The sequence below is a fragment of the Rhinichthys klamathensis genome, unplaced genomic scaffold (assembly GCF_029890125.1).
Source record: "Rhinichthys klamathensis goyatoka isolate OS25496 unplaced genomic scaffold, OSU_Roscu_1.1 h1tg000035l_1, whole genome shotgun sequence".
Classification (NCBI taxonomy): Eukaryota; Metazoa; Chordata; class Actinopteri; order Cypriniformes; family Leuciscidae; genus Rhinichthys; species Rhinichthys klamathensis.
In genome coordinates this window covers 4,740,696-5,014,709 of record NW_026606583.1, presented here as the reverse complement: position 1 = coordinate 5,014,709, position 274,014 = coordinate 4,740,696, and the positions used below count along the sequence as shown (strand labels likewise).

Genomic DNA, 274,014 nt, shown 5'->3' with positions numbered 1-274,014 from the left:
CCAAGGAGTTTTTGCATACGGGTGGTTGGGGCAATCTGTCCAAAATGTTACAAAATATTGTCAATGCAACAACAAAGAGTTTTGGCGTTTAATAACAAGTATTATACATCCATTGAAATGTCATTATTTTGTGAAAATGACTAGCCGAACATCTGAACACTTACTGGGGAATCTGTCACAGGTTTACAAAAAGCGCTTCCAAACATATTGATACGGTGCAGTTTAGTTTTACGTGTCCAGTGTTGATGATTTAAATTAATTTAGTTATGTAAACCAAAGAATATGTGGAAGACTGAATCAATGCAGGGTTTATAATCTTACAATTCTGAAATGGCGACAGTACAAAGGCCTTTATGCAGGAGTTCATTATTCAAAACTGTTATTTCAGTAAAAGCTAAAGTAAAGCTTTATTTACAAAAATAAAAAATGAAATGGTGTTCTCAGGCTAAACTGCAGGATAGAGACTCCAGGAGCTCTGGAAGTATGATTATCTTTATTTTTGGCACTTTATTGTTTTAGAACTTAAACCTATAAAACTGCAAAAAATGACTGTCAAATTGGTTTGGTGTATATCCAGTGTAAGGCTTACATGGCCGTATGCTCTTTGAGGGCTCTGAATATCCTTGACTTGTCATTCCGTATTTGCATTTTGAACTGAAAGTGAATGTAAATCAGCTGTTGGTGAGTGTATGTGTCTGCTCTTCTCTGCCTGCAGTCAACACTGCTTATTTATTACTCGAGAGAGCAATCCTTTAACCAGCTTGACAGACCAGACCGGCCAATCACAGAACTGCATGACAAGACCACAGCGTAGATTCACTTTCATGTTTTCATTGTAATGTAATAATTTTTACAAGAAGAAAATAATATTGCCTACCAAGCAGAGACGATGACTGCTTCAATCACATAATGAAAGAATTTACAAAAAGACAATTATTACAAGTAAAACTTTCACATCTATTTTTGGAAGCTTTTACTTTTTAGGGTTACCTTTCACACTGCAATGTTCATATATTATTTATAATCACTGAGTTATACAAGTTAACTGCATAATGTTCATATTTTGTGGAACTGCTTATGTTGATCACTAAAAAAAACCTAAATGTACAATTTACAGTAAAAATACAGTGACGACAATTCAGGGATTACAGGATGGTTTCTGGATTGTATATTTTACTGTTTGTAAATGTATTTCTTTAAGTAATATAATGTTAATATACCAAACTACTTAAAGCTGCATAAACTAAAGTTATTAGTATATTTCAGTTCTAAAAGAACCATTTTTACTGTATTTCACAGTAGTTACAAATATGAAAATTGTTTAACTTGGGAATAACTTATTGTATTTAAAAAATATTGATTTTTTTTAAAAGTATTAAAATACATATTACTATGCATTTACATATTGTAAGAAATTAAACAAGTACAGTTAAATATGGGGAGAACATATAGTATTGTATTTTTGCAGTTTCAGTTCAACTCGAGGAGTTTTTACTGGTTTCCACTGTAAATTAGTCATTTAAAAAAAGTACAAAAAAATGTATTTTTCAGTTACAAAAGAACAATTTTAACAGTATTTCACATTACAGTTAAGTATATTGTTAAATATATTTAACAAGGCAGTATATTTAAATGTATTGTAAAATATACTTTTGATACCAAAAGTGATTTCTTTTGTAACACCACTTAAGACCTGCATAATTATTTGAATGCATTAATTATCCCTTAATGCACCTTATAATGTATTGTATGGTCTCATAAATAATTGTAACCACAGTTTTGATACATAAAACGTGTCTAACCTATTCATTGAAATTATACAACCAATTTTAGATGTAACAAGGAATCTGCAAATAAAGGCTAATGCTTTTTAACTTTGGTTGCGTTTATTTATGAAAATGCATTGCTTATAATTTTATAATGCATCATAGAACACCTTTATACATGAAGTGCTATCACATTTTTTCTTTTACAGTGTTTTTCTTTTGGGGGTCAAATAAGCTCACGTTGTAATGTTCATGATTCTTTGTTTTACTGAGTAATACATGAACTGCAAAGCCGACTTATTTTGTAGAAATGCTTGTTAATTGCAGCGTGTAGCAAAGGCACTCTAATATAACCTATGATTAGAAAACTAAAGCCTATAATCTGCCACAATGTGTCACTCATCCACTAGTGTTTTTCATCCACTAGCGTTTTTCATCACAGGGGTTTCCAGTGCGCACAGTTCGTGTAGTTTACTCATTTCACGCCGTCTTCCGTCCAGTGTGTGTGAGCCTGCAGACCTGAGAGGATCCCGAGACAACACGCGCTCTGATAGATCGACAACACCGTCACGCGCTGGTTTCTTTTCACGCGCAGTTCGACGATTAAATGCCACGCTGGAATATCGAATCGTCTTTAGAATCGCGCTCGCGAGTGTTTATGCAAATGCGTACGTGCGAGTCCAATCGTACATTGGCTTGAATCGCGCGCTCTAAGGTAGGTGTTATTTATACTAAATGTGTTAGTTATGTGTCCAAATTAACGTTTGAATGCTTTTTCATTTTCTGAAGGGCACACAAAAAACAAAGGGTTTCCCCAACCTGGATAGGCACCTGTGTTATCGGATGGATGAGGACAAAGAATGTTGTCCTATGAGGACTTTCTAATGTTTAACACTGTCCGTCGTTATTTATTCGTCATTATAGCGTATGGACCATGGACTAAATTATATTAACATTCTTGTTTTTCTACATACTCTCTCTCTCTCTCTCTCTCTCTCTCTCTCTCTCTCTCTCTCTCTCTCTCTCTCTCTCTCTCTCTCTCTCTCTCTCTCTCTCTCTCTCTCTCCATATGTCTCATATTTTCCCCACGGCTTTGTTTATTTGCCCTCATGTTCTCCGCGCGTATTCTTTAGAGCATCCTGTGATTATTTTCACTAACACCAGTAGGCTATTTTCTGTGAGAAATTTATTTATCCTTTGCTTAATAGTCATATTCAGTCTTATTATTGCTGTTATCATTAAATAAATATGTTAAGGATGTTCAAATCTTTCGACAGAATGTGGATTAATCCTGCTGTAAAAATGTTATAATCGTAATTGGGGTCAGTTTCATGACCCACATTTCTAGGTTAAAGGGTTAAAATGAGATAAACAACAAGCATGCATGTTAATGAACGAACCACATTGAGAGGATGATGAAAACGGTATTTTAACAAAGCAGACAAGGCTCTTTTGTGGGAAAAATAGGACTCAGATGCTGGGTCCTGCAGGATGTGATTTGAAGTCAGATGGTGTGTGTGTGTGTGTGTCTGTTGATGACACCATGTGCCGGAGTGTGAGTTTGCATCTCATCATGCTATTCCATGCACTCACAGCCGATGTTAATGAGATAACATAAATCTTGTTTCTCACCAATTTTCTCCGGTTTTAGCCACACCATCTGAACATCAACACAACACTGGCCAGCTTTGCAACCTCAGTCGTCTCTATGGAAACAGAGTACCATCAGGCGTCGTTGGGCTCTCTGGTTTGTACCCAAGACGGGGAGGCCATGAGCTGCCAGACCCCGGGCCCTGTTACATATCAGCCGGGGACCACCGGAGCGGGATCGGACTCCTTCCCATGCCTGCGCCCCCTCACATTCCCCCAGCAGTCCATTGAGGAGGCACGTTGCTCTGGTGAGGTCATCGTTATGGTCAAGGATAAAACAGAGAGTGGTAATTCATCATTTCATCAATAATATGTCATTTTGGAAGGGTTTTGTGAAGGAGGGGGGATAAGAATAATTGCTAAGAAAGCATCTGCCTTGCCTCCAGGAAGAACACATCAGGGACTTTCAGGTCCTGCTATGCCAATCACACTACAGTAATTTGCATACAGCAATCATAATGACTTTAAAAATGGCGTAATTAAACAGGCAACCAACAGAGATGAGTTGAGGGTTTTCAGTGCTCAAAAACAGCTGGTACAAAAAGACAGACTAAAAAGGGGGGGGGGGGGGGGGGGGGGGGGGATTTATATAATGTTTTCTAATCATATATATACTTTCTAAGAAGCCATTATAAAAACATGTGGCATGTGTTCAGTTTATTCCAAGGGCTTAAATTGAATGTCTGTGACAAATATAACAGACTGTTATAAATATTTATTAATTTTGTTATATGCTTGTTGGTTTTAAATGAGACAAGGGTGTAGAGTTACATTCAAGCTTAGCTATTTTAAGGCATGACAACATTTTCTTTAAGGAAAAAAACATTTATGTCCTTTTGGTGATCAAAAAAGAAACTTTTAAGGGATAAAATGATTGACTACAGGGGGACTTTTAAATTTCAGTTTTAGTAAATAGTAACTTTGTAGGTAACTCGTAGTAACTTTGCTAAGGCAACATTTCAACATTTCTCATTGTTTTTCAAGTTTACATTTTCAACTATATTTTATTTCTGTTTCTTTTTTAATCAACAAAAAATATTTGAAATACTCTTAGTTAACAATAACAACACTGAACCAGATCAATGTCAAATACAAAAGTAGCTGTCAATTCAAGATACACACGTCCCTGTTTCAGGTCTAGGAGTTGTTGAGGTGTGTTTTCTTCACATTCAGTGTTTTTAGAGCTGACTAGTTGTTTCGTTTTTAAATCGAAAACCACTTAATTAGCAACACATTCACAAAGACTCAATTCTAAGAGATATCTGACAGCTACAGGTCACTACAGAGGCACTAATACCATAAATAGATAGACCTAGAATAGAATATTATAAATGTTACATAACCAATCAAAAAGAACAATTACACTACAGGCGGACATTTTAAACCTGGGGCTTTTTGTTTTTTGAATCATATTTGCTCTAAAGCCTGGTTAATTTCTGATCCTGGTTATACAAAATAAATATATGATGCATCATTTCAAGATTTAATGAGCAAATAGCTTTTAAAAATGTAAAAATAAAAGTGAAAATGATTCATTCAGAGCACACTTCCCAGCATGCAGCACTGGTTTAGAGGAACAGTTTGCTGCACTGCAAATCCGATCATTGTAAATAATGCATTGTAAATCTGGTTGTTTGTTGACTAAACACAGAGTGACCGAGGCCGAGAGCTGGCCGTGGACGAGCACAGCGACTCTTCTCCACTGTTATGTTGTTTACTGTGGCCTGGTGATGCTCTGAGTTCGTTTAAGGTTAAGAGCGACATGGCAAATTATTTATTTCCCTTCTTTTTACAGTCGCTGAGTGTGTCGTAAATACTCTTAATTAAATTAAAGTTGTGCATCCTAATCAAAACTGCCAACGGGGCTTCCTGGCAGGAGGCATGACAGAGATTAGTGAATTAATTGCATTGGTGGCCATTTAATTAAAGTTGGTTTCAAGAGCACGGCATCCTGGGCAATAACACACATCATCACATTTGGAGGGAAACATGGTGAGACAAACAATAATGATGACAGACAGTTACAAAAAAAGAAAATGATGGTCTCTCTTAGTAATTATTTGAATATTGAATGTGCACAACATTATATAAAATGATTGTCCTATTATACACTACCGATTAAAAGTTTGGAACTATTAAGATTTTTATAATCAATTATAATTAGTGCTTTATAACTATTAATAATGCTTTTTATTATTAACAGTTAGTTCATATTTTTTATGGAATCCAAGATAGATTTGGTTTCATAATTCTTAGATGAATAGAAAGTTCAAAAGAACATCATTTATTTGAAGTAGAAATCTTATAAATGCATTCACTGTCACTTTTGTTCAATTTAATGCATCCTTACTGAATTAAAGTGTTTTACCAATACTTAAACTGTTGAATAAGTAGTATATCATGGTTTCCACAAAATATGAAGCAGCACAACTGTTTTCACCATTGATAATAATAATAAATGTTTCTTGCGCAGCAAATCATCATATTAGAGTGATTTCTGAAAGATCATGTGACACTGAAGACTGGAGTAATGATGCTGAAAATTCAGCTTTGATCAGAGGAATAAATGACATTTTATATTATATTCAAATAGAAACGAGTTATTTTGAATTGTAATAATATTTCACAATATGACTGTTTTACTGCCATTTTAATCAAACAAAAGCAGCCTTGGTGAGCATAAGGGTCTTATTTCAAAAACATAAAGAAATCGTAATTATTCCAAACTACCTTACCGGTAGTGTATGCATTCTCTAAGATGGATAGATAACATTGATAATGTTACCTTTAAAACTACCTTTGTCTCATCATAGGATCAAGTAACAAAGTTACCAGTTTTATTATTTTTGTTCGCTCACATCCTCTCTTTCTTTTGGCAGGTGATGGGATTTGTTCCCCGAACAATGCTTTTGCATCCAAACCAATTCTCTCCTCTCCTCCTCGCCGGCATCATTCTGTTCCTAATTCACACCATCCACATGTGGGCCGCACTCGGATGGGCAGCCGCTCCAGCTCCATCGCCTACACGGCGTTCTCCCCGCGGCCCTCTATCTCACGCCACTCCAGCATCGCCACCAACCCCCCGATGGACCGCTCCAAACCCAAAGACTACCTCATCCTCGCTGTCATCGCCTGCTTCTGCCCGGTCTGGCCAATCAACATTGTGGGATTTGTTTACTCCATCATGGTATGTAGAACGTGTAGGGCCTTTTGGGTCATTCTGCAGGATGCCATTTGTGTCCCTCGTATACTTCATTTTAACAACGAATAGCTAACTTTTCATTTTTTTTTTTCTTTTCATATTTTAAACATTTTTAAATCAAAATGTGTTAATATTAACATTTCACCAAACATATAGAGAGAAAAAAAATCCAGGTTAAAGTTTTATTTTATTTGTTGTGTTTTCTTTTTTTGGCCAAGTCTCCTTGTTTATTAGTAAATATACACATTTTAATAATAATAAAAAATACAGTGTATATAGAGCTGCGAGCATTTTGTCTTTATACTGTATTAGTTTTCAGTTTATTGTTTTATTACAAAGTAGTTGTGTATCAGCCTTGTTACCATCAAATATTCCATTTTAAAGTTTGAACTATTCCATAAATAAATATGTAATGGCATCAAGTCATTATATTTAATGTTTTGTTACATTTGTCAGTATGGAGAAATCTTAAAGTCAACCCTGTTACCATGATTTTGTATAGTAAACAGCTGACACTTGGAGTATTATTGAAGTATTAGTATTGGATATTTACTGAAATATAATTTTGTAAAACTTGAGCACAAGACTTATAATGTCAATCCAGTTACCATCAACCCTGTTACTTTTCTGGAGGAATAGTTATATTCTAATATATATTCAATTTTAATAATGACATTGACCTTTAAACACATTATGTCCAATAGAAATCTAATCTTACAAAAATTACTTAATCAAATAGGTAAATTTGCTTCATTACATGATCACTTTTCTCTATGTAATAATATCAAATGGAGATGCAAAATGATCATTTTTCCCTCAGTATACCAGACTGAATTTTTAATTGTGTGTTACAATAAGTGAGATGAGTCAGACTTTAATGGAACGGTGTCATGTTCTAGTCCCGGAACAGTCTGGAGCAGGGGAACGTAGACGGAGCGAGACGCTTGGGTCGCGTGGCGAAGCTGCTCTCTGTGGTCTCACTGGTGGGAGGAGCGCTCATCATCATAGCATGCGCCGTCAATCTGTCAAGTAAGCGATCTCTAACCTCTTCGCCCATGCCTCATGGGTCTTTCTCCACACTCACTCAACATGAAATATGCTCTTCAATGCTGGATATTAATGCATTCTATCTCAGAATCCCAACTCTATTCATAGGCCATCTAAGTAGGTCAAGAACCAGAGAATCCTTTGTATCTAGAGATTTTCTTCTCTCTGTTCCTTTGAAGTGTTTAAATACTTCTACTTTTTTCCCAATGGGCATTTAGCTTTTTTGCTCTAATGTTGGGAAAATTTGTACAAAGCTATAGATGATTAGAAGACCTTTACCGTTAACACAGATTATTTGTAATCACTTGAATAATGAATGATATTAGGCAGATGTAAAGATGTCACAGTTGCAAACACTGTTAACGTCAATGAAGCGGCACTCGACACAACCCATTTACTTGCAATATGTGACGCATTTCAGAGTGAACAGGATTTTCAGTTAAAAAATAGGACAGGACTGGATTTAATCCAATGAGAATTGATTGGATTATATAAAGTGAGTGTTACATATTACATAAGATAAGTGACGTCAACGAAAAGTATATATGTATTTATTTATTTAAAAATCTATTACAAAGGATTTGTTTAATATCAACCCTGTTACCATGATTTTGATTAGTAAACAACTATAATTGGAATAGTATTGAAATATTATTGTTATTGGATATTTACTAAAGTATTGATTTTACTTTTTAGTAAACACACACACACACACACACACATATACAGTATATATATATATATATGTACATATACATACACTGTGTATATACTGTATATACTGATGTTAGATGCTGATTTAGTTTGGACACCCTTGACTGAATTAATGTTTCCAAATTATGACACGAATTTCTTTGCAAAACTGCATTAACACTATAAAGTTTGGGGCCAGAAAGATTGTAAGGATTACAAAGAAGACAGCAAGTATCCAGCTTTGATCACAGGAATAAATTACATTTTAAAATATATTCAAATAGAAAACACTTATTTTAAAATCGCAATAATATTTCAACATTTTTTCCTGCATTTTTTGACTTTCAAAAATATTAAAAGATCTTCCCGACCACAAACTTTTGAACAGTAGCATACTGTTAGTGTAGTGTGCTTTTATGTGTTGTTTTTTATATTAACATTAATAACATGATTTATCTGTGATTTTCAGTCAATATAAAATCCTGAGAGCGTTGAGCGTGCCATGGAATTCAGCTTCGCATCGGACCACTGACCCGGACGCCACGGCCCTTTTGTTTTGCCCCACCGGCCGCTGCTGTGACGGCAATCACATCTCAGAGAGCAATCGATCATCAGATGTCTTTGTTTTCTGAAAGAACCCTTGAATTAATCTGCACAAACATGCCATCCTTCAAACAGATGGAGCAGGACGCTTTCACTGAGGTCTCACACGGAACTGAGATTAGTTCCTTGGCACTTACTCAGAGGTGTATGGTGCTCTTCATGGGTAACAGCTCTCACACCTAAACATGAAACAATATGGCTCACATTCTGTAAAGACTACTCACACGCTGTTGTACAGGAGAATTGCTGGTAAAGCAAAAGTATTTTCCTTCTCCAGAAGCAGAAAATAAGCCAAATCAATATACAGACGTGGGTTTGTCTGATTATTCCCTTCCAGTATCCAATGAGAATGTCTGAAGATTTCACTGTGGACGTCCTCGCTCGTGAGAAAGCTCACGTATAACTGGAGTCACTATATAATCATTATATCAGAGACACACTTGATTCACTATGTTGGCAACATTTGTTCTGTTTTCAAAACCTCAGAGAACCGTTGATGAGAAGATCACCTGTGAGTAAAGAGGAGAGATATCTTAGTAACAATGTCATTTTATACTGTAAATCAGGACTTTTAAAAAAGTAAGGAAAAATGTTTGATTTATTTTCTGACATACATTCGGAGTTTTAAATCATGAAACACTTTATTTCATTATTGTTTAATATTTTCACTTTATCAAAATGACAATCCAATTTTTTCTTTGTCTGTTGTTTGTCATTTGACATAGAAACTTTTGACTGTTCTTGGCCATGACTTGTGTTTAGTCATGCATAGACAAAATGTAGCTAATAATGTTTTGGAAAATCCCAAATTAGAATTTGCAACATCCTCACCCCTTTTGATAAAGCAATATGCAAGCACTCGCAGGCAAGAACGATTTTCATCACATGGTAAAAGTGTTTCTTTATGAAAACACACTGTATCTGCTGCAAACCTTTGTATTGAACTGTGTTGTTGGGTGATTTACAAACACTGTGTAATTTGAAATATCTGTAGCTAAATGTAGCCGAATCACAACCGAATCTTGCAATATAAGCGTTGTGTTAATGAACTTTCCTGTAGATCCAAATGGGACATTTGGCTGGTAATACAAGCTTGTGGGGTTCTGGAAGCGTAAACTACTGTAGGTTTTGAGTTGTATATAAAAAGTAATGTAAGATGATGAGATTTTGACAAGTGGGACGTTGGATTTGTAACAATGGTGGGCAATATCATCATTTTCTGGTTGTGAATGGATGTAGCTTGTGAATTTTACTTCTGTTTAGATTCAATGGTATTGCATATGCTATACTATAAAATGTGTGATGTGTGAATAATTATATTTAAGGTAGGTCCTGTAGGTTAAATCCATGTCTTTCTATCTTTTTTTATATTTATTTTTAATACAGCTTTTCTTTTTCCTAATAACCTTTTGGCACATGGGATTACAGTCTTGTTTGAGTCTGCCCTATAAAAGGATAAAGAGCTGAAATGTATGAAATATTTAGCTTAAACGTTGTGCACTTATTTTTGCATGCTCCCTTTCTTTCTCAAATATTTTGATAGTCTTGTAAGCAGCACTATATCCCTCTATGTATCCTCCTTTGGGAAACAGAATAAAGGACTGAAAGATGTGAAACAGATGTGAATTCTTGCCGTTGTCTGACTACTGGATTGTTTTGGGGTTTTTTTTGTCCTCAATAGTAAGAGGGACTAAGTGAGTTTGAATCTTCCGTTGCCAGGGAAACCGTCTGCCTCTCTTCAGGTGTGTGAGACATGAGAATTAGACTGGACATATTGAAGACAGCATGGAGAAAACAGTGTGAAAATGGAGTTATATATAGGTTTTTCGATTCATTTGTGTGCCGTACTGCCGTTACTTGGTCATAGAGATGGGAGAGGGCTCTTTTATTTACACATTTTTCACATATTTTGCTAAGAAATGCTATGTTTGAAATACGAACAAACAACAGACAGACAGAGATAGATAGATAGATAGATAGATAGATAGATAGATAGATAGATAGATAGATAGATAGATAGATAGATAGATAGATAGATAGATAGATAGATAGATAGATAGATAGATAGATAGATAGATAGAGATAGAATAAAAAAACGTAGAATAAAAGAACAAACAAGGTCAGAATAAGAGAGTGAGTGAGAAATAAAAGATGGCTGCCATTATCCAGTGAAGCGAACACTGAAGGGGTGGAATGAGAAAGTCTCGAGGGAGGAAGAGTACTAGGCAGCCAGGAGGGAATAGATATTTAATGAGGAACCACATTCTAGCCTTTAAATCTGCTGTAAACATCTAACGCCGCTTGAATGATGTTTACACTGAACTGGAGGATCATCACCGAGCGAAGGAATGAGATCAGTGTGTGAACGACAGCTTCATTTCATCCTGAGATCCCGAGATCACAGCTGCACTCCTGCTGAACGCTCTGTGGACTCCCGTCATTCAGTATTTATTACAGTGGAAATCCTGGCAGACTCGTGGGGGGAGAAAAGCTTTCTTCAAGCCTTTTCCCTCCTCTCTGGCAGAATCCTGGGTTAGCTGGATTTCGAGGATGGATTTCGCATTAAGCACTGAATTCACAAATGAATACTGCTGCAAGAGTGTGGAGGATTTCTGATAATGAAAATCAAAAAAGTCTTTCAACACCCAAATCCCAGATATACCCAGAGCCCAGATATATGAGGCCCATGTTGTACTTCTGGAGGGCGAGGTGTGTGTGTGTGTGTGTGTGTGTGTGTGTGTGTGTGTGTGTTTGAGTGAGTGATAAACAGCTGCATCAGCCTGCTGTGTCATTAGTACAGATTATTGCAGTTGAGTGCAGATGCAGCACTAAAACCCAAACATCATCCCCCGCACAGCAACACTGACCTTGCCAGAACCAACCAACAGGAAAGAAACTAACTTTAAAACATGTCCTCGTTTGCCAGCATCACCAGATTTACTGACACATCTGTTTTTGAAACTAACTGGCATAGCCTATCTATCAGAGATGAGTATCAAAAGCAACGATTTTAAATAGAAGCGTATCAAAATAGACCCACCTAAATTACTTTTTGTTTAATTATTTATTTACACATTTTCAGCAAGTCATAGCATTTTCACAGAGTAAGATCACCGTTATATTGTCATTTGAATGACCCATGTGCATTCAAATTAGTGAGAATAAATAACTTATAAGCAAACCATTCAAAAGTTTGGGGTCATTGAATTTATTTTAATTCATACTTATATTAAATAATACCTTTATTCAGCAAGATCAAACGTGACTATAAAAAAATATCACAGTTTTTATAAAAAATAGCAGCAAAAATTCAGCTTTGCCATCACAGTTAGAAATTACATTTAAAATATTTTAAATGAGAAAAGTTATTTTATGTGTAATTACTGTATATTGATAAAAATAATTGCCGCCTTGGTGAGCATTAGAGACTTCGTTCAAAAACTGACTCCAAACTTTAATAACGGTAGTGTAAACGAAATGGAAATGTATTATTGTTATTTTTGTTGTTGTTGTTGTTTACATTTTGTGCCTTATTTAGTTGCATATAAATATTTTAGACAACGGATTACATTACAGATGGTTTTTATTGTAATACTGCATTTTACAGACATTAAACAGGTATCAATAACGTTAGCCTATCTGTGGACTGAAGATAAAACTGCAAGATATTTGTTCACAACATACGTTACAGAATCAGCGCCATCTGTCTTCACCCGACGACTGCGTTCCGGATATGACGCAGGACGCGCACTATTTGAACTTGTTTTCAATATCACGGAAGTGAAACAGAACCGTTTCCTCACAGATTGATGTTGCTCTACTGCTACACCTAAGCATTCATTCTTGTGCGTAAGTAAATACTTTATTTGTTTTATTCAGAATATTTTGTATAACCCTCAGTCTTAAATCAAGCAGAACTTTCGCTATTCGCTATTTACTGTGCTTTTACTTTGGAGGTTCACGGGTCCTATTCATTTCGATTTTGTTATGGTTCGTTTTACACATGAAAAAGCTGAGACATCACTCCAGACATGGCAGCGAAGGGGGCAAAGGAGACTCTCGTGAATAAACTGGGCTTTAAAAGCAACAGCTCGAAGTCAGTGGACATGGAGATCGAGAAACTGAAGAGAGAGAATCAGCAGCTGAAGAAAAGTCTGGAGGACATGATGAAGAGAGCTGGAAGACATCAACACACACATCCAGACTCGGACAAAGCCAAACTCCTGGAGGTGAACTCATGCCTGCTTTCTACCTGAAATCTGACGGAGCTTTGTTTAAAATGTCAACAAATAAAAATCAAGATGTCTGTGTCATTCTGTAAATGTTTATAAATATATATAGAGATGTGTTTATGTAGATAGATGTAATATTCTCTACATTTCCTCGTTATGAAGTGAACGATTATCATCCTGAACATATGATCTCTTTTGTGCCTCAGAGGATTCTGTCCCTGGAGACTCAGAGGGAGAGGAACTCTCAGCAGCTGCTGGTGAAGGATCAGGAGGTGTGTGTCCTCAGACAGCAGCTCCGCTCCGCTCACGGGGACGTGGTGTCTTCACTGCAGAACCAGCTCGAGGAGAAGCAACAGGAGGCCGAACAGAGAGAGAAACAGTTTCAGGCTCTCTCAAAGGAGACCGAAGACCTGAAAAACAAGTATTGTGTGGTTTCCGAGAGGTGTGACACACTTGAGAAACAAAAGGTAGGGGAGTTGACTTAAGACCCTCCATATGGCATTAGGGCTTTTTTCTTTAACTTTATTTTACAAGTGTACTGTTAAGAATTTTGAGCTTGAAAAATGCAGTTTCTACTTCTGTCATGAACCACTGTCATGGTTAAATAAGATATTAAATAAATGTAAAAATAAAATGAAAGATTAAATGTGTGTGTGTGTATATATACACACAGTCAGGAATTGGCAGGGTCCCTATATGTATTTACTGTAAATTATATACTATATTTTAGATTATTTAACCATAGTCTATAACCATAGAAAATGCATTTCAAAAGCTCAAAATTCTTAACGGTACACTTTCCGTTCTCTCTTATTAATTTAAGGGATAGTTGACCCAGAAATAAATATTCTGTCATTAATTACTCACCCTCATGTCATTCCAAACCCTCCAGTCTTGATCGCTTTATATGATGAACAGATTCAATTTAGGCTTTTATTCACATATAAACATTGATCAGGAAACATAAACAGAAGCTCAACCGAACTTGCTTGATGCGCGAGAACAAACCTCATTGGTTCTTGCTGAAGCTCAAACGTGCTGCGTAACACGAGAATGAACCTCATTGGTTCTTGCTGAAGCTCAAACGTGCTGCGTAACACGAGAATGATGAACCTCATTGGTTCTCGCACGTCAAGCGAACATGCTTGAGCTTCTGTTTACCTCAACTGATGTGTGAGTTGATGAATGTCTATATGTGAATAAAATACTAAATTCAGTCTGTCCATCATATAAAGTGATCGAGTCTCTTCGGAAATTTGAACAATGATGAGAAACAAAAGTCTTATGGGTTTAGAACGGCATGAGGTCGTTATTAATGTAATTAATGACAGAATTAGCATTTTTGGGTGAGCTATCTCTTCAAAGACCTACAGAAATGACTTTGTTTTTATGTGCATATTTACTTTTGGGCTTATTAAAATAAGCACTATTTTTATTTGTGTGTGTGTGGTGGGGGGGTTAGTATGTCATTTCCTGTCATTTAGCATCAAGGTATTTCCAGGCACTTGAGTGCATGATGAGGTTCTTACACTAGATGTCAGCATTTCATCTCAAACAACTATTTTCTTACTCCGAGAAGCCGCCTAACTAACTGATGGAGTGATGTTAATAGACCACAAGTAACTATTTTAATAATGATGAAATAATAAAAAAATGTAATATTTGAATCTAAATTGTTTTATTATACCAATAATATCATTGGTCAACTCAATCACAGTCTTCTGTCAAGAAGAGTTCAGACTTCTTGGATTCAGTTCAGAGTTCAGGAAAATCATGTGCTACCAACACTAGACTAGGGTTAATGTTCGGGTTAGGGGTTTGTGTTTGTGTAGGAAATCAGCACAGTGATTCTCAAGACCAATGAAATCTTTAGGATTTGCTCATAACTGGTTAGGGAGGGGTAATATATTTGCATAAAATTCAATAATTTCATCAAGAATCTTTAATTCCTTAATCGTAGACACAATCTTATGAATCTCTCAGAGCTTTGTGAAAGCACACAAATTCCTGTCGTCCATTTGAATAAATAAACACTGGAATTTTTAAATGTAAATATTCTCAAATAAACTCTTATTGAAATTAAATTAAAGTCAGTGGGCCTTAGCTCTGCCATTGTAACCTTTTTATTATTAAATTATGCTAACAATTCATCCTTGTAAGAGATTGTCAGCCTGTTGGTTGAAGTTCTGATCAGTTTGATTGTCTCAGCGGGGCATCGGTCAAAAATGTGCTCGGTTTGCACTGTACAAGATTGGTGTTTTTGCTTATAGGGGTGTAAATCTGACATTTCATCACCATACGATCGGACATTGATTCTCTTAGCCAGCGTTACTTACGATATTTGCTGATGCCTACAAAAACATACTGTGATACGGTTACATTTTGATTAGATTCAGAGCCCTGCGATCGATATATGGATATTACAGTATTATGTGCCTATTTTTCACAATCAGTTACATTTTTATTAGCTCACAAATGCAACCAAAATATAACAGGAACATTTAACAGAAAATTGCACATTCTGTATCGCAACTGGAACATCCACAACAAATAAATATGAAAAGTAATAAAATGTTGCACATAAACTCATCAAAAAGCTCAGTGCCAATTTAACCTCTTTTTATACTTTGACATCTTTTTACACATTGCATCAATGCATCATATTCTTTGTTAATCATTTAATGTATGCATTGGTCCAAATCGATGTGTCATTGGTTAAAGATTGGGCTAGTAACCCATAAATTGGTGGTTCAAGAAGAGGCTAAGTAATTTATGTAAGATGTGAAAGGTTTCATCTTTCTTATAATTTATAAGATGCATTTTTCTTCTTTGCGATTTCAATTGTAATCATCCTAACACATTTATCTGGTGTTGATTTTGTGTTTTTTCCTGACAGGTTTCATCTGGTGAGCTTGCGACAGTGCAGGAGCAGTTGCGAGATGTGAGTTCACCACCCAAGAGTTCAGATGAGGCGTTCCTGCTGCTTTCTGCCAGATCTGTTCATCACCTCTCTCTGTTTCTGAGTACAGGCTCTGGAGAAGAACCATAACTGGCTTGTTTACGACCAGCAGCGGGAGGCTTATGTTCAGGGCGTCTTAGCCAAGACCAAGGAGTTTGAGACGCAGTTAAATGAAGCAAATAAAGCACTCCAACAACAGCACAAAGAAGCCAGTTCAGATGGTCAAAATTCTTTAGACACTCAAAAGTGGACAGAATAAAATTGTGGGTCTATATAATCCAGTATCATCATTCGTTCTCTCTTCTTGCCCCACAGGCCAGTCTGCGCAGGAGGCTCAGCGCGAGCTGGAGGCCGAACGGGCCCGTGTGAGCCGCTTCCAGACAGAAGTTAAGGATCTGAGAGGGAGGTATGAGGAGAAGAGCAGGGAAGCGGCTCAGGCCCGGGAGCAGCTCCTGGAGGAGAGGAGAAGAGACCGAGAGACTCTGCAGGAGGAGAGGAGGTGTTCATCAGAGCGAACTGCTCGACTGCACGCTGAGCTGGAGGACGAGAGGAAGAGGGTGGCCGAACTACTCATGCAGGTACACATGCAGAATTCGCTGTTATCAAATATGAACCTCATTTTGGGTGTTAGATCAATATGGACTTTTTATTTGGAGAGCAGGGGGGCCAAAGGTCCTTCTCATGCCAATATACATTATGCAGTTTTAGTTGGCAAGTACATATATTGCAATTTTGTCAATCATGTACATATATTTTATTTGAATAATAACAGAATGCAATGGACTCGTTTAGCCTCAGTGGCCAGTCTGGCCGCCACAATTTCAATATTAAATCTTGAAGAACAGGACAAAGCAATATGGAGCTTATTGGGGGTCATTGATGTTATCATTTAATATAGTAATATGTTATGTTTACTATACCTGCAATCATGAATTTTGTGCTGATGATAAATTGTCATACCGACAATCACAATTAATGATTTACTGTAATTCTCTGTAGTTTTGTTTGTCGCAGGCTGATTTAACCCACAAAAACCTTTATTTCTTTGTGTGCTTTGCAAAAGTGTTTTTTATTGTTTGGCAAAAATGTGATTCAAATAGAAAAAACTGCACAATTATCTAAAATAATTGTGATTAGATCAAAAATCCACGATCAGTTGATTAATCAATAATCGCGACAGGCCTGATGTTTTCTATACTTTGTAGCAAGTTAGCTTAAAAGAAATATTAATAATCAATCATAACTTGTTATAATTGATTATGAATATTTTGGATCAGTTAATAGAATCAACTTAATGTTGTAAAATTGATATTACAATCAATTAACCTGTTTGTGCCGTGAACACTCAGTGTTAATGGTTTATTAATTCTCAGAAATGTACATTTCTGGGGTATGGGAAATGTCTTTCTTACTGTACAGTAATATTCCGAGCCTGTAGTCAAAATCTACATGATTAGGGACTCCAGTGAGTACGGTATATGAGCTTGAGACACGGACAACTTTACGTGTGACATGAACAAGACTTTAATAAAGGGATACTCCACCCAAAAATGAAAAGTCTGTCATCATTTACTCACCCTCAAGTTGTTGCAAACCTGTATGAGTTTCTTTCTTCTGCTGAACACAAAGGAAGATATTTTGAAGAACGATTGGAACCAAACAGTTGTGGGGCACCATTGACTTCCATAGTAGAAAAAAAAAATACTATGGAAGTCAATGTTGCCAAATTTCCAATCGTTCTTCAAAATATCTCCCTTTGTGTTCAGCAGAAGAAAGAAACTCATACAGGTTTGCAACAACTTGAGGGTGAGTAAATGATGACAGAATTTTGGGTGGAGTATCCCTTTAACTAGACTAAACATTTAAACTACTCTAACATACACATACATACATGCATACAGTTTCCCAAGGGAAAGAGAGCTGGAGCAGAATACAGGAAAGCAAGAAGTTCTAGCATTGTTTGAAGTTCAGCAGATCAACAGCCTGAGCAAACCATCAGTTTAGTTCTAACACGCCCTTCTTAAAAAGTGGTAAGGACACTTAATGTATCAAATAATGAGACTAAATTTGATACTTGCATGTCTCGCCCATTTGAATTAAACTGTCCTGATGAAATTTGTTGAGGCTCCAGTTGATCTTTGCTGATGTGGTCTTGATGAGAGAGAGCCAGTGTGAGTCAGAGGATCTTTGGTGAATGGAAGGACAAGGCCGCATCCGGGCACAAGCTTGGGGGTCCTTGGAAAACTTCAGTTCAGCATCATCTTCACATCAGGATTTCAGAAAAGAACTAAAAGGGCGTGATCTTGTGATCAGTGATTTTTAAAGCGTGAAGATCTCACACCCTCTGGAGGGTTGTGAGCCAATAAGTTGTTCCCTTTGGAGGGAATTTCTTTACGACCTTTTATTCAAGCAGGCCTCTGAACATGTCATTTGATTGGGTGTTTAACAAAAGAATCTTCTTGATTCTTATAATACTAATGCGTCACAAAGTTAGCAAAATGTAATGTGAATTGAACAGAAAACTGTGAGATCTACCAGATTATCATCCATGAGTAATTGTCTGGTTCCCTTTCGTCGGTCTGCATTTGGACTATCGTCTTTCGCAGTGAAAGCTACTAATCAGTGGAATGCCTTAGCAGAGGATATAAAAGGGTGTAAAGCTCTTGGTCTTTATAAATTGAAGTTAAAATCTTTTTTTTAAATCGAACCAACACTGTAAACATTGAGATTGAGCACAGAAAAATGTTGATCAAACTGCTTGTAACGTTATTTTACGTAACGTCACATTTACCTCTGAAAAGCCATTCAGCTCATCGCTCGCTCGCTGGCTAGAAAAATGAACACTTCAATGAATCGATATTGAATTGATTTAAATTGCAAGTTTTTGAATCGAATTGGGAAAGTTGTGTCGATGCCCAGCTCCGTTTCCCAAATACTGTCCATTTTGGCTTCAAGTGCTTTTGGGAAACGCATCCTTGGTTATATTGGTATATATCTACTCATTTTATTTGACAGACATATTACCTGTATTTGCTAGACAAAATGAGCTATTCTTTTTTCTGTTTTGAAAGGTGAACCGATTGCAGAAATCCCTGATGAATCAGCAGGAGGAGCAGAAAAGAATCGCTATATTGGAACAACAGGTATTCAGATCATCCTTCAACACTAGCTTTCATTCCTGGGTCAATGACATGAAAATCTTTTTTTTTTTAATTTTTTTAATCTTGCTCATGTTTTTGACTTGTGATATGTATTTTGAGTGTATATGCCCCCTACTGCTGATTTGTGCTGCTCGGACTGATCTACTTTAAACAGCGTTTCTCACAAATCGCTTACTACGCCTTTAATGGTTACACCACATGACATATTTTTAAACCAAATGAAGCCAACATTAATTTCTAAGACATGCACTTTGCACATGGATTTTAAACTACGGAAGATTAATGAAGTTTTTTTTTTTTGGTGTTATCACCCTTATTTGTCATTGACCATCCTACAGATCCATTTGTCAGCCAAAGAATCTGAAAATGAAAAAGTAGACCGTCAAACTTTACAGCACCAACTGCACAAAGTTTTGAAAGAGCTACGGAAGGCCAGAGACCAGATTACACGCCTGGAGTCTTCCGTAAGTTCTGAGATACTCCTTGATGCGTCCCGACATGATCATTGACATTTTTATCATGTAATAATATGCTTGTATTGACCTTGTGCCTCAGAAACAGCAGAGAGAGTCTCGTTTCTCTGAGCCCAGCTCATGTAACAGGATGGATTTTGAAAGACTGACTATTCAAGATCGAACCACGTCTCCATCTAAAGTCCATAACATGCTAGACGAGAGTATGCTGGAGTGTCCGAACTGTGGCGCTTCTTACCCCACCAGCCAGCACAGAGAGCTGCTCGCACACCTCGACTACTGCTTCAGATAAAAGTCACCATTCTAAAGTAATGTTTCAGTATTTTAGATTTACTTGTTTCATCATATATATATTTTTTTAAAGAACAAAGTAGTCACATTTTTAAATTCTTGATTGTGAAAAGTTTGAAGGGACTTTTCTTTTATTCTTAAAAGTATGTTTACATGGGGCATATTTAAAAATATTTTAATTTATGAGTTTAAATGTATATTATTTTCTTAGTTTGCTTTTGGTGACCAGGTTGCTCTTTTATATGCTGTTCATATAATCAGTGTTGTACCCAAAAAAAAAACATTTTTCACATAGTCCTTCACTGAATTGTCAACTCTACTTGAATAAAAGAAAAAAGACAGAAAACCCCCCTGTGTTTGTCTTGTATCCTCGTTTTCCCTTGTATCCTCATGGCACCTCTGAAGTGTTACTTGTCTAGAAACGACTCCAATCCATCAGTCCTGACTTTGCAAACCAAATCTGTCTTGAATTAGACTGCATTAAACTATTTAAAGGTGGGATTAGGTGAAGGCACAGTAGCCACAGGAGAACGAGTTTATTAACTCTTCGATTCCGGGAAGTGTCATACATTTTTTCATTGCCAGTTAAGCAATATATTTGAGTAAGGATAACTGGCAACAACAATAAATACATTTAGAGAGGAAAAAAAGCATATACTCAGGACATTGTTAATGTCTAAACTAAACTAAATTCAATCAATAGATCCCTGGTCATCTATGAAGGCATAGGACATACAATATATATATATATATATATATATGCTATATACACAGGGCTTGACATTCACTTTTTTGCTCACCAGTCAACTGGCTAGTGGTTTTCCAAAGTTACTTTTATGGGAACCCAATACACAATATTGGGTCCACGAGAATGAGATGAGACGATATTTTAACACTTTTTTTTTAATAGTCTTTTATTCGTCTGAGTGTGTTTTGAAATGGTATAACTGATATAGGGCTGTGTCACTAACTATTATTTTGGTAATCAGTCGATTATTTTGACAATTGAGTAATCGGAGAATATTTGTGGTAATAAAACCAGACTTGTGAATAATAGCCTTTAAAGTCCCCATGAAATCAAAATTGACCATACTTACTTTGTTTGCCTAAATTGATCGTTTTGTGGTGAACAATTCATCCATGCAAGTCAATCCACACAAAAAAATTTTTTGGCTTCGTAATCTTTAACCAAAATCTGAAATTTCCCCTCCCCTCTGCGTTGGAGGACCTTGCCTTATGACGTAGGTTTCACGGTTTGGGCGTCTTCTTAACATCTGTAATCATGCCCCTCCAACTGACAGTAGACAGGCTGAATGAAAACACCTACTTTTCTAGATCCAATCAGGTGCTAGTTGGGAAAAAGGCCACGCCCACCATTTTGCCTCATTTAGTATTCCGTTTCTCTCGGAAATACGTCACAACACTGGAGAAAAGTCGTTTGCAACTTCCGGTTCACGGGGACTTTAAAATGACTTAAAATACACATAAAATAACGAGGCAATAATTTGCTCAATAAAGATTGTTAAACTTTACAGCACAATCAAATACTTGTTTAATATTGGTCGATCAACATTTAAATGAAATGTCCACTTAATCTTTAATATTTGGCCACAGGAAATGCTTTGGAAATGCTACAGGCACTGTCATTTCTTGGACAATAAATGATGGACATCAAAACATGCAAACTCCGAGCAGGGTTATACATTTTTATTTTGAAACTGCGATGAACAACAATTTGCATATTTATAAACATATCCATGTATTCTCCTGTGTTGACATCGGCTTACAAATGATTTGCCTAACAAATCTGGTGAAATGACGCGCGTTGCGTTCAGTCAACTGGCCAAAGTGGACAGTTGGAGAGACTGTTACACGACACGTCACTGCTGAAATCTAGTGTTAATGTCAAGCCCTGTATGTGTGTATATTTAACACTCTGTTTTGTATGTCCACTGACTCCTCGCAGAACCTTTGACTGACGTGTGTTATCAGCCCAGCGATGTGTCGGCGGCTAGCCCCCGCTGATGTCATCAACTGGGGGGAGGAGTTTATTTTATTTTATAGTCTTATATGTTGATATAACTCAGATAAAACTTGACAGATTACATGTTCTTATTATGTATTTCCTCATACTGACCTATAATGTGTGTGTGACACCCGCTGCTCTGTATCATGGTGCAAGTTGCACAACATTTTGTCAACAAAAGCATTGATTTACCACAGTGCTGTTTGTATTGTTGGTTCATGAGTTCAAGAGAACCTTTGACTTTGACTCGCTAAACTATGGTGATGCATCAATCACTAAATTAAAAATGAATTCATACTTGTTTTTTTTTTTTACATTTATTTAAAAAAAAAAAAAAAGTTACACCATGCACTTATAGTGCATTAAAAATCATTATTACACATTTTCACTTTTGCTTTGTGCAAAGTTATTATCCATTCTCTTTTATTAAGTAATATGCTTAATAATTTACATATCAGCTTGAAATATATAACAGATTACATCCTCAGAAGCTCTTTTGAGCAGTGGTCATTTAGGCAGCCTCACAGAAACCTGTACGATTAAAAAAAAGCAAAAACACATCAGCCCATTTCGATCTTTTGCATATACTGAACAATGTCTGATCATGAGTGCATATTCGTGACGAGGCTCAACCATCTTACCAGAGTGTGTAACGCGTCTGTATTTGCCCAGGAAGCAGATCTCCTGTTTCTTCTCCGTCACAATCTTCTGGTCTTCAGGCCTGAGGCCGTCAGGGTGTCGGGAGAATATGAAGGAATAACCATCCAGGCAGGTTCCGTCCTCATCCAGCTCTCTGCAGGAGTAGTGGATGGCGTAGTTATCGTAGTCGGTGTCAATGATCCAGTGGTCGTCATCTGTGAAACGGTCACAAACGGGTCATGAGCAGATGACCTAACATGAGATTAGCACATGATAAATCTACACTTACGTCCAGTCTGGAGATATGCAGCGGCTCCCCAGTATTTCATCTTGAACCTGGCGGGGTCTTCGGTATCTTCAAATGTGCCAAACATGTTGGCGCACATCTCCCAGTTGCTGAAGAGCAAAGACGGCATGCGAGAATTGAATGGTTTTTATTGCGTAAGTGCACGACATCAGCATAAAATCCCACTTAGACTCACTTGAGAATGATGACTCTGCCAATAGCGGTGGCTGTCATGGTTCCATCGTCCTCCACTTTGAAACTGGCAACAATATTATCGAGAAGGAAAAGACCAACAGGGTCTTTCTTGGCCACGGCATACCATGTTCCTTGATACTGCAAGGTCAGTGGAAATGTATGAGGAACAAAAGCTCAAAAACAAGATGTGGATTGAAGGGAAATACTGGTTGACTTACCCTCGTCCTGTCAAAGTCCTGTTTGACGGTGATGTTGCTGACCAGACAGTCCTGCGCCCAGCATGTGGCCAGGACACAGAGAGCTATGCAGAACCTGAGCATGGTGCTTCTGTGCTCGAGCTGTGGGAAATGAGTAGAACAGTTAGGAAAACACCAACAAATGCATCGCTCGGCCGTCCGTCAAACACATCCTAAAGTGCGTACCTTGATCCCAGTATCTGAAATGCCTATCGCTCAGCTGCGGCTGCATTTATATAGGGCCAAGATTCTGGGACCCTAGATTCAAAACCCCACCCAACGACCCAAAATTAGGTCTCCAGCATCCCTGTCATTGGACAAAAGCCATTACATAACAGCAGTGTTTCAGGTCTCTGTGTAGAGCGCGGTAGCGTTGACCTCTGCTCCCCGAATGTGTTTTTCTTCAGGTTGCAGCTGGATTGTGCAAGAGCTTGAGCTGAAGCTAAAATAAACGGAATTCTTCAGCACATGCCGGCTTGTGTGCATTTCTGATTCGCGTTCCCTGAAGCCTGTTCAATAGGGAACATTTCAGAACCATTTCATTCAGGTTTGTAATTGTAACCAAACGACTTATATTTGCCAGCTTACACACTCTAAAAAATGCTGGGTTATTTCAACCCAAATTTGGGTCAAATATTGACAAACCCAGTAATTAGTAGTTAACATTTTAAATTACATTTTTAACCCAACGTTTGGATTTGTCCACATTTGACCCAAATTTGGGTTAAAACAACCCAGCATTTTTTAGAGTGTATATATATTTAAAGAAATCTTTATTTTTTTTTATTCAAAGAATCAGAACCCAGGCTCGAACATGAGGCCAGGTTCTGATTCTTTGAAAAAAAAAAAAAAAAAAAAAAAAAAGATTTCTTTTTTGGCCTTTAAAAGTAACCAAACGACTTTAAGGAAGGGGAGGGGATATGTCCGGAAGGGGATATTTGTACTTAATGACCCTACAAGTTCAATTAAACCAACATAATTTGAGGAACATACCGGTACAATAAAGGTGTAACTAATAAAGTGGCTAACAGAGTTCCTGTTCATGGATGGGTTTTGATTCTTTTGAAAATGGCAAAATAAATAAAAATTAAAGATTTTTTACTTTTCCTTGTTAATAACAGAGAACTAAGTGATTGTGCTGTAGAGTATTTCATGACTCTTTTTAGTGTCATTGACATAAGTTACGTAGCTGGTTTTGCAAAACTAGTTTTGCAATGACCTAAATTCCTGGCAAAACCTTGAAAAAAAAGGTAACTTATGTAACTTGTTACAACACCTCTTTTTTTTTTGGGATGTAAATACCGGTAAGGCAGCAAAACATTTGTAAAGGTGACCTACAATGCCATTTTGAGGTAAAACAATTAAAGGAATAGTTCACTTAAAAATGAAAAATCTGTCATAATTTACTTCACCCTCAATTTACTTCAAACCTGTATGAATTTCTTTCTTCTGCTGAACACAAAAGAAGATATTTTGAAGAATGTCGGTATAACCACAGTTGATGGGCCCCATTGACTTCCATAGTATTTTTTTCCCTACTATGGAGGTCAATGGGGTTCATCAACTGTTTGATGTGTTTGAAAAAAACGTACCGACCACAAACTTCTGAATGTTATATTCTCCCTGGAGACCGGGTGAGGGTTGTAACACTTTTTGCTTCAGCACTTATAACTCGCTGAATTTTTTAGCTTGAGTTCTCAAACTTGTATACTAAGTACCCATTTGTTTACTACAAATGGAACCAATTCAGCCCTCTACAAGAATATCACAGACCTCGTGAGTTGATGTCAAATACATGGTGTTCCTTTGTTACAACCTACCCCACTACCGGTGAAGGTTATAACACATGCTGGGGTAAGTTGTAACAAAAGACAAAAGAAGTAAAAATGGATGCCATTCCATATGATATTGTTCAAAAACAGATTTATTGAAATATAAGAACAATGTCTCTCTCTCTCAATAACAGACTATGTCTGTTTGACTCGTGTGTGTCTGTGTTTAAATTTGTCTACTAGAACAAAGTTACTTCACAGTACACTTAATAATAACACTAGGCTACTACAATGTACCTAATTAAATAACATCTTTGTAAAAAAACATCTGTGTGTGTAAATTAATCTACTAAACAAACGTACTTAACGGTATACTTAATAAACACTACTACAATGTACCAGATTAAAGAACATCTTTGTACATCTTTAAGTCTAACAAAAAATAACGTCAATGTGCGTGTGAGTGTGTGTCTATGTGTGTATATTCTTAATCAGAGTCACAGTTCTGAGAGATGAGTGATGCTGGTAACTGTACAGGCTTGATGGGCGCATTTCACCCAAACCTTCTTTGGCTTTGAGTTGTTAAATTGCTCCATGCAAACCACTTTATATAAAACACTGGCAGAGACACCTCTGTCAGTCTTTCTTTTTTCCATGCCCTAGTTATTCTTTAAAAACATTCAAATCAAGAAAATTCTTAGTTATATTCTTAGTAAGGGGATGGTTGTAACACTTTTTAAATAAGTCTTACAACCCACCCCACCCCACCCCTGTCAGCTAATGTTTAGCTAGCTGTATTAGCATAGTGGTGTGAAATTAGCAGGGGGGAAATACATCACATATTGCCTAAGAAACGACTATTTAATCTAATATAAGTCATACAGTTTTATCTGCAATTGTACAGATACTAAACAAAATATATAGTCTTGGTCAAAATTTTTACTTTTTGACCTCAAAATCAGTTTTTTTTTGTTTTATATATATATTCTGCATGTGCCTGTTTCCAGCCTTGACAATCACCATGATGGATCGGGGAGGTTACAACACTTCCCATGTTACAACCATAGGTTACAACCTCCCCCGGTCTCCCCTATGGTAAAAATCTACAAATTATTACTTCATATCATTACACTGCATGCTCACTGGAATACTGGATTCTGATTGGTCAATTTGTGTGACTTTCATCTTTCTTATGACATTGTTGTGCAAACAATAAAATTGTTGTAATTTATTCAACATTCATTTACTTTAGTAAGTGCCCATGTTAAAAAGAGACTGGCTGACTGTTCATTATCTGTTATACTATAACAGAAAACTAATAGCCTAACAGAGATATTGTGATGTCATCGTATTAAAATGATTTTTATGGCCAGTTTGCAAACAAACGCCCTTTAATCTCCCAACGCTTTATTTGCAACGTTACTAATACAAGTTAAGTAAAGCAGATCTGATATCAAGCTAACTAAGCCTAATCTCAGCTCATTAGATCTTGATTGTGTAGGCTGACGATGACCAGCAGACGACCCTTTTTAGAAGTTTGTTTGGGAATGAGGGGGTAAACATCTGACAACTCTGTTTCGGCTCAAAGGTGATGATGATGGATTAAAGTTGTCTTGAATATATCAGGGTCAAAAATTGAAGACTTTACTGTTAGGCTGAGGCCTGATATCTCCGTGCACCACTGCTCTGCTCCAAGCCAAGATCACTCAATAAATACATGAACGCACTTGTTTGTTTTCGTTTGCATGCATCAGATTTGGTTACGAACAGAGGCGGGGTTTACCTGAGTCTGGAATGATTCTGTCAGCATTAAAGACTTTTAAATAATTTACCTCAAAACTCACTTTCATGTTTGAATGCCTTCTGTTTGTGATCTGATGTGGATTCTGATCACCGTAAGTTAGAAATACTATTTGTACGCGATGCAAAAGATATGCACGCTAACCATTACCATAGTCTATATGAACGCTTGAAGAAATCAGACAAATCATAATGGTTATCACAATCATGTTTTTATTTGATCTGTCAGTAGCCTACGCTTTATACTGGACTATCATAAAATAAAGCAACTTTTTTTTCCGAGAGCTTCCTCTGTTTCTCTGACTGAAAATATAACTAGCCTACTGGGAGAGAGCTCCTCGGGTCGTATTTTTGATGGCATATTTGTAGAAATTATCATTCTTTCTAAATGTGATGTAAATATGTGCTGTAGCCTAACTACCAAATAAACAGAAACAGTCTCGAATAAGTAAGTGTGTCTTTCTTTTGTGAAATAGACGGTAAACCACTTACTGGCTACTGTGACTAATGTGCAATTTTGACACAAATTGATTAATTATGATCAATCACTTTTTATTGTAAACCTGTGGTAAAACATCGATGCTTGTTTGCTTGGGTTTCAAATATTCAAGTAAACCACAAAAATACCAGCAAACGGTCGCTTTTATCATGTTTGTTTTGCGATCACGCTGTTTCCAGTGATTTCTTTCTGATTAGTTTTCTGTTAAAACTTCCATTTGTCGGTGCATGATGGGTTTGTGTGGCGTTGTTCCAGAGAGGAGAGTTACGGGCAGGTTTGAGTGAAGCGCTGCAGAGCTTCTGGCCCGACAGTAGGCTACTGGAAACGCAGCAGATTTTGGGCCCTGATGCTTTTACCCCGGCAGGCCCGTTTAAAGCCCTGGCTCGCACTGACCCGAAGGTGGAAACACAGGTAATGTGAACTTAAACGTGCCAAGCCGAAGCTCTCTCCCTACAAGAGAGTATATCCTGATAATCACTTTTACTTAATCCTGGATATACAAAGCCAGGTACATATGATGCTTTTTCCTTTTACATACCGTATGGCTGCTACCTGATCCTTTCCTTGATAGAAAAGAAAAAGGAGACAGATCCCTTTATTTGTTTGGCAGACTGACAGACAGACCGCATCGGTGTAAATAGATCAGGTGTGCAGCATCACTCCTGGGTGCAGAAAGGGCAAAAGAGCTAATAATAGCCCGATTCAGAGAATCTCTCTTCTTACTGGGAGAGCTTGAGGTTTAAGAAGGGCAATGCTTCAAAGAATTTGCGTTTGGGTGGTTGGCATATCATTTGTTAACTTTTTTGTATTTAAAATCATGGTTTTAAGCATTTAAGTGTAAACACTTTTGACCAGCAGTGAATACAAGCTTAATAACAAGTATACAAGTATATTTACAAGTATAAAAGCTTAATTTTCAGCAGCTAGGAATCAGTATTAAGTCCGGTGTCAAATTATCCTTCAGAAATCATTCTAATATTCTAATATGCTGATTCAGTGCTCAAGAAAAATCTTGATTAATCGATATGCCAGCTCTATAGGCTACGTAACTAAATATGCCAGTTAAAATGAAAATGTTGAAACATTTTTCCACAAATGTATTATTTTAGCACGGATATGAATATCTAAGCATGTCCAAGGACTGCAACTTCTCTCCTTGTGCACATACTGTGCCCATTGAACACACAAGCGCTGGTGATGGTGGTGGTGCATTAGATCAGAAACACCGTCGGTCTAATCGACAGACGGATGATGTGACAAATATTATGTCATGTGCCAACACTTTCACCACGGGAGAAAACTGGGGCGTTCGGCTATGACTGGATTGTCTAACATAAAATGATCAGGGTGGGGATTTGCAGGTTAAGGAAGCTTAGGGGTTTAATGTCATGACGTCACTTTAATTAGCGGCCGCTTTGATCCCTTCAGCCTGTAAGCCACTATTCTCTGGAGGAGACCAGCACTGGAGGATGCACCTGTCTGAAGCAGGCCACTGACAAGCTTCACTTTCCAGCCTGACATCCCATAAGTAATGAATCTGTGAGCACAGAAGCGCACTTCAAAATGGCAGACAAGGATAGTGTGGAAAAGTACTTGGAGAATAACCCACAGTTCGCCAAAGAGTATTTTGAGAAGAACATCCGATGCGAGGCGCTCGCCGCCGCTTTTGCCGAGAACCTTGACATCAAAGATCCGACCTCGTTCAAGGATGTCAGCCAAATCCAGGAGGCCAACATCATCTTCGACATGGTCAAAGACATGCATTCGCAGCCCATTATGGAAAAGGCCATGCACAAGGTCCTGCAGAGGATATGTATGCTGGTGAACGCCGACCGCTGCAGCTATTTCATAAACCGAGCGAGAAATGGCATCCCTGAGCTCGCTACGTGTCTTTTCGACGTCACCCCTACCTCGAAATACGAGGCCAACCTGGTCAACCCTCAGTCTGAAATTGTCTTCCCTATTGACATTGGCATAGTTGGCCAAATAGCAACCACGAAAAAACCAGCTAATATTCCCGATGTCAAACAGGTGAGTAAAAGAAGTAAAGCTGTCTTTCATTGCTCCCCTAGTTATTCTTTTCTTTAAAACGTAATTACACTCTGCAAATAACAAACATATGTGTTAAACACAAACACAATAAATCCAAGCAGCATACATAAAAAAAATAAAATAATTATAAATACTTTTTAAAAAATTAAATAAAAACAATAAATGAATAGATAACAAAATATACAAAAAATGTTAGCACAAAAACATTATCTATAGTATAGTTCATGGAATGTTTTTTTTTCCTGAAATGTTTGTGTTTTAAATGTTACTACCTTTTTCAGAACGTTCAGAGAACATTCAAAAGTAACGTTCCCATAATGCAAAATGATAAAATGGAATATGGAAGTTTTCATAACTTAGAACATTATAGCAAACGTTCTACATTTTGGTTGCTGGGTTAATATTGCTGGTACTTTAAGGCATTCGTCATTTTTAAATGCCACAAATCTTGTAGCAACTTTTGTGAGTAAAAACTTCGACAAATTTAACCTCTTTGTTTTGCATGAAGACCTCGTAATTTTTTATGACCAAGCAGCCACTGTAATTTCCTGTAAACCCTTTAGTGTTGTTTTTAAATAGCATTTAGCAATATGTAAATTGTGTTCAAAATTGAAGAAAAAATATTTTAAAAGGCCATAAAGCAGTGTTTTATATTCCTAATAGATTACGATTTATGCAGATAATACACCGTAAACATATTATGTGGTAACATCTAAAAAAAAGTGTTTTTATTGTAGTCAAAAATATTATTATAATATTAATATGACTTAATCACCTAGACTACATTAGGTTACAGCAGTGAAAGTCATTATTAGTTCTGGGAGAAAGAGCTCCTCAAGCCAGAACTGATACAAAAATGAAAATAATTAAAGATACTACTAGCATTGTGTTTAATCATGGCACACACATGGTGGTGCAACCTCAACTTAAGTGTTCGAGACAGGGTTAAATGTATTAACCTTCGACTTACATAACACAGAAGTGTAAATTTAGGCAGAATTAGGACCGTTCACACCAAGGACGATAACTATAAAGATAACGATAAAGATATCGTTCTAAAAATCGTCCTCAATATTAAAGGATAGCAGAGTTCACACCACAGCTATAACGATAACTGCACAGAGAAACGATATCGCTGGAATCACTATCAGAACGATTTTATCCAGCTAATGGACGATAAAAACATTGACAGCCAATCAGAATCCTTCCTGCTTTAAAGAGATCGAGCATTTAAAGGTGAACTAAGTAACTTTTTTACCTTAACCGAACAGCTTTGGAGTCATTGTAATGTTTATATTACTGATTTCGTGTTGAATGGTGGTCGTCTCGCACCCCCCTGGTGCCTGTGAGCCGCAAAACCACCCTTGCAACTTTGGGTCGCCGGCCTCAGTGTTAGGAAGTACCGTGTGATATCAGGTCTCGCGAGGTAACGAATTGCTTTACGGCAAAAAAACAGATCTGATAAAATGAGCATCAAACAGAAATAACCCGGCACCGTATACATGTGGTGTTCGAGGCGCACATACCGATAGTTAAACAGGGCGCGCGCAGCTCTTATAGCGGGGCCATACCTTATTTCCACTCGTTACAGCGTCCATCCTACTGAACAGGTACCGGTGTACAGGGGGAGGGGATCCGGCCGTGAGTGCGAGCCATCTCTGCGTTGAGTGCTATTCACGACAGTACAAGTACTCCACAGCGACTCTAGGGGTCGCTGTTTGACAAAAACGGAATTCCTACTTAGTGCTGCTTTAAAGTGGCAGACAACCACGCGCTAAGAATAAACAGAACGATATCGTCCGCTGGTGTAATTCTTGGGGTGAACGGGCCTTTAAGAACTCAGTGACAAGAGAAAAAAAATCCAAATGCCTTATTAAAAGAGATTATTAAGTTGTTATTGTAGTTATTCAAAACGTCTGTTCAGCAGTTTAAAAATAGGCATATGTAATAATATTAATTATTCAAAATACCTTTACTTTATTTGGTCATATTTTAAAATGTCACCAAATGATTAACTGAAACAGCTTTCGCATAATGATATTCAATTCTGTCGAAATAAATATGTAAATAATTTTTAAACATGTCAGATGTAGGTAGGCTAAGTTACTGTCTAAAATGGCGGAGGGGTTAATGTATATTTCGTAGTAAGTAGTTTTTAACCAATCTAGATTTTAACCAATTTTTCGAATACAACCCTTTCCTGTCTTTGTTCCTTAGAATCCCAAATTCAGTGACTTTGTGGACAAGCAGACAGGATACACCACTAAAAACATGCTGACTGCGCCTCTCATGAGCGGGAAAGACGTACTTGGTGTGGTTATGGCAATAAATAAAGTTGGAGGAAATGAATTCTCCAAAGCAGACGAAGACGTGAGTATGCTAGCTTGAAATATAACATCAATGTGAAAATCTTTTTTTAAAACATTCACAGTATACAGATGTAAAGCAGAAATCAGTGTGATACTGACCTCAAAATTTGTGCTGAATCGGCATGACCAGATCGTTATGTATGGGTGCGTCACATTTACCATTGCTCGGCAAAATTTCGATTATGGGAGGCACTTCCGGTTTGAAGTTCCACTCAAAAAGAATGAAACAAATCATTGTATTTCATAAAGTTGCTCTACAAACAATCAGTCAGTTTGACTAAGAGAGCTGTAAAATGTGTTCTATTTTCAAATGTCAGGAGAATAAAATAGGCTACTTGGTATTTGTGACATGGTATAAATGGATAGAGCTCTTTTCAGCCACTGCATTCTTTCCCTCCTTATTATTTTCTTTTTTCCTTTGTATCCTCCTGTAACACAGTATGAAAAAAAAAAAGACTGAACATTTGTGGTCTTCTCTCTTAACTTATGATAGATCCCATGAATCACTAGCCTGACTTCGTCATACTCATATTCTAGTCAGAATTCTAGAACTTCCCGATCAAAAAATTTTGTGGGCGGGGTTCGGGCTGGCATCCAGGCTAATGAATCACTGGAATGCACTCAGAATCTCTTGTTTTTCTCACCAAATCCTCAAGTGTCTTTCCAGGGTTGTTTTCAAACCGATGCTTTAAAACATAATTATCTCATCTTTTCCCTTCTAATCCCTATTAGCAGGGTTTACTGAAATGTTTCTAAAGCAATATTTATTGTCCCTCAAAATGACAGAAATCACTTTGAAATATTATCACTCAATGTTCCAGTTAATGAACATTATTGTTAAAGGCAACGTATGTTGCATACAGACTCATCTGGAAAACATCTGCTGTGTACAAACATCTGATAAACATCTTTAAAAGTCAGTTTTACATACATTCTAAATCATAAACATCATAAAGACGTTTTCTAAATGTCTATTTAACATCTGACAGGAAATGTCTTGAAACGTTTTAGCAAAAATGACATCTTGCAGATGAAAAACGCACATCAAATAGACGTCTCCGAGATGTTTGTGTGCTATCAGGGGATGCTGTAGTAATTTGTTAATGCTTTTACACTTCGTCATGGGCCGTAGGAAAAATGTGGATAGGAATCTACACGATCGGGAGTTCACCACGCAGATTTCGCTCGTTTTCAAGTAACCAACAGAAAGCTTTTGAAGCGATTTGAATAATGTGTGAGCATTGCTTCATACATCTCTATGCTAACTGACAACGGGCACCTAATTGACCTTTATGTTCGCTGAAAATACGCCAATGTGACCGTACCTAAGAAGTCACCATGAAATAGAAGTTGCCATAGTCTTATCTTCCATATTGTGATGAGTGAAACGACTTGTCGAACAAGAAAAATTTGGATTGTGTCCATCGGGAATTGATTTGATGATTGTGGTTTGCTATTGGTCGGCCTCATGTGAGTGACAGGTTGTCCCGCCCTCATGCCAGTAGTCATCAGAGAAGAGACGTCGCTGCAAGAGGAAGGGGAAGTTATTTGGATTAAAGATTATGAGGGCGGGGCACATTCATTTAGATACAGTAATGATGAGGACAGATAAATTATTTATAACAAACACTGCAATATTCCATAAAATGGAATTTCATGTTGACTAAGTAAATGTGTTACAAATGTTTTTCAGCTCTTCTCCAAGTACATCATTTTCGCCACAGTCATCGCCCTACAGCACTACACTGCATACATGTATAATGTGGAATCTAGAAGAAGCCAGGTAATGCTGTGGACTACAGCACCTAATGATGTTTGACTGTGTTTTGAATCTTGATTCTGACTGTAAAGTGCCACCACAGGTTCTTCTATGGTCTGCCAGCAAAGTGTTTGAAGAGTTGACAGACATCGAGCGACAGTTTCACAAGGCCCTGTACACCGTCAGGACCTACCTCCTGTGTGAGAGGTACTCTGTCGGCCTCCTGGACATGACCAAAGAAAAGGTTTGTGACATCTGGTGAACATCCTCCATTTGGTCATTGATCAGTGGTTCATAAAACGCTCGACTTTGCTTTGATTGTTTAGGAATTCTACGATGAGTGGCCGGTTAAATTGGGAGACGTAGAGCCATACAAAGGCCCAAAGACGCCTGACGGCAGGGTAACACGTTTCTTTCTCTTCGGTAAACAAGTCAGTGTTACTGGCTAGTAGTATTATTATAACTTATTGTTTCTTCTAACAGGAAGTCATCTTCTACAAGATCATTGATTATCTGCTAGAAGGCAAAGAAGAGATCAAAGTCATACCGTAAGCATAATTATTTAATACATTAAAAGAACATAATATTTACTCATATTTTGAAAAATCACAGGCCACACATACACTACATGGGCAAAACTATTTGGACACCATTTTCTAACGAGCTTGGCTAATTATGTAATATCTGTGAGATCAAATCTTGTACAGAATTGTGCACAAGTCCTGAACCAGACCAGATACCTTTGGGATGAACTGTAGAGATTGACCAATAATTATTCCAATATAAAAAGCATTTTTCAGAGAGTTTAAAAACATGGGTGACACTTATGAGCAGTGTTGGTGTAATGCATTACTAAGTAATTAATTACTATAATTTAATTACTTTTCCCTTGAAAAAGTAAAGTACGGTATTACTCTTCATTTTTACTTCTTAAGTAATTACAGTAAATACTGTATTGGCTATAGAGCAATTCTATATAAAACAATAGTGGATTTAACATCGTCTGATGTTCAAATATATTTGTAATGTAATCTTCTCCCTTTAAATGCTTTGCTCAGTTCAAGAATCATTTGAATGAAATTTTATATAATTTATTTGAAATAATATAAAGAGCAGTTCCATGTTTATGCTTGTATTGTTCAACTAGAAAGTAATTTATAATAAGTAGTGCAATACTTTTTAGAGAGAGTAATTAGGAAAGTAATCAAATTACACTGTTGAAGGTGTAATTAGTGGATAGTAATTAATTACATTTTAGAGTAAGAATGCTTATGAGATGCACGTAATATTTGCTGCAGAGTGCAGACACACTCACTTTAAAATAATAAAATAGTGCTGTTAGCAGGTATTTCATAACTTATTTTTGACAGCGACAAAAACATGAATAGGCTAATTGGAAAGAGACTCTAATGTAATGCATTTACCGTTTTCTTTGTTGCTTCTAACAATGTCGGGAGAGTCGGGACACATGGGCATTTCTTCTCTCTTTCATTTTATCGAGTTATTATTAAACCCAGTGAAGCTTACAACCAAAGTCCCTTTAAGGCAAGTCATTTCACTCGGCGGCCATCTTTATAATGCCTCTTGGGCAGCTATTTCAGTCATGCAAGTACAGTTCCTATCTTTCTGAATGGAGAAACATCAACTTCTCCAAAGCTGTACTCCAAGCTTATGATTAAATTTCATATTTAAATCCGTTTGAACTTCTAACGGATGCTGTAGTGACATGTTGGCTTTACCAATTAACGATTTGGACTTTTATTTAGAAGGTGGCGCTTATTCCGTCATATTGTGCATTGCACTTTCTCCCATTCATAGTGATAAAAGTGCACAGTCTTTTTATATCTGAAGACTTTGTTTCAACACAGTTTAGAGACAAAGATTACCAACCAAAACGCTCAAATCTCTAGAGTGAATGGCCAACTAATACTTATTCCTGGGTTTACATTCAATACCTAAATTGTACTTTTAAACAAGTGATTACATTTATGCAAAGTTGATAGACTCGCTTTATTTATGTTCTTCATTTGAAAACATTAGACTGTTGTTAATATTGTTGTTGCTGCTGTTGTTATTTAAAAATTGCTTTTTTTAATTGTTGTGATTTGATGAAATTAAGCAAAAACAGAAGTAGAACAATAAATATCGGTTCTGCATATCAGTTATCGGACATACAAATAATTGGCATTGCTTATTAAAAACAATATCAGTTGATATCTAATGAACTTAAACACCAAGTGTAGTCCAGACAAGTGTGGTCTACTCAAAACTGTTCAGAAGGACCAACTCACTATTAAAGCTTATAGTTTTGAAGTGAAATACTCAACAGGTGTTTGTTTGTCTACATTCTTTTGCCCATATAACATACTAGCTTGCCAGTCTCACTTATTGAATGTTACTGCTTCCAGGGGCCCTCCTGTTGACCACTGGGCACTTGTTAGCGGCCTCCCCACCTATGTGGCTGAAAACGGCTTTGTAAGTCCAAAGCATTTTCTTTAACAAAATCAATAACTATGCAGCTGTGAAAGTACATTATCCTAAAACCATGTTTGATAATGTTAGTGTGGTTGGAAATGGATAGAGCTCAGGGCTAGATTGATTTTTCACCATTGTGGCCTTGAGCAACCACGTTAAATAACCGCTTAACCCAAGTTAAATACTTAATGGGTTAAACTTACCACCTTCTTGCCTATGTTGATGGGGGAAATCTTGTGTTATTTCTCTTTCTGCAGATTTGCAACATGATGAATGTTGCTGCTGACGATTACTTCACATTCCAGGTACTGTAAGCCATCCCAGGATAAATCCCTCTCAGAGCTCATATTATTCCTAATCCACACCTAAAATAGACACAAACCTGTTACCTTCGAAATAGATTTAAACTGAGCTCGAAAACACTTTATTTTGATTAGTTTAAGTATTTTTCCAATGATCACACTTTTAACAAACCTGTTTTAATTTGACTTTTTTTGTTTGCAACTTTTCAGAAAGAAGCTGTGGACGAATCGGGTTTCATCATCAAAAACGTCTTGTCCCTTCCCATTGTCAACAAGAAAGAAGAAATTGTGGGTATTGCCACTTTCTTCAACCGAAAAGATGGCAAGCCATTCGACGAGCAGGATGAACAAATTACTGAAGTGAGTCGTAAGATGCTCACCATCCATTTGGCTCCTTGAATCTTGTGCAGCAACACTAAAGTCTGTTTTTGGACTTTGTTTCAGGCCCTGACACAGTTCTTAGGATGGTCTGTACTGAATTGTGACACATATGACAAACTGAACCGGATGGAGTGGAAAAAAGAAATTGCACAGGAAATGGTCTTGTACCAGACCAAAGCCACTCCAGTTGAAGTCCAACAGATTCTGGTGAGGCATCATACTGTAAGAAACTGCAATCTGTTTTATTGTGTTGACTAAAGACTTTTTTTGTCTTGTTTTTGTCTTCTAGAACACGAAGGAGAAGTTTGACCAAGAACCTGAGGACTGCGATCAGAAAGAAATGTACAAACTCTTGGTATGATTTCCCCCCCTCTGAACCAATATACTCCTAGTGAACATATTATTGATCTGATATGTTCAATGATATGTTTGATTTTTAATGTATCTACCTGTATTTGAACACACAGAGAACCACCATTCCAGAGGCCAAAGATGTCGATCTCCTATTATTTAGTTTTAGTGACTTTCCTCTCTCTGAGGTTGACCTTATCAAGTGTGGCATTCGTTGTTTCTTTGAACTTGGAGTGGTGGAGAAGTTCAAAGTGCCAGCAGAGGTGAGACTGGACTTTACAAGCATTTCCACACAAAATTTCAGCGGACACTGCAACGGTCGTGATATGGCGTCATGCTCTGCGGCATCTTTTTTAAAAACATAAATATAGCAAATAATAAATCCAAAATGAAAACATATACAATCTACTCCACTTTCCCGCAATGCAGCAGATTTAAAGTTTGTGTTCTTTCATTTCAGAAAAGAGGTCACGCCGTGACTTATCGTTATTTTTTTTGGTCTACCAAACTTGAACTTTGCGAAATGCGACACTTCTTCACATGAGCTTGCGTTTCCGGTCTCCAGCATTCATATGCGTATGAATGGAATGAAAAGTATCGTGTGAAAGCTGATTTTCCAAGTAGCTCTCATCTTATTACTTAAGCCTATGTTTATTTGGCAAGTGATTAGCAATACACAGAAAGCTCTGCAGATTTCCACACCAATCAAATGTCCACCTTTCACAAAGTTTTACATATTCCCCAGCCATTGCAAAAATCTGGACCTGGCCTGAACTTAATACAAATTCGAATGCAACAGTTTGGCAACACGTGTATGATATTGTGAAATCAATAGCATGGCATGTTCCTTCACTTTTGGGATGAAACTTTTTTGGACTTAAATGCCGTCTTACACCAGGTCCTAACCAGATGGATGTACACCGTACGAAAGGGCTACAGAGATATCACCTACCATAACTGGAGGCACGGGTTTAATGTGGGCCAGACCATGTTCTGTCTCCTGCAAGTGAGTTTTTTAGTCCACACATCATGTTATTTACCGTTAAAGAGGTCAAAATATTAAATATTTTTTGCTTGGCTAACAGACCGGAAAGCTGAGAAGATACTACACAGACCTTGATGCCTTTGCGATGGTAGCGGCTGCATTCTGTCACGATATTGACCACAGGGGTACCAACAATCTCTACCAGACAAAGTAACTTAATATATATATATAATTTTTACTAATACTATTTTCCAATAAAGCAAGGAAGACATGTTGCTCACAATCCATTTCCAATGTAGGAGCGGATCACCTCTGGCCAAGCTTCATGGCTCCTCCATCTTGGAAAGGCACCATCTTGAATACAGCAAGACGCTGATGGCAGAAGAGGTTTGTTAGGCTACAAAGCACAAGTGTTCCAGAGATTAATGCAATGACCAGGGCCAACGTTATTTTTTTGCTCTTTTACAGAATGTTAATATTTTCCAAAGTCTGCAGAAACGCCAGTTTGAGACAGTCCAGCACTTGCATGATGTCTGCATCATTGCGACTGACTTGGCCTTGTATTTCAAGTAAGCGCTCAAGAGCATATCTTCACCTCAAGTAGAGCCACTCTTGAACATATCATACTGATGATGGTCCTGTTTTCTTCCCCAACACAGAAAAAGGACAATGTTCCAGAAGATTGTTGATGCCACCGAACCAATGTCTGATGAGAAGGAAGCGATCGCCTATGTGGCCAACAACCCCATTAGGAAGGAAATCATTATGTAAGCACCGCTTCTCATTGAAACCCTGCTACTTGAGAAAATATTGAATTGAGCGTTTGAAGACGTGTTGTTTGATTCCAAACAGGGCAATGATGATGACCGGTTGTGACTTGTCTGCCATTACCAAGCCATGGGAGGTCCAGAGCAAAGTATGTGCAACTTTGGTTATTCATGGTCAGGATTATCCAGTCCATGGGTTATTGTGAACCAATGGCGCTTTTTTTTTTTTCTGAAGGTGGCTCTCATGGTGGCAGCTGAATTCTGGGAGCAGGGAGATCTGGAAAGATCTGTGCTAGATCAACAACCCATTGTGAGATTGTGAAGATCAATTTCACCTAGTTTTGCTTTTGGTTTTCAATTGGTTGCATTATAAGAAAACTAGTGCCCGAATGAGAATACATTTCTTTTGAATCTCTTCTCAGCCCATGATGGACAGGAACAAGTCAGATGAACTTCCGAAGATGCAGTGTGGTTTCATTGACTTTGTGTGCTCGTTTGTGTACAAGGTAAATCCATCAAACTGTCAAGCTGGAATCAATTTGGTTTTTGCACAGACATCCGTGTAAGCAGAAAATGGGACAACTGTCCATAATGGCCTTTCCTGGAATGTCAGCACAACTTTGCTAAAATGTTCTGACAGGGAATGATGTATCGGCAATTACTGGTGGGCTTGTGAATGCTTGCAATAACAGGCCTCTTTTCTCATACAGGAATTTTCAAGGTTCCACAAAGAGATCACTCCCATGTTTGATGGCCTGAACAACAACAGGGTCCACTGGAAGGAACTGGCGGATATTTGGCAAGCAAAAGTGGACGCTTTGGAGAACGAACGAAAGCGACTAGAAGAGGAGCAGGCTAAAAAAGGTGCGTTGTCCTTTTTTGGCACTTTTATAGACAGGAATAGTAGATAAATGAAAGGAAATGATAAGGGAACTGGATCAGAAAATGGCAAGAATTGATTGCTAGGGTTTTCATCTGCATAAAATTCAACAATTCGTCTAACCAGACTAAGGTTGAAAGCATGTGTATATGGGATATCTTGTGCTAATCATAGCCATGGGGGACCAAACGTACATGACATAACTTGTTACATCAACTACTTCGATTTTTCTCTTGTTTAAACCCTGTTTTTTGGCTTTTCTTCACTGGAGCAGCTGGTGGTGATGATGGAGGAGGTGGAGAGGGAGGAAAGTCCAAAACCTGCACCATATTTTAAACATCATCCGCCAGAAATTCAGAGCCACAGAGAAGTCTGGGCCAGCTGGCAATCATGTCGAGGGAGGTGAAATGTGCTCCTAGGATCACTACATTTTCACCAGTTTCCTCCATTTTCTGTCTCATTTCCCTGGACGTACCTTCTCCAAGTGAACACGTAGGCATTCGCCAGAAATGGAAATACTGTACCTGTCAGGTTCTCTTTCTGATGGGGTGCCAGCCCTAGAGCACCAGCTAATTTTCACCAAATAGACAATTTCATGCTTTTTCCTAACCGTTGATTTCACCTTGACTGTACCTTCTAACGTCTCACTACACTGGAGGAAGTAATGCATATGCAACTACTACTATTTGCCACACAATGGTGGCCGAAACACAACTCTATACATATGTTGAATGTGCAGTAGTTCACAGAGCTTACTTGGAGTATGCGGCTTTTGAGTCCATAAAAGTTCTGTCATTATGAATTAGAGCAATAAATGTTAATAACTTCTTGACAGTAACTAATTGATCAAAATAGCATAATTCTCGAATGAATCCAGAATCATGTGGTGTTTAGCTTCTCTGTAAAATGATCATAGAAGCTTCCAATTTGACTTTTCTTCTTTTGATGAATTCACTCCCATTTAAAGGTGAAGTGTGTAATTTCTGTGCCACCAAATGAGTTGCAAAAATACTGACTGTTTTCAAGCAAGTTTCCTGAACGCTGTAATTGGTCAAACAAACAGATAGCCCCACCCCCAAACAAACGCCATTGGTGTTGCCAGGCTCTTTATTGTTTTGATAGCACCTTTTTTGGGGGGGGTAAAATGAACTTACAAATGACTTGCTTATAGCTCTCTCTGCCTACTAAACAGGAGAGAATGGATTTTAACATCCCATAAAACTACACACTTCACCTTTAAACTACCAAAAAGCATTTTAATACATATCAGTTGCTTTGTTTAGAGTTGAAGGACCAACTCAGTTGAATAAGAGCTTTTAGAAGCTGTGGCCGATGGCTTATTAGCAAGGGATTTGTAAAATGCACTCAGATCTCATGCTACAAGTCTTTCACACTGACAATGAGTTGTTCAATAGGGCGACGGCACTGCTAATGCTAAACATCTTGTGCAGCGTTAACCACTTGTTGCATTTGCGTTTGCTTGTCGCAGTTGTGTTTGGATGGATATGATACAGGACGTTTGGATTCTTAAAAGATACACTTTTCTACTTTTTTGTTCTTTAAGGAAGATGAAGCTGAGAAGGTGAAATGGTCTAATTCAGTGTCAATGGATTATGTATTCAGGAACATTCCAGCTGTGAAGAAACATTTATGACCAGAGCTTTGATGTTTGTTCTTTATTCGTTTAATGATACCTAAGCACTGCACATAGTTTTCAACCATAATGTATTATCGAAAGTATAACATTGAGTGTATTACATAGAATATCAATTGATAACATAGAGAGGTATTTGTTTATACCAAACGTTTAAATTACTTTTAAGGGGTATTCTATGGAGACACGAGCAAGAGGTACAAAATGTCAGGGAATTTTTAAAGAAAGTCATATGGTGTGACAAGGCAAGAGGGAACGGTCAGTTCTTGAACATGTGTAAACCTATAAGGAGATTTGAAGAGAGTTTGATGGGGGAGGAGCTCCTGAGATTCACTCAGATTTAATCTTTAAATACCATGCTTATTTAAAGCAGACTGCTGAAGCCTCTAGATATCTCCTCTGGCAGAAGGCACTAACCCAGTTCGTAAGGTCAAAGTCTCCTTTTTTCTGATCTTTTGAGAATCAGCAGTAGCATTTGAACTAGTAAACAAACTGTTTATTTCAGGTAGCTGCACACTGATATCGCCTGATGTCTAAACAGCTCATTCTGCTTTAGGAAATATACTCGGCCCCGATTTGACCAACCAAACAAGTGTATATAGCCTATATCAAATGACCACTGAAGAGATTTAGTAAATGTACTAACACATACAATTCTTATGCAACATCCGCTTGTTAGAAAAATCTGTTAAAGGGAAAGTTCGCCCAAAAATTTAGAGGGTTTGACATTTAAATGCAGTTAGTAGTTCCGGTGTAGTTAAACTGTCATGGGCCCTGTTATTGGATTAAATGCCTTAAAGGGATAGTTCACCTAAAAATGAACATTTTGTCATCATTTACTCACCCTCATGTTGTTCCAAACCTGTATGAGTTTCTTTTCACTGTTGAACACAAAAGAAGATATTTAAAAAATGTTGGTAACCACATGCCATTGACTTCCATAGCATGAAACAACCCAATAGAAGTCGATGGCTATCGACAACTGTTTGGTTACCAACATTCTTTAACATATCATCTTTTGTGTCCAACAGAAGAAAGAAATTCATACAGGTATGTAACAACAGAAGAAAGAAATTCATACAGGTGTGTAACAACATGAGGGATGATAAAATGTTCATTTTTAGGTGAACTATCCCTTTAAGGCCTTTAATCCAATAACAGGGGCCATGACAGTTTTACACCGGAACTACTAACTGCATTTAAATGTCAAACCCTCTAAATCCAGATCAGACAGTAGAGGCCAAAAGTGAGTAAATCTCATCTCAGGTTTATGGTTTGTACACTTTGTTAGGCTTGTGTATAATAATATGTACTGCGTCTTTTGGAGTGAGCATGGAACTGATATCCGATCCTCTTATTTACTGAATACTACCACATAAGATGCTGTAAATGATGTCATGTGAACAAATAAAAACATTATTCAGAGCTTTCTAGAGTAGTCTTTGACCACATCTGCTGTTAGTTTAAGGTCAGGTGACCGCACAGTCCTGTCAGGTTGCTTAGAGGGCATGTCAGGAAGCTCTCATGACTTTTCTATCATGCAGTGGATTACCTAATAAAGCTGGATCATCCCAAGGTAAAGAGGCTCAGGTAATTGGCTGACAGCCGAGACGAACGACTTTTCTCTTTCAGAGGATCTTATAATAAATATAGCGCAAAACGCTTCATGTTCAACTTTGAGAATTACACCTCATTTGTCATTTTACGTTTTGAGGAAATCCAGAAATGCAACAGAAGCCCAATCGCAAGGGCATCTGTCTATATGTAAGCATAATAGACGTGGATCTCATTGAACAAAAGGTTTTCTGCCCCCACCTGCCTGATTCTTCACATTGATTGGCTGGCAGCCACCGTCAGGTAAGCGGAGGCCCGGGACAGTTCGACAGTCTACCGTGACCATGTGAGCTTGTGCTGAGAGTTTGACGTGAGAGGTATAAAATAGAAAGCCTGTCTATTTCAGAAAGTCAGCGGTTGGTGCTAATGCGTTGGTGATTCCCAGGCAAAAGTGACAGAGAAAACAGCACATCAGTCAGTCATTGTGTCAACATTTAATGGGTCAGATAATACAAACACTTGATAATGTCTGATTGTAAACTCAGTCGCTAGTTAAGTTGCAATGGGTTCCTACAATGTTTTTATTGACATTGCTGCAAAAGTAAAATTATTTACTATACTTAAAGAGGAAACCCTAATATCTCTTAATAATAAATATGTGAGAGGTAAACATCATGGGCCTCAGGTAAACGTATTTTTATGTAAATGGTTGCATTATAATATATATATATTAGAGTTGCACAATTAATTGTTAAAAGATCGTGATCTAGATTCAAACACCCATTCCTAAATTACAGCGATTCACCCGTCTATTAATAACGATTGTATCAATTACATCGTTACGCCACTAGGTGTGCAAGTGACTGTTAAAAATGTTTTTGCCATTAAACCATTCATTCGAGATTCGTTCAAAAACGCTGATTCATACAGTAATGAAACAAGTGAAGTGTTTATGAGTCATTGAATCAGTAAAACAAAAAAACAAAAATGATTTCAAATTTAATTTAATGTTTAAATTTATCCAGAATCGTGCAGCTCTAATATGTATTTATGTATATATATATGTATATATATATATATATATATATATATATATATATATATATAGTTTACATTGCAATTAATTCTAGTAATGTTTTTTAAATAAGGCCTGATGTGTTTTACAAACACATGTACCGGTATAAAATTCTTCATATGCAATTTCAACTTAAATGAGGACCAGTGAAAATTATGTAAACAAAAATGGTTTAATTATAACAATCACTGAATTGTAATCAAACCATGTACTTCTAAAAAAAAAAAAGCAAAATCAATCTGTATAAAAAGAAAACTGTAGGAATGGGATTCTTTTGGATCCTCCTTTCGTAGTCTCAGAGAAACATGTCTTCAAAATACTCATCAAACTCTTCCTCCCTGAAAGAGAATCGGACACACCAGGTTTGTCAGTGCACCGTTTTAGAGAGACTTACAGACACACTCCCCACATTCGTGCTTGTATAGACTCCCCATCGTAGTAAAATACATCATAATGTCGATACGCACCGTGATTTCTCCTCCACAGTGGGAGCTGGACCTCTCCAGTGCTCTGATTCTGAAGGACCCTCTTCTTCTTCATCCTCCTCACTTTCTGCATCTGGAAAATACACCACATTAAACTCATATCAGGATTTTTGCCTGATAAAATTACTGTAGTAAAGGAAATTACTGTACGTCATGAAATATAATAAAAGCCGACCAATCAGGTTGTGAACATATCCCTATGCCTTTAGGTTCGATGTTTAAATGCTAAGCAGACCAGGATTAAATGTTTTTTTTTTTTTTGGTCTAGATCAAACGAAGCACACTACAAATGTGAACACACCGTTAGAGGTCTGAACATATTTATTAGGGTGTACTGAGTACATTCTCTGCCTGAGGGCACTACATGAGGGCCAATCATCATTGTTAGGGGAATGAGGGCAAAAAGGGGCAAGCATACCTTTATCTGACTCCTGAGACTCCTCTGAACTTGAAGACGAGTATTCTGTAAAGAAGTGTTTTTTTATGTTTTGGTTTTAAACAACTTTTGCAAATATAAAACCTAGTATTTAAACCCTTGTGTTCATTTGGGAGCGACAAAAATTAGATGGCAAATAGTCCTAATCTGCTTTAGGAAAGGAACACTTTTGTGTCAAAATACTTTAAATCATAATCCATGACATGTATGTTCTCTTTTAAAGACTACAAAACACCGCCACAAAAATACGTTAAAGTTAAGCATAGGTATGCAGTGGAATCCTGCTCAAACAAGCTTGGGATCTTGGAAATGTTTGGAGGCTTGATCTGCCATGAAAAAGTGCTTGCCTTTGCGCCTCTTTTTGTGTTTGCGCTTGTCCTTGCGCTTGTTCTTTCTGGAGTGGGACGATTTGGATTTCTTTGAGAGTGACTTGTCCACGTTCTCTTTCGATCGCCGTATCTTCTTCCCTGTTACTTCTTTTCTCCTGGAATAGAGTTTAAGCGTTTCCAGCCAGTCCAATGATATCTGAACATTCAATTGTGTTTGTAATGGTGGAATGTACTTACTTGTGATGATAGTTAAGTTTGAATGAACACTCTGGACACAGACCTTTAAAAGAATGTGACGATATCAAAATTGAACAGTGAATGCAACATTAACAGTGTCTTAATGTCGGTTGGGGAAAAAATAAAGCTGAGTAAACTATTTACAGTGGGGTTTCATTATTTTCACATTTTCTCCGTTTTTTAAATTGTTAACTGTCACATCACCGTTTTGAGCATCGATCTAAACTTAAATGGTTGTAATTCATAAATGCTTTGGAATAAAGACCTAAAGTTGTGTCTTTTTTAAAAGAGGACACTCGGCAGATTATTGCAGAAGTGTAAGCAAATTAAACATTTTTATTTTATCCAATTGCAAAACAATTTGGACTTTAAACTCGCTAGAAAATCAAAGGCACGTCTTACCAAATTTGAAGTTGATATCACAAAAATTGAGCCAGTTAAAAGGAATTAAAGTGCTGTTTCGGTGGTAACGCAATGTCCAATTTCAAAACGAGTTTCAAAGGATACATTTTGAGTGTTTAAGCTTTCCAATGATAGCTAATACGAGAATCGACACACTGGCGCCATATATCGATATTCTAATGAATAAAATAAGGCACTCTAAATAGATTTCCCTGCTCAAACAAAATCGACAAAGAGTATGCAATATACAAGAACTGCCTGGTAAAAGCAAAGTGCACGGGTAATACTACAAACATGCAAAGCCACTTGCATCGCCATCACTAATTTACAGACTGAAAAACTTTTAGTGCTGTTTTCTAATACTTTGGACTTGAATAAAGAGAGAAAACATGCACCTTGCATTTTGTTTTCATAGTTAGACACTACAGATATCGTGATGTATCATCATAGGATTGTCTAGCAATATATTGATTATCGCAGAATTGATGTATCTTGATATTATCGGTATCGTGAGCCATGTATTGTGTATCGTATCGCGAGGTACCCTGGGATTTCCACCCCTAATTTACTTAAGATGATTACTAAAAATATGTGATGGGGGGGGGGAAATGGCAATAAAATCCTACTTGTGGGACACTGACAGTTAACAGGCTATATGATAAAATATATTATCAGCATGACAATTTGAGTAAAAGTTGAACTAGAAAAAAATTATCATGTAGTTCATAACAGAGTTCAAGTAAAGAAAAATTGAATTTAGAATTAATATTTTCGTAACATTTCTTATGCTCGTTAGGTCACGTATCTTTCTTTCTTTTTATCAGGATGCTAAAACCTTTTTCCAGGTATAATTTAGATTTAGAAATAAATTTTCATTTTGGTCTCAGACTTTTGGACCCCAATTTAGTATAATATTTCAAAGGCATTTTAATGCACTGTAGACAGTTGAGGTAAAGTAGCATTCAACAATAAGCATGCTATAATAACTAGGCAGTCTCACAAATAGAGACTTGGGCTTCCCTAAATCCAGGCTAATTAGATTGGCTCTACCCCCGTGTCCTGTGAGCGGAGGGGATTACAGCATGCAAGGTTTAGACGGCCACGTGGTTTCGCAGCTCGGGCACTCACGCAGTTTCAGCAGGGCGTTCCTCTTCTCCTCTTGCTCCACATAGGCAAAATTCACCTCCCAGCTCTTCAGACCCTCCTTACTCTCACAGCGCTTGTTGCCGCAAAAGAACTGGCCTGTGTGATTCAGAATATATCCACATGTGAGTTGCGTTGCATCGAACATACATGACAGATAGAATATAAACTGTAGACCATGATCAATCCCAGTAAAGCATACTGTATCATTTTTGATTACAAATTTCTAACACCGTGTCTACACTGGACGCGTGGCAAAATCCATGCATCCGAAATCGCATACTGACTGAGTTGATACTACACTTGAATTTCAACTTACTTCACGACTGTTAAAGAGTATGTTCGGTAGCACTTTATTTTGCAGTCCTGTTCCGCATGTACACGTGATATACATAGTAATAATTACAATAACTGGGTAATCACTAGGAACTAATCCTGAACCTACTCCTTAACCTAACCTTAAACCCTGTAGTTACCTTATATTACCCAGTATTTTCTAAGGGAACTACACTGTAAATTCACATACTGTAAAATAAAGTGCAACCGTACGTTCTAGTATGAATGTAATCCGGACATACTACACTCATTATCATGTAACCTAACAGCGTTGCTTCACTGCCATTCATAAATCCTCTGTTGTGGCCTCATGGGATAGTAAAGTGTCCATCACACGCACACTTCAGAATTTTGTTGGAAGTAGTATGTCATCTGGGGACTTTTTGCCAGCTGTTTTTTGTATGCTGGCATACTGTTTTTCGCCTACTATATAGTAGGGAAGTATTTGATTTCAAAGTATTATGTTATCCGTATCTGAAATAGATTTGTCATGTCATGAATTTGTCATGTCGCGACACATCCAGTGTAGACAGCATCACTGATTATAATGGGTTCTATCTGCTCATGTCTGGTGTAGACAGTGTAAGGCCTCTAAATTATCAACATGATCAAAACTTTGCTGAAAACCTGTTGCACACAATCTACTACATGCCTTCTGTCGTCTGATTTTGCGCTCCGTTACTGACAGACAGACTGAGCTAAAGCCACTCTCCTCCTATGACCTTGGCCTGGCATTTCACCTCAGATATCATCGGGCTGACGTTAGCCCAGGTAGGTTTACAAGGGGATCCTCCAGAAAAGTGCGTCATCGGGGAGGTTTTCTGACAGGCTTCCCACACCTCTGACAGTGTGCTGCCTGGATTGGCTTTGGCCAATCGCCCTGAGCCTGACAACACTTCTGTTTGAAAGTGAATTGCTTTAAAGTTTACAACACTCACATTTCTGAGATTGATATTTTTAGATCTTCCAGGTATGTTATGTACGGAAATCCCTCTCTGTGAATAAGTTTCTTGGAAAATGTTTTTGCAGTAACTTGTTAGGAAAGAAAAACTCTTATCCTGGAAGTGACCTCGAAACAGGAAGCATGTTTTTGCAATTTCCAGACCTTTGATAAAATGTGTCCAATTTACACTGTGAAAAAGCAATACAAATTGGCTCTGTTTAGAATGATTACGTCATGTTGCAAGTTTGAGAAAGGCTTGAGCTTTGACGTAGCTGGCAGATGATCTCGCGGCAGAGAGAGTGACTCAGGTATCATCCTCACGTTGCACATGCAGATTAACCCCTTAATTGATGTCTCAGCCGTATGATGGACCTTACTTTGAGAGGGGGAAAATCTGTACAAAGGAAGAGATATTCCTACAGGTCTAAAATGGCCCACTTATGGAAGCTTGTTTCTGCCACAGAATAAAAAATAAAAAGGTAATTGTGACTTTTTAATCTCACAATAGAAGAAAGTCAGAACTGCAAGTTATAAACATGGAATTGTGAAAAATAATTGCAAGTTTAAAAAAAGAAAAAGGTCAGAATTGTGAGATACAATTACCTTTTTTAATTTCGCAATTCCATTGTGGAAACAAGCTTCCATACTCACCATGCTTTTGGTACTCACCATTTTCCATACTTTCCATGCAATTTTCAATTTTCTGTTTTTCGGACACTTCTCTGCTGATCTACTGGGATTTTCATGCACAACCATTTCTAGGGTTTACAGTTTCTGAAATACTCAGACCAGCTCGTCTGGCCATGCCATGCCAACCATGCCACGTTCAAAGCCACTTAAATCACCTTTCTTTCCCATTCTGATGCTCAGTTTGAACTTCAGCAGATCGTCTTGACCATGTCTACATGACTAAATGCATTGAGTTGCTCACATGTGATTGGCTGATTAGATATTTGCATTAACGAGCAGTTAAGATACCTTCTAGATAGAAACATGTTTTGACAAAAACAGCTTGAGGTCATTTTTATATGTCCAATAATAAGCATTTAAAGAGAAAAAAGGGTTTTTAGGGTTGAAAGTTAAAGGGTTAATGCGATGCCTCATTACCCCGTTTCTCTGATGACGTACATGCCTCTGCAACTAAGCTCGCGTGAGCAGCACTGAAGCTGTTAAAGCCAGTGAAGCTGACAAACAGCGTCTTTGGAGAAATGACAAAACGCATCAGGGTTAGCCCTCATTAGGAGTCTCAGGGAAGCCCTTATTATGCTAAACTGTGAAATAATGCCCAGCAGATGGGAACTCCTCATGACGAACTCCTAAAGAGACCTGTTAAAATGTCCCTCAGCAGGAGAGCAAACAAGTTGGTAGAGATATTAACGAAATGTGCATTGACCTGTATGAGTTTCATATTCTCTAAAGAAAATGCGAGAGGCGTTTACCAATGCAAAACTTGCCACTATGATGCAAGGATGTTGTGGGTGGTTGTTAAGGTGAGATCTTCAAAAAACTCTCCTCATTAAGCTGCATGATTCGACGTATCGTTCATGTGGGTCCCAGATTTCTCAGCAATTTAATATTCAGCAAAAAATATTTTAAAGCTTGACATTAATTCCAATGCCACTCACTCTAAAAAAAAATGTGTTGGGTCAACAACAACAAAAAAGAAAAAATGAACACAAGCGTTTGCATTAGTTATGAAAACTGAATTAAATCCTTTTCACCAAGAAAATATATTGAGTTAGAGGAACTAAATAATTTTAAACAAACAGAATTTTTTAAGTAGCGCCAGCTACTTGATTTGTTGCCCTGGAACCAATTAATCTTATCTAAATCCACAGGTCTCATAGCACATGCTAAATGTAACTTATTTAGCATGCATATTTAACGAATAAGTAAGTAAGTAATTCATTGCTTAAAGTCAATAGTGTTTACCTTCATGTATTGTAGTCTACTCTTCAACACAATGGTATAAAATTTCAACATTACAGAAACTCTTTGTCAAAATGTCAAACATAACGGCATTAAACACTAAAGGGTCGTTCCTTTCACTAAAAAACAAGCAAATTAATACTTAATTTCAACATTTATTCTCCTTATCCAGAGTCCTATGCAGAGCATGCTGGGAACTAGAAATCCACTGCCCAATTTGCCCTAAAGTTATCCTAAAAGTTAAAAGTTAGCCCTAAAATTTGAATGATCCCATAATTTACTCACCCTGCCTCTAGCCATCCTAAGAGTATATGACTTCCTTCTTTCAGCCAAACAGAATCGAAGTTATGTTAAAGGGGTCCTATAATACTTTTCCACCTTTTTTAACTTCAGACTAATGTTTCTGTTTGAGCATAAAAAAGATCTGCAAGGTTACAAAGCTCAAAGTCCAATCCAAAGGGAGATATTTTATTTAACAGAATCCACTTTCCAAGAACTACAGGAAACGACTCGTTTGGTCTACAACGCGTTTTTTCCGGGCTTTGCGAAATCCTAATGTCATCATAACATCATTTAAATAATCCCCGCCCTCTGAACACAGAAAAGTGGACGAGGCCTGGTTGAGCTGCGTTAGAGAAGATAGTGTTGTCGCTGTCAAAGAGAGACTTTTCTTCCAACCTGCCTCCGCTCAGCTGCTAACTATTAGTGTTGATGTAGTGTTTACTGTAGCTTTTGTAAGCTCTTGCTTTTGTAAGACTGTTCAGAATCACCACCCCTTAGGAAAATTAACCATGCTTTTGTGATCAATTACTGTTTGTATTACCCTAGTTTTCAGACAAATATCATGATTAAATGGTGTGTAATGTATCTAAAATGTATAAGAAAATTACAACAACAAAAAACAAACCACTCTGAAATCCGTGCTTGCAAAGTCTGTGCATGAAATCCGTTCAAAATCAAGACCTCGTAAAAGGGCATAATAGGACCCCTTTAAAGAATATCCTGGCTTTTCCAAGCTTTATAATGAGAATGAATACCATTTTTGAAGCCCAAAAAAGCGCATCCATCCATTATAAAAGTAATCCACACGGCTCCAGGGGTTTAAAGGATTTCTGAAGCAAAGCGTTGCATTTTTGTAAGAAATATATCCATAATTATAACTTTATAAACTGTAATCATCAGCTTCCGGTAACGTCCGTCCGCGCGTTCATGAGAGAGTCGAGTTCTGGCGTATGACGTAGGATGTAGGAGTAGCTTAAGATTAGGTAAAAGTAGACGCCTCTCGCGGTTCAAACACATAGGACTGAGCAACAAACTCAAGCTCCTCCGACATTTCTCTTTAAAAATTCTCATTATAGACTTTAATTCATGACTGGTGTTTTGTTTTGCTCTATCCTCTGCGCTTCCACGTTTTTCAATACGTCATGCGTTGGGTCAGAGGTCACTCTTCCACCAGAACTCGACTCGCGTACAGCCGCTACCGGAAGTCAGGTATTATAGTTTATAAAGTTGTAAATATGGATATTTTTCTTCCAAAAATGCTTCACTTCAGAGGCCTTTATTAACCCCCTGGAGTCGTATGGATTACTGTAATGAAGGATGGATGTGCTTTTTTGAGCTTCAAAAAATGGTACCATTCACTCCCATTATAAAGCTGGATATTTTTGAATATATGCTTTGCTAGTCTCTAACATACAAGCGTGACAGCGTGTGACCATATGATCAATCGTTTAAGGACCTCTGCATGGACCTCTATTTGTTTGTGTAATTTTGATGATTGTTACACGTACTTCACCCTTGTTTACCTACTAAGATAACATAACCGTGAACCATGAACCAGAGACAACAAAACCATTGATTTTTGTTATGACACAGGTAAACCCAACACAACCTTACAATTAGGCCACTGTCATAGAAATTTCTATATGCTAAACAATAATAATCTAATATTAAATTACTCTGGAAAGACATGTCAACATTTACCTGAACAAAAAAACAAGCTAATTCATGAGGCATCTTCCAACATTTACTACTTACTCAAATTAAATAAAAATGTAATCAAATGTGCCCCATACCTATTTTAAAGAGGGAAATAAGTGTATTTATGGTCAAGCCTTCACCATCTGATCAGTTTACGTAAAAGTTGAATAATTTATTTATTATGTAAATTAACTGTGCTTTCTTTTTGCAATTCTGCAACATCTATTTATCAGCCCACTAAAGCTGTTTTTTCAGTCCCAGTCCATCCCTGGTTTGGTCAGGATCATGGTCAGGATGAGGATGTTATTTCACACAAGATAAAACTGCATCACCACCTAGTGGCTGAGAACAGTACTGTTTTGATATTGCTCTGAATTTTAGACCCGTTTTGTTCTTTATGCAACCAACCAGAATACTGTACTTCAAGTATGTGAACATATTAATGCTCGGTTTCACAGACAAGGCTTGAGCCTAGTCTGAGACTAAAATGCATGGTTTGAGCTGTTTTAACTGAAAGCAACTTTCACTGACATTAAAATATGTCAGTGCAATTGTTTTGTCTCAAGATGTACACCAGAAATGGTGTTTTCTAAGGCACGTTTATTAAAGCTACTTAAATGTCTTAGTTTAACTAAGGCCTAATCCTGGCTTAATCGAAGCCCTGTCTGTGTAACCAGGCCTAAAAGTTTTATATATAAGTATAGAAGTAGAAAACTGTTTTTGAATTACCTTTTCCAGATACTACTTCATTTTCAATGCGCCACCGAAATCCAAACTAGTAACAGAAAAGATTTGATTCAGTAAATAAAGAAACGAAAGAGCATTTAAGATACTAAAAGACAACATGCCCAGAAAAGTATTTAACATTATAAACATTGAACCCTGTAGTATCATATTTGATCTGTGAATTTCTAATGCCTCAAAATTATCAACATGAACAATCTATAGCAACGATTGATAGTTTATACTTTTTTAGCAAGTTAAAGGCTATAATATAAATAACCTTTATATTGTTAGTAATATTTCAAGATGAACACTTGAACACCAGAATCAAATATCATACAACAGGCTTTCGAGGAACGTTTATTTATTAATCTCTCAATCATCATTGATTGTATTGTATTATATGTTTTGCCTCCACAATTAAAACTACAGAGCTTTGATCATAAAACTAAGCATTTAAATATCTTAAAACATATCATTTGTAAACAACTGATATTTACATGCATTTTATGTAAATATGCAATAGTGTTAAAAAAATGTAATTGATTCACATTACAAGCTATCAGAATTTCATCTTTTTCAATTTTTGGCTATATAATTAATAATAACAACTGCGTCAAATTGCATATTTTAGGGCTTCTGAATAAAATTGAGGTGTTTTTGAATTGAAGTGTGAGCTCCATATTTTCACTATATCATACTATATGAGCCTGGTGAATCAAATATGATACAAAACATAAAACACATTACAGTAATGCAAACTTTTCAGACTTTTATGTCATACATCAGGCTTTACAGGGTTAAAAATGAACAGGCAAACCTTATTTTCTTTGTATCTGCTAAGGTCTGCGATACAGTACTCCTTGAATAGCTTATCGTAGTACTTCTTTGCGAGCTCTTGCTCCCTATAAAAGGGTTCAGAAAATGTGTCTTAGGGAGACTGTGCAGAGGTTAAGAACAACGGTCAAGATTAAAATAAATAAAAAATAGAGATACCATGTCATATCCTCCTCATCCTCCTCTCTCCACAGGAAACGGTGGTTCTCTTTCACCACATCCAGATCTGTCTTATCTCTAGACCTGCGTATGGAAACACACACTTCCAATCAGCATCTATCAAAGCATCTAACCTGAAATAAAACTAAAGCTGAAGCTGCACCACTTAACTGTATTCATCATATATTTCATATTAGAAAAACTGCAAACTTCAAATGTTCAGTAGTTTTCATGAGAGTGACAGTGTTTCTATAAAAGGCAGATTAAGTAAATTGCTCACGTGGATCGTCTGAGTTCCTCCATCGTCCCTCCATAATACAGAATGTAGTCGCTGACAAACTTCTTGTGACGTTCAAACTCACAAAATACTGTTAAGGATTTTTTGCCACTCGGAAGAAAAAATATTTATCCTTTGTTTACTACGGTCAAACTTTCCCAAATATACAGGCTCGTTCACACTAAGAACGATAACTATAGTAATAAAGATATAGTTCTAAATATAGTCCACACCACAACTATAACGATAGCACAGAGAAACTATATAGTTGAAATCACGAGAACTATTTTTTTCCAGCTGATGAACGATAAAAACATTGACAGCCAATCAGAATCCATCCTGCTTTAAAGAGCTCTAAAGTGGCAGATGACAAACCCGCAGCGTGTTTATAATAAACAGAACGATGGTGCGGACGCTAATATAGTGACCTTTATAGTTACTGTTCTTGGTGTAACCGGGCCTTTATACGATGCATTTTAATCAAAACTTTATTACATAGTCTCATTCGGTCTCTCAGTCTAACGAGATGAAATCATAGAATGTAAAATGAGCCACAAAGAAATGCAGAGCTTTTCAAAAGCTGCAAATCTGCCAGTGCCGCACGATTTTGTGAAAAACACCCATTGACCGGATACAGCGTTCATTGATATCAGGTGTTGCCGTCGGTTTCTGGCTTCCTCTCTGTCAGGAAAAAAAACCCAGCAAAATTTATTTCAGCATTCAGCATATACTTTGATATTTTTACTATATACTTTGATATTTTGATGGACAAAAGCAGTACCTGTCCCATTCATGGGCAGCAACATTTTTATGGGCCACCTTGGTGTGTCGACCTTTCTGGAATGGCTTCTGTAACAGCTCATTTTCACCGGCCCTAAAACCAAAAACACACAAGATGATCAGCACTTAAAATGCTAATTAATCACATTCGTTCTAATTATATTCCGTTATTTGCTGTTGCTTACATGTATATAAATTCACCAAGGCAAAGATACAGTAAAAAACAGTAATATTGTGAAATATTATTACATTTTAAAAATAATACATTTATATTGTAATATATTTTGAAATGTAATTTATTCCTGTGATGGCAAAGCTGAATTTTCAGCATCATTACTCCAGTCTTCAGTGTCACGTGATCCTTCAGAAATCATTCTAATGCTGATTAGCCATTAAGAGGAGTTAATTAAATTTTAAAATATATTTGAAAAGAAAAGCGTTATTTTAAGTAGTAATAATATTTCACAATAATACTGGTTTTACTGTATTTTTTATTAAATAATGCAGCATTGGTGAGCAGAAAAGACTTAAAAAAAACATGATTTCCACATGATCTACATGTTCAAAAACATGGTAGTACCATTATTCTATGCTGAAATATATGATACCCAAAACCATTTTTTTGTTAGTGATATTAAACAAAATCTCACCTTTTGTCGTCATATTTGGACTGCCCTCCACCACCATCATCATCACTGAAATCAGAGTCATACCCTCCGCCTCCATGGACCTAAAACATTATCATAGCACAAAAAAGGGACACTGATTACACAAAATGCATGGAATCACCAACAACAGTGTGCAGGTTATAACCTGGTATTAATGCACAACATTTAAACATATTTGTTAATCTGTGAAATGCCAACATGGTGATTTGTGGCAGGTGATATACTAAACAAGTACAGGAGGAAAAGGGAAGATGAGCCAGCTGACCACAGCAAAGATGGAAAGTACTTGTGCTTGATACACTGAGTCAGCTGCCATGATGCCACTTCAGCACAGCAGAGGAAACACAACACCCAGAGTCGACGGCAGCAGGACACAACACGTGAGGGTCAGTTCTGACACTGCCTTTATTATTTGTGTCATAATTCACACTTGTTCTTATCAGAAATCGGTAAAGATTCAGTGACAGAAAATCCAGAACAATTGGTCTTTCATTCGAAAAATGGTAAAAATGAAAGCACTGAAGGAGTTGCAGTGATCAGGACAGGCGCTTTACTGTTCTCAAACGGCTATGTGAAAAATCCATAGAATGCAACAAAGAAACATTCTTATGAGCTTCTCAACAAAGACTGAAAAGGAAAATCGTTACAATAAACAATTTTGAACATGATGAATTATCTAATACTAACAACAACAACAATAATAGTAAAAAATATGCTTATGAGCAACATATCAAAATATGCAGTGACATTTAACACAGTTTTATTAATATAGTATTTATAATATAATATAAGTTATTTAATATAGAAAGTTTTATTTAAATTATAATAACAATTTCAGTCAATCATCGTTGTATTGCATGGCATTATATGTTTTGCCCCCACAGTTTGATCTGTATGTTCTCTTTATAAAACATGTTATTGGGAGACATAGTTTATGCTAATTACTGATAGTTATTTAGCTAATAACTGATATTTATTTTCATTTTGTGTAAGAACTGTGTTATACCTTTATGAAAATCATTTGATTTGATTTCAGTTATATGTTATAAGAATTTCATTTTAATTTTTGGCCATGTAAACAACAACATCCGCAACATATAATATATGCATGCTATACATGTACGTATATATTAAAGGTACAATATCGTTTCTGACTTATTTCATATGTCATGCTTTACAAGGTTTATTGAGCAAACGAATACATATGTTTTTCTTCAAGGTAACAAGCCACATTAAACACTTATTATTAGTGTTAAACAATCTACATTTTAAAGCACGAGCATTTCTGTTCTATAATTAATACAGGGAAAAGATGTGGCATGGATCATCTGTGCGATATGAGTAACCTTTACTTTCACGTCACGCATGACAAGCTGCCACAACACAACAAAGAACGCAAATTAAACCAAATTTTCAGATTCCTGTGCATAACTTGTGACTTATAAACTACCTTAACAAGGTCTAGCGCTGGTTTGTCCGAGCCGCTCATCTGTGTTTACATGCAGCTGAACCTCCGACGGGCGCGAAATGATGACGTATAAGCCACGTGGTAAAAACAAAGGTAGACCCGTCTTCCCGTCTTCACAATGCTTGTGTTGTGCTGCTTTTGATGGGAACTATCAAGGCCAATCCCTTTGTCTCAATTTGTGTGAATATTATATTACAATGGAGTCTGAATAATAGTTATTTATATATTTTAGGAATAAAACTACAGATCTACATGTGAATGTGTAAAAATTGCTTAAAAGTGACAGGATTTGGGTAGGCTATATGATTATAATTTTTCTTTGTTTCAAACAGACAATTGTTTACATCAGAAATTGGTGTAAAATTCAGTGACTGGAAATTAGAGGGGGTAAGGGGGCGAAGTGCCATTTTCTCACATGTAGAACAACTGGTCTTTTATTCAGAAAAATGCTAAAAATGAAAGCACTGGAAGAGTTGCAGTGATCAGGACAGCCATTTTACTGTTCCCAAATGGCTATGTGAATGTAACAAAGAAACATCTATTGATCAATTTTAAGTCATTATACAGATGCACAAAACACTTTTAATAGGTAACTGTATTCTCTCTCTCTCTCTCTCTCTCTCTCTCTCTCTCTCTCTCTCTCTCTCTCTCTCTCTCTCTCTCTCTCTCTCTCTCTTATATATTTATATACAGTATTACTTTTCATAAAATTAATTTAAATATAGCATTCTTCAAGCACCTTATATTTATCCATTGTGCAGAAACCTATTATAATATATGTTACTATTATAATGCACAATCCACAGTGCTTGAATAGTGCTATTATTAAATAACATTTTATTAAATGTAATATGAAATATGCTTAATTAAAGAATAAGCCTATAGCAGCATAGTATTTCTTTCTCTGATCGCTTGAGGGGCGCAGGTGCATCTCTCTAAAGCCTCATGAATATTCTCACTATCACTTATTCATGGATTTGGTTCATGCGCATTCACAGTAATAACACCATTGGATAGCAGCTGGTATCATGATGCAAAAGAGGGATTCTCCCAGGATCTAAACGAGCCCGCGTTGCCAAGGGATTTTTTTTCCACTTTCATTTTGTTACTGTTGATTTTTTTTATTTTTTTTTATTTTTTTTTTTTACCTCTCTCGGTTATTTAGACAAAAAAAATGTTTAATTTCCAAATCGGCATGTAACTAAGAGGAAATCTGAGCCCGCTCGGATATCTTCCCTATAGCAGAACGAATCGCTTGGATGAGCGCCTGCCACACTGAGACATAGACATTCATCACACGGACACAACTGAGGGGAGTCGACCAGTCAGTCCAGCAGACCAGCACTTATCACCAGCGAAAACAGCACGGCACTCAGGAACACACCGGGACAGAATGGGAAATGCAAACAGGAGCATAAGAGGATACAGTTTTCTGCTGTGGGTCGCCACGGTGCTGGTGTTCGTGGAGAGCAGAAGAGGCAAACTGCCGAGATGCCCCTCTGGATGCACGTGCACCAAAGATAACGCCTTGTGTGACAATGTGAGATCTGTGCCACACAGCTTCCCTCCTGATGTCGTCTCACTGTAAGTACAGTTTACATTCATATATTCAAGTGCAGCACTGATTCATTTACGATGCAGATGCAAATCGTTTGCATATAATGAATATGCATATACTATCTGAGCCTTTGTATGTTTTGTTGTATAATCTTTGTCCTGCTCACACAGTTCTTGATTCTTTTCCTAACAGATCATTTGTGAAGTCTGGATTCACTGAGATTGCAGGGGGAAGCTTTCTCCACACTCCATCCCTTCAGCTTCTGTGAGTTTCTTTTAGTGTCAAGTTGTTGTTGTTGTGGATTCTTTATTAGGATGGGGTGATCACCATGTTAAGTGGTCCAATGTTTGTTCTAAGCAATTACAGCCCGCCCCCCATTTTGGGGACATTCTTCAGCGTGTCTAATTTCTCAAAGCCTTTAAATTGCTGTGAATATTATGCAATGCAGCTGCTCTGTGAGGGACATGGCCCTGTCCTCGTGATAAGCAAATAAGAAAATCTCGGTCTTCTAAATATCACACCGTCTTGCTCCTAGTTTATAAAACACACAACCTTTGAAATGAACATCGGAAAAGGCTTGAAGGCAGCAAGTAATGCGTTTCTATGTAAATGTAAACTCGCACAAAAGAAAATGCAAATCTGACTGCTGGATTTGGCACTATTATGCAAAATATGACCAGTCTTTTATCTTTTACACCCTGTGTTAGGTCTGATTGAAAATACCAGTCTTTGGTTGGGTGTCATTTCATATGCTAGACTAAAGTGGAGTTTCAGCAATATAATTAAAAACAGAAAGGTATGCATGCATGGAGAAAAAGAATGCTATTGTTATTTTGTCTTCCTCCGGATGGAACTTATTGTCATGGGCTAAACACCAGCCTAATATGAAAATATTTGTGTTTATAAATATTTTGTTGGTGTAGTTATTGTGTTAAGAAATGCCATTGCTTAAAATATGCAGCGATTCAAACTCTGAAACCATTGAAACTGTTTTGTGTGTTCCATGATTTCCTAGATTGTTTACAGCCAATTCTTTTGACTTCATCGACGAAGATGCTTTCCAAGGCCTGCCACATCTGGAATATCTGTGAGTTTGATTTATTGTGTTCGAAACTCTCATCATTCAATCATTTTAGATTATCACTCCGATTTACTATAAATGCAACACTCTTTTTCAGATTTATTGAAAACAACAAAATTGAGTCGATTTCACCCCATGCCTTTAGAGGTTTGAAATCTCTCATACACCTGTGAGTATATTTAAAGTTTTTATTATATATATATATATAAATATATATGTATTTATATATATATATATATATATATATATATATATATGCATGTATATTAAAAGAAGTCTCTTATGCTCACCAAGGATGCATTTATTTGATCCAAAATACAGTAAAAACAGTAATATTGTGAAATATTATTACAATTTAAAATCACTGTTTTCTATTGGAAATATATTATGATTTCTGATGAATCATGTGACACTGAAGATCAGAGTAACGATGCTGAAAATTCAGCTTTGCATCATAGCAATAAATTACATTTTAAAATATGTTCAAAAAGAAAACAGTTCTTTAAAACTGGAATAGAATTTCACAATATTACAGTTTATACTGTATTTTGTATCAAACAAAAGCAGCCTTGGTGAGGATAAGACACTTCTTTCAAAACATAAAAAAATCGTACAGATCACAAACTTTTGAACGGTGGTGTATATATTACTATATTATTGTTTTATTTAAATATATGGTATTATGCTAGAGTTCGTAATACCGTAATCTTACAATATGTTCTCTTTTGTTGACATTGATTATTGCATCAATTAACATAATAATGTTCATGTTAGTTCGCAGTGCATTAACTAATGTTAACAGATACAACTTTTGATCTTAAAAACATAGTAATTAATGTTCAAATTAAAATGAACTAAGATTAATACGTGCAGTAGTCGTGTTAACAAATGTTTTTGTTTGTTAGGAGTCTTGCCTACAATAATCTTGAGACGTTGCCCAAAGATATTTTCAAAGGAATGGATGCCTTAACAAAAGTGTATGTATTCGACCACTCAAGTCCATCATTCTCGTAATATAATATACCAGAAAAAAAGGTGATTTGAAATGTCATCTGTAAATCCATTGAGCAGGGATCTCAGAGGAAACATGTTCAGTTGTGACTGTAAGTTGAAGTGGCTGGTGGAATGGATGTACAGCACTAATGCAACGGTGGACCAGCTACACTGCAGTGGACCTTCAGCCTATCAAGGCAAGAAGATCAATGACCTTGTGCCTCAGTCCTTCGACTGCATTACAGCAGGTAATTTTGTGCTGGACTGTCCTGGCTTTTGAAATTAGCTGATCCCTCATGTCTGCTGAAATGCTTATGGAGATAAATAAAAAGGCATTCACAATAAAAGGATTACATATTCACCTTAAAAATGTGTTTATTCCCCAGCAATTTTAATTTTCCCGAAAGACAGTGAATGTAAAGTTGGCAATGTGTAAGTACAAGAGTATGTTTAGATCTCGAAAGCTTCAAATAGTGGCCATTGGTGACTGAGGTGTATCTAGAGAGCAGGGTGGCTGATTTTTGCAGTGCAATTTATTGATAACAATGCTAAACTGCTAAATGTCGGTGTTTGGAAGGTTTCTTTGGAAATGTAATAGGTTACGGATTACCCTTTTTAAAATTGTAATAAGTAATATAACTATTTAGTAATGGAGCTGATTGATTTTTGATTACTTTTCTAATTTCCAGCACTGGTACGCATTTTTATCACTCGCCATCAACCAATCAAAAGCATCAGAATCGCATCGCTTTACTAAACGGCCTTTAAATAGCAGGAGGCATCGTGCACATCAAAAACAGGCAAAGCAACAAATTAATATTATTCAACATATCCTAGATTTTTACAGAAAATATTCAGATGTAACCCCCTTTGTAATCGTTAACATTTTCATAAGTAACTGTAATTTAATTACACATTTTTTCTCAGTCATTTATTTTGTAATTAAATTACGTAACTATGTAACTAGTTACTCCCCAACACTGCAAATTGTAAATAATTATTTCAATTATTATACAGTTATAGGCTGATAATCCCAGAATGACCAAATATCATGTGATTAATTGGCCTGGCTAATATATCGTCCATTAGCCTCAGCGCTAACAAGCATGTTATTTGTATATTTGGGCTTTTCACAATACACATTGTTTCAAAACAGTATTAATTACTATATCCTGCAGTATTTATTGCTTTATGTGAGTGCACTGTACAGCATGTATGAGGATAGCACTGGATATATTTATAGTATATTGCAAGTTGGAGTTGTTAATACTTCTTTGGCTATATGGAAAGGCTGGGAAACATGACCTAAAAGCCACGAAACAAAATGAATGAATGACTGCCAAAGTCGTTTTTTATGTGCTTTTCATAATAGACATTGTTTCAAAGCAGCTTTACAGATAAGCATGATGTTAATGTTTATTATACCTAAATGCATAATTGTCCACATTTAGCAGCTTGGAGACAGGATGGTTTACATATGGCAACGATATAAACAATCAAGCAATTGAGATCAGAGTTATTAATACATTTTTCAGTGATGGAGATAAGTAAGAAAGGCTTAAACGCTTTTTCTTTGTCTTAATCTTTGTTTGTTTGTTGCAGAGTTTGCTTTAAAGAAAACCCTTGTATTTGAGTCCATATCTGTGGAGTCCTTTACATTTGGGAATGATCAGTATGTCGTATATGCCCAGCCTTTCTCTGGGAAATGCAGCTTTTTGGAATGGGACCACGTCAACATGGAGTTCAGAGCTTATGACACCATAGAGAGTGAGCATCACACATCACACCTCCTACCCAGAGTGCAATGCTGTTCTGGCCCGACAGCACCAGCACATGCCTCAATCGCAAAGCCACAAAAAGGGGTTACAAATGTCCATTTGAATTTAGAGACTGATTGAATGAATTGAATTTTAAAGGGTTTGTTCACCCAAGAAAGAAAATTCTGTCATTAATTATTCAGAAGACCCACAAGACTTTCGTTCATCTTCGGAACACAAATAGAGATCTTTTTGATGAAATCTGAGAGCTTTCTGTCCCTCCATTGACAGCTACAGATCGTGTCTCTTCAGAAAATTTGGACTAAACCTCTCAATTCATATAGTTTTACGATCTCTTAATGAACTTTTTGAAGTGTGTGTCAAAGTGGTAGTTGCGTAGCTGTCAATATAGGGACAGAAAGCTCTCAGATTTCATAAAAAATATCTCTATTTGTGTTCCGAAGATGAACAAAAGTCTTACGGGTTTGAAACGACACGAGGGTGAGAAATTATTGACAGAATTTTCATTTTTGGGGGAACTTTAATGCATTTTTGTCATTACAGGCACTTCCACGGTCGTGTGCAAGCCAATGGTCATCGAAGACCACCTTTTCATTATAGTCGCTCAACTTTTCGGTGGCTCTCACATTTACAAAAGGGACAGCTCTGCCAATAAATTCATCAAAATCCAGGACATCGACATCCTGAAAATCAGGAAGCCCAACGACATTGAGACTTTCCGCGTGGAAGGCGAGTTCTACTTCGTGATAGCGGACAGCTCGAAGGCTGGCTCCACAACGGTGTACAAGTGGAACGGCAATGGCTTCTACTCGCACCAGTCTCTCCATCCCTGGTATCGGGACACGGACGTCGAGTACCTTGATATCGCCGGCAAACCCCATCTTATTTTGTCTAGCAGCTCACAGCGGCCTGTTATCTACCAGTGGAGCAGAAGCCAGATGCAGTTCGACAGACGGACGGACATTCCAGAGATGGAGGACGTCTATGCCGTCAAACACTTCAAGGTGAAGGGGGAGCTGTTTGTCTGTCTGACGCGCTTCATCGGCGACTCCAAGGTGATGAAGTGGGACGGCGCTATGTTCACAGAGATACAGACAATGCCCTCGCGGGGTTCCATGATCTTCCAGCCCGTCTCCATCGGCAACTGGCAGTACGCCATCCTAGGCAGCGACTACTCTCTAACCCAGGTCTATCAGTGGGACACCAAGAAGAGCCAGTTCGTGCACTTCCAGGAGCTCAACGTCCAGGCGCCGAGGGCATTCTCGCTGGTGTCCATTGACAACAGAGAGTTCCTGCTGGCTTCCAGCTTTAAAGGGAAGACACAGATTTACGAGCACTTGATGATCGACCTGAGCAGTTAGTGTGCCAGTCGAACGCGCAGAGAACCAGATCCTGGCTCAGCCGAGCCTGTTGTGAAAACACATGCATGATCTAGCCTAGCGCTAATAATAATAATTCCAGATGAATGCCTCTCTAGAAACGCCCCCTTTGTGTCTTTCTCTGTTGTCACCATCTGTTCTGCACTTTTCATTTTTCCTGTTTTTGTTGTCCTTTTCAACAAAAGCTATTGTTAACGTATTCTCATGCTTTGCCGTGTAGTCACTAAAGAGGTATAACAAGGAAACAACAAAGGTCAAATCAGTTAGCTGTTGACGTGATAACAATCTGCCAAATAAACTGTTTACATTTTTACAGTGATGTAAAAAGCCATTTTTAACTTTTTTAAACAAAACCGACCAGTTTAACCACATTGGATGTGATGGATTTGAAACTTGTCTTGACTCAACAACTTCTTTTATTAATGAGATTGCAATAAACTTAGATTTAGCTCAACTCTTGAGGAAAAGTAACTGTGGGAAGAAAGGTTAGTTGTCAGTACTTGTTTTTTTTATGTTAGAACTAATAAAACCTTAAAAAAAAACGTGAGTCTGTTTTGTCGTAATGCATGAATTTTGCGTATAGTGGGAAGCATAATATGAGGGTAAATCGCATCCATGAAACCTGCCAAAATTATGTCTATGGCCATATTTTTCATTAAAATCAAAGAAACAAGATATGGTCCTAAAATGTGTTGTTTTCATTAAGATGTATTAGTGAAATATGACCTGAACAGGCTCCCATGTAATAAGCATAAGTGTTCGATAATTTATTCACTGAATTCAAAATAATTTTTTTATGCTTTATTATTTGGTTACACTGTGGTACAACAAAATTAGAACATAATAATTAAGAATAACACCAATAGAGAGAATAAAGAAAACGAACGACCGATACCATACAGACAGTAACTAAAAAAGGAACAAAGGGCATTACACAAATTAATAAAAAATACACAATGAATACAGTAAAAAGTTCTCAGAGCTTTTTTGTTAAGCTAGTGTGAAATTGTAAGTAAATAATGTTTTATCTCTTGTAAGAATACTAATAAAAATAGGTTTACAATTTTAAAATGTACATTTATAATATAAAATCTACATAGAAAGAGAATTGGGTTTATAAAGCATTTGTATCCGCTTCAAAAAAATCCAAAAATAACAGATTGTTTAACAATAACAATCCTTGTAAGATAAAACTAACAAAGACAAACCAACATCTCTCCAGAGCTGAAAAGTATAATTGAACGACTAAAACAAATGAAGAAGTGTTTCACTGTCATTCTGACAAAAGGAACAAGTGTCAAAATCAGATCGGAAAAGTTTTCTTCAGAAAAGATTTGACAGGGTGAATGTTATGGAGTAATTTAAAAGTTATTTATTTTACTCTGTTTGTGAGGAAAAATCTTTGTTGCATAGACCATATATTTTATCAATTTAAATGATCAAATTCAAAATGATTTATTTATTATTTAAATGCTACTCACATTACAAACAATGAACATGACAATAGTCATTTCCAACATATAGTATAACATTTTTTTAACAAATATACACTGTATTGCTGCCTTAAATTTTTAAAACAATCAACTTGGATGTTTATGTCATTTCAACTTAAATTACATTAAACTGACTTATATTGTATAACTTATAAAATAAGTTGAAAATTGCTTAACTTATTTTGATGCGTTAAAGCAATGCAAAAACATGTTGTCATAACTTATTTGTCATAGGATTTTTTACAGTGTAGATATAGAAAAGGAGAGTATAATATATAAAATAATACTTTACTACAAGTAAAGGAAATTAATAAAAAAATAAAATAACAGAAAAGGTGCTATGAATTCATTCAAATTGCGTAAAAACTTCACATACAGACCTAGTGCGTTTTGCTTTTATTATCTTCCAACCCAAGTAGTAACTCAATAGAAATTGTATTCAAAATTAATTCTAACGTTACCCGTAGAATAAACTCTTTGAAACGTCATTGTTGTCCAGCCCCTCTTAAAATGCATTTTGTCTTCCTCTAGCGGCAGAGTAAGGCAAAACCAACTCTCTTTATACAAGGTTAATCATTGAACTTGTTGCTCTTGCTCGGTTGTAAGCATTTCTCCCCGAAGAAGCGTGTGTCCAGGGTCGTGGTTAAGGTATGCCCAGCCGCTCTCTTCTGTCATGGGGGATATTAGACAGCGCAATGGCTCTATAGGTAATAACGACACAGATTTATCTGTTGTCCCTTGTAGAGTGGACGACAGAGTGCTTTATCAGAAAGTTGACGATGGGGTCGATGGGGAGGAAATCGAGATGCAAACTCGAGCAGAAGTGCGGGATACGGATGCTGACGCTGAGGACTGCCGACGGGGCAACGGACGGGCTTTTTACCGGGTTTGTGTGCCGGTTTGCTGTAAGAGAAGCGACACTGACCGCGATGAGGATAAGGATAATGAGGATGATGATTGTGAGGAGGAGGACACGGGGGCAAAAACGGTTGAGAAAGGTAAACTGATCTCAACTCTTAACAGGAGCCTGGATTTGATCTCCGATCGATCTATTTCTGTTCTGTTAATGTCTATTTCTACACCTGTGTGACCTCTGTGTGACTCTAGTGTTAACTTACCGAGAGCAGTTACAAGTCAGTAGCGTAACGTTAGTAACCATCGTTTCCGCATATACCACTCTTATACTACAATAAATCTGCGGTAACTTGGTATCATAAAATAAAAATTAAAAACTGCTACGGTCAGAAAGATAGTAGGCTATCTTTAACTGTTGTAACGAAACAACATATCAATTTACCATATGACTTTAACATAGGGATGCACCGATATGAAATTGTTGGTCATACCGATAACAATTTATATTTGAAAGCCGATAACTTTTTGAGAGCCTTGATTACAAAAACAAAGGTCTCACAATTAAAAGGCATGTTCAAACCACACAATTATAATGTTCTAAAACAGTGCACATCTGAAGGGTCTCAGCTGAAGGAAATAATCCATCATTTATCAGCTTTAATATATTGGCCAGATTTTCTTATCTGTCAGATAACGATAACACTAAAAATGAACATATATCGGCCAATACCGATATGGTATATTGTGCATCCCTACTATAATTTTAATAATATGATAAATGGCAGGTTTGCCATGGTACGTTACGTTACATTATGTTACAGTTACGTTGTAACAAACCTGTGACATACTGTACATACTGTAACCATCGTTTCTTCTTTAAAATACCATCGATACTACAATAAACCTGCTGTAACTTTGTTCAACTTAATCCCATATTGACTTGCCATGATTTTACAGTTTTAATTATAGCTATATTATATTTGATAAATAGCAAATGTTAAGTTTTTAAGGGTTTACTTTGTAAAAGCTGACGAGAAGAGTTATGTTGTATCAAACCTGTTACAGTCACCATAGTGTCCATAGTTTTTTTTTTTAAAATACCATCGATACAGTAATCTGCAGTAACTTTGTATTAGCCACATGCCGTAAAAAAGTTAACTAATAAATAAATAAAAATGTATACATCAGATTTCAGATTGTTTCTTAAACTGTTTGAAGGAAATCTCATCAATTTTTCATGATTTTACAGTAACCTATTAATTGAAGTAATTGTGGAATGAATGGCATGGTTATTACCATGGTAACGCCTTTTTATAGCTGACGAGAACAGTTACATTGTATCAAGTCCCTTACATACAGTTACCATTGTAACCATTGTTTCCGCTTTTAAAATAAACTGCGGTTTCTTGGTTATAGCCACCTTTCATCCAAAAAAAGTGTTATCTGTTGAGTTCTTATACATTAATATGGGATTTAGTTATGTATTTTTAAATTACAGTGATGGCTAATTCCAAGTTACCACAGTGTGTTTATACTGTAGTACAATAAAGTGCAACAGGTTCAGTCGACTTTTTCTGCGGCGCTTGTTCCAGAAGTGTTTTTCCCGTAGGGAATTTATAGAAGACTTCATTAAAGCGTTATAAGCCATGACATAAACCAAACTAACCAGTTACAAGGTGGATGACAACATCACAAACTTTGATTTGAAGCAAAAAAGTATTTTGGACAAAAAGACAAAAGTACAAGACGGTGTATTTAACGGCTTCAATGAGGTAAAGAACTACAATCTCATGAAGCATTGCGAATTACATGATTGAATTAAAAGTGACCTACATTTAAAGTTTGATTTAGTTCAGTTTTTCAAAAACAAATTCCTCTATGGTGGAAATGAATGGGATTTTGAATTCAGACTGTAGCAGTCCATTGTATGTTGTTGGAAACTGTGGTGACCATGGTAACTTTTGGAAGGGACACACTTACTGTATCTATTTGACTGTTTTTCATTCTAGGCAAGTACATATTATCCAATGGTATTATTTTTTTCAAAGTACCTTTAAAATTTTAAGTTGTCATCTTGTCTTAAAGAATAAAGAAAATAAAGGAATATAAAATTCCTCAGGAAGAAGATAACAGAAAATGCCTTATCATCATGACTCATGAGCAGTACTGGATTTGTGTGAAAAACCGTTTGAATCACACCAGGAAACAATGTCCTTTTGTCTATTCTGTTCTCTCTAAACGCTCAGGTGAAGTTGTTTGTTTTAAACCAAACCCGTATTGTTGGGTATGTGTTATGTTCCAGGGCCCATGATCTTTGACTCAGCCCAGGTCCTCATGGGACATTTGATACAATTTGGCGTTTGTCCAATGTTGGCAGCCACACAACCTGATTGAGCATGCAGCTCAGCTCAGCTCACCCACAGGTAGTAAAGTTGCGTTTGGTTGCATAATCATTGCCGTCACATTTGGTATCATTTCAGTGTCAAAGTGAAACAGAATCATCAACAGTGTTTTGAGATTCATGCTGTTTTTGTTCCATCTCACTCCACTCCAAATATCAAAATTCAGATCACACATTAAAAAAAGCCAAATCAAGCTGTGTACTTCTCATGTCTCATTTCCATTGTTTGTGCAGACGGTTTGTCTACAAAGAGTAATAAGTGTGGTAATAAAGTCATTCCATATGGTGCTCCAATGAATAAACATGGTGGAAAAGAGAAAATATAATACAGTTTAACCTTGTACAGGAACAGTTTAACCTAAAAGTACTTGTCAATTCTGCTCAGTAAACTAGAAAAAATAGAGGTTTGGAAGTTTGATAGATAGATAGATAGATAGATAGATAGATAGATAGATAGATAGATAGATAGATAGATAGATAGATAGATTTCAATAGAATTTATTAGATTTTTATTTAGGGTTTTTTTCTCAGCAAATATTTATTTATGCAGTTAAAACAGTTAATTAATCAATTTGCACACTATATCATTAATTTGGTCTGATGTTAAGCTGTTTTGTTATATTCATCCACAGAAAAGAAACCAGCTTGTCCAGGGCTGGGCCTCCTGTATAGCTTGTTAGCATCCGTCTTCTTCTCCGCTGCAGCTCTTCTTGTGAAGAAAATCGAAGGGATGCACGCCATCCAAATCAGTGCGGTTCGGTGCTTCTTCCAGATGCTGTTTGTCTTACCAGCCATGATATATTTTAAGTATGAATCTATGATACATATTACAAGAATGATTCAGATATATTTCAAGTAAAAATCTATAATACAAGCATGAATCTGTAATACAAGTATGAATCTATAATACAAGTATGGATCTGATTTATTATAAGTATGAATCTATAATTCAAGTATGGATCTGATTTATTACAAGAATGAATCTATAATTCAAGTATGGATCTGATAGATTACAAGTAAGAATCTATAAAAACAAGTAAGAATCTATAATACAAGTAAGATTCTGATATATAACAAGAATCTATAAAGCAAGTATGAATCTATGATATATTTCTAGTATGAATCTATAATACAAGTAGAAATCCGATATATTACAAGGATGAATCTATAATACAAGTTTCAATTTATGAAATATTACAAGTATGAATCTTTAATACGGTACAACTATTAATATTTAAAGGTGCAGTGAGGTTGTGAATTGCAACTAACAGAAGTTACGGTGGCTGACAGGAAAAGATAAGCAGAGAGTAACGGGAGAGAGTAATTCATTGAGCGGAATTGTAAACACCTCTGATTGTCTATTGTACTCACGCGCTCATCGGATTTGTCTGTGATTGGCTACAATGGTCAATGCACGGGAGCGTTTGAGAGCACACGGTAGTGTTTGGAAGTGTTTTAAAAAACGGGAGCGAGAGTGTTTGAAAGCACAAGCAGGCGATTATTAGCGGACCGCTCTGCTATATCTGTGTAAGTGCTCCGTGAAGAGCGTCATTGATGTATATTTACAACATGTTTCTGAAGCGCTGATCAATGTAGCCAATCACAGACATTTCCGATGAGCGCATGAGTTTACGATTCCGCTCAACAGCGCTCAAAGCGTCACATTTTTAAAATTTCAGTACCGACTGGTACCGAAGTCGGTACTTATTGACAACCCTAGTTACAAGTATGACTCTCTTGACCCTGTGATTGGATCCAATATTATTTTGATTCAGCAATGTGGGAATAGCCTAGCCTATAACCTTTTCATTTTTCAGAACTGGCTTTTTGGGACCGAGAGGTATGCGAATCTACCTGTTCCTCAGAGGGTTCCTGGGGTCCAACGCCATGATCTTGTTGTATTATGCAGTTCTGCAGATGCCCCTAGCTGATGCCACGGTTATAATGTTCAGTAATCCAGTCTTCACATCCTTGCTGGCTTGGATTTTCCTCAAAGAGAGGTGCACAATATTGGACGTCGTTTTTACTGTGTTTACGCTTACCGGCGTCATACTGATAGCCAGACCGCCATTCCTCTTTGGTGGTGAGCTGTCTGGCATCGAAGGAGACTACACCAATCACATCAAAGGCACGTCGGCCGCCTTCGCCGGGGCGGTCGGAGCAGCTTGCACTATGGTCATTCTGAGAAAAATAGGTAAAAGTGTTCATTACTACCTCTCCGTCTGGTACTATGCAGTCCTGGGACTCGTCGAGTGCATCATTGTTTTGTTCATCTTGGACGAATGGACCATTCCGTCCTGCGGCTGGGACAGGTGGTCGCTCATGGCCATCGGGCTGCTCGGGATAGCCGGACAGACGTTCCTCACCAAAGCCCTGCAGATTGAGAAAGCAGGACCTGTTGCACTGATGAGGACGATGGATGTGGTCCTGGCATTCATCCTCCAGTTCCTGTTCCTCAACCGCAAACCCACATGGTGGAGTCTGGGAGGAGCGCTGTGTGTCATCAGCAGCACTAGTGGGGTGGCCATGAGGAAGTGGTATAACAGCACGAGGCATAAGAGCTGATCTCACATTATAGTGAGATGACAAGAGATTTTATGTTTCCTACAAATAATTGCTGCATTAGACACCAAAGATGCTGATTTGCTGTAATCAGAAGTTAGGACCTTACTGTATGCAGTATGTACAGTTTATTACAGTATTTTCAGTAGTTTTGTAGTTTCTTAATGTAGATATTATTACCCCAACTGAGGGCTGTTAGTCAAGATGCTACAGATATTTTTTAATCGGGATAATATTGTTGAGACAATACTGCTTTATCATATATAGATTATTGTAAACTATATAATAATAGACTGCTGGTCAGAACCTGAGCTTGGTGAGTGTAAAAATCACCAAAAAAGTCAATTTTGTCATCCTTTACTAATAACCCTCATGCCATTGCAAACCTGTATGATTTTTCTCTTCCATGGAACTTTAAAGGGATACTCCACTTTTTTTGGAAATAGGCTCATTTTACAACTCCCCCAGAGTTAAACTGTTGAGTTTTACCGTTTTTGAATCCATTCAGCCGATCTCCGGTTCTGGCGGTACCACTTTTAGCATAGCTTAGCATACATCATTGGAGTGGACAAGACCATTAGCATTTCTAAAAAAAAAAAAATGACCAAAGAGTTATGATATTTTTCCTATTTAAAACTTGACTCTTCTGTAGTTACATCGTGCACTAAGACCGACGGAAAATGTAAAGTTGCGATTTTCTAGGCTGATATGGCTAGGAACTATACTCTCATTCCTGCGTAATAATCAAGAAACTTTACTGCAGTACCATGAGTGCAGCAGGCGTAATGATATGACGCAGCGCCTGAAAATAGGCTACCTTCCGTCAACACAACGGAACTATTTTCAGGCGCTGCGTCATATCATTACGCCTGCTGCACTCATGGTACGGCAGTGAAGTTTCTTGATTATTACGCAGGAATGAGAGTATAGTTCCTAGCCATATCAGCCTAGAAAATCGCAACTTTACATTTTCCGTCGGTCTTAGTGCACGATGTAACTACAGAAGAGTCAAGTTTTAAATAGGAAAAATATCGAAACTCTTTGGTCATTTTTTTTTTAGAAATGCTAATGGTCTTGTCCACTTCAATGATGTATGCTAAGCTATGCTAAAAGTGGTACCGCCAGAACCGGAGATCGGCTGAATGGATTCAAAAACGGTAAAACTCAACAGTTTAACTCTGGGGGAGTTGTAAAATGAGCCTATTTCCAAAAAAAGTGGAGTATCCCTTTAAAAGAGATATTTTGAAAGTTGAAAGTCAAAATTGATCTATTCTGTACAAGTTATGCGTTATTCCATTTGTTTAATGATTTGGACCCAGTATGTTAGGAACACAGTGTTTATACTGCAAGAATAATGATTAATTTAGTTTTTGAATACTAGATGCATATTGTGGACATGATCCATTTAACCATTCTTAACCATTTATAAGATATAAACTCTCAATCTTTAATTACTAGAATAAAAAAAAGGAAAAACACCACAAAATGAGTACATCTGGGATACGTACTCTATTCCAAGCCAAACAATACATTTGTTTGAGGGCAACACTGAAATTTAAGTTATTTGCTGGATTTACCCCATTCGTCATCATCCACATGATGTGAATGACGTCAAACGTCATTGGTTGTGGTGTCCCATTCACTTTTATTGTATGGAAAAGAGCAGCGTGAGCATTCTGCCTAATGTCTCCATTTCTCTTCCATGGACGAAAGTTTGGAAAAACACGAGGATGAGTAAATAATGACATAACTTTATGGGAAATATGCCTTTAAAACCCTTAGCACTTTGTCACTGACAATATACTGTAACTGGCCAGCTCCAGAGCCGCATGCGCTCTCAAGGAGGGCAACTCAGACGTTACAAGGACGGCCTCGAAGCCAATTTGAAACTATGCAACATGGACCCAAATGACCTTGAAGAGATGGTCTCAAGAGATGGCCGTACTGCCATCCACTCCTTTGAGTTCAGCTGGATCACCGTTGCTGTAGACAAACAATGACACCGAAAGCTCAATACCTTACAAATAACAACATCTAGCCAGTTTATGTGCGACACCTGTGGCCGGCCATGTGCTTCGAGGATCGGCCTCGCTGGACGCACCATCAACTGTGACGAGATCCGTCATGTCGACAGCTCAGACCACGACTGTCACTAGCATTACTTTTAAGAGGAAGACACAGGGTCAACAGTTTGTCTGAATATTTATTTTTCTCAAATTTAAGTTTGTTTTTAGAAATGTTTTAATCATATGTGCTTAAAGCTGAATAAGTAATATGTTCTGAACCCTGATGAACCAAAGATTTGAACTCTGTCCTTGTGTACCTTAGATATACACACAGGTCTACTGCACAAATATTAGCCTGATATAGAACGAGTCTCTCTCGTTTATTTATCCGACATGTGTCTTGGCACTAAGATAAGTTATTTTGATTTGTTACAAGAGGCCGTGACTAGGTAATGGCTGTTCTTCTGCAGTTGGCTGAACTGCATCTCATTTGTTTTCCCTTTTACATTTATTTTATTTTCTTTCTTTTTTTTTCTTCATTATTTTAATTTGACATTTTTATTTAAACCTGTTTGTGTAAACTGACCTGAAAGCACTTTACAATGACTTGTTGTGTCAGTTTATGGCACTATTAATGGTTTACTGAAAGACATGCTGCCTTAAATGTATTTTTTTTTTCTATCTGAAGACATATCCGTTTATGTAAGAGCAGATCCCTCCATATTATTTATTGAATAAGGTTTTCGATTTGAATAATGCCTAGATTTAATCTTGCTTATTTATATGACTTTTGAACTTAGCTGTTTAAATAAATGAAATATTCTTCTTAACTTGTTGAGTGGAGTGTCTTTTTTTTCTGGAAGTACTAACCAAGATTTAAACTTTGTAGGCTGTGGTAGTAGTGGTAATCATGTGATTCTCACCCCTGCCGAGTGGTTAAGAAGGATTACTGCTGCATTCTTGTGGATTTTCTGTTCTTTCTCTCATTATTTTAATTCAAACTTCATGCTTTGTGTATACTGTAGGCTAAATTTAGGGATGCTCTGTAAAATGCCATACACAGCATCAATTATTGTAGTTTTCTGCCCATGGTCTGTTTGCCTTCGACCTTCTAACAAAAACAAGCTGTTTTGCTCTTTATCCTCAAACAAAAGGCCCCAAACTGTTTGATAAGTGTAGACATGAACGACCTGTTCCAATGCAGTACATTCATCAACAGATAACAGCAGCTGGTGTTAGTGATAGATCAACATAGATTCAATAAACACACACACACACACACACACACACACTACATGGTACAAGTGTAGGACACCCCCTTCTAAATAACACTCTCCTCAAACAAGCATTTTCAGTAGAATGGGTCGTACTAAACTCCCTGGTTGGATGTCACCAGTACAAATGATTAAGTGAGTTTGGTGTAAAAAATTGTGACGTCATACTCAAAACCCAGAAAGCCATATCATTTGTTTGAGCACACAACCTTTGACATCATCAACAAAAGATATGGGAAGCAGTTTCCATTTTATATATTTACACGGCTTTAAGATAGTCTTGCCTAAAACACGTGTTTAATATTCATTCTGAAACTTTTATAGCATATCTAATGAATCAATTTAAATCTTTTATGAAAACCCATATTAATTAATTTAATTAAGTTGGCTTGTGAGAGCCAACTTACTGAAATCCTATTTAAACTTATTATTAATATTGTTAGAATAGTGCTGGATATGTGATAAATTGCTTTTGTAAATAGCTTTGGATAAATCTGTAGGCTAAATGAATTAAAAAAAATGTTAGGCCTACATGTAAATAGTCGAGAAACTCTTTAGATCGTGATCATCAGAATAATGACAGCATTCTACAAAGCAAAATACATAAATCACAGCCACTTATGTCGGGTATAATAAAGGCTTTGTTAAAATTGGGCTAGCCTACTTTAAAACCACAACAAGCATGTTGCGGCTAGAGTGGTGTGAATTGCAGCAAACAGACACAACAAACCGGTATAGCAAATTGGGATTGTAGCCTATTTTGAATGACAAATTCATTGAAAGAGGATTCAAATGCAATGAAATTCGGAGAATCTGCTGTAACATCTAAAAAGTTATCTGAGCCAAATATGTTAAAATAGTCCCATCAGATTTAATATTAATTAATATATTTTTTTATGTTTATCATTAGTAGGCTAGCCTACGGAGCCCCTAAAGGGACATGGACTGAAGGAAAAAAGAGATGGGAGAAAAAATGTGCCTATTTGTCAAAAAAAAGAAATGTTTTGCGTTTCCAGAGAAACTTTGTGTTCACTTTTAAAATGGTTGTGTTCACCCGGGAAACTTTTGTGTTCGCTCGCAAAAGGTGTGAGTGAACGCAAAGTTTCGTGCGAACGCAAAAACATTAAAATGTGTAATTTTTACTCCCATCTCATATTTTTTTACACTACCGTGTAGGCCTACCCTTAGGGGCTCCGTAGATATAGATTTCCTCTCATCTACTGTATCTCATATTTTTTCCACCACCCCTTAGGGGCTCCATACTTTATGGGCTCATAGCCTACTTTTGTGTGGTTATAGCTTTATATATATCAAGGCCTAATATATCTAAACGTTTATGTTTATATCTAATTGTATAAAGTAGGCTATTTTTTTTTGTTATTGTATTGTTATTGAGTTATTGTATATTGTTTTATGAACATGGTATGACATTTTTTAATGCTAATTATTTAGACAGTAGCCTAAACTATTTGAGAAAATATAGTCTATCAGAATCAGAATGTATCAGAATATTAATTATATTTTGTCTAAATTATAAAAAAATTATTTATATTTTGGGTTTTTTGAATTTTTACTGTGATGTCTGCCACTTAGCAACTGTGAGCCAAAGAAATGATAGGCTATAATGGAAATCATAAGAACGTTTGTGCAAAGGAACATATAACACAGATGTTACAGAGATTAATAAATAAACAGAAAGCGAATAAACAAACACGCTTTTTGCTTAGATGTGATTACATTACCTCAAAGTGCTTAGTCACGTTGAGTGAGCATATTTGTCAGCATCTAGTTATTATTTAAGTGGCCAGTTGACTTTACAACCCAGTAGAGGGCAGCAGTGTAACGGATCAGTGGCGAGTTACATGAACAGAGTCTCTCAGTTAAAGGGATAGTTCACCCAAATATGAAAATGCTGTCATCATTTACTCACCCTCATGTTGTTCCAACCCTGTATGAGTTTCTTTCCTCTGTTGAACACAAAATTAGATATTTGGAAGAATGTCGGTAACCAAACAGTTTTCCATTGACTTCCATAGTATGAATAAAAATACTAAGGAAGTAAATTTTGGGGTGAACTTTCCCTTTAAGACTGTGGCTTAAGAACTAGTTTGACCACCTAGCAATTAGTTAGGGCTAATCAGTTCTACTTTTACAAATTTGACCCATCTACCTTTTTATATAACTGACTTAAAAATGAATGACCAGTCTTGAAGAAGTAAAATTAGATAACTTGTAAGGGTTTAAGCAGTTTATGCAACTGGCGGCCACATGAGATGAGGAGATCAACAACACATTTAATTGTTGAGACTTCAGTTCATGAAAACCTTCACTTGCAGGTGTTTAGATGGAAAAACATGGTAAAAGCTGTGGATGTTCCTACAAAACAAAAAGTCCACATGAGGGACAGATTATGAAGTATACAATCACTTTTGTACAAACCTGTGCCAGACTCATTTGAATCTTTGCAATTACATGACACCTTATTAATCTAGGCTACTCAGAAACATGACATAAAAACACAAAAATATGCCTTCATAGTTCCACAGCCAGCTGTGCGACCACAATGAATGATCAGAAATCTTTGTACGAAATCCAAATACACAACAAAAACATAAAAGACTGTCATACTGAACTGCAACATACAAAGGCTTACTTGTGTGGTTTTGTAAATGAATTGCAATTGGAAAGCAATAGTTCCAGATGCTGTAGGATTACATGTGACAGATTGACTGGGAGTGGAAGAATTGCACATTCTTTCTGGATGGCATAAGAGTTCCCTCCTTGTGGACTGAGAATTGGGAAAATCATTGCTATTCTGCCAAGAACACAAACACATGGTTAAAGTGAAAATGCATTGGCATATGTCTATATGAGCCTCTGCTAATAGCCCATTTTATTCCCTGAGGTTATTTTTTTAAAGAGTAGTAAGTGGTGGGAGGGACTGGATACAAGCCCTCTCTGTCTGGACTTTTTAGGTGTGGATTACCACGCATAAACAAAAGCATAATATACATGAAGAAACAATTAATAAAATAAATAATAATATTAATAATATTTTCTGCATGTAAACAGCCAGCATCACTTTGAGATTGTAAAGCAAATGTACAGTTAATCTAGTTAGGCAAAACAGGAAATCAAACAATGTTATCAATTGAGCCAAAGGAAGTAACCTTCAAATGTAGCCATAACGAGATAATGTCCATCCAGCATTCCTAGTGTAATGATACTTCATTATTGATACTCCATGGTACTTTAAAGAATGGTATGCTAAAATATTGGAAATAATCCAAATGTTTCTATTGTAGAAATGTCAAATAAAGTGGAATTAACATGATATTGTGCCCAAAAAATGTCCATATGGCTTAATATTGAGTAACTTGCAAGTGATATTGAGTATTGCCAGTTAGTTTGTCATTTTTCGCTCCACCAATGAAACTAGTTCCAAATTTCGAAGCAGAATCAACCGTTCCATGTCCATGCATATCAATAGTGGAGATATTAAATAAATCAGTAGGTGTGTTCGACTTGAAGTTTGGCATCAAAGAGAGTTTATATCTCACAATTCTGAGAAAATAAGTCAGAATTGCGAGATATAAACTCTCAATTGCGAGAAAAAAGCTCGAATTGTGAGATATGGAACTGCTGTTAATTTTTAATATTTATATTTTATGTGATATGCCTATAAAACACATGACGGCCATATCTTGTACCACACAGTTATTCCAAGGTATTCCAATAAATACAAAGACTGGTAGGCTACATACAGAAATTGTATTATCGTGGTAGGCTAGTATCAGGTCTCTCTGTAACTTCTGAAAGTGAATATTAAGTATGAAGGCGTGTTAGCGTGAGGCTGTTGACAGTAATAAAGTGTGTCAGTCTCTTGTCTTGAGCGGTACCGTGAGTTAAAGTCCTCAGACATTCCTATGCAGTGACTGTAGATCATCTATTGTGTGCTCGCGAGCGGCTTCAGTGTCTGCTGCTGCTGCTGCTGACTGAATAAGTTTCCCGCCTCCATCAGTTTAAACGCAACATAGTTTTAATGCTGCGGGGCTCTGCAAATTTAACAGTCATATTCTGAAACCATGATGAAGTTTCACTCTGTTTCGCGCGAGAGACGGTTTTCTGGTGTGACTTTCTGCAGCGGTAAGTTGTATCTCCTGTCGTTGGCACGTGTTTATGTTAAGTTTGAAGTGTTAAATCCTAAAATTATGTTATCATCTAGAAAATATGCTGCAGCTGGCCTCAAAACAACGTTTGATGGAGCGTGTGTTAGTTGTTAATGTTTTCTCGGATTATGTCGGAAATGAAAGAAAGAAAGAAAGAAAGACCTTACGAGTTGCCTTACGACTCGCGTGTATTAATTCACCTCAGTTGTTTTATTTCGTATGTATTTATACTTTTGTATAATATTTAAACGGTAGCCTACTCCAAGGTACTTCATGAAAAACGTATGATCCATGGTAATACCATGTTTTGGGCCATGTTTTGGGCAAAAAAGTACCATGACAGGTACTTTTTTGTTAGTGAAATGTGCTTCTCAATGAGCTTAGACAGGTGGACTGAGCGGACTCTAATATAAAAGACATGTGATGATGTTTTTAAATCGTGTGTGACGACGACGTTGATGATGATGATGAGTTTTCAAAATTGCATGCGAAGAGGAAATATCTTAGTAAATGGTAAGTTACGTTTACTCAAAAGCACAGTTGAGACATTTTTCTGTCCCCCATTTCTGCCTCTACAGGCTCCCCCAAGTCTAGTTTGGTGAAATCAGCCTCTAATGGGAATCTTATGTTGTTCTAGTAAAAGTGGAGTGTGACTGAGTTGACCAGCTTTGTAACCCGATCTTGCACGAGTGATCCTGGGGTTTGGGCTTTTGATGCTCGAACTCACACAATCCATTTTCATTAACCAGCCTGGAAAATGTGAATAGATGGAAAACTCTTCTTCTGCTTTAGTTTACTTGCCACATGAGAACTGGATTGAGAGACAAGTTGGAGGCAAGTATACTTGGTTACTGTCCTGTGATCAGATGGGATCTTTTGCTTTGCATCAAACAAGCCTATCATAGACCTTTGATCAGTTATGACACAATAGTTAGATTTTGTACATTTTTGCATGAATTGAATTACCGAATGTCATGTGCACTTTCAGTGTTGTGAAATTAAATCTGGGATGACACACCTGAATTTAATGTAGCTAAACAAGAATGACTGTGCCAGAAGACATGACACACCCAGAAATGGTCAAAGATTGCCAAACTGTACATTTATGACTGCAAACACTGATTTATCGTCAACAACTGTCTAAGTGTTTGGACTTGCCCAAATTGATATAGCGATATCTTTGATTTTGAAAAATTGTCAGTTTAAAGAAGATAATTAAATAAATCTGAGAGATTATTTTAATAAAACTGTATAAAATAGATGAATAAATATATTTAGACCCCCAGAGTATTGGCAGTTAGTTGCCAAGACAAAGTTTTAAGTTTAAGTTGTTCATCAAATATTTATATTTTCTTTTATTTCAATTAATTAAAACTAATTGTAAATGTTTTTGTTTTAGTTAGCCTAAAGTCTGGAATGCACTACACAACTTTTGCTTGAGTTTATGCTAATTACCAAAAGTCAGATCCAGTATGCAGGTGTTGGGCAGTCGGAGTTGACCAGTTTCATAAAAATCGTGTAATGTACGAGGGGAACAGACTCCGATTTCTATAATTAAGCTTCAGACAGCGATTCTATTCAGTTTGTAGGATATCAAACTGATAGTTTTTGCTGAGTTTAGAATGCATCTGGTTTTCATTGATCATAAATCTTCTAGCAAAGAGGCGGATGTTTCTGCATGAGATTGTTGTTAATTTCAGAACGATGTGAAAGTTGGTAGTGTGCGATCCTCAGACGTTTTGTGTACGTTACCCAGTTTTTCTCTGTAACCATTTACAAAGTGGGCAAGTGTGTGATGCCTATAGTGTGCTTAATATCTGTTCATATTTTAAAGTAGTGTCATTTATTCCAGCCCTAACTCTAATAAAACTGGGCAGAGATCAACAGCAGTTGACCTAGTTCCATTTATGATGGGTTGTTAGCCTAGAGATTGTCCTAATCTCGGTTGAACCTGCATGCATGTTGACATTGATGCCATTGTTTACCCTCACATAAACTTTGTTATATTAATATGAACTGTTCCAGATCTGAATGAGGCTTTGCTCCAGTAGCTGTTGTTTGCATATGAACAGAATCAAGCTAGCACACATAATTAGTTTGTGCTGGCTTCAGAAAAGAAGGGGAGAAGGAGGGAGCAGAGGTGGATTTGGGGAGGTGGGAATTCCCGTAATTTCCAATCGTTACTATGGCCTCATGCCTCAACAGACACTCATACCCACCCACCGCTCTGGAGGCACGACTGCCTCTTTACTGCTACAGCTCATAGTTTAGATAAGTTAAGTAAGAGTTGTCTTTGACAAGTTCAGGTTTTTAGGACACAAATGCCTGTAACACCTCCTGCAGGCTGGCTGATACGTCGGCTGTTTGCACACCACCATGAGATCAGTAAGGATTGCAGGAAATTACCTTAATGGATTGGTTGCAATCTTTCATAGTGTATATACAAATAAAGGCCGGCAATACTTTTTGGCTTCCACAACTTTTCGAAGTTTAATTAGTGGTGTTTTTTCTCCCATGATGGCGAATGGGAGTGTTATAGATTCCAATGAAATAGTTTCAAGACAGTTTACCAGTCCCAACAACTTACAAGTCCCAGCATAAACGCTCCAAATTATTTGTTATTAAAGCGTCTACATTCACAAAACACTGTTCATTTTAACAGAAAAGCAAGCATACTGTGCGTGATTTGACATGGCATCCAATACAAATAAATAACAATTGCCTTAACTAATGCTGAAAAATCCTGCGTTTGGGACCAGACCTGGTTCCAGAATCAAATCACCGAGGGTGCTTGAAATTAGTCTCGTCCTTTGCTATTGTTATCAAATCAATTTCGAGAATGAATCCTTTATTTATATGACCTTGGGGCTATGTATTGAAGCGTGTACAGTGCCGCTTGTCAAGCGTGGCAAACAAAAGTTTTATTCAAGTTATGAATATATTATATTAATTATTATATCGCCTAGGCCCTAGACAGCACGCAATGACTGTTCTCTTTATAATGACTAAAAAGCTGTCACTCATTCATTTGCGATCTCACAAAGTTCCATTATATTAATCAGTGAAGCTGACTACAAAATGAATCTCATCTTTAGTTTACATAATGTCTACCAGTGTTTCCTCTAGGATTTTTTCCAGCTGTGGTGGCAGGCCCATTTCCCCAGGGGGAGGAAAAACACCTGGGGCCACGCCCCCTTGCCCCAGGTGTTTAAACCTCCCCTAAGTATTAATATGAAAGGCTCCAAAATTTAGAGCAGCAAAGTGATTATGCGCATCCCGTGCGCAGAATTATGCACTTGAATCAACGCGAAGTCAAAGCGTGCAGCGCTTCGCATTGAAAAGTTCAAAGCGAAGATATATTTGATGCTTAGTGTATTATATCTATGCAACAGTTTGAGTCTTTTCTTTTAACAGTTTAAAATTTCAGTTACAAGGCGCATGAAGAATTCATAGTGCTCTCTACTCCAGTGCAGTAATCTAACAGACACCCGGCAGAAAGACTCTGTCCCACCTCTGGCGCGGGCCTAAGACTGAGGATACGTGTACATGACAACAACGTACAAATAATGGAAACGTTTTTACGATCCCAGTTCACACAGATCTGCGAAAAGGACTAAAAACGCTGTTGAATGCATGCCAGGCAAGTAGTTAGCGATGTCAGAATGTAAAGAAACACTAAGTCTAGACTGAACATGTAATACGCATGCGCATGACATCACTGGTTTCACAAATTCACATTTTTGTTGTTTACATGGGGACGACAACGGTATGTGTTTGAAACACTTGCACTTTTCAAATCTGTTTTCAAAACCTTGAGTTTGTCCGGCCCCAGAATGTCGTTTTTGTGTGCAAATGAACGGCCAAAAGGGATAAAAAGTTGTCAGTTTTAGTTGAAAACTGTGTAGTGTAAACGGCCCCTCACATTGATGATGGGACCTGAGTTTAGAGACCAGCAATTCATAGTGACTTGGGAATGGACTTTTTAAGTTTGCAACCACCCAAGGGTCCGATTCCCGTACAACGACGTCACTCGCTGCTTAACTACCATACTACGATGCATCATTGAAGAAATCAAGTAGCTAGTCACGACTGTTTCCAGAAACCATATTGTCGCAAATTGGTTGTTTAACCACGTTGGTTAAATGATGTCATGGAGGTGGTGGAATAATAATAACTACTTTTAATTAATCTGTTTGAGATCGAATTAATGTTAGATGTTTTGCTATAAATTACAGACATGGCATCTGAGGACTATTTCAAATTTTTCTCAGTTATTGCAGTTGAAGGATGCTCAACTGTCGTTATGAAGTAATTTTGGAGTAAAAGCATGTAATTAAATGTTGTCTTTTGTTGGACAAGAGGTTCATAAATGCTTCTCATGTTTGGAAAGATGTTTGACGTGTGTTACTTTTGCAAATTCACGTTATAAGTGACTCAAATTCAAGGTGCTTTCAGATGGATTAGCATTTACAGAGCCGTACATCAATGACAAGCTGCGCATAAAAGCGATAAGACAAATCGGTTTAAGTGCGATTACATGTAAATTGCAATTAATCATACAGCCCTAATTTGTATGTATTCTAAATAAAAGATATAGGCTAGATTGTACTGAATGTTAGCTTGCTTATTTTGCTCAAGGTTAGGATTTATTGAGTCCACATGTCATGCAAACAAGAAACTATGCTTCCAACTGGCTGGGCAAAAAAAGCAATTTTTCGATTAATCGTTTTTTAAAATGTGGTCGATTCAAAATCGATTCCCAAAGGCCACGAATCGATTTTTTTTTCATATTTATTTATCTATCACCCAAAAGCCAGTATTAGTTTTCCTACACTGTTCATCGGCTTGCAGCCTCCATGTTACAGCTAATGTTGTGAGATTTTATGTTTGTTTTATCTTAAACATAAAATAATCTGATCCTGTTTGATCAAGGCATGCGACTGTTCTAACTTGTCCAATATTCAGCATAAATTTTTCATCTTACATCAAAATCCTGTCTATTCATTGCATTTGAAATATAGAGTTGGGTTCTGTTTTAATGTACCCAAGTGTACCTAAAATCAAGTTTAATATACAGGTTTGTGGCTCTTAATTTCTTTTTATTAACCTCAAGTAAACTTATAGATTTAATACAAATCTTATATTTATAAAAAGAACATATTCATTGAATCGGAAATCGAATTTAGAATCGAAATTGAGAATCGAAATCGAAATTGAGAATCGAAATCGAAAATCGAATCGAGAATCGGAATCGAAATCAAAATCGAATCAAAATCGAATCAAATTGAGAGCATGCAAATCGAAACCTGTAGTTCCAAACCACACAACTTTGCGATGCTGCTTGCGAATGTTCGTTAGAACTATGGTTTCGGGAAACACTGACCCGTTGAACTATGCTGATAACGACGGAACTTGCGACCATAGTTGGCTAACGATACTTTTGGGAAACGCACCCCTGAACAGCCAGCAGCTTCTTAAAGTCCCCATGAAATCAAAATTGACCATACTTACTTTGTTTGCCTAAATTGATCGTTTTGTGGTGAACAATTCATCCATGCAAGTCAATCCACACAAAAAATTTTTTTGGCTTCGTAATCTTTAACCAAAATCTGAAATTTCCCCTCCCCTCTGCGTTGGAGGACCTCTCCTTATGACGTAGGTTTCACGGTTTGGGCGTCTTCTTAACATCTGTAATCACGCCCCTCCAACTGACAGTAGACAGGCTGAATGAAAACACCTACTTTTCTAGATCCAATCAGGTGCTAGTTGGGAAAAAGGCCACGCCCACCATTTTGCCTCATTTAGTATTCCGTTTCTCTCGGAAATACGTCACAACACTGGAGAAAAGTCGTTTGCAACTTCCGGTTCACGGGGACTTTAACAACAGCCTAAAAACTGGCCAGAATGAAAGTGAAATGAAAAAAAAAAACCAAATATTTTGCCATCACTTCATGGTCAGACCACCTTACGAAGTCATGTGGACACATGACAGTTCATCATAAGAAGGAAGGTGTGTCTGGTTTATCTGTCTGGTGATCTCATACCAAGCAGGAATGCATTTATGTGCTTTAGTAATGTTGAAGAATGCATTTTGGGAGCAGATTAGGACAAAACTTGTTTAGTTGCTTCTGATGATGAAGACAAGTTCTGAAATCACATTTTCCCTTCAGTTTTAAAAGGGAACGTGTCATGCCAGATTTTATGTCTGTGATGGCAAACGCTATTATTTATTGTGTGTCTCATGAACACACAATGACAGAATTTTCCATTTGGGTGAAATGTTCCATTCATTTTAGGTGTGCAAATCAATGGACATTAAAGCTGCAGTAGGGAGTTTTGAGAAAACGTTGACTTAGCCTGAAAATTTGAACAAGCACAACTTACAGGTCCCACCCCCTTGCTCTCTGCTGCGCTACAGCCCTCCCTCCACAGCTCGTCCTCCACAGCGGAGCCCGTCGTGAACGTGCAGGCTAGTAAACAGGGCCACTGATAACAGCGGATAAAAAGTTATATGGCATATGGGACATTCACTAATAGGGACTAAACATCAACAATATGCTTTACATTGACTATGGCCTGCCCATACTTTGACTACAAACTTGGTCCTCAAATCATTATGTATTTTGCAATAGCCTACATGTAACTTTATAACGTTGCACTCTTTCTATAAGTTATAAATAGCTAGCAAGATAACGTTAATATAACGGTAACTAACGTTACAGTATGTAAGTAATTATTCTAGCGATATATAATGCTAGATAAGGTGTGCTAGTACATTATTTCAGCAACATGACAAGCCAGTCAATTAGCAGGTTTCAATTGTTGCTTAGCAGAGTGCGTGACATTTTATCTACATGTTATGCGGCTAGAGTTTTGACACCGAGTCAATGGGCTCTGTGTAATTCTTTCTTTTTCGCTTGGTTATCGTCATCAGTCTTTTTCCTTTTACCTCTTTGTTTTATGAGCAGGTGTCACTCGAGAATTGGCAGTTTAGGTTGTTTCTCCGTCATAAGCACAGCTGCAGCACGCCGGCAATCTTGAGTTTGAACGACGGCTCACGCTCCGGCGCTCGCGCTGTGCGAGAGAGGGGTGTGATCAGCGCGTACACGAGCGTGATTGACACTGCTAAGACACTCCTCCCGGCTCTGATTGGTTGTTTCTGACCGGGAGCGTGTATTTCTTGCAAATGGCAATAGGACCACTGGGAGAGGAGCTTGTTTTTTACACAGATTATCTGTCTCATATTCTACTGTCAGGACATAATGACAGTTTTAGCAAATACATTTTTTCAAAAGTTACCTACAGCAGCTTTAAAGCTGGAGTACTTAACTTTTGGCGCTCTAGCGGTTAATAAACAGAACTGCATGCGTCTTGCGGAAGAACATTGTAGCCGGAGCTCCTTCTCTCTGTTTATGTCTATGACGTGATTCAGGATAAGACAAAAACATGATTTGGACAATGGATTCATGATGTTCTCACTCATTTTTAAATTTTTGTCCCTGAGTTCAATATAGGCAACCCCCTTTTTCCTGAGCATGTTATTGGCTAAGGCTTTCTATTCCGTTTAAGAGCTTCTCATTTATTACAATCCTCTATAATACACAGTAGATGGCATCATAAAGCCTGTTTTTTTCACAGATGATTGCTTTTATAAAACGGTTAGTTCCAATCCTTGATTCTGATTGGTCAATAGCTGTGTTTTATTCACGATAAAACACGGCTATGACCGCTTCACCCAACGGTTCTATGTATCACTACACAACACCCCTAGTAACCACTCTTGGCAACTTGCAACTTGGCAAACACATGTTTGATCTCATTGATATTGTTCATTGTATAGTAGAGTATTGTGAGAGATCGAGTAAGCGAGTGTACCTACATTTACAGTAGGTATAGCATTTTCCTTCAGGTCAGTCCTATATTCATAATAAAAAAAAAATCTGTTTGAATGTCCGCTGCGATATCTTGTCCTTTTAACAGTTAAGGGGTTTTCCCGTGCCGATAGTCATCTGTCAGTTGCGTCTTCCTTCTCCGTGATCACAAGTTTGAGTCCTTTCAATGTAAAAGTCTTCTCTACTGACTGACTCACTCATAAAGACAGTTTTTGCCGCCATCTATTGGCGAAAAAATGTATGTAACTTCTGTACGGCCAGGGACAATTTTTTTCCAGCGAAAGGAAGGATTTTAGTGATTTTACTTCATTAAAGTTGCATAGATGCATATTTTTCGGCTTTTTGTATTGTGTGGTAACTGTTTTATAAAAGCAATAAGGTACTCGAGGCTAGTGCTGTATCGTAAATAAGTCACGGTTGAAGGGGTTGCAGGCACGACGCGAAACGCCCTTCAGCCGTGACTTATTCACGATACAGCACTGCCTCGTACCTTATTGCTTGCTTAAAATATATATTATTTGGGGTTTAAACCATTTTGCCCAAATAGAAAAAAAGAAAAAAAAATCAGGTACAGTATCTTTAATGATACCATAAATCATGCATATTGTTGAGGAGAATGTGCTGTTACTTTTAAAAGTTGCTCAGTTTTGCACCACTCACATTTTCTTTAGAAAATATACAAATTTAGTGTTTGTAGATGGTTAGCACTGATTATTTCATTTCTTTTCTAGTGTCTTTTACGCCCTTTCTCTTTCACCGAGTCCATGTATGATTACAAGCACTCAAGTACTGAGTTATGAAAGAAATACTCCTCACTGTGTTAGCACAGTGATTTATCATCAACTGTGTGGGTGTGGGAACTGAGCCGTGTTTGAAGACTGACTGGCTGAATCCAGCTAGAATCAATGCAGCGAATGCCCCCCTTTAATTGGATTTGGACTACCCCCTCCAAGCGAGGCTTTACATTCCAGAGACCCCTGCATTTTTATAGGGATGGGGGGCTGTAGTGAGATTTTGGTCAGCTGTGTGATTTCCTGAGATGGAGATATTTTTGAGTGGATGTGAATTTTCATTTCATCCTGTCAGAATGTGCATCCTGTCCTTGTAATATTTCTTCAGTGTTTTAAACAAGGTTTCTGTTGTGGTGAAGTGCAATTTTAACAACTTCTCCAGATAGCACCTAGCAAGACACAAAACAGCTTGGCCTATGATAAGGATTGAGAAACTTTTTCTTACCTTGGCCATGCCAAGTAAAACCGGTGTGTTGGATTACAGTATGTTTATGTTTCATCTTGCATTGTCATATTTTCTTTATTCATTCAGGGAACATTTGTAGGCCATATTGCTATGTGGCAATAGAAGTTGTTTATTGAAATGTATTTTTCTTGTTCCCCTCTCTTCTAGTTTCCTGAGCCCCGAGGTCTTGGGAGAAGAGGTTAAAGTCGGGAGGGGCGAATAAATTGAGAAGACACAGCCGTCACTTTCTGCTGCAGTCATCCTAAAGCTTCCACTTCAGGCAGACCCACTGAGATTCCCTCTCTGATCTCAAGGCCATTGTCTCTAGGGGTAGTTTGCCAGAAGCTTGTCTCGTGTAAGTTGAGCAAGGAGAATCTGTCATTAGGTGCCTAGTGATATGAGGGTTCGTGTGGAGAGACAGGCGCATATTGGCTTCATGAGCTCCATGGCCTCTGAGAGGGCTTCCGCTGTGCTGGGATTGAAGAGTCTTGGTAAGAAGACTTCAGCAAGTAATGGAGATGCTCTCATATCTGTAAACTACGGCTTGCCTCAGAGCGAATCCCCTCAGACTCCTGTCCATTATCCGTTTGACCCCTTGGAGGGGGAGTCAACAGGCACAGAGTGCAGAATACGGAAGTCTTTGGACACTAGATCTAAGAGTTTGGATTGCTTGGGCGATACCTACAGGTCCAAGAACTGCAGCTGTGGGGCTGCAAGGCACGGGGAAGAAGGGTTGTACGTTTGCCAGATGTGTGGGTTTTTCAATCCAGTGGAAAGCAAAGAAGGCTGCCCAGAGAATAGCTTTGCTCCTAGAAGCTGGGGAACGGTGCCCCAGCAGAGGAAAGCAGAAGAGATTTCTTCTGATGTTTCTTGCCTCACTGGAGGACGGCCAACGTTGAATGGCTCAGATGGTGAACTGTGCCAGATGGAAATAGTCATCGGCCAAAACACGGAGAGCCTGCCGTTCTGCGGGCTGGATTTGAGGCGAAGCAGTGTGCCAGTATCCTCGCCACTAGGCCCTCGATGTGCCAATGGCTGCGGCACTGCTGTGAAAAACAAGATGCGTGACAGAATGGACTTTGTATGTGCCGTGTGTCATAAAAATGGATTCTCTAGTCTGGAAAGGCTCAACAGGAAAACCAAACCCATGTGCTCTCAGGGCAGGTGTCTTAAGAGGTCCACACCCCTCAGGTTGTCTGCAAGTCAGGACGGTAGTGACAGTGAGGGCACCGTGTCCGACAGCGAGTTTGTGCGAAACAAGAAAGAACGCTCTACTGTCCTGGTCAGGAGGTACCTGAAGAACAACCAGAAAATTAAAAAGACTGTGTGCACAGGCACCAGAGCTATAGTGAGGACGCTACCCACCGGCTGCATCTCTGACAGAGTCTGGGAGTCTGTTTGTGGGAAAACATGCCACCTGGGTGAGAGGCGCACGCATGAGGTCAGAGGATACAGCAGAGCGCTTCAGACCATCCAGCTGCAGGTTTCCAGGGCCCTTCTCAATTACCCAGGGGTCAAGTATGCAGAGGTAAGGTCAATTTCTCTTTTCACTAAAGCTCTGCTTGGTATGAATGCTTCCTTTATGAACTGATAGTTATTCGGGTGTTATGTTAAAGGTCTATGAATGTGCCTCTCTCACAGTTGGTGCCACAGTTCCTTCATTGAATGTTGGTGTTGTAGCTCATATATTGAAATAAGCATGTCAGGGAATTTCTTTGCTGTTTCAAGTGTGTTTTATCACTGAACAAATAATTATGATTGAAGCCTGCATTCTTAGCTTCTTGGGCACTTGTATACAGATTAATAATCAATATTGAAATGAATTTGTGGCTTAATTTTTTATTATTAACTAAGCCTAAACAAAGTCTAAAACGAAATTACTGTTGATTTTTGACATGTGGAACATTTTTGCATGTTAGTTTGCTGTCTTTGCTTTGCTGTTTGTTTGCATTTCAAACTTTCTCAACGAATTCAACTAGAATTCATCTTCATGGTCTTGTTGAATTCATTGAAAAATTGTAATTATAATGTGTAATTTTTTTTCTTCAATTAGCAGATGATTCTATACACCATAACTTACAAATGAGAAAAATCCCAAGTAATTTATTGTATGGGACTAAATGATATTTGCAGTGCTGTAAGAGTACGCCACAGTGATGCATTTTTTTCATGGTCATTTTCTGTGGTAATTGTAATAGTTCCAGTCTATTTAGCACTAGCCAGCACTTAATTTTGCCTGTAATTTGATGAATTACCAATAGGAGGAAATCTTTCTTGCCAAGGAAATTCCTTTTCCTGGAGCTCACAAAGCTGAAGTCGGTGCATGATACAGACACAAAACCTTTCAGCTTGAGGTTTTTCTGACAGATGATTTAGTGGGCGACTGCTGTCTGTTCCAGCAGAACTTCAGATCTATTATGCAGCGTATTATATCTGAGCTAAGGCAGACGTTTTACTAGTAGGCTTGTAAAAACCACTGCTTGTTGTGTTAAGGGTCGTTCCAGCGCTGTCTGGTTTCTCCCGCTGGCTGGGACAGTGGAACCCTCTGTTTCAGAGCGTACAGTGGTTCTCTCTACACTGGCTTAAGACATTAAGACTTTATTGCCCCTTTGAGGCACTAAAACCCTGCCTCCTTCACCTTTTCATTCATTTCTTAAAGGTGAAAAATGGGTTCACTGAGTTGGTGAGTAGAAATAAATTGTGTTGTAGTCATTACTCTTGAGACGAAACCATTTTTTCTTCACATTTTTTAGTTTGGTGTTCCACTGATTTGTTATTGGGGTTTTGTTTTGGACACATACATATCAACATCAGAACCATGGTGAAGAGCGGCCCGGCGTTATCTCAAATTGGAAAGGTTAAAAATGGGAATAGTGGATAGAGAAAAAAAGAGAAGCTTGTATCTGTTCTGGTGGTTTAATACAATTGCATAAAAATAAGTCTAATATAGAAAGTGCATATCACATCCCTTAGGGCAGTGTTATTCAAATGGTGGACTGCGGTCCGGATCCGGACCACGGCTTGGTTCCATCCGGACCACGGGACATAATTGCGCCATTTTATCGTTTCTACAGATTAAAGTGAGCACTGCTTCAAAACAACGGAGTGGTTCACACACCACAACCAGTCAGGGTTGTTTATGGTAATGATCTATCTATATTATTTATCTAGAGCTAAAAGTGCTTATTCAATCCCTTTCCTCTCCATGCGCGTTGCTTCACTCTCTCCCTCGCTAAAAACGTAAAGCGCCACATTAAGAGATGTGATGATGAGAGATGGCAAGGGAAGACAAATTTTCTTTAAATTTACTTTCTAGTTAAAATTTTTTTGTCCTCATGATGATGAGAGTTTTGATTACTAGATTATGTACTTTGTTTGTTTTTAGTAGTTTATTGTTTTAAGCAATATATTAAAAAAAATGGTCCATACTTTTCTTAAGAGGTAAACCTTCCCCCCCGGTATGTTTTCTCAGTCCCAATGCCTTCTATGTGCCATGCACAAAGGTGTCTAAATGTAAAATAAAAATAATAGCCTGTTAAAACATTCGTTCTAACCTTTTTATATTCATATCCAGGTGGGAGAAATATTTACTTTTTGGGAACATTTTTGGTAAAAATTCTTAGACGTCACTGTTTTGGCTCTCTGGGCACAAGATTTTCATCTGTGATGACTATTTTGAGTTTTGAGTTTTTTTCTTTTTTCTTTTACAAAGTACTACGGCTGCCTCGATGGAAATGTATAACTGTTCCAAAAAAATATTGTCCGGACCTCCGCTGGGAAGGAAATATAGAGACCGGACCTCTTAAACTTTAATTGAATATCCCTGCCTTAGGGTTTATTCTAGTGACATAGCCTATAGAGTGTGTTATTTGGTTTCTTTAAGCCATTATGATGATTTGCATAATTTAAGGTCTGCTTTATTGGGCCACACTTTCCATAACGCAGTCTTTAGTGTTGGCATGGTTATTTTATTGTCCAGATTTGAATATAAATTGGCATTTGTCCTTGAAACTTTGTATATTGATGTAAGTAACTTTTTAGGTGTGAACTCATTTAACAGTACATTATTATAGCAGTTTTCTCAAGTGTAATTTCTTAGAACTTTTTAAAAAAACATGTTAGCGGTACACAATGCTTTTTGAAATTTATATACTTATATATTGCTTTCTTGCCCAATTCAAAAGCGCAAACACCCAAGTTTCTATGATATTCTGGTTTCAAGAATTTTTAGAAAAGTAATTTTGCCATACTGTCAGACTCAGAAGTGACAAATTCAGACAATGTAATAATGATGATAATAGACATGTTGTGCAACTTATGATTTGTGTATTTTCCCGTTCTCTGGCTGCCACTAAGACTGACAGGAAATGTTATTTTGTTGCATAAGCCTGTTGCCTCATAAACAGGTTAAATGAGTAGTATTTTCTGGCAAGCTTCATAGCTGCTTATTACGCCTGTCACTTTTGTGAAAAAATACATTTATGATTTAGGCTATTCAAAAATCGTAATATTTTACGTAATGATTCAATCCATTATAGACAACTATTTAAAAATGAAACTCTAAATGGACTTACTTGAGAACAGGCCATGTGTTTTTTTTAATTGAACGTTACCGACACTTAGGCTAGGCAGGCGTATAATGAAATGTACAAATAAGGCTAGGCCTATTATAAATTGTAATCTTTGTAAAGGTCTCTCGGGTCTAGGTCTTTGTATTCATCTGGATGATGAAGCTGCATATGCCCCTGTAGTGCTGCTGTGATATGGGAACTCACGATCGCACAGTTTGCATACCACTTTGTCCTCCTTCATAGTTTGATCTACAGTCCCAAACCCGAAGTGCTTCCATATCGAACTCCTCAAGTTATTAGGGGTTATCACTCGTCTCTCATGTCGCACAGGTTGATCGCCGTTGTCCTCCATTTTTTTGGCAAAACACCAGCAGAAACCGATTGAAACTATAGGCGCGTAAAATTGGTGGGAATTTTATTTGGTTAAAATCGATTCCCTATTTTCGTTTTGAAAACTTGTGTTGGTTGGTCCGATCGATTGTGCAATCGATTTTCGAACGTAAAGGGACAGCCCTACTGCTTATCAACAGTACACAAAATGCACCATCACAATAAACACTGAATTATGACCAGTACGTGTTTGCTTCTGCCATGATTCTTTAATTGACACTTCGCAGGGAGCTTGATTGACAGGTGATCTGACCAATCTGCGTGAGAACATGGTGTGTGTGTGTGTGAGAGCAACGTAGCTTGTCGGACATAGCGACAGTAACTAAGGGGGGCGGGTCTTTGCGAACGGTCAATTGAGACATTCCAATTCAGAAAGTCACTCAGAACTCGGAAGTTCTGAAAAAGTTTTAACCCGTTCAGATTCAGATGTGTGACTGCTGGGGTCAACAATTCAGAAAGTTTCCCATGGCGTATTTACCTGTCCATAGACTTCAAATGAAATGACAGACTTCTCTTTTTAATTAAGCTGAGCTTGTTCTTTTGTTGTGTTCTTAAGCTTTTACTGCTGTTTGCACACGGCCTCAGATGTTGACACTCCGTGCAAAGAGCTTCCCACTCAACATGTGTTTTAAAGGCAAGCCCTTACATGGCATCCAAGAGGCATCTGTTAATCGTCTCCGTTGTGATTATAGCAGCAGTAGGGAGGAGGAAGTGCAGAGTTGAAACTGTGACCTCCCCCGGCCTTGACCCCTGGTTTTGTTGTCTCAGTGGACACCGCAGAGGAGTCAAAAGGAGCTTATGAGATTGCAAGTAGGGGACATTAACCACAGTGCTGTTTGTGGTTCAAACAACAGCCATGATTGTACATGACTTGTTCTCCTGTAAAAAGTTATTATAATTTTAACAGTAAAAGAGGGTAAAAAATCCTACGGTTAAAACCTGTTAGGCTAGTTGGTTAACAACAATACGTTTTTTTTTCGGTGTGTTCCGCACCGTTGGCTCTAGTTGGACGCCGTATATTTTCTTTTTTTGCCAGCATTTTTTCAGCATGTAGAATCAGCGTTGGGCCGTCAGTGAGAGAGAGAACTCTGATTGGCTGTTCAGCTTAGTGAATGAGTCAGTGCATGAGAATAATAGCAAAGCAGCAAGCAAAGAAGTCAAAACGGTACAGATTTTACGTCATCGTGGGCGAATATTTTAATATTACACGAGAGGAGTGGAATAAAGAAAGTGATCAGCAGGATTGATATTCAAAACCGCCTGCAGCGTCAGTTTCCCTTTTTGAATGACGAATATAGACGAATATATCTGCAAAATAGACAGTTGTCTCATTTACACGCAGGCGCAGAACACGCATGCTAGTTGACAGTCGGTTGTAGTTCTCTCGGTGTGTTCAAGTGCAGTTTTTTGCCCCGATGCAGGAGGCGACTGTCACGGAACACACACAGGAGGCAGAAAATCCAAGAGCAGTAGTTTTTTAATATAAGGGAAATCCAAACTCGTAGTCATCCAGGCAGGGGTCAAAATCCAATAAGGCAATCCAAAATACAAGACAAAAACATGAACAAGAACAGGCAGCAAACAGGAACAGAAGTGTGCGGACATTAATCAAGGACTCCGTAACAAACACTAACACAGACAGGGAATATACACTCACCGGCCACTTTATTAGGTACACCTGTCCAACTGCTCGTTAACACTTAATTTCTAAGCAGCCAATCACATGGCGGCAACTCAGTGCATTTAGGCATGTAGACATGGTCAAGACAATCTCCTGCAGTTCAAACCGAGCATCAGTATGGGGAAGAAAGGTGATTTGAGTGACTTTGAACGTGGCATGATTGTTGGTGCCAGAAGGGCTGGTCTGAGTATTTCAGAAACTGCTAATCTACTGGGATTTTCACGCACAACCATCTCTAGGGTTTACAGAGAATGGTCCGAAAAAGAAAAAACATCCAGTGAGCGGCAGTTCTGTGGGCGGAAATGCCTTGTTGATGCCAGAGGTCAGAGGAGAATGGCCAGACTGGTTCGAGCTGATAGAAGGGCAACAGTGACTGAAATAACCACTCGTTACAACCGAGGTATGCAGCAAAGCATTTGTGAAGCCACAACACGCACAACCTTGAGGCGGATGGGCTACAACAGCAGAAGACTCCACCGGGTACCACTCATCTCCACTACAAATAGGAAAAAGAGGCTACAATTTGCAAGAGCTCACCAAAATTGAACAGTTGAAGACTGGAAAAATGTTGCCTGGTCTGATGAGTCTCGATTTCTGTTGAGACATTCAGATGTTAGAGTCAGAATTTGGCGTAAACAGAATGAGAACATGGAACCATCATGCCTTGTTACCACTGTGCAGGCTGGTGGTGGTGGTGTAATGGTGTGGGGGATGTTTTCCTGGCACACTTTAGGCCCCTTAGTGCCAATTGGGCATCGTTTAAATGCCACGGCCTACCTGAGCATTGTTTCTGACCATGTCCATCCCTTTATGGCCACCATGTACCCATCCTCTGATGGCTACTTCCACCATGTCACAAAGCTCTAATCATTTCAAATTGGTTTCTTGAACATGACAATGAGTTCACTGTACTAAAATGGCCTCCACAGTCACCAGATCTCAACCCAATAGAGCATCTTTGGGATGTGGTGGAACGGGAGATTCGCATCATGGATGTGCAGCCGACAAATCTGCGGCAACTGTGTGATGCCATCATGTCAATATGGACCAAACTCCCTGAGGAATGCTTCCAGCACCTTGTTGAATCTATGCCACGAAGAATTGAGGCAGTTCTGAAGGCAAAAGGGGGTCCAACCCGTTACTAGCATGGGGTACCTAATAAAGTGGCCGGTGAGTGTATACACACAGAACTAACAAGGTGATGGGAAACAGCTGAGTGCAATAATCAGATAAGTGACAGAACAGAATGCTGGGAATAGTAGTCTAATGTGAATGACACCGTGAGAACGAGGACCTCTAGTGCTAACCCAGGGAAACACAACCAGACACTGTGACAGAACCTCCCCTCTACGGAGCGGCTACCAGACGCTCCATGACAGTACACAAGACAACCCAAGAGTCCAAGAGGAAGGTGAAATATGGAAAATCCAAGGGAGGGATGGGAGGGCCAGGACCATGAAAGGGAACAGAAACAGGGGGTGATGGTTTAGCCGGCAGCCAGGGCGAACCAGAAAGTCCATCGGGCGGCCGGGGCGAAGCAGACGACGCATCGGGCGGCCAGGGCGAAGCAGACGACCCATCTGGCGGCCAGGGCGATGCAGACGACCCATCGGGCGGCCAGGGCGATGCAGACGACCCATCGGGCGGCCAGGGCGATGCAGACGACCCATCGGGCGGCCAGGGCGATGCAGACGACCCATCGGGCGGCCAGGGCGATGCAGACGACCCATCGGGCGGCCAGGGCGATGCAGACGACCCATCGGGCGGCCAGGGCGATGCAGACGACCCATCGGGCGGCCAGGGCGATGCAGACGACCCATCGGGCGGCCAGGGCGATGCAGACGACCCATCGGGCGGCCAGGGCGATGCAGACGACCCATCGGGCGGCCAGGGCGATGCAGACGACCCATCGGGCGGCCAGGGCGATGCAGACGACCCATCGGGCGGCCAGGGCAGTGACACCGGCTCAGGATCAGACACCGGCTCAGGATCAGACACAAGAACAGACACAAACACAGAAACAAACACAGAAACAAACACCGGCTCTGGTGCTGGAACAGGCACTGGCTCTGGAACGGGCACTGGCACTGGCACTGCCTCCGGCTCTGGAACGGGCACTGGCTCCGGCCCTGGAACTGACACTGGCTCCGGCCCTGGAACAGACACTGGCTCCGGCCCTGGAACAGACACTGGCTCCGGCCCTGGAACAGACACTGGCTCCGGCCCTGGAACAGACACTGGCTCCGGCCCTGGAACAGACACTGGCTCCGGCCCTGGAACAGACACTGGCTCCGGCCCTGGAACAGACACTGGCTCCGGCCCTGGAACAGACACTGGCTCCGGCCCTGGAACAGACACTGGCTCCGGCCCTGGAACAGACACTGGCTCCGGCCCTGGAACAGACACTGGCTCCGGCCCTGGAACAGACACTGGCTCCGGCCCTGGAACAGACACTGGCTCCGGCCCTGGAACAGACACTGGCCCTGGCCCTGAAACAGACACTGGCTCCGGCCACGGAACGGCAGACACAGGCATGTCCAGGATCCGAGCAGGACGCTCCAGATAGTCCAGGTCCATGAAGGCAGACATCACTGGCTCTGCCTCCGGCTCTGGAACAGGCAATGGCTCTGCCTCTGGCTCCAGCTCATGAGCGGGCACTGGCTCTGCCTCCAGTTCTGGAACTGCAGACACTGGCTCCGGCTCTGGAACAGGAGACACTGGCTCCGGCTCTGGAACAGCAGACACGGGCATGTCCAGGATCCGAGCCAGACGCTCCAGATAATCCAGGTCCATGAAGGCAGACGGAATATGAACAGTCTCTGGCTGGGCAGACGGGACGTGAACAGTCTCTGGCTGGGCAGACGGGACGTGAACAGTCTCTGACTGGGCAGACGGGACGTGAACAGTCTCTGGCTGGGCAGACGGGACGTGAACAGTCTCTGGCTGGGCAGACGGGACGTGAACAGTCTCTGGCTGGGCAGACGGGACGTGAACAGTCTCTGGCTGGGCAGACGGGACGTGAACAGTCTCTGGCTGGGCAGACGGGACGTGAACAGTCTCTCGACCACCTCCTCCACTGCGACCTCCATGGGTCCCGCGAAACTTGACCAATCGGGTCCCCTTAAAAAACTCCCTTCTCTCCCGCTCGGTGGCTGGGGAAGAGATGTTACAAAACATACCGCTGGATTAGGTGTGACGGAGTCCTTCTGTCACGGAACACACACAGGAGGCAGAAAATCCAAGAGCAGTAGTTTTTTAATATAAGGGAAATCCAAACTCGTAGTCATCCAGGCAGGGGTCAAAATCCAATAAGGCAATCCAAAATACAAGACAAAAACATGAACAAGAACAGGCAGCAAACAGGAACAGAAGTGTGCGGACATTAATCAAGGACTCCGTAACAAACACTAACACAGACAGGGAATATATACACACAGAACTAACAAGGTGATGGGAAACAGCTGAGTGCAATAATCAGATAAGTGACAGAACAGAATGCTGGGAATAGTAGTCTAATGTGAATGACACCGTGAGAACGAGGACCTCTAGTGCTAACCCAGGGAAACACAACCAGACACTGTGACAGCGACAACACAGTCTGCTTTCATCAGCGCTAGTTCTTTGGGGTCGGTTTGGTGTGTCCCTACCCTTACTCTGTAATACAGAGTACAGTTTTTTTTTTTTTTTTTTTTACAGTTTGTGCAAGTGAAAAAGAACAAGCCATCTTATAATTTTTAGTGAAAAAACTTTCTCAGAATTCTCTTTGTGAGGATAACATTTGATGTTTTTTCATTGAAATATAGGCCTATATATTTTTTGTATCAGTAATGTACATTAGGCTTTTATGTATGGAAGCTTGTTTCCGCCACTGAATGAAAAATAAAAAAGGTAATTGCGACTTTTTATCTCACAATTCTGACTTTTTTCTCACAATTGCGAGTTTACATCTCGCAATTCTGACTTTATTTCTCAGAATTGCGAGATGTAAAGTCAGAATTGCGTGATATGAAGTCGAAATTGCGTGTTATAAAGTCAGAATTGCGTGATATAAAATCGCAATTGGGTGTTATAAAGTCAGAATTGCGTGATATAAAATCGCAATTGCGTGTTATAAAGTCAGAATTGCGTGATATAAAATCGCAATTGCGTGTTATAAAGTCAGAATTGCGAGATATAAAGTCAGAATTGATTGAAATAAAGTCGAAATTGCATGTTATAAAGTCAGAATTGCGTGATATAAAATCGCAATTGCGTGTTATGTTATAAAGTCAGAATTGCGAGATATAAAGTCAGAATTGATTGATATAAAGTCGCAATTGTGTGTTATAAAGTCAGAATTGGGTGATATAAAGTCGAAATTGCGTGTTGTAAAGTCAGAATTGTGAGATATACGACACCGCAAAAAAAAAAATATATATATAGACATATATTTATATATTTAACGCAATTAAATACATTACGCAGTATCTGTTTTTTTCTGTCACCCGTTGACTACCGTTGTATGATCACGCTCTTATTAATGTGAATGAAATTAAGCGCGACAAGACTAAAGAGACCGCGCTGTCCTGCCTACACACACACACGAGCGTGACCCACAGAAAAGACGCGCGTCAGTATCGGGTTCTCTTTCGGGCTTGAACAAACCATAACACACAAAAATTATGCCAAAATGTCAGTTTTGTCGAGTGTCCTCATAAGAGCAGTCTTAAATGATTTAAATAAAGTCTTAAATTAACGTAGAGATTTGTGAGAAAATGGGACGCGTGTTGATCGCGTCTCTATCAGCAGCGGCTTTTCTTAAAGTGTCATTGAAGTTAATCAAAGAACAAAGGTACTTAGTAAATGACTCACTCAGACCCGGAGCCAGGAGGATTATTAAACCGGTAGCCTAATAATCACGAATGCACTGCTATCTTTAACACATCTCCGGCGAACGGCTTCTTCACGTTCTTCACGCAAAAGAAAAACTCTTCATGAAGCGCAGTGAAATTCAGCGACCTATGGCGTTTCCTGATAGATCGAGGTTGTTCGTTAACTTAATTTTATACGTGCAACTCACGTAGCCTATAAGGACACTGACAACGTGCTGACAGACAGGACCGAGCAGGTAATATTTAATATGAAACAAAGGGTGTATTCATACCTGCCTTGTTTGGTTTGATTGAATCGAACTCTAGTTCGTTTCCCCCTTTCGTGCGGACCTTTTGGGCAGGTGTGAATACAGCAATCGAACTCGGGTGCGGACCAAACAACCGAACCGAGACCCAGCTGAAGAGATGGTTTGGTACGGTTCCAAACGAACTCTGGTACGGTTCGTTTACGGTGTGAACATGAACCGACCCAATTGCAAGAAAGCACTGCGGCTTTGAGTTAACAGGCTTCCGTAGTCGGAGATTTTGGCATAATGATTTGTGTTGTTGTTGTTCAAGTGCGAAAGAGAATTCCATTCCGGCGCGCTGTCTGGCCACACGATACTGTTGCGCGTCTTTCTGCGCGCCGTGTGTGCATCATTGGAATGGAATGAATGAATGAGTGTGTGCATCAGGACATTCACATACAGAGCGTTCTCTTTAGTCTAATCGCGCATATGCAAAAAAAATCTTTTGCAGTTCATATAATGTAACGATAGTTACAATACAAGGATGATGCTGCGTTAAACTGGACAAACTTAATCGCAAGCGTTAACATTGACAGCACTTGTTAGCAGTATATACAATAAGAATCTCATTATTTGATTATGTGAACATAGCCCCTCTCTATGAATGAAAACTTTATACCTTATCCGTCTTCTGCGCAGTTTCTTCATATTGCGTTTGTACAGAATAGCACAAAATTAGTCAAATAACAAATATTGCAGTACGAAATATCTCCATGCTGAGCCTTTTTTGCACTTCCTGATTTCCCTACTTGAGAATCCTTGTCCAATGAATGGACGACCTTAGCACACGTGTGGTTTTGTTTACAAATTTTGGTTCACTTGCAAAAAGAGCAGTGTGAAAGCGAACCGTACCAAAAAAAAAAAAAAAAACATTATTTGGTCCGGACCAAAGCAAGTGAACTATCGGACTTTCCTGGTGTGAATACACCCAAAGTCTCAACTTTCAAATTTGGTCAGTCAAAGAAAATTAAACAATAGGCCTACCGTTTTGTGGCTCTAATGTGTCGTGAGAGATTGCCTCCGTTAAAGACAAGTTCAAATCCACCGACGTTAATCTACTAATCTAGACTACTAAACTACTACTCTCCTGACTGCTTTGTCGGACAAAAATGGTGGATTTTGATTTGTCAGAACACATCAAACTCCTTGCGAAGGATGAATTGACGCTAATGTATAAGTGTGAAAGTGAAGTGCACACTGCTGCAACAGCTTTTTATAAGCGATGTAAAACAAATTAGTTTAGTTTTCAAATGAGCGGCAATTCAGCGCACAATAACAAAACAGTGTTGCTCCGCATGACCACCATTATGCATGCCCGTGCAAACGCGCGCATTTTACATGTGTCTTTAAATTAGCGATTTAAAAGCCCCCACCGGTGATACCGGTATTACCGGTGTTGTAACACGTCGATTAACCGGTGTGAAAAAATCCTCACCGTCACATCCCTAATCTATACATCTTAATTCTCAATACATCTCAATTCTCCAGCTGCAGTCATCTCTGAGGGAAACCAGTTCAACCCAAGCGCTCTTTGATAACGTGAAAATTACGTAACTGCAGATCATCTGTCCATCATCGTATAAAGCCCGCCCTGGCAATTTGATTGGTCCGACTAATTCTGAACCGATCATAATTACTCCTAGATCGAGAACAGACCGAACTTCCCGACCAAAAAATGTTGTGGGCGGGGTTCGGGCTGGCATCCAGGCTTAACAGCCCTCTGTAGTATTAAAGGAAATGAGCCTAATAGCTGTTGCCTGACACACCACAGGAAGATAAACACTGCCTTGTGATTGGCTGAGCACCTAATTAGCAACAGGGCCAGGGGTCTTCTAACAGACTAATGACCACACTGATAAGAGTACTGAAGAATGAAGAAGAATAACATGCTAGAAAGTAACAGCATGGATTGGAGTTTGCTTAGATTTGAACTTAATTTGTAAAGTACATAAACTTACAGGATATGAAGTAAAAAAAGAATATATTCGATAAAAGGAATCGTCATTTTTCTTATTTTTACATTATTACGTTCTATTAATATATAATTAATTAAAATTACAAATAAATAAATCAGTAAATTAATATATAAATACATTTGTATAAATCCAAAAGATTAAAATACGTCAAATGTTTTGTAGGGATTCAACTGAATTCAATTGGTTAATACTTTTTTTTAACCACTTGGCACAAAAATTCACAAAAATGCGGCAGACTTCCCAGTGCTTCATAATGGTGAGAGAGGACATTTTATGAAGGCACATTTCCTTATTGCTTCACTCAACTTGCTTGGCTATAAAGCTGTGTGTGCAGTACAGTGTCACAAAAGAAAAAACAGCACTGCTACTATTGGAAAAATAGCTTATTACTGGAAAAGCTATATCGAAACAGCTGAGTTGTTGTTAGCGTCGCTACTTTAAGTTTTCCAAATATCAATTAATAAAATAAAAGTAAGATGGTATGGTTAACAAACAAGTGGGGAGACACCTCAACACATTCCTCTCATTCTTGTAACGCTAACCAGCTTCATAGTTATTTCCCTCATGGACAGAGACCACCTATAGAGAGCCTCGCTATAAACAGCCCAAACCACATCATATCCTGATTCAGACCTTGAAGAGACTGGCAGGTTCTGATAAGACCAGTCTAACTCTCACTAGCACACTGCTGTCAGTGAGCAGAGCGTCCATCTAAACGCCAAACAAAACACAGGAGAAGGCTGGGGGGAGGGACACTGTGGCCATGATACTGCACACAAAGTGTGCCTTGTGTTTCTGAGAACTCAAGACACACAATGAGCCATTTAGAGGAGTTTCTTCTACACTTAATTCTCATCAACAAAAATCAAGGTTGCATAGCGGCGCACACTTCTGATACCTTAATTGACAAATTAGACTAAAAAAAAGGAATAAAAGCTGTCACTGGGGTTGTACCTTTATGAAAGGTATTAAAGTACTGATATATACCTTCAAGGTACCAATATGGCAGCCTTTAGGGGTAAAAAAAAGGTATATTTGAAACAGGGATGGAAATTAACTTTTTTGTCCACCGGCCACTGTGGCTGGTGGATTTCAAAATCTACCAGCCACTCAATGTTTTTACCAGCCACTTTCTTGTTTTTAACCGACAATGTGTAACTGCATGTGAAAATGAATACTACAAGAATACTTAAGCAGTTTATTTAATCTCAAGTCTCAATGAAATACTGACATTTTCTCTTTCTCTCACCCTCAGCCTCATCCACCTAATCTGTCATTTATTTTTGTTTTGATGATAAATTGAGCCAGCCTCCAAAAGTAATTAACCTGTCCTGTGATTTTTTTTTTCTCTCACACAACACTCTCCAGACACGGATTTATGAGCTATAGTATGTTGGTTGCCTTTACATTAGAATAATATTTAATATAATCTAGATATGAAATGGAATAAATAGCATTCAATACAAAATGAATGTCTCATATATTGAAATCAAGTTTTATGTGATAAAATATTTGCTTTGTTGTGCATTAAAACCACATCAGGCATTTAGTACAAAATAATTTATTGAAGCATCCAGATACTTCACCACGTGACAGCAGCTAGGCTCCTGATTGGTTAACGCGGCGCGAATTGACGCCAAAGTTCAGATTTTTCAACTCGGGCGGCAGACGCGAATTCGCGTCAAACGCGTGAATGCACAAAAGCACTCAATAAAATCATGCGCGCAGAACGCGTCAGACGCTCGAACTTGCCGCGCGAATGAGGCGTATTCGCATCTACCACGGCGCACTCTACACCTCATTCGCGCCGTCTTTGCATTGACTTAACAATGAAATCACTCGCGCCAGACGCTCTATTCTCGTCTGGTGTGAACGCACCATGATGTTTTCTCTGCAGACCTCTACGCCTGCGATGTAACGCCACATTTTTGTTTGAAGGTGTGCCTCCTCTAAAAGTGTCCGCCGTCCGGGTGAAACAGTATGCTATTTTTATTTACCCGCCACGGTGGCCGGTAGGTGAAGCGAGTTTACCCGCCACAACACAAAATCACCCGCATTTGGCTGGTGGCGGGTGCTAATTTCCATCCCTGATTTGAAAGCATATCACACCAGTGACCGCTTTTGTACCTTTTTTCCCCCCTGAGAGCATAGCAAGGCCGCAAGTTCAGATGTGGCGCTTCATTTGAAAATGGAAAATGTATTCAAAATTCTCGAAAACTTCTGCTAATCACCCAGTTGGAAATGTTATCAGCCAAATGATTGATTATTGGTCTGGCAGGTGTAATTAAGTATCACTACTTTGAACTCCAAGCTGTTTCACTGATACAGTTCAAGGTTCAAAGTGGTTTTGTGTTTGTGTTGGCTAAAGTTCCTGAGTGTAATAACTCTTTTCTAGTTAAATGGAGTCTACTGAAACTGAAATGGACAGAACAGTCAACAGAGGAGCAGGTGCTTTTGAGAAGAGCTCTCAGGAACATCCTGCTGGTGGGCTGTGCTCAAACTGTGACCTCATTCCTAATGTTTGATTAGCTCTTATAGAAGTGGAATGGATTTCGGACCCAAAATATACCTGAATTATACTGTCTGTGTTATAAATGTGTGGCTGAAAAGCTGCAGATGTCAACATGAACTAAAAAAAAACTTAAAAGAGTTTCTGAATTCATTGCACTATTATTTATGGCTGTACTCAATAGTGTTGTCACGATACTGGATATGATAACTTGAAAAATATTGTCTGAAGTATAAAATCATTGGTTACCCGTAAGCCAATCACATAACGTTTGGTTATGACGTGTGTTATTCGCCAGCTCAGCCGCATCGAACTTCCACTGTAAAAACATGTATGATGCGAAAACGAAACCATCGAGCGAAATACCGGAGTGATCATGGCTGACCGAGTTTTGCTGCCTCCTTAACCTGATCCTCCATAAGTGCAACCAAGGGGGACACAATCACAACTATCGCCTTGCCGGCCTTTGGCCTGCCCAGTTTCTCACTGACGATCGGTAATAGTTGATAAATTAAACTTTTCCCAAAACCTGTCGGGAGTAGCGTCACAACATCACCTCCATTCAAAATGTTTACCAAACACTCTTCTTGTTCGGGCTTCAGTTTGCAAATGCCGGGAATATTCTCCACAACAGAGCGAAATGCATCCTGTGTCTCCATATCCGTGGTCGTTTTCGATTTCCCCAATCTTAAACTCGGCGCTTAGCGTCTACGTCACGGCTCTCAGCCCGCCCTCTGTTCGTTGATTGGCCCGGCTGTTTTCAGGCCGGAGGAAAACTGAGAGACATGTCGATGTCTCAAACTGAGTACAGAAGCGAACTGAAATAGAGCGGAAGTACGAAGTCTGACGCAGTCAGGCTAGTAATAACTATTTATTTGAATCGTTAAAATACATTTACCAAAAAAGACAAATAAACAGTCAGTAATAAAATATAAAAAAATTATAAAAAAACTAATTACAAACAATAGCACAAATAAATACAATAGAATAAAGAGACAAATTAAATAAACATGGCTTTACGTTTTTCAGGCGGGTATAACAGTAGTATCAGGTTATAAATACTACATAAATGAAAGTAATCAAATGTAAAGTTACAAAAGTTATTCAGTCAAGAGCAGCGAGTGATTTTCTGTCTTTTGTTCTTTGATTAACATGACAGCTGCAGGAATATTAGACTGCTGTTACTTTAAGAGCATACGCACAGATCCATTATACTGTTACACAACATGCGTTTTCTCTCAACCATTTATGTTCCAAAACTGAATGTATTTACCTGAAAACTCTGCAAGATGAGCATTTTGACATAATTTGGTATGTATTTGACCGTTTAAGAGCAATAAGCCACGCAAAAGAAGTCAATTTGGTACTCACGAGATGTTTGAGATGCGGCTTTATGCCAGAGACGGCCACTTGACTAAAATTGTTCGCAATACAAGCACTAGGCCTATTTAACCCGAAGCCAATGAGACGAATGAGTGACAGGAGGCGGGTGTGTGTCAATTCGGTGTCAGAGATGGCGGAGCAGGTATCAGTGTTTTGATACTGTAGAAAAAGAGTATTGGAACAGTTTCAAATATTTCATTATCAATACATATCGAAATATCAATATTTTTGACAGCACTAGTCCTTAAACAACATTAGATCCTTTCAGAAAGCAGATAGTGACCCCTATATCAAACATAATAAAAAAGAACACTGTTCTATTAGTAATGCCTCATCAATGTTTTTGAAAAGACTTGAATACTCGTGTTCATCCCTTATTCCAACAGGATTTGAAAGGGAAAAAGCCATCAAAAAAAAAAAAAAAAAAAAAGACTTGGCAAAAGACTTTCACAAATGCAATGGCAGAAAAGGAAAAGGCGGATAATTTTAAAGTCACATCTATTTTTGCCAATTCAAGTTAGTTATTTAGTCCGATAACTTGGATTTCTTTGAAATACCTGAAGGCAAATGAGTCACGTACAGTCTTTGATTCACACTAAACTAGAGGTAATCCACCTTTTTATCACACTTAAGGAGTTTCCCTATTATGATGTTCAGACTGAAACACTGATCTTGATTGTTTGAGGTTGTCCTATCTTACCTTCCTGCATGGGTGTTTTGTCTTAACCTGTCATTTGTATTGACCTCAGAGGACTGCTGGCAGTTGAGGGTGTTACTCTGGGAAGGTGTGGAGTACGGTTCTCTCTGTGATTCAGAGGAGTGAGGAATGTGCGTGGCAGGCTGCTTTCAGTCCCAGCTGGACCAACAGCCCAGATTTTAGGCTGCTGATACAGACGGTTGCTCCACTGAAAGACAATAGCGTGTCTTTTCAAGCTTTTGTCATGCCACATGCATAAATGGTATGCTGTCAAATCCGTTTTTCATGTTTATTTGTTCAAAGGACGGTTGAATGTGCCAAACATTAGCTACGTTTACATGGACACCTTTTGTTTAAATAGGAATTCATTCATTCCGATTGATGAATCCGAACGCTGTTTCGATAAACCCTTCATAAAGTGATTAGGTTGATGTGCGCATTTATGTCACAAGCTTAAAACTGTACGAATATACAGTTTCTTGCTCTTAGCTCATTGCTTCTTTACCATACCATAGCTTCTTTTCTTTGTTTTATAAAAGCAGACTTAATATTAATCTATTTTGGGTCCTAATTAGGAGACAACAAGCACATGAAGCTTTGTGCCGTGCTACTTTATTTATCAAGCAGTATCTAAAACAATTAAGGCATTTGAGTCTCAGCTCGAGGTTCAGGCTTATTTGTTCATCAATGACGTCACCAGCCGACGCCGACTCGACTTTCATCACATAAATGTCGACTTTAAAAATCTGAAGTCGTTCAACCCCTAATGTCAAACACTAAACGATAGGACATAATATATCGTTCTGCCATAACTTTTTGAGTGTAATGGGCTAGGATTTATGAGCTCCTCCGACGTGCTGGGAAAATGGATGGAAAAAAGTTTGTCATGTTTGTTGTCATGTTCTCTGGAGGGTAAGGGATCCCAGCGGTGAACTCTGTGTGTGTGTCATGAAAAACAAACACTCAGAAAGGCCAAAGGCGCATGCTTCCACTGCACGGGAGAGATCATTCCCTTTCACCAAACCTTGAACATTTGTATTTCTTCTGATTCTCTGTAGAGTGACAGTATTGCCACATAAAACATATTGTATTAAATAATCGTTTATATTCTATTAAGAATAAGATTGTTTCTGTCGTTAAAAATAAGTAATCGCCGTCATTTGATCTATAATGCTATAAAATATACAAAAAACAACACATATTTTTTGTTATTTTGACCAGTTGGTTTAAAAATTGGTTTAATTGTCATGAAAATAATGTCTTGTTTAATGGGACAAAATTAGGTTTTATTTTCTTTGCAAAATATGATATTCTCAACTTTAGGGTAAAATCTACTGTCCTAAATCACAGTTCCTTTAGAGATATCAGGTAATGTTTTATTTCTCAGTAAATATACTGTAAGCGGTTTATTAATGTTTATCACCTCTCTGATTTATTGCATTCAACAGACTGAATCTTTCTAATGTGGTTGCTGATTTCTGCCCCCTGGTGTGCAGCTCTGGTAACATGCATCCTAAAAAGCTCAATTATGTGTGGTATTTGGGAAAAAAATGATTGGTTGCAAGCAACATCTAATCTCTGTACTCAGACGTATCCGGTAGAGTGTCACAGCAGTTTGTTTCTCAGCATTCCTGTCATGTACATGACAACACATGTACAGTGACAACACAGTCAGACATGTGACGCACATTTCCGTTTGTATGTTAGTCAGTGTGTTCTGAAACATGTTCTCCGTACCGGTCACACCATATCAGTAAAAATTCTGGACACACTTACTCATTCTTTATAGTTCTCTTCATTAATATAGTGAAGTCATTAAAAATATGAAACAACAGTGAAAGTATGGGAATTATGTAGCAAGTAAAAATGTTTCAATCAAAAACCCTCGCATTGTTTTCCGGTAATTTTGACCCAGAGAGGATTTTCTTTTAGCTCAGTTAAAGGGACAATGTGTAGTTTTTTATGTATTTTATTATTTAAAATCAATATTTTTATTCATAAATATGTCCTCAATGGTGTACAAATACCTCTGCCAATTATCTGACTTATCCTTGTAAACGAAGAATTTATTATCTTTTTATACATGGGACGGGTAGGTCCACGGAGCCTTCCATGTAGTTCCGCCATCTTGAAAAACTATAATAGCAGAGAGGGACAAAAAGTACTAGGCCAACGCGTTTCCACAGCGCGTTTTCGTTCAGAGCCAGCGTGACGTAACTGAACGCAGCAGAACCGGAGGAGCAGAGCAGTGAGAGGCGCTTGTCACTGCCCCGGCAAGTTTAAAAGGCTGCATTGCAAATCCTCGTCGCCAGAAAAATCCAAAATAGATCGTAAAAGGAAACGTGACCAGAGATTACAAAAAACACGAGTTAATGTCGGGAAAGCTTTTTCCAGGTGGATAGAGCTGGATGCAGGAGAAAGATTTCAAAAGAGACGCTGAAGTCCTGCTTTCTTCTCGACAGGTAAGTCAATGTTACAGTCTTAATTACAAGCTTTTTTTCATTGTTTGGTTGTGTACTTTATTTTATAGACAGATGAACATTTATAGTCAAAAGTTGATGATGATATCTAACAATGCACGTGCTTCAGAAAATATAACGAATAAAGAAGGCATAACTACTTATTACAATAGTTCATGTTTTTTACAGTCAGTAATTCATACTGTAGCGTTTGTTCGTTGTGTCAAGATGCTGTTTGTTTGAAATAGGGCTGCACGATTTGGGGAAAATGTCATATTGCGATATTTGAGGTCAATATTGCGATTGCGATATAATAAACAAATGGTTTCATGAGTCAACTTGCTTGGTTCTAAAGCAAAATGCACACACAGATTAGTGATAATTCTGAAATGTGTATTTTTCAACTCAAACTAGCAACAACAACTTTATGATTGATAACACCTATAATGATCAATAAGCCATTGATGTCTGGATAAAAATTAATTTAATTTTAATTTAAGTGAACTTCAAACAATCCTCACATAAACCCATAATAAATGTCATATTTACCTGTGCTCTTCCTGTCTACAAGTAGGACATATACAGAAATTGAATAAAGTTATCAAACAGTCTGCGCTGCATAAATGATAAATTATATGGACTAAAATCCTATTTAAAGCTACACAAGTTCTTTGGTCAAGAGCAGTGAGTGTTTTTCTCTGTTCCCTTTGTTCTTTGATTTACTTTACTGACAGAAAGCTTTATTGGATGCTGGCCCTTTAAGAGTTGCTGACAGAGACGCGGATCTCACACGCGCCTTTATTCTCTCACAACTCTTTACGACCATCATAAGACTGCTCTTATGTTATGAAGACACTCGACAAATGATATTTTGGCATAATTGTGTGTGTTATTGTTCTGTTCACTTCAAGCGGAAAGAGAACTGTAGAGAACTGGCGCGCGTCTTTCAGTCAGGACACTGGCGCGCTCTCTTTAGTCTTTTGACTTGTTTCGCTGAATGGTATAAAGCATTCGCATGAGCGGGATCATGTAATACTAGCCAAAGGATGACAAAAAATAACAGATGCTGTGTTAACAGCCCTAATTTGTTTATTTCATATAAAATCGCAGTATTTTGCGTCATAGGCTTGACATCGCGATTACGATTGCGATATGATTAATCGTGCAGCACTAGTTTGAAATAACAAACTGTTCACCCGAAGGAACCCTCGACGAAGTGCTATTAGAAGACATCCTGTCATAGCTTTTTAGTACATAATGGCTACCGTAGATGCAACGCGCATTTCAAAAAGCAGCGAGGCGCTGGAGAGCACAATTCGTTTGAATGCAAAATATATTTTCCCCGCTAGATGGGAGAAATTCCTACACATTGTCCCTTTAATGCTAGTTAATGTTATCGCATTGGACTAAAACTTACTGACTTTATGCACAAAGGGTATAACATTTTTGGGGTGAACTATCCCTTTTAATCTGATTTGTGTGTGTATACTTCAGAACACATTCTGAACATTCACGAAACAAACTTCACGAGATGCATCCTGGGATGTTTTCTATTGACGGAGTTCATATGTATGCTGGAAATTCAATAGCCGCTCCAACATAAATTAATTAAATTTTTTTTGTTTGGAAAAAAATTCATCACTAGAATAAATCAGTCCACTGTGTTGTTCAGATATGCTGAATCTAAACTATAGGTTGTAGATCACCGGTCTCTGCGTTTGGCCCTGCAGTGAACTGTACCACTTGGAGGCAGTGTTACACAACTTCTGTATCTGGCAGTACTGTGAACCTCTGTAGGGAATGGAGAGAATATTCCAGTTCTTTCTGCTCTGTTCATGTATTGAGACAACTACCACTTGAAAAAAAAAACAACCTGTTGTTACTTAGGAAATCATGGTTGCCATGGTTTGCCGTTCATTTCATTCTTGTCCCCCTGAAGGACTTCAGAGTGCTACTTGACATCCTTTTGCTGATGAGCAGTAACTACCATGTTAACTAATCACACAGTCATTAAGAACATCATCTCAAAGGTCATGTGGCCGCTTCTCCTTTTAAAATCTGTATTAATGCCATGTATTCAACAGAAATTCAAGGTTATAGTGTGTTTTTCCTGTCTCTCTTCATCTCAGCTCAGGTTGTGTTTGTAATCTGCTGTCTTGCGAGGAAATTCACTTGAGGTCTCTGCTTATAAGGTTGATATAGCAACGGCAAGGAGCGTTTGTTAATGACAGGTATCAGGCAAGAATCCCTGGATGAAACACGCACAGGTTCTGCCGTTGTACTGCCTAATTAGATAATTAGTTCACAAACAAGAATAGTCTGTAGAATGAAGGGTTGAGCTGGCCGATAATTTACTGCCACATAAGAGATAAATAAAAGTAATTTTGTCATGCACCCATTTATTATTGAAAAAAGGTATTTAAAAGTTACAAATGATTGACTATTACCAGATTCAATTTAAAATTATTATAATAAAACAAATAAAATAATTATTCAAATAAATAATAAATGAAACCATAAAATAAAGAACAACAAAAAAATGTACGTAACAGAACAAATGCGAACAGTCTAAACTCTAAAAGCATGTAATAATAAAATAAAAGCATGTGTGAGAAAGCAAAATAATAGATAATAACTTTTACAGTTTACAGCCTTTAGCCTGAATAACTGAAAGCACTGTATTTGTACTCTCGTTAGTTTATTTGTAATATATTATAACTCATTTTTGTGCTGTTTCATTATATTTTCGTCACAGCTGTCTTCAACACTTGGGTATTGAATTGTCAGTACAGCTAATACTGTAACAAAGGTTCATTACATCCTTTTCTTTATTTTTGAGCCACTTGTACCTTTCGCAACCTTCCTTACAAGACTACTGTGAGTTTATGTGGGCAGCTGCTAATTTGAATGTCTTTGAATATATTCAGTCATCATCTTTGTTTGTTTGCTCTTCTTTTGAAGTGTTCTGGAGTGCATCGTTGTTTCACGACTTCTCATTTGGCCGCTGTGTTTGTAACATTCATGAGTTTACAGGCAAGATCTGATTATACGCTTTACAATATGCCTGCGGGATTAGAAGTCACTTCAGCAAGAGGTGTCTGCCAAGCAAATAAACAGCAATGTAAATATGAAGTCAGTGCAGTTCTCATTTGTCACCGGGATACAGTCTGCTTGAAGACGTTTCTCTTGTGTATGATTGTATCTGTTTCATTACCTCTATTACCGCAGCCCATTTGCCTCATATCCAAATAAGGGGAGCTGAACCTGACCCAAGACATGTTCCCTTCGGTCTTACTTAAACTGCTACTGGCTCGCTCTCTGTCCCTCTCTCTCTCTCTCTCTCTTGCTCTTCCTTTGGCATCTGTAGTACATCAGGAAGAATGTAAAGACACTACCCATTATTTGGGAACAAGGTTGACGATGGATCATGGCATGAATGGGAATTTTGCACACAGTAAGTTGATCAAGGTTTCTTTCTTCTTGCATGCTCTCACTAGTATGGACTTTTGTTTTAAATGTCTAGTTTAGAGTTCAGTAGTTGAGCTTTGCACTTAGTTCTGCTTGCGTTTTGTTATAATTCATGTTAGTAACATGATCTTTCTGTCGTGAGGCTGCAGAACGGGGTTTAGAGTGAAAGTTTCAGTGTGACATCATGAGAAACAGGATGAGATAACAGCATCCCGCAGAGAACCTCATTTCTCTCTAATAAGTTCCAGATTTACTCTGTCACAGTACGCTTGTAGCTTTACAGTACTGGAGGAAATTCAGATATTCGCTGCTCTTAACCCTTTAACCCAAAGCCCTTTTAATGTCTCAAAAAACATACTTAACATTTGAAGCAATGGGTTGATGTTACATGACTTTTCCTAATACGATAACAGCTTATAAACAAAGTTGATAACATTAATCACACTTCTGTGAAAAACTGTTACATTACTTGGTGTCTCTGAGATCCTGGCTTTAAAACAAATATAACTGTTCTCTCCTGCTGGTTATTGAATTTGATTTGTTTTATTTTTATTTTTTCCTACAGTGTGTTTCAGTATTGTATAACATTCCATATGCATACGTGTGACTAATTTGTTGTAAAGAGGCATGAAACTGTAAGAACATCTTTCGACAGGGCTTGAATGGGTCAGAGGATCATACTAATAGAATTGAAAAGGAAAATAAGAGGTTAATTTCAAAATGACTGTCATTATTTTGTTTACAGGGATAGTTTAGCTAAAAATGACATTTCTGTCATCATTTAATCACCCTCATGTTGTTCCAAACCTGTATTACTTTTTCTTCTGTTGAACATAAAATACATTTTGAGAAATGCCTCTGCGCTTTTTAGTTCAAGTCAATGGGCTTCAATGTTGTTTGGTTCCCAGTGTTTTTCAAAATTTGCCAAACAGTTACTGTACAGGAAACAACTTGAAATGTAAGTTGTTACATTTCAAGTCAGGATGCATTTGTGCATTGAATATTGTGGTATTAAGGTAAAAATGATCAAATTAGATGGACATAAGAAATGAGAATAAAATTGCAAAAAGGCAACAAGTAGTCAAATGTACAGAGATTGGCAAAAATAGGAGAACAAAAAAAGTATGTTATAAGGGAGTATAACAGATGATTAACACATTTTTATGTTCCGCAGCAGAAAGTCAGTCATACAGGTGTGGAACGACGTTAGGGTGAGTAAATGATGACCAAATTGTAATTTTCGGGTGAACTATCCCTTCAGTCTCAACAGACTTGGACTGGAGTATAAACATACTGTACAAATAGTGTGTGATCTCTGGCTCTCTCTTTTAGCGTTCCCCTTATGCACAGATTTTGCATACACGTGCTGAAAGCCCACAGCCAAACACACAAATGCACAGGCCAGGGAATTGTGATAAGCGATCGTAGAGTGCGTCCTGGGGTTTGTTGAGACGGCAACATGTGAAATTCAACAGGAGATTATGAAGCGGTCGGCCCCACCTCTCTCTGCCGTGTGCCAGAACAGCACCAAGTCCTCCAAAGACATCAGAGTCACTGAACGCTCTTTAACGGCCTGAACCTGCCTCCAGGCTTACAGCAGCCCTGCGGCCACATCCACACTAAATCTCACATGTGACTCTTACACAAGGAAAGCTGCTGTGAACCTAGTTTTTAGGGGCCCAGGGATCAATGGAAGGTTCTGAGGTGGATTTGCAAGGAGTTCTGTGAGTAAATTGAAGGGTTTGTTTTGTCCTTTTTCTGCCTGATATTAATTGTTAAACTTTGCATATTTTGTCAGAAAACACAAGTTTAAAATGTCTGCTGTGCTTATTTCTCAGTCAGTTTATTATTAACCGTAGGCTGAATCAGAATACGAGGTGGATTGTTTAAGGATCGCTATTGAAATGTGAAAATCAGTTAACAAATCTGCAAGATTTTCTCTTTCCACGTCATTTCCATTTAGTTGAGTCTTGAGTTGCCAAAGAAGCGTGAGATTTGAATGGGTTCACTCTGAGTGACGGAGACTATCAGCAATCATTGTTAAGTGTGCAGTTTGCTGAGCAGATTTAGAGTCCCCATGTGGTTCAGTTGAATTGTGGGAACTGGTCTCTGTATTGTCACGCAGTGGTGCTGGTCTTAGCCGTTCACTCTCTATGTGTGTGTCTGTGACAATAACGGAGCATTTTTTGGTGTCTTATGGGTGTCAGACATAAGCAGCTCTTGTATGGTGGCCATTGTTTCTCAGTCTGGGGACAGGAGTGAAGTGATGGACGATCCATTCCCAGCATTTCCCATCAAAGGTTAAGAACTGAAAATCAAATTTTTATTGCTCACATCAGATGGGTGTAAAAAATCTCATTTTGCTTAAATGCTCATTACTAAGACTTTTTTAAAAAGCATTATATGCAAAAATCCCATGTTTTTTTTTAAAGACATATTTTAAATATTTGATAATGTGTTTTAATTAAACGGACATGAAAAGTAGCTAGTTTTACCTTCTTGACCTTCTTGGCTGTAACAATTAAAATCATATCAATAATATGAAAATATTGGCATAATTACATTTTGATTCATGTCTGTTTCATTTATGTATAACTGACAAATATTCATTACATTAAGTTTATTAGATTGTTAAAACTGTGTAAAAAAAAAAAGGATAGAAAATGTATATTAGCATTTCAGTAAGCACCTCCAATGACCATTTGTTGAAAAAGTGTTTCAGGCTGTATATTGTACCCTTTTGTGGAAATTGTTAGTTTTTTTTTAACAAAAAAACCCCACTCTCACCTAAATAATAACAAACCAAGCCAATATTTGCCAAAAAACGGTGGGTGACATCTACTGTTTTGACAAAACAGTGTTGCATAGGGTTCCTGCCATGTTGCACGCACAGTAGTTTCTGTCAAAATTAGCCATCAGGTGCATAGCACTCAGACAGGATCGTTGAGTGTGACAGCTGGAATCTCATGAATGAGACTGGACCATAAACAGTCACGTTTACAGCAGCAGAAATCGCTAAAACTGGAACTCTGCCACAAGCTCTTGAACTCACGTATCGGTCCGGTCATGTTGCCGTAAGAGATTTTCCTCATAAGAAAACATTATTCCATACATACACTTCTCTGCATGCTTTCTGAGGCTGCTTTATTAGTAGGATATTAGATAGGGGGATATCATTTTCCCACTTTCGAGTGCTTGATAATGCCATGGTCCTTATGCAAAAAAAAAAAAACAGTGGCTCTCTCACAATAAGAAAATCTATATCAGCAAAGATATTTGTGTTTCAGGCTATCCAAACAAAATTAATTGATGTGTGATTGGCTGAAGCCAGCATTGTCTGGAAAAGAAGGCAACACTGGCGCGGATGCAAAATATTTAGTCAGATCCAGTTCATCCAGTGAGAGGGAGAGGGGGTCATATAAGACGAGATTGGGGATGGCTCTCTGCCTGGATGAAAGGCCTGTCATGATGAAGTAATTTAAAGCTGTTTGTTCGCTGGTCAGTCCTGCTTTTAAAAGCTTGCTTTCAGTCTTCCAAACAATAAAAAAGAACAACATAATCTGTGCAACAACCAAACACAAAGACCGTTTGCAAAGTAAGAACAGTTTAACAGACCAGTATGAAATATAAAGCCTCATTAGCATGACCAGATTCACACACACACATGCACACTGGACTTTTGGAGAGAGGTCTGTCTTTCTCATTTTCATTATTACTGTGCAATGGAATGATTAGAAGTCCCGTACAGCTCTCCATACTATGGCCTGTTCTTGTGGAAACCTTATCAAAGAGATGCTGGCACGATTCTAACCTCAACATATGATTGTTCTTGGCAGAATGTGTGTGTCACACAAGATTAATGCATTGAGGAAGTTATTTGTATGTCTCTTAGGAATATGGCGAAGGCTGCTGCTGTATTGTTGCTTTTAACACAATGAAGGCCATCGGTGGGAGCGAATGTGAGGTTTTAGCTTAAATACAATTACTGGGATTTAATACAATTACTGGGACTGGCAAGTTCACAAGTTCACCTTTTAAACTGTTACTTTATAGCAAGCTTTCACTGCAGAGGCAAATTAAAGGTATTGATATACTCACAGCAAAGTTCTTTCTCATTCTTCACTTAGGGTTGAAGAGAAGTTCAAAATACCTTTGCAGCAGTATACCCAAGCTGCCCACACTGCTGAGAGTGACTTTTAGATGAATATGTAAATATGTGCTTCCTCTCAATAACAAAATAAACACAACAAAAATGACCGTGGTGAGAAAACAGCAGTTAAGAAAGCATCTGATCATATTGACATGGATGTTACCAAAGGTGTATTCCAGAAAAGTTTGCTTTGACAAACTGTTTTGATTTTTATATATATACAGTACATACACATAAAATCGTACATAGGTCAACTAAATTGAGAGATACACAAAATTGTTTTAGATAACAGTAGCAGCATCTGCAACTGAAAAAACTTGTACTTGCGAGTCATATCTCCCAATACACTCCCATACACACTGAACTCTGGTCCCGATTTGGCCCCTCTTCCCTGTAACCCTAGACCACACATGTGACGCTTTCCTACAAACTCACTACACCTAGCCCGTCTGTGACAGCTGCAGCGATTGGGTCACATAAGACCTTGCTCTCAGTGTGCTATGGATCTTCAGGTCACCCCGTATCAACCCTGAGGATCCGTGCTGAGTCATAATGCCTGAGTGCAGCTCTGACAGCAAGCACTCTGGGTGAATAAATCAAACCCACTTCCAGTCAATAGCAATGCTGACAGTTTGCAGTTCATTACTGGTGGAGTAATGCACAGCGCAGTTGAGGCGAGATACAAGATATGACAGGCTGCGGAGTAAATAGGCTAAACTGATTAGATAGGTGGGCCATGTCACCGTTGTCATGGGCTTTTTACAGAGCGGGGTACAGAACAAATAAAAAGAGGGCTTGATTGATGTGCAAATTCAGCTTTATCATGCAAATGAAATGTTCAGTCAGCTGAATTAGATTTTAACTGGGGTGAAAGGAGACAGCATCTTGTCCCCAAATACTTGTAGTCATTATTTTATGCCACAACAATAAGAAATTGCTTAAAGGGATAGTTCATTCAAAAATGTAATTATTTAATTTTTATATTATGGTCTCTGGTCTAACTATGGAAGCCTGTTTGTAAAAAATAAAAATGCTATTTGTGAACTAAAATAAGGAATAGTCACAATTGTGAAATATAAAGTCATTGCGTAAGATATGAAATGAGAGGTATAAAGTCATATTGTAATAGTCACAATTGTGAGATATTCATTAAGGTTGAAAAGGAAGGATATTGTCATGAGATATAAAGTCACAATAACCCTTATATTTATTTCATTCTGAGGCGGAAATGGGCTTTCATACGTAACCGATTCAAAATGAGAACATTATGCAATCATAATTTGCATGTTTGTTGTGGACACTTCAGTTCGGGCATGTGTTTGACTGCAGCAGGCACTGGATGTGCTGAGTACTGTATTCAGCTGCTGTGTGTCAGTCATTCTCGAGGTATTCCGGCCGCTCCTGCGTGTCTGCAGCCTCAGAGCCGGACTGAGACACTCTGACCCTCTCAGCTTGAGTTTCATCCCCTGTGCTGGACGTTCAACCAGTGACTCTCTACAAAGCACCTGCTGGATTAGTGGCTATAGAGAGCTCAGGACATCAAGACAGGGTCAATGCTAAAGCTTTTACAGGCCGAGAACTGAGGGGCCCCAAAAGAGAGACAAGTGATGCTATGGAAGTCTTTATGGTCTGCGTAATGAATACTTTTTCAGTGAAATCTGATTTAGATAATCATGACATAATGACATCAAACATCGAAGGATTTAATTTAGGTCCCGGCCAGGGTGTAGTTGCCAATGCAACATTTGTAATTTTTAGTGTAGTTTAATTTTGATGTACTTAAACAACTACAACTAAAACTGAAATAAAAATAAAATAAAAAACGACCTCAAAATATTGATATAAATTTATATTGTTAATAAAATTTATAAAAAATAATAATCTCAATTATACTAAAATAAGTCAAGTCAACTTTATTTTTATCGCTCTTATGTAATATAGATTGTTTTTAATGAGCTTTAATGTGATAACAGTTTAGTGTTGATTCAATTCCGTCGTAATGATCATCAGTTATTGAATTAGTTAATTTCATCTGGAAAGCAGTTCTGCAAAAAATGATGTCATCGTCCAGTTCAGTTCTCATACAACAGTGTCAGTAGTCAGATCAATAATATTATTGAATATTAAGTGTCCCCAACTAAGCCATTCAGAGGCGACAGTGGCAAGGAACTCAAACTCCATCAGGTGACAGAATGAAAAAAAAAAAAAACTTGGGAGAATCCAGGCTCAGTCGGGGGGCCGTTCTCTTCTGGCCAACGAACAACATTGTGTCATTATGATTCAGGCTGCATCACAAGTCAGAATTCAGATCGGGATTGGTTGCATGTAAATATTCATCCTGTTCCTTTTACTTGAAGATCGGATGCTATGGAGCCGAAGCTGGTCATAGGTCTGTGCGGAGGACCTGTCTGGTTCTTGTGGTCTTTGCTGAGGATCTGTCCCGATGGCTGTCATGTCGACAAAGCCTTCACACGGTCTCTGCTGTCATTCAGGGCTGTGTTTTGGTCATTTCTAGGTGCAGGTCCACCATCTGATCTGGATATGGACCAGATCCGGCTGACTACTGTAACCTCGTCGGGATAAGGATCAGACAGACTAATATTAGCATAGATGCCATTCTACTTACGATGTAACAAGTACATTGGGTGTTATAGGAAGTGTTCCCGGTTGACCTGTGTTAACATGATAAAAATACAACATCTTTGTATTAAAAATTCATCAAATTCATACAATTTGTCACATCAATAGTTTGTTTATAACCGGTGTTATATTACATGTTATGAATGTTCTGAAAACCGAAAGCTAAGTTCTGCCCAGAGACTGTCACCACTTCAACCTTCACAGGGCAGTTAGAGGTGACTCACACACCTGCTAGTGCTGTGGTCAGCTGGGGATATGCCAGTGAGAGAGTCAACGCTTTAGTATTTATTTCAGTGAAAGGAGGGAAACATGCCATGCTTTGAAAGGATTTTTAGAGCCAGACATGTTCTGCAGTACTGTGGCACTTGCCATTACTGAAGCATGCCAAGTTATTACTTTCCTAAGCTGACGGTTTTGACAAGGACCGGCTAGCAACAATTTAGAAATGCTCTATTAACCATCCAGATTACCTAAAAAATATAGTGTTTTTTATTGTAAAAAAGACCTATAGCAACAACCTGCACTCTTAAAAAGAAGGATGGACCCTTTCCATTCCACAAAAGGTTCTTTATAGTTTTAAGTACTGTTCACTGAAAGGTTCTTTGGGGAACCAAAAAGTTAGTTGGGTTGTTGCTCTATGGTATTGCTGAAGAAAAAAAAAAAACCTTATACTTTTAAGAATATGGCTGCAACAATCAAACATATTTTACTCCGAAAATTTGAATATCATTTGTGCTGTTGATTTTCAAACCAAAAAGAATGAGTGTCAGACTTCAGGCGGCTGGTGAACGTGCAGATTTTAGTCCCTGTGGTCCAGTTTAAGATCTGACAAATGCAGACTTTGCTTTTATCATGAGCAGTGCAGGAAACCCATCCCATTAAAGAGTTATTATAAAGGACCACGGCTCTACGGCTCAGGGAGGGGATCTGAGGACTGGCAATTCTGCAAAATAATTTTTCAGATAAGCCAAGGAGACAGTTTGCTTAGTGCTGTAGTTTAACATTCAGAAACAATGGGGCCCATTTTACAGGTGCAGTACTTGAAGTTCTGCATGTTTGCACAGTTTTCTACATCAGTCAGTGACGGATAACAGCCTTAGTGGACAGTGTTATTTCATTCACAATTTAGGTAGGCTATATTACAGCTTGTTATGCAAATTGCGATAAAGGATAGATGTCAGGTCTTTGAAGTATTGGAAATTAATGCAGAACAAGAATGTGTGTTTAAGGAATGTACAACTGATGAAGTCAACAAAGAACATAGACATACAGTTACAGAAATGAATAGACTGTCTTTGAACCAGTCAGATTCAACATTGCAACCAAACAACGCCAAGTTATAATTTATGATAATCTACTGTGAATATGCCATTGGTTATCCGTGCTCTAAATAAGGTTAACTCATGTAATGACTGATCCCAATGTGACATGAAATCTTTAGAGATCAAGTGTCGTAATTGGTCGGCAGGGACTCAAAAATGTGTTTGCCTTTCAAGCTTACCATGATGACATGTTATTTTCGTGAGTATAATAAACCAGGCTTTCTTTTCTTGGTTAAAACCCCATCATCACCGTTCCTGACGGTTTCAAAGGAGGTTTTCATTATGCAAGTCCCCTTCTTGATTTGGGTTTTTTTCTTGTTGTTGTTGTCATGTCTTTGTTTGAAGTGAGAAAAATGAGAAACAGGGCAATTGACTTGTTAAGCACTATCAAGAATCTTTCATCCTGGTTGGTTGCTGTGGCAATAAGCTCCTTTATCCTCGGTGGAGAGCGAAACACTCTGTGTGTCCAATTAGAAACGTTACCCACCTCACCCTTGAAATATACATCTGCTGATTAAGGTTTGTTTTTTTACATTAAATCAAATTTTATATAGTGAAAATGTTGCCAGAGCACTGTAGGAGCTTATTTTACCAAAAAATGGATCTTCGTGTGATTATAAACACACTTTAAGTGAAATCACCTCAAGGTCCTGTGATGTTCCTTGCGGTACGGCTGCTTCGCTTTGTCTCAGATCACCTGGTAGTTGTCTATATCATGCAGCACTGCCGCTGAATCCATTTATCCAATGAGAGTGGTTTAATCCTCGTCAGAGCCAGTGCCGTTTGGGGAGAGAGGTGGCAAAGAAGCTGGGTCAATCGTTTCAGAGGAAGGGCACAGACAACAGCTGTAATGACTTTCCTGGAATCAGCAGGCAGAAGTGCTTTCTGGGGTCAGTAATTGTGAAATAATGGCTGCTCACTGCAGAGCGAGGAGATGTGTGCTACGTCAAAGATAGAAGTAAAATTACCAAATTGCTCCCCATCAAAATTATCCTGATTGAGTGAAAGACATGGGATTGTTACTCCCCATTTTTGCTTTTATAGGGCGGACCATTCAGCAGTTACTAGTTCAGAAGAGATTTTGAGATTTCTTTTTTAAAAACGTCCTGTTATCATCTTAATTAAGGAACCTGCTTTTGGTTCCTTGTTGGGTTATTCACGCTTACAGCAATTCAATCTCAGGAGCACACAAAGTCAGAGATTATTAATGAGGTTAGATGGAAACCTCCCATTTCTCTCAGAGGCTGCATCAACTAGTCAGTCTGTTGATTAGTTCTGCCACTAGTTGACACATTGAGCTTATTTGACTCTCAACCAGGGGGCCGGGGCCAACTGGGAAGCCTCAGCAAACTTCCATGGACCCTAATGCATATTAAAATTATTCAAATTTAGCTATATTCATATATTCTTCTGTAAAATGCTAAAAAAAAAGAAAAGAAGAAAACTCTTAAAATAAAGATTTTTTCTTTTATTTCTTTTAAATAAAACCCTAAATATTAAGATGTACAACCAACTTGACATCATATTTTTGAGATGGTTTATTACAACTGAAGTACCAGAGGTATCAGCTCGGATAATATGGACTTTGGATATTGTCTTAGACAAAGAGGGGCTTGGAGTCCAAAAGGTTGAGAACCAGTATGTAAGAACCAACCTCAGACAACATGTCTCTTTGCCTAACTATACAAAAACAAACATTAACATGGATTCTCATTGCTTCTCTTTTCTGCAGATTGGCCATGTTGTTCCTACGCTGACTCCTGAGGTCTATCTCCTCCACCCATCCAGGAAGCTGCTTGCCCAAGCAGTGTCATGGCCGCTGGGCTCCCTGTTGCAGATTAAATTTCGGGCTTGTCCTCGTAGAACCTGCATTGCAGCTTATCTGAGCGGGGCCCTGCTGGAGGCGACAGCTGCCCTCGGGGCCCGAAGTTCTCTGCCCAGCTTCACTGTTGGCTCCACAGGTCGACCAATGCTTAAAGGTAAAGAAACCCACCGATTTCTGTTTTATTAAGTTTTCATGCTGATGTTTTTACAATTAAAGCGGGAATCATTTTTAATTTGAGGTGCTGCCCCCATGTCAAACCAACTGTCCACGGGTGGGATTATAAAAATGACAAACTTTGATCTGTAGTTTTAACAAAAGTCCTAAAGCTGTCAAAAGTCTTGTGGATGGTGCAAAATTACAGCTTACATCATTCACCTGACTTTTTCTGACACATAAACTGGAATATCTGGGTGCAGGTAACATGGAAAAGGCGTACACGTTGTTCATTTACATACTGTATACTTCCGAAAAAAATCGTCAACTTGTCCTTTTAAAGTTATTCAGGATGTTAATGTTGTGATTTTTAAATTGATGTTCAGCCTGGTCATAATGATATAAACAAAATGAAATGATTTATTTCCATCTTTGATGGCTCTTTGCTACAGTTATAAATATTGTAGCAGGATTAATGTAAATTATTTTAATGTATGCTAATTTAAATCTTAAAAAGCCACAATAATAAATTCACATGCAACAAAGTGGCAGCCAATGGCAAAAATTGTATTGACTCTACCACATAAATTAGCATGAAATGTCTCTAGACACGGAATTTGTGTCCATCCCAATGTATAATGTACATAATGTTTTATGGATATACTGTGGGTACACGGAATATACAGTTGGCCATGCATACTGTATTTGCATGCTATCTGGAACCTCATCTAAACTCTTGAGTACAGCACTGACCTGTCAATTCTAGCAGCTTGCATCTGTCTGAGGCTGACACTAATGTTTGCATGCTACACAACCACAGGTAAAACAAAACAATACTTTTTATACAGGTTGAGCAGATAAAATAGAAACAACTTTGAGGGTCTTTTTACTCACATGTGTATGTTTTTTTTTTCTTTTTTTTCTTTTTTCTTTTTTTTTTTTCTATAGCTCAAAGGCTGTAATTTTCTCTGTATCTTCATTGTCTTTGTGGTTCCTCTGGACAGAATTATCCAAGATTTGGTTTGTTTGGGATATCACTCCCTAGAGATCACTTACTTTTTCCAAGATCGAGCCCACCAGTGTTGACTTGTGACACTAGAAGAAGCCGTGATTTTTCATCAGCTCACAATGATTTTCTTATCATTCACAAGCTACTTCATATTTTTAAAGAAATGTTCAGCATTCAAAGTAATGCCTTTGTGCATTTGTATTTATAATCGTTCTGGAAAGATTTTCAGCATTGATTGTAGAACCTAGTCTTAGTCTGAAACTTTGTCACTACCACCACAATTATGGAGTAATTGACAATATAATAATAGTGAGATAATATTTTCTGCATAAGAATAATTGATTTTCTTTTGTTAAGATAATTCATATAATCTTCTTTTGAGCATAATAATGAATTTGCTTTACTGTTGTGTGGTTTCAGAGTGTTAGTGTTTTATTCTGAAGAGAACACAGCAGTTCTGCTTGCTAAAAGATGATTTATGAGGAGGCCTCTTACAGGCGCCGGAGAAGTAGGTTATGAACTAATGAAAATCATCTCTCCTCCATCGAGGACTGTGTAACGTGACCGATGCGGGGGAGAAGGGCGTCTGTCTCTGACTTCCTCAACCCTCGCCTCTTTCACTCTGGCTCGCCAACCAATTCAAACAGCACACTTCAAACGCCTGCTCTGATTTGCAAAAAGTCAGACAGTGCTCTCCCTTTAATTCGATTTTGGCCGCATTAGCTTATCACCTGGCGCTCATCCATGTGCAGTGTAACCTTCAAGCCCTTTATGAGACATGTCTGTGTAAAACGATCCTTGATGATTTGAACGCACTGGCGCTCTGAACTAATTCCAGTTGACATGACGTCTGTGTGGGACCATGAGTCAGTGACCCTGGTATTCATGGACTTATAATTAAATACACAAGCATTATTTTTTTCTCGCAAGCTATGGGAAGTTCAGGCATCTGGGCCAAAATGCAATCTGGCCCCTCTCAATGGACATTCTCACCATTTTTGGGCTTTTAAAACATAGTGAGAGGTAAAGATGTTCTGCAAATTAAGTGACACCAAAAATGTCATTGTGTGCTGAGCTTTATTAGTTATTTTGGGCAGCAAAGTTGGTTACAATCTGTATTTGTAGACCATTTTGTTGGGTTGGGCAGTGAAATGTTTTTGTTTTGGGGGAATGAACTTATGAGGCCATGGTGCACGTGGTTAATTTTTTCCCCATGCAGATGGCATAGGAGATGGCAACGTTGTGCACCTGAAATCTGTTTTATAGGCCATTTTTCCTTTTTAAAATTTATTTTTTTTGCCATTCTAATGCAAAAAGCTGAATCTTACGGACCCCAAGCGTTTGATCATTTTTGTACATAAAAACATATTTCTAGCACATATAAAATGCATTTCTAAAGATAAAATCACTACTGACATGACTAGGCAGCAAAAAAAAAAAAAAGTCATTGAGGCCTGAGCTTGTTGAAGATGATTTGTTGTTACTTACAGCGATCAAATTTACAGACAATTTTAGCTGTAAAATGGACGATAAAATTACATAAACATAAACCCCTTAAATTTACATTGGAAGGTTTGATCCCAAGGGATCTGAATATCTCTACACCAGGATCTAACAAATGTTCAAGATTTTGGGAGACTGAAGGTAAATAATAATTTTAGGAACCATTTATACTGATTGAATACTAATCTGAAAATGTCTGTGGTGGTTATTGCCCTTATCCATAAAAATGGCTCTTCCAGCAGGTTTCAAGTGGCTGTAGTTTTTGTGTCATGTGATCCAGGAGCCATTGGATTTGGTTCTATTTAAAGTCTAAGGCTTTAGTGTCATTGCAAAGGATCCATCTCTATGATTAGTCTCTCATTTATGCAGCAGCAAAGGTTTTTATTAACTTCATCCACAGGGGGTCAGATTCACTCCAGAACGTCTTTTGTTTGGGAGCAATTTCCAATTGTATCTGCAGGTTTTTATTATAGAGGGACAATCATTTTTGGTGAATTATAAAATAAAGAGTGGTGTGGTAGAATTGGGATACACATAAACAATACGGAAGCACACAATCAGAATTTCAGTGGTGATAAATGGAGGTGGACAGGAATAGTGCCGGCCGGGTCAGGTCAGGAGAACACAGTGAATGAGAGGCGGCTCTGTGCTCTCAGGAAAAATGCAAACCCTGAGACCTTTACCACCCGAGGTGAGGCATTGCACACAGCCTAGGTTGCATTAGACAGTCAGGATGTGTTTAAATAGCACTGAAAAGAAATGAAAATTGCCATTTTCTCACTCTTATGTAGTTTCAAACCTCTATGGCTTTTCTTTTCGGTAGAACTGAGAATATTATGAGGTATTTTACAGAGTGTTCATGCTGCTTAATGAAATTAGATGGTTAAAAAGGGGCTTTCAAACTCCAAAAACCACCAGAAAAGTTGTCCATTCTGGACATGTGCTCTTAATATCAAGTCTACTGAAACCCTAACATTTTTGTTTGATGAACCAATATTTTTGATGAAAAGACAAATCGCTCTCAATCACACTTCAAACTTTGGTTTCGGCACACGAGAACCAACAACATTTGGAGTCATAATGCCATAGTCGTAGTCAGTGGCGGGGGAGAGTGAATAAGACTGTCAAAAATCTTTTGTATGCTTCAGAAGACTTGGAATATAGTGCATGATTTTTCTGGGCACATTTTATGGCACTTTAATTATACTCTCTTGTCCATATTGGAGCTTGACTTCCCTAGTTCACTGTTTGCTTTCATTGTAAAGGAAAGCAATACATGAGCATTCTTCAAAATGCAGGTTTGGAAAGACATGAGAGGCCAGATTAACTCACAAAAGTTATAGAAGTTGTGTAAGAGGTCTTTCCTACAGAGAAAGTATGGACTAAACTATGACTTATACGTCTTAAGGGATCAAATTGATTCCAGTTGTTATAAATGCGATCCCTGGATCTACCGGAAAGCTTTTGTCTGTGCTTAATAGAGCTTGCATATGGACCATAAAACCATACGAGTTCTTGTTCTTCGATCTCTCTTGTTCTTGGTCTCTTTCAGTATGTGCTGGGAAGGTTAATGTTGGAAACAAAGCACATCCCTAAAGTCCCATACCCAAATTTACTCGAATGCTAATAAAGTCATTGTTTGCCTATCAAATTTTCACTGGACTCTTACCCAAGTCAACCGCCGAGCTCTGTACTGGTGATCAGAGCATGTTTGGGTGCTCAATTTCTCTGCCCTCCGCTTAACACTATGTGTTGCTTTCATCTATGAGTAACATGACCTGCCTGGAAGGAGCAGCCAATGGAGAGAGTAAGTGCATGAGTGTGAGTGTATGTGAGAGAGAGAGCAAAAGAGAGAGAGGGAGGGGAGTAAGAGTGGCCAAACAGTGTGTGTGTGTGTGAACAAGCGAGATATGCAGCGAGTCAGATTTGTGGTAGTAGAGGGTTGGCAGCTGCAGTCAGGCTGAGTTGAAATGTGGCTAAGCACTTCTCGCCGCTGTGGCGTGAAGCAGGGAGTCAGTGAGCCGCCTGCCGCTACGACCACAACCATGAAACACTCCCACTCACAGAGGATGGACTACATGCTACTCAGTAAGTGACTCTTCAGCTCTTCCATACACACAACAACAGGCAGTGCTGTCACTTGTGGAGTTATTTTCAATATCGTATCAATGGTGCTGTTCTGGTGGCTAGTGCCGGGTATCAATAACTAATGTGTTGTGGTTTGTTTTCGGTCCGTAGAGAATTAACCATGTACTTTGCCTTAGCAGACCAGGGGTTTTTGGTCAATGAGACAAGACGACTCACCAAAAACATCCCTAGAAACACTGTTGTGACATTAATTTTTTAGTAATATTTGATGTCAGGTATACAGTAATCAACAGTAATCAAAATCTTTATTTTTTTGCTGTTTTTTGCTGTTCAGCCCTCTCCTTTTGCTAATCATGAAAACATGATTACTAGTAAAAGGTCCTTTTGTTTACTGCCTTGAACCTTATTTAAAATACCAAACCAAGCTTAATTCTAAACTCAGGGATAGATTAATTAAAATGAGTGCATAGTTGGATGGTATTTCCACAGGTGGTTTTGAAAGACATTTCTATTTTTCTTCGTCATAATGTTCTGGAGGCTTTCTCTCATTTGTTACACAAAAATGGAAGGTACTTTACTGTTCAAGGTTATTCTGAATTCTCACTCATTCAATCACAATTCTGGAGGTTGTATAGGCGCATTTACTTTCATAACTCAATGAATAATGTATATCTACCTGTTAACATTTGGTATAGGAAGCACTTTACAGTGTGTGTATATATGTATCTCAACAATGCAACTGTAGCATTAATAATAGACCAAATCATCTTAATGCATTTGATTCAAGTGAATCAATCCTTTTTTTAAGGCAGGGAGAGAACTGTACTGTACTAAGCATTTAAGCTAACTGTTTTCGGATTGAAGATATTTAGTTTGTTACAGTTGCCCTTGGTCTTTCCTAGATGTTCAAGACAGCAAATGTAATAATGTTTGTATGGTTTATATAGGACTTCTGTCCACCTATAGGCAGTTACAGGTTAGTTATTTTGCAGAAGCACTGTCTATTAATGATTTATTCTCCTAAGGAGATGGGATGCTAGGGATGTTATTGCAAGTCAAACTCACTGGTCATAAATCAAACATGCATAACCCAGACTGTTTCTGTCCAAGACAAAGGGCCCTTTCTCATAAAGCTCTTGACTGATCTTAGACTGATTAATGTGTTGTATCAGCATCACGTCTAAATAAATTCTTAGATACCTGCTTTTTCTGTTTATTGCATATTACAGAGTGTGTTTGCATATGCCTAGAAACATAAACATGAACTATAGGCCTGGATAATTACAACAAAAATGTGATTGCACATAAATGCAATGCTTTAATCAACACTTCACTATTTGTTTATTGCTGTAAATGCAATCACAATATTTTTGTGCAGCTCTAGCATATACACACATGATCAACAGGGATGATTTTAGCTGGAAGAGCACCTCACATGCTCTGCGTGTCCCAATAGCAGGATCACAAAACGAGCGATGCTTCCGGTCTCCTTTGAGACCTGCACCATGAGTGGCCCATGCATAAAGATCAGGGGAGCTCATTCACAGCTTAATGTGGTGTATTAATGTCCTCCCATTTTGCTTCAAAAGATGCCATGTGCGAGGAGAAAAGGACACAAGGCAGATGCATGTGATGGCTAATGAAATGCGAATGGATGTGAGAACAGCATGATGCTGTGATGTACCTGAAACTCACCTCAGAAGAACTCATACTATCTATTGGCCATTGGCCCTTCTTTATGTGACATGAAGAATGTTACTACACAGCTCAGGTTTATTAAAGCTTGTCAATCACTTATTTTTTCAAGTAGTTTGATTCCCTTCGCAATTGCATTTCTGAGCTGAACTGCAAAGGATTTTCCTGCATTTTTATGCTAGTTTGAGCTGCTTACCTAGACAGCACACTGCCTTGATACTTATATTGCGTATTGATAAGTGTAATCTATTTGACCTATTATTTGTGTTCTAGTTCTGTTTTTTTCTGTTTATTAAAGTATTGGGCCATTAGCTTAGCAACATGCTAATACCAAAATGTAGATCGTTCCAAACTTTTGAGTTTTAGTGCGTACTAGAAACACACCCTCATGTTCTATCAGAAGGCTTTAGACTGGATACACAAATCAAACGGCACTCTCACTCTGCCCCTCCTGTTCTGACGGTCGCCATGGTGGCGCGTCGAGCCGAAGGAGTCTGCAAACACTGCTTTTGACAGCTGATGCTATCCAGACAAGCATGATTCACAGTATTTATATTATTTTTGCTTGACCTGCCCTTGAGCACCATACCAGCATAACCGTTTTCTGATCACAATCTCAGGCGAGAGTGGAGGAAACAGTGGAGATATGTAAATATACTGAGGCTTAATGAAGGATGACCGCGCCCGCTGATGTTAAGAAATGGTCCATCAGTGTCACAATATATGGGTTATTTTGGGTATTTACAACTCTGGCATATATGGCGTCTTCCACTTTTACTAGACGGCACTGATGAGACCAGTGTCACACAGTATACATTATCAAAGTTATTTATTTTGTCTTTTGCGGGTACTCTCCGCTTCTCTTTTATTACTGTGTAAATACTGAGCTTTATTGTATTATGATTGGTTTATCTATGTCTGTGTTTATCTTCCTCCTTTGCACTGCGCTGTACCACCAACCCTGTTGTGCAGCAATAAAGTAAATTAATTTGTATGTTGACATGAAAATGGTTGATTGAATTTATAAATACCATTTTAAGGGCATATGATGTAATAAATGTCCCATGTAATGGCTCTGTTCCAAACCCTGCTGACCATTCTCTACAAATGCAACTTTGTGTCTTTAAAATGGCAAACTAAAACAATCCCATTAGGCGAATCCCAGTTGAATGGCCATGTGTACACAGCAGAAGAATCTGATTGTTCATTCTGTCCCCAGTACCATTCTGTTCATACACAGTTTGGTTATGAAAGAGAGTGGCTATGCAATCTGTTACTAGTGATGCACCGATCATGATTTTTTTCATTCAGGTTTTTTTTTTTTTAAAGCAAATTGGCTGACTCCGATAGCGGTTACCTTCTTTTTTTTTTTTTTTTTTCAAACTTCTTTTTTTTTTTTTTGCTCTATAACAGGCAAACTAGCCTTAAACAAAAAATATCTGTAGCCATTTGATATTAGAGGCAACCACTGCATTTTAATCATGATCCAAACAAAGATGCTTCACACAAGTAGCATGAGCAGTTGTTTTTTATTTTAATTAGATTGTATAATTGTATAATAAGATTTAAAGAAAAAACAGAATGGTCTGACTTTAGATTTGAGAAATTATGCTACATAAGTCTAGCCTGGATGCCAGCCCGAACCCCGCCCACAACGTTTTTTGGTCGGGAAGTTCGGTCTGGACTCGATCTATTGAGGAGTAATTATGATCGGTTCAGAAATCGTCGGGCCAATCAAATTGCCAGGGCGGGCTTTATACGATGATGGACAGATGATCTGCAGTTACGTAATCATCACGTTATCAAAGAGCGCTTGGGTTGAACTGGTTTCCCTCAGCGATGACTGCAGCTGGAGAACTGAGATGTATACATTCCGCTATCGCGTCTGTTGTAAAAGAAATCGACAGCGCATTCATTTTAAAAGACGAACAGAGAACTGCAATCAAGGCATTTGTCGATCGGAAAGATGTGTTTGCCGTCCTTCCTACGGGACTCGGCTAAAGTTTAATTTATCAGCAGGCTCCGATGGTCGCTAAGAAGATGGGACGCAATGAAAACCCTGTGGTCGTTGTGGTTTCTTCTTTTGGTCGCACACTCGCACTCATGGAGGACCAAGTAAAAGAAGCAACACTCATTATTTTACTACTTCCAGCGTGCGTGCAGTTGAGTTCTGTTGACAACTATGCTATGCAACTATGTAGCTGACTTACTGCGTTGCTCTGATTGGTTGTAGGTCTATCCAATTGAGTGCAGAGTTTTTATTTTTTCCTGGTTCGGTTAAGACACGCCTCATAATCAAAGCCCTATGGAGCAGTATCAGACTCACATTCTGACTAGAATATGAGTATGACGAAGTCAGACTAACATAAGTCACCACAAAACAAAAACAGCAGACGGACTTAATGAAAATGCAAATTGTGACAGTAGGTGGAACAGCAGCTGTTTGCGCTGCGCTTATAAACACTACTTTATACGGAATGGAGGTAAGAGGAAAAGAAAATGCCTTGATACTTTTCAGTTCCTTTCAGAGATACTGTACATTAATATAAACCCCCACCCCCAATTCAGTACGTATGTTTTTCTTCTAATATTTGAGCTTGCTGTGGCTGGTAGAGTATTTGCTCTGCGTGGTGCATCTGTCACTTCTTTGTGTCTGTCTTCAGCATGTCCCGTCCTGTTTACAGACTTCGTAATATTTCCACACAAATTACATTTTGGGAAATTATGTGCAATAGCAATTTATGTGCTAGTGGCAGAATAGATATCGGCCAAAATAAAACTAAAAACTGTCTTGCCGGTCATCCGGTGCATCTCTATCTGTAACCAAAGTGAGTTTTGAGTGCAAGACTGGTTCATATGTACTTTGTAACCATAATCTCTGGAAACAACTAGTTGTCTGTTACATCGTTGATGCACTTCTTGTTATTCTTTGCTGTCAATCACCAATGTTAGAGCTTGCAACCTCTCTCATGTTAAGAAAAATGAAAGTAGTGGTACAGTGTGGTCGGAGAGTGATTTTACAGTTGGAGAAAGAAATTGATGGTTACCCGTCCATAAAGATATTATTCAGTAAACTCTGCTGTCTTTGTCTCTCTCAGAACGGCAGCTGTGCAGCTCCATGGCCAACTCCAGCATGCTCCCGTCTTCCGTGACAGGCATCAGTAAGGAACTAGCCGATCTGCGGCACCTCATCCAGTTCCCAGAGGAGATCGCCACCATCCTGACAGAACAGGAGCAGCAGCTGTACCGACGCGTCTTTCCCCTTGACTACCTCAGCTTTCTCACCCGAGACCTGGGCAGCCCAGAGTGCCACAAACGCCACCCGCACCTAAAAGCCTCCTTGTCCGCCCCCATCATGCCCACTCAGAACGACCATCACAACACAGTAGAAGATCTCGTCACAAGATTCAATGAGGTGAGCATTCATTAATGGTGCAGATTCATACCAAAGGAAGTGGAAATGGAAGGGCAGAAAAGTAGCTTTGGCTTTTAAAGAAATATTGAGTAGGACATCACAAGTGTTTGTTCTATTGCCTGTTTTACTTGGATCTTTTCACATTCACAACGTGCAGCTACTTATCAAAACAGATGTGAGTTTATTGCAGTTGTCTTAAATATTTGATACTAAGAGTGCCAGAGGAAAATTGTGTTTCTCCTTTTGAATAGAGTTGGAAGAAAATGATGTCATCTTTAAGGTACATGCTTGTCTTTAGATCAGCTGGTTTTGATTTTGAAAAACAAAATGGATGTTAAATGCATTTTTTGCCATTTTGGCTGAACTCTTAGACTTAAAACATTAAAAAAAATGTCAAATGTTGAAGCTTCAAAGTTGGTTATGTTTCATGTAAGAGCAGGAATCTAGACAGGTTATGACTGAGAATAACATGTGAAATAAAGGTTTGCAGATGCTTACAGCCATGACATCAATGCTTGTTATATAAGACTCACAACTCAGTAAAGTGACCTTCACACTGACTTCACATTGTGACAGTCTTTGAAGCCAGTCTTATATCTTGTCAAAAAGCATAATGCTCTAAGGAATCACCTTTTATCGTTGAGTGCAGTTCTTTGAAAGTTTTAGTTGATCAGAAGAAACTTTCCTGGTAAAAGGGAGTTCACCAGATCACAGGCTTCGATGTGATGTAATACTATCACAGCGTTAAGTGAATGGATCACATAACAGGACTATGCTTCATCCCACCAAGCATTAATCTTAGTATCCTTTGTGAACAAGTCAAAGATTCCTCCTTTGATTTGGGTCGCTCTTTTACCTTAATGCCTCCTGTGGACTAATTCATGCCCCAGCAGTGTGATGTGTTCTTTTGGTTGTGCTGTAACTCTCATAATACATCCCCGAAGTCTTGCCACTGGGTGTCCATACACAGTCTAGGATTTGTTGTCTTTGTTGTGGTCAGTTGTTTGTGGTCTTACACAACACTTTATCGACGGCCACCTTTGAAGCCCCTTCCAGGGTGCAGTGTCTCTGGCAACACTTACATAAGTTTTTAATGTGTCAAATCCGCTGTCCGTTCGCCGCTGGCTGGTTGGCCTGCACAGTAACTCAAGAGCAGCAGTTTGTCCGGTGGAAAGCTGGCAAAATGACATGAGCTCCAGTGTACCAGTCCCCTCGTATAAAACGTTCCTGACCATCCGGACCCCAGAACAACTGTTTATGTAACTGACTGACGTTCTGTGAGGTGTTTTTAGCTACACCAGGCCATCACATAAATATTTGTTCTCAAACGAGATTGCTGTTATGAACGCTCAGGACTACAGATGGTCGTTTTCTGTGACTTTGTGTTTAAAGAAAATGTAAGTGGTGATTGACCATACAAGACTCGCCACCGCAAGTGCAGTTGCTAAGGTGTTCTGAGTAGTCTTTAGCATGTTGCTATGCAATTTCTAGGATGCAATTGGTCGGGATGTTCAAACAGAGCAATGTTTTGATAACATCGCATAGTGTTACTCTTTTCAAGGGAAACAACCCACAAATGACTTCATTCTCTGCATATTAAGCTGACAAATGAGAAAGTAACATTGGAGATTTTTTTTAGCTATTGTATGAATTCAGAATACTTCATTATATAAAAAAGGGTGGGAAGGATATTCTTCAAAAATTCAGAAATACATTTCGGTACAGGGCACTGCAGGATTTGGAACAAAATGTGTGTTAGTAAATACATAATGACGGAATTTTTAGATTAACTATTTCTTTAACTATGAGGGTGTGTGTAAAAAGTCTAGAGACCAGGGGTGCAAAACTCAGGTCCTTCATCTAATCTATTTTTCAAGGCAGCATAGATGTATACTTCTCTGCCTTTGATATCCCCAAATCCTCTGCTTTCCATTCTGTGACAGTTGAGCTAAAAAATAAAGAAGATGGTATCTGAAAGTTGTAATTGTTGGTCAGTTTGTGTAAATGTACATTTTTGGCCAACGTTTTCAACTCCTGATGTGAAAAAATTACTATTGTAATGACTATTGTAGTAATAAAACATTCACTTATTTATCACCAAAGCTCGCTCTATTTTGCTGGTGTGCTGCCTCAGAAGTCTGTCTGAAACCAGTTTCGTGAGGTACCTTCGTGTGCAAACCAGGGTTTCCGTTGTCCGGTAATTACCGGACATTGGCCGGGAAAAAAAATGAAATGTCCGACAAAATTAAATCTCTCCGGTCAAATTGTCCGATTAAAATTGCGTAATAATGCCGCCCCCTTAACACAATATGAATTTGAGAATAAGCCTAAAATGTTTAAAGCAAAAATACACCGACCTTTGGCTATGTTATAAAGGAACAGGCTCTACCGTTTGAAAGTTATTAAACAACATTGCATGCTGCATTTCAAATAAAGCGCACGCCTAAAACGGCTGTAATATAGACCTAAACAACGAACGATTGAGTGAGACGTTTCAAATATGGCCAGGCCCAGGCAGGCTAGCCTTAAAAGCTTTTTTTCAGAGGCCAGACGTGACGGTCGATGGTGAATCAGGAACATCTCATTATATAGATCAGTGGTTCTAATCCGCGCACTCGTAGGCTACAGGTTTTTTTTATCTCTCATCAAAACTGAATAGCCTATGTTCATCAGTGGTTGCAGCCTATATCAAGCAGGGACACGTTTGTGTGCATTTTATTTTGTGATTTCACCGGAATGAATAGAGAGTCTCCGCAACGGCGATAGATTGAAACGCGCGTCCAAGTGAAGATTGCGCAACTCGCGCACCACGTCGTCCATGCAACTGATAGCAGCGGACACGAGCACTCAGCTTGATTTAAAAACAGATTTTAGCGCTAGATCTCTTATTTAATAGCGAACTAATTAATGATCTGCTAGTTAACTGGAGATGTTTTATTTATTTGTATTAGGTACATCCGTGCCTCAATGTTTCAAAAAGTGAATGTGTGTGAAACCATAGTAAAAAACAATTGGTGTTGATTGACGCCAATCGGACGTTCATGTTTTTTTCCGTCTATTTGAAAGTTAGGCTAATAATAACATGTTGCATTCTATACACCCTGATTATGTCATTTTTTGAGTTACATAGCCTGCCTCCAGTTTTCCTCAACTTGACTAATTAAGAGGCGATATTTGACCGGCATATCATCAAAATGTCCGTAAAATGAAACCCCTGCCGGTCACTTTGACCGGCACCATTTTTTTCTAGCGGAAACTCTGGTGCAAACACTGCCTATAAAGTCATTGCCTGATAAGGCAGTGAGGCAACTGCCTAAGTTTGTACCCCTGGTCTAGACCCAATGACTCTTGTTATCTGTGTTAGTGTTACTGGATCCAGTGGGCTCAACTCTACATTTCCACTCAAATCTTCATTTTTCTTCGAAATGTAAATTAAATCATGTTTGAACTCTAGATTTAGTTTAAAGCTAGAGATTTATGTTATACAATCTGCAGTGTTTCTTCCAAATACATGTGATGATGATTATACAGCAATAATGTGAAGCGAGATCAGCATTTTCTCAAGACTGTTGTACTTGTTCTTCAGCAGGGCCTTATAATAAGGCGTGTGTTGTGCGTTTAGGTGAGCTCATGGGTGACCTGGCTTATTCTGACTGCTGGGTCCATGGAGGAGAAGAGAGAAGTCTTCTCATACCTCGTCCATGTGGCGAAGTGCTCCTGGAACATGGGCAACTACAATGCGGTCATGGAGTTCTTGGCAGGTCTCAGGTATGGCATGATGCCTTGAAAGTGCTTGGTTAAAAAAAGAAATGGCCCTGTAAGAAAAAAATTGTCCTCTCTGTTTGAATTTCGCAATGCTTAACAAAGTGAGGAACATTCTTGAGACATTAATTTGTTTTTGACTGCACATTTGTAACATGCGAAATGATGAATCTCAAGCACCGTTCACACCACCAGTGACTTTGTCGCTGTATGTCACTAGTCTCTGTAATGTGAAGACGCTTGTGGGCGTTCCCAGTGCTGTCGCTCTAATGCTATTGGTAGACTGCACGTCTGGCCATATCTTTAGAAAATTTTATCACAAGTGATATAAAACTAAGATATCATTCTAATTTGACTAGGGATTAGACTTAAAAGAATTAACAGTAACATACATTCTGCTGTTGGAGAATGTTGTTATATAAACCACAGCATTGCTCAGTGCATTAAATCATGAACTAGATTAACGATCGATCTACAGACAAATTAAACCCACTCATACTGTCAAAAATAGCTAAAACGTCATTCGAATTTGACACAATACATTTTCTTGTCCCTAATAATCAACATAATACAGAGGAAACTGTAATATAAACTACATCAGTGCTAAACTGCTCACTGCATCATATAATTAACAACACAAACTGTCTATGTATGAATCAAACTTACTAAGAATGCCAAATGTTTTATGCTTACTATAACGACTAAAATCAATGAATAATTAAAGTTCTCCAATGGGATTTTCACTACATAAAGATGTAGGAACCTCTGAGTTTGTGGTGGAGCCAGTTTTTTCCCCACTTGTTGGAGAGACAGTGGAATGAAATGGACAATGGTTAAAATACAGATTGTATGACTTATGAAAACCAAAATATATCTCAGGTTGCACTTAAGTATCTATGGTGTCAGAACATGTATGTATTTATTTATTTATTTATTTATACAACAGGGACCATACAGTCAAACATAGTCACAATACAAAGCCTGTAACTGATGCGCAGCATATAGAGTTTGTAGCTAATGCTGATTTTCAACTCTACACTAACCACCACACTGCATCTCTAAATTAACTTTCAAATAACATTTTAAAAACAAAAATATTAAGAGGCCTTGAGCAATTAACAGTCAGGACTCCCAAAATGACGTCCCTACTGCACTGCTCACCACTTATTCTTCCCCAGGTCTCGCAAAGTTCTGAAGATGTGGCAGTTCATGGACCAGGCAGATATTGAGACCATGCGTGGTCTGAAGGACGCCATGGCCCAGCACGAATCATCATCTGAGTACAAGAAAGTGGTCAACCGTGCCCTCAACATCCCAGGATGCAAAGTGGTGCCCTTCTGTGGTGTGTTCCTTAAGGAACTTAGTGAGGCTCTGGACGGCGCAGCCAGCATTATTGGACTACGTCCCTCTTTTGATTCTCAAGATGATCCTGTTGAGGTGAGGATTAGGTGCTTTCAAAGAGTGATTATGACTAACACAGGAAATTGTATCACCACAGTCAAATTTAATTGTCTTTTACAATTACAATAATAGCCTTGAGACGATTTTGGCTAGCTGGAGGAATTACCTTTTCATCAAACATTGAATATGCCTGCTGAATTGCTTCCTGAACACATTAGAATGATTCTGCTGGGAAAAAATACATTTTTTATCACTCTGGTGACTATTGAATCACCCATGAAAGCTTTTTAAGCCCACAAATCTACTCGTACTGTCCATAATTGTGGTGATTGTCTTTTGTGTGGAATCTCTGTGGTGAAGTGCTCTTTACCTTCCACAGTTTGTCACTGACTACAACAGCCAGCAGAACTTCCTGCAGAGGGTCGGGAGCGATGGGCTCCACAGCTCAGACAAGGAGGCGACCGTCAGTAACATTCTGCAGACGATTCGCAGTTGCAACCGAAGCTTGGAGGCCGAGGAGCCTGAGGAGAAGGCACGAGAGATCACAGTTTGCCCCAAAAATTCCTTCAAAGACAAGAGCAGAAACCAGTGAGTTAATTTTGGACCCTGTTTGCAAATATATGATGTGTTTAGTCCAATCCTTATATGCTGAGGCATTCACAGTTTTTTTTTTAATACCTTTAACATGCACTCTTCAGAGGTTTGGGTTATTTCTTTACACTGGTTATCTGTGTTGTTAACCAATGAGATCTGTAATGACTAGCATTCTCGTGAATCTTAATGAGAGTTGCTTGACTGGTTGAGGAACTGCTGAATGTATGTGATTTGACTTCTGCCATTGTTGCTCATGGACAGGGCTGTACAATAACTTTTTTGCACATAGCACTGGTGCTACAGATTTGGAAAGTTTTGTTGAACAGGCCACACAATTTTAGCACAAGTATAAAACGTCTGTTACCATCTCTGAAAGTAACCACAAGTAGTGCAGTTCATCACTTATACAGGCATGTGACTGACAAAGGACAATTAATGTTGCATACAGGGCACTCAAAATACATACCTTTGACAAGAAATGTTTTCAGACAAACATTTTATTTGCCAAAAATGGCGGACTGCAGGAACATAACACCTCTTGCTTAACATCAAGTCTGTTTTTTTGTATAGCCCAATATCACTAATCACAATCCTAACGACATATATCTGTTGAGCACTTGAAAATGCAGCTTCATTTTCCTATAAATCATCAGAAATGTCTAAAGTTTTATTATAAAATATTAAATTATTATGATAAAAATGTGATTAATATGCAAAATAATATTATGATAGAAATGTTTTTTTTTTTTTTATCAGGAAATCTTATGAACCAACTGAGAGATGAAAAAAACTTCTCTGCAATGGAGAAAAACTATTTGCATATGTTTACTTCAAATTTCTTTAGAGAGAAGTATTTTTCCTATTTTTACCCAAAATAGGGTGTTGTGAGCATTAGTGAGTACACATGTAATGTCTGTTTCATTCAAACTTGTAGCTGGAGGGCACCCCTCAAGCAGAAAGTCCACAAGTGAGACTCATAGAAGTCATGAAACTTATGACATTCAAGCAAATCAATTAAATGGGCAACGGCATCCAGATATCACTGTAGCAGAATAAAACTGATGAAACATGAGGGCAATAAACATACAATATATGCAACAATGGGTTTATCTGTGTTCTTATGGCACTTGAATAGGCACTTATGTATGGATTGCTGTAAAATTATATTCACACCATAAAACATATCATTCAGTGTCTACAGTTTACTACTAATTCTCCTCCCTTGACAACCTTGAGATCATTTTTTAAAGAGAGTGAAGGAACTACTGTAAGTGCTTAGGGTTTATTCTGAAGCTTTAAATATCGTATCAAGGTATAAGGCGACTGAAATGTTTCTCTGTGGAACATGTTGTTGTCATTATAGTGTTTATGCATGTGGACCTATGTACAGAACAGCATTACAGATCCAATATTTCCTTAGAAGATAGAAAGCAGTGAGGTTTTTAGTTCTGTTAGTCTTCAACGCTGAAGCAGTTTTGTCATCTGGAGGAAGGTGCACATATCGGTTGTTAAGACTGTCTCTGGAGAATCTCATCGCCTGTGTTGTAGACTCCAGTGTTTTCATCTTTCAAAAGACTGAATCTTGAGCAATCTGGCTTTGATATACTTCTTTATTTCAATTTTTAGGTCTCTACTGTTCCAGTCTCAGGACTAACTTTATACCACACATGTATCAAAGTTGAGCATGTTGTGTTTGGGTACAGATCCACGCTAGATTGGCCCATGTGAAGCCTGTCACTTTCATTTTTCAAACTACTACCTTCTTTTTCTTTCTTCCATTCAATTCAACCCTCTATCCTTGCTGTCCACTCTCAAGGAAAGGACCTGGGTCAGAGCGTGTCCTGTAAGTTGCCAGATAGTTTCAATGGTTGCACTAACTGGATTGGTTTCTATGTGACGTTACGTAGTGTTTCAGATTAATGGGTTTGGTGTGTTTGCACTTAGAAATGCATGCATTTGCTGCCTCTGAAACCACAATGCAGAGCTGAAGTCAAGACCTAGTTCTCCAAGACTCAGTCCAATCCCCAATCACCTAAAGCTCAGACCAAAACAACAATTCTGATGTCCATACCAATACCACACTCCTAAGACCCAGACCAATGACAACCTTCCTTGTTTGGGATGAAAGACCTCATCCCAAAATCCAAGCCAAAAACTGTCAGTCGATGATCCAAACTGTCCAATTTAATTAAAAATATATAATGCTGAATATATTGCAGCATTCATTTAGAACACTGAGGCGAAGAAGCCATTAAAAGCCATTGAATTCTTGTGAATAATCTGTAATCATGCAGATACAGTACAAATCTGTGGTTGAGGTAATTGTCACCTTTAATACTCTTTGGAAATAGACTGCAGTCTTGTCTGATACCGTAAACCAAAACCCATATGCAGACCAAGACAGAGTAAATAAGACCCAAACCACAACCACCTTTCAACAGGGGCACCTTAAGATAACCAGAGGCCCCTGGGCTACAGCATTACGGTACGCCCCCCTACCATAGATAAAAAAAAAAAATTTTTTAGCTTCCTGCCAATTGTTTGTCAAAATTGATCTTGTCGATACACTGGTTAACATTGTGCATGCTGTGTAAAAATAGGGGTCAAATATAGTTGAATATGCAAATTAACTCTTTGCCAGTAGGTGGTGCTTGTGAAACTGCAGAATTATAGCAGTTACATAAACAAAGTAGAGCTGCGCTTATAAACACAACGTTATTATAGGCATTTTACGGAGGTAATATGAAAAGAAAATGCAATCAAAACTTTCCTGGCCGAAATGCAAGTTTACAGGTATGATATAAACACCATAAATTAAACAAAAAATTATTTATTCTCTAGCAGTAGATCAAAACAGTCATGTGTAGAGCTTTCCTATGTAAATGTGGGCTATTTGGTGATTGCAAACTGCTTCAAAAGTGCAAGCACGTAGAACACACAACAGCACAGCTTGTTTACTTTGAAACATGCAGTGTTCACCTAAATCATAGCCTTTTAAAGGTGATCACATTTAAGCAATTTGCGATTCCTATTTTTCAGTCCCCAGATTTAAAACATCCTGAAATTAAAATTGAGACTTTAAAGCAGCACGGATGACAGATTATATCCACACACAAGTTACCGAACCCACGGTTTCTCGCACTGTATGACGTGTCCAGTCAGGTTCCGAAAATGCAGTTGCGAGTCCTGAAAATGTATTGTCACTGCTGTAAACTCCCAGGTAAATGGAAGCCTGTGCGTTAATAATAATAAGAATAATAATAATAAAAAAAATTAAATAGCGCCTTTAAAAGTTTACAGGCAAACATAACAACAGAGAAAATACACACTTTAAATACAAAAATAAACAAATAAAATGAATAATCAAGTAAATGCAATCCTAAAATCCTAAAATGATTTAAGTCACTAATGTATTTGCTTCCCTGATGTCGGCTGGGAGAGAATTCCAAAGCTTAGGAGAATAAGAACGAAGCCGTGTCTTGGGAACAACCAAGAGACCACTCTGAAAATGTGTTAATGTTCCCCTGCCTTTAAGATCAAGACCAGATCTGCCACAGTGCACAAATTAAAGCAATTTAACTAAATTAATAGCAATGTATTGTACTATATTACTGCCCCTCAATTTGTGTGTCATAGGTAGACAGTGCTCTTCAATATTGTATGCTCTTGTTAACTCCATTTACAAGACTAATATGGCATGACCTCTTCCAAGAAAGTGAGAAGTTTTCCAGACATAGTTCTGTTTATTCAATCACTTGATCCTTTGTGTCTGCTTCACCTGCTTCATGTCATTTTTTTTTAGGTTTCTAGTAGGGGACCTCTCAGACTCTGAAGGGGACCCACTTGAGCTGCCTAAGGACATAGATGTCCAGATCATAGAAGAGGTGCATGGACCCTTTAGCCACGGTACAGAGCTCATCCCTTGGTACGTGCTCTCACTTCAGCCAGATATTCACCAGTTCCTGCTCCAGGGAGCAACCGTCATCCACTATGATCCTGAGACCCATCTCACCGCCCGCTGCCTCCTTCGTCTACAGCCTGATAACTGCTTCCTCACCTGGTCCAAGCCCCTCAGTAGCTACGGCCCAGGTGGAAGAGCCAGAGGCTTCATGGGACATCCACCATCCCCAGACCACTTACTCCAGAGCCAACCTGTGCACTGCGGACTGTCCGACGGACTCCTGGACCTTAACGTGGTGAAGGCTGTGTTTATGGGTCACCCTGGAGTGGATGTTAACTATGTGTGCCTGCAGCACAAACTATGTAATATGAACCCTGGTGAAAATGGTGTCACGCTGCTATATGGACTTCACACCACAGACAACAGGCTCCTGCACTTTGTGGCCCCCAAGCACACGGCATGCATGCTGCACAAGGGCCTCCAGGAGCTGCTCAGTGCCATCAGGAAGATCAGGAAATTTCCTGACCAGAGACTGCAATGGCTGCGAAAGCAGTATGTTAGTTTGTACCAGGTACATTTACATCTATTCATTTAGAAGATGCAATTAATCCAAGTGAGAACACAATACAAATAGACCAATCATTCCAAGTTTGTGTTTAGTATTGAAATAGTGCAACACCATGGAAGATTTTTTTTTTTAATGTAAGGATTTTGCTAATGTTTTAAAAATGTTTGAATGTGATTTAAAACATTACAGCTAGCAGAATGAATGTTTCATATTATGCTCATTTATCCCTTAAACACAGTTAATATTGTAACGATTATTACAAGCCTTCTATAAAAAAGCCTTCTGGTCTTACACTAGCTAGCCACCAAGCTGGTTTCCACTGGTCATGCTGGTCTGGTTTGACAGTTTTAGAAGGGTTTAGGGCACTTGTCAGCTGATCAGGCTGGCAGATCTACTGGCTGACCAGCTAAACCAGTTGAGCACCAGTTTGGCCAGGCTGATAGACCAGCCGAACCAGCTTAAACTACCGTAGGCTGCTTTTAGGTAAAGATTTTTGCACATATGTTGTGTTGAATTACTCTATATTGAAGTTCTCACAACACCAAACACATTCCACTTTTTACGATAATTGGCCTGCACTGTTTCCTTTTAACATAACTGCTAACGTTAGGTCAGCTAAGGCACAGCTTTCTTTTTTGAAAGCTGAATTCCATTCATTATTATGCATTTTTAATATCAATGGCTTTTATGTTGCTGTAAAACTCTTTTTCTAGGAGGACGGTAGATTTGAGGGGCCCACACTGGCCCATGCTATCGAACTGTTCGGTGGGAGACGCTGGAATATGGGCGCTAGCGGCCCTGGATCCGCCAGCAAAAGTGCAGAGAAGAACTCAGTCCAGAAAAACAGTCCGCTGGGCATCAACTCCAATGTCAAAAAGAAGAAGAAAGCCTTAGTCAGGGTAAGAAGAGAAAGACTGGCAATGTCAAGCTATGTCAAACCTGGATTGGATATGTCACTTGAGTAATGCACTGTCCTATTCACAGGGGGACAGTGGCGATGGAACAGATGATGAGATGATCTCACGCAAGACCAGGAGCTGTAAGGAGACTTTAGGGAGGAGAGAGTCAGACCCTTTGGAAAGTGTCGAGCAGGAAGAGGCTGGTGAGAGTTACAAAAGATTTTGTTGACTTCTAATTAAACTCTGGTAAAACATAATTGTAGAAAAATGTTGAAGATGATATTTCACCAATACTTTTTTATTTATACACTGAAGATACTTGAGTATATAAATAATTGGTTTTGTTATGTGAATGTCTTAAGAGTTCAGGGACATTGTAGCATGTTTTAATGTTTCCATAGAGGACTGCAGTACCTTTGGCCACCCTGGACCCTTTTCCTTATCCAACAGCAAAGGCCAGTCTCCTGGATCCTCCTTGTCCTCTTCCTCATCTTCCTCTGGCTCCTTTAGCACAAACATCTCCACCCCTACACGCCCCCATTCCTCCCCCATTCTTCCCAGCAACTCCAAAAGTCAGCCAGGGTAAGCCCACTCCCTCTGCAGAAATACAAATTCAGTGCAGTCTCAGAAAGGACATGGGCTTCACAAGATCATGTTCTTTTTAAGATGCTTTCAGATGCATCTATACAAGATCTCATTTGTCATACGCGTGCATGTTTAAGCTTACGTTAAAGTGATGCAGTCTTTCAGAGATGTTTCAGCGACATGTGTGCACCTGTAAATGGTGAAGAATATATTGGATTATTTGTCTTGAAGCTTGTTGTAAAGGCTGTTTTCCTGCAGAACTGACTGTGTTTTGTGGTCTCAGGGCCTGGAGCAGTCGGAGCTGGCATGGTCGAGGGAAAGGTTGCTTCAGGGGCTTTCAGGAACTCATGATCTCTGACAGCATCATGAGCTTCGTTGAATTTGTGGAGCTCTTCAAGTCTTTTAGGTAGAACACACTTTTCCCTCTAACCAAATACACAGCTTGTGTTTTGAATCTGGGTGATTGTTAAAAGTTTCCCGTTTGTCCAGCATTCGCAGTCGCAAGGATCTGAAGGATCTGTTCGACACCTACGCAGTGCAATGTAGTCGCTCGGGTCCTGACTCTGTTCCTCTCTACACCACATTGAGGATTGACGACAAACTTACGGGACTGCAACCAGATCTTGGTGGGCATGTGTGAATAATAGTCATTTTTAAACCAATGTAACGATGAGGTAGGATGTTTTTACAAAGCTGATCTCTTCACAGATCTCCTAACTCGTAATGGCTCTGACCTGGGCCTTTTTATCCGCACGCGGCAGCAAATGTCTGACAACCAGAAGCAGATTTCAGATGCCATTGCAGCTGCTAGCATCGTGACCAATGGGACTGGAGTGGAGAATTCATCGCTCGGTGTGCTGGGACTGGCCATCTCTCAGCTCAATGACTTCTTGGTCAACTGTCAGGGAGAACATCTGAGCTATGATGAGATCCTTAGCATCATACAGGTGAGTAGAAGAACTCCCTGAAAGTCGATCTCAGCCAGAGTTTTATAAACTTTTCTGATCAGACCTATAATTGTTACTTTAAAATTGAAAAAGGTCATTCCTGTTATAAAGCACATGAATATGCTTGTGTAAGTAATGTACAGACTTTAAGAAATACATTTTGAGTAAATTTTGCACATAAACTTTAAAGTGGAACCTAACAGGATTGAAATAAAGATCTAAAGTTCACTCTTTTTTATATATATTGTCTTACTCATTTATGTAATTGTATATAACAGCATTGAATGTTTTAAATTATGCAAACCAGCTAATGCCATAAAACATCACCTGATTCATCAAAGCCACTGCTAATACTTACTTGTTTGTCATTTCCTAGATGTCATTAAAGACATTCCTTTTGTTATTTAAAAAATATTTTAAAGACCGTTATAGGAAAAACATTAAATTATTTTTCTGTCTTTTCAAACTATGTGCAGCAAACTTGGCACTGTCAATTTATCTGTCTTGTGTGGCTAACCTTCACACTTTAGAATTGTTTAAGCTGTTTTAAACCTTGAAAAGACATTTTCAAGCCAACATTCAAACTTTGTATTGACCGATTTTTCTTATTTATGTGAAAACTTATTGTCAGAAAAGAAAATTGCTTCGAACTTTTGTCAGAGCGCTGTCAAGGGTCTGGCACAAAGTTCTCAGCGGTGGGTTACCGTTAAACAACATGGACAATTGATTCTTCCTTTATTAAGAATAAGAGTAGTTGACTGACGGTTCGATATTAGCATCTCACCAACTCATAAATCACCATAAGACATCTAATGATATGCATGCCAATCTAATAACATTTCATTTGTTTTTTTTGTTTCTTTAGAAATTTGAGCCTTCTTCAAACATGCGTCAGATGGGATGGATGTCGTTTGAAGGATTTGCCAGGTTTGGTTTTATTAAACATATTTGACAAAATAATGTGGACCAGAAGTTTCGGAAACACAATACTTTGGCAGATTTGGATAATATGCTAGATTCATATAATCTCTGCTACATGACTGAAAATGAATCTGCCTCTCGAAGGTTTCTAATGGACAAGGACAACTTTGCCTCTAAAAACGAGGAGTCTCAAGTGAACCTGGATGAGCTCCAGTATCCGCTCTCGTACTATTACATCGAGTCCTCTCATAACACATACCTCACGGGCCATCAGCTGAAGGGAGAATCTTCAGTGGAGCTTTACAGCCAGGTACATCTTCAGCCGGACTTCTCTGTTTATCCTGAACCTGATCCAAGGCGAAAAATGATTCACAATGCACTCCATAAATATATTTGACGACCGCGCTGCTTCACATGCCGTACTGTAGATGTCACCTGCTTGTGAATGTAGCTAAAACCACAGCATGTCAATGCATGAGTTTGAGTTTGATTTATGGCTTCTGTCACAGGTTTTGCTGCAGGGCTGTCGTAGCGTTGAGTTGGACTGCTGGGACGGGGACGACGGCATGCCTGTTATTTACCATGGACATACTCTCACTACTAAGATTCCTTTCAAGGTCTGTTTAGAAATCAATGCTTGAAGATACATGTTGATTTTATGTATGTTTTCTGCTGACTGAAGTGCTCTTTTGTCTGTAGGATGTTGTCGAGGCCGTCAATCGTGCAGCGTTTGTGTACTCAGAGATGCCTGTGATTCTGTCCATTGAAAACCACTGCTCTTTACCACAGCAACGCAAAATGGCTGAGATTTTTAAGGTACCTGTCTGCATTTTTACACTATATATGTTCTCAAGCTGCTCATTTGATTAGTCTGTGTCCTGTGGAAGGAGAACATTGTTTGTATGTTTTTCTCTTTAGACTGTTTTTGGAGAGAAGCTGGTGACCAAGTTCCTGTTTGAGAGTGATTTTGCGGATGAGCCTTTGCTTCCATCTCCTCTGCAGCTCCGAGGGAAGATCCTCCTCAAAAATAAGAAGCTGAAAGCTCACCAGGCTCCAGTGGACATTCTTAAACAAAAGGTAGATGAGAGAGTGCAACACAGAACTGATCTCAAGACACTATTTAGACTTATTGACAATTATCCTTCTACAAAATCTCATCTGAATGAATCACAGCAGCCAGACAATCAAATTGGAACTGCCCGGTTTGGCTAGCTCTTGCCATTTTTTGTGCATTAGTGATGCACAGAATTGAACTGAGGCGGTTACAGCGATCCATCACGCCACATTAAAGAGCATCAAAATGACATTTAATTGTTTGTATTTCATGATAAAATGGAGAGAATTTGAAAGCTGAGACTTTGTTTCAAATCAAAAGTAACAAAGCCCAAAGCTTATTGCAATTATTGGATGGCGGGCATGCTACGAATAATGTTTAGTGAAGCTTTGCTTACGCATTAACAGAAAACAGCATAGACTAAAAGGTTGATCTTGAGATTTAAGTATCAATAACGATTCATCAAAATGAAGATAGACTAAAATCTATATCAAGAGTTTGGCCCTCCAAAATCATTTCGTCCAAAACCAAAAATCCTTTTTTTCCCCTTTTGTAATATTTTTGGTTCTTGAAATTTCAGTCAATTAGTATCACTAACATGAATCAAATGTCATATGAGACTAGCTTAAGATAAATGTCTTGCTTTAATATTGCTTTATGTTAAGGTATTATAGACAAATCTGCAGAAATCTGCACAGCTTTAATGTAGTCTCGACTAACTGTTAAACATTTTTAGTCCTTAAAGCATCCAAATCAATATTGGAAAAGTTTCTGAACTTTTTGTTCCTCCGTTTCAAAAGGCACATCAACTGGCTCACATGCAGGCCCAGGCCAACAACGGCACAGTCAGCGGAACGTCCCTGGGAAACAATGATGAAGAAGAGGAGGAGGAAGACGAGTATGACTACGATTATGAGTCACTGTCTGATGGTAATCATACTTTGCATAACTCAAGCCAACATGTCCTTTATTTCAACTCGAATCGACAGCAATTATCTGAATATTGAGTGGAATTTTCTGTTCTGTTCACTAACCCCTCACAAACTTTTACTGTTCTCACGATGGCACCTTCACTCTGTAGAATGCTGACCCCCCCCCCCCCCCCCCCCCCCACCACCACCACCTTCTTTCTTTCATTTTCTTCACTCTTTTTTTTCTCTCCTTTTTATTAGCCGATGTCCTCAATGCTTCCACAGCCTCCTATAGCCAGGAAGGTAAATGTACTGTGTGTGAGCATATGTGGGCGGTTGACAAATGGACATGGTTTTAAATACTGTTTAAAACTTTAGGATAAAAGTATATGCATTTGTATTAGGAAAGGTGTAAGTTATAGTTAAGTTTGTAAGGTATTTCAATTCTAGTCATTTGTTAAAATTGGAAGACCCCCAAATTATGTACCAATTCATTGGTCACCACTTGCTAAAAAATGGTCAAAAAGAAAAAATGTGGACAACTTACATTTTTTTCTGTCCTGCCAAAATAGTGAAACATTTTGGCTTTTTTCATTGAAGACAGTAAAATGTCATGTCAACTGCCCATGTAAATGTGTGCCGTGATGCCCTTACTGCTTTAAGCTGCCAGTGTGTTGACTCTGATGTGATTGCTTGCACTCAGAGGAAATCAAAGAAGAGTAATGGTGCTTATGTCTGAGATCCTTCAGGTGTGTGCTGTCTGCTCTGCCATGAATAAATCAGCATTTTTTGAGTATAAAGATGGGTGGTACAATGTATAAACAAAATAACCCAAACCCGCTTCCACGATCGCTTCTTCCACGTCCTTGGTGTTTTGAAAATGGCTCGACCTTGCTTGCGGCACTGGCTCATCGGTGGAGGAAAAACAAAGCCATCTGGTTTCTCATGCCCTGCGCTGCTCTCTGTTTAAAGAGACTTTGTTCTTTCCCAAATAGCCTTCCCCAGAGACCCAGCTATGAGTTTGTGCAGTCAGGGGAAGTCTGGGCATTTACTCGACCTGCTTTCTTACTCCGGGTGCACCATGATTTTAAGTTAAATTTCAAAAATTGTATGCGATTGTTTCGTCATAAGGTAAAAAGCAAATCTTAGATTGTTTGTGTGACAACCGATAAACAGTTAATTGCCTTTGTGATGAATCTTGCTGTCTAACGAGGATCTGACAGTGTCTGTGGGTTGCACGTCTGCAGCAGGGCTCGAGACTAACGGCCAGGACGATAGAAAATGTGTTTAGGACGAACAGAAATATTCTCCAGGACGCCTACAGGACGAAAGATATTTTTGTATGTGTGTTCATTTATTTCTAGCCTATGGGCTAACTTACTTAGAAAATGTCAAAATTAACCGACCAAGTGCTGACTACAACGGAGCGCGTCTTCTCATAGGCTACTATTTAGCCTAACGTTACTATCACCGGCTACTCACCCAGAGACTTGTTCCGCGGTACATCTATCAAATGGCTTAATGACATCGTAAATATGTTGCGCTGGTTAAACGACAGATATTCAACGAATAAAAACTATACAAAAATGTTAGATAGTGACGATTTGGGAAGCGATCCAGTCATAACTGATGTCCTGCGTGTAGATGCGCACATTTGTACGGTAACGTGCTGATCTACCCAGCGGGACACGGGTTGACATGCGCTGCATGTTTCATAAAACGTTAAAATATGTAAACGTCTGGGAGAATGAGTAGAGCAGAGATATCTATATCTGAATAAGAGTGACGACGCAAAAAATGGCTCTATTCGGTTTTCTGTGCGCACACACCCGACCGAAGCGTGCAGCCATGCACATAGACGCCTATACAGCGCGCGAGGACTGATTGAGCTCTCTTTCGTGTCTGAGTGGACAAAAACAAACAACATTATGTCTAAATGTCCGTTTTGGAGAGTATTCATGTAAACTATGTTGGTTATGTCTTAAACAGTTGTGAGAGAATCGGATGTGCATCAGTGCAATTGTATCCGCATGTCATTAGACATGTTTCGACGTCTTAAAGTGACCATGCGTAATAAACCTAATGCGGTCCGTGTCCTTAATATTGATCAAACAACAAAAGAAAAAGAGAAAAGCATTCACTGCTCGTTAATAGCTTTAATGTTATATTTAATATAATTAGTTCATACAAATAACTGTCTGCTGCTTGAAAGAATAAAGAATTATGTATGCAAGTAGTTATAAAGAATGCATATATCATTAATTGAAAAGAAGACTGTTCTATTTTAGGAAAAGTGGTTTTATTTAATTTTAAGATATTTTAAGCAGTTAAATCTGTATCTGTATTGCATGTTCAAACTTTAAAATCATTCATATTAACAGGTTAATAGATGTTTTCTCCGGCACGAAGATCTCAGTACAAAGACTGAGATGAAAACAGAATTTCCCCCAAATTCTGTGTTCTAGGGAAGTCATATTACACTTTTTAAAGCCCTTTCTCTTATTAACACGTTTCCAGATGATCAGCTATGACACATTACCACTTTGAGATATTTAGTCACCAGTATTTATTTGTTATTGTTTAATCCAACCAACTCAACCAACTCAAAAACGTTTTGAGCTGTATGTATTTTTCTCTTAATTTTCGTAGCCCATATGTAAAAAAAAAAAAAAATGTATTCTGCATGAATACAAAAAAACTACCAACAACTATAACTATAGATCATAATAACAAAGTACAGAAACAACAGTTTTATTTTGGGACGGTTGACATTCACTTTAGGACGGTTCAAATTGGTTTTCAGGACGGTTCCAGGACGGAGGTGAAAAAAGTTAGTCTGGAGCCCTGGTCTGCAGCATTTTTAATTTTTCAGTTTTGTCAATCATGACCCAAATCTGAGTCACCATAAAATCGAAATTACCAAATCTTCTTTTTGTTATGGAATACAGCAGTGTGTGTTGTAAAAATGATTTATCCATCCAGATCATTATTATTTTGTTAAATTCATGTGGCCTCATGAATACCCTTATTCTCTACTCTGATTACGTGTTTACTGGCACGAGTGCGGGACAACCTTTCACTCAAATCATAATTAGCAAGCAACAATGATCCAAATCAATTCCCAATGGACAATTAAGTCCCGCCCTACATTTTTTTTTCTTGTTCGAGAAGCCGTTTCACTTGCAATTTCCATTTCATGCTGATTTAAAAGGGATAGTTCACCCAAAAATGTTAATTCTGTCAAATTGTTCCAAACCTACACAACTTTGTGTCATGTTTATTTTTTTGTCCATTCAATGTAAATAGTCGCCAAAACTGCTGGCTTACCAACATTCTTCAAAAAATATCTTCTGTTGTGATCAGCAGAAGAAATAATGTCATACAGGGTTGAAAGTAAATTACAGAATTTGCATTTTTGGGTGAATTATCCCTTTAAGAAGTAATGGTGTCACAGTCTTTTTTTGGCTTCTACTTTCAAATATGACTGCTTTACCTTTATGTGCTTTGCAAAGTCTTTACTTTGTATTCAGACAACATTTTTCTCATTTCTTTCTTTTTAAATTTTTTTTTTTAAATCGCTTGTTTTGGTTGAAACAAGAGAATTATCTTTGGGTTTATGTAGAGATGTTTCTTAATCTTATTCTTTTCTGCAGACAATATTCTTGACGACAAACCCGAAGGCAAGTCATCCACTGAGAAACTTCAGTATGAGTCCAATGATGAGATGCCGAAGCGTTTTAAGAAAGCGGGAAGCAAAGGAAAGGTCAGTACATAACAGTATCGATGAAGCTTTGAGTTCATTTGAACCTGAATACTGACATGATCTCTGATGGTTGTACTTGTGTGCACTTGCAGATGTTTGACATGGAACTAGGAGAGGAGTTCTACCTGCCCCAGAATGAGAAGGAGAGCAGACAGATCGCTCAAGAGCTCTCTGATCTGGTCATCTACTGTCAGGCTATCAAATTCCCAGGTTTTCATCTCATCTAATTATTACACAACCACATAAAGGAAAGTTTGTAGTTCTGTCAGCATCTGGGAAACATAAGATTAGTGATGCACCAAAAATGATTTTTCAAAACTGAAATCATCGAGCAAATTTGTGACGTTTAATTATTGCTTCTCTGGTAGCATATTTGTACTGTCAGTGTCTATTTTATGTGCACAACATGAAATAAGCTACAACAAGTAAACATGTCAGTGTGTGACGCTAGGGCTCGCGCTAACTTCCTTAAATGTATCATGTCTAATATATTTGCTCAATCAGTGTTTTCAACTGTGAAAGACGTCAGTAAAACAGCTAGTAAACAATGTCACGTAATGTTACATTAACCTTAGGAAAGCCATTCAGTGTCCATAGCTTGAAAAATAACTCTAGAGAGGAGCATTTTGATAAATACATGCACTATTACACATTCATTCCATTTTTTTCTCAACCTGTTGTAGGGCTACACGATTAATCGAATTTTAATCACAATCACGATTTTGGCTTCCCACGATCAAATTCGCGCGATCGCGCGATATTTAAAATGCGTCATTCCGTTCACAGAATGATGCGTATCAAAGTTTTTTTTTTTTGCAAAGCCAATTTAGCGCTCCGTAGCGATCACTGTCTGATCCATAGGGTCTGATCACGTGCCTCCATGAGCGACAGTGCACGAGAGAGACAGAGTGTCCAAGAGCGCGCTCGACAGCGCGAGAGATACCGAGTGTGTCTGTGCGCGCGAGAGACGAGTGTGCGCATTTGTAAATTGGTACATAGTATACTACAAAGTAATATATAATTACTATATAAGAGGCATGGAAGTTCGATTAATGGACTCCAATAATCAGTAGCCTACTACAAACGTCTTGTTTTGATAAATAGAAATAATTCGAGCACATAAACTTTCATATGGAGGATTAAATAAGATTCAATTTATGCAGTAAGATTTCACTACTAATCACTGACACTTTACCACAACCAGGTTTTACGTTTCTTAAGCGTCATAACAATGACTCTGAATTTCATCCATTAATCGAACTTCCATAGTGCATAGTTCTGCCTTGAAATGTTCTCATTTGGTTACATTCTGTTATTTGATTGTATATTTTGAGTTTTATTCACATCCATTATGCAGGTACAATGCAAGTTTATATTTTGCTTCCTAAAATATATTTACACTATGTAAAATTTAAAACAGTGCCCTGTTGAAGTTTTGATACATTTTCTTTGTTTTCTTTATTCTTTAAGGAGATGCACTGAATTTTGGTGAATAAGAGGACCTGATTTATTTTGATGCACATATTTGTATATTAGCAGGAATGTAGAACAATATGGATGTGAAAGCAGTTATAATTAGCCTATGTGATAATAAAATTTGTTTTGGTTAAAATCAACAAATAATCGTGATAATTAATCGTGATATCAATATTGATCAAAATAATCGTGATTATAATTTTGGCCATAATCGTGCAGCCCTAACCTGTTGTCATCCTTTATTAACTTAACCTTCAGTATTTAATGTATGTTTTATTACAGCCACAACGAATTGGTTTCACAATGAGCATAATTGCATCATTAAAAAGTTTATATTTGTTGCAATTTAAAGTTTATATAAACAGCTCAGTTTCTGTACAAAAAAGAAATAATAATTTCAATGGATCACTACATAATATTTTTGTGCAGTTCCCTTCTAATCTGTTTGTACATGCCGTCCACAACTAACTGACACAGACCCAACGTGTTCACTTGCGGAAATAGATGCAACCTCCTAATGGATGACGAGACTGTTTTGGGGAAGCTACTTTACAAATCTTGCCTCCCAAGCTTCATTCTGAGTAGATTCAAATTTATTCTCCAGTTTAAGATAAAATAAGTAACACTTCATCTCTTGCATATTTGTGCTACACGGCTCATGTAAACTGCAGTTGAATGTGTGAAAAAGGGCGGGTAAATTAGATTCAGGTGTTTGGCTTTGCTGGTAGCTGTAATAGTCCCAGAGGCGAGTCTTGAACAAACAAACAGTATCAAGCTCTTGAGTTTTGGAGGAGCGTATACCCTGCAGCCATGACCTTACATATGTGTTTGTTTGTGTTTGTGTGCGTGGGAACTAGGCCTCTCCACCCTCTCCCCATCAGGCTCTGGAAGAGGGAAAGACAGAAAATGCCGGAAATCCATTTTTGGCAGCGCTCCTGCTCGCGGAAGCCCCGGGGAGCCTGTGACGTTGGTCCGAGCTCCAGGGAAAGGTACGGCTGCCTCGGCTTTGCACGGAACTGTGCACAGGGCATGCAGGAAATAGAACACCCACTTAGAGCACCCATGGGAAAAGGGCTCTCAAGTTTTCCATTATATTGAAGTCCCTCGAAAGCACATAAAAATGCCTTTCTACAAAATATTTCCAGTGACTGACTGTCTGAGAAAACAAGCATGTACTTTTTGAGTAAAGGCACTTTTAAAGGGCAAGTGGTTCTTGAAAATTGAAAGCTTAAATGGATGTGAACTTCCAGCCATCCCAACAGAAGTGCATCTTTTATCAGTTTATTTTTATTAAAGAGACTGTTCGCTCTAAAATGAAAATTCAGCCTTCATTTACTTGCCCTTATGTTGTTCAAATCTGTTCGAGTTTTTTTTTTTTATTAGAAGCATGTGCTGGTCGCTCTTTTCCATGCAATTACAATGAATGGAAAATAACAAGCTTCAGTCGTATTGAGACTACGTTTGATTCTTTTTTGCTGCTTTTTGGAGCTTCAAAGCCTAAAAAAATTGGACGATGTTTGAAACTTTGTATTTCCTAGCACTTATGCTACGATTCAGTTTGATTCATTGCCAAATGTTTGCAAAAAAAAATAAAAAATGTGCTGGATGAGGTGGATATTTACCTACAGTCCATTGTAAGAAACAAAACTCGCAAATGTCTTGTAAAGTTTATCAGCGATGAAGCATCTCTTTATTGCATATGTACAGGGATGGAAATTAACTTTTTTGTCCACCGGCCACTGTGGCTGGTGGATTTCAAAATCTACCAGCCACTCAATGTTTTTACCAGCCACTTTCTTGTTTTTAACCGACAATGTGTAACTGCATGTGAAAATTAATACTACAAGAATTCTTAAGCAGTTTATTTAATCTCAAGTCTCAATGAAATACTGACATTTTCTCTTTCTCTCACCCTCGGCCTCATCCACCTAATCTGTCATTTATTTTTGTTTTGATGATAAATTGAGCCAGCCTCCAAAAGTAATTAACCTGTCCTGTGATTTTTTTCTCTCTCACACAACACTCTCCAGACACGGATTTATGAGCTATAGTATATTGGTTGCCTTTACATTAGAATAATATTTAAAGGTGCTCTAAGCGATGTCATGTGTTTTTTAGGCCAAAACATTTTTTGTCACATACAGCAAACATCTCCTCACTATCCGCTGGCTGCCTGTCCCCTGAACACACTGTAAAGAAACGCGATCTCTGTAGACAGCCCATGCTTCACAAACAGCACCAAAAACAAACTGCAGCGACCCGCTCCCCAAAACATAACAAACTGTTCCAGCCAATGACCGACAAGGAGGGTTTGGGGGTGTGGTTTGGGGGGTTAGTGTGCGGATGAGGAGGAGGGAGGGTCTAGCTAGCCTCCGTTTTGTTTGACAATAGTTCGAACGTCAACAAGAAGTGACGTCACCCAGGATCGCTTAGAGAACCTTTAATATAATCTAGATATGAAATGGAATAAATAGCATTCAATACAAAATGAATATGTCTCATATATTGAAATCAAGTTTTATGTGATAAAATATTTGCTTTGTTGTGCATTAGAACCACATCAGGCATTTAGTACAAAATAATTTATTGAAGCATCCAGATACTTCACCACGTGACAGCAGCTAGGCTCCTGATTGGTTAACGCGGCGCGAATTGACGCCAAAGTTCAGATTTTTCAACTCGGGTGGCAGACGCGAATTCGCGTCAAACGCGTGAATGCACAAAAGCACTCAATAAAATCATGCGCGCGGAACGCGTCAGACGCTCGAACTTGCCGCGCGAATGAGGCGTATTCGCATCTACCACGGCGCGCTCTACACCTCATTCGCGCCGTCTTTGCATTGACTTAACAATGAAATCACTCGCGCCAGACGCTCTATTCTCGTCTGGTGTGAACGCACCATGATGTTTTCTCTGCAGACCTCTACGCCTGCGATGTAACGCCACATTTTTGTTTGAAGGTGTGCCTCCTCTAAAAGTGTCCGCCGTCCGGGTGAAACAGTATGCTATTTTTATTTACCCGCCACGGTGGCCGGTAGGTGAAGCGAGTTTACCCGCCAAAACACAAAATCACCCGCATTTGGCTGGTGGCGGGTGCTAATTTCCATCCCTGATTTAGACACTGATGAAGGGTTGAACCTGAGAAAGTTTTGCGCACCTTGCACTTTTTTTTTGCACTTTTTCACTTTATTTGTGGTCTCTAGACAATAAAATACTGTGAGCTTTTTGGCCTATATTCGTGTGCGGATCTTTTTTCTGATTTTTCACTAGTTAAATGTCACCATAGGCTGCCATTTCAAATTCAATTGTTGATTGACAAGCATTCTTTAAAATGTTTGTGGAAGAAAGTAAGTCAGTCAGTCATAAAAGTTTGGAACAACAAGCATTCTTTTAATTTTTAAGTGAACTATTCCTTAAACAATCACGTGCAAAACCCTAAGCCTTGCTGTAATGTTCTCAGTGTGTGAGGATAGATTTGTAGTTGCAGACTTTCCCCTTCTCTAAACTTTGTGCTCTGATTTGTCTCTGCCAAATTGCAGATGTGACTCAGCCTCACATAAGATGTTTATTTAACTATCTCATAGTGCTTGATTTCACTTTTAAACAGTTTCTATGAAAGAAATGTTTGGGTTTCTTGCCAGTTGTTTCAATAGCAACTTAAAGTCAAAATCCAAAACTCAGATTTGGAATGTTCTGTTCTTCTGCAGCCAGTCTGGAGGGCATTCGAATGAACTGGGAGGAACAAACTTCGCTGAGCACCTCTCTTAGCTCCATCATCCGCACACCCAAATGCTACCACATCTCCTCAGTCAACGAGAACGCTGCAAAGCGTTTATGTCGCCGCTACTCCCAGAAACTCATCCAGCACACCAGCTGCCAGCTGCTCCGCACGTACCCAGCAGCCACACGCATCGACTCTGCCAACCCCAATCCTCTCATCTTCTGGCTGCATGGAATCCAGCTGGTCGCCCTCAACTATCAGACTGATGGTAAAGAGTGTAATCTGCTCATCTGCAACAGCACTGGGATATAATCAGTGTGAATGATAGTGATAGACTGATATATTGACCTGGACAATCAGGCCATCCACCTATATTTTTAATGAAAGAGCAGGTGTGGCCATTTGTAACTTAAATGTGTGAGGCTTCCAGTGTCATTCGCTTCCAGTTATTTTAGCTGTACAAAAACAGTCCGTTATGCTGCTTGATATTTCAAGCTGGTTGATTTACTGTTTACTGCACTTTGTTATTTATCTGGTTATTTATAGTTAAAAAGAGTCTCTGGCTGGTTGATTCACAGAAGCTGTCATAGATGTGGCTTTGTCAATATGGAAGACCAGTGTACTTCAGATAAAACATTAAAGGTGTAGTAAGTGATTTCTGAAAAACAACCCCTCCTGGGGCGGCAGTGGCTCAGTGGTTCATGTAGGTTGTCTACAAACCAGAAGGTTGGTGGTTCAATCCCCGGTTCCACCTGACCAAGTGTCGAGGTGTCCATGAGCAAGACACCTAACCCCAGCTGCTCCCGACGAGCTGGATGGCGCCTTGTATGGCTGACACCGCCGTCGGTGTATGAATGGGTGAATGTGAGGCAAACTGTAAAGCGCTTTGGTGGCCATTGGGTCTGTGAAAGCGCTATATAAATGCAGTCCATTTACCATTTACCATTTCATTGCTCCGCCTCCGCAATGCAAGAGTGGAAGCTTTATGGGGCCGGCAGTGGCTCAGTGGTTCATGTAGGTTGTCTATAAACCGGAAGGTTGGTGGTTCAATCCCTGGTTCCACCTGACCAAGTGTCGAGGTGTCCATGAGCAAGACACCTAACCCTAACTGAGTGACTGGGTGAATGTGAGGCAAAATGTAAAGCGCTTTGGTGGCCAATGGGTCTGTGAAAGCGCTATATAAATGCAGTCCATTTACCATTTATCATAGCTGAAGCGAAGCAAAATAAAGCTTCGTGAAAAATAATCCAAAGATGACGAATGAATGACAAGGAAGAACAAAAAAACCTAAAGCTCTTGCCAGATCACAACTTTAAACTTCTTAAATATACCTTTTCCAGTGATATTCTTCTGAGCTTTTCTCTTTTGTAATGTCTCTCAGCCATTTCTCTTTCTACAGTCTCCCTCTTGCTCACTCTCTCCTCCCCCATCATGAGTGGACACGCCCCCTGCTGCTGATTGGCTACAAGTGTGTTGTGCTGCTCGGTCCAATCCACTTTCAACAGCGTTTCTCAGAAATCACTTACTGCACCTTTAAATAGATCAGTAATTAAATGTACTATTTGCTTTAAATTAAACCAATAAATTAAATAAATACATTTTTAAATATTACCATATTTAAAGGGATGGTCCACCCATAAATCACCAATTACTCATCCTCATGTTATTTTTGTATGACTTTCTTTCTTTTGTGAAACATAAAAGAAGATATTTTGAAGAATTTTGGCTTTTTTAACTTAAAAATGAAAATGTTGTCATCATTTAACCACCGTCAAGTTGTTTCAAACCTGTTTGAATTTCTTTCTTCTGCTGAACACAAAAGAAGATATTTTGAAATATGGAAGTCAATGGGGCCCATCAACTGTTTGGTTACAGACATTCTTCAAAATATCTTCTTTCGTGTTTTCCACTGAAGAAAGAAATGCATACAGGTTTGGAATGAGTAAATTAATCTTGAATAAACAAATTTTCATTTTTGGTTGATACCATTTACCATTTGGATGCTATTTCATTTCTATATGTTATACCAAATCAGTCCACTATATGTAAATATAATTCAGATATGCTATTGAGCATTATTCTAACAAGATGATTTCAAGAATTCAGTCCCTTTTTTTTAGATGATAATTGAATGTGGATGGTATATTCTCCTCTAGACCTGCCATTGCAGCTGAACGCAGCTCTGTTTGAGGCTAATGGTCACTGTGGTTATGTGCTGAAGCCTCCAGTCCTGTGGGAGCGAATCTGCCCCCTATATCAGCACTTTTACCCTCTGGACCGAGACCTGGAGAACATGACCCCTACGCTCTACACTCTCACTGTAAGAGCCTTGAGTATCCCATATTCAGCGTTAAAACTACTTTTGGATACTCCAGCTAATCTAACAGACATGAATTAATTCATATGCACACAGATTGTTTCAGGGCAGAACGTGTGTCCGGGTAACTCAAACGGCAGTCCCTGTGTGGAAGTGGAGGTGTTGGGTATGCCGGCAGACAGCTGCCATTTCCGTACCAAGCCCATACACCGCAACACACTCAATCCCATGTGGAATGAGCGCTTCCTGTTCCACGTGCACTTCGAGGATATGGCGTTTCTGCGCATTGCTGTGGTGGAGAACAACAGCTCGCAGGTCACCGCTCAGCGGATACTTCCCCTCAAAACCCTCAAACCAGGTAGAAAACTCATTACAGGAGCATAGTGTAATTACTGCTGTACTGGGTATTGGTTGATAACTGCCACCTGCTTCATCCTTGGAATGTACATTTTACATGGTCTAAAATATGTTTTTGAAAGAAGTATCTTCTGCTAAGCAAAAAATCATAAAAAAATGTGTTTAATTTAAAAGAACTGTTTTCAATTGTAATATATTTTAAAATGTAATTTATTCATGTGATGCAAAGCTGAATTTTCAGCATCATTACTCCAGTCTTCAGTGTCACGTGATCCTTCAGAAATCATTCTAATGCTGATTTGTTGATCAAGAAACATTTCTTAATATTATCTTATTCTTATTCTTAATGTTGAAAACAGTAGCTAAATATATTTGTGGAAACCTTTTACAGGATTCTTTGTAAAAACAAAACAAACAAAAAAACAGCATTTATTTGAAAGTTACTTTTGATCAATTTACAGCTTCCTTGCTGAATAAAATAATTTATTTCTTTAAAGAAAATTCTTACTGACCCTAAGATCTATAAAATTCTTACTATATATATATATATATATATATCAATTTCGAGTAAATAATATAAAAAACATCCATTCAGTCATTACTTAGTATTAATATTAAATTATTATAGTATATAATAAAATATATATTTTATTTATTATAATTTTTTATATTGTCTGTCAACAGTTGTTGTACAATCACTTATTGATGGCTTCAGATTACTCCATTTGATCATGTACTGGATTGAATGAAATTTTGTGTTGTTGTTGTGTCTTAATTCATTTGATACGTGTCCACCTTTGTCCAGTATATTTCATTTGGTTTCTGTTGATTATTCCAGGCTACAGACACCTGCAGCTGAGGAACCTGCACAACGAGTCTCTGGAGGTCTCGAGTATGTTCATCTTCAGCCGCAGAACGGAGGAGAGTCCCACCGGAGGACCGCTCCCTGCGTCTGTGGTGAGACAGCATTCATAACCCACTTCTAAAACCACACAGATGTCAGGATCACAGAGAGATATTTGTGTTACATGTAGTACTGGTGGAACTGGACAGCAGAAATAAAACAGTTTACATTAATGAATCCTCTATACGTGCCATTCAGTCCCACAAGGGAGTAGACCGTATGTTTGAGAAAACATTGTGCAAATGTTTCCGATGTTTTTAAAACTCTGGAATGTGCTGCATTCCTCTCTCTCAGTCCCTGTCATCCGAGTGCAGCCTAATTTCATTAAAAATAGGAAATCATAAAGACATAGGCATGCTACAGTTTACAGAAATGCCATGCCTATTCAAACGGCTAAAATATATATATATCAGATTTTTCAGTGAAGTAGATTTGAACCAAAACAAATTCCTTGGGAAACAAACAGGTTTATATCTATCTCTATATTGATACATTATTATAAACATCATTGGTAAAAAGTGTTTAAAATCTGTGGGAGAAACTGTTATTATTGTGTACAGTTATTAAAACTTTTTTTCTTTTCGCCACTTGTGTCGTCTTTACAGTAGGTGCATGACACCCCTGGCTGTATACACAATATGACTGAACCATTTTATTTATTTAAACTGTCACTAGTTGTTTAATAGCTCTGAAACAATATTAAGAATGTGCTCTTTTGTTTAGCAGCATGTTATATGTCTTAAGTTTTAGAGTGTGAAAAAAAAAAGTGAACTCTGTTCCCTTTTCTCCTGTCAGCTGTTCAGCACGGAGGAAAGACGCGCCGTTCAGCAGCACAAAGTGACAGTGCATGGAGTTCCAGGCCCCGAACCCTTCACTGTCATGTGTGTTGATGAATACACCACAGCCAAACAGCTCCTGGACTCTGTAAGTGTCAACGCAACTGAACCGAGCCAGTTTAGACAGGTTAGCACACACCAGAACACTGTTTAGTGCAATGAACTGACTGAGGGCTCTGTGAGAGGACACCGTCAACTACTGTAGATGAAGTAGTGTAAGCACTCTGTGTGTGGTGCCATCACGGATTCAGAGTTCTTTTAGAATTCCTGAGGAGCGATTTTTATATGTTCTGAAAATGTTTCGGATTAACCTTGGAAGTACAGCCAGTGCCAAACTGTCCTCCTTTTAAAGAATGATTGTCATTCATTCTCTCATTAGGAACAAGCAGTGTTCACTCCAGTGTTTACTGGTCTGGTTCACATTTTCTTCATTCCTCAGCACATAAACGCATGCTGAAATAGTCTCTCTCTTGCCAGTTGTTTCCGACTACGTCCTTCAACTACTTCCTGATGGAGGAGAGAACGCCTCTGTCGAAGGAGAAGAGCGAGTCAAAGAAAGCGCATCAGCAGCGCCCCCTAGCGAACGATGAGCGGCTCCTGAAAGTCCTTCACAGCTGGCAGCCGGAGGAAGGATATGTGGGCAGAATATGCCTGAAAACCAAGGAAGTGGTAAAAACCCTTTTCCCAGATTGTGCTTGCTTTCATTAATTAGATTTCTAAGGGTCATTCCCATTATGCAGTACCATTTGAAAAATTAATAAACTACCATTGAAAAGTTTGGAACAATTATGCTCACCAAGGTGGCTTTTGTTTTCTATTTCAATATATTTTAAAATGTACTGCAGTCTTCATTGTCACATAATCCTTCAGAAATGCGCTGATTTTCTGCTCAAGAACTGTTAAAGCGACATAAATGATTAACAAGATGGAAATTGAACAAAAACCGTTTAATTGGTTACCAATTAAAACAATATTCCCCAGAAAACATGTTTTGTTTGAAACATTTTGATTAAAGAAAATTTGAAGAAACAAACTGTCAGTATATTAAGAAATATTCTAGGTTTTATTTTTCCATTTTATTTTGTTTAAAGTTTTAGTAATTTAGTTTAGCATTTTTTGTTGCCGTTTTTATTATTATTATTTAAAATATATCTATAGTTTTTAATCATTTTTATTGCAGTTTTCATTGTAGTTGTTTTTTTAATATTTTATTTATTTTTTTATTACAACATTAACTCCGGTTATTCATAATTCATTTCATGTTCACTTAAGGATATTTTGAAAAACTGAACCGAAAGAAAGCCAGAATGATTTCAAGCTTTGAATTTTTTTTATTTTTTTTTCTATCCAGTGTATTAGGATAATGGAAATGTAACTCATAACAGGATTGACCCCTACAGGCCTCATAAGATCCACACCCATGTCTTTTGTTTATACATTCACCATTTGATTCTTGATCTGTTGCTCCTCCTGGTGGCTCATAGCAGAACTTCAATGAGAAGAATATAGTGATGGAGGGATTGGAGGAGGTGGGCAGCGGAGAGGAGGACACGTTCTTCGTGCAGGTTCATGATGTTTCTCCTGAGCAACCTCACACTGTCATCAAAGCCCCCCGTTACAGCACAGCCCAGGACATCATCCAGCAGGTCAGATATCACTGTGACATTACTGGAAGATTTCAACTCTGTCATGTGGATATCAAATTAGCTATAAGCTGCTGTGGTCTATTGTAGACTCTGAGCAAAGCCAAGTACTCTCTGAGCATCCTGAGCAACCCCAACCCATGTGACTACGTCCTGATGGAGGAGCTTACCAAAGACGCGGGCAGTAAGAAATCCTCCTCAGCTAAAGCGTGCCAGCGTGTGCTGCAGGACCACGAGTGTGTGTTCCAGGCTCAGAGCCGGTGGAAGGGCGCCGGGAAGTTCATCCTCAAGCTCAAAGAGCAGGTAAACACTGCTCACTAACCTATGACACGAAAAACAAGGACATCATCTTTCTGTTGCTTCTCTATGAATGAATCTTTTTTTACAGTTTTGCAATGTTTTGAAAGAAGTCTCCTCTGCTTACCAAGGATGCATTTATTTGATCAGAAATACAGTAAAAACAGCAATATTGTGAATTATTATTACAATTTAAAATCGTTGTTTTCTAATGTAACATGTTTTAAAATGTCATTTATGCCTGTGATCAAAGCTGAATTTTCAGCATCATTACTCCAGTCTTCAGTGTCACATGATCCTTCAGAAATCATTCTAATATGTTGTTTTGCCGCTCAAGAAACATTTCTTATTATTATCAATAGCTATGCTTCTATCAACCTATTTTTATGCGCATTTTGGGATATCACATAAAAACCGCTGGATGGAAACGTCAGTATGTGTGTAAATTCAATTGAATACATTTATCCAATAAGATGTGCTTAAACTGCGATGGAAACGCATTTACCAAATAAATCTGTTGAGTTTGCATCAACAGAGAATGTGATTGGATAACTGGAGTAACCAGTGGATCAATAGCCGCTTTCCGACCGGAGGGACTTTTGCAGTTCCTAGAACCTAACGTTCCTATAACCCTTTTTTTCTTGTGTTTCCGACCGGACTAAGTTGGGGATTTTTTAGTTTCTCAGACCATAGTTCCTATAACTCTTTCAGTACCTAGTCTAGAGCGAGGACTTTTTTAGTTCCCTTTCCCTAGGTCTACGTTGATTGGTTCAACTTATAAGTCACGCCCACTGTCAACACATTTTCTTCACTGTCTGTTGCAATTCGCCTATGTAGGCTATGCTAACTCATAACTTAAGACAAACATAACGCATTCAACCAGCTAATTGCTAATGCTTGCTAAACTTACCCGTCGTTTTGTTTGCCTCCTGCGCTCTGCTCTTCTATCTTCTTCCATCATATTACTTAAGATCATAATACGCTGGAGCCTTCGTCTTGTTTCTCTGTACAGACCTCAAGATCTTTAAACGCCGCCGTTTGTACTCCGTTATTAAGGTCCCGGCAAGGCAGAACAGGAACATTCCGATAGCCTCCTCCACGCTGGTTTGTTGTTGTATGTGGCGCCGCCGCCGTGCTTGCGTCACTCCCTTACCCCTCCTACCAGTTCCTATGGCCACTTGGCCAGTGCGAACGCAAAAAGCAAAACTGAGTTTAGGGGAAAGTAGTTCTTAGAACTGTTTAGAAGTGGACAGTTCCTATAACTAAGTTCCTGTAACTATTTGGTCGGAAAGCGGCTAATTTCATTGCACAAATGTTGGTTTGGTCGTTCTGAAATGCCTAAACCAAAGTCTGTCATCAACATGATTTGGTATAATGACCTCCCAGAAGCATCTCACATTGTTGCGTTCCCAAGCATCAGGCATTACAACACTGCTTTATTCGCAAGTGTTTTATGCGATAGTCCAAATTTCCAGACAAGTTAAATTCACAATTTTTAGTGGAAAAATAGCTAATGTTAAAAACGTTTGTGCTTATTTGAAATAGAAATCTTTTGTAATATTATAAATGGCTTTACTGTCACTTTTAAACTATTTAATGCATCCTTGCTGAACAAAAGTATTAATTTCTTTCAAAATATTGAACCCCCCCCCCCCCACACAAACACACACACACACACACAATCTTACTGACCTTTATGACTCAACACAATATTTGACTGTAATTATGCAACAATGCTTATTTTCAAACTTTTTTGTATTAACAGAAGCTGGGAGTTACTATATTTATTGAATTACTTTTATTTAGCATTTTAATGACAATTAGAGTTAAATTATTTCAATAAAAAAAAAATAGTATTAATACATTAAAAAATATATAATAAATTTATTGATCTGAATCCAAATGTTTTTTATCACGCGACTGCAAAGGTCTTTGAAAAGGAAATTTCTTGGTCACAAAGTGCTATATTGAAATGTAAATAGCACAAGAGACAGCTTTGGATATCAACATTTTTAAATTCCCTGATATATAGATATTCATATAAATATATTTATTATGTGTGTAATGTGTATTTGCACAAATCCAGACTTAATCACACTGGTGCATGAACAATCTTGCTTAGGATTTTTTTCTTCTTCTCAGTATGTTAATGGGATTTGTTTTTCGGTGCCCCGTCTCTCAGATGGCCCGCGAGGACAAGCGTAAGGGCGTGTCGTTTGCCAGCGAGCTCCGGAAGCTCACGGGTCGGAGTCGGAGCTTGACTGTGAACACGAGCACGAACGGCCCCGCGGCCCAGGAGCCGGCACACAGTAAGGAGGAGAAGGCTGCATGTCCCAGCATGATGCCTCTGCCCGAGGCTTCGGAGTGAAGAAACACTCTGCAGTGTGTGTGTGCAGTGCATGGAGCTCCACCAGGTACCAGACACTAACACACAGCAGCCTTTATTAACACTGTACAGTCTGAAATCTAATAGACACATTCAGCTGGCCCTGGAGAAAACATTATTGATGGTATGATTTAGTCAAAGTTGTTAGTCTCTCTGTGCTGCTAGTTGAGCAACGCTATCTGAGAGTTTGCCATTCTTTGTTTAACAGTTTTATTAATGAGCAGTGCACCATGTCTTTACTAGCAGTGAAGAGTTATTAATGGCATGTAATATTTAATGGACCTCAATCATATTCAATTTGCCGCGAATGAATATGAGGTGTAAAATATAGTCATTGGTGTTTTATCACTGTAAGACGGACACCTTTAAAATAAAGGGTAACCAGACCGTGTAATTATACATTTAAGCACTGAGTAATTATAATTAACCTGTACTTGGTATAGGGTTAGGTTAAGATTAAGGTTTGGTTTAGAGTTAGTTGCTTGATTTATAGTGAACACTGTAGTAACTAAATGTAACATGTGAAACAAGGACACTGTAAAACAAAGTGTTACCCAACATATCTGACACTCTATAGCTGTGTTTGAAATCTCCCCCTGTACCCTCATTCAATATTCCCTATATTACTGCACTAATGTAGTCCACTAGAAGGAGTGAATGAAAACAAGTGAGCGGATTCAGACACTGAGTGCGCTGGAAGGGCTGTCATGTAAACTAGCTTGTATAAATCTTATCTAAACTATTTAATTATCAATTAAAAAAATATATTATACCTGTATATTACGCTGTAGCCACATTGGAGCAGCAGTTTGGAAAATGGATGGATGGATGATTCAGCTGCGGGCGCCATCTTCTGGTGAGATGCGGGAATTCATTCTGCATGAGACCTTACAGTGCATTATGGGTATTCTCTAGCCCTTGAGTGTTCATCAGTTGTACACTCGTTATTGCAGTGCATTATGGGTATTCTTGAGTGTTCATCAGTTGTACACTCGTTATTGCAGTGCATTATGGGATTGAATGAGTGCGCTCGATAATGTCCACTAGTTTCGGACACCACTACAAACGGCTGTCTCCTCAAATAATGCCCTATTTAAGGGTATAGGGGGTGATTTCAGACACAGCCTATGTCTGTTCCTCACAGCCTCGCTTTCGTTCATGTCAAATCAAAATGTGACTATTTATACACTGCCCGGCCCCCCCAAAAAAGTCAATGATTGGATCATTATTGCATCCATAATATTGAATATTATGTTTGTTTTTTTAGCATGTTATATGTTTGGCAACAGCTCTTTTAACCCATTGATGGAGTGTGTAGCTTTTCATTTCTTAAAAAAAAACATGAAGGAAGACACATCATGGCCATATTTCAGGATGACAATGTCAAGATTCATCAGGCTCAAACTGTGAAAGAATGATTGTGAGAGAGCATCAAGGATCATTTTCACACATGAATCGGCTCCTCTGAGTCCAGATCTTAAACTCACTGAAAGTCTTTGGGATGTGCTGGAGGAGACTTTACAGAGTGCTGGACTCTTGCATTGTCAATACAAGATCTTCACCAAAAATGTATGCACCTCTTCATGGAAATAAATGTTTTGATGTTATTTTCATCAAGAGGAGCATCCATTTTTGGTTAGGATCTCGTATAAATGCAGCCTTGGTGAACAACATATCTTACTGAACCCAAACTATTGAACAGTAGTGTAATAACAAAAGTTCACAAATATTGAGGACATAAATGTAATTTATTAAGCAAATTCATCGAGTGGCATTTTTGAGATGTCAACAGAAACAGCATTTGCTCTGTGTCTGCAGTGCAGTGATATGAACAGGTCAACAGCTGTTATTCTCATTTAACACAGCTGGAACACTATAACCAATCAGCATCCAGGTCTAGAATGATCCACTTTGTTACAAAACATTGCAATAATGCATCACGTTCGGATCAGTCTCATGTGAAAATGTCCCAGTTGGCAGTTGTTGCTGTTGGACTGCAACTAACCTGCATCTTCCCGCCCGTCTCTCTTCAGAGGCTCTGTCGATGGGGCTGAAGGCCTGGATGGCCGAGGGACGCTTGGGTTCTCAGAGAGTGTGTGTGTGTGGCGGTCGCACCCCTGCCCCCTCCGGCTGGTCTGTCCCGCTGCTGTGGAACTGGAAGCTGCATAAATGAGTCCAGAGCCAGAGCAGCACCTCTAGTGTTCACCACTCTCACTCGTGGCGCAGAGACTCGTGCAGTGGCCCGGGTCACGGAGGGGTCGCTCAGTTCAGCAGCCTGTGTGTTGTTGTACACGGATGTCAGAAGGCAGTTTCTCCTTCTATTCTTCTTGTCCTACTTCAACAGTACTGTAAGTGATGAATGCGTTTATATGCATTTCATTTTCTTTAGTGGTTTTGCACATTACTATTATTTAGAAAGTTGAATATTTTATTAACATCCCTGTTTTGGATTGCTGAAATGAAATGGAGCATGAAAATGCCCTCAGCATCACACTATACAGGTTTTTTTTATTAGTTGACTTGCGAATCTTACGAGTTCAGAGCAAATGCACAAGATTTTCCGAAGGATGCGAGGCAGATTTGTTCTGCATATTTTAGCAGCTAATTGAATTTGATGGCTTTCGTTGCACATGTCCTGTACCTGTAGACAACACTGCACGATGTTGAGCGGTACCTTTCTATACACAGCCACAACTCTATTTACAGTATTAGAAAAACGCCACTTCAAATGTTACTTTATTTTAAGATTTATTTCATTAGATTTATTTCAAAAATGTCGATTTTCTTTTTGCACACTTTTTTTGTAGTAAATCTCCCCCTTCACAGCTGCAGTGCAATTATAAAAAATAATAATAATTCTTGCATTTACAGAAAACTCACAATATTAAATATTATTAAACATATCCTTTTAGTTCACTGTCACTGCAGCGCTTTTGAAATGGTTGAATTAAAAATCAGTAAAATTGAGGTTTAAATCCCATATGACCTCTGTAATAAATAAATATATTTTATTATCGAATGCCAGTTTCCTATTTGTGTTAACTAAAATGTTGCTATAATATATTAATGTGATTTCTAGCCGTTGAATCCCCTGCTTAACTTTCTTGGTGGTTGAAAATAGCTTTTATCTTTAAGTGGTCCATTTTCTTTCTTGAAATCTTTCATAACTAATTGCATGTTATATAGCCCAGGCTGGCTGTACATTTCCTGACGTGTACATATGAGAGTACATAATTATAAAATCTGCATTAATTTATTTTTAAGGGCATAAATGCTCTTCATACTGTATGAATGTATAATGTATGTATTTTTGTAATTTAAATGTTTAGAATTGTCTTGAGAGATATGAAATATTGTGACATTTTAAGAGAAGGTAGGCACCATAAAGTATTTTATTTGTGTGGTACACTACAGAATTGTCTCATGTGTTGTTTTCAATGTATATTTACAATTACTTTGTTATGAACAAGCAATTTTTTAATCTTCATAGCGTGACAATGCTGTTATTTTATTGCATTGATAGTTAATCAAGAACATCTGTCTCTTTGGAGTTTAAAACATGTTGAACTTTCTACTAGTGATGGTTTTCAGCACACATAAAACACTATAGGAATGTATCGTCAATATTGTGATGTCAATATTGGGTTATTCGTTTACTTGAAACCACTGAATCACTGCTTTTGTCAATAAATAGTGTTGAAAACCCCATTTTTTGGTGAAACAGTTACTTCTACATCAGTGCATATGCTAAATGATGTCAATAAAAAAGATCAAAGATTGTATCTTGGAGCATTTATTTTACACACATCGATAGAAAAGCTTTTCCCAACTTTCATTCATGTTTCCTGCGGTGTGTGTTGTGATGTAAAGTCTAGACTCATTTGCTCGCTCTCGGTTTGAAGAGCAGCATCAATCTGTGACTTCAGGTCTGGATCGAAAAACGCATGACCGATTGTGAAATATTCCTGGAACACAAAATTAAAGAACAATTCAGAAAAATAAATTACAAACAAAAAAGTAAAGCATTGTTAGATGGAAAAAGACCTTTTTCTTTGTGGGAGGCCCTGCGACAGGCGGGTTGAAGGTCATGTCTTTAACACTGTAGTCTTCAAACAGCTGCACTGGAGTCCTGCACACAGCACAGACAACATGAAAATCTCCATATTCATCAGGAAACCTGAAATCTGGAGCCTGTGGTCTCTACCTTCTGCTGAGCTCCATGCTGAGCGCGCCTGACCCTTCACTAGGAGCGCCTTTCATGAGATGAGCAGCAAACTTCCTCACCACGGGGTGATAGTGTCTCTAGAATGACAAAGAAATCCACATTTAAATCAGGAATCCTCTTCATCCAACAACTGACTAGTTTGACCTTTTTTTTTTTCTTCTAGACTTTTACCTTTATTTTGAGCTTTAATATCAAAGACTGCATGCTATATTTATGATTAATTTAAATTATTAACTCTCCAGCATTTTCCCAAAACTTTCAAAGGCCCCAGAATATTTTGTTGTTTTTATCATCTGTAATGTGCAGCAACTTTTATTCCAAAACACACATTTGGATGACAGAGGATTCAATTTTGCTCTAACTAAATATGTTTAGGCTTTGCTTTCATAATACGTGTTGAACTTACTGAGTGGGGGGAACTAAAACTTTTTTTTGTGCTGATAATGTTTTGTAAACGTTTCGTTTGATTTACCAGTATTTTACATTGTTTATATATGTAACAAAATGTGTGACACACTGATGCAACTTATCTGTGCTTTTCCTCTCAATGTAATTTCAACCCAGAGAATTCATTAAACTGAAGCCTACTGGCAATTTAAAATAAACAATTGAGAATTTAATTTCCCACTCTGTTTTAATCTGACTGTCAGTAATAACCACTGGAATGAGTGAATGAACATTGCGCTTCACCTTCAGTAAGTGAAGCTCCCACAGTCCTGTGTTCTGGGGGTTGCAGTATTCAGGCACATCCAGCTCTGGGAGATACACACCACTGCCCTGCATTTCATTATCCAGCAGGATGTCACACTTAGGGAAGGTCTACACAAACACAAGAGAGACAATTCATACATTCACCCTAAAAGTCATAAGTGCGAAGGCCTCCATTAGCTGAATTGAAGGCTCACATGCATCAGCGTCCTATTGGCTGCCAGGATTCCCACACAGGAGTCGGGCAGCACGTGCAGGCCGAGTGTGCTCAGTCTCTTCACGAAGGCCTGTGCCCTCAGCAGATTGACCTGCTTCCTGCGTTTGGTCAGCATCACGTCCAGACACTGCAGCACGATCGTCGTGTCATCATTCGCACCTCCTGCAGACAATCCAAGACAATAGCTGTGTTTGTGAATTAAACTTGTGCGAACAACTTTGACTATTGCATAAAACATCTGAGAATAAAGCAGCGTTTCCATTCCATGTGTTCAAGAGAGCAAAATACCCACTTTCCTGGAAACCTGGTGCAAAGTATCAGAAATAAACGATGCTGGTCCTCGCTATACGCAAAGTACGCATGTTGTGTCGGCCCCTTGCTCTCAGAGAGGATTTAATGACTAGGGAAGTGAATAAAGGGATAGTTTACCCAAAAAATTTAAATTCTGTCATTAATTATTCACCCTCATGTCATTTCAAACCTGTAAGACTTTCGTTCATCTTTGGAACACAAATGAAGATATTTTTGATGAAATCTGAGAGATTTCTGTCCCTCCATTGACAGCTACGCAATAAGCTCATGAAGAGATTGTAAAACTAATCCATATGAATTGAGCGGTTTAGTCAATTTTCTGAGGAGACGCAATCACTTTATATAATGAACAGATTGAATTTAGGCTGTTGTAAAATACAGTCCTGCCTGGACCAAATCGGGGGTAAAGGATAAAAATCTAGCTGTGACGATCGGTTTATGCTCAATCCGTTTATGGAAGGAAAACGGGTTAACACGTTTACATGATCGCATGCATTGTCGGCTTATTAACCACAATGAGGTTAAGAACATGCATGTAAACACTGAAAAAAGAAAGAAAGAATGTAATTAAAACATATTAATCTGAAATACTATTTCAGTCTTTCTACTTCAAAGTGTCACATTTAATACAATGTGTAAATTGCCATTTCTTTCTAAGTATCTGAAATTTACTGCAATTTCTAAAAAATTCCTAAATAAATTTTTTTTTTCATTATGATTAGTCTAGTTATCCAATCATATGATCCTTTGAGGCAAAGTCATGTGAGTTTTTTGTAGCGCACCCAGGAATATATTAGATAACTGTGTTTCCAAATAAATCCACATCATCTGAAAACAGGCTCTCAATAGGAGCAAATGCAGCCATTGGAATCAGAAATGCTAGTCAACTAGCTTGACCTTTTTTTGTTAAAGGGGTCATATAATGGTACATGCACTTTTACAAGTTAATTGTACTGAAATGTGTGTTGGCAGTGCCTGTACACAACCATCATATAATGATAAAAATCCATCCAGTGTTTTTGTTTTAATCTCCTTATATGTTTTCCCCTGCCTCAAATCGAGCCGTTCGTTTTTGTGACGTCAATAAAACGGACGCCCCTCCCACGATTGTTGATTGACAGCAGTCAGCACAGGAGTTTCAACACAGACCCGCCCTCGCTCGTGAGAGCTGTCAATCATAGTCTGCGCGGACCGGCGCGGTCATTGTTGATATGCTGGAGCACTGTCTATGAGCAGAATGGCGTCTAAGCGATTGTGGTGTTCTGTTCTTGGGTGTAATAACGAACACAGTCATTTTAATGTTCCTAAATCCGAAACGCTGAAGACACAGTGGCTGAGTTTGTTTTCGAAGGGAATATTCCCCACGAGCAACGTCAATGCTCTCATGTTTGCGCGAATCATTTCACACACCAGACTGCTTTATAAACGAGGATCAGTATAAAGCTGGATTTGCTAAGAAGCTGCTCGAATAAAGGAAGAAGCTGCTCATGAATAAAGGATCGGTACCAGATATTCGTGTTCCTGCTGAATCTCCAGAAGAACTGAAGTGAGTGTAACGTTTTATTAAACTTTATATTAATATTTATATCTTTGCAAATCGCTAGCTGCACGCTTCACAATGAATGCGTCTAAGGTTTACACTCAGGGTACATTACGGCATGTTTTCTATGTACGACATTCTCAATATAATTCATAATCCCACGTTTATACTGAACAATCTCTATGGCTCTGTGAACAATGCGTTATGGTTATTGTGTTATTGTGTTACAAACGGTGTATGCACAGAACAGAGAGGCGGGGTGAGCAAAGCTCATTATCATTTAAAGTAGGGGTGTGCAAAAAAATCGATTCACATTTGAATCGCGATTCAATCTTTACCGATTCAGAATCGATTCATAGAATTCCAAAAATCGATTCATATTTTTTTTTTATGGCGTGCACGGTTGGAGTGGCAATCGGGTGAGTCGGGACTTTTACCGGTGGTTCGGTAGTGTTTCGAGGCTGCGAGGGCCGGTCTGATAAATAGTTATACATTGCAAGTTCTTGCCGCCCGCTGGTCAAACTGTGCAGCCTCTCTGCTCAACCCGTGAATAAATGCATCGATCCGCAGAATATGTTTGAGTTCTTAATGGTCTGTAGATCTTTTGCCAAGCGTGTCTGTCAGAGGTTACGGGTTCTAAACCGCACTCGTATAGTTTTTTCTCTCTCTCATCAAAACCGAATATGTTCATCACGTTTGTGTGCATTTTATTTTTGAGATTTTACCGGAGTCTCCAAAACGGCGATAGATTGAAGAGCGCGTCCGAGTGAAGACTGCTGATAGCAGCGGACACGAGCGCGCTCAGCTTGATTTCAAAAACAACAGATCTCTTACTTAATAGCGAACTAAATAAATGCTCTGCTAGTTAACTGGAGATACCCGCAAATTACGCCTATGAACGACTTCACTGGATCTAAACAAATCAATCTAACCATAGATGTTACCAGTAGCGGTGGCTTTTTAAAATCTATTTAAAATTATTTCGCAAGGGTTCTATGACATTAGTATATTTTTAGGAAGTTCAATGTGCCCAGTCGAGTTCACATTTCAACAGTCAGCCTGGTAGCTGAAGTAGTCCTTAAACCACATTTAGCATAATTGTTTGTTTGATCTGACTACAGCACTTTAAAGCTAAATGTAAAAGCTTTTTATTTAAGTTTTATTTTAAACTTGAATTAAATGTATTTGAAAGCTGGCCAAAGCTTGGCACTTTGCACTTTTTAGTTGCAAAAGTTTTTATTTTTGTATGAAGACATAAAGTAATATCAAACTACATTTAATTTGTTGTGTTTTTTTTTCTTTTAAATTGTGTCTACTGCAATCAATCACATAGGAAAAAGTAAACTACATTTATATACTGTGAATCGTTTTTTTGAATCGAGAATCGTTTTTGAATCGAAAATCGATTTTGAATCGAATCTTTAGAGACAAAAAATCGGTATCGAATCGAATCGTGACATTTTCTGAATCGTGCACCCCTAATTTAAAGTCATATGCACTGAAACGGCGTGCTGAAAACAGAGCTGTTTTTGACCAGGTAAAATTAGTGTTTTCTTACAATACTAATGAGAATTTTTAATTAAAGTATATTACAAAGTTTTAATTTAGACCCTAAAGAATCATATTAGCTTGTACAAAAATGGCATTATATGACCCCTTTAAGTAAATTGTGTGTTCAATAATAGTCTATCTAATGGGTCTCGCAACGAAAACATTTGATTGTGTAAGTGAGGGGATGTTCTTGCCCTGTGTCAGATCTCAGGACATCTCACCTGCGTGCAGCGTCAGCAGGGTTTTGTATAAGTGGCTGTAGAATTTCAGAGGGTCGATGTTGAGGACGTCACCTGTTGGAAACAGAGGTGTGTTTTAGCTCAGCGAGAGCAGGATGTTCCCGAAACGAGAGCTGAGGCTGAACTGACCTTGTCCTGAGAGGATGTGGAAGGATGTGAGAATGCAATGAAGGCTCTCACGATACGTCAGATCCTGGGTGAAGGAAAGCACTGAGATGTTAGTGCATACAATTTTACCCTGATAAATCACGAAGCCGATGCTCCTGGTTGAAACACTTACACCCGATATGATGAGGCCGAAGAGCACCGCCAACAAATCATCAAAGAACTCCAAGTTTATAAGATGAGCAAACCTTCAGGAAACAGTTTGAACCATGTTATTCACATAACAAAAACACAGGAAAAGTGACCCCGGGTAATAACGCTATAATAAAGCTGTTATACACATCATGTGGCTCTTACTTGGCAAGACCTTCTAAAACGGAGGGCAGTAAGATGGACTTCTGAGCTTTCTTCAGTATTCTGAAGTAGATGAGGAACACAATGTTCAGCGTCTCTGTGTGCTGGAATCAAAGAGAGATGAAGACAATATACGATAACATTGATGCATTAAAAGGAAGTGTTCAACTCGAATAGCACTCACCAGTTTAATTTTCTTGTCCTTGCTCTCTGTCGCCTCAGCTTCCAGAAGCTCTTTCTGCAGCTTCTCCTCGGCTTTTTTCCACTGTTGAGGACGAGAAGATTGAGGATCACGGAAACAAAACGGATTTTTTTTTTAGTCAACCATACCAACATATAAGTAGATATACGGCTTTTCCAGCGGCTTTGGTTCAGGAAGTTTATTTCACATTATTTTAATCCATAAACATTTCAAAAAGAATTCAGTTACAAACCTACCAACTTTTAAAGATTACAATACAAAACTATTGATTAAATAAAGTATAAAAATAATTAAGTTTATTATACAATATTTCAAAAAAAGTTTGGGGTCAGTAAGATTCTTTGTATCTAGAAACTAAAGCTTTTATTCAGAAAGGATGATTTAAATTGATCAAAATGGCAGTTAAAGACTTAGTTAAAAGATTTACTCCAAATAAAGGATGTTCAGGTCTATTCAGCAAAGAATCTGGTTTCACTTTTTTCCCAGCAGCAGCAAAACTGTTTTCAAAATTGATAATATTTTTTTTATTTTAGCAAATCATCATATTAGAGTGATTTCTGAAGGACCATGTGACACTGAAGACTGGAGTAATGATGCTGAAAATTCAGCTTTGATCACATTTTAAAATATAAAAACAGTTATTTCAAACAGTAAAGCTATTTCACAATTATACTGTTTATATTGTATTTCTGGTAAAGTAAATGCAGTCTTGGTGAGCAGAAGAGACTTCTTTCAAAAACATTTGCAAATCTTGCAGACCTCAGACTTTTCAACAGAAACCTCCCATGATTGGGGAATGTAGTTGCAGGCAGTGGCTGGTGTGTCGTTTTTAAAATGAACCAGTGTCCAGTAGGGCTGGGTATCGATTCAGATGTTCAAATTCGATTCGATTTCGATTCACAAGCTCACAGTTCGATTCGATTTCGATTCTCGATTCGACTATAATGAATATAGATGTAATACAAATCTCAGTCTAAATATCAGTTATCATTTTTTAGACAATTTTTTATTACATTGATCTCACCTAAATGTTTGTTTTTACAATGGGGTAATTTTTTTGTTAAGAGTTTATGCAACACATGGAAGCTTGATTTCAATCTTTGAATTAAATTGAAAAAAGTAGCACAAATAAATACAATAGAATAGCCCTAAAAAGACAAATAAAGAGACATAAAAAGAAAAGTTTTTGGGTAGGTCAGAAATACTACAGAAACTGAATAAAGTAATCCAATGTAAAATAACACTGGATAGTCTTTTAGTCCTGACTGAATTAAATACATAGGCTATTAATTCTGATTCCTTACAATTAATGCTATATTATGTTGTTTTGACAACAAAATTAATGACAGACACATATGGCTGCGTTCACTTTAAGAACTAGTGCACGGATCCATTACTGTTTCATTATACTGTCTGTCACACGCGTTTTATGCTTATTTAAGACATAACCGACTGTCTTTACGAGGTTACTCACCAAGACCAGAGTTTTGGCATCATTTTGCGTGTTTTTAACTGTTAAAGCGCTATAATCCACGAAAAAGAACTTTTGTTACTGGCGAGCTGTTTGTTGTGAGGCGGATTTAGGCTGCACGCAATGAAAAACATGCACGAGTGCGCGAGCACAGGATAGTTTAAAATTGCTTCAAAAAAGACGTGAAAATGATAAACGTTAGTTACGATGCAATGCTGGCCCGATTGTGCAAGTGAATCATGTCCCGACTCCTAAACACGAGTGTGTATCGACGCCTGCAGCGCTTGACGCTTGCCTTGTGCAGAGAGAGAAGACGCAGCACCGCGAGCCCTGAATATGGAAAAAATCGATTCGTGGCCGTTGAGAATCGATTTTGAATCGACCACATTTAAAAAAACGATTAATCGAAAAATCGATTTTTTTGCCCAGCCCTAGTGTCCAGTGAAGAAACACTGATCTAAACCATTGCTCAACTTCAAATCATGACATTTAATTGACAACATTCGGCTTAGTTCAGACCTTCCGCTGCATCCTGGACAGATTTGCCTTCCTCTCCTTGAACAACATGAACTTCTTTTTGGGTGCAGTGTCTTCCGTATCTTTCTTCATGTCCACTTCTTTTATCCTCAGACAGAGGAGACACTTCAGCACCTGTGCATTCATATCACAAACATCCTTAATGACAACAAGCCATTCAAAACATGTCATATACACATCACATCCTCAAGGGAAAGTCCACACAAAAAGAATTGTCATTAAAAAGATATTTTGAAGAATGTTGGCAACCAGTTTCGGTTCACATTGGAAAAAATAGCGTGGAAGTCAATGGGAACTGAAAAAGGGTTTTGAAATACAACATGAACACAATAAGTACATTGTATATAATAGTTTTTGGACCCAGAAGCTAAAACTGTTTACAATTTTTAAAGGGTTGATTCACCCAAAAATTAAAATCATTTCATAATTGACTCATCCTCAAGCCATCCTAGGTGTATATGACTTTCTTCTTTCAGCCAAACACAATTGGAGTGTTAAAGGGATAGTTCACTTTGAAATTAATTGTTGGTATGTTTTAGCTTACCTCAAGGGCATCCAAGATGTAGGTGTCTTTGTTTCCGCAGTAGTTTCAATTTTGATATTTTTAGGTCAAACCGTTCTTGTCTGTCAGTCATATAATGCAGGTCTATGGTCACCACCTCAAAGAGCATGCACAGAGAAGTCCAAATTAAACATGATTTAATGACTCGTAAATGTAAGTACACATTGATGGCCTAAGACACGAAACGAGCGGTTTGTGTGAGAAAACGAACAGTATTTATATCGTTTTTGCCTCTTGTAAACACAGCCACGTCCAAGTGATCTGAGGGCGCCGGCGCTTCGGTCTGCGCAAGCGCCGGAAGTGATCTCTCGCGCGTGTACGTCACTCATACAATTGTTTTATTTTTTTTAATTGTTTTCTTTTACGACGGTTTAAACATCCCGGATAAGCGCAAATTAATACCATTTTAATTAGCCGTCTTACCTACAATCTCTGTTCTGTGTAAACAATGAGTGACGTACACGCGCGAGAGATCACTTCCGGCGCTTGCACAGACCGAAGCGCCCGCGCCCTCAGATCACTTGGACGTGGCTGTGATTACAAGAGGCAAAAACGATATAAATACTGTTCGTTTTCTCACACAAACCGCTCGTTTCGTGTCTTAGGCCATCAATGTGTACTTACATTTACGAGTCATTAAATCATGTTTAATTTGGACTTCTCTGTGCATGCTCTTTGAGGTGGTGACCATAGACCTGCATTATATGACTGACAGACAAGAACGGTTTGACCTAAAAATATCAAAATTGAAACTACTGGGGAAACAAAGACACCTACATCTTGGATGCCCTTGAGGTAAGCTAAAACATACCAACAATTAATTTCAAAGTGAACTATCCCTTTAACACTCCAATTGTGTTTGGCTGAAAGAAGAAAGTCATATACACCTAGGATGGCTTGAGGATGAGTCAATTATGAAATGATTTTAATTTTTGGGTGAACTAACCCTTTAAGTAAATTGTCCATTTTGATAATTCTCTGTGAGAACTTGTATAGAGGAAACAATGTTCAGTATGATGACTGCACCTCTGGCTTGACGTTGTAGTTCCTGCTCTTGACCATCCCTGAGATGACCTTCACCATTGCTAAAGAGGCCTGACCCAGTTTATCCTGTTTCAGCAGTTTCCTGACCGCTTCACAACTCATCTCAGACACCTGAACGCAACATCACATCATCACATTACTACAGCCCACATGCAAACCTCCAATGCTGAGTGTTTCCAGAAGACTGACCGTCCTGATGGGGTCGTTCATCAAAGGCACCACCATGACTATGATGTTGTTGTGGAAGTTGAAGTGTGGCAGGGCTACCAGCAGATCACAGATGCACCTGATGGCCACCTCAGCAAGACCTTTATAACACTGAAGAGACACGGCTTGACTCCTCTTCTGCTTCTTCTGCTTCCAGTCTGAAACAGCATCAGATCAGTCAGACGGGACAGCGAAAAAGGATGGATGAGAAGTTAGAAGCACAGATCACATGATCTACCTTTGATTGTCTGTTCCAGATCCTCCAGGTAAAACTTGTACTGGCTCACGAGACCCTCCTCAAACTCTCTCAGCTGCTGCGTCTCTTTTTTCACCTGGAGAACAAACGGACATGCTTCAGTGGGTCATAGAAGATATTTAAATCCAGTCATTTAATCATTTCGTTGTCTCTGGGGTCCGATTATCCACTTCTTCAACCAAGATGATTAGTTGTAATGAGCATTTTTCACTTTAAAGCAGCACTAAGTAGGAATTCCGTTTTTGTCAAACAGCGACCCCTAGAGTCGCTTTGGTGGAGTACTTGTACTGTCGTGAATAGCACTCAACGCAGAGATGGCTCGCACTCACGGCCGGATCCCCTCCCCCTGTACACCGGTACCTGTTCAGTAGGATGGACGCTGTAACGAGTGGAAATAAGGTATGGCCCCTTTAAGAGCTGCGCGCGCCCAACACCACATGTATACGGCGCCACATTATTTCTGTTTGATGCTCATTTTATCAGATCTGTTTTTATGCCGTAAAGCAATTCGTTACCTCGCGAGACCTGATATCACACGATACGTCCTAACACTGAGGCCAGCGGCCCAAAGTTGCAAGGGTGGTTTTGCGGCTCACAGGCACCAGGGGGGTGCGAGACGACCACCATTCCACACGAAATCAGTAATATAAACATTACAATGACTCCAAAGCTGTTCGGTTAAGGTAAAAAAGTTACTTAGTTCACCTTTAAATGACCCTCAGGGGTAAACAGGTCAGTTTTTGTTGCTGTGCCTTACGTATATATAAATGCCCTTTTCTCAGATAGAAATGATCAGGAACCTTTTATAAATTAAACTCAAGTCAAATATATATATAAAGCCAAAAACACCACGATATTTGGCAGATTTACCCATATTTAGTTCTAATAATTAGCGTATATCCTGCTTTCTCATTCATGGTATCAAGTTTATTTGAGTTTTATCAAATTTAGGACCCTTTTTAAGACTTGCACAAATAAATCGTGAAATAAATCACCTAAAACAGGGTAACTGGCAACTGCATGTTTAAAATAGGTTTTATTCAATATATACATATGTACTGACATTGGTTTAAAAACCAATATATTAATACACACACAAATTAGAAGTTGATCGATATTAGATTTTGCTCATACGATGATGTTTAAATAAAGGCAATAAACAAATGATTGTGCAGATACTGAAAAAGTCTATAAAGTGAACGTGATAAATAATGGTGTTAAATAATGTCGCCGTAGAGAGAAGACTAAATGCCAGGTGCAGTTTAAGTAACCAAAAGAAAAAGATTTTATGCATAATGCAAGACTTATAATTATAAACAAGCCGGAAATACTCTAAAACTCTTATTTTGAGAGGTCTACGTTACTACTCCCAGCTGCTCGTTCACAAAGACAAGAGAGATCTCTACAACATATTACAATATAAATACCATGAAGTAAACATTTTCACAATTCATCAAAACAACTGCTCGAAACTGCAATTCTGTAGAACGCGCAATATTAAATAATTCGAATTAAACCATTGCCCTTTGAAGTTTAATAATTTACTTTTTTGTGATTCCTTTTTTTTCCTTCTCCAAATTTAAGACCTCTTAAAATGATAATTTAAGACCTTAAATTTTATCAAACCGAATTTAAGACTTTTTAAGTACCTGCAGGAACCCAGTCATCACTACCTGCCCAATAAGCATGCAAGTTGGGCCAGTAACGTGACAATGTGTTTATCTGTCTGCCATCACACACCTGAGCATTTCAGAACAAGTCGCTCTTGCAGCTCAGTTGCACGAAATGCTTGTAGGAAAACGAAACGTCTCCTTTAAAGGAAGGTGAGGCACTGTACCTTCGTGGATTTCTCCTCTTCCGTCAGTGGTCGGATTCGATACGCTGGCACAATGTCCTTAAACACCTCCATGAGGGAGACCATGACTAACTTTCTGACCGTGACGGCGACGCACGGGTCCGTCTCCATTAGCATGGCCCTCAACTCCTTCAGCTTCTTGATCTGAAACGTCACGACACATCTAAGAACACTCCAGATCACACGCAGAAGTTCAGTGTGAAGGACAGTCTTACGTTCACATGAGGATCTGCGAGGACAGCTGAGGACACACTGGCGATGTGCAGCTTCTTCTCCATCAGTCTCTGAGTCCGCAGCTTCAGCTGCTCCTGAGGAGTGAGGGATGGACCGCTCTCTGGTTCCTCCTCTGATGTTAGTTCAACAAAACCAGCCAAAATATCAGCAAATAGGTGCACTGAATACTCAAAACAATAAATACTGCATACACGGTTTTTGAAAGAAGTCTCTTCTGCTCAATAAGGCTGCATTTGATTGATCAAAAACACAGTAAAAACGGTAATATTGTGAAATATTACAATTTAAAATAACGGTTTTCTATTTTAATATTTGTTAAAATGTCATTTATTCCTGTGATGCAAAGCTGAATCTTCAGCATCATTTCTCCAGTCTTCAGAAATCATTATAATATGCTGATTTGATGCTCAAGAGACATTTCTCATTATCAATAGTGTTTGACCGAGAGTGATTTTTTTGATGGCCGATATATATAATATCACACTATTTAACTTAAAAACACTATAGTGGATAGTAAAAACACATATATAACAATTGCTGAAATGAAATTGTATTATACTATTTTGTTCAAAAGAACATTTACTTGAAATAGATAACTTTTGAAACATCATCAATGACTTAAATGTGAATTTTAAAACTATTTAATGCATCCTTGCTTAATAAAAGTATTAATTTCTTTAAAAAAAAAAAGTTATAGTATGGTTTTCCCAAAGTCCTAAACTGCAGGGGTTCATGAGTTGATGAAAAGCTATTCACTTATTAAATCACAAAATTTTTAAATGAAAATAAGTAATTTAAAAATAAAACACTTACTAAAAAGATTAAATATTTGAGTTTTGAGTAGTTTGCCTGCATGTCATGTGAGCATTATGCAACATCAGAGAACTTGTGAACATGCGATTGTGTTGTTAAATTATAGAAATATTAACTTATAATATCATCTCAGAGAATTCATATATATATATATTTTATTTTTATTTTTTTTACACGCGCGAGAGATCACTTCCGGTGCTTGCCGGAAAAGACCGAAGCGCCGGCGCCCTCAGATCACTTGGACGTGGCTGTTTACAAGAGGTAAAAACGATATATATACTGTTCGTTTTCTCACACAAACCGCTCGTTTCGTGTCTTAGGCCATCAATGTGTACTTACATTTACGAGTCATTAAATCATGTTTAATTTGGACTTCTCTGTGCATGCTCTTTGAGGTGGTGACCATAGACCTGCATTATATGACTGACAGACAAGAACGCTTTGACCTAAAAATATCAAAATTGAAACTACTGCGGAAACGAAGACACCTACATCTTGGATGCCCTTGAGGTAAGCTAAAACATACCAAAAATTTATTTCAAAGTGAACTATCCCTTTAAATATTTTGCATCAAAGGGGTTAGGCTATCAAAAAAGTTTTTGTGGGAAGTTTTTTTTCTTCTAAAACGAGACATGACAACAAAAACGACTACACTGCGCTATCCCAACCTCACCCTTGAGATGAAAGAAACTTGCATTTGAAGAAGAGAAATGCACACTAACCCATCTCGAACTCCTCCTGGTCCTTCGGTTCCTCCTCCGCCTCCGGCACAACTAGAGGACACAATCAAACAGCACAGTTCATCACTACACATCCTCTCCAGCACGCCAGCATTTCCTGCAGAGTCACGAGTGGACACACACCGGGCTTCTCCATGGACTGAGGGATCAGGCCGCTCTTGTCTTTGATGGGCAGCAGGTGAATGAGCTCCTTCTCCTTCTGCTGCTGCTGCATCTTCCTGGGCATCTTCTCGTAGTTCTCCACCGACTGCTCGGACTTACGCTTTTTGGCATGAACTGGAGCACTACAAGTTTTCAAAAAAGAAAAAGAGCAGGAGAGAAGATGATCACAACAGACACTGTGTCCACAGTCTATGAAGAAAGAAACATCGGAAGATTGGACGTTTTAAAGACCTTGATGAGATGTCTCGAGTCAGAAAGGAAGCTTTATGTGCCATGGCTTTGATCTGCTCGAGGTCCTCCTCATCCATCATATCAGTGGGCAGAGACTCCAGGAACTCCTCCTCCTCTTCTTCATCCTCTGGTATCATACATCATCATTACAACACTGAGCAGGAGTTAGTGGAAATCATCAGAAAGCAGTGTCGTGTTTCACCTGGTCTCTTCTTGTAGCGCTCCAGGGGTTTGAGGGTCTGATGGGAAACATCAGTAATGGCCTGTCGGAGTTTACGCTGCTCTTTGCGCTGCTTCTTAGCGGAGCTCTGTTGCTTAAACTGTCGATTCTTCTGTTTGTTTTCTAGCTTCAGATTGCTGGTTTTCAGCAACTTTCTGAAGCTAGGCCTCTTTTTCTTGTTCTTTTTGGAAGCCTTGTGTGAAATATGCATTAAAGCACAGTTAAATAATGCATGCTGGTGTACGTTACAATTATATACATAAGACATAAGTTGTTTATACATATGACAGATGAAACAAAACAGAATTCAGAGGCTGACTTGTATAATAAAATATTCCAAAAAGAGTTTTACCAGTCGTGTATTGACTATTGACTATCTACAAATCAGTTATGATGCAGAACAAAACAGCAATGAAGGGTTAAACTCTAAACATCAAGAGTGCAAAATGGACACATATGGACTGGTGTGACTGTAAAACAGAGCACATGTTTGCAAATTTGCACTTCAAAGTAAGATTTCAAAGAAAATTTTAAAAACTTTGACAATAAGTAGTCTTTAATTCTCTCTCTCTCTCTCTCTCTCTCTCTCTCTCTCTCTCTCTCTCTCTCTCATCTATATATATATATATGTGTGTACCGGTCAAGAGTTTGGAAACATTCCTATTTTAATGTTCTTGAAACAAGTCACTTGTGCTTATCAAGCCTGCATTTATTTAATCAAAAATACAGAAACAAAACCAGTAATATTGTGAAATATTAATACAATTTAAAATTACAATTTAAAATAATGGTTTTCTATTTTATTATACTTTTAAAATATAATGTATTCCTGTTATGCAAAGCTGAATTTTCATCAGCCATTTCTCCAGTCTTCAGTGTCACATGATCCTTCAGAAATCATGCTAATATGCTGATTAATTATCAATGTTGGAATAAGTTGTGCTGCTTGATATTTTTTTAGGAACCTGCGATACTTTTTAAAAAGATTATCGCAGGTTCCAAAAAAATATCAAAAGAATCCTGAAAAAAGTATCACAGGTCGACAAAAAATATGAAGCATCACAACTGTTTCCAAACATTGATAATAAACAACAGCATATTAGCATGATTTCTGAAGGATCACACTGGATGACATTGAAGAGTATTTTAAAATACAAAGCCATTATTTTAAATTGTAATAATATTTCACATCACAACATTACTGTTTTAACTGTATTTTTGATCAAATAAATGCAGGCATGATGAGCATAAGAGACTTCTTTCAAAAACATTAAAAATAGTAATGTTTCCAAACTTTTGACCGGTACTGTATATGTGTGAGTGTATGTATATATATATGATACAGTATGGGGTTGAGAAGTATGCTATCTGATACACCAGGAGTTTAGTACAGCTTGAGTAAAACTAGTATAGTAACTTATGATGATAAGTGTCGTTTGATATGATCCTGAAGGGACTACACTGGTACAGTATATGATACAGCAGACGTTAGGCTAGTATTGTATATAGTTTTGACTAGAATAATATATGAGAAACAAGGGCTGTTCAACCTGAAGCGTCACATTTACACGCTGAATTGAATGTAACGTTAACTGAAGCGTTTCACTGAAGCTGAACAGCAGCGGGTGTTTTTAAACTCACTAGCGCATTAGTTTGTCTTACAAGTATAAAATAACTTACCGGGCCCATTTTGATGATTGATTCGCCTCAACTATCAATGAAGTTTCAAATGTGTTAATCAGTTTAATCCAAAAAAAAGAGTGCAAGTATCCCCTCTTCACACATGTACCACATGGACCGGAAGTAAACCAAGGGAGATCTTCGATGAATGCAGGGACAGACGTCAGGCTGTCTTCGAGCGCCACCTGGTGATCTGGGTGAACGGATACGATGAGAACACGCTTTCATAGATGCTTTTTCTTTTTCTTTGCTTTCATAGATGCTTTTGCGAAATTATTTGTAAAGCAGCTGAATTTTTCCTCTAAATAAATTTCAGTATATATTGATTACCCCCTAAATTTTAAATTTGCTTTTGTACATTTCAGTGTTTATCATTTCATTTGTAAGTATTTGTTTTCATGTATTTATTTGTTCTCTTTCAATGTATGTTGCTTGAATAGATTGTGTTTAACACAACTAAGGTATATACAAAAATAACACATAAATTGTATTTGAGTCACGCAAAAAAAAAAAAAAAAAAACTACAATTGTAGTTTTAGATTTATTTACACATTTGAATTTTGTGGTGTCAAATATTTCACCTATTTACAATTTATCTTCACTCGAGTATGAAAACTGTACAATAAAACAAGGAGTGTGTAGAAAACAAACCAAGAATTAATGATACAATTTACATTTTTCATCAAGAAACATCACCAAATCGAAAAATGTTTAGAGACCCAACATTTACAGATATTAGGGGTAAACTCCACGATAAACAATCCATTTCGTCAAGTTATTAAACTGAAATAAAGCACAAAAATGACTCAAGTTTGAATATTATACCACACATTCTTATTCTTTAAGTGGCAAATGTCAGAAAACGTACATTAAGCACACAAATGTCTGAATGCATTATTCACATCGAGCTTGTGGGCTCGACTGTCCCACTGACAAGAATAAGATTTAGTTTTAAAATTAGGCTACATATTAGTGTTTTAAAAGACGAACAATGGGATGTCGACTTCCAAAATGCAATAATTCTTCAGCAAAATGCTTCTGAATACCTTACACACTAGATGCAGTATTTCTGCATTATTGACTGCATCTGACTCATTTGTACAATTTCTATTGCACTTCATTATGGTCTTGTTCTACAAAACAAAACCATTTAAAAAAACATCACTTTTTTTTTTTTAATCTCAGAACCTCTATTCTATTGTATAAATCGCAAGTGCATTGAACAGGCTCCAAATGCATCTCCTTCAAAACAAACTTCAGCATACAAAAAGACAAGAGTGAGTGGTATGCATGTCGGCACAATTGTTCAAATGCACCACATGATTCCTCTCAATAAGGAGGAATATTAAAAAAAAAGCCTGATGCTGGTATCTGGTACAGTACATGACTAAGCTGGTGGAATATTTTCTCATTAAAGGCTTGTATTTTGAATTCATACAAAGTTTTGCTTCAGTAATACTGGCATGGTTACGAAAGAATCAAGTTTAGCTTTTTCTTCACATTGCATTGACCTCTTTGAACCCCAGTTTTATACAATCCTCTCTGCCAATCCATTCATTTGAGGAACATAATAGAAATACAAAATTGGAAAGAGTTCAAGAATTTCTCACTGAAGGACTGCTGCTTTTTTCCATTTCTTTATCCTTTATGAGGGCATTAAACACCTGATGAAGAGAAAAAGAACGCATGTTATAAGGCGACGAATAAAACTCCCTGCAGGTGGAGCTATACTCATCATCACGAAGGGTTATAAAATATAATCATTTCCTCAAAACAACTTCACACAGATTCATTTTACTAGATATCTATTAATAGAGATTATGCAAAACAATATTTGAAGAGAGCAAAATGTAGCCGGGAGCATATTTGCATTTAATTTCCTGTCCGCTTTTCCCTCACAAAGAAATTCCACTGGTTGACTGTTGGCTGTAGCGGCTCAGACAGGAACTGACCTGGGTCCACTTCCTGTTGCAGCTGATCATCTGAGTGTTGGCGATGCAGCTGAAGAGGCGTTCGGGTGGCGTGTCCTCCGGGAGTCTGGTCAGGAACTGAGCGATGTGAATGAAATCCATCTGCAGGAGCACTTCCTCATAGAGCCGCAGGATCCCGAGGCCCGTACGGAACAGGAACTCCTCCCCGTCTCTGCAGAACACATCCCACACCCGACATGCCACATCTAACGGCAGGGACTTAGTGTAGAGGGTGAAGATCCTGGAAACACAACGCATTCAGGTGTTTTGTTTAGCCTTCATGATCACAAATATGACTTTGGATGGAAGGCAGCATCAGACTCTAGTCCTAAACATCACACACTAACAAGGGGTGTGAGATACATCTATCGTCTACATCGCTGTTTTAAAGCAAGCTTAGCAAACGTGATATTGATTTCAAACAAACAGTTAAAAGGCACACTATGTCATTTTTCGCCGCTAGAGGTCGCTTATTTCAAACGAAGGCGTAGCTTGATGACGTCGTGATTTCGTCTCGAGAGCAGAGGAGCTTTTATTATGCCGTAGGCGACCTCTTCCGCTTCTTCCAGTCATATATGTGGCGTAACCGTTTAGGTACAGTTTAGATTTGTTGAAAGGTATGTTATAATGCTACTCTGTGCGTTCGCTACTATGCGGCTACTATGAGACACTTGTTACACACTGCAGTAAACTAGATCGATATTAGGTATCTTTTAACATGGTACTCACGGTAAATCAAGAAAACGAGATTTAAACAAAAAGACTGTGTTGAGCTATATAACAATGATTCGTTTTCTGTCTATAAATGTATCCAAATAGTTGCTCACCTGTCCAATAAAACACAATGTATTCAAGTGTCTTTGGTGTGTCCATGGTTTCTACAGAATAAAACGGAAACCGAGAGTAACGCGGGTATGATGTCATTGATAGGAGCAGTGTTGGGCAAGTTACTTTTAAAAAGTAATTAGTAATTAAAAAGTAATTACAGTTACTAGTTACTTCTTCCAAAAAGTAACTAAATTAGTTACTCAGTTACAAATTTTAAAAGTAACTAGTTACTTAAGAAAGTAACTATTGCGTTACTTTCAAGTAAAATTAAATTTTAAATGCTCAAATGTGACCCCACCTCTACCCTGTCCGACTATGCGTTATGATGGGTCGTTCGCAATTCATGAGTAGTGATGATGGGTCGTTCGCGAATGAGCGTTAGTGATGATGGATCGACTCGTTCGCGAATGAGCTTTTGATGGGTCGTTCGCGATTTGCGAATGAGCCGACTCTAAGAGCCGGCTCTTTTAGGTGAACGTTGGGAGCTGGCTCGCATATCTGAAGAGCCGACTCTATTTTTACAAATTTAGCCTATAGAAATTAAATAATTATGTAATAAAAATTGAAATATTATAGTCAAAGTCATTTAAAGAGCCGTTTGTGAGCCAAAAGAGCCGGCTCTTTTCAGTGAGCTGAGTCAAAAGAGCCGAATGCCCATCACTACTATGCGTGCTTTCGAACACCCGCCCAACTCTACCTCTGATTGGCTTACAATTACATGTTACTCTACCTCAGCCAATCGTCAGCATTTATGCGCTTGTCTCGTGCTCTGCCCACTAACCAAGGAAGAACAGTAAAAAAAGTATTTGCCTCTCGCTCAGAGATCTAGTTGGTCTGATGAAAAAAAAAACAGCTTCATCAGTTATAGTAACGCGCCGCATTTTTTGGCAGTAACGGTAACGGCGTTATTAAGATGAGAAGAGTAATCAATTAGATTACTCGTTACTGGAAAAAGTAATGCCGTTAGTAACGGCGTTATTTATAACAAATTGCTTATGTCTCTGGATTTAAACATTCTTAGAAACAGTTGGGATAACACAAGTACACAATTCAACAAAATATATAACATTGTTCTAGTGGTTTTGGGATATTTTAATTCACAGATCTTACATAGTGTGCCTAGAAGTTAATATTGTTAAATTTTAGACACAATTTTGTCTTTTTTTGCTGTACAAACAAAAATAGTTCCAAATAAAGACACAGCGACCTGTTGTGCGTCTTTGAGTAACACAGTGGTGTTTTGCTACTGAATGAATCAGCATTGTTTAATGAATCAATGATCCATTCAGTCACTGCACAAAATCAAATCCTCTCCTACTAGTGAGCAAAAAACAGTACAGCATCGACATTTGAAAAACAGCAAGCAAAAAGTACCCGGTTGACCAGCAACTTCTGCCGAGATTCTGAGGTGTGCATTTAATGGACACTTTACTATCCCATGATGCCACAGGAGAGGATTTGTGAATGGCGGTGAAGCGACGTACCTGATGCGGTAGGTCAGATGACAACAACATGGCAGATGTAGTACGCCAAACTTCATTCTATCTAGAATATACTTTTTTAGCGGTTATAGGCCGTTAAATGCTGCTTCTGTGCCACTTCTGCAGTGCAAACATGCATTTTGTTGATACTGATTTCATTTAATTGGTAAAAGGCTAAAAAACAGTTTTATTATTCTAATTGAATCTATTAATTAAAAGCATGCATCATATTTTATGTCAAATTCTTACTTCTAATCAATATCACACACCCCATCACATACTCAGACATACACATTTACACATCAAGCTTAGTTTTTAGACTTATTTCAAATATCCAAGAATTGTTTTCCTACATCAGAAGATTCTTCAAGGACTCACCAGTCTATCAGATACAGGTCAGGTGTGAGGTTGTAACCGTTGAAGTGATTAAAAAGCCTGGGGAGGTTTTCTTCAAAGAACACCTCAAACGCTGCAAAGTACTTCAGCATCTAATCAAAAAAACAGACACAAAATTCTAATTTATGTATGTGTGAAAACCCCAAAACTAAACTCTACGGACATGAACAAGCTGCTGTTTGTGTTACAAAATAATTATGCATTTTCCCTCAGTTTAAAGTCGACTTGTCTTGTTTTGAACCAAGAACATTCCTTCACAACACAATGTAAATAATCTGATCTATGAAACGTTGCAGTACCAGCTCGTGGTCCACTCTGAAGAAGGCCATCTGACAGGGTTTGTTGAGGAGATTGGCGAAGGCGATGAAAGCGTCGGCCTCCTCCAGGTTGAGAATCAGCACAGCCGCTATGAAGGACATGCCCTGAACCTGCACACAACATAAAGTCATTTCACAGCTGCCCTTATCATCGCCTAATGGCTTTCATGAGGACGGGCTCTTTGAATGAAGTGCTGGATTGAACTCTAGCAACTCCGAATTCAATATACAACTATTTTATTACGTCACATATTTAGAAACGACTAAACAACAACAACAACAACAACTCACTTGCAGTCATAGTTTTGCCCATCTACACTACCGATCAAACGTTTGGGGACAGTAAGAAAAAAAATCTGTTAAAATTTTGTATTAATACTTCTATTCAGCAAGGATGCATTAAATTGACCAAATATTTCTTATGATTTGATATATATATACATATATATAGACACACACACAAAATCATTCTTGGTCAACCACTATTTATAATCAGAAATGTTTCTTGAGCTGCAAATCAGGATATTAGAATGATTTCTGAAGGATCATGTGACACTGAAGACTGGAGTAATTCAGCTTTGCATCACAGGCATAAATTACATTTTAAAATATATTCAAATTTCACAATATTACACTGTTTTTACTGCATTTTCAATCAATTAAATGCAGCCATGGGAGCAGAAGAGGCTTCTTTAAAAAAAATAACAGACTTCTTTAAAACTCCAAACTTTTGAACGATGTGTTTAAACAGAGCTGGTGTTTTTAATATGCAGATGAGAAGCAGTAGAGGAACACAAAAGATCTTTGTAAGTATTGTGCTGGTGATCACTCACATATCCCACGTCAGGTCTGTAGCAGGTGTAAGCGCCCAACACGCTGTGCAGGAGATCATGGTACGGCCCACCCTAGCAGACGACAGCCCAACATGAGTCACATTCATTCCTTACTGTAGTGCTGATTGTAATGAAGCTGTTACTGTAGAGTTACAGTTAAACTGATACCATAACAACAGTGACAGGAAGAGTGCGAGCAATACCTTCTGGAAGATGAAGAGCGATGGAAATGTGCGCGATATGTCCAGTTTGATCAGATCCAGACTGGACTCACGGTCGGCACTGTCCACTGTAACAAACACAACCACATAATGATGGCCGACTACAATACACGTCTAATACACTGTCATTTTACAAAAATATTTTTCAATATTATGTGAAAATATTATGCTATATCTCAAGAATTTCAATACGGTATTTCAATATTTTGCGCCAATATTATTGAACTTCGACTACCGGTTAAAAGTTTGGAACAATTATGATTTTTTTGGTCTCTTCTGCTCACCAAGACTGGATTTGTTTGATCAAAAATACAGTAAAAACAGTAATATTGTGAAATATTCTACAATTTAAAGCAACTGATTTCTATTTGAATATATTTTTAAAATGTAATTTATTCCTGTGATGCAAAGCTGAATTTTCAGCATCATTACTCCAGTCTTCAGTGACACATGATCCTTCAGAAACCATTCTAATAGGTTGACATTTCTTATTATTATCATCAATGTTGATTATTTTTATAAAAAATAAATGAATACTTTTACTCAGCAATGTTGCATTGAATTGGTCAAAAGTGAGACTAAAGACATTTGTAATGATACAAAAGATTTCGGTTTCAAATAATTTCTGAAGTGCGTATTTATCAAAGAATCCTAAAAAAGTTTCCACAAAAATGTTAAGCAGCAAAAACTGCTTTTAACATTGATAAAAATAAGAAACATTGTTGATAAATGAGCAGCAAATCAGCATATTAGAATGATAGGGACCAGCAGAAGAGCCTTAAAAAAATGTTCAAACGTTTGACTGGTAGTGTACATCTATAGTACATCGCTATCAGCCTGTGATTTCCTACAGTATATGCCTGGCAGTGGATACAGCCTCATCTGGTGTTTGTTAGTCCCAGAGGATCTGCTCAAGTGTACTGCTGGAGGCTAACAGCCTGGGTGTTGTGATGAGGGTCACATGTGTGAACGGGAGGATGTGTTTGTGTTCAAACTGTATGAAGAACCAGCTTTATTAACAGATTTATTATGGAACATCAAAGAAGGAAGCGCTCAGGCTAATAAAACATCATTTTATAGTGTTCACAAGCTGGAAGGCCAAGTGGAAAACAAAAAAAACATGAATTACCCGTTATTAGCGAGTCTGTACTTGCAGCACAGGAAGGAAATAACCGCCGCTTCAATAAAATGAGGAGAAAGGTGAACTGGAAGTCAGACACTCGCATAGAGACGCATACCAGTGTTGCACTTCCTGACCAATGATTTCCATGACTTTTCCAAGAACTTTCCAGTTTAAGATTACTGCATAGGCATAGTGGACTCAAATTCAAAACCAAAGTTGATTCACTGAACCAATTGCTAAAAAACCTTTAAAATTATGACTGTTTCAATAATGAATTATTCGGACCGAATTTTGAATTGGTTCAACTGATTCACTGAGTAAATTGCTAAGAAAACATTCAAATTCTGATTGATTCACTAATGAATCATGCAGAGCAAATTGCAAATGAGTTCAACTGATTCACTGATTTAGTTAAAATTTTTGTCAGTTTTCAAGTACTGGATATAGAAAAGTGGATTTTTAAAACTAGAGCTGCACGATTAATCGTTAAAAGATAACGATCTAGATTCAAACACCCATGCGATCTCATTCCTAAGTGACAATAATTCACCTGTGTCTATTAAATCTGTGACAAAATCACACCAGAACATTCAAATCTGTGTTGGCAATGCCGCTGACCCAGAGAGAGCAGTTATCATGTACAGTATCATTATCTCTGTCTTACAATAATTCAAATCATAATAGAAGTACTGGGATAAAAGTTTATAGTTCAGATATAAACACTGATGTCTACGGTAGCGATCAAAATAGAGCAGATCACCTTTTGACAGTAACATTGTCATGCTACTAGGTGGTGGCAAGTGACTGTTAAAAATGTAGATTTGTTCAAAAACGCTGATTCATCCAGTAATGAAACAAGTGAAGCCTTTATGAGTGAGTCATTGAATCATTCATTAAATATTTATTCTAATTAACAAAACATTTTTAAATAAAATAACATGTAAATTACTAGACAAAATGTTAATTGCAGCTTTCTATTTAGTTGTCTATTCAGAATCGTGGGAGAATCGTGATCTCTATAATAATAATGAATCACTAATGAATCATTCAGGTTCAACAGATTCATTGAACGAATTCATCAGTTTGTGATTACTGGATGAGCAGAGTGGATTGCTAAAACCCATTCAAACTCAAACTGATTTGCTAATGAACTGAGACTGATGTGTGAATTGGTTCAACTGATTCATTGTCTTAGTCTTATTGTACTAGAGTTTGGTGTGTCTAAAATGCTCCAGTGAGCTGCCCGAGGGATGAATGACGTACCATCTGACTCCATCTCACTGCCTGTCTCTCTGAAGCTCTTCCAGCGCTCTTTGGCCCGCGAGAGAAAGATCTCGTACAAATCTGAGAGGAACAGAAAGCAGCTCAGTTTTAAACCTTTAAAAAAGCAGCAGAAATGTCTGGTCCATATGTTAGCTTTAACTAAAACTTTAAAAGTCTAACTAGAACTTTAAAGTCCTAAGTGCAGAAATCGTTCTCTTTTGGGAGTGTCAGAAAGAAACTCGGCCAAATATCTTTAGGAATTTCTTTGTCATAAAGAAGGTTAGAGATCGCCTTAGGCGAACCTGCACGTGGATACTGCATAATGACATTCCTCAGACAGACTGTTTGCCCAAAAGTTCTAGTTAATCCTGGGCTTAACCGCAACTTCAAAAGTGACTCTTCAATGAAACATGAAAAGACAAAGTCAAAAATAAAATAAAACCTGAGGTTATGTTCAGCTCATTCCCAATGGCCAGACTCCAGACTTTACCCCTCACGTTGGGAGGAAGACCTTGCCACCACAGATCCTTCACACGCCGCAGGCCACGCCTGAAGAAAGAGAGCCGTGAATACAGAGTAATAAAATAGTGCATTTGATATTTTATTAATATGTTAATAAATATAATATAATGCCTTCAAATGCTGCAGCTCTAGTTCTAGCAACCGAGCGAACGCGATTATCATAGTTATAATTGCAGGTGGTGATAGTCTCACATGCTCTCCCAGTTGGGAAGGATTTCATTGTTCCAAACCACCATTGCGTTAGCGATGCTTTCTTCTTGTTTAAATCTTTCCTTCATCTGCTTTTTCTTCTTCTGAGCCTCCTTCAGTTCTGTGAACAACAGTTACATTAGTATCATATTCATTTCAGGGTTCCTACAACGTTTCCATTTAAAAATTCCAGACTCAAATTTTCCAAACCTCTCAAGACCATATTTAACATAAATGGTTCATACAGCATTATTTTCAGCATTATATTTGGTATATAGTAAAATTTGTTTTCACAAAGTGATAGCATCAGAAAATAAACCTAAAAAGCTGTATAACCTGCATATATTCACCTCTGACACATTGGTTTGAAACTGTAAATGTGCACAATCACCAAACAACAAAGCACAGTGAATGAAATGATTGTTTGCTCCTTTATCTGTTAATGGTTTGAGTGGCAATGGAGTAAACATTCTATTAGTGAAGTTCAACAGAGACTTGATTATCGCTATAAGACAAACAGTTTTGCTAAATAAAATATGCGCCTTGAATTCATTAATTTGTGTTCGACAAGCACTATATGATCTCTAAACTTTAGAAATTCTTAATTTTACATTTTAGAAAAGTGAATAGGGGCAATAGTCTGGAAACACAATTTCTTTTCCATATACTGTTGTCTTTTATCCAAACTTATCCAGACCTGGAAATTACTCAAATCAAATTCCGTACTTTTCCAAACTGCGTAGGAACCTTTGTAAATTTAAAGCAGAAAAGCACAAAAGCATTCCCTGACTAAGTGAAATCACACATTTCTACATTTAATTTTTGGGAGCATTCGGGGAAAGATACGCTAGTGTGACACTGTTTTTATGGGTGAATCTCTAGAAAACACACTTAGGTCATATTTCACCCCAAATTACAAGAAAATGTACACAATTATTTTATGGTAATTAAGCACATTTCCCCGACACAGTCATTACCGTAATCCTTAGACGTTTTATTTTAATTTTAGATTTTTTTTTTTTAATTTCAATTATTGTCAAACTCCAATTTCTTTAAATTTAAACTTTTTACTGTATTTAGTTAAAGGTATGTATTATTTAAATCCCATAATCACAGTCAAAATGTATAAAAAAGTGAAATAATTCAAATTTAAATTAATTTTTTCATTACAGTAATGAGAAACTTCTCAAACTACTTACTCCTAAAATTTGGCACTGTGGTATTGCAACCATAGTTAACTCTTCTTTGATAAAATACTTCTCATTTGGATAAAAGCATCTGGGTTTTGGGATGAAATATGATGCAGGGAGCTCTTGACATGTTTCATGAGATTCAGTTATAAACAGATACATTGATAAAACTTAACATGATTACTGAAAAACAACAACAAATGGAAGTAAAATTTACTTTGAAAAAATTTGCACTCAGAAATTGCTAGCAAATAATTACATAGAAAGAGAATTAAATTTGAACATTTGAAGTAGAATGACTAAAAATAGTATTTTCTATGTAAAACATGCTACAGAAATCTTTTTTTTTTTTTTTTTTTACAATGTACAAAAGCACCTCTCTTCCTCGCCTCTGCCACCATTTCATCATACTCCTGACGGTGGCGCTGGGCTTCCTCCTCAGACTTAGCAGGGAGGTTCCTGAGGAAGGAAGCCAATGATTTCAGTTGTCACAACAAAACGGACAATTAAATGCCTCAAATACAAAGTCTAGCAACATGTTGTTACCATTGACATGCTTCAGAAAAAAAATCACTTAGAAGAAGTTTCTGGAAAATGCCTCATCGCTGGTTTATCTCATGGTTTGGCTGACACGCTCACATTTCCCTGGTCATTTATTCTTAATAAGGACTTGGGGACTGAAGAGACTTGCGTGGTGAAATACAACCCAGTCTCTGTTGCTAAGACTTATTTATAGCCCATTGTTTTGGAAATATGAGCCTCTCAAGGTTTGCTAGGATATATGTAACGCAGGTTAATGTATCCTGAGCGCCTAACGAAAGAACGCCACAAGTTGGGAAGGTGACAAAGCATCTACCTTTACTGTTCAAACCTGGATGGACCTCAAAGACTCCCACAACTTAATATCACCATTGTCGGTACAACTTAATCAATGTCGTAATATATCTACTTAATTATTGACAGTACATTTCGAGTGCATTGCCGGAGGAGAACTGTTGTTGCTTGGTTTCTCCCAAGGCTTTTTTTCTCCATTATCCAACATCAAATGGAGTTTGTTCTCATTACAGTTTCCTTTGGCTTGCACACTAGGGGACTAAAGATATTATGCACTATATAAAATGTGTTAGAAGTATTATGCCATGACTATCTTTATTTAACTTCTCAATTAAACTGTTTAGGGGTGGGCGATATGATTGAAATCTCAAATCTGTCATTTTACAGTATGCATCATTTACCCGTGGCAGTGACACACATGACCACTAGGGCTGGGTAAAAAAATATTGATTTCTCGATTTTAATCGATTCTCATTTTTACGTACCGATATTGATTGTAAAATTGATTAGTCTATCCTGTTTTCAGTTGATGAATGAATGGAATTTATATATTTTTTTAAACTTAAATTTGCAATATTAATGTGCAATATTGTGAACACAGGTATAGATAAAAAAAGATTTTCACTTTTTATCTTTTATTGCCAACAGCTGGTTAGGACAAAAATTCATCTTATCGTGGAAGAAATTGCTTTTATCGTTTGAGTATGTAAGTATAAGTGCTGTACCTGGTTAGTTAACAGCTTTATGATGATACTCGCTCATTGATGGTTCATATCATGGTAAAATGTAAACTATATTAACGCCCATATATTTTTAAAGCTGGATATATAGTGCATGCAACTCTGCATACACTATATACCGGTAGTACATAGTGCATAGTACAACTCACGTTAAACGATTTACACTATATATCAAATCTCAACGGCGTGATTGTTTATGTCGCAAAATGTACACTATTGCATTATAAAAAAATATATTTTAAACCATTTTAAAAACTTGCAATATACAGTAAGTATGCAATAAGGTGCTATATTGGGAACATAGGTATGGTTAAAAAAGATTTTTAATTTCTATTATTTATTGTCAACAGGTTATTTCAAACTACAGGTGGTTAGGACAAAAACATATCTTAACATGGAAGAAATAGCTTTTGTCTTGTGTGTGTGATACTCACGCGGGGCGGTCCTCTAATATGAGCGCAGTGGTGGACAATGGTTCGAATTCCAGGTTCTTCCGTCGGCCCTGGGAGGGCAGGGAGGGACTCTGGCTGGATTTAGACACCTTGGCTTCGTACTCCTGTGAGAAAACCAACAGGTCAAGTTCAAAGGTGTGCGGCCACTGTGAGCTGAATGAAAGGAGTGTTATATGGTGTGAATGTGCTTGTGAGAGTTAAACATGAGAATATGGAGGCAGATGGCAGGCGTGTGAAGATCAAGGCAATGCTGAAGCTGGGGCCGGCATGGTATGAAGCACTGCGTGTGATGCTTATGGCCATGGTGAGAAAGGTCGGGCATTTGAAAGTTGGGTGTTTGTTCATTTGAGGAAGCGTGAAGACACCAGAATGTTTCAGCTATCTCATGCTATTAAAAATTGTGTAAAAACCACCGCTTTCCTGAGAATAGTCAGTTTGGCTGGTTTCTCTTCCTGTACCATCTAGCACAAGTTCAACCCCATTCATCATTAATGACTGAACAGCAGCACAGAGACTCATTCTCGTCTGTCTGAGAAACTTCTACAGAGGTCAATGGGCATATTGTGGATGGGGCTCTTTTTCTAAGAAATATGGGTGATGAAAGAAACTAGTCAGAGAGGAGAGAATAGAGGATTAACTGGTGTTTATCATGCAAAGTTCAAGTGCTTGATATCAGAAGAAGAACATTTAGGCTTCATAATAAGAGCTGCATAATTACATATTCAGTAGGGATGCACCCATATGAACATTTTGGCCGATACTTCTTTATATTTAAAAGCCGATAACCAATATATTGGCCGATAAACTTAAATCCAATTTTTTTTTAAATAATTTTTGAGAGTCTGATTACAAAAACAAAACTCTCACCATTAAAATCCATGTCCCAAGCACACAATTATAATGTTCTCTTCTCATTATAGTTTTATGTAGCCTATATGACAGACTTGTGCTGCACATTGCACTGCACAGTACTTTCCTTTTTTGAAGTGATTCCAATCATATTTCCAGTAATTCAAAACCATCATATTGAGACTGAAAGGTCTCAGCTGAAGGAAATAATCCATTATTTATCGGCTTTAATATATCAGGCAAATTTTCTTATCGGCCCGATAACGATAACATTAAAAATGGACAAATATCGGCCGATACCGATATGGTGGTCGAAATATCGTGCATCCCCAATATTCAGACTCAGGGATCAACAGGAGATATTTTAATAGTAAAGATTTTAATCAGGAAAATAAAATTGACAAAAATGTATATTCAAAAAGATTATTTTGTCTCCCAGAAAAAATATTTCCATCAAATGTAAAAAAATCTTTACATTTTTTTGTTCTTTGTTTTTACTTTTTTTTTAAAAGGAAACATTACAAAATATACTCTACAAAAAAGATAATTTATTTTGGTATTCTTCTAACATTCATACTGATGGTTAATTTATTTTTTAGAATTAGTGCTGTTAAAGTATTACTCTTAGTTAGTTCATGTTAGCTGTAACAATAATTCACCCAAACTTTATATTTTGTCATCATTTGATCACCCTTAAGTTTTCACACTGCTCTTTTCCATACAATAATCTATATTTAAAATTATTCAAATATTTTTCCACATGATACTGTTTTGATATTCTCAAATAAAAAAAAATCCTTGGTTTTTGTCACATTTCGCAAAGAAAGGATTGCCATTAAGAGCAAGACACATTGTGTTGTGTTGAGATGTGGCGTGCCAGATTAAACATCTTGAGACAAATCAAAACGCACCAACTTTGAATATGCAAATGGAATTTGAGAGCTACATGAAGTACAGAAGCATGGTCTGTACATGCTAATACACAGAGCTAATTTACAATTCACAAGTCAAAAAATAGAGAGTGATTTCACTGTATGCAAAAAGAGCAGCGTGAACATTCTTCCAAATATATTCTTTTGTATATGAAAGAAAGAAGAAAAATCATACAGGTTTGGAATGACATGAGGGTCAGTAAATGATTTCATTTTTTCGACATGAACAGCAAGTCTTTAGTACAAGTCAAGCAGGCGCGTCACGTGACGTGAGAGTGGTTAAAATGACCGATGGGAAGTGAAGGTGTACGGCTCAGTGCACAGAAGAGACGGTGAGAATGAAGGAGAGCTCATTTAGAAACCAAACATCATACCCCTGAACTTAAGAGATTGGGTGTAGATACAGATGTGAGATTCCCTGGGTTACCTTCCTGAAGAGAGAGCAAAATGACAGAAATACAGTAACAAACCAGATCCTGAGAACTAAGAAATAATGGCCCTTGCTTCAAAACTGTGCTGACTGGACTGGGTTCAGTTTAAAGAGGTAAAAGTGCTTTTGGAGTTTGTGCTGACATGATTTTTGGCAGAGCACAATAAGTCGTGACAGCAAGATCTGCTGTTTCCCGGATAGGCTTTATTCTGACTGGATCCAGATTTCCTTTTTGTTTGTGTGTAGTTTAACTCAATAAACAGAAGGAGTTTGGCTGTTAGTAATCTAACAGAACGTGTAGAGGACCACATGTGCGTGACTGAAGATAAGCAGGGCAGAGATAGTGCGAGGCAGTGCATTCAATAAAAACACAACATAGTGCACATATTGGATGTGCATTGTACTCCCTAAAAACATGCGCTGACCTTTTCATGACCTTCACAGTCCCTCTCCTAAAAACACAGACACTAATATCCTGAAAGGTTTTGAGCTCCAAGCCAGCTGGACTCACAGCTGCAGAAAGGCTTCTAGGGTTCCTACTCTCCCTTCCACCCAATCATATGATCAGGCCAGAGCACATAGACTTTTAGAGAACTTAGAGGTAGCATAGCTTGTACTGTTTGCCTAAACAACAGAAGTGAAACCCGTACAAAGAGGTCTGGTGAGAAGAACGGAATTGTTTCTGGTTAGACATGCATGGCTGGCAGAGTTGTCTTCTGCCTTCTTGGAGAACAGCACCAAAAGCAGAACTCGGTCCAATTTAGCAAAGCCTTCATGTGAAACAAACTCAAATGTTTGTTGAAAACACCTTTTTCCAGGGTCCAAAATTAACTTTTTTTTCCCCACAAACTCGAGTGAACTGAGACAATTTACCAACCATACAGTGTATTTCTTATCATTCACTGAATTCTTAAATTGCTCTTCTAAAAAAACAATATTTTTTAGTCTCGCTGACAATGGAATTATCTGATTCTCAGTAAAACTACATCTGTCACAGAGACGTTTTGTTCCCCATATGTTCGTTTAGGTGTGAGGAATACTCTCACAATGTCTCCTATAGACTTCTTTCCACTAAGGTCAAGTTTGTTCAGAAGATGTGAAAGTTGCAACACATGTTTTGTTCAGTATGCAGTTTGATTTGAATCATGGATGTCTCTTAGGGATTCAGTGATATAGCAAGGATCAGACTAATATTTGTACACTTTGACTTAAACCGATATAATGTTTCACTTCCTCACAAACAAATGTGTAACTGTTTTTGGATCATGCTCTTCTCATCAAAGTCTTCCATTATATATTAATGTGAAAAATAGGAAATAATGCATGGCATCCCTTGTGAAAAAGAAGTGTGCTTAACTGCATTGAATGTGCACTTCAAATCTTAAAAGTATATTTTAAAAACTGTACTTGCAAATATGAAATAAAGACCACTTAAGTGTACTACTTTCATTACTATGTTTCTGAACACATAAGTACACTTTTAAAAAGTGCATTTGTCAAATTAAAAGTTGTACTTAAAAATACATTTTAAATCATTACGTTTTAATAATATTTTGTTGTGCTTGACACTTATTTTTAAGTGTTGACTAACATACTACGGCACTAGTAATGTACTAGATTATAATTTTAACTGTATATGTATATATAATATATACATAATTTCAAAATCACTCAAAATTACTTATCCTACTTAAGTGATTTGGTTCGATTATCAAAAATCATTGGAGGTGAAAGCTATTAAATTTTGATGAAAGATTGTGATTTTTTTCTTTAGAATAATATGCACTGATAAAAAATTGTGCACATTAAGGACAAGGGAAATGTATCAAGTGGATACATTCGGTTTCATGTACACTAACAATAATATACAGCTATTTAAAAGATCTATAAAAGGTTTTATTACATTCTGTCTCATGTTGCTTGATCTAAATTTACGTCTACTCTCAATATGAATGAGGTGTAAACAGACCTGCTGTATGGTTTTGGAGGCTTTGGGGGGACTTTCTCTCAGCGGGACCTTTCCAAAGAGTTTCCATCCTGGTGCACTCTGAGCCTCCCTCTGCTTTCTGGAGAACAGATTTCTGCCAAAGACATCATCACAGAGCATCTGTCAAAACCTGAAGACAATACACTGAAAACAAGTGCAAGTGCCCAAGCCAGTTGTGGATGTGCTGTTTGGCTTCACAGCATGAAGATAACCCTGATAGTATAAGTCACTGACTGTGTGGCACATGACTTGAGAGGAATGCCACTACAGCCTGTGAACTGAGATAAAGCTCAAGCTTATTAATAAAGAATTATGCAAACACGAAACATGACATGACAAACAACGTTCCTCTTTTTTGCAGGCGTTGCCAGAAGCAAAGCTGTTAAGACAGAGATCAGATCTAAGTCAGCTGTAACAAACATCGTAAGATATGAGGAAATTCATAGTTTAGATAGAATCCTTGTCCAAACCTGTTATGTGTTGAACAAAGGCATTAATTTCTTGAAGAAAAGGGACAGTTTAAAGGGACAGTCCAGTTAAAAGTAAAAATGTACTATAATCGATTACTTACCCCATGTCATATTGTTTCGTTTGTTCCATGAAACACAAAAGAAAATGTTTAGCAGAATGTCCTAGCTGCACTTTTCCATCCAGTGAAAGTGGATAAAAAAAGACTAGCACTTCTATGGTGCTTTTTTGTCATTTTGGAGCTTGGAGATATACCATCACCATCCATTTCCTTTTGTATTTCATGGAATCAAGAAAATAATACAGAATTGGAATGACATGATTTTCATTTTTGGGTAAAATATACCTTTAAATGAACAATCCAGTTTTACAAACTCATTCTGCAAAATAAAAATAAATCACTGCTAAATTATTGATATTTGCAATTATTATTAATAATGCAATCAATATGCAGAATAAAAACAGGAAATTAAATCATAGTGAGGACCCCTGTAGATCCTCATGACTGTAAAAATGTCAATAAGTCTCTTAGAATATCAGATCATTTGACCTTTTTATGAAAAGGTAAGATTAGTTCAGGTTGTAAAATGTCAATGTGACATTTAGAAATAATAATTTATGATATGTGTAGAAAATAGAAAATGCTTTTTACCTTGAAAGAAAAAATAAATAATTATATATTTTATATGTATATATATATATACAATACACATTTTTTTTAATAAGCTTAAACACATACTGTATATTGAAGGTGTAAGGAAAATGTTATTTTATACTTGATTACATTTATTGAATGTCAACTTTATATAAAATATAATAATCTAAAAATGGTCAAAATCTTATAAAACGACATGAATATAAACATATGTCTAGATTTTTTTTTTGTCTTTTTTTTTTTACAATTAACTCATACCTCATCTTTAAAACAATCGAATTATCTTTCTGATAAGCTCGAAATAATATGCACCTCTGATTTTTGGTTCTCATATTTAGCTATTTTCTAAAAGGTATCTTAGCTGAAGCAAAATTGTGGAGCAATACCTGCTAAAGACCTCTGAGATGCCTTGTTTCGTCTGGCTCAGAGTCAGATCTGCGGCAGCAACACTCAACACACCAGGGATGTTGTCTGGGGCGCTCTGACGTCGGCTGATTTCATAAGTGTTCCTGGAATTCAGACTCACGTCCATGAACCTTAAGTCTTCAGGTCTATCTGATGTGGAAAAGGTCTCGTCATCATCTGGACTGAGAGGATCAGAGTCAGCGTTGAAGAAAGAGCTAGAAGAAAACGTCCTGAGAGAGTGTTTTGGAGTTGACGGACCGGCTGACGAGCACAGCTCTCCTTCATCACCATGTGTTGACTTGAACACTGAATCCTGGGTTTTTGAACAGCGGTCAGTCGATCCATCCTCAACTCCAACTTGAGGTGGTAGAGTTACTTCAGAGAGTGACTGGTTTATCAGAGACGTAGAAGACACGGCATTGGAGTCTGCCGACAGTTCCCCGTTTGCCGTCATACGGTCATCTTTAGAATTCAAGCAGCTTCTTGCAGGATGAGATGAATTTGGAAAGTCGCGTTCGGTCACTTCATGTTCATTGTGGTTCGCATGTCCATTTGGGAGCTTAGTGCCACATGGCTGGTTACTGGTCTGTTGCAGTACTTTATCACATGACTCTGGCACCTCATGGTCCTCGCTTCTCTGCGATTGGCCTTTCTCTCTCTGCGATGTACCAGTATGAGAGAACATACCTTGCATTATGTTCTCCTGCCTGTCGGTAACATCTGAGATGCGGGGAGGTGGTCTGCCTTCATCAGCACCCGTGCCTCCAGAGGAAGACGCCTCAACCATCAGCTTCACAGGTGAATCTACAGAACGCCCACTATGCTCGGAGATGACACTGCACTTCTGGACCCCACAGGGCGGATAACCTAAAATAAAACCAATTTGAATTGGTGCTTTCAAAATATACACAGTAAAACACTAGTTCAAGCGCTCTAACTATACAGACAGCATTTTAAGACGTGATGGGCATGTTTGGAACGTTTGATTCAGTGTTTTTGGGCATCATAGATAGTTTGGAATGTTTGATTCAGTATTTTATACACTAAAGATGTATTTGGAACATCTGATAAAGGGGTGTTTGGCACATTTGATACCCTGTTGGAACTATTGGAACATTTGATTCACTGTTGGAGCTATTGGAACATTTGATTCGCTGTTTGATTCACAGTGAACATTTGATTCACTGTTGGAGCTATTGGAACATTTGATTCACTGTTGGAACTATTGGAACTTTTGATTCACTATTTCGGGGCTCATACTGTGTAATCAATCTTCATAATCTCTGGAATATTCAGTATTTCGGACATCATAACATCATTTTTTAACAACATAACATTTCAAAATGTTTGATTTGAACATTTGATTCAGTTTGTTTAACAACATTATCACGTTTAGAAAGTATAATTCAGTATTTTGGGGCATGACAAAACATTCAAATCAGGCATGAGTTTCAGTATTTTCGGGCACTGTTGAACTTGAATGTTCAAAATGTTGGAAATATTCTATTCAGCATTTATGGGCATCGTAATTGCATTTATAAAGTTTGTTTCGAGCATTCGATTCAGCAGCTAGTGGAGCATTAGAATCAAGTTTGGAATGTTCGATTCAGTGTTTTGTTGCGTCATAATTTCATTTGGAACATATTGGTACATAATATATGCAGATGTTTTTTTTTATATATATATCGTAACAGTTTGGAATGTATGAATTCAGCTATATTGAACATCATAATCACGTTTAGAACGCTCGAGTAATTTGGAACATGATAGAACATTCCATCCGTGCATTCGATTCAGCATACTTATGATTCGAGCATTCGATTCAGCAGTATAGCTGAGCATCAAAATCAAGTTTTGAAACAATATTTTGTGGCATGACAGGTGCGTCTGGATAAAAACAAAATTCCGAACATTCCGAAGCCCATAAATGCTGTCTAGGTATACAGCTCAATAATGTTTTAAGACACAGCCTATACTGCATTACTGTCAAAACGCACAATAAAGAAGAGACTGTACATACATACCCATCGGCCGCAGCCCAAATCCTGATAGCAGCACGAATGACCTCTACTGTAGACCCCTTTTTAAACCACCCAATGAGGAATATTTTTATCTCAGTTTGCTCTCATATAAAGGAAATATATCTGTACATGTCCATCCTCAGTCTTTTCCATCTCATTCAAAATCCTCTTGTGGATTGACAGCCAAAGCGCTGTAGTTCAGTGTTGGACTCCGCACTTTTTTCCCCATGACACCTTTTCAGACGGTCCTCCAACATATTAACAGGATAAGTATTAATAGGATGCAAATAGCGTGAGTTAATAGACATGCCCGTTAAAACATTAAAGCTTTCCTGACTCTGACCGGTAGATGTTCGTATCCTGATCCGAAGCCATCTTGAAATTCCAGTGACGTCATTTGATGATGTACTAACAGGAGACTCCACGCGCCCCCTGCTGGACATTCAATAACACACATTTAGATGACGCAGGCTACACATAAATATTATACTGTACAGTCAGACACAATACACACACAGATACATAATGATTGCACAACTACATATTCATTTGTTAAATTACATTAAATTGTGCTTCACAACTTTAGATTGCACACAACTGTCAACAGTCAATTTTCATTCGACAAAAAACATTTAGGAAAGACTGGAATAATTTAAATATTTCTCAGAGATTTTCTGTAAAATTAAAACTTTGCCAATGTGAAACACACAATAAATCATGAAACAGCACAACTGTAAAAGCTAAAATACATAAATATCAAACAATTGTTTTTGCTAACAAATATTGTAATTAATTTATTTTATTTTATTATGCAAGTCCAATTTTGAAACATTTACAGTTTTTCTCAGTTGCTTCAGTACATTTCTTGAATCTTTCTTAAGATTTGCAAACCAGTAAGTGCATTTCTTCAAAAAATGTTTACAAACAGCATCACACAATGGATTACCAGCAGAAGCCTGCAACTTACTCAAAATCCTTAGTTCATCTCTCAAAACAGTATTTATGTCAATGAATATTAGTGCCATCAGAATGACACGTCCTTGTGTCATTGTTCACAAACAAGATAGTAAAAATACTTAGTCGTGTTGTCAATATAACAGTGTACTCTGTTAATATTGTTGAGATATATAAGACAGTAACATAGCAGATCAACATACACTCTCAGAAAAAAAGGTACAAAAGCTGTCACTGGGTCTGTACCTTTTCAAAAGGTACACTTTTGTACCTAAAGGGTGCATATTGGTACCTTAATGGTACATATTAGCACCTAAAATGTACATATTAGCACCTATGTACATATTAGCAACTAAAATTTACATATTAGCACCTAAAATGCTAATATGTACATATTAGCACCTAAAATGTACATATTAGTACCTAAAATTTACATATTAGCACCTAAAATTTACATATTAGTACCTTAATATACATATTAGCACCTAAAATGAACATATTAGCACCTAAAATCAAAATGTACATATTAGCACCTAAAATGTACATATTAGCACCTAAAATGTACATATTAGCACCTAAAATGTACATATTAGTACCTAAAAGGGACAAAAGTTTACCTTTTGAAAAGGTAACAGTGACAGCTTTCGTACCTTTTTTCTGAGTGTAGTGGAATACTGATTGCAAAACAGTTACACTTTTACAGTACTTTTACTGTTGGTCTGTAAACAAATTACAGTACAATGCCTCTTCTACTGTTTTTCCTCCGTACCATTCCACCACACATTCTTACTCCTCCTCTTCTTCCCAGTCGTTGACCCTGTTTGTTTCCTATGTTCTTCCATTGAATTAAATCTGTGTTGTGCTCTTGTCTATAAGCTTGCCTAATGAAGCTTCATGAGATGACATCTGAGCTCTTTAGGAAAACTGCTTGATCATTGGTCGATCTCACCCTTTACATTTCCCTTCATTAGTGAAATTGAAAATTCTCCTCCGCAATTAATCAGTTCAGGGAACATTTACAAAAAAATTAATAGAAATGCATAGAAAATATACTTGAAGCTGACATTTTAATGACTTATGCAATGCCTATAGATGTTTTGAGGGGTAAGACTATTCAACAGAGAACCATAATACATTTTGATAAGCATGACATAAGCAATTGATAATGTAGGAAACAGCAGACAATTGTACATATCAATTGCATGAATATTAAAGCATTTGCAATTTGTTCAAAAGAATGAGATATTGCTTTTATGATGTGCACAAGTGACTGTGATGTGGAGGTTGAACAAGTTGAGAATTTCAGTTGTGATTTGAGAAACGCATAGAGATTCTAAATTCTGGGAATGTCAATTTAGGGCTTTTCACTGAAAATTCAAAGATGATTTGTTATTTTTTACTTCCACAAACTACATTTAAGATTAATTTACAGATCTAGGTCTATTGTTTTCCTCCATATATAAGCAAACTACTGTTAACCATTTTACAGGTTTTCCAGTAACATTTTTTACAGTTTTTTAGTTACATTTACAAACATTTTTACAGCGTAAACTAAAGACAGAGCCCATGTTGCCATTTTGAGGAATGTGTGAGATATGATTCTATCTTATTAATCTCCAAGTCAGTGACCTCACTCAGATGTCGTATCCTACTGAACCGATCCCTCTCTCTCTCTCTCTCTCTCTCTCTCTCTCTCTCTCTCTCTCTCTCTCTCTCTCTCTCTCTCTCTCTCTCTCTCTCTCTCTCTCTCTCTCTCTCTCTCTCTCTCTCTCTCTCTCTCTCTCTCTCTCTCTCTCTCTCTCTCTCTCTCTCTCTCTGTGAGACTGCATACACAGCATCAAACTCAATCTTTTTTTCAGCAGCGAGAGTGCATTGTTCCCTCTTACGCACTAATCAGAAGGAATTCACGCGATGCCAATTTGCAGAACGAAGATATCGAGAGCTTTTGGAAAAAAAGAGCTTCAGTATAAACAGAGAAGCTGGTGACGTGAGGAGCCACTTGAAGATGACCTATTTGATCTGTGTCCAGAGAAAGCCCCATGGAGAGCGATGGTGCTGAAAGGGTAAGCTCCGGTGTGGGAGTCCGCGCGCTCACGGGCTGCGCTCTCTGCGCGCTCATCCTCTCCACACTGCTGGGGAACACGCTCGTGTGCGCCGCCGTCATCAAATTCAGGCATCTCAGATCCAAAGTCACTCATTTTTTCGTCATATCCCTGGCAGTTTCGGATCTCTTCGTGGCTGTTCTGGTCATGCCGTGGAAGGCTGTCTCTGAGGTGGCCGGCTGCTGGCTCTTCGGGAGCTTCTGCGACACTTGGATAGCTTTTGATATCATGTGCTCAACTGCGTCTATACTCAACCTGTGCATCATCAGTTTGGACAGATACTGGGCGATCTCGAGCCCCTTCCGTTACGAGCGTAAAATGACCCAAAGGGTGGCGTTTGTAATGATCGGGATGGCGTGGACACTTTCTGTCCTGATCTCTTTCATCCCTGTCAGACTGAACTGGCACAGGGCTGTGGATCATAACGCGCCTTTAAATCTCACCACACACTCGGAGGACTGCACTGCGACTCTAAACAGGACTTATGCCATTGCATCTTCACTTATAAGCTTCTACATCCCCGTTATAATCATGATAGGAACATATACACGGATTTATCGGATCGCACAAACGCAGATCAGAAGGATCTCCACTTTGGAAAGGGCAGCCGCCGGACACATGCAGAACAACCACGACTGCGCGAGCGAACAGTCGCTGAAAAGCACGTTCAAGAAAGAAACTAAGGTGTTAAAAACACTTTCCATCATCATGGGGGTGTTTGTGTTCTGCTGGCTTCCCTTTTTCGTCCTCAACTGCATCGTGCCCTTCTGTGACCTGGACACTCTTGGAGACTCTCTGTGCGTGAGCAGCACCACTTTCAACATCTTCGTGTGGTTCGGATGGGCCAACTCATCGCTCAACCCGGTCATCTACGCGTTCAACGCGGATTTCCGCAAAGCCTTTACCACTATTCTGGGTTGCAACCGACTCTGCGCGTCCTCTGCGGTGGAGACGGTGAACTTCACCAACGAGCTGGTGTCCTACAATCACGACACCACTCTGCTCCACAAGGACGCGCAGGGTGTTCCCTCAGCCCTGGGCCTGGTCCCCGGTCATGGGGAGCACATGGACTTACCTTTCGACAAGGTCTCGATCGCGTCCGATTTGTCTCGTACCCAAAGGAACGTGTTGCTGCCTGCGCTCGAGCAGGAGGGCGAGATGGAGATTTCCCTGGACATGATGCCCTTCACCTCCACTGCACTGAGCGACTGCTGTGGGATTCCTGGTCAGATTGAGGAGTGTTGAGTCTGGACTCATTTCACAAGAACCTATTTATAGCATCAGAATTAATGCGTATATGACCTCGTTTTATTTTTACATGCACTCAAAAAGTACTTAGGCCTAAATTTAAGATGTATGCATTTGAATTATATAAAATTCCCATCCTTTTGAGTTTTGAACATAAACAAGACAATAAACTTAATGCATTTGTCAATCAAACGGATAGATGCACTAAAAAAATCATGCATTATTAACTATTTGCATAGCCTAATTGATTTTATTTAAATAATCTTATTTTCAAAATGCACGTATTCTAACAAACATTTTTTTAACATGGTTAAAATACTGCTATAGCTGTGGAACAAGCAATATTCAGCAGCCATATCACCCTGTAGCCCAAGACTGGTTGCCCACTGAAGCTAAGCAGGGCTGAGCCTGGTTAGTACCTGGATGGGAGACCTCCCCAGGAAACCAGGTTGCTGATGGAAGAGGTGTTAGTGAGGCCAGTACCTTGTGGTCTGTGTGGGTCCTAACGCCCTAGTGTAGTGATGGGGACAATACCAAAGGGCACCGTCCTTTGGATGAGACATTAAACAGAGGACCTGACTCTCTGTGGTCATTAAAAATCCCAGAATGTCCTTCGAAAAAGAGTATCCAAATTTGCCCATTGGCCTCTGTCCATCATGGCCTCCTAATCATCCCCATATACTGATTGGCTTCATCACTCTGTCTCCTCTCCACTGTGGTGGGCGTTCTGGCACAATATGGCTGCCGTCGCATCATCCAGGTGATGCTGCACATTGGTGGTGGTTGAGGAGATTCCCCCTTCTACGTAAAGAGCTTTGAGTACCCAGAAAAGCGCTATATAAATGTAAAAAATTATTAATTATAATAATATTCAATTAGTTTAAATGTACGAAATTGGAAGAAATTGGATTTATTGATGATAAATATATAAACCTGGTTAATAAACATTAAGTTTATCAGCACTATTGCCGAAATCTTACCCGTTTTATGTATGACTGACAAATATGCATCACATTAAGTTTATTAGTTTCTGGTAAAATTATGAAATTTTGGTAACACTTTACAATAAGGTTTCATTTGTTAATGTATATAACTAACATGAACTAACCGTGAGCAATATTGTTACAGTATTTAATCTTCAGTAGCCTATAGTGAATAAAAATCCAGCTGTTCATTGTTTGTTCATGTTAGATTCGCAGTGCATTAGGCCTAACGAATGTTAACAAATAACAACATTTCATTTGAATCATGTTTTAGTAACTGCTGAAATTACAATTGCTGAAATTATAATTAACACCATTAATTAACCTACCATTACATTTATTTATTAGATGTAACTGCTGTAGAAGTGCAGTTTATTATTATTTCATGTCAACTAATGTATATGTATAAATCTATAATGAAACCTTATTGTAAAGTGTTACCGAAATTTTATATGAAATTCAAATATGTATCTTAAATTGAGGCCAAAATATTTTTGAGTCCTCATCAATTTCAGCTTAATCTGTCAAAAAGGTGACATTTTCAATTAGAATAAAACACTTTATTTGATTAAAGTACCACTGATCTCAGAAATTGAAAGCTGGGGTCTAAAAGTGTGAGACCACTAGTGAAATGCAAAATTATAATGTTATAAGAAATAATAATAGGCTATCAACATAACAGTTTGAATGAAGAGTTTAATGAAAAAATATTTTTTATGTTTATTTTGAAGTGTATATCCGATTTCGAAAGATTTTTAGTGTGGAAGTTTGGAGGCACCGTAGCCTATAACTGAAAAATACACAAACATGACTTTATATTTGATTTGAGGTTATCCTTATCTTATCTTATTGTATATGCACAGCTGGGCCCAGTTGTTCAAAAGTAAACCGTTTTTTCAAAAATTAAATCTTCAAAGTGTGTTCAAAAGAAACAAAGGATTCTGAAATCGGATTAGATCTCAAAATCCACTCTTGGTTTTGATCAAACTGTCAATTTGTATTGGTCAAAACTTTTTTAGTAAGATTGGAATTCCTTTTGATGTGTTTTTTAAAATCACTTTAACTATTGGCACAATCATCAGAGAAGATGAACCCGTCCGTCGAAAGACGTTTCTAGTTGCATCCGTTATTGCATATGTCTATTTGTTTGTTTTTGTTGTGGGTCACACGAGAGGCTACGGAAACTCTAAAGGGACATGGTGATGAGGGGGAAATATGAGATGGAAGGAAAAATGAATTTTAATGCTTTTGCGCTTCCTCGCACATGTTTTGTGTTCCCGGAGGAACTTTGCATTCACTCTCAAAACGTAAGTTTTCTTTCTCTTCAAATAAAATTGACTCTTCATATAGCCTACTGTGACTCAATGGAACTGTTGTTAGCTAGCAGCCATTGTGAAATGTAACCCCATGTGGAGCACTGGTATTGCAGATTGAAAAAGTGTGTATCTGGTTTAGGGTGATCCAATCCTATTTTTCCAACAGGTATTACCTGATCCTGGGTAGCAAAACATAGGATTTCCAAATTTATAGATAGCCTAATTCTGATGCAGATTCAACTCTTTAAACAACTGGGCCCTGGTGTCAGATATGACACTTTATTTTAAAGTTGTTTTTGAAGTATAATGAGGAATGTTATTCCCCTAATACACACAAGAACCGTATCATACATGCTGACTCCAAAAACAACAGTTAAGAGAAATGTCAGTCTTTGTGCCACCTTGAGCTTGAAAACACAAGATGAGCTTTTAAGTCATTTTTGAACTTTGTCTGAAAATAACTAACCATGCTATTATGTTTTTCATGTTTTTGAAGCAGACCACATCAAGTATTGTCATAATGCTGAGAACTGCACAACTACTATAATGAGGTGCTCATCAGAAAATACATGTCTGCCTTATTAAAAGACTTGATTAAACAAAATGCGGAAAAAAGCTTGCAGTGGGTCTCTGTTGTGCTTAGATGCAAATCTGAAGAGGCTTGTTAAAGTTAATTGCTTTAATTACCACAGCTATTAAGAGATGAAGTGTGCTGTAATAGGTGCCACTTGGGAGCAAAAAAAAAAAAGATAAAGTAAATTTCAAGCATCTAATCAATGAAACCTGCAAAGATAAACACACACACACACACACACACACGCACACGCACACACACACACACACACACACACACACACACACACACACACACACACACACACACACACGTTTCTTGTTTTAAGGGGACATTCCATAGACATCATGATTTTTATACTGTACAAACTGTATTTTCTATCCCCTAATCCTACACCCATCACAGAAAACTTTCTGAATTTTTACATTTTCAAAAAACACCACCACCACTGTATGATTTATAAGCTGTTTTACTCAGTGGGACCAAAAAAAAAAAAAAAAAGTCCCCACAAGGACAAGGATGTATAGCATCTTTGTGGGGACATTTTGTTCCTATAACGTTGGGTTTACCTGAAACACACACACACAACAAGTAATCTTCGTGGACACTTTGAGGGCACAATGCCCTGTGTAAACTCTTGAACTTAGACAAAAAGCTATTAGTTCAGCAATTTATTCGTGGTGCAGTGCCATTTTTGTTCAAGGTAATAACTGCATGTGACGAGGAAGGATTTAGGAACCAGCACAAGGAGAAATAAAAAGCTATATCAAAAGTAATTGGTTGCTAAATTTACCTTCACACAGTATAAGTGAATTGTCTATTTGCTGAGAGTGCATTTTGACCATCTTAGTAACCCTTGAAAAAAACGAGTAAATAGATTTGAAGTGTTCACTCCAAGGTTCTTTTGGGCACATTTATTATTTCACACCCAGAAAGTAGTAATTGTTTTATTGATTTCAAAGATTCTAATATGCGCACACACACACACACACACACACACACACACACACACATACACATACACACACACACACACACACACACACACACACATACACACGCACACGCACACACACACACACACACACACACACACACACACACACAACCGTTTAAAATATATAATCTGTTTCGATGTGCACTTTAAGCTGTCTTGAGTGATTTTCTGTAAGATAAACCACATACAGCTTTGAAAGCTATGAAAAAATACGTTTAGCATTTATTAATCTTAGTTCATGTTAGCATTTGTTGAACAGTTGTATTTTTTTATTAACTAACTTCAACAAAATAACAAATGTATTGTTCATTGTTAATGCATTAACTTATATGCAAAAACGATGTGATCATCGCAACTGGCCCACCTTTACAGGTACTCTGCCCTGCCCCATCTGTGAGCCAGTGGCATCGCTCTCTCCTCTCCTTCTCTCCTCCTTCCAAGCACCAACCTTCTCCCTGGGCCAGCTCAAGGCTTGGTTGCATCTCTCAACACTACAAGAGTTAGGTGGCTACAGCCGGTCATCAGATGGGCACCCCCCTTCCTTGGTGTTTCGTCGATTTAAGCCCATAACACCTCGGGAGGGCTCGACAGTAGATCCAGCGTCCTGGATCTACCCCTGCTGACCACCACCCAACTCTATGCCGTTTTTGGTCCTTCAACAGGTTTGCTCTGCCACCGCACCTCCCGCTGTATCCAGATCCAATTTGATGCTGTTTCCGCCTGTTCAGTGACATTGCCTATCAGCCGTTTCCTGGCCATCCCTTCAATCCCCAACAATCCGAGTGTTCTCCAGAGCGACTGTCCCGCAAAACCTCTGCAGCCGACCTCTACTGGTAGATTCCAGGCCTTCCATCCTTTTTACTGACTCTCGAGGATAAGGCCTTGATATTTTTTGAGCTTACGCTCATGTGCCTCCTCCATCCTTTCTTCCCAGGGTACAGTTAACTCTATGAGCACCACCTGCTTGGTACCTCTAGACCAGAGTACAATATCTGGTCTGAGGCTAGTGAGTGCTATCTCCTCCGGGAATTTGAGCTGCTTTTTCAGGTCTGCCCGCATCTCCCAGTCATTTGCTGAGGCCAGGACCCCTCTGCTCCTCAGTACCGCTGCAGTGCTCTCTCCTGTCCTGACGAAATGGATAAAGTGGTGCCCATCAGAAAGCCATTTACGATTCTTCCTTGCCTGTTCCACACCATCCGCCAACCGAGACAGGATCTTATCATGACGCCACCGGAATTTCCCGTCTGTCAAACTTGACCGGCATGCTGAAAGGATGTGCTCAAGATTGGCTGTCTTTCCACACAGCGTGCAGCTGGGGTTCTCTGCTATCCCCCAAATATGGAGGTTTGATGGGGTAGGCAGGACATCATAGACAGAACACATCAAGAACTTTATCCGACGTCCTTCCATGGTCCAGATCTCCTGCCACGTCAGGGCCCTTTCTTGCACGCCCTCCCACCTTGTCCAGCTGCCCTGTTTTTTCATGGCAACAGCCTTGACATGCCGGGTTTCCTCCTCTGCTTTACGGACCTCCCTCTGCACCATGCCGCGACGTTCTTTTGGGTCAGCTTTTTCCCAGCTTACTCTGGTGGAGCAACCCAGTCCAAGCCTGCCCAGAGCTACTGTCCTAACGATGTTACTGGCAGCTGCAGCTTGCTGCCTGTGCTATACAAGCCAATCGAGCAGAAGCTTCTTGGGACGCCCAGCCACCTCCTCAAATAGGTGTTAATCCTCCTCTCCAATCCCTCGACGATAGAGACAGGTACCTCATAAACAAGCAATGGCCAGAGCAGCCTAGGAAGTACCCCGTGTTGGTAACCCCAGGCCTTATACTTGCCGGGTAGGCCACTCTTCTCTAGGGATGTCATCCAGGTATCTACTTGGACAATCATCTCCCTCACACTCTGCTTATCGTTGAGGTCTGCCCTGTACCATTTCCCCAAGCTCTTCACCGGTCTCTCTTGGACCGTTGGGATGATGGTATCTTTGATCCTGAAGCGGAACCGGTCCTGAATACGCCCCTTCCTCAACACCAGGCTTCTGGACTTTTCTGGTTTGAAATCCATCCTTGCCCAATTGGTGAGTTCAACCAGATCCTCCAAGATCCATCTCCCTTCAGGTACTGATTTTGCCGTGATGGTGAGGTCGTCCATAAATGCTCTTATAGGTATCTGCTGGATGCCACTTGCCAACACTGCGCCTCGACGCAACTTCTCTGCTGATTTAACGAGAAGGTTCATCGCTGCTGAAAACAAAATCACTGAGATTGTGCATCCAGTGACAATGCCCACCTCTAGCCTCTGCCATTCTGTGGTAAAGTCTCCACAGGAGAAGCGCATGTTGAAGTTGTCATAGTAACGCTGCAAGAGCTTCTGGAATCGCTCTGGGACATGGTAGGTCTTCAACGTCAAATGCACCAGCTTGTGGGGTATCGTCCCAAATGCATTTGTTAAATCCAGCCACAGAACTGCAAGGTCACCACGGTTCTTCTTTGCATCTTCGATAATCTTGGTGATCATGCTGGTGTGCTCAAGACAGCCTGCCACCCCTGGAACTCCCCCTTTTTGGACGGACGTGTCCATGTACCCGTTGTCCATCATAAAGGTGGTCAGTCTCTTCGCCAGAATCCCAAGAAAAATCTTGCCTTCAACATTAAGGAGTGAGATGGTACGGAATTGCTTAATCCCCATAGAGTTTTCTTCCTTAGGGATGAAGCATCCCTCAGCGACCAGCCAACTATCAGCAAGGAAGTCCTTCTTCCATGCAACTCTCAGTAACTTCCAAAGTCGTCTCTTAAGCCTTTCACAATACTTGTACACCTTATATGGAATGCCATTCGGCCCTGGGGCTGATTTTGCTCTGGCCTTCCTGAGAAAGGTGTTCACCTCCTGCCAGCTCGGTTCCTCAGCTCTAAAGGGGGTAGCTGGTTCTGCTGGTTGTATGAGTTTCTCCATCTCCTCCAGACTGTCCTCCCTTCTGGGGTCACTGTGGACCTGACGAAGGTGCTCCTCCACCTCCTCCTTTGTTGCTTTCAACTCCCCTGATCTTACATCGCCCAGAAGTTTTGACAGATATTTGAAAGGATTCTTGGTGAAATCTGTCCTCTCCTTCATTCGTCGCTTCCTGTCCCTACGGTGACATTCAGCTCTTCGCAAGGTCTTAATGCGCTCCCTCAAGTTGTCACGGATTTCCTTGAGTGCTGGTCTCTCATCCCCTGCTGCTTCACGAAATGCCTTCCTCAGCCTCCGCAGATCCCCTCTAAGGATTGCTATTTCCTTCAAGCGTCTGCTTTCCTTTGGCTGGGTGTTTGTTTTAGCCTTCAGCTCTTTCTTTCCGAAGCGATCAGCGCCTATGCTCCAAATAATGGAAGCCATAGCCTTGAGCTTCTTGCCCACATCTCCTGCCAAGGCCGTTTCCAGCACGTCATCCACATCATGATCAAACCTCTCCCACTCCTTCCTTGCCACTGCAGCGGGCCAGTTCACTGATTCCTTTCGGGCCACTCCTACCCATATGTCCTGTCCAGGTCGTCTAATGTCCTGTGTACCCTCCATCTCTGTCTGGTGCTTTGTGTCCTCTGACACATCAGTGATGCCGTTCCTATACCTTATACCTTATAACGTATAATGCATTAATGTTAATGGGAACTTAATGTAAAATGTTGCTTTTCAAATTAATTGCATTAATTCTAAACTTATTTCAATTACATTAGATCGTATACCTCAAAATCTGTTTATGCATTAGCCCTGTTGTCCTATAGGTATTCACATTATAGCAAACAAAAAAATATCATTTATATCATGTAAAGAATGCCTGTAAAATGCACAAACAAGTTCTTTTAAACTGCAGTGCACCATTTGTGTGAATGAGAGGAAGTCGGAGCACTGATGCATCTACACTTTATATTCACCCTTAAAGTTATTATTCTTATGAATGGTGTAAACACAATGTAACAGAATATAAAAGGTTATAAAGCCTCTAACACTAGAGCTCTGCCAAATGAGGACGTGCTCAGGGAATTTCAGTAGCAGATGCATTCATATTATTCCGTCCAGACTCAATGGTAAACACCCCATGGCATGCAACATGGGAAACATTCAGAGTTTTATTATTCAGAATGTATAGCGGTTACGCTGATTTTTTTAAATAACATCCCTAGTGGTGAATTTATGAATTGTAGAACTACTCAGGTATTTTTACCAAAATTTAAAGTGTCTTTTGGCCAGTAGGTAGAAAACATTGTCAGGACGATGTGGCAAAGACACATAAAGAATTCGGTTATATTTATATATATATATATATATATATATATATATATATATATATATATATACACAGCACCAGTCAGAAATAAATTATATTTTGAAGTATATTCAAATAGATAACCATTATTTTAAATTGTAATAATATTTCACAATATTACTGTTTTTACTCTTTTGATCATAGAGCAGTGACCATAAGAGCATAACAGACTTCTTTCAAAAACATTAAAAATAGTAATGTTTCCTTTTGACTGGTATAATATATATATTCTCAACCAAAATTTCCTCGGGTATATATAAATATATATGGAGATCAAAACCACAAATAAACTCCAAAAATGTTTAAATCAATTTTGTTTCTGGGTCATTATGTTCAAGTAATATGTAATTGTTGGTGCCGCTAGAGTGTTTGGAATATGAAGACGCTCCCCAGTGTTCCAAAAATATGCTATGCAATGCTTTTGTGCTTGAGCCTTATAAGTGCAGACTCATTTGAAGCAATTATTCATTCCATGTGTCCTTTCATAAAATATGACCAGCACTGAAATATAATTCTGTTAAAAAAACATATATTGAAAATAGAACCCTTCTCCTTTCCTGTATATCAGAATGTCTGCAGTCAAAAAGTGCAGTGAAATGTGCGGTACCTTTGAACTTTTAAACACATGTGCAGGAACTGTATCCTCTGAGCCGTGTGACTTATTTACCCAAAACATGACGTCTCCACCAAAACATGTCAGAAGATATGCAAATGAGAGAAGAAATCAAAGGCCAGGTCAATGGATGATGTGTATGGAAGATTTTAATGCTGCCATAAGGAACACATGTTTACAAAAGTCAGTGGAAGCAAACTGAACACCAAGAATACGCTTAAAATTCATTCCCGCTTGTTAAAAAAAAAAACATGCCACTTTCCTCTCAAAGGTCAAGAAAAACTGAGCTGTAGGCTACATGCACAGTGCAAAATTCACAAATACAGACAGACTGCCAGGGTGAATATCAAGAACATGTCATATATATAACAAATAAACTATATATATAACTATAACTATATATAGGTCCTTCTCATAAAATTAGTATATTGTGATAAAGTTCATTATTTTCCATAATGTAATGATAAAAATTAAACTTTCATATATTTTAGATTCATTGCACACCAACTGAAATATTTCAGGTATTTTATTGTTTTAATACTGATGATTTTGGCATACAGCTCATGAAAACCCAAAATTCATGAAGTCTAAAAAAATTAGCATATTTCAGCCGACCAATAAAATAAGTGTTTTTAATACAAAAAAAAAAGTCAACCTTCAAATAATTATGTTCAGTTATGCACTCAATAGTCAATACTTGGTCGGGAATCCTTTTGCAGAAATGACTGCTTCAATGCGGCGTGGCATGGAGGCAATCAGCCTGTGGCACTGCTGAGGTGTTATGGAGGCCCAGGATGCTTCGATAGCGGCCTTAAGCTCATCCAGAGTGTTGGGTCTTGCGTCTCTCAACTTTCTCTTCACAATATCCCACAGATTCTCTATGGAGTTCAGGTCAGGAGAGCTGACAGGCCAATTGAGCACAGTAATACCATGGTCAGTAAACCATTTACCAGTGGTTTTGGCACTGTGAGCAGGTGCCAGGTCGTGCTAAAAAAAGGAAATCTTCATCTCCATAAAGCTTTTCAGCAGATGGAAGCATGAAGTGCTCCAAAATCTCCTGATAGCTAGCTGCATTGACCCTGCCCTTGATAAAACACAGTGCACCAACACCAGCAGCTGACATGGCACCCCAGACCATCACTGACTGTGGGTACTTGACACTGGACTTCAGGCATTTTGGCATTTCCTTCTCCCCAGTCTTCCTCCAGACTCTGGCACCTTGATTTCCGAATGACATGCAAAACTGAGCAACAGTCCAGTGCTGCTTTTCTGTAGCCCAGGTCAGGCGCTTCTGCTGCTGTTTCTGGTTCAAAAGTGGCTTGACCTGGGGAATGCGGCACCTGTAGCCCATTTCCTGCACACGCCTGTGCACGGTGGCTCTGGATGTTTCTACTCCAGACTCAGTCCACTGCTTCCGCAGGTCCCCCATGGTCTGGAATCGGTCCTTCTCCACAATCTTCCTCAGGGTCCGGTCACCTCTTCTCGTTGTGCAGCGTTTTTTGCCACACTTTTTCCTTCCCACAGACTTCCCACTGAGGTGCCTTGATACAGCACTCTGGGAACAGCCTATTTGTTCAGAAATTTCTTTCTGTGTCTTACCCTCTTGCTTGAGGGTGTCAATGATGGCCTTCTGGACAGCAGTCAGGTCGGCAGTCTTACCCATGATTGCGGTTTTGAGTAATGAAACAGGCTGGGAGTTTTTAAAAGCCTCAGGAATCTTTTGCAGGTGTTTAGAGTTAATTAGTTGATTCAGATGATTAGGTTAATAGCTCGTTTAGAGACCCTTTTCATGATATGCTAATTTTTTGAGACAGGAATTTTGGGTTTTCATGAGCTGTATGCCAAAATCATCAGTATTAAAACAATAAAAGACCTGAAATAGTTCAGTTGGTGTGCAATGAATCTAAAATATATGAAAGTTTAATTTTTATGGAAAATAATGAACTTTATCACAATATGCAAATTTTTTGGGGAAGGACCTGTACATATATACACTACCGTTCAAAAGTTTGGGGTCGGTACGATTTTAAATACTTTTAAAATAATACTCTTCTGCTAACCATGGCTGCGCTTATTTGATTAAAAATACAACAAAAATCAGTTATTAAATATTATTCCAGTGTAAATCAGCTGTTTTCTGTGTGAATATATAGTAAAGTGTAATTTATTCCTGTGATCAAAGCTGAATTTTCAGCATCACCAGTGTCAGTGTCTTCAGTGTCAAATGATCCTTTACAAATCAGTATAATATGAGGATTTGATGCTCAAGAAACATTTATTATTATTATCAATGTTGAAACAGTTGTTGGTCTGTCAGTTGTACAGTTTTTTTTTTTAGGATTCTCTGATGAATAGGAAGTTCAAAAGAACAGCATTTGTTTGAAATAGAATCTTTTGTAACATTATAAATGTCTTTACTGTCCTTGATAAATAAAAGTATTGATTTCTTTCCTCCAAAAAATAAAAATAAAATTCTCACTGACCCCAAACTTTTGAACGGTAGTGTATATGTACAACTAAGCACCAATACAAAATCAAGCGGCAGCATTCTAATCTGAAAATGAAGCCTACCCGGAAGTGCGAAAAACTGCAATACATCGAAAATCCGCTAGGGGCAGGTCCCAAAAGGGAGCAAATGTCCATAGACCCCATTAAAATTTCCGTTTTCACAGCATAAATTCATGTTTTTACAGGTTGGTCCCATGGACTTTTATTGTTTTTTTTTCGATAGGTTCCGAGTGCCTGACAACTGTGAGGGGGGTGAATTTTTTTCTAACTCGTTAGTTTAGATCGTATTTAGATGACATATTTAGATGATTGACAAATGACAAATAAGGGCGTGGTGCTTTGATTGATAGCTTGATTGACAGCTGATAACGGGCTGCGCCGAGTGGAATTCCTGAAATTTGACGTCTCGGCATGATCTGACACAACACATCATACCACCTCTGTATCCTTTCTGAAAAGATTTTCCAAGATGGCGCCGCCCATACCCCCCATAAACGGCCTCAAAACCGTTCTTCAGAAAGTCTATGGGTGACGTCACAGACGCTTTGTCCATATTTTTTACAGTCTATGTGCAAAATCTGTTCTCGTTTCTGTAAAATTGAAAAATATTATTAGTACTTAAATTTTCGAAGCATTTGTACAATGTTAGTATTTGTTGTACAGCTTTTAATGAACCAATCTGATGCTGAACGCTGCCTTTCACTTTTCACAATACTGGATAATAGAACACATCTGATGCATGTAGGCCTATTTTTATTTTGGTCAGGTCAGGATTATCCCCTGCCCTGTCTTTCTTTCTCCTCCCCACTGCATTTATTCGCATGCAAATGAACCTCAGGTGCTGCCACCTGAATTCTAATCATCGTTTAAATCAAGTGTAGGCTATTATTGGAGTATATATCCAAAGTTTCTTTTAGACTTGGTAATGACACTGGGTGACTCTATTATCGTCCTGTGATGAATGCCTGTGTAGAATATCTGTTTACCAGCTGCGGTTCCCTGAAATATGTTATTTATTGTGCGTTTGAGCAAGTTGTTACTGAAGTTAATATTAACGCATGAATTTGATTAGTGCCTGGTGAGAAGATTTTCAATAAAAATGTTAAATTGATAGTTCACTCTAAAATGAAAATGAAGTCATCATTTACTCACCCTGGTGTTGTTCTAATGCTGTATGTCCATCTGTCTTTTTTGGACCACAAAAGAAGAATTTTTAAAGAATGTCATCCATAATGGCACTGAATAGCGACCAGCATCAAGCTTTTTTTTTTTTTTTTTACATTAGATTGTTAAAAAAAATCACATGATTCTGTGTGAAACATGGTGTTCCAAGTGTTCTAGGGGTATACGATAGGGTTTGGTAAAGAACAAAACGAAATTTAATGTAGTATTTAACGAAAATCCTGACCTTGACCGTTGGTCTTCTGTGCTCAACTTTATTTAAATTTTTTTTGATAGCCACACCACTATGACTTGTATTTTTAAAAAAGAGTTGTTTGAAGATTGCTTGAAAATTCAGTAACACTTATATATTAATGTGTCCTTGTTACCAATGTTACATATTTACTTAATCCTCTTCATCCCAACTGGGAAATAAGGCCACTATCATCTGCCTCTATGTATTTACTATAGTAACTATAAATTAGGTAACATAACATAATTAATAGTAACATAACATGCAACTAACCCTAATCCTACCCTAAAACTATAGTAAGTACATGTAGTTAATTAATATTACTCAGTACTTAAAGTCCCCCTGTAGTCAATAACTGTATCCCTTAAAATTCATGCACCAAAATTACATATTTAACCGTTTTCTCCTCGAATTTTTTTTCCATGCCTTAAAATAGCTTGAATGTAACTAAACCCTTGCCTCATTCAGTATATGTGGTTCTATGAATATGCAAATTAGCCCCGCCCCCACACACTCGCACCAGCTCAGAGATCCACTCGTTGACCATTGGTTACAAGTTAATTTGTGACGTCAGAAACACCAAACCGCGTTTTTGAGACTGTCTTTGGTTCACTGCAGTTTTAAGGAGAACATACTCAGCAATGGTGCTGACTTATGAATTTGCACATGGTTTGTCTTAAAGCATACTAAAAACACCACAGACATATAAAAAACATTAAAAGCTTGATTTTCACCACAGGGGGGACTTTAAATGTAGGCTATAATTACACTGTAACAGAGACACATTAAAATAAAGTTTTACCGAAAATTCTATTTTGTGTTCCACGTGTGCAGCGCCTAACAGAAACCTGCACATGTTAATCCATATAACAAAAGGGTTTCAAGACAGCAGCAGAGTTCCCTCGTCTCATCAGTAAGTCAGAGGTTTTTTTACCTTTATTCCGCTACATTTGCATGTCAACGGGACTCACCCAGAAGCAGTTCACAGGAAGGGTACTCAGGATCCGTTGGGAAGACTGATAACAGTGATGAAACGACACTCACAGATGCTTGCTGGTCCCTTGTGGGCCACATGGCAACACACATCCCAATTAGTTACATACCCCTACCCAACACTCTCTAAAGAATGTGATTATATAAGAGAAAAGAACAACAAAACAAGATGTGGAAGAGTGGAAGTTTTGCTGAAAATACCAATTGGAACTGTGCTGCAGATTTGAGAAGTTAGATGATGTCTCACAGCATGCGACAAGTCACAAAGAGTACCAGGGTGAATCTAAAGAACATATTCAAGTCATTTTTCAAAATAAATAAATAAGTAAATAAATAAAAATCTTACATGTTTGTCCATGTATGCTCAATTTCATATAGCCTACACTGTAAAAAAAAAACTGTAGAAATTACAGTATTACTGGCAGCTGCTTGCCAGTAACTTACTGTAGTTTTAAATTGATGTTATTTACTGGCAACAGTTTGTTCAAAGTTAAATGAACATTAAACATTAACAAGTCTTTATCTTTACAGAATAAAACTAAAATAACAGCCTCATGCAAAGCATTCTGGGAACCAAAATCTGAAGGAAAAAAAAAACAGAAAAAGGTTGATGAAGATTTCTGGTTCCCAGAATGCTTTGCATTAGATTGTTATTTTATAATTTTATTCTGTAAAGACAAAGACTTGTTAATGTTTAATGTTCATTTAACTTTGAAAAAACTGTTGCCAGTAAATATACATCAATTTAAATCTACAGTAAGTTACTGGCAAACAGCTGCATAATTACAGCAATTTTTTTACAGTGTAGTTTTTTAAGTGATCGTCTGATCTGTTAATGCCATGTGTCTTACAGTAGCAGACAGAAAAAAATTCAATTTCATGCTATAAAAATTAACAAAACATGTACTATACTTTAATTACGTAAATATTTGGGATTTATTAGTTAGGGTCACTGCTCACCTTAAAAGATCCATCTGCCCATGCATGAGAATCAGGCATTTTTTCCCTAAATATAAACATGTGCTGGACGCCTTTGACTGTTGCATCGTTTGACTGTTTTTTAACTGTCTTGTTTTAAGTTGGCAGTTTAAAGACGGTAGATGGAAAAACTTCTATAGTGGTGAACGATGACAACAAATATATATATTTTTTTTATCCCTATTTGCTCCAATAGCAAAAGAAAACATTCATGATAGAGTTTCCCATGGCTTTCAAGGAAAGAGGGAAAAAAATACAGAGATTGGGTACCTTGGTCAGAAGAGAGAAATAGGCCTATGTAAAATTTGCCATCACTCCCTCAGCCGTTTTATTAGAAACATTTGCAGCAGTGCTAAATTATTTTGTTGTTGTTGTTTTTTCCAGTGACTGCCAAGGTAATATAACACAAAGTATAGCATTATAAATATGTATAAAAAAAAAAAAAAAAAAAAAAACTTGACTAGATTGCGATGTTGATAACTGGAAACGCATAACACACTGTGAAGAGGAGCCATTTATCTTATTGTGAACATTTCAGCAGTACTTTTTTTTGTCCTTGTAATGTTTAGTCACCATGAAATCAAAATTGACAGTTTTTATGGAATATGGAGTATTCATTATAAACGATTTTTCCGTGGACATCATTATTTTTTATAAATTCATGTGCCCTTGTAATCTTTAATCAAAATAACTTCCCCTTCCACTTACTGCAACATCTCTTCTCTTTTCTGATGACGTGTTTACTGGCGTGAGGGTGGGACAACCTGACACTCACATGACATCGACCAATAGCAAACTACAACCATCCAATCAATTCCAGATGGACAATATCAAGTCCCACCCTACATTTGTTCTTGTGCGAGAAGCCGCTTCACAGCTTCACAACAGAGTTGTGGCCTAATGGTTAGAGTCAGACTTTTAACCCAAAGGTTAGACTCTCAATACTGGCAAAAAACAACTGAGGTGTCCTTGAGCAAGGCACCCACCCCCCAATCACTCCCCGGGCGCCGCAGTGAAGAGCTGCCCACTGCTACGCGTGTGTGTGCCCACGGCTTGCAGAGTGTGTGTTCACATACTCACTGCTCCTAATGTGTGTGCAGTAACGGATGGGTTAAATGCAAAGGACAAATTCTATGTATGGGTTACTATACTTGGCCTTCACGTCACTTCACTCAGATATATACGTCACAATAGGGAAGAAAGGCTATCCCAACTTCTGCTTCATACCGACTTCAATAAAAATGTCATATCTGGACCTTTTGGTGAAAACAATAGACTTCTCTGATCATTTAGTCCGCTTAAACCATACATGACAAAAGTCAATGTATTTTGATTTAAGAATGCTTAGATATTTATACTAAAAAACAAGACAAAAATACAGAGTAAGTAAATCATTTTTTCATATTGACTTTAGTTGCTCACCTCCAAATGCCCACTATTGGACAGCATCTTACGAACTCCAATAAACCACCAAACCTCGACCCCTTGATTCTGATGTTGTGAAGCACAACAAACATGAATTGAACTGTAAGCATATCTAGAGAAATGTATGTTTCAGGCCTATTCAGATCACCAAAACAAGCTAGTCTTACCAAGTGTTTGGTAAGCCAGACTCCAGATGGGAGTAAATATTGTGATAAGGAAAAAATATGTTGATTGCAAGTAACAAATTAACTTGTGAATGAAGCTTGCAGTCTTTTGATCATAGAACAAAAGAAAGCGCAGGACTGAGAGAAGAAGATAAATACAGAGACAGAGAGAGACGTGACTTCAATAGCCTTCTTTGTATTCATATTGCTATCTGAAGGGGTGAGGACACTAGAGGATGTCATTTGTCTGTGTAACCACCACTCTAATAGCTATACATCAAACGCGCGGGCTGACTGTCGGACCAGCATATACATATATGCAGACTGATTATTCCTATAAAGAAATAAACCAAGCTTGCAATATTACATATTTATTTCAGTGAACCGAATAAGTTTCCATTAGCAGTAGAGACGAATCCATCCATCAACAGTCTGAATCTGGTGTGCTGTCAGAAGCATTCGACTGGAATGACAAAGAAACACACACACACACACACACACACACACACACCTGGAGGTCACGTATGAAATGCCAGCGTTCTGCTTCATGGTTCGTCAACACTCTCTATGGTACATGATGGGAAGGGACAGCAAAAGAATTTCATTGAAGGATCTTCAGTGCCATGTCTTTTTCTTCAGAGCAAATCAATAGACACTTTACAACATATGTTGCCTAGAAAAGAAAAAGGCATTTTGGTTGCATGAAGCCAGGTCAGTCATCTGTCTTAGTTAGCTAGCTGTGGAAAACAAAGGTTTTATCTGACACTGTGAGAGAAAATGTATAGGTCGACACGCACACGCACGCACACACACACACAATTGAAATTGGAAACCCTTAAGATTTGTAAAGGTTTCTGAAAGACATATTTTTTTACACACCAAGGCTGCATTGATTCGATCACAAATACAATACACAGAAATATTGTGAAATATTATTACAATTTAAAATAACTGTTTTATATGTTAATGTATTGTAAAATTCTATTTATTCCTGTGATGGCAAAGCTGAAGGTTCAGCATCATTACCCCATCTTTTCAATTATTATAAATGATTACATGTGCTCAATTATTAATAATGGTTATTATTATTATGTTATTACAATGTTTAAAACAGTTTTTTGCTGCTTAATATTTTTATGGTAACCGAGATGCATTTTTCCAGGATTCTCTGACGAATAGAAAATTCAAAAGAACAGAATTTATTTGAAATAGAAATCTTTTGTTACATTATAAATGTTTTTACTGCCACTGATCAATTTAATGCATCTTTGCTGAATAAAAGTATCAAGTTCTTTCTCTTTTTTTTACCCCACACTTTTGAATGGTAGAGTATCACGGTTTCCACAAAAATATTAGGCATCAAAAACATAATAATAAGAAATGTTTCTTGAGCAGCAAATCAGCATATTAGAATGATTTCTAAAGGATCATGTGACACTGAAGACTGGAGTAATGATGGTGGAAATTCAGCTTTGCATCACAGGAATACATTTTAAAATATACATATTAAATTGTAATAATACTTTACAATGTTACTCTTTTTAGTGCATTTTTGTTCAAATAAATGCAGCCTTGGCAGCCATTGGAGACTTCTTATGTCAGTTTTCTAGGAGCAATAAAGAATGTGTTCTGAGCGGCAGTAGCAGCACTGGCACATTTCAGGCGTATTGACTGTCCAGACTCCAGACAGTTAGATGGACTGCTTGGCAGCCCTGCTATACTGTTATATGTCCTTGACCTTGAGTGAATAACATGAGCATTGTGATAGTCAGACAGCTTCAGAAAACTTTTGGACTGAATACTGTCAACTATGGAAGCTTGTTTCCGCCACTGAATAATAAAAAAATAATAATAATTGCGACTTTTTATCTCACAATTGCGAGATATGAAGTCAGAATTGTGAGAAATAAAGTCGCAATTGCGAGATATAAAGTCGCAATTCTGAGAAATAAAGTCGCAATTGCATGATATAAAGTCGCAATTATGAGAAATAAAGTCGCAATTGCGAGAAAAAAAGACAGAATTGCGACTTTTTATCTCACAATTCTGACTTTTTGTCTCACAATTGCGAGTTTACATCTCGCAATTCTGACTTAACACATAATTGCGGGTTTATATCTCGAAATTCTGACATCTTTTCTCAGAATTGTGAGATATAAACTCGCAATTGCGAGTTATCAGGCCAATTCTAAAGGGGAAAAAAGACTTACTTTTTTCCCCTCAGAATAGTTTATATCTCACAATTCTGACTTTACAACACGCAATTTCGACTTTATATCACGCAATTCTGACTTTATATCCAAAATTCTGACTTTATAACACGCAATTGCGACTTTATATCAATCAATTCTGACTTTATATCTCGCAATTCTGACTTTATAACACGCAATTGCGACTTTATTTCACGCAATTCTGACTTTATATCACGCAATTCTGACTTTATAACACGCAATTGCGACTTTATATCAATCAATTCTGACTTTATATCTCTCAATTCTGACTTTACAACACGCAATTGCGACTTTATATCAATCAATTCTGACTTTATATCACGCAAATCTGACTTTATATCTCGCAATTCTGACTTTATATCAATCAATTCTGACTTTATATCTCGCAATTGGAACTTTATTTCACGCAATTCTGACTTTATAACATGCAATTGCGACTTTATATCAATCAATTCTGACTTTATATCACGCAATTCTGACTTTATAACACTCAATTGCGACTTTATATCAATCAATTCTGACTTTATATCTCGCAATTCTGACTTTATAACACGCAATTGCGACTTTATTTCACGCAATTCTGACTTTACAACACGCAATTTCGACTTTATATCAATCAATTCTGACTTTATATCACGCAATTGCGACTTTATATCAATCAATTCTGACTTTATAACACGCAATTGCGACTTTATTTCACGCAATTCTGACTTTATATCACGCAATTCTGACTTTATAACACGCAATTGCGACTTTATATCAATAAATTCTGACTTTATATCTCGCAATTCTGACTTTATAACACGCAATTGCGATTTTATATCACGCAATTCTGACTTTATATCTCGCAATTCTGACTTTATATCTCGCAATTCTGACTTTATATCTCGCAATTCTGAGAAATAAAGTCAGAATTGCGAGATGTAAACTCGCAATTGTGAGAAAAAAGTCAGAATTGCGAGATAAAAACTCGCAATTACCTTTTTTATTTTTCATTCTGTGGCGGAAACAAGCTTCCATATTAACAGCCTGACACATGCCACTGCACACAATCTGCACACATTCAGTTATTAAAGTCCCAAATATTATGAAACAAACAAAAAGGTTCCATAAATATGTCATATCTTTTTTCACCGGAGTTCACCGGAACTCGACTCGCGTACAGCCGTTACCGGAAGCCAGGGATTATAGTTTATAAAGTTATAAATATGGATATTTGTCTTACAAAACCGCTTAGCTTCAGAAGGTGTTTATTAACACCACGGATTACTTTTATAATGGGTGGATGCGCTTTTTGGGGCTTCAAAATCTAAGGTACCATTCACTCCCATTATAAAGCTTAGAATGGCTTGAGGGTGAGTCAATTATGGGATAATTTTTATTTTTGGGTGAACTAACCCTGGACAAATTGGCATGTTTTGAAACTACTTTTCATACTGTTCAGAACCACATAAACAAAGCATTGAGCATTAGAAAAGTCAGGTATGTGGTTGACAAATTGCCTTTCAGTATTATTTTTGTGTTCAAGAGGTGTTACATCTTAAAGGGCTCCTTATGATTCTTGAATATCAAGCAAACACGATTGAGCTTCCTTTACCATATTTGATGAGCTCTCTAAATACTGTATGTGTGTAGATTAATGTTTACATGCACTGTTAATTATTTCCCTGTTAAATAACAGGAAATTACTGGCAGCAGGGTTACCATTATTTTCCTGTTATTTTAACAGTTTATTCCTGTTAATGTTTTTTTACAGTGCACTCCCCGTAATGTTTTTCAACAGGAATTTACTGTAAATCGCAGAAAAAACAGGAAACAACTGGCAGCAGTGTTACCATTATTTTCCTGTTAAATCACCATTTATTTTATTTCCATTAAATATTGTTAATTTTTTTTAGCATATTGTAACGTGTACCACTGATTGTTATAGACATATTCTAGCTTGAGTTAATACAAGAATAGGCATAATCCATCAGATAACACTTAAGTGAAAGAAAACGAATAGTTCTGTGTTGAAATTAACTTTTTTTATTGTAATACAAACACTGAAAGGTAAATACTTACAAATGTAGGCACACATGGATCAGACCAATTACAGAAATATACTGTATATCATGTTCATTGCTGACATCTGTGGTCGCTGGACGGAAAATAACAACTGAGTCTGTCTTAAACTAGCAAAGACACTTGCGTTTGGCTTTGCGCTGCGTCGGTGCAAGATAAGGCCCTAAACCTCAACATTTAATGTTCCCTGAACTGCTAAAATCCAGCTAAAAAACTCAAACCAAGGATATACACAGTGACTCCTGGTCACATAAAAATTTTACACATAGGCTCAGATTAATCACAAACAAATCTCATTTTCTCATGTCCATGGCTTAAAAAGTAGCAAATACATTTTTAAACTCAAATACATTGTTCATTATAACAAAATACTGAACCTCAACACTTAGTGTTACATAAACCACTAAAATTCAACATGTATGAATACATTCAAACCAACACTTAATGGAACTCTTCATCAATAAAGAGCAATAAACAATAAAAACTCTGTCACTGCTTAGACCACTAACCATTTTCTCAAAGCACACAATGAGGATCCTTTGCAAAGTCTTGGGTCTGTATAAGAGAGAGAGAGAGAGAGAGATATGAGTTCCATAATTTCAAATGTTTAATCCAAAATTATATCACATGGCTTGACCTAACAAAAGCTAATTTTAGAAACAGAGCACAAAACAGACAGAATAAAAAAATAATAGAAAGGGTGATGAGTACAATTCATTGAAAGAACAAAAAAAGAATGGCAAGAGCATGGAAGAGGAGTTCAGCATTCTAACTTTGAAAGGCAGTTGAGAATGAACATTAGAATGAATTTCCCCAGCTCCTGAGTTGTTGCTGTTTGAACATATGTGTAATGTATACATCTTACTCACCATTTTCAAATGAAATCCCACTGAAAGTCCATGAGCTTGAGCAAGACGTGGCTGGCGACGTGTGAATTGACAAAGTTCTTCTTTTTTTTCCCCTTTGCAGCCTTTGTCCCTTTTTCTGGGTTTAAACCCACAAAGCGTCTGAAAAATTATACACTGGTTAAAAATCTAGTAATTCACACAGACTAACAGCACAACAAAGACAACAAATGTACATGAACTATCCTCAACATGCACTATCTTCTTGCCTCTGTGAATATTGTAAGTTGCACTAAAACTTTCTAAATCAAAGTTAATTGCTAAATCCCATCACCAGACCTGTTGAAACCATGCCTGAGCCACAGCTAGGCCAGAAAAATATGCAGGTGTTAACAGACAATATCTTACCTCTGGATGAATTCAATCGTGCAAGCTGCCTCCTCTTGGTACTGTAGGTTAAAGATGTAAAAACAGGGGGGGGAAAAGACGCCAGCCCTATCACAAAGGTGGACTGGATCCCTTTGCAAATGATTTGGCCATCAAGGCTGAGCATCCAGCGCTGGAAGCGGCTTCCTGTTTCTCCTGAAACAGAAATGTTTTAACTGTCAAATTTCTGTTTTAGTTTTCATTTTGAATAGTTTAGTTTGATACCATTGAATTCACTACAACACTAAACCCAACTGTCCTATCTAAAACCAACTTACCAAGAAGTATCAGACGAGGAGTTGCAGGTATAGTGAACTCTCAAGGTCAGCTTCAGTGGCATATCCCTAGGACATAGAACAAATTAAACACAATATTAACGACATAAGACTACCACTGACTGAGATAGATAAATATATAGATAGAATGAGAGATGGAGAGACAGGAAGAGCTAGATAAAGAGAGAGGGGATATAGATAGAGAGATAGAGATATAAATCCTGGGATATCATCTTGAACAGCAGTGATCAGGGATGGTATCCTGCATCTGTAATAAAAAAAAAAACAAGAAAACAAATGTAAACATTGATCTACAACTCAATGATAATCAAAACAGCAACAAAAAAAACACACAAAATAGGGTGCACTATACCAAGGCAATTAAAAGAGAATAGCTGTTCACATAGCTAGATACTGCACTAGCCCTATCAGTAATAGCTGTTTTTGCTGGATTTACCTCATTGTAAGGCTAAAACCTGCACATAAAATAGTCACACCAGCATGTCTGGTAGCCCAAACAGCTATAATCCATCAAAGACGAGCAGCTGACATGAATTCATTAAATACTTGGACCAACTAGACCAACTAAGTTAACGTTATCTAGCATCATAAACAGCTATCAGTAAATAGATTTATGTTAGCCGTTTGATTTTCAGGATAAATCTGCTTTAACCAGACATGCACATGCCAAGAATGCCACACAAACTTGACCACGGGAATGCTACTTAAAGTTATTGGCCTAATGTTAGCCTATTGTTTATAGATTTAGATCGTATACATAAATGGACATTAAAATAAGCGCATTGTTTCTAAAAATTAATGGACAAACTATCAAAATCACCTAGGCTCATTAGCAGCTAGCTAGCTAAGTTACGTTACTTCATTTCATGTGGTGTAAGTCCGTGGCGTTTAGTATACATCAACATCACTGATAGATGTTAAAACTATGCATGACTTTCAAGAAACTCTCTCACCGGATTATTGTGATTTTGGTCGATGTAACCACCGCGATCCTCCGACATGGATCTCCGTGTTCGTTGCCGGCCGGTTCAAATGCCTTATACGCTCCTTCCCAGAATTAAAAAAAAATACTGTATGAACATGTTATTTCAAATAGTGGCGCCAATAGACATATTAGGGTGGCGCCTGCCAGCTTGCTGCGTGTCATACGGATATTTACACCGTGTTCAGAAAGTACAGGGGAGACACACCCACCCCCACCCAACCTTGAACCTTGATTGAATCAGTCGTTTAATAGCAACCTAAAAAACCGAAATGAAATTGCATAACTTCTCCACTGATATAATAACTTTTTTTATAATAAGCATAAAATTGCATAGCGGCATTTATCAACAAACATACCAGACCGTTATCCGACATCTTTGCTTGAATTTTCGATTTTGCGGTTAAATAACAAAAATGAGGTGTTATTTAACAATGAGGTGTTAAATAACAAAAATGAGGTGTTATTTAACATATATTCCCTAAAATTAACAGTAAGGCGCAGTTATTAAAAATAACAGGTTAATCATGTTGAAATTTGGGTGTAAATTAACAGAAACATTTTACAGTGTGGGTGAATAAAAGCCTCAATGAAATCATCATACAATCATGTCTTTTCAGAGGACTTTAAGAAGACTCTTGGATTAAATGGCACGATTCATCTGGATTATGTTTACAATGTCTTTATAAACCTTTTTGAAGCTTTTACGGAGGGATGGTCTTTCAATGGAGGGACAGAAATATCTCCGGTTTTACTGAAAATATCTTTATTTGTGTTTCAAAGACGAATGAAAGTCGGGTTTGGAATGACAGGAGGGTGAGTAAATGATGACAGAATTTTCATTTTTGGGTAAACAATGTTAAAATAAAAAAATAATATAGGCCTACTTCTTTCGTTGTTTGATGTAGGATTTACATTCTAAACTTTCTTGAATTGAAGAAATACTTGTAGCTTTTGGCACTTCTTGCAAATACTTTGAAAGTAGTTTTATTCTGCAGGGCCTGACTGAGTATCTCACGTGGATTCGACACCGGTGACTCTCATAATGTGGTTCATCCTTTGTGTTTTTACCAAAAATGTTGCATATAGTTTGAGGGAGCAGTAAATGGGGACTTACCACCTGCAGGTAGTTCACCACTGCTGGGAGTGATTCAGTTAGTATAAGTGCAGACAAGTCTTCTTTGTTTTAACCGGAGGGTTCTGCTGATTCTTTCAAAAGCATTCTACTTTCACGAAAACGTCTGCATCACAAAAGTAAATCTTTTGTATGAATGGACCTGTCCTGAAATGCATAGCTATGTCACCTCACATGTTGTCTAAAAGCTCAGACAAGCACAAAGAAGGGTTGAGCGGTCTTAAAAAAATGTTTTGAGATATTGACTAAAACAGGCATCCATCTTTCTTTTCCAAGCAGCTAGCTTGCTAATAGAAGCAGATATTCACATGGATTAGCAACGTGTTTTTCCTGAGCTCATTGTATTTATTGCATTTGCAATGTGCGATACTTACAGTCTGAAGCAAGGGACTTTAAACAGAACACGGCAACACAGTCTAAACTCGACAAGGAACGGAAGTTTCGATAGTCTTTTCTGGCTTCTCGAACAAGAAAAAATGTAGGGCGGGACTTGATTTTGAGCCTCGTGCTGTGATGTCATTTGAGTGACAGGTTGCCCCGCCCTCGTTTCAGTAAACAAAAGAAAAGAAGAGATGTCGCTGCAAGAGGGAAGGGGAGTTATTTTGATTAAAGATAACAGGGCAAATTAATTTTTAAAATGTGAACAGATACATCATTTATAAAAACAAAACAAGCATTGTCCATATGTATGACAATATATCATGGGAGAAATCCTAACAAAGACTACCATGGTAGCTAAGAAATAATTGATGTCATCGTAGTTTCTGTGTAGTTTTTTCATTCGTTTCTACATTGGAGTAGAGATTGGAGCTTGCATTTAACCCAAGCTTTGCACTAAATGGCAAACTCTGCCCCTGTAGTATATAGTGCCATGCTATTCTTTGAAGTATCTTTTTAAATATAATTTACAATGTAAATGCCTTGGTACATGAATATATTACCCGTGGGCCGTGACACAATCACACTACTCACTCAGTGAGGTTTAAAGCTTTGGCTTTTCAGTTTCACCCAGAGCACAATAGTGCCTCCTGTTGGCCATTTGTTAGTTTCACAAATGACTGCACTGAGATGGAGGAACAGGTTCACTTTGTGTGATAATGACAGAAACAATACCAGAGATTGATAAAAAGCGTCTCTTTATTTGATCGTGTTGTTGACGCCATTGTTTGTAGGACATAGTAACGCATCATTAACATGACATTACATGAGGAAAAACTGACATGTTCATGCACAGCAGGGTACAAATACTTCTGAACTACAAACAAAACAATAAAACCAGCATCTTCATATCAAAATGCAGAAACAATTCCTTCAAGCACCCAATATGTTGCAGACTGAGAATTAATGCAAATATTAAGTTGTCTCGTTAAACAGTTCAGCAATTAAACACTTGCATCAATATGGGACATCCTGTGGGATGAGGTGTATTTTTGAAAGTTAAATTCTTACTTTTTTTGGAGGGCAACAATGCTGTCAAGAAGACATTTCTAGATCATTTTATATTCGGATTAAGTCTCATCCTGTTCTGCCAAATAATCCTTATATTGAATACTAGATGCTTTTCAATTGGTCTGATGCTTCAGAAAAATCCCTGTACTCACATGTGTAAAACTGCAGGATAGTGGCAAACATTTACATCTCAGGCATAGTAGATCTCTTATGATACAAACATCGATAAATTAATTAGTACAAAATATATACATTTGTCTTTGTAAAATAAATAAGTAAACTTTGTGATGGATAAGAAAAGGAAATGCAACTTTTGTAACCAGTGTTAGTGACTGAACTGGTGAGGCCAGTTTGTCGGACAGTTCATTAATAAGTTGCTGTAAATGAGATAAAAGCAGACAGCTGTAGGAAGAGAATAACGTTATACATTGTATAAAAATTGCATGCAGTAAACAAGCAGTTTCTCTCCTCTGAGATGGAAAGACCCGTGTGTTAATCTGTAGAAACTTCCGGTTTGATGATCTGGTATGTGATCAAATATTCCGGATAAGCCTTTGGATGCAAAATGAAAAATGTAGTATTAGTTTCACATGATAGAATCTGTCAATATACAGTATATATATATATATTTCACAGCAATTTATTGTATTCAATTAGAAAGCATTAAATTGGATAGTAAATAGATTTATAGTGTTACAAAAAATTTCCATTTCATATAAATGCTCTACTTTTGCACTTCCTATTCACCAATATTCATTATTACTATTCACCTATTCATCATTGTTTCCACAAAAATATTAAGCAGCGAAAACTGTTTTCAACATTGATAATAACCAGAAATATTTCTTGAGCAGCAAATCCGCATATTAGAATGATTTCTGAAGGATCATGTGACACTGACGACTGGATTAATGATCCTGAAAATTCAGCTTTGCATCACAGGAATATATTCATATAGAAAATAGGCATTTTAAATAGATTTTTTTTTTTTTTACTCTTTTTACTGTATTTTTGATCAAATAAATCCAGCCCTGGTGAGCAGACCCAAACTTTTGAACGGAAGTGTACACATCACCAAATGAAACTTTTGTTTATTTTTGTAGAAATATTTGCAATATTATTTAGAATAATAGACTTTTACATTTTATGAAGAAAATGTGAATGATTCTTGCTTTATTCTAATATGAAACACTCACTTTCGCGATCCGAGTAAAATGCAAAAAAAAAGAAAAGTTTTTGTCTCAGAATTAAAATGGGTTGAGAATGCCAGTTAATGTTGACTATACATAGATCATTCTGGAGCCCATTGCTGTATTACCTGCTCTCCTCTGTAGATGACGTACTCAGCCAGAGCAAGACCGTTGACACTGGGCCGGCCAGTGACTGAGTGGTGTCCTGGTGGCGAGTGGGCCATCTTCATAGCGCTGAACTGCAGGAAGGACTTTCCCAAAGTCACACGGCAGAACAGAAGATGCCTGGGATGGATAGACAGAGCCAAAATCAAGAGCATGAGCACTTTAGAAAGGAAATAGGAAATCAATTTCTCCTCAAGGTTTTGGAAAAGAACACTTTGCTGAAAAACACTTAGATCGGCACATTGTGCTGGGAAACGTGAAGCCACTTAAATGAGAGCCCTGGCCTCCATTCGCTGTAACGGGATCTCATCTCACCTCTGACACGCGTAACACGACCTGTCCTTGTGAAGAGGGCAACCTGTTCCTCCTCCTATTCCGTAAACATACTGGTTGCTTTTGGAAGAGTTTTCCGCAAAATAGATCCCGGCCCCGAACATTCCCCCAATGTACGCATGTCTCTCATCGAAGCCCTTGTGAATGATGGCGTTTACGAACGGTGAACCTGGGAAAGCAGAAACGTTTCTTCAAGGTTCCATTGATCAGAATCGGGCTGCAACTAACGATTATTTTGATAATCGATTAATCAGTCGATTATTTCGATTAAACAAATGGGGGGGAAAAAGCCCAAATCCAAAAATAATCATTTTAATTAAAAAAATATATTATTTTATTAAATTATTGGTATTAACTAACTAATAACTATGACTTTTGCCTCAAAAAATTCTTTGATTATTTCTTTATTTTTGATTATTTTATTATTATTTATTTATCAATTAGTTGTTACAGCCATACTGAGTCATTTACACCAGGCCTTGGATGGATAGACAGATCACACACCATGGAACAGCATGCGTTCATTGGAATGGTTGTGGTTCTCCTCAGAAACCTCCTTCCTGCGATGAGTGTATCTCTCCCACAGCTTCTTGTTGCACACCTTCTGGATCTGGGACCAAAAAGAAGAGATTTTAGTGGCACTTTTTAATTTGATAACATTACATTACAGATACATACATTAGGGATGAACTACTGAACTAAACGACATGAACTAGCAACAATAAACCATTTTCTACACTAGGTTAATGTTAATTTATAAATATATAATTGTTCATTTTAAAATAACGTCTGTTGATAATATTAATTGATAATAATTTATATAACTTGAAATGTTAAAAATGTAGAAATTGACATTTACCTGGATTAATACAATGTTGTAAAAGTATTGTTTCTTGTTAGTTCACGATGCCTTATGCATTAACAAATGTTAACAAAATATTATAAAGTGTTTTCTTTATTATACCAAGAGTTTCTTGGCCAGGGGCATTGTAACGCCACATTTTTTGGTTTGGCATGGAAAAAGAGAGACTTTTTGAAGAACACGATACACACATAAGTTTTACTTCACATGAATAAAAGAACAAAGAAATATTTTGGAACAGCAAAACTAAAAATTTAAACAAGACTACATTTTCTTTGTCTACAAGGGACTAAGATTGCATTCAAGGTATATACAATTTTATTAATTTACATGACTTTTCCAGCCCAGAATTTTTTTTTTTTTTCAGCCAATTCTCTAACATTTCTGGGCTTCCCATGACTGTTTGAAACCCTGGAAGTAATGCAATGTGAAAAGACACCTGCAGAGGCAGGGAAGCCGTGTGGAAAAGAAGCAGACACAGTTTAAGAACAGCCTAATATAAAAAAAGAAGAGACAAACTATGAAGACATGCAAATCTCTTACCTTCACAATATTGTATCTGTTGAAAATCCCACCCGCATGGCCGCCATCCCTGTGTTCCCTTATTGTGCTTTGCATCTGTTCAGAGACACAAGAGAACCAAAGTAAACAAAGCAAAACCTCTGTATTTTAATAATTATTCTATGCATTCTGTCCAAGGGTACTTATTTGTATGGTTTCATAAGCCACTTGAGCCACATGTACATGCTCTATTACTGGATTCTCCTAGTACACTTATGGATAACAAGATGGCAGATGCTGATCAAAGTGAGAAATGATAAACATATGAACAAAACTCTACCTCCTCCTCAACAGACTGAAACTCCTTGTCGTCTGGAGACAGATCTATCAGTATTGTTCCACTGTTGGTCGTGTTCAGGGTAGAGTAAGGGTTTAAACCTGGGATGGGGATATAAAAATGTAAGTGCAAATTAATCTGCAAAACAAAAGCTTCAGCTACGATCTTAAAGGGTCATATGAGTAATCAAAGCAAAAAGGGGGGGAAATAATTACAATTATTTACTTTGTAATTCATTAATAACTACTATTATTTAGCTTTCAATAATTCTTTTTATATATGGGATGCACGATATATTGGTCACCATATTGGTATTGGTCGATATATATTCATTCTTAATGTTTTCGTTTTGTTTTTGTAATCAGGCTCTCAAAAATGATATAAAAACTCGGATTTAGATTTATCTGCCAATATATCGGTTATCGGCTTTCAAATATATAAAGAATCATTGGTAATCGGTATCGGGCAAAAATTTCATATTGGTGTTTCCCTAAAATATATGCTAATCAATTCATTAAATGAATTGCAATCAATCACATATATTAATATTTGCTAAAACATAAATGCGTTTGAGAGTGAGAGTAAAAATCTTTAAAAAACATCACGTTTAACTGTAATGCTGATAGAGGGGATGTAAAATGATTTTTTTTTTTTGACATTATAACTTTGTTTAACATTAAAAGCTGACTTTAGGATAAGTAAATAAACGTATCCATAAAATGACCCCACTAAAAAAGCAGCTTGTCCTGAGAAAAAGATCCAACGTTAAGCAGAGTTCTTAGTGGAAACAGATCAAAGTGATCTTTAAACCCTCTCTCTAATTAAGCATTCTCTCAAATGAACTGTTCTAGATGAAAGAAGAGGCTCTTACTCTGAGGTCCACTAATAAGCCTTTCCACTCCTTTGATGATCTTGTGTCTGTGACCGTAAGCGGTGATACCGATCTCCTTCAGCTCTTTGTGTCCCATTTCCACCAGGACGTCCAGAGTTATCTAACGACACAAACCAGGCATGTGACTAATGTATTAATCCACTGATCAGCAAGACGTCAACATCGTGTTCCTCTAGAGTATCTCAATATTTCAGTCAGTTCTGAAGCTAAAACTTATTTTGGGGGAAATTAAAGCTGCAGTCCATAGTTTTTCCTCTTTGTCGCCATCTCTGTTCGAAATCTGCAATTGCAGTCATTCGCGGAATTATCAACTTTACGTGGGTTGTGCCTCGGCACGGCACAGCGCGGATGAACACAATGTTTAAGGAGAGTGTGCAGCTGTCAGTCACCGCGCCGATGTGGATACTGGCATTCAGAATCACAGATTATTCTTTTTGGAAGTATGACCAACATAATAATTTTCACCGGAAAATGTCATCTGAACTAGTAAGTAACATCCACTTTTGTTCTGACCAACTAAGAAAAAAAAAGCATTGGAGTAAATCGCGCTGATTAAATCTAAAGATAGCTTATCATATCACATCAAACCGTGGAAATTATACTTTATTCTCAAATTGTTAATGTTAACAACATCAGCATTGCGTGACTACATTTAATGTCCTTCCGATATGTATCCTTGTTTTCGCATGGGTCCGGTTGCAGTCTCTTTTTTTCTGTAGCCACTCCGAAGTCCGAACAAAGTCTTTTGCATTTTACAACGGGTGAGTCTTCAGTTGTCACTGGTGATTGTTGTTCGAACCTTTTTAGATCCGCCATCAAATTGATAAGTTTAGTTATATCAAGTGCTGTGAGAAAAGGCTATAAATCTCCACCTCCAACATCCTCACACGCAACATAGCCTACTAGCCGAGACTCTTCTTTATGTGTACAGATGTGCGTGTACAGATGTGACGTAATGACGCAAAGACATGCTCGAATCTCCCGCTGAAATCCACCAGTACCACTGGAAATAAAACCATTATTACAAGCAGAGAGTTTTGAACACTGGCTGGTTATGTATTTTCTCAGAAACCCGGAAGTTACGGAATGCAGATTTAATTAAAGATTAACAGATTACAAATATTTAAGTCTAAGCTTTTGCTACAGGTTGTACAGTAGTGAATCGATTCATCCTACAACGTTCTCTCTCACATGCCACTTTTGAAAGTCTGATTCATTTTAGTGAATCGGTTCATCCTATGTGGGACTTTCTCACATAATTGGCGTTCTACTAAATCAGTTTATCCTAAATGGTTCTCTTTCACATGTGTCACTTTGGAAAGTCTGATTCATTCTAGTAAATTGGTTCATCGTAAAGAGTTCTCTCTCACATAAGTGGCATTAGAAAGTCTGATTCATTCTAGTGAATTGATTCATCATAAACGGTTCTCTCACACATATGTAGCATTGAAAAATCAGTTTAATTCAAGTGAATCAGTTCATCCTAAATGGTTCCCTATCACATACGTGGCATTGGAAAGTACCATTCGTTTTAGTGAATCAGTTCATCCTACATGGTTCTCTCTCACGTATGTCAGTTTAGTGAGTCAGTTCATCCTTAAATTTTATCTGTCCCATTTGTTGCACGGTAAAGGCAAGTTAATTCTAGTGAACTGGTTAATCCTAAATGGTTCTTTCTCGCTTATGTTGCATTGGAAAGTCTGATTCATTCTAGTGAACCAGTTCATCTCTAACAGTTCTCTCTCACATATGTAGCATTGGAACGTCTCATTTATTCTAATCAATTGTTTCTTTCTGACAGTTCATGCAAATCAAAAGATTCACAAAAATAATTTAGATACAGATAAATTAGGGTGTTATTGTTGTATTTAGCAAAATTGACCTGTTCAGGTTTGATATTGTGATCTTGTTCATTCATTCAAAACCCCTTCCGTGTTTTGCTTTTAGGGTTTCAAAGTAGCTTTGCCAGTGTTGTAGTCTGACTCCGACTCTAAAACTCAAGGTCTCGGCCTGAGTTGGACTCGAATGAGCTGGTTTTGACTACACAACACTATAATAAACATTGAAACAGAAGCAATTACCTGCTCTCTGTCAAAGATCTCCAGCAAATGTTCCAGGCCCAGGTTGTGAAGGAACTGGCTGATACTCAACTCCATAGCTAGACCTGAAAAACCAACAGGTTATTTACAGAAAGCTTTCAGTAGTCACAAGTCAGAATCTTGAATTAACCCACCCTCCTCTTTCATCTCTATGCCTACGTCCCCTTCGGCTCCAGAAGACGGCAGAAGTGTGGTCATCTCGGGGAAGGTCCCGGACTGGCCGTCCACACCGGAGTTTGAAGAGAGCGGTGTGGGACTCGAGGTGAGAGTGGATGGCACGACTCCCACAGACGTCGAGGCGCTGATAACCTGGGGCTTATAGCACGCCGGCAGCGCTGAAGGAGGCATGGCTGCCGTGAGGAGGGCTCGCACATCGTCCGTCTAGAGAGAGAGATGCGCGACATCAGAAAGTCCCAAACAATTAAGTAACGGCCAATTTCTTGAGACAGACAAGACTGCAGGTCTCCCAAACTGACTCGCATTTAGTCACAAACTTATGTGAGTGTCAGTCAGATCTCAAGCATGTAGACTGTGAGTTCAGCAACACAAATGCAAATAAGGAAGCATTTGTATACAAGACCAGTGAAAATGCTAATTTCATTTAATCAAGCTGTTGGCATGCATCCTTGGTTAAAGGGATAGTTGACACAAAAATGAAGATTTCGCCATCATTTACTCACCCCAGTGTTATTTTAGTATCATTGATATACTATTATACTTTTGTTAATATTTTGAACTAGATTTTGTTTTCTTTTTCACCTTATATTTTATGTTGGGAATTTGTTTCAATAAAGTAAGTATTTTTATGAGAAAATATTGAAAAAAATCAAATAAAATTCAAGGCAGTGGATACAGATACAGTTATTATTTAGTGGTACAGTAAGTTAACCAAAGGATTAATTAACTGATTTATCGGGGAAAAAATAATCATTAGATTAATTGGTTAATCATTAGTTGCAGCCTTAGTTTAAAGAATGTTCAAGTTGCTCCTTTCAAAACTTAAATGTCATGAGGCTGCATTCATGATGACAGAATCTTCATTTTTGGTTGATCTATTCTATCCCTTAAATATCTTCCTCCAGGCATCAGACAGGCATATTTTCCCACTCCAGACGTTACTGCATGTGCAAATGTGGAGTATTTTCAGGCAATGTTGAATGGAATGATCAGTAAGCCTCCTCATGCACTGAATACACAAAAAGAAAAGTACCAACCCCATAAAACAGACATAAAAAACTAAGAGATAATTCTCCCTGGCATGATTATAAGAAGTTTGGCTTGAGAAGGCTTAACTGTATCAGAGGTGCAGAAAATGAACAGAACGGTTGACGACAAGGAGAAAGATCTTCTTTCAGCGATGTGGCTTGTCCAATAAGCACACAGAAAGAGTGAATACCGTCACGAGGTCCAGCGGCGACTGGCCTTCCTGGTTGCGGAGCGTGGGGTCGGCCCCGTGAGCTAGAAGCAGTGCACACAACTGGGTCCTGCCTTTCTGCGCCGCCTCGTGCAAAGGGGTGAACGCCCACTTATCTGTGGCACTGACGCATGCGTTGTACTTGATGAGCAAAGCGGCCACATCCACATGCTGCAATGAAACACATGGAGCGGTCGTTCTCTCGGGTTGGTGTCTCTTTCACTTCCTGACGAAAGTCGCTGCATGAATATGACTAAGCATGGCTGCCAAACCTTTTCCCCTTCCCCAACAGGTTATTATGAAATATGAGGAGGTGAACACAACTACAACTAACACCTGCACAACTATAAACTGTCATGCCAAACATGTATGACTGACCATTTTTTGGTGCCAAATTTGAAATTGCTGAAGCACAAATGAGACATGAGAGTTGAGGCAGAGGAGAAGATTGTCAGTGAAATTTCGATCTGTTCCTCACACATACTGTATCTATCGTATGACTTGGAATATAGGGGAGAGCGGGGCACAACCTAACACTTTTTGACTTTCTCTGGTTGTGTATATTCACTAAGGGTTCAGAGTATTTATTTTTCCCCACATTAAATTCACATGTCTAGTACAATTATGTGGTTTTGTTTCATTAATACAGTGTATACTTTTTTCTTTATTTATCCCGAAAGAATGGAAGTGAACAACATGCCCCATAGGTGAGAGGCACATTGTAACATGACCAGATCTATTAAAAAATATATAAGACAAACTAAAATATTTTGTCAATAAAATACAATTATTAACTTTTTCATATAAAATAATGCCATTTTTTAATAATTAAAACTAAACTAATTTTTGAGTTTGACAACGAACACACCGCAAAACACAGCTATACAGCATAGTTCAAAACATAATAATAATTCATAATTTCTGAACATTGACATCTTTATTCACCTCTTTCTCATGGTTTCTTAATATAATTCGTAAAAGTTGTTAATATGAGTTATATCACTAGCATCATAGAATAGCAGAGTTCTAATAGGGGCACTTTGTAACGCAGTGTTACAACATGCCCACCTGCGCAACTGGGATTTAAACGCGGCTAGTGTCTTCTGCTGGTTAGATCAGCATTAAAGAACCATCTAAACGGATAAATAACAAATTGGACAATAAAATAATAGCAGATTTGCATGATTGTATACAAACACTAAAAAAACTAAGATGAAAATTTTACTTCAATAAGAAATTTACTTTTGCTAATGGTTAAATAAAGTGATATCTTCCAAAGATTTTTTAATTTTGGTGCAATTTTTTCTCTATGTAGGCTAGTGTTGATATGGCAACTTGTAAATACATTATCATGCTGGCATGTGTGGAAACTTTTAAACGTGTGTGTTATAACTAGCCCGCGGTAGGTTGTGCCCCGCTCACCCCTATATTGGAATCTTATGGATTACTTTTATGGTGCTTCTTTACCATTTTTGGAACAAATTCCATGGAGGAAAGATAGCCAAAGGGGTTTGAAAAGACATATTGGAGACATTTCTTGAGTGAACTATTCATTTAAGAAATGTTTCTAAAATTGCAGATATCTGGGAAAAGGGAAAAGGTTGAGAAAGGGAAAGTGATTTTTACCAAAATAAATCAAGAATGTTCAGTTGTCTTTCACACTAGACTATCAGACTTTTGTGATAGACTGCTGCAGTGATGAGATATTTTTGGAAGTTAGCATCACACTGGTTCCCTCGACAAAAACCCATTTGGATTTTTCCTTTGTCTTTTAAACTATTGCAAAAAAAAAAAGAGCTCTGTGATCCCCAAAAGTTTATTATGCTCGCATGTTTTGTTCATCAAGATAATTTTCACAAACTTTTTTCAATTTTGAAGCCTAAATACAGGGCCGGATTAACCATTAGGGCAACTGGGCACTTGCCCAGGGGCCCACGACATCTAAGGGGCCCTGGGCACCAGGGGCGGAGTGGCAATCGGGAGAGTCGGGAGTTTCCCCGGTGGGCCGGTAGTGTTTCGAGGCCGCGAGGGCCGGTCTGATAAAATGTATTCATTGCAAGTTCGCCATGCGCACTTGTGGCCCAAGCGAGGGGAAGAAAAAATATATTTTAGATAACGGAGTGTATATTTGCACTAAGTGCCTGTCTTTTTAGTAAAAAGACGCGCGTCACTGAATAGCTACAGTGGCGTAGGTCGTAGCGCGTGAAGTGCTTGAAAGCAGCTTTTGATGCGCTCGACCCGAGTTCGAATCCGTCTTTTGCCGAACTCTCTCTTCTCCCTTTTCCCAACACATATGAGATGTAAAATGTATAACCTTACCTAACATAAAGGTCTCTAGCGTTATATTTTGCCAACGAACTAAAATCGAAACCATGATGGCTTTGTGCCTTTATAAAACAGCACAAGACTTTAAGAATAGGCATCCTGTTTGTGCTGGGTGATTTAAAGAAAAGTGTGCACTTTGTTCACGCGATCAGCAAGGTTGGTGTTTTCTCCTACATAAAAGCTCAAGGGTTTATTTCTTGCAAGTGAAGAAATTAGGAGAAAAGTATTCTAATTTTCCTGTATTATAGTGTAATGTAGACTAAAATATACTTTTAAAATATTCATTTTCATTTATATAGTACATTTATAGGCTATGGATTTTACGTCATAGGAATAATTATATAAATCATTATTAGATTATTATAATAATTGTTTGGCATCCTAAAACACCATTGATAATGTAATGTAGACTGAGACTCTCATAACTAAAAAGATGTTTGAGCCCTCTTTATTTTCCTGGTACAAATCAATGCTTTTTCTTTGTTCAACGAGCAGTTCATGGGTTGAAGCTCTTAATTTTGATCTCTCAAAGAGCACGAGATTGATGCATTTAACCTTAAAATGTACAAAATTTTCTTGCGGGGGAGCATGCCCCCGAACCCCCCTAGAGGCACAGAGGTCCACCCAACATAGCTTTACAAATTCATATGGGAAAGAACGACCATTTATGAACTTTACTCCAGCATAGTACAACAAAGTTCCTTTTAAGTCAGTAAAACTGTAAATGCCATATAAAAATGTCCTTGGACAAAATATACATTTGGCCTGCCTAAGGGGGGGCCTACAAGATATTGTGCCCAGGGGCCTCTGAACTCTTAATCCGGCCCTGCCTAAATACAATTACCGGAAATTACAAGCTAACCTTAGGCCATAAACGAACTACACCACGGTCGCTCAACTTCAACGTCACAACCAATAAGCTTCCAACAACTCTTTCAGTCTTTAATGATTAAAAAAACATTTTCCATTTGCGATTATAAACACAACAGGGCTCTGAAAGAGAGTAGATGAGTTTACCTGTTCAGGTGATGACGTTTAATGTCCTCGACAACCTTTGTAGCAACATTTTGCCACTTGTTAGCAACTACATTTTCAAGACATGTAAAAGCTTTAAAAATCACGAGTGGGGTATTACTGGTGTGTTTTATGTCATAGAATAAAATGTGAAAATAACTGATCATGTTCCATGTTATTACTCACCCCGTAAGATGCAGCGTTGTGTAGGGGAATGAGTCCATCTTTATCCTGAGAGTTCACCTCTGCCCCGTGCTGCAGCAGATATTCAGCCACCTCCAGATTATTATAGCCAGCTAATCACACACACAAAACAAACACCACCAACATGAACATATACTTTTTCAATTTGTTCATATTTCAGATATTTTATTCATTTATTTGAGGACGTTTTGTAAAGTTCACTTCATAGACTTTAGGGCCCTTTCACACCTACCTTGTTTAGTCCGGACTTTCGGACTTTTCAAAATTACAGGTGTGAAACCTCCCCCCGACCACGGTCCGGACCAAACAGATGAAATTTGGTCCGACGAAAAGAGGTAGTATCGGCCCGGTGTTACGGATCAACTGGGGATGTTAACTGGGGACGCGCGCGTGCATGCAGATAGTTTTACCTGGATTTCCAGCAGATGTTAAAAGCGACAGATTCATGCCATATATATACGGATCACCGATTAAAAACGAATATTTCACCAGTTGTATGCGAACAAAGCGCTTTGTTTTTGCAGTGTATGATATTCCTTCGTATTTGACGCATTTTCAAAGAAGTTTACCATACTTTAGTGTCAAGCTCAGAAACCACGCCCATTAACAAGGGTCATTCGGTTTCATTGGATGAACAGACTTGTTAGCGCACTTGTGTTGTCATGAGTTCTAATCACAAATAACAACAGATGTAGATTAAATTAAAGTAGCTAGGCTACCTAAAAGAAACATAAATTACAAAGTCATTTACATTTTTTCAACAAGTTGCATTTATCGATCTGCATAGGGCTTATATATAGGCCTAGCCTAATTTTATAATGTAGGCCTATCTATTATTTTTATATAAAAACACTTATCAGCTTATTTTACTCTGATATGATATTTAGATCTCTTTTTTGAACAACCAGCTGTGACGCGTCCGTATCATTTTACCTGGATATAAAGCAGCAATGCATATAGGGTCATGAAGTTAATTATCTTATGAACTTGTAACATTTTCAAAAGATTTATAAAATAAAAAATTATTTCTTTGTTTCTTTCAGAACAATTCTGTATTTACTACTGCATCAGTAACCCCTCCACCCGGGTCCCACCTCGAACCCGGGTCTCCGGCATGAGAGTCAGGCGCTCTAACAAGGAGGCTAAAGACTGCAGCCTCTAAAGGCTAAAGACTGTCGCTAGAGCGCCTATTGAGATCAGAGGAGTGAGGTTTACTCGCACAGCGACTACTAGCTGGCCTCCGTTACACATCTTCTTAGAAGCATATAATCATTTGATCAAACCATTCTATCAAGCATTCCTGTAGCTCAAACAGTAGAGTATTGTGCTTGCAACGCCAAAGTCATGGGTTCGATTATTGGACATTTTAGAGAACACTTTGTCTTTAGTGATTGAAGTCCTGTGAAAAACACAGAGTGGCAAGTGCAACCACAAATTGTATTACTGAAATAAGCCGAACATATGATATAGTGATGATGAATTATTACAAATATATAGGCCTACTGATATTCTCTATGGCTAATTTTCACCTACATCACTAACCTCTAAAACAAAAGGGAATGCTTTATTGTTTACTTTTTTGCTGGCCTCTTTAACAAAAGAAATATGACACAATGGTCTATGAGTTTTATAAATAAAATCTAATGGGTTTGTACCTCTTTTTATGTAATATCTAAATTATGGCAGTTCTCTTAATTTGACTGGTACCATGAAACTCATTAAAGGATTAGTTCACTTTCAAAATTTTTTTGCTGATAATTTACTCACTGAGGAATGTTTTCCTCAAAAACCTTAATTTCTTTTCGACTGAAGAAAGAAAGACATGGATATATTGGATGACATGGGGGGGGGGGGTCGGGGGCGAATTTTTTTTTTGCAGGGTGGTAGGGGAAGACTCATTAATATTCATTGGGGAACTGATCCGCGATTGGTTCGCTGTCGCGCGTCACTCAGATTGACGTGGCAGATCAAGACGGTGTCCCCGCAAAGATACAGAAGTTTGCGAAGTTCGTGAGCGGTCTCCGCACAGATCTTCCGGATTTGGATAACCAAATGTTGACAGGTATGCCTTGCCTTCGCGAAAGTGTCCGTTGTCACGAAGGAGACTATGTCCGTTTTCTCTATCACACCTCATTAGAGATGCGTCACGGCGAGCCAATCAGGGATCAGTTCCCCAATGAATATTAACGAGTCTTCCCCTACCACCCTGCAAAAAAAAAAATCGCGGGGGGGGGGGGGGGTGTCAAGTAAATCAAGTGTCATTATTGTTACTGGTGTCATTGTTGTTAGGCCATAGACTACCACAGCAAATTGATGCAATTAAAGTTAGACAAATCAAAAACGTTGTAGGATAACCAATATCCTGACAGCTGCTCAAGAAAGAAACACTAATATATAAAGAGGAGATGTGAAAATTTCACAATGAAGGGTAATTGTGTGTTAAATTGGTCTTAATATAAAAAGGTAATACAACTGTGACATTTATTTTCTAATATAACATGATTATATTAGATGGAGAGCAGTAGGTATGAAGGCCAAACTGGCCAATGGGTAAGAAAAATGTATACATATACATTGTAAAACCAGTAACTGTTCTTCATTAGCATGCACCTTATATTCTAACTTATTCTATAGTTTGTTCTTCCTTCCTTAGATTGAATGTTCAAAAGGTGAGACTGTGTGGTCAGACCTCCACCGTTGGCAAATACAGCTGCCCTGCATGCATGCGCATTTGCCTATTTTTTTTTTTTTTTTTGTTGCTTTCATACCTGTTAGCTAATGAATATGTTTGTTGAACATTCCCCTATTTAAATGCTGTGGGTAAATCACTGGATCAGATTCATAAGCTATGGCTTATACATTTTCACCACTCTTTATGAACATTTATGGAGTGTACTGTATGCTTTAACTCATTCCTCAGCAACATTGAAATACATAAATAATAAATAAATAAATGCTTGACATGTCCCTTTAACCACAGCAGTATTGCTGCTCAATTTAAATTAAGCCACAAATTGGCATCATAACAATAATCTGCGAATCCACACGCACTGCAAAGACACAATGTCAATAGCATAATTTATTTAATATATTTACAGTTGTCATCAGATACAAATTTCATTGAAACGATTGTAACAAAATAATGTGGCCGTGGTCTGTATGTCGCGAAATTAAAACTTCCCTTAAAGGCGTCTGAAACACACAGCGGAGCAGCGCAGAGTAAACAACAGAGTCCTAATATGATACATACATTTAACAATAACGTGGAAAGCTTTTAAATCTGCTCAGTGAAAAATTAGCTGTGACGAATCTGTCACCGTTTAACATCTGCTGGAAATCCAGGTAAAACTGTCTGCGTGCACGCGCACTTCCCCAGTTTGGATTAATATCCTGCCATGATTCAAAACTGAAAATAAAGTTCTGAAAGGTTGAAACTAAGTGTTCGAAAACTCAATCTTACAAAAAAAAGTTTTGCAAGATCGAAAAATAAGATTTGCAAGCTTGCAAAATGTAAAAAAAAATTAAAAATATCTCTGCAAACATTGTTGTTTTTGAGATTTCCTTCTTCAGAACTGCAACTTTTTTTTACGATGTTGCGCAAACAATTTTTCAGAGTTTCAAATTTGTCATCGTTCTCAGCCACTCCCTCTGTTCGCTGATTGGCCCTACAAAAAATTGATCGGAGAAAACCAAAGTCTACAGCACAATCCCAGACGTAGTACTGAAGGAAAATGAAATTGAGCGGAAGTGCGTAGGAGGGCGCAGCCAGGCTACAAATTCTGAGCTACATTAATACAAAATCGAGGTTTTGTATTAACAACTATGGCTCTAGTTGTACAAAATGCTGCACATTCATGTGATTCTGGATTTTGCACACACAAGTTGTATTGTATTAGTTTAAATGACGCACATTTATGAATTTGTCAAATGTGTAGTTGTGCCCACATTAATAACTAGCACCAGGCCTATTCATTTGTATGATTGAATAGGCTGATTTGTATGATCAGACATGATTTTGACCACTAAATTAAGTTTTGTTTTGTAGAAAGCCTTTCTTTAAAGTGAATTTCGTTTTGTATAAATTGTATCTTAATTTTTAATCAATTTTTCATCAACCAATTGCCTGAATATATATATAAAATAAGAAGCAAATGGCAGACAATATAATCATGGAGGCGCGGGCGCGACTGCATTGCACGTGAACTGGAGCTCATCTCATCATAAATTTTGCTCATTTAAATAATAGTGTGTGTGTATGTATATATATATATATATATATAGCCTATATATAATTGCGCAGCTCCCCCTGTCAATGATCTAGCACCCCCTCAGCACCTGCGTAAAAAATTATCTGGCGCCGCCCCTGTTGAAAGGCCTTTGGTTGTGGATAGTAAAACATTTCTGCAACATTAATCAAGTTCATTGATAATTGTGCTTGCATGTGTTAATCATTTTGATACTATATTTTAATACAGCACTTTGGCCAACAACTGTTGTTTTTAAATGTGCTCTATAAATAAATATGACTGACTGACTGACTGACTATATTCATCCCATATGCTTTCGTCATTGGCGGAGCAGTCGGTCAATCCCACCTTTCCAGTAAATACGACTTGTGATTGGACTGTACGTCAGCAGACAGCAAAGCATTGGCCAAGAGCAGAAGGCCCTCCCTCCAGGCTTTTTTTTTTTTAAGTTGCGAGGTTGCGAAGCTTCATTTTCGCTCAGTCTGAGTTTCAGAGTTTCAGAGCAGAGCTGTGTGACAAAGCTGCCACAAATCACGTGAGTCGCAAGCTCGCAACTGCGTGGGCGTATCAACACCCACTTTGCGGAGATACGCCCACGTAGTTGCGAGCTTGCGACTCACGTGAATGACGAAAGCGTATGGGATGAATATAGTCAGTCAGTCAGTCAGTCATATTTATTTATAGAGCACATTTAAAAACAACAGTTGTTGGCCAAAGTGCTGAAGTGTTGGCCAAAGTATGTCACGTAAAGTTCTTTAGTGCGCTCACATAATTGCAGTGTGAAACCAAACCAAAACTTTCTGAAAGTATTAAATGTATCAAAACGTGAACTTTGGTTCGGACCTTGGTGCGGTTTTTCAGGTGTGAAAACGCCCTTAAGTACATTTTTTAATGACTATTTTCACTTAACTGATAAACTGATTCCAAATGCAAATGTAGCAGGCGTTACAGAGCCAGAATGTTTAAAAAGGTCTCCAGGTTCTGGTTATGCCTTTAAATCAACTGTGCATCTTATATTTCGACCCATTCGATATGTGCTGTATGCATAATTAGTGTTTTAATTTGAGAGAACGCAATTCTCAGTGCGCTCGGTAATCTAGTAAGTCTGTCTTTATACGGACTGTGTTCACTCTATTATTTATACATTTTTAAAAATGTCTTTATTTGAGTATAAATCTGTATTTTAGTATCTGCGGTTTAAACAGATTACTTGTATATTAAATTCACTTTTTTCAAATTGATACATTTTTTTATATTTGAATAAATATTATATAATAGTTTTATTGCAAAAAACAGTGTGAATGTTATTTACAATTTTTTTAATCAATTGTGTGATAACATGTTTGATATATATATATCGTCCGGATATCTCAGCATCTGCCATTAAAAAAAAAACCTTATTGGTCAAACACTATAAGAGAACTCAAGTAAAGTATTGTATAGCATCCTACTATGACCCACACATACCTGCGAGGTGCAGCGGAGTGGAGTGACGTCCCTGCGTGTCTCGACAGTTCACGTTGTCTGGAGTGCAGATCTTTTTAACGCGACTTAAGCAGCCTTTCTTAGCGGCGTCCAGCAGTGCTGCGTCTCCCCTGAGCAGATCCTGAACGTCTGTATCCTCATCCTTCACCAAGTCCAGAGGGGTGTTTCCATCACGATTCTTTTTGGTCGGGTCGGCACCATGCTGTGTCAAGGAATTACTTTGTTATACTGTAGTGAATGCAGCAATGAACACAGTGCTTCCTCCATCACTTTGCTGCCATTGATGATAGAAATGATTTCAATTCAAAGCCTGAGAAATTGATTTCAATCGGTGCTCTTCAATACCTGAAGCAGCAGTTTGCAGATCTCATATTTGCCCTTGGCGGCCGCCTCATGCAGTGGGGTGAACTTCCACAGGTCGGCCACGTTAACCACAGCGCCGTGAATGACGAGGAGCTCAGCGACCTCGTAATGCCCATAGGAACAGGCGTTGTGCAAGGGGACCAGGCCACTATGTAGCACAAAACAGAGACATCATCTTACTATCACAATGGGCCATTTTCACATTTCTCATAAGCGGAAGTCGTCATAGTTGTTGGGTAAACTTCTATAGTGGTGAACAGGAGACATCAAATATAATTTTCGTATTCCCATTCCCTAATAGCGAAAGAAAAGAAAAAACATGATAGCATTTCCACAACTTTCCAAAAGAGGGGAAAAATATGGAGAGATTGATTACAGCAGTCAGAACAGAGAATGATGTGAAATTTGTCGTCACTCCCTCGGCCGTTGTATCAGAAACACTCTCGCAGCTGCGAGGCAATATAAAACAAAGAATAACATTATAAATGTATATACGTTTTTTTAAATGAAATTTGTTGAAAAACTTTACTAGATTAGTAAAAAATTCAATCTACTTGAATAGGTCATCGTGCTTGAATGGTCAAAAAACACTTTATTTATTTTTTTGACATATTTGACATTGTTGCAGTTCCTCTCTTCCCAGTCTGCCAGGAACGCTCTATTTAGTTCCTGTCTCTATGAAGGCCCTCCTTCTGAAAAGTGCAATGTGCTCTGATTGGTTGGCTGGATCAGTATGTTGTGATTGGTCCACCGCTTCCAGCATGTTTGGGAAATGTCACGCCCCTTACACTAACTGCATTAGATCTGGGGTGGAACAAACAGCGTCTCTTGGACATGCGACAACACACTACTAACGCAACTCAACCATACAACCCCCCCTCTCTTTTGTCATCTCACCCCTTGTCTTTAGCGTGCACATCGGCTCCATGCAGCAGCAGATACTCCACCACAGCTACACGGTTGTACCCCGCCGCAAAGTGCAGGGGTGTGGACTGCCTTCCCTCCACGTCTCTACAGTTCACGTTCTGAAGAGTACAGAGCTTCTACATGGAGAGGGAAAAAAAATAACATGGGAATCTGGTATAATCAAATTCATAATGATTGCACAACTTCATGGGGGTAAATTGATCATTTCACACTGTTTGGTGTATTTTTAGTCCTCACCTTCACCACTTCCAGATCTCCTGATTTGGAGGCTTCTAACAGCTGCCTGTCTGTGTCTGAGTTGCCTGTAAATGTTCCCTCTAGGAAAGCAACAACCAAAAAACAACAAGCAAGGTAAAAAAAAAGAATGTTTTTATGTTTATGTGCTTTGTGTTTCTTTTAAAGTGTCCTGATTATGTTATTTTAAAGGTTCCTAATTTTAGTTTGAAGGTCTCCTACAATCGGTTTACATGCAAACACTGACATTCTCTCATAATATACATTGCAGCATCAGCTCTTTTTTCACAGTGCCTGAAACAGTTCAATAAAGGATTTAGTTTCTCTAAATGCCTCCTTTCCGAGAGCCTCTAATGGCCCAGTTGATCGTTATACTGCTTGTGTGTGTCGGAAATGAAACGCCCATTACACTGAATAATATATCTGAATTTCAGCTCCGGAGGCTTCCTCAGCACTTCTGTGCACAGTGATACGAACAGTAAAAATGTCATCCGTTTTACCGTATCAATTTGAGCCCGAGTCCGATAATGAAACATTGGAAGAAGTAGCTGAGAGGATTTGCTTTTGCAGAGCAGAAAACAGCGTCTTCTCCTCTTCCAGACCTCAGCTACAACTACAGCGTTTGAGGGCGGGTCAAAGTAGATGTTGTTCGCAGGCAGCCGAGAAACAAAGAGAAATCCAGCAACATTTGTGGTGAAGAGAACTTTCAATTTTATGGAAAAATATACTGACGTGTTTCGGCTAAAAAGCCTTCCTCGGGGTCTCAAAGGAGGCAGCCAATGATGACGAACATAGGCTGGCATTATGCAAATTTGTTACAAATCTACTTGGTTCGTGCAGGAAGAACGACTGGAATTACTGGCGACTCGTTTCGGTTCTTTCGTTTGGAAAGCAATAATTACATTTGTCATGCACTTTGATCTTTTACATTCACAAACAGCAATATTACACACTACATGAAAGGTAATATCTGAAATAATGCATAATGGGGCACTTTAAAGGATTAGTTCAATCCCCCCCCCCAAAAGAATATTTTATCATTCTCATTCCGATCCTGTATTACTTTATACAATTGTAAACAAAACACAAATTCATGCTGATCCTTTCCATACAAGTGAATAATGAAACAGCATAAACATTCTGCTAAATTTCTTTTTTTTTGTGTTCCACAGAAGAAAGTCATACAGGTTTGGAACGACATGAGGGTGAGTAAATAGTGAATTTGAACTGAAGCGTCACCTTGCAGTATCTCCTGCATGCTTTGACTGGCGATCTGAGAGGGTGAGAAGCCCTGCAGGGAAGTGATGAGCGGGTCACATCTAGCACTCAGGAGCATGTGACAGGTCTGCAGATGACCGCGGTGAGCTGCGAGGTGAAGCGCAGTCTGACCCAGGTTATCTACCGCATTCACCTGAACATCACAACAACACGTTCACGGGGATACACCATAGACTGTTTTAGCATTACTGTTTTTACAAACTGAGGGACATATCAAAATAATGTGATATATTTCTGAGTGAAACAGGATATTCAACAAGACAAAACATGTAGGGGGTGCGATATGCTATGGGAAGTCACTGGATTGTGTACTGATGAAATCTGTATTATAAAAATGGATTTTGATTTCATGTTCAATCACACGTCAAGTAAAATTTATTTGTTTTGCGCTTTTCACAATACACATTGTTTCAATGCAGCTTTACAGATAATCTGAATGTTAATGTTTATATCTTCACGCCTTATAGTCGCATTTAGCAGATTAGAGCTGGGGTAAAATAATTTACACTTTGCAACGTATGGAAGTAAAATAATGTCAAATGTTTTTGAAATAAAAAGCCTGTTGAATTGCACTACTTGAAAAAAATAGGCATTGCATTAACCATGCTTGCATTTTTATGCATTGTATTTTTAGGGCTTGCATTTTTATGGGCTGAAATTCAACATGGTTGAATATTTAAGCTGTGAATATTTCAATTAAAAACATTTCAAACACATTTTCATTATTAAAAATTCAATAATCCATATTCACCATTCATATTTCATTTCCAAAATATTCAAACTGTTTAAAAATACAACCAATAATATTCAACAGGCAATTTTCGGTCCATTTTATTTCGCTTTGCAAATTCGCTTCCACAAATTCAGTGGTTCAAATTCGACATTGACGTCCAGGAACTGCAGGAAAAGCAGAAGATTGCCGAGCATACTCTCCATCTGCTGTTAGTCGACCTCACCAGCAGGGGGTGCAAAAGCGCTTGTTGTTGACGAAGACCAGCAAAATTAGAGCAAGTCATTCATTCATAAAACTCATTTACAGCAATGTAAGTTTATTTGTGTGATTATTATGACGGCTGTTTTTGTTAAAATTCGGTGCCTTCACGGTTACTTTTCCTGTGTAGCCTACATGCATATTTCTCTACCGTGAACGAGATAATAATTTTATTCCTCGATGCGGATATACAGATCCAATGTTACATTTTTGAGGTTGACATATATTTCTCTTGGTTGTTTAGTTGCCTTAACTTTATATTGTGGCGATATGCTGCATGCAGGCTATTAGGGTTTCCCTCAATACTTCAGGATTCCCCTGCTGGACATATACGCTTAACGTAGCTTAATGGACTAGTGATGTAAAAGTCCAAACTCACAGGCAAGCAGAAGGACTCAGAATAACGCGCACAGCTAAGCGTTTCCCAGTGATAGACTGGCATTAAGTTGGCTTGATGTTGGACATTCGCACATTTAGGGACCGTCTCTAAAGTGTATACGACTTTGGTAGGCCCTATACACGTTTCTAACTTCAATAGCATTTGAATAGAACGACTTACAGTCATAAAACCAACTGTAAGTGTTCATGTAGTGTCAGGCATAATGCGCATGCGCACCCTTTGGATTTTTGATATTTATTCAAATAAATTTAAGTTTGCGATTGAAGTTAGAAACGACGTGGTCGTAGAAACGACGTGGTCACCCGGTAAGGTGGGCCACTGCCTACCTGATGACATTGCTAACATTGCTCGACATTAAGCCTTTTCACTTGTCCTTCGGACAAGTAAATCTGTCATTCACTTGTCTGAGTAAAAAAATTGCTCGTCCGGATTTTTTTTTTTTTTTTGGTGTGTGTGTTAATTTATTCTGAAACAATATTCTCATTTATTCTGATTATTCTCATCAGTGTTCAATCAGCTTTGATATTTAAATCGGCCTATTGTAATATCGGCACCTTTAAAGGGCATCCCCGGCCCCAATATTATTAAATGTATGCTTCATCTTTCATTTTAAATTCATAAATTTGGTCAATAAATTCAATTATTTAGAATAATAAGACACTCTAGGGCTGTTACCCTAGGGGCTGATCAAATTAAATAATTTACACTGAAAAATTACAATTGTGTAAAATAATGTTATGAAATTTATTTAAATTTACATATAAGAAACATTGGAAAGAATGATACTACTTTTAAACATAACACTAAACCGCCAGTAGGTGGCGGCAGGCGACCGTCTTAATGAGTGAGTCATTGATTCATTCATTCAAACAAACAAACGATTCGTTCAAATGGCTGATTCATTCAAGAATGAGACAGATGTTTATGAATGGGTCATTGAATCTTTGACTCAATCGATTCGTTCAAAATGCTGAATCATTCAGTAATGAAAACAGGTTGAGTGTTCCTGTGAGATGTGCCGTGGTTCTGCTGTGATTTTTGTTTGGAACTATTTTCGCTGCTGAAACAGAACAAAAACAGCCAATATTGCATCTAAAATGTAAGTGACTTAATTTTAACTGTTTATTGAACTGTTGTAGGAAATGTCACATTTTCAATCGTGATGGTGTTCAGGAAAAATAATTGAGGTTGCTTAACATATGTTAAAAATATAAAAACTCCACATTTAGATTTTTTATAGGCAGCAGTATGTTGTTAACTGGTTAACTGAGTGTGTGTGTGTCCGCTCATTTGTGTAGATTTCTCCTCGAGAGGCTGCGCGAGCGTCAACAGCGCAACCTCACCGTCCGTCAGTAAAAGTCAACAACACTGACAGTAGCCTAATTGCGCAATATGAAAGAGTTCGTCTTAGTTTTAACAACCTATGAAACTAATAATGAACAATATGAAACTTAAACGACATAAGCTTAATTTTAAAATGTCTTAGGAACTACGGGCTATTTAGAGGTGGATAAACGCTATTTAGAGGTGGATAAACGCTATTTCATTGGGAGGTGCGTAAACGGCGTTTACGTGCGTTTAGCCTCCACTACATATATATATAGAGAGAGAGAGAGAGAGAGCGAGAGAATAGAATAGAATAGAAAGTGTTAGTATTAATTGATCAAGTGTTGATTTTATGCCAGTATATCACGCTCAGCATGAAACTTTGCGCGTAAAGTTTATTATCTGAGTCCATCTTCTTGCCTGTAGCCTATATAGTAGCCTACAGCCTACATCCCCAATAAGGTGCAAGATTGGTCTTTCATATCACTGTATGTGTTAAGCGTTTTGTCCCAACGGAAAGGGAATCCTTGAGTATGAGGTATTGAGGGAAACCGATTATAATCCTGTTCATGGTAGAGAAAGCTGATGACATGTAGAATACACAGGGAAAGTAACAATGAAGTTATTGAATGAAACATAAACACAGCTTTTGTGTGTTTATCATCTTTTCCGCATATACTGTCACAGATAATCATTTCCATTTTATGAATGAACGTCTTCGTCAACAACAAGCGCTTTTGCACCCCCTGCTGGTGAGGTCGACTAACAGCAGATGGAGAGTATGCTCGGCAATCTTCTGCTTTTCCTGCAGTTCCTGGACGTCAATGTCGAATTTACTGTCGAATTTGAACCACTGAAATTTGTGGAAGCGAATTTGCAAAGCGAAATAAAATGGACCGAAAATTGCCTGTTGAATATTATTGGTTGTATTTTTAAACAGTTTGAATATTTTGGAAATGAAATATGAATGGTGAATATGGATTATTGAATTTTTAATAATGAAAATGTGTTTGAAATATTTTGAATTGAAATATTCACAGCTTAAATATTCAACCATGCTAAATTTCAGCCCATAAAAATGCAAGCCCTAAAAATACAAAGCATGGTTAATGCAATGCCTATTTTTTCAAGTAGTGCAATTCAACAGGCTTTTTATTTCAAAAACATTTGACATTATTTTACTTCCATAGCAACGGTACAAGCAATCAAGCAGTTGAGATTTGCCTTATATATATATATATATATATATATATATAAATATATAAGGCAAATATCAACTGCCGGATTGCTTGTATATATATATTTTTTTTTTTACTTACACTAGTATACTGTATGCATGCGGATAAAGTTGGATGTTATATAAAGAGCTGTGCCATAGTATAGTTACATTTTTGCAACAAAATAAGTCAAGCGTTCGTGATTTGCTATATATTATATATCAATATCACCCTATGTGAGTATACTGTATGTAGGCCCTATGTAAAAATATATATACAATTTTATAAAGAGAGCTCTGCGATAATACAGTTTACATTTTACGACGATATGAACAATCACGCAGCCGAGATTTGCTGCATAATATATTTTGCTTTACGTGAGCATACTGTATGTATGCAGGTAAAGCAGGATGTACTATATTTAACTTTTGATACATTGCTGGGCGATTATATAGGCTAGTTTACATTTTTTAATGATATAACAATTAAGGAGTTGCTATATAGTATAGAATAGCACTATATAGTACAATGTAAATGTGAGTGTACTGTTTGTAAGGGTGGATATACTTATAGTAGTTGAATAGTTCGTTATTAATGATTAATTTGTTAGTTCATTCGAGTTATAAATTCGTTATGTGTTGAATCACAGATCCATGTATTTTCATCCTGATGGCATAAGTAAAGGCTGACAGAATAACTGTGATGCTAAAATAACATTTGTGGAGCCCATGTTTAATTCTGTATATTTTACTGCAGCTGGAAAATCTCACTTACTTTCGCCTCGTGTTTCACCAACACCTCGATGATGTCATTGTGGGACTTCTCCGCGGCAAGATGCAGAGGTGTGAGGAAGCTGTGTGAAAGACAGAGATCCACAAGCCATTACTGGATATGATACACAATCATTAAGAGACCCTCTGCAAACCCGAACAACACGACTGACTCACTCTTTATTCTTCTCATTGACGTTGGCTCCTTTTCTGAGCAGCAATTCACAGATCTGTTTCCTCTTGGGATAGGGCGACGTGGAGACACAATGCTATCAAAGACAATCACAGAAACCTCTTTTACTCACTTCAAGACATATAAAATCTCTTTTCTTAGATAGTTTGTGTTTAATTGTAGCATTCACAGGTGTGTACATATCAGCTATGTTTTAATAAAATGTTATAATAAAAAAAAAATATATATATAATACATATAATAAGAGAGAGAGAGCCTTACTAGAGCTGTCTCTTGGGTTAGAGGGTGTTTAAAGTTGATGGTCTCAAGGGAGAGGTGTTTTTTAAAGCAGGCCATGTCCGCCTCACGTGCCGCCTGCAGCAAAGCGTGACCTCTGAACTCATCTGCAACAGAGAGAGACACACCCCATCAGTCATTTACGCAGCAAACAAAACGCGAGCTGATCTTAGTAGCAGTCACACGCTTACACGCCAGACGCTCTTTCAGCAGGGTGTTCGGGGCCAGGTCCATCGCGCTCCTGTTGTGGCAGTTGAGGAAGGTGGGGTCGGCTCCGTAGCTGAGCAGGAGAGAACAGACCTCCACTCGGTTTTTTGAGGCTGCCTCATGCAAAGGTGTGAACTGCCAAAGGTCCACAGCGCTGACGCAGGCTCCATGCTGTGGAAAAAAGGAAAAAAATGGAGTGTAGTTACCACTTTAACTAAAATGAAAGAACTCGGAACAAGAAAGCTGACAAAAAAAACGTGTGAATACCTTTACAAGCAACTCAGCTACCTCATAGTGACCGTATGAACAGGCATTATGAAGAGGCACAAGATCACTGTAAACACAAGGCCAAGTGTAAGATAGTATAGATAGGTTTAGTGACTACAACAATGAAAGAAGACTACAGTTTTCATCAGATATCAAATTTGACATATTCCTCAGATTGCAAGAACAAATCAAAAATGTGTTTACAGCTAAGTCTAGGGAACGATATACACACTGTTCCGAAAGTATACCCACAATTATACAAGTTAAGTTAACATGAGACTAGTGTAATAGAATTGAATATTAACCTTGTCTGTACATCCAATTTTTTTAACTAGGAATGCACCAATATTAAAATTCAGGACGATATCGGTGGGTTGATAATTATTTGCATGGTATGGCCAATATCTAAATAAATTCATATATAATAATATTTCAATCATGACAACTCTTGATCATGAAAACTCATACTATGTGAGCATGTAAGATATGCTGCTGCTTAATGAATAGGCATACATCAATCCTGTAGCAGATCTAGGCAGGTGGAGCTGGGGGAGGTGGAGGGTTTCAGAGGAACTCTGGTGACGTGAAACAGAACACTGAACCAGACTATTGAAATTAGAGGCCAACCGTTTGATAGATTTTGATTAATCGGCAAAAATCGGCATACCGATAAGTTTTTCCGGAATGTGTCCATTGCTGGAGTGGCTGAGAAGGGTGCACTGTCATTATATAGTACGAGAGCGGCCTCTAGAGGCGAAATGAAAACTATCACTGACGCCTCGTGGTGTTTGTTTACACAATGTGACAAGCAAGTTTAATGCATTATTTATCCAGCGAAGTTGCATATTTTAAGCTAGTGATGTGAGAAAGCAAACGGCATCGTCATGCAGCCGACAGAAACATATAACATATCAGAAACGCATTCAATTTCAGCTCTTTTTTATCGTCACTGTAATACATATTTTCTTATTTTGATTAGATAATCAAGTGTTCTAAAAAAGAAGGAAATAAAGTGAGAGAGTATACATAAAATACATATGTTACTTATCTATTTTAAATGCTATAGCGTTTGTGTAGATTAATCGGTTATCGGCCAGCGTTGGCCAAACTAGTTATCGTTATTGGTCAAATCCACTATCAGTCGACCTCCAATTTAAATGTTGAGCAAGCAATCTCACTGGCTGCAGAATCAGCAGAGGCCAGTATGGTTCTGTGCATCTCTATAAAGGTGGTAAAGCCAGTAAAAACAGACTGGAATTATCCCTGCGGAGCTTCTAAGTGCATTACTGTAAACAGAAATTTTTTATTTGTTTATTTTTTACAAACTGAAGGGGATCTATTTCTGTGGTAACTGACAGCATAGAGCTTATGTTAGCACAGAAACGGCACTTTAAGTCACAGTCAACACAGACATCGCACCCTTTGTCTTTAGCGTGCACGTCGGCTCCATGCTGCAACAACAGCTGCACTGTCTTCACACGATTATAGCCCGCGGCCAGATGCAGAGGGGTGGACTGCAACCAACAAACAATCCATTCAGAAACACATATGCAAAGCATTGTTTAAATGAAGATGCATGTAGAATCTAGAACTATTACATACTGTATGAAATGTCTGGCTACATTACGTTTTATTTGAGTGGCTCGGTAATGTTGTTAATGTACATTAACAATCCCACTGTCAAACAGATATTGAATTTGAGGCAACACTAGATTAAATATAAATGAATCATAATTTAATAAATCACCTTCCTTCCATCACTAGCATGACAGTTCACATTTAATGGTGTGAGGAGGCTCATCAGTTTTTCTTCATTTCCACTTCTGTACAAAAGCAAAAGAACAATGCGAGTCACGACAGCAATTTAGCTTAGGAATATTCATCTCTCCTCAGGTCTCCTGAACAATACTGAGCTTAAATTGTTATTACCTTGCGCTCTCGAGGAGTTCATCCTTCCTATATTCACCTAGATTTAAGAAAGAATGAAGTATATTAACATAAATGGCAATCTCATTTGAGCACAAATGAAAAGCCAAGCCACCCGGACAACATACCAGCCTTGAGTAAATTGGCAATTATTAAACACAGTCTTAAAAACAAATGAGAATCGTGGGACTAACTCTAAATTATCGTGAATACAAGTTTCCTAGTTAAGAATTGGGCATGAACGCCCTCTCAAGTTGTACTAGGAAGCACTAGGATAATTTTGATACCCAGAGTTGGTTAAAACATGGCAATGGAGAACAATTGCTGATTCCACAACAGCTCCATCGCCTTGTCTTGTCATTAAAGTAGTGCATGTTTACATTATGAATAACCATTTGAAGCATATTGTGTGTTTTATACTGTAAATACTGCGAAATTCCAGAATTGTCAGCAAACTGACTATCTAGATATAGTGCGGTGAAGGTTTATATGGTTGTCAATGAAAGGGATTTTATAATAATACGATTTTCCCAATAAATAGGCAAGAAAACCTGGTTTTCTCATTTCTGTTCTTTCCGACAACAAAGCACTTGAAGCGCGACAAGCTTGTAATCCCAACTTCAGAAGTGGAAAAGTCGTACATTTCCAATAGCACGTGAAGGCAGCATAAGAATCAAGTATTCCAGAAAGACGTAATAAAAACAATAAAAATCTCATGTAGTGCTGCAACTAACAAATATTTTGATCATTTATTTTTTCAATTAATCCTTTAAACAGATGAAAAAAAATCCCAAAATGATTAATTAAAACAATTTAAATATTGATTTTAATAATGAATTCATTTTAATCCATTATTTACCAAAATGTAATTCCACATGCTGCCCAATGATTTCCTCCATACATGTGCATTTTAAAGGCAATGAAAACAAATATCGTGAACTTGTATATGTAGGCTATGCTATATATTATGTGAATATTTTTAAATGAATCGAATTTGAAATTAAATGAATTTTTAACCAATTAGTTAAAAATAATCTGTTTAAAAGATTTTTTTATTTTTATTAATCGGACTACACTGTTTTACTGTACAATGAGGCATGAGTTTGTATCATTTCCCAGCAGCCAGTCTTCCTCTCTCATTACACTGAATCAGACTGTGGACTAGAGCTTCAAGAGGTTCAAGAGCTCACTCACCGGTCAGCACTGCTTTGGTGGAGGCTTCAGCCAAGTCAAGCGCTGTCCTTCCATCAGTGTTTCGGATGGTTGGCTCAGCACCATGTTGTAGTAAAACTATCAATGACAAACATGACACAAACAGCATTATACATTCAACATACAAATGAGATCCACGTTTGATGTACTTTTCTCATCAAAACAAGTTATTATGAATGCATGTAAATTATAGTGTAAACTTTGTTACTACAAGAAGGTCTGAGAGGCACCAGGTTTTACCAATGCAGACGTCGATCTTGCCCTTGATGGCAGCCTCGTGGAGTGGGGTGTAATTCCAGTTGTCTCTGGAGTTGGCATCGGCCCCGTGTTGCAGAAGCAGGTTGACGACCTCAGCGTGACCAAAAGAGCAGGCGTTGTGCAGCGAGATGAGACCACCATCATCGCAGGCGTGCACGTTAGCACCGTTTAGAAGGAGGTAGTCCACCACATCTCTACGGCCAAAACCTGCCACAGAACAGTCCATCACTTTACATCATGAACATATTTCATTTAGTCTTTTATTCACATATTAACATTGATCAGCAAACATAAACAGAAGCTCAACCGAACTTGCTTGACGCACGTGAACAAACCTCATTGGTTCTTGCTGAAGCTCAAACGTGCTGCGTAACAGAGAATGAACCTCATTGGTTCTCGCACGTCAAGCGAACATGCTTGAGCTTCTGTTTACCTCAACTGATGTGTGAGTTGCTGAATGTTTATATGTGAATTGAAGCCTAAATTAAATCTGTTCATCATATAAAGCGATTGAGTCTCTTCAGAAAATTTGGATTAAACCGCTCAATTCATATGGATTAGTTTTATGATATCTTTATGAACTTTTTGAATCGTCAAAGTGGTAGTTGCGTATCTGTCAATAGACGGACAGAAATCTCTCAGATTTCATCAAAAATATCTTCATTTGTGTTTAGAAGATGAATGATAGTCTTACATGTTTGGAACGACATGAGGGTGAGTAATTAATGACAGAATTTTCATTTTTGGGTGAACTATCTCTTAACTACATTAGTTACATGAACAGTGAAACAGTGAAAAATACTTCTAAAGCATTTATTAGTCTTAGTTTATATAATTTCACAACTAATACATTATTAAAATCAACAGTAGGCTATTTGCTGCGTCTTTTGATATTTTTTAATAGACCAGAACTAACATGAACAAATTATGAACTAATGTTACTTAGCAAAGATAAATATACACTCACCTAAAGGATTATTAGGAACACCATACTAATACTGTGTTTGACCCCCTTTCGCCTTCAGAACTGCCTTAATTCTACGTGGCATTGATTCAACAAGGTGCTGAAAGCATTCTTTAGAAATGTTGGCCCATATTGATAGGATAGCATCTTGCAGTTGATGGAGATTTGTGGGATGCACATCCAGGGCACGAAGCTCCCGTTCCACCACATCCCAAAGATGCTCTATTGGGTTGAGATCTGGTGACTATGGGGGCCATTTTAGTACAGTGAACTCATTGTCATGTTCAAGAAACCAATTTGAAATGATTCGAGCTTTGTGACATGGTGCATTATCCTGCTGGAAGTAGCCATCAGAGGATGGGTACATGGTGGCAATAAAGGGATGGACATGGTCAGAAACAATGCTCAGGTAGGCCGTGGCATTTAATCAATGCCCAATTGGCACTAAGGGGCCTAAAGTGTGCCAAGAAAACATCCCCCACCACATCATTACACCACCACCACCAGGCTGCACAGTGGTAACAAGGCATGATGGATCCATGTTCTCATTCTGTTTATACCAAATTCTGACTCTACCATCTGAATGTCTCAACAGAAATCGAGACTCATCAGACCAGGCAACATTTTTCCAGTCTTCAACTGTCCAATTTTGGTGAGCTCTTGCAAATTGTAGCCTCTTTTTCCTATTTGTAGAGGAGATGAGTGGTACCCGGTGGGGTCTTCTGCTGTTGTAGCCCATCCGCCTCAAGGTTGTGCGTGTTGTGGCTTCACAAATGCTTTGCTGCATACCTCGGTTGTAACGAGTGGTTATTTCAGTCAAAGTTGCTCTTCTATCAGCTTGAATCAGTCGGCCCATTCTCCTCTGACCTCTAGCATCAACAAGGCATTTTCGCCCACAGGACTGCCGCATACAAGATGTTTTTCCCTTTTCACACCATTCTTTGTAAACCCTAGAAATGGTTGTGCGTGAAAATCCCAGTAACTGAGCAGATTGTGAAATACTCAGACCGGCCCGTCTGGCACCAACAACCATGCCACGCTCAAAATTGCTTAAATCACCTTTCTTTCCTATTCTGACATTAAGTTTGGAGTTCAGGAGATTGTCTTGACCAGGAACACACCCCTAAATGCATTGAAGCAACTGCCATGTGATTGGTTGATTAGATAATTGCATTAATGAGACATTGAACAGGTGTTCCTAATAATCCTTTAGGTGAGTGTATTTATATATATATATATATATATATATATATATATATATATATATATATATATATATACATACACACACACACACACACACACACACACACACTAAACTAAACTACTAATACAGGTAACTCTTTAATATAAGGACCCACCCATTATTAGTTAAGGTCAACAATGGGTGGTTGACATGACATGGCCTTTTTTGGTCCAATGTGTCAAAGTTAAGTAAATTATAGAAAAATATGTCAAAAACTGTGGTGATATTGTTCAGAAAGTTAAAAATAAAATTGCTGTTTTATATGAACATTCATGGGATTAATCTTCCATTTTTTCACAATTTTCAGCCAAACCAGAAAAAGCTCATATGGCGTGACTGTCCCAAGCACTTGATTTTGAGTAAAAATCATGTTCGTTCAATCATATATTGATAACCCAGATGTCTACTTATAATAATACAGATTTTTGCATACAGATTGTTGTGTGGTGTGATTCATCATATGGCGTGACACCATGTCATTTGGTGTGACATTCAGAATTTTGAAAAAAATTAAGGCTTTTTATTAATCATAAAATCATCAATGTGACAGATGGGGAATAGTGCCAGCAAAGGTTACAAGCATTTTGGTACTTTTATAACAAGGTATTCCCAAATTAATTTCAAAGTATATTGAAAGATTACAAGTAAACGTCTTTCTATGAGTGTTACTTTTGATAAAGTAAAATAATGCAAAATGTAACATATTTGCACATAAGAAATGCAACACTTTTATATAGTAATGATGATAAAGAATCAGTATACATTGACTTACATTATCACATTATACCCCTTTTTAATTTAATACACAATAACATCCATGTCATATGACAATTTTAGTCACTCAGTAAACTAGTGAATAAATGTAAATTTCAGAACAAAATCTACAAGACCACATATTTGGAAATATAAGAGTTGGTAGAATATAACCCAATGAGTTTCATGACTTACATTTGAGTCATTATATATCATATAGTCATTATATGTACATATAATTAAAAATTACAATGACAATAACGATGACAATATGTGATTTCAAAGTGTTCCAGAAATAACATAAGCACATGGTGTTCTTAGAAGCTAACTTAATTATATTACACTAACATCAACAAAAAAATGAATTCAATAATCTCAAAAACCCTATATAAATTATGCTAAGAAGCTTTTGTCTTTTTTAGTTGATTAATTATTAATGAGGATATGCAAATACAATTGTATTGGGGAAATGATACAAATTGTACAGTAATAAAATATATTATTGACGATGATACAAATTAGCATAGAATCATATAACAAAACAGAAAATAAAGTAAGAAATAGAAAACAGAATATTGTTTTCGAAAATAAAACGAATAGAATAGAATAGAATAGAATAGAATAGAATAGAATAGAATAGACAGTGGCACTCACCCGCAGCGAAGTGCAGCGGTGTGGATTTCCTGCCCGCCGTGTCTCTGCTGTTCACATTCTCCGGGCACACGAGCTTCTTCACCCGCTCCAGGTCTCCTCTCCTGCAGGCCTCGAACAACTCCCTGCTCGGCTCGGCAGACCCAGAGCTCTCCGTGAGCCCCGCAAAGCGCCGGAGCGACATGGACAAGCTAGGGGCAGAGAGTGGGAAATGTGGAATACACACTATTCTTCCCAAGGCTTGACATGAAGGCAGGAAAGAGGCTCGGATCTCCACAGTTAAAACCTTTTTGTAACATCCATTAGAAGAGAAGAAATGATTCAGGGTGTCTTTGGTTGTTAATGTACAGAGCTGTGTCTCAAAATCACAGAAATGTTAGGAACGGATAGAATGTCAATTCGAGAACGTGGGTCTTGAAATAGGCGGGGCTTTGTGGCTCAAAACTTGTCTCTTATTGGTCACGTACGAGTCAGAATAATAATAGTGCAACCTATGTATTTATTTATTATGAATGCAACAACTGTTCACCGCTTCTTTTTTTTCAGTGGCCTTCGTTCTTGGAAAATACTCTCCCCATATACTCGAATTTTCCCCCATAAAAAAAAAAAAAAAAAAAAAAAAAAAGATTCGATAATGCATCAGAAACCATGAACCAAACCAACCAGGGGTGCGTTTTCCAAAGGCATATTCTATTGGATCGTTGGCCAACTATGATCGCAATTTCCATTGAACTCTATTGGTAACTTGCGACCATATAGTTGGCTTTGGGAAACGCACCCCAGATGAGCTACCTTGAAGTGAAACAAAATGTATAATCAGACAAAATAGACAAAGATAGAAAACGAGGGAAAGAACTACAATCCCATGATGGATTGCAAACGACACAATCGAAATGCAGTTAGTTAGGCCTATAAAAGTATTGTTTTAAAGTTTGAGAGGTTATACACCTTATTTTTCAGTTAAGAATAGGCGCGGCCATTTGAAATTTTATTGTGTCTGGCTTCCAGTATCATTCTCTTCCAGTAATCTTTATCTGTAGCCAACAAAACACATTGTTAAATGCTGCTTGATATTGCAAACTGGTATTACTTACCATATTATTTTAATGTATTGTCTTAATTATAAACATGTTAGTTTGTAGCGCAACCAGTTTTATATATTCGTTTTATATATATATATATATATATATATATATATATATATATATATATATATATATATATAAAAAGTTTTATATATTCGTTATTTCCCATAGCAGCTAATAAGTCGGAAGTCTCGCACATTCACAGAAAACACCTTACTTCGCATTAAAAAAATGGTAGATAGGGAGATTTGAACTATTCTCTGATTGGTGGAGACTTTTTTGCAGAATCATGGGTAATGTAGTTTTGTCCAACAGGAATCCGGTTGATAAACACGATTCATTTAAAAAATATATTGAAATAATGCGGGCTATTGGCTTCAACAGAAGCATAGCCACCGATTAACAACCTCGTAGCTCACAGTTTTTACCCCCGGAACATGACTGTTCTACTCAGAGCCGGATTAACGCAAAGGCAAACTAGGCACGTGCCTAGGGCCCGACTGGCGGGATGGGGCCCAGAGGGATACATTTTTTTTTTTTTTTTTTTTTTTTTTTTTACAAATGTCCTATCTACAATTTATTTCAATATTTATTAATTAACTAAAAATAGTGACGATGTTTATCTTAACCATAGACTGTTACATTACGTCACATTAACGCCAGCCCATCAGGTGCTGCGAAGCAAAAGCCTAAATAGGCACGCAAAGAAGCACAGCTCTAATGCAGGTGTGTGCGTTGTCGTCATCTATTTTGGAGTGATTGCAATGTATTCTAAATATAAACTTGTACTGTAGATCAGCGTCATTTCTGGAAAAACCATTCACCGCTTTATTACGAGTTTAAAAGAGCGTGAGCGTCATTAACGTGCCCAGACGCGACGCTTTGAATTTGCGCGTACAATGAATAACATCGCATCGGGAGCTGACTAAAAACGCTACAAAAGTAAAAGACAAGACGTTTGTATTCAAAGTTAAAAAGCCAACACACTACAACATTTTTAAATGTTTCAAATAAAGGATCTTGGGTCTATCTTCTAAATTCTGCTGATGATTAGATTCAGGGGCGTAGAATTTAGTAGGGACGCTAGGGACGTGTCCCTACCAATATCCAGTGACACTGATATATCCCTAGCAATAATTTCAATCAAAACTTAAAATATATTTATATATTGATGTCCCCGTCCCCACCAATTTCAAAATCAAACGTACGCCACTGATTAGATTATACCCTGTCTGACATCAGCCTACTTACGGCAATAATATCAGTTTAGAATTTTTTTTCTAATCAGTAGCGATCGTGTCTTTCTCTTCCACTTCATTTGTGTATAGCATATTTAAGCTAGCAATGCAATGCATAATATCATATTAGGCCTACTTATATTAATAATATGACAATATCTGCATTCTGCAGTCAATATCTATTAAATGGCAGGGGAAAATCCTGCCCATACCAGCTATGAAAAAAATGATAAAAGCATATATCACTGAAGTGGTATTCTGGAACTGTGAATAAATTGAATAAAACAGCAAAATAACAATAACATCTTCATTAAACAAAAAAGAGATTACCTTAGATGAAGTTTGATTAATATGTACATACAGTAGCCTACTGGTAAAATGTCTGGACCAATTACTATTTTTAATGTTTTTGAAAGAAGTTTTTTATTATGCTCTACAAGCCAGCATTTATTTGATCAAAAATACAAAAAAGAAAAAGAAAAACAGGAATATTCAGCAAGGATGTGTTAAATATATAAAAAGTGATAGTGAAGACTTTTTTTAAACAACTTTTTAATAATAATTAAAAAAAAATCCTGAAAAAAGTATCACAGGTTATAAAATAAATATTAAGCACCATTTCTAACATTTGATAATAAATCAGAATATTATAAAGTTTTCTGAAGGATCACATTACACTAAATTCAGCTTTGCATCACATAAATATATTTTAAAGTAGTAAAATAGCAAAACTATTTAACAATATTTCACTATTATTTATCTGTATTTTCGATCAAATAAATCCAGGCTTGATTAGCATAAGAGACTTCTTTCAAAAACATTAAACATAGTAATGTGTCCAAACTTATGTACTGTGTAAGTAAAAACATTTAAAATTAAATGTTGTATAAATTAAAAGGTTAGGAATCATATTTGTTTCAAGAGTTTTTTATTGGGGGTGGGGGGCCTCCAACATGAATATTGCCTAGGGCCTCCAAATGTCTAGAACCGGCCCTGGTTCTACTGTATTCTGCTAGTTCAACTCCAGTGTATTTCCAAATGAATTCCGCTTAGTTTGTTAGTATAATTATTTTGATTGGCTGCTGAAAGAGCACTAAAACAGCGTTGTCACATGGTGTGACTTTTCTCAGAGCTGTTCACGACGGACAAAATACAGTGGTTTGTGATATTTGACTAAACACAACGTTCCGAGATTTTAATAGCTCAATGTAGTACGACAGGCGCCCTCTGTAGGAATCTAAGCTGACTCGTCACGCATGATGATGCCCAAAAATATGTCTAGGAAGGCATCTCAATTGGTTTTGAGAGTAGGTATCTCGTTACAATGACAGACCAACAGAGGTGGAAAGTAACAAAGTACATTTACTTGAGTACTGTGCTTAAGTACACTTTTTGAGTAGGCCTATCTGTACTTGAGTATTATTTTGTCTGGAAACTTTTTACTGTAACCTCACTACATTTGAAAGACAAATATCATACTTTTTACTCCACTACATTTCTGTCAAGGTCCATGAGTAGAAAGTAGCAGGGGTGGTAAAAGTACTCAAAAGTAATACTCGAGTAAAAGTATATATACCTAAATAAAAAATTACTCCAGTAAAAGTAGAAAGTCCTCCATTCAAACATCACTTGAGTAAAAGTACAAAAGTATCCGATTTAAAACGTACTTAAGTACCGAAAGTAAAAAGTAAATATTCAAATTAACTGTAAATATCAATAATTAAGCAGATCAATTGTTTTGGGAGTGATATGCAATGTTTTATTTGAACAAATGATAAGATTAGATACTGCAATTAAGAATTTGTTAGCTAGCTGTTTACAAGGCACGTTTCAATATGAAATCACTTGGATAACAATAGTAACATTAAAGCAACACTAAAGAACTTTTCCTCTGCGGTCCCCCTACAGGTTAGAAGCGGCATTGTCCGTTACCGCTGTCGTAAATAATTTAGCCTATACAGCATCCTACTGTCGCACGCATGCTCGCTGTTTATCCACTGTTTATCCAGCACCGGCTTTAGAGTAAATGATGTCCAATTGTAACACTTGCCGTAAAGCAAGTCAGATTTGTAGTGTTCTTATGTCTCATTCGAACTGCAGAAACGCAACCCGATCTGGCAAACTTATATAGTGTGGTTCTAGCAGATATAGGACCACAAAGCAAATGCAGAAGTGCCTTTCAGCCTGTTACGACTTGATGAACCGCTGAAACGATTTTGAAAACATTATTTTAAGGTAAAACATTATTTTAAGGACTTTAACGTCAATTAACCTCAATATGTTTTCTCAGATTTGAGGCTAAAGTTTTGAATGCTGAAATTTCATTCACCCATGGCAGGCAAAGAAGACATTTCAGCCGATATTAATCTCCATTCACTTCAGTGAATTCGAACATATCATTGATATATGGCCATGGGTGATCCCTGTCGGAAATCTTGGGTTTATTGCTGGCAGCGAGAGCTGCAGCTTCACCGGTTTCTGCGGTCAATGGCGAACTGACTGCTATGTGAGCGTATGCTGGCAAAGAGCTTGTGCGTTATTTTTTTCAAAAGAAAAACAAGTTTTTCATTGGTTTGGAAAGCCAGTGTAATAAATACTTGGAGCGGGCATGGGGAAATGTATCAGAGTAAAAAGTAAACTTTGTCTTTAAAATTGTAGTGGAGTAAAAGTGAAAGTAGATGCAAATAAAACATACTCAAGTAAAGTACAGATCCCCGAAAAAAAATACTTAAGTAAAGTAACAAAGTATTTTTACTTCATTACTTACCACCACTGGAAAGTAGTAATGTCAGTCAGGGGATGATTTTGGTTGCAGGGGTTGCATTTTGGTTGGAAATGAAAGTCGGGTTGACGTCAGAACCCGACGTTGGATTGACGTCAGAACTCGACTGATGTTGGTTTCTGACGTCAACCCAATTTTCGTTTTCAACCACAATACAACGTCTGTCCAACATTGGAGATTAACGTCAATCTGACATTGGATTCTGACCTCAACCTGATTTTCATTTTAAACGTTGGGTATGGTCTTCTAAATGCGAAAGTTGTCATTGTTTTGGAGCACACTAGCTTATAGATAACAGTAAGGCCAACATAGGCTACTAAAAGCCAAAAAACTATTTGAGAACAGCCATTTGGGTGTCCGAAACCATTGTGGACGTTATTGAGTGCACTTATTCAATCCCACTACTGGAACTGTGTTCTAGAAATAAATGTGATATTGATATGAGTGTAGGTAGGCATAAGGTACTGCAAGTATTACATACAACAATAATAAAACAATGCATTGACATTTACTTTTTTACTAGTACTTTTAAAAACGAGTAGGCCCTACCTGTACTTTCACTCAAGTAAGGAAGTTGTCCACTTTGTCCACCTCTGCAGACAAATTGATATTTAGTAAATTTCCTACCGTAACTATATAAAACATTTATTTTTGTGAGTTGAATGCAGCACAATCGTGACCATAAATGGACAAGTTTAAAGGCGATTTTATGAATGTTTCGATTTTTTTTTACATCCTCGATCAGATTTCAGATTTTTAAAATAGTATGAAAATAGTATAGTATAGTATGTATCTCGGCCAAATATTGTCCTAACCTAACAAACCATACATCAATGGAAAGCTTATGTATTCAGCTTGCATATGATGTATAGGCCTGCATCTCAATAAAAAAAAAATGATGTGACTGGTTTTGTGGTCCAGGGTCACATATAGGCTATGTCATGTCACAACTTTCATCATAATGAATGCGTTCGTTGTTAATTGAATGCTCTTCCTAGCCTGGGAAAACCCAGACAACTTCCGGCAAATTTAGATTTGCTCTGAAAGTTATGCTGCGTCCCAATTCGCATACTATCCGTCCTAAATAGTATTCGAAAATAGAATTAGTATGTCCCAAATCATAGTATGTTGAAATGAGTGTCCCAAAGAGACCCGGATGGTCTACTATATCTGGTCAGAATCCGAAGTGCAGATCGTTGAACACTTTAACGGCTGATATTGCCCACAACCCATCGCGCGTTGGACGAGGATTCGGTTAGAACTACAAACACAAGTGAAAAGTGTTCAAAAACTACAGACATGGAGGACGCGCGAGTCCGACGGTTATGTAGAGAGGTTTAGACAAAGGGGTTTGAGTGATTAATTGTCAGTATCTAACCTGACTAAAATGTATTTATTCAATGTTGTCCACATTATATTGCATCTGCAGCAGCATTGTGAACTTTTGCAAAGATACGTTTAGCCATTCACTTTTAAATGCATTATTCCAAACACATGAGGAGAGTCTCGGCATGAAAGACCCATGACTGGCAGA

General features: G+C 38.1%; 12 protein-coding genes and 1 long non-coding RNA gene across 28 annotated transcripts; 7 read left to right on the top strand and 6 right to left on the bottom strand.

Annotated features, from left to right (window-relative positions):
- Positions 1 to 2,207: 2,207 nt before the first annotated feature.
- Positions 2,208 to 9,088, top strand: prrt2 (proline-rich transmembrane protein 2). 3 transcript variants are annotated; one of them, XM_056245979.1, is made up of 5 exons: positions 2,208 to 2,481; positions 3,418 to 3,703; positions 6,296 to 6,603; positions 7,518 to 7,647; positions 8,828 to 9,088. In XM_056245979.1, the coding sequence occupies exons 2-5, from the start codon at positions 3,475 to 3,477 to the stop codon at positions 8,842 to 8,844; spliced, it is 684 nt and encodes a 227-aa protein (XP_056101954.1). In that variant the 5' UTR covers positions 2,208 to 2,481; positions 3,418 to 3,474; the 3' UTR covers positions 8,845 to 9,088. The 3 variants fall into 3 exon arrangements, with proteins under 3 accessions (XP_056101954.1, XP_056101953.1, XP_056101955.1); XM_056245978.1 differs by having other exon boundaries at positions 2,208 to 2,487; XM_056245980.1 differs by having other exon boundaries at positions 2,209 to 2,487; positions 3,418 to 3,664.
- Positions 9,089 to 12,681: 3,593 nt separating this feature from the next.
- On the top strand, positions 12,682 to 20,423 carry cep55l (centrosomal protein 55 like). Of its 3 annotated transcripts, none has more exons than XM_056245973.1 (9): positions 12,682 to 12,810; positions 12,974 to 13,190; positions 13,400 to 13,660; positions 16,090 to 16,134; positions 16,223 to 16,373; positions 16,468 to 16,730; positions 19,224 to 19,295; positions 19,652 to 19,777; positions 19,869 to 20,423. In XM_056245973.1, the coding sequence occupies exons 2-9, from the start codon at positions 12,993 to 12,995 to the stop codon at positions 20,076 to 20,078; spliced, it is 1,326 nt and encodes a 441-aa protein (XP_056101948.1). In that variant the 5' UTR covers positions 12,682 to 12,810; positions 12,974 to 12,992; the 3' UTR covers positions 20,079 to 20,423. The 3 variants fall into 3 exon arrangements, with proteins under 3 accessions (XP_056101948.1, XP_056101949.1, XP_056101950.1); XM_056245974.1 differs by having other exon boundaries at positions 12,692 to 12,806; XM_056245975.1 differs by having other exon boundaries at positions 12,713 to 12,814.
- A 2,069-nt stretch (positions 20,424 to 22,492) lies between these two features.
- On the bottom strand, positions 22,493 to 23,591 carry rbp4 (retinol binding protein 4, plasma). Its single transcript, XM_056245981.1, has 5 exons — positions 23,442 to 23,591; positions 23,225 to 23,361; positions 23,032 to 23,138; positions 22,745 to 22,957; positions 22,493 to 22,634 (listed from the first exon to the last, which is right to left on the bottom strand). The coding sequence occupies exons 1-5, from the start codon at positions 23,541 to 23,543 to the stop codon at positions 22,615 to 22,617; spliced, it is 579 nt and encodes a 192-aa protein (XP_056101956.1). The 5' UTR covers positions 23,544 to 23,591; the 3' UTR covers positions 22,493 to 22,614.
- A 5,361-nt stretch (positions 23,592 to 28,952) lies between these two features.
- Positions 28,953 to 40,803, top strand: pde6c (phosphodiesterase 6C, cGMP-specific, cone, alpha prime). Its single transcript, XM_056245982.1, has 22 exons — positions 28,953 to 29,561; positions 31,800 to 31,952; positions 33,645 to 33,734; positions 33,814 to 33,954; positions 34,037 to 34,111; positions 34,194 to 34,258; positions 36,119 to 36,185; positions 36,443 to 36,490; positions 36,698 to 36,847; positions 36,932 to 37,075; positions 37,158 to 37,223; positions 37,336 to 37,482; positions 38,118 to 38,225; positions 38,305 to 38,414; positions 38,504 to 38,591; positions 38,673 to 38,773; positions 38,864 to 38,971; positions 39,057 to 39,120; positions 39,207 to 39,281; positions 39,394 to 39,477; positions 39,682 to 39,835; positions 40,126 to 40,803. The coding sequence occupies exons 1-22, from the start codon at positions 29,094 to 29,096 to the stop codon at positions 40,185 to 40,187; spliced, it is 2,568 nt and encodes an 855-aa protein (XP_056101957.1). The 5' UTR covers positions 28,953 to 29,093; the 3' UTR covers positions 40,188 to 40,803.
- A 3,441-nt stretch (positions 40,804 to 44,244) lies between these two features.
- Positions 44,245 to 57,349, bottom strand: fra10ac1 (FRA10A associated CGG repeat 1). The gene is made up of 14 exons (XM_056245983.1): positions 57,249 to 57,349; positions 55,781 to 55,860; positions 55,132 to 55,224; positions 54,986 to 55,031; positions 54,354 to 54,430; positions 54,074 to 54,157; positions 53,898 to 53,982; positions 53,084 to 53,129; positions 47,152 to 47,265; positions 45,622 to 45,664; positions 45,403 to 45,539; positions 45,038 to 45,082; positions 44,602 to 44,692; positions 44,245 to 44,472 (listed from the first exon to the last, which is right to left on the bottom strand). The coding sequence occupies exons 1-14, from the start codon at positions 57,285 to 57,287 to the stop codon at positions 44,430 to 44,432; spliced, it is 1,023 nt and encodes a 340-aa protein (XP_056101958.1). The 5' UTR covers positions 57,288 to 57,349; the 3' UTR covers positions 44,245 to 44,429.
- lgi1b (leucine-rich, glioma inactivated 1b) lies at positions 56,103 to 64,368 on the top strand. Of its 2 annotated transcripts, XM_056245972.1 has the most exons (9): positions 56,103 to 56,184; positions 58,509 to 58,850; positions 59,017 to 59,088; positions 59,840 to 59,911; positions 60,003 to 60,074; positions 60,811 to 60,882; positions 60,977 to 61,146; positions 62,501 to 62,665; positions 63,220 to 64,368. In XM_056245972.1, exons 2-9 carry the CDS (start codon positions 58,660 to 58,662, stop codon positions 64,035 to 64,037), a joined length of 1,632 nt encoding a protein of 543 aa, XP_056101947.1. In that variant the 5' UTR covers positions 56,103 to 56,184; positions 58,509 to 58,659; the 3' UTR covers positions 64,038 to 64,368. The 2 variants fall into 2 exon arrangements, with proteins under 2 accessions (XP_056101947.1, XP_056101946.1); XM_056245971.1 differs by lacking the exon at positions 56,103 to 56,184 and having other exon boundaries at positions 58,429 to 58,850.
- A 1,733-nt stretch (positions 64,369 to 66,101) lies between these two features.
- slc35g1 (solute carrier family 35 member G1) lies at positions 66,102 to 71,461 on the top strand. 2 transcript variants are annotated; one of them, XM_056245977.1, is made up of 4 exons: positions 66,102 to 66,196; positions 66,293 to 66,546; positions 69,437 to 69,611; positions 70,622 to 71,461. In XM_056245977.1, exons 2-4 carry the CDS (start codon positions 66,354 to 66,356, stop codon positions 71,367 to 71,369), a joined length of 1,116 nt encoding a protein of 371 aa, XP_056101952.1. In that variant the 5' UTR covers positions 66,102 to 66,196; positions 66,293 to 66,353; the 3' UTR covers positions 71,370 to 71,461. The 2 variants fall into 2 exon arrangements, with proteins under 2 accessions (XP_056101952.1, XP_056101951.1); XM_056245976.1 differs by having other exon boundaries at positions 66,118 to 66,546.
- A 7,098-nt stretch (positions 71,462 to 78,559) lies between these two features.
- Positions 78,560 to 168,022, top strand: plce1 (phospholipase C, epsilon 1). 8 transcript variants are annotated; one of them, XM_056245961.1, is made up of 35 exons: positions 78,560 to 78,792; positions 88,112 to 89,471; positions 122,080 to 122,326; positions 131,719 to 132,035; positions 135,658 to 135,803; positions 136,976 to 137,234; positions 137,578 to 137,786; positions 139,609 to 139,635; positions 141,595 to 142,264; positions 142,975 to 143,160; positions 143,246 to 143,363; positions 143,562 to 143,742; positions 144,029 to 144,151; positions 144,235 to 144,371; positions 144,454 to 144,692; positions 145,558 to 145,619; positions 145,758 to 145,923; positions 146,123 to 146,230; positions 146,313 to 146,429; positions 146,532 to 146,690; positions 147,468 to 147,597; positions 147,840 to 147,881; positions 151,232 to 151,341; positions 151,434 to 151,551; positions 153,675 to 153,806; positions 156,525 to 156,806; positions 158,695 to 158,858; positions 158,952 to 159,213; positions 160,051 to 160,169; positions 160,912 to 161,040; positions 161,430 to 161,621; positions 162,440 to 162,598; positions 162,686 to 162,898; positions 165,075 to 165,201; positions 167,312 to 168,022. In XM_056245961.1, exons 2-35 carry the CDS (start codon positions 88,341 to 88,343, stop codon positions 167,449 to 167,451), a joined length of 6,921 nt encoding a protein of 2,306 aa, XP_056101936.1. In that variant the 5' UTR covers positions 78,560 to 78,792; positions 88,112 to 88,340; the 3' UTR covers positions 167,452 to 168,022. The 8 variants fall into 8 exon arrangements, with proteins under 8 accessions (XP_056101936.1, XP_056101935.1, XP_056101939.1 ...); XM_056245960.1 differs by having other exon boundaries at positions 78,561 to 78,792; positions 162,437 to 162,598; XM_056245964.1 differs by having other exon boundaries at positions 78,561 to 78,792; positions 162,437 to 162,598; positions 165,075 to 165,306; positions 167,312 to 167,436.
- Positions 168,023 to 169,055: 1,033 nt separating this feature from the next.
- On the bottom strand, positions 169,056 to 184,813 carry noc3l (NOC3-like DNA replication regulator). The gene is made up of 21 exons (XM_056245968.1): positions 184,744 to 184,813; positions 183,046 to 183,256; positions 182,844 to 182,970; positions 182,574 to 182,734; positions 182,433 to 182,483; positions 180,879 to 181,009; positions 180,646 to 180,807; positions 178,791 to 178,884; positions 178,535 to 178,710; positions 178,328 to 178,456; positions 176,722 to 176,853; positions 174,714 to 174,794; positions 174,533 to 174,633; positions 174,351 to 174,423; positions 174,200 to 174,263; positions 174,053 to 174,124; positions 170,409 to 170,590; positions 170,194 to 170,322; positions 169,483 to 169,580; positions 169,323 to 169,407; positions 169,056 to 169,243 (listed from the first exon to the last, which is right to left on the bottom strand). Exons 1-21 carry the CDS (start codon positions 184,750 to 184,752, stop codon positions 169,115 to 169,117), a joined length of 2,397 nt encoding a protein of 798 aa, XP_056101943.1. The 5' UTR covers positions 184,753 to 184,813; the 3' UTR covers positions 169,056 to 169,114.
- Positions 184,814 to 185,265: 452 nt separating this feature from the next.
- On the bottom strand, positions 185,266 to 205,250 carry tbc1d12b (TBC1 domain family, member 12b). Of its 2 annotated transcripts, XM_056245969.1 has the most exons (15): positions 204,853 to 205,250; positions 202,810 to 203,695; positions 201,283 to 201,394; positions 199,258 to 199,314; positions 197,085 to 197,206; positions 195,453 to 195,535; positions 193,890 to 194,007; positions 193,618 to 193,724; positions 193,176 to 193,256; positions 190,772 to 190,857; positions 190,569 to 190,640; positions 189,718 to 189,846; positions 189,401 to 189,510; positions 186,696 to 186,954; positions 185,266 to 186,407 (listed from the first exon to the last, which is right to left on the bottom strand). In XM_056245969.1, exons 1-15 carry the CDS (start codon positions 204,854 to 204,856, stop codon positions 186,339 to 186,341), a joined length of 2,295 nt encoding a protein of 764 aa, XP_056101944.1. In that variant the 5' UTR covers positions 204,857 to 205,250; the 3' UTR covers positions 185,266 to 186,338. The 2 variants fall into 2 exon arrangements, with proteins under 2 accessions (XP_056101944.1, XP_056101945.1); XM_056245970.1 differs by lacking the exon at positions 199,258 to 199,314.
- Positions 205,251 to 207,671: 2,421 nt separating this feature from the next.
- drd6b (dopamine receptor D6b) lies at positions 207,672 to 209,309 on the top strand. Its single transcript, XM_056245782.1, has one exon. It carries the CDS (start codon positions 207,843 to 207,845, stop codon positions 209,148 to 209,150), a length of 1,308 nt encoding a protein of 435 aa, XP_056101757.1. The 5' UTR covers positions 207,672 to 207,842; the 3' UTR covers positions 209,151 to 209,309.
- Positions 209,310 to 230,162: 20,853 nt separating this feature from the next.
- On the bottom strand, positions 230,163 to 231,128 carry LOC130080555 (uncharacterized). Its single transcript, XR_008806681.1, has 3 exons — positions 230,969 to 231,128; positions 230,585 to 230,722; positions 230,163 to 230,270 (listed from the first exon to the last, which is right to left on the bottom strand). It is a non-coding gene; the product is annotated as an uncharacterized LOC130080555 (long non-coding RNA).
- A 3,623-nt stretch (positions 231,129 to 234,751) lies between these two features.
- Positions 234,752 to 267,806, bottom strand: LOC130080541 (poly [ADP-ribose] polymerase tankyrase-2-like). 2 transcript variants are annotated; one of them, XM_056245948.1, is made up of 27 exons: positions 267,379 to 267,806; positions 263,744 to 263,968; positions 263,486 to 263,581; positions 262,295 to 262,331; positions 262,113 to 262,188; positions 261,785 to 261,879; positions 260,366 to 260,432; positions 260,083 to 260,269; positions 259,877 to 259,998; positions 259,600 to 259,691; positions 259,427 to 259,505; positions 254,680 to 254,851; positions 253,444 to 253,523; positions 253,177 to 253,322; positions 252,262 to 252,427; positions 251,899 to 252,118; positions 246,167 to 246,276; positions 242,624 to 242,812; positions 241,362 to 241,608; positions 241,210 to 241,292; positions 239,108 to 239,228; positions 238,240 to 238,337; positions 237,942 to 238,016; positions 237,041 to 237,146; positions 236,519 to 236,705; positions 236,167 to 236,323; positions 234,752 to 235,400 (listed from the first exon to the last, which is right to left on the bottom strand). In XM_056245948.1, exons 1-27 carry the CDS (start codon positions 267,557 to 267,559, stop codon positions 235,341 to 235,343), a joined length of 3,474 nt encoding a protein of 1,157 aa, XP_056101923.1. In that variant the 5' UTR covers positions 267,560 to 267,806; the 3' UTR covers positions 234,752 to 235,340. The 2 variants fall into 2 exon arrangements, with proteins under 2 accessions (XP_056101923.1, XP_056101924.1); XM_056245949.1 differs by lacking the exon at positions 242,624 to 242,812.
- Positions 267,807 to 274,014: the final 6,208 nt, after the last annotated feature.

Excerpts from the sequence above, each read along its gene's own strand:
- prrt2 (XM_056245979.1), top strand. The coding sequence starts at position 3,475 with ATGGAAACAGAGTACCATCAGGCGTCGTTGGGCTCTCTGGTTTGTACC. Across the intron at positions 3,704-6,295 it reads CAAGGATAAAACAGAGAGTG|GTGATGGGATTTGTTCCCCG; the intron begins GTAATTCATCAT and ends TTCTTTTGGCAG. Across the intron at positions 6,604-7,517 it reads GATTTGTTTACTCCATCATG|TCCCGGAACAGTCTGGAGCA; the intron begins GTATGTAGAACG and ends GTCATGTTCTAG.
- cep55l (XM_056245973.1), top strand. The coding sequence starts at position 12,993 with ATGGCAGCGAAGGGGGCAAAGGAGACTCTCGTGAATAAACTGGGCTTT. Across the intron at positions 13,191-13,399 it reads ACAAAGCCAAACTCCTGGAG|AGGATTCTGTCCCTGGAGAC; the intron begins GTGAACTCATGC and ends TTTGTGCCTCAG. Across the intron at positions 19,296-19,651 it reads TCGCTATATTGGAACAACAG|ATCCATTTGTCAGCCAAAGA; the intron begins GTATTCAGATCA and ends ACCATCCTACAG.
- rbp4 (XM_056245981.1), bottom strand. The coding sequence starts at position 23,543 with ATGCTCAGGTTCTGCATAGCTCTCTGTGTCCTGGCCACATGCTGGGCG. Across the intron at positions 23,362-23,441 it reads AGGACTTTGACAGGACGAGG|TATCAAGGAACATGGTATGC; the intron begins GTAAGTCAACCA and ends CTGACCTTGCAG. Across the intron at positions 22,635-22,744 it reads CAGACGCGTTACACACTCTG|GTTTCTGTGAGGCTGCCTAA; the intron begins GTAAGATGGTTG and ends TTAATCGTACAG.
- pde6c (XM_056245982.1), top strand. The coding sequence starts at position 29,094 with ATGGCAGACAAGGATAGTGTGGAAAAGTACTTGGAGAATAACCCACAG. Across the intron at positions 29,562-31,799 it reads ATATTCCCGATGTCAAACAG|AATCCCAAATTCAGTGACTT; the intron begins GTGAGTAAAAGA and ends TTTGTTCCTTAG. Across the intron at positions 39,121-39,206 it reads CATGGGAGGTCCAGAGCAAA|GTGGCTCTCATGGTGGCAGC; the intron begins GTATGTGCAACT and ends TTTTTTCTGAAG.
- fra10ac1 (XM_056245983.1), bottom strand. The coding sequence starts at position 57,287 with ATGAGCGGCTCGGACAAACCAGCGCTAGACCTTGTTAAG. Across the intron at positions 55,861-57,248 it reads CAGCGCTAGACCTTGTTAAG|GTCCATGGAGGCGGAGGGTA; the intron begins GTAGTTTATAAG and ends ATAATGTTTTAG. Across the intron at positions 53,983-54,073 it reads GATGAGGAGGATATGACATG|GGAGCAAGAGCTCGCAAAGA; the intron begins GTATCTCTATTT and ends ACCCTTTTATAG.
- lgi1b (XM_056245972.1), top strand. The coding sequence starts at position 58,660 with ATGGGAAATGCAAACAGGAGCATAAGAGGATACAGTTTTCTGCTGTGG. Across the intron at positions 58,851-59,016 it reads CCTCCTGATGTCGTCTCACT|ATCATTTGTGAAGTCTGGAT; the intron begins GTAAGTACAGTT and ends TTTTCCTAACAG. Across the intron at positions 62,666-63,219 it reads AGCTTATGACACCATAGAGA|GCACTTCCACGGTCGTGTGC; the intron begins GTGAGCATCACA and ends TTGTCATTACAG.
- slc35g1 (XM_056245976.1), top strand. The coding sequence starts at position 66,222 with ATGGGGGATATTAGACAGCGCAATGGCTCTATAGGTAATAACGACACA. Across the intron at positions 66,547-69,436 it reads GGCAAAAACGGTTGAGAAAG|AAAAGAAACCAGCTTGTCCA; the intron begins GTAAACTGATCT and ends ATTCATCCACAG. Across the intron at positions 69,612-70,621 it reads CCAGCCATGATATATTTTAA|AACTGGCTTTTTGGGACCGA; the intron begins GTATGAATCTAT and ends TTCATTTTTCAG.
- plce1 (XM_056245960.1), top strand. The coding sequence starts at position 88,341 with ATGAGGGTTCGTGTGGAGAGACAGGCGCATATTGGCTTCATGAGCTCC. Across the intron at positions 146,231-146,312 it reads CTACTAAGATTCCTTTCAAG|GATGTTGTCGAGGCCGTCAA; the intron begins GTCTGTTTAGAA and ends TTTTGTCTGTAG. Across the intron at positions 153,807-156,524 it reads GGTCCGAGCTCCAGGGAAAG|CCAGTCTGGAGGGCATTCGA; the intron begins GTACGGCTGCCT and ends GTTCTTCTGCAG.
- noc3l (XM_056245968.1), bottom strand. Across the intron at positions 169,408-169,482 it reads AGCATGGAGCTCAGCAGAAG|GACTCCAGTGCAGCTGTTTG; the intron begins GTAGAGACCACA and ends TGCTGTGTGCAG. Across the intron at positions 169,244-169,322 it reads GGCCTCCCACAAAGAAAAAG|GAATATTTCACAATCGGTCA; the intron begins GTCTTTTTCCAT and ends TTTGTGTTCCAG.
- tbc1d12b (XM_056245969.1), bottom strand. Across the intron at positions 199,315-201,282 it reads CCTCCAAAACCATACAGCAG|GAAGGTAACCCAGGGAATCT; the intron begins GTCTGTTTACAC and ends CTCTCTCTTCAG. Across the intron at positions 189,847-190,568 it reads ACAGACCTGACGTGGGATAT|GTTCAGGGCATGTCCTTCAT; the intron begins GTGAGTGATCAC and ends TGTTGTGTGCAG.
- drd6b (XM_056245782.1), top strand. The coding sequence starts at position 207,843 with ATGGAGAGCGATGGTGCTGAAAGGGTAAGCTCCGGTGTGGGAGTCCGC.
- LOC130080541 (XM_056245948.1), bottom strand. The coding sequence starts at position 267,559 with ATGTCGCTCCGGCGCTTTGCGGGGCTCACGGAGAGCTCTGGGTCTGCC. Across the intron at positions 261,880-262,112 it reads ATGCTAGTGATGGAAGGAAG|TCCACCCCTCTGCATCTGGC; the intron begins GTGATTTATTAA and ends TGTTGGTTGCAG. Across the intron at positions 236,324-236,518 it reads TCGTGTTACGCGTGTCAGAG|GCATCTTCTGTTCTGCCGTG; the intron begins GTGAGATGAGAT and ends TATCCATCCCAG.